Source organism: Periplaneta americana, chromosome 3, assembly GCF_040183065.1.
Source record: "Periplaneta americana isolate PAMFEO1 chromosome 3, P.americana_PAMFEO1_priV1, whole genome shotgun sequence".
NCBI classification, from domain to species: Eukaryota; Metazoa; Arthropoda; class Insecta; order Blattodea; family Blattidae; genus Periplaneta; species Periplaneta americana.
Window position 1 is genome coordinate 55,067,402 of NC_091119.1, and position 288,358 is coordinate 55,355,759.

At 35.5% G+C, this 288,358-nt stretch overlaps 2 protein-coding genes and 1 non-coding gene across 6 annotated transcripts in view; all 3 read right to left on the reverse strand.

Annotated features, from left to right (window-relative positions):
* Positions 1 to 14,024: 14,024 nt before the first annotated feature.
* On the reverse strand, positions 14,025 to 152,738 carry LOC138696050 (sodium-dependent noradrenaline transporter-like). 4 transcript variants are annotated; one of them, XM_069820551.1, is made up of 14 exons: positions 152,572 to 152,718; positions 95,883 to 96,006; positions 88,414 to 88,464; positions 79,643 to 79,772; positions 73,898 to 74,029; positions 62,841 to 63,030; positions 57,170 to 57,308; positions 50,739 to 50,873; positions 47,891 to 48,122; positions 37,564 to 37,676; positions 29,088 to 29,216; positions 24,147 to 24,344; positions 18,657 to 18,803; positions 14,027 to 14,639 (listed from the first exon to the last, which is right to left on the reverse strand). In XM_069820551.1, the coding sequence occupies exons 2-14, from the start codon at positions 95,934 to 95,936 to the stop codon at positions 14,499 to 14,501; spliced, it is 1,791 nt and encodes a 596-aa protein (XP_069676652.1). In that variant the 5' UTR covers positions 95,937 to 96,006; positions 152,572 to 152,718; the 3' UTR covers positions 14,027 to 14,498. The 4 variants fall into 4 exon arrangements, with proteins under 4 accessions (XP_069676654.1, XP_069676652.1, XP_069676656.1 ...); XM_069820553.1 differs by lacking the exon at positions 29,088 to 29,216 and having other exon boundaries at positions 14,025 to 14,639; positions 152,572 to 152,722; XM_069820555.1 differs by lacking the exon at positions 73,898 to 74,029.
* On the reverse strand, positions 28,567 to 28,639 carry TRNAN-AUU (transfer RNA asparagine (anticodon AUU)). The gene has a single exon. It is a non-coding gene; the product is annotated as a tRNA-Asn (tRNA).
* A 20,494-nt stretch (positions 152,739 to 173,232) lies between the features above and the next one.
* tei (teiresias) overlaps positions 173,233 to 288,358 on the reverse strand; it is a 1,182,397-nt gene continuing 1,067,271 nt past the window's right edge. Inside the window, exon 8 of the mRNA XM_069822616.1 lies at positions 173,233 to 174,789. Coding sequence (XP_069678717.1) covers positions 174,541 to 174,789 — 249 coding nt within the window. The 3' untranslated portion in view covers positions 173,233 to 174,540. The remainder of the gene's footprint in view (positions 174,790 to 288,358) is intronic.

The following is a 288,358-nucleotide window of genomic DNA, read 5'->3' on the forward strand; positions in this document are numbered from 1 at the left end:
GAGTCTCAAACGTTACCATCTCAGCCACTTTGCTAGGAAAAAATAGGCCTATATATGTACTGATTTAATTCAGAAATCGCCGGTTGGTTATAGAAATTTCAGCAACAAACTTGTAGATATATTATTTAAGGGACTGTAACAAATTGTATTTGTAATAAAAACATTAAAAAAGAAAAAAAATTATAACTCAATATTATTTCCTTCATGTCAGTTGCCGTTGTTTTGGAAGAAAACCTGCATAAAATATGATGATATAGGCCTCAAACTTGATCTTATATGTATAAATCATAAAAATGGCCAAATGGACTGAGGGACTTTTGGGATCACACTTTTCAGTTAGCCTCTGGGGATCACGACGAATTACAGATGTCCTTAAACATGGGAAATTCTGTTTTTTTTTTTTTTACTTCGATTTTGAAATCATCAGATAAAAGTACCGTACACAAGAAACAGCAAACATTATAAGAATATAAGAGTACATTTAATAAAACCACTGTTAACCAGTGTAACGTTTAGAAATACATATCACATTCTTTCATGTCAAGATATTATTAATCCATTGTTCATTGAAATGGAACAGCTTTCATACGAACTATACTAAAACAGTGAATTTCGACTACAGTGATGACATCTACTGTCTGCTCTTGAAAATCAGTGGTGCTGACACCTATCGGGAAAAAAATATAAACTACACCGTAAATCAACCATCTCCTTGACTCAACAGAGATCTTTACAAGACTACAACACTACAAACATCATCGAACATTACTTGGTCCGGAATGAAAACAGAAACGATAAATTTATAATTAAAGTAGCTTAAATCTGATTAATAACAGCCACTGGCGTAGCTCAGTCGGCTGAGACGCTTGCCTGCCGATCAGGAGTTGCGCTCGGGCGTGGATTTGATTTCCGCTTTGGTTTTTTTCGAGGTTTTCCCAACCGTAAGACGAATGTCAAGTAATCTACGGCGAATCCTCGGCCTCATCTCGCTATCACCAATTCCATCGACGCTACATAACCCAGTAGTTGATACAGCGTCATTAAATAACCTACTAAATAATAATAATAATAATAATAATAATAATAATAATAATAATAATAATAATAATAATAGGAATACTGATCGTACAAGATTAATTAATTTAATTTTCAAATCCAGCATATTCGTGCAAAGATTTCATATTCACTTTCAGATATGCAGCAAAATGGTGACATTCAGATATCAGCATAAGCATTTTAACTGCTTGTATACTTTGTGACCTGGTAGAGTGTAAGAGAAGGCCCTATGGCCTTAACTCTGCCAGTATACATAAAGTATTATTATTATTATTATTATTATTATTATTATTATTATTATTATAATAAGCAGAGCTATGGGGGTGTCGAGGATGCCTGGGCATTCGCTAATAAGTCTCCGGACTCCTCAAATACGTGGATTGCAAAAAAAAAAAAAAAAAAAAAAAGTCTCGAAAATGTACAAATTAAAACATATTCTGTAAATAATCTCTTTTTTTTTTCGTCCTTAATGAACATTTGGTTATGCACAAAGAATAACTCTGGGCTGGATCGGTATAGCTCATATGTTTTCTGACAAACTCTGTTTTCCCCCTCTGCTAAGCAGAGTGATTTCCATCCATTGTCTAGATGAAGTCATTGATGAATTTAGGAACATGGTTATTTTTCAGAGGCGTCTCTTTTATAAAGATTCCTAGTAGCCTAACCAACAGTAGCGGCCCACGGTTACAAAAGTCGGCAGTTCTGCATGAACAATAGGTGTAGTTAACAAACGCATGCAATTTATTGCATTTAAATCAGAAAATACGTATAATCACAGCGCCTTCTCGAAGCTGACTGTACACTAGAAATTGTACTCCAACTATCCACCTACCCACCTCCGTGCACGACACTTCTCTCACCCGGCACAACTAGTCGCGGATATGTCCCACATGTTGAGACATGAATGAATAACAATCAGGAATTTTCTATCATTCGAACGCTTTTAACTCCTACCGAATTTCGTTACACCAACTTTTCTAGCCTTCACCAGTATAGGCAGACGGAATTATAAGACATTGTCATGTCAAAAAGCTGGGAGTTCCTACAAATTTGTAATAAAATATCGTAACTTGACTCGTCTGTGAACATGTTTATTGCATTATTAAATTTAATTCTTCGGCATAACAGCGCATACCACTTATTAAGTTAGTCCCGCCATTAACATAGCATAATTAATTTATTTAGCCTAGTTTAATAACTGACTGAATTTCCGTTATATTCCATTCAGATAATTTACACCAAACTTTCAGCATCATGTTCTGGTTGCAAGAGAAATTCCCATAACCTTTCTACTCGTACTTCATCTTTGATATAACGGAGGATAACGGAGGACTATAGGTCTAACTATTTTAGTTTACTTTAATTTAATTGTGATTTTGGTGCAGTGTCCGTTGTTTCGTTGGCCAATTGCAACATAACAAGCTTCTTAAGTTCACTTGAATTGTTTTTGTAATTCCTTTGAATTGTGACGAGCCCTATAATTCCTATAAACCAGGTCTGCACAAGGTTTGCGCTCTCCGACCCAGCTCACAGTTCACGAGCAGAGGCAGATATTGACTGCGCTCTGTATAAGGATGGACTGGAAGAAGGGGTGATCTCGTACAAAATGTACACAAAAGAAAGTACTATTACGAGTGCTTATGAAATGAATTCCAGTTCAGTGTTTGCAAAACTATCTTGGACTATTATTAATTAATAAAAAAATATTTATTGTACAGAAATAATAGAAATTCTATAGCTACTTAAATGTACAATATCATTTTGTTATATTTTTATTTATCAGTACATCAAAACAGGGTTTTATGCTGTTGGCAGCTGAAAGGAACAGTAGCCTACTGATCGTAATGAAACATCAGTTACAGATGTTCGATGCTCCTTTATTAAAGTTGATTATAGGAAACAGTTGCTCACAAATATAAATGTTGAGCCAAACATAGCAATCATTTTCACAGTCAGCCTGTGTAGTCGTGGATATTATTGCTAATGTTTAGTCTTGTAAAACTCAACCAGGCTAGTAGTATTATTCAAACGATCTTTAGCCCTTAGGTCACATTGAAGATCAATAAGTTCGAGCTGTAAATCGTTAAATGTTAAATGTTATGTTCCGTCTTTTAGATTCCTCCATACTGTACTGTAGAAGTAGGTAAGCAACGTGAAACAGTTACTGAGAATACACACTGCACTCCACTAGATAACTGAATGGTCGTTTCCCCCTCCTCTACCTATAGCAAGTCTATGTCATTCTGACGTATCTTCCTCTCTGTTTCGGCGAGCAGTAAATATGGCTCTCCTGCTCCAAAGGAGCACGCGTGCTCGTTGAGCGCTGTTTGTGCAGGTATGCTATGAACAATTTTCGAAAGTTTAATTTAAAGCCCAAAAATATCCCGCTGTCTGTTGAATCTTCCTATTCAGCAAGTCCTCTCATCACTGATTGAAATGTGCCACAGAATTTCACTCAGTTAATTATTTTAGATAGAATATATCTATTTTTAGAAACATTTTTATGCTGTTTCTGAATGTTAGTTCAATACACAGAATCAAGCTGTTTTTGAATACTGTAACATTTTTAGCGTCTAGCAGTGACAAATCTGTTTGATTGTTGAAATACGTTTTCGAATTTTCATGCTTTTTATTTTTTTAAGTCAGAAGAACTATAAAAAAATTCTTCACTCCGGTCTTTGTCCACGTATTTTCCTCCTCCAAACAGAAGACATGAAAAAAAAAGTGTTTTCTTGACAGCAGCAAAAAACTGATCATTTCCATTACACATTTCGGTATTAAAATGATTAGTACAGTATATGTCTTCCCTCGACTTTCCCAGAAATTTTAGTATTTAAATTTAGATAGGACGTCCTAATTCCTTAAGTTAGCGTGCAATTTCTCTTTCAGTTTCGAAAAAGGGTTCGTCAATCACTTTTTCACTTCATTCATTTTTAATACAAAATATTTTCTTAGAAACACTGACTAAACACATCATACCACCCACAGTACTATAACAATCTTTTCGACTCTGGAACTGTAATGACATATAGTAAGTCAGAAGCCTATGTGTTTTCCTAACATAGGTCATAAGGAAATGGGGTGCTGGCGGTTCTTTTTGTAATATTCAGAGAGCTGGTTGAGTTGCAGCTCTAATGCAGTCTTACAGGACGGTGATGGAAACCTGTTTCCTGCTGCAAATTACGGTTCCCTACATTGGGCTCGAAGAACTGCTGATTACAGATCCGAAAACTACACTATAGATAAATTCTTGAGCAGTTCAAGGCTTCTACAGACAGGAAAATCTCGAATCGAAAGAGAATGAATTGAAAATATAAATGAAACAATGAAATAGATTATATTAAAGTAAATTTTACATTTAAAATTTTCCAGGAAACAATTGGCATTCATACAGTACTCTCTGTAGATTAAAAACTCGAAAAAGTTTTATATCCATGGTTCAAGAATTAAAACAGAAAATCAACATCACGAATTTAAAAGAAAATTTACAAATTAAACTAAACCCTTTAAATCTATTAAATATAGAGTATAATCTAAATTTAACAGAAGAAATACTGAAATCAAAAGTAAACACTGAAATAATGAAACAATAAATTGTCTTTAGAGACAATATTAGGTACCCTCCACAAAACTGACTTCATTTATACACTGACGGATCCTTGATCTCCAAGGAACAAGGTGCCGGTGCAGATGTTACATGCTGTCTCTTCTCACTTTATAGATCTCTTGGGTATGGAACAACAAGTTTTGGTGGAGAAATCATTGGAATAATTGAAAGTCTCAGGAATCTTCTTTGCCTCATTAATAAATTTAAGAATGCAGTTATATTGTCAGATTCCAAAGCAGCTATTCTCTCAATAGTCTCGAGACATACACCTTCATCTCAAACAGCAGAAATAACTAAAATGCTCTCTCAATTAATAATACTCAATAAAAGAATTGTATTCCAATGGATACCATCACATTGTGGAATTCTGGGAAATGAGAATGTGGATACTTTAGCAAAGTAGGGTAGCACTGCTACTTACAGACCTGTTACTAAATCTACGTATTACTCTGTGAAAAGATTTATTAAATCTACATACTTGGACTTCAACAAACAAAATTTAATAACACAGTCCCAAGGGAAAAAATGAAACTCTATGCATCACAATCCACAATTAATTCCCGATTTACCACGAAAATCGTCTGTAGCTGCATTTAGATTGGCAACAGGCCATGACTGTTTGGCCAAACACCTGCATAGAACTGGGATATATCAGTCCCCTAACTGCCCACTGTGCAACTCAAGCCAAGAAATGGATTCGGAACACCTCAAAATCTGTGCTTCAGTGGCTGACCATGACAATATCTTTGAAAAATATTGGAGTGCAAGAGGTCAAATGACTTTATTGTCAAATGTCTGGCATTAGAAAAGACCAATAAACAACAACACATTTAAAATTTTACAGGTCCACGTATATGGTGGTTCTGCAGCTTTGCAGTTCTTATTGTAGAGACGTCCCTGCTAACCAAATAATTGTCAAAAAGTCTGGTGTTCTTGTTTTGTATTATTTCATTTCTCACAATTTATCTCAAGGTATCTATTCAGATAATTATTAAAAAATACAGTATTTATAAATCAGGAGATAAAACAACATAAATTAATATAACCAGATCCATTTCACTTATTTCAAACTTGGTTAAAATTCTAGACAAATGTAATAAACGTAGACTAGTTACCAGTAATTATTTACAAAAACATAATATTATTTTATGCAGTAATCAGTACTTTTTTCAAAACAAAAGCACTAGTGATGCCATGTTTCTAGAAACCCAGACAATAAATGAACTAGTTGCTGGCAACAAATATTTAGGTACAGAGTTCGGTAGAAGAACAGGCGAAATAATGGTTGGTATTTATAAACAATTTATTTTTTCAAAATGACATACATGAGATAATAAAGTACATAGCTTGTCATTTATTTATTTATTTATTTATTTATTTATTGAAAAGGACGTCTTTTAAGGGGTTAGGTACAGCTTACAGCAGTAAAATTTTTGGAAATATTCAACATTTTTTCCCTCCATTATTGTATCTTGTACAATAATGAAAATTGGTATGTGTAAAACACTGTCCTTCTGCTATATGAAAAAAATATTTTTACGATTTAAAAAAATTATTTATATATATATATTTTTTTTTCAAAATTCAAAATGTTCAGTTCACTGTGCATAACTAAAAAACTTGTTAACTTTTCATGTTCTCTCTCTTTTATTTTATTGCTGAAACTCGTGTTAACATTCATGCTCTTTCAACTACATTCCTTAATAAATAATGTTTTTTTTTTATTTTGTGTTAGAATAAAATACTGATATTTGACCATTTTGTAAAATGAATTTATTTTTTATCAGACAATCTATCAAAGGTAGAGAAGTGATCTTGCATCATATTGTACATATGACGCATTAATGCACACAAGAAATTTCATAACAGAATGTTGGATAGTTTTTGAGTTATGTGGGAAATGCTTCATCACTGCACAATGAACTGAAAAAAAAAAAAAAAAAAAAATCATAAAAATATTTTTTTTTCATACAGTAGGACAGTATTTTAAACGCACTAATTTTCATTATTGTACAAGGTACAGTAATGGAGGAAAAAAATGTTGAATACTTCCAAAATTTTACTGTTGTAAGCTGTACGTAATTCTTTAAGTAACTAGCACTGAGGTGGAAATGTGCTTCATTAGACACCCACAAAATGTGAATAAAGTCTTCATCTTCATCTATACGATTTAAAATTTACTCTCAAAAACGTCCTTGAGTTGAGAATATCGCGATATTTAAATTGTTACACCATCTGAATTTTGTGTGGATGAAAATGTAAGACCAGATAGGATGGGATCTGGCCCCATAAATTAAAGTGATGAAATTCACGTCTAGTAGCTTCAAAACTGTTGTTCTTGTACAAGTTTTTAATTGCAAAAGCACATGTTCATCGTTCCACCTGTCCTTGATGACTAAATGAATCGTTTATTGTAAAAACACCACGACCGACATTTTTTACAAAATGCGTTTTTTTGTGGATTTTGATTGCCAGCATGAATGCGCATCTTTTCATATCAAAGCCCTATATCTAGCATGACTGTAACATGTAAAAAATTGGACAAGAAATATGCATTTATTGTATAAACCTCACAACTAGCATCACATATGGTGTTTCAAATAAACTAGTCGAAGGTGAATGAGTTTTTTCACTGCAATGAATAAAAAGGTAAAGTTCTTTGTAAAGAGTTCATTGACAGCATTGTACTGGCAGAAGTATTCACCATTGGAATTCATGAGAAAAGTGTTTGTGCTGAAAATTTACCGTTTGAACTGCCAACAGACCTAGCTCATAACAGCTCGAGGCTACCAATCAATGTTAAAAAAATGAAGGACCTTAAGAAGATTTTTCAGTACATACCGGATGAATTGAAAGGATTCTACACAGAACTGTACACATGGCCTACCACCTACAAAGATAGTTGTTGTTGTTTTCTAATGCCAGGCATTTGACAATAAAGTAATTTGACCTCTTCCATTCCAATATTTTTCAAAGATATAACGAACAAAGATAGTAATAACAGTGGAAGCGAAGACTAAAAAAATAATAAGTCCTGATAAGAAAAATGTCTGTTGCAGCAGAAAAAAACTTAAATTTTTGTGATTTTCTATGTAGTTTTTTCATAGGTAATAAAGTTTGTTCATACTTACTTTCATTCACTCTAATACTTGAAAAAAGGCAATGTTTTGCTTAATTTCAGTTTGATTGTTGGAAAAACCCCATAACATCCTAATTAATTATTTTTTTTTGGGAGACTTTATATGTATTATAAAACACAACTAATGGTGAATAAACCTCATATTTAGCAACTAATATTACTTGTTAAATACAATTTGACAATTAAAATAAAATTAATGAAACTAAACAGTTTTTATTGGTTTCCCAAAAATTTTGTTTTTGTCACTTGTGGGGTTTTAGAAATAAACGATTCAAATGGCATTGTAATGGCAACAGAATGTGCGCGCAGTTTTAGCCTATACCGTACCTAGCTCCTGGTTTACATAGAGGCACTCTAGCTGAGACATAGCAACAGAGCAGGGAGGACAGAGAAGCAGTACTGTAACAAATAATACCATTATTGTTCAGTGATTAAAGTTTTGCTCCAAAAATTAATACTCGATTCGACTATACAGGGTGTTTCAAAAATACGTGGCATAATTTAAGGTATGTATTTCCCACATGTAGACATTCAAAATAGTTCATTACAACATGTGTCCGGAAATGCTTCATTTCCGAGTTATGGCCTTCAAAACATTGAAATTCACCGGAACGTTTTTCTTTCCGCAGGTCGTTGTCATTACAGAAGATGTTCAAAATGTCCACCTCCTGCTTGAATACAGACCTCACATCGATGTCCCATTCACCTGCGAACACGATCCCAAACTCCACGAGTATTGCGTATGTCCTCAGAACATGCCACAATTCGATTCCGAAGGGATTCCAAATCAGGCCCCGGAGACGAATAAACCAATGATTTTAAATGGCCCCACAAGTAGAAATCGAGAGGGTTCAGATCAGGTGAGCGTGGAGGCCAAGCAATAGGGCCACCTCTACCTATCCATCGATCAGGAAACCTTCGATCCAAGTACCGGCGAGCCATACGACTGAAGTGTGCAGGAGCGCCATCATGCAAGAAGTGAATGTGTTGACGATTGATCAGTGGCGTGTCTTCTAAAACATGAGGTATGGTGTTTTCCATGAATTTTGTGTACGCCTGCGCCGTAAGTCTGTTTACAAGTACATGGGGTCCAACTAATCGATCACCAATGATACCGGCCCACATGTTGAGGGAGAACCGCACCTGGTGATGAGATGGAACAGTTGCACGTGGGTTTTCATACGCCCATACATGCTGATTGTGGAAATTTGTTATGCCATCTCGTGTGAACTGTGCTTCATCTGTAAATAATACTAAGGCAGGAAAGTTCGGATTTACACCACACTGCTGCAAGAACCACTGACAGAACCTAACTCGTGCAGGGTAATCTCCTGGTGACAGGGCCTGTACACGTTGCAAATGATAAGGATACAATTGACACTCTTTCAACAGTCTCCAGACAGTCGTATGAGGAACACTGACTTGCAATGCTACCCTTCGTGTGCTGATAGAAGGAGTCATGTTCACAGCCTCCAGAATCTCCTCCTGTACTTCTGGAGTTGTAGATCTTGGTCGTCCCCTTCCCAAACCAGGAGAGTTAAATTTTCCATAGTCGCATAGACGGTAATGGAGACGTACAAATGTCTTCCGATCTGGACATTGTCGCTGTGGGTACCTCTCCTGGTACAAATGATGAGCCAGCGCAGCATTGCCGTCTGCCTTACTGTACATGAAGTGTATCTCTGCCAGCTCTTGATTTGAATACATGTCGCACAGTCTAACGCCTACACAACACTGAATGTAACCTTCACCTCGGAATGAACTGTCAGAGTGCCCTTTTAATGTCTCCTTTGACGGCAATGACCTGCGGAAAGAAAAATGTTCCGGTGAATTTCAATGTTGTGAAGGCCATAACTCGGAATTGAAGCATTTCCGGACACATGTTGTAATGAACTATTTTGATTGTCTACATGTGGGAAATACATACCTGAAATTATGCCCCGTATTTTTTAAACACCCTGTATATATGTATAACTACAAGGCTGCCATTTTTGGTGCATTACATGACGAAGGGTAACTTTGAATAACTTTTCATGCTCTCTGCAAAAATGAAATTCGTTTTCATCAAACACCCACAGTTTTTATGTAATTCCTTAAGTACACTATATATGTTTTTATATTGACTTAATCTGTTTTTTAGCATAACTGATGAATTGTATGTGCTGTAAATTGAATAGTATACTGTATAGGTCAACTGATGAATTTTTTAAGCTTATAAATTGAATTAATTTACTTCATATGAATTGTACTGTTTTGTATAGCTTAACGAAAATAAGTTTGTAAATTGAACTAATTTGATTGTATATGTTTGAATAGTTTGGCTGATGAATTGTATACTGTATGCTTTTAAAATGAACACTAGTCTGTATAGCTCTACTGATGAATTGTATATGCTGTAAATCGAATGGTAGTCTGTATAGCTCAAATGATGAATTGTATATGCTGTAAATTGTATAGTAGTCTGTATAGCTCAACTGATGAATAGTTTATGATTATAAATTGAATTAATCTACTTGATATTAATTGTACAAATTTGTATAGCTTAATGAAAGTATGCTTGTAAATTGAATTAATCTGCTTACCTTGTATTGTATATGTTTGTATAGTTTTGGCCGATGAATTGTATATGCTTTAAATTGAATAGTAATCTGTATAGCTCTATTGATAAATTGTTTGTGTTTGTAATTTGAAGTAGTTTGCATGATACGTATTATCAATTTCTGTATATCACAACTGATTGAATTGTTTATGCCTTAAATTTAATTAACTTACTTGTTTTGTATTATACATATAGCTCAACTGATGAATGATAGTTTGTGTTTGTAAATTTAATAATCTGATTGGCTATGAATTGTATATTTTTAGTAGAGCCATCGATGTAGCTCAGTTGGCAGACTTGCTGGGCTGCTGATCCGGAGCTGCGTACCGGCTTGGGTTGGATCCCCCTTTGGTCTCATTGAATAATTTCTTCCGAGGTTTTCCCCAGCTGTGGGATTGAAGCCGGATGGTCTATGGCGAGTCCTCAGCATCACTTCATTTCACCCCCTTTGATTTGATTACCTGGTTGGTTTTTTCCGAGGTTTTCCCCAACCAAAAGGCAAATGCTGGGTAATCTTTTGGCGAATCCTCGGACTACATTGTAAAACTGTAAAAATTATAAAATATTGTAAAAATTTGTAAAAATTGTAATTGTAATATTGTAAAATTTTGACTTGTTCCACATCTTAAAGCTTCATTGCTCATGTAAGATTTATGGAAGATACCGGTAATAAATAAATGAAAAATGAAAAAAAAAATAAATTTCGCGAGTTATCTTATATAGCAATCGATATAATCAATCGTAAAGTTACTGAACACGATCGACTGTAAAACAATCGATACTTCTCGAATTGTCTAGAAGTACACAGAAGCATTACAGTCATAAGATAATAATTTTGAAATGAAACTTTTATGTGCAAACGTTATCAGATTATTTCAAATCGGTCTAATGATGGAGACTTCATTACGAAGATCATGTGCAAGTGACCTGCCTTGGGTTAGAAAAGAGAATGGCCTGCTAGAACAACAATGAATCCTGGGGAGAAAAATATCATTAGAGAATGTCTGGTGAAATGAGAGAAGATCATCTTGCTGCCTCTTCACATTAAACTGGGAATAATGAAACAGTTTGTGAAAGCACTGCATAGAGATGGTGATTGTTTTAAATACGTAAATTCTAAATTTTCCTTTCTCTCTGAGGCTAAACTTAAAGAAGGAATACCGGTATTTGTGGGATCCAACGTAAGAAGTTTGGTGAAAGATAAATACTTCGAAAATTTAATAATCCATGAAGAGCAACTGGCTTAGACAGGATTTAAGAATGTGGTTGACAATTTCTTGGGAAATAGGAAACACTCAGATTTCAAAAACATTGTAGAAAATATGTTGGTAGCTATGAAAAATTTAGGATGCAATATGAGCATTAAAATCCATTTCCTTCACAGCCATCTTGACTTCTTCTCTGATTGTCTTATAGATTACAGCGAAGAACACTGAGAAAGGGTTCATCAAGACAAGAAAGAAATAGAAAAGCGTTACCCTATCAAGGCAGGTGGGATGAGTGATGATGGCTGACTGCTGTTGGTCTATGAAAAGGGACAGTGTGGAGCTGCAACATAGAAGACAATCTCGAAGACAGAACATCCAGATGAAGAGGAAGCGGTATTGAAAAATGAAGTGTCTGCATGAGACTTGGAATGAGTTGAACCTAAATTGTGAATATGGACAAGATAGTGTTGTTTGATTTTGTTTACTGTATAGACATTTCCAAAGATTATTTGATTTATGTATTTAAATGTGTTAATATTGCATGAATGGAGCTATAAATATGGCAATTCTTCAAATCATTATACAATTTTTTTCATACGTGATAGGTAAAATCAGACTTCACACAAATTGTATTATATACTTCTTAATTTAAATTCAGGAATCCGCCCCTGAGCACGAGTTCTACTCTTTCAGGGGTGTGCTAAAGTTTTATCTGTATATATTATATTTTATGTTACAATTATTAGCAAAATAAATAAATACATCCTTCAACAGAAGCCAACAATTAACCAAAATCAACCTTTGCTGTTAAAAATCTTGAATCAAAATTTAATTTCGCAACCCTATGTGTCTGTGTAATCAGGGCTGGGCAAAATAATGACATACAAGTATTTCAAATACAAAAACAAAATACTTCAAAGAATAGTATTTGAATTACAAATACAAAATACTTTAAAAAATTAACCAAAATACATTTGTATTTCAAATCTCAAAATACATTTGTATTTTAAATACTCGATACAATATATAAAGAAGTAAGAATATTACTGGTACTGAAAATCTAAAATATTATATTAACATTAAAAAAAGTATTTTTATCTGTAAGTATTAGTTAAACACTGTAACTGAACATTCTTCCTTTTCCCAGTCAGCAATGAAATTATGCTACATATGAATAATAATTATTACTGCTCCCTTTAAAAAAACACAGTTTCTCAAAAAATTCATCAGATAAGGATTCCCTTGCTGGTGAATGAATAAATCCTGCAAAACAGAACAGTCTTTCTACAGGCGCAGAGGAACACAAACTTGTATTATATGGTACCGTACTTTATAAAAGCTTGTTTCACTGTTGGGTAATTCTCTAGAGTGCATAGGGTTGTTCCTTTGCCATTGAAGAATTGTAAGAGCTCATACTCCGAGGAGACAAGTTCTTTTCTTTTTGCTTTTCAAAGTATACTTGAGTTGAAAACATAAAAATTGTTTTCATCATCTTCATTGTCGGAACTGACCAAAGGTGTAGCAGAGAACTGCTCAGCTCATTTCACACACATATTCTCTATGGTATCCTTTTATTATCATTTGGTGAGGCAGTGTCAAGTAGCCATCTCATCTTAAATGATGGGTGGAAGCAAGCTGCCAAAGAGAGAGAGAGAGAGAGAGAGAGAGAGAGAAGGGAGAGAGATGGGGAGCGGGGAGGGGGAGAGAAGGAGAGGGGAGAGAAGAGGGGAGAGAAGAGGGGAGAGAGAGAGAGAGTGTGTTCACAAGGATGTGTATTATGGAAGGAAGAACCATGATTTTATCCAAAACTATTCAAAACCAGACACATGTATATGTGAACTTTTTTCTTCACAATGATGTCAGGAATGAGATTTAGAGTATGGAACAATATTCGTGAGTCATCCTCTATATTATGGTTGAAAACAAGGTAAAATAAAAAGTAAAAGAATTATAACAGTAGAGAAAATGGGCCACTAGTCAAAAGCACAGTGCACGACCTCTCGCATAAAAACCATACTAAATAACTATGCGATTTCCGACAAGTTAATAATGAAATGAAAGGTTAATTTACTTCATAAATCAGATTATAAGCAAATCGTGGATTTATCAGTTTCGCTTTCTTCATATAGAACATCATATACTTCTCACGTAAGTTCATAATTTTCCATGAATTATTGCCACTTGTGCATTTCTTTTGATCTTGTAACTACTTCTTTCCTCTTTAATTTTTTGCCGTCATCGTCTCTCATAATTTGCCGTCTTCCTTGTGAAAACTACCAATAAATGATAACTTTATTGAAAATTTTTAAGAATGACAAATTTTTTTAACTTGTTTTACTTGCTAACAGAATCTGGTATTGACTATAATCGATTTCTGATGTTAGCTCGAAAAAATAGTTTCTTTTCTTTGCACTTCGAATAAATCGCAAATGAAGCGATCAAAGAAAATCCTGAATATTTCAGAGGATCCCCTTCTAAGTGCTGGGAAATGAGAAACAAAGTGGTTGTCACATTTGGTGTTTATATTACCTAATCATTTTAAATAAATATAGCTCATTAATTTGTGAACAGAACTGTTTTATTTTATGTGAAGTTTATTTTTAACAAATTTTAATAAATTTTAAAAGTATTTCAACTTTGAATAACTCCACACAAACAAATTTATATTTGCACTAAATAAAAACTATACACTAGAAGTCTTATTGTCAAAACTTGTATTTAAACCAATACTTTTCTTAACCCTACGAGATGTATAATCATACATTTTCAGGACTACCTGTGCTAAGCTTGATGTTGGATTTATATCATACACTCCACTTGACATTTTTCAGTAGCCTATATTCTCCAGTCTAGCCTGCTGTCAGCAGAAGAGTACCAGGATAGTACACACTAATTGCTCCTGTCTCTCAACGGGCATTCAACTGGACTTGGTACAAGTTTAGGCCGATCATTAGGTGGAGGTGCATTACTGAATTTAGGAACTTCATCTCCGTTTTCAGGTTCTCGAAGTGAGAACACATCCAGGAAAACCTGAAAAAGAAATCATGGATCACACCATGCTAATTGAATAAATTAAAATTATGCTACAAATCAATATTAAAAAAAAAAATACAAATAACTGCGTAGTTGAAATACTTGTAGGCCTAGTCTCATGGCATGACATGGTAGTATCAATAGACTTACTTACATATGGTTTTTAAGGAACCCGGAGGTTCATTGCCGCCCTCACATAAGCCCGCTATTGGTCCCTATCCTGTGTAAGATTAATCCAGTCTCTACCATCATATCCCACCTCCCTCAAATTCATTTTAATATTATTCTCTCATTTACGTCTCTGCCTTTAGGAAATTCTCTTCAGAGGAAATTCTCTTCAAAATATGTGACTGGTTCTCAGTCAATAAATTAGTGTTAAATTGTAACAAACCTAACATAATTCAATTTAAATCATGTCCAAATTCAACGTCGCAAATTTCTAGCGCAATAATTAATAATAGATCCCTATTAGAAACAACAACAACCAAATTTCTTGGCTTAAACATCGATAATGTGTTAAATTGAAAAAATCATATTAAAGAAATTACCCCCAAACTAAATTCACCTTGTTTTGCTATTAGATCTATGCAAAAGATAGTAAATATCAATACCTTAAAAACAATATACTTTGCATACTTCCACTCGGTAATGAGTTTTGGAATAATATTCTGGGGAAATTCCACAGATAGTAACAATATATTTCTATTACAAAAAAGAGTAATTAGAATAACAGTAGGTGCCAAATCTAGGGAATCGTGTAGGACTATTTAAAAAAAACCACAAATAATGCCCATGGCTTGTCAGTATATTTTTTCATTAATAATCTTCCTCGTATGTAATCGTGAAAACTTTGTAACTAATTCAACAGTTCATAGCATAAATACACGTCAAAAAATGACTTTCATACTCCATCGGCAAGTCTATCGTGCTATCAAAAGAAGTGTGTTATATGGCAGTAAACATTTTTAGTAGCCTCCCTATCGATATAAAAAATGAAACTCAAAATATAAAATTATTTAGGGCCAAATTAAAGAAGTACCTAATTTCTCACGCCTTCTATTCTTTAGGTGAATTCATGACATTCAATAACACTTCATGAAATTGATACTAAAACTTTGTGTTGTACTAGCAGACTATATTGTAAATCTCGTCTGTATATATTTCATGTAGACTGTGACTATAAATTAAGATTTTATAATAGTATTAAGTTTTTTGACTTGTTCCATATTCTAGCTGGAGCATGTATGAATACGGTACCATGGAATGTTAATAAATACAATACAATACACATCTCATAGAGGAAACTCAATACTAAATTGTCTTTGGTTCAGAATACAAGAATAAGAACTGAGAGCAACGAAATTAAATAATGTTCTGTTTTAGATTCTATTTATTTTATTCTGTGTCCTATTTCAGATTTATATTTCAAATATTGCAACAGTGAAAATCAAGTGCACATTATTGCCCTTATACACTTTAGACTTCGATGTCTCTAAATGTTCACAGAACAATTCAATGTGATACTCCAATCTCAAGACCAATATCATGGCTAGTAGGGAGGCCTATGTCCTGGATTTTGTTCCACCACCTTCAACATTCAGAGTCAGGAGCACTTGTGGCTATCAACAAAGGTGAAAAAAGTGACAGACATTTTATAAAAGGTGACAAAAAGTGGCAAAGGTGACTCTTGTGTTAAAAAATCAGACTCCTGGTAAATAAAATTTTACCTTTCTTTAATTCCCATTAGCGCCCAAAATTATTTTTTTGTTTCAGAATTGTTAATTTTGACATATGTTAGATAGGATGCTATGTTGCAATACAGAAAAAATGCAGTTTTGAAAAAAAAACTATCTGTGATGTGAATTAAAAGTATGTTCTACTTTTGAAACAGGGCAACAGGCCATGACTGTTTGGCCAAACACCTGCATAGGATTGGAATATATCAGTCCCGTAACTGCCCATTGTGCAACTCAAACCAAGAAATGGATTCGGAACACCTCAAAATCTGTGCTTCAATGGCTGACCATGATAATATCTTTGAAAAATATTGGAGTGCAAGAGGTCAAATGACTTTAATGTCAAATGCCTGGCATTAGAAAACAACAACAACTTTTGAAACAGAACTACTTTTGCTAAATCAGAAAAAAATAAGGAAATCCATTGTATGTTAAGGCAGATTCAAAGTTTAAATAAGACCTTAGTTCTCCAATGGATTCCAGCCCATTGTGAAATATATGGTAATGAGAAAGGTGATATGTTGGCCAAGAAAGAAACTAAAATAAACGTAAAGAAGAAATGCAGTTTTTCATATGAGTGCATAAAACGAGTTATCAAAAGGAAAATTAACAGCAATCACCACACTAATTCTCCAAGTGAACATCAAAATTCAAGATGGAACGATTTACTACAAGATTTAAAATCCATTCCTGATCTACCATGAAAATCTGCTGTGGCCATGTTCAGACTGATTACTGGTCATGACTGTCTTACAAAACATCTACATTGAATCAACTTATTGGACTCTGCTAAATGTTTATTGTCCAATAAATATGCCATGGACATGGAACATCTAGAAATCTGTGAATCCCTGGAAAATTTTTTGGACCTTACATCTAAATACTGGGAAACAAGAAGGAGAATGACTTCACTGTTAAATATTGAGCATTAGACACACACACTTTTGGAACAGTGGTCACTCTGTTATTACTGTATCTTAGGGACTACTTCTAACATTGTGGGTCATAATTGACCCATAAATACTGTTAACGTACATTTAAAAAGCAATGCCAGTTGACGGTTAAACCAGAAGTGCAATTTTGTAAGTGTCAATCCGTCACATTCTGTCCATTTTATATATTTTTTGTATAATAACATTCGAATTTGGCGGTAGGGTTTGACTGTATTATTTTTCATACAGTCAGGAAGCTGAGTGTTTCGTTACAATTTTTCATACCCTCAGGATGTAGATGATTTTTCTCCATGTTCATTTTACAGGATTTTACAACACTAATTTTCACAAAGTGCACTTAGAATTGAAATATTTTCATCATTCTTGCACCAAAATGAAGTTGATTAACGTAGCTAAGTGTCAAAGTACAAACATTGTCCTACTGCCTAAGAAAGCTAATTTAAAAATTCAAGATCTTAAATTTTTATTTTTATATTTAAAATATTAAAAAAAATAAAACGACATTTTTGCTTAATGGGATAAGATAGGAAGAAACTGTTTTCACAGCTTATTCCGTGTCCTTTTAGGAGTAAGGCAGTGAAATAAATTTTGTTCTAACATAAAACTGTGGGACAAGGGCTAAAACAAACAAATTTCAGTTTCCGCTTTAAAAAATTGCCCCCCTGCGCTCCCAAAAATATTTGAGGGATTTATTTTGTATGCAAATCCTTAATTATGTATCAAGTAATCAGGGAAAATTTTAAATTTAAAATTTGGATAAAAACTGCAAATTTTTTCTCAAGGATAGATAAATATCCTAATTGTTTCAATAGTTTACACTTTGTAAATTTGGCAACACTACTCTTTTATGTTCCTGTAGTGTGTTAGTGTGTGGGTATGTATTTATGTAGGCCTATGTATGTATGTATGTATGTATGTGTGTATGTTTTTGTGTGTGTGTGTGTGTGTGTGTGTCTATATATATATATATATATATATATATATATATATATATATATATATAGATTTGTGTTTAAAAAACATTTTCACTATATAACAGAGTCTTCAGTGACAGATGTTGAAATATCATTGCAAAAATCTGAGAATAAACTACAGTTAAATTCATTAGCATGGTGTTCATCTTATTATTACATTATGTGCATATTTTAACACATTTTTGTTCATGCATCATATTTGCTTTTGCATACATCGGGACTCCTTGTATTCAAAAGAACTGAATCTACTTCAGAATACATTTATTCTATGTCATGATGTCATATAATGATCAAGAAAACTGCACATTACTACAGTGATGTGAGAATCTCAAGTGATGCGCTGTTACTTACACTACGCCTGGTGAATTGCACACTATTGTAGATAGCTTTGGTCACTATTGCCAACACAACAATGCTGTACAGAATCCAGCCAGCTGCATTAGCACTTGATGAGTAAATCAAATTTTCGCCTGGCACAAAACTAATGACCACAAGAAGCTGTAAGAGAGAAAGAGGAAATAAATATTAAATAGATATGTTTGGGGGTAGGTGAATAGGCAGGTAAGTGGACGAGGAGGAGAGATGGGTGAGTACGTAGATAGCTACCAGAGTTTGTAGGTATACAGGTAGGTCTGTGGGTAGGTAGACAATTGGATAAATAAGTTGGTAGGTTAGTATGTATGTGGGCAGGCAGCAGGTGGGGTGGATGGACAGATATATACAGGGTGATTCACGAGAAAAGGTAAAGAATTTAGGATGTGAATTCTGAAGTCATTCTGAGTCAAAAAGTTCATATGAATATAGGTCCGTTTTCGAATGGTTACGGAAACAAAATAGTTACGGTCACAAAAACTTCTAAGATTCCATTGTACTAACTCGCATTTAGAGACAGATAACGGACAAATTTAAAGTTTATATTCATGTATGCATACATACCTAATATTCTAGACGTCGGAGTCGATGTTTTCGCACATTTTCAAAGGTACCTCCTTCTGCTTCAATGCACTGTTGCACTCGAGCGTGAATCGTGCTCATCACTCGGGAGAGTTGCACGTAACTGTTCTTTATCCCAGATCCAAAATACGGTCGATTATCGCCTCTCTCGTTTCCCCCTTCCTTTGCTATACCAAATCTTTCATCCAACCCCATAGACAGTCTCTTCGATATGGTACCCTTCTGTTTGGAAAGCGTCGTTCATATTCAGCGACGGTACGCAAAGATCTTCCATCGCACAAACCATAAACATACACAATATCGGCGTATTCTGTAGTCGAAAATTTATAAGGCATCTTAAAAAACACAACTTAACACTTCCGATAACTGTACCTGTATAACTACTGTACTGTAGGTAGCTGACTGGACTGCTGTGAATCAATGATAGTGTAGGCTATTTGTGTTATCTGCGGGTTCTGTGTCATTACATCAGACAAGGGCAGGTGACCGGACATTTGTAATGCCTCACCATCCGATTTTTTTCTCTTATCTACATAGTTCACAATGTAGATTCCAATGTTACGTCATTCATTGCGACCTTGACCTTGTCTTACGCCTCGTCTCACGTCAGCAGCATATGGTAACGTCTGATTCACATTGGGGCGAGATGTTTTACCAAAAAAATGCATCTAGCTCTGCCATCATTCGAAAACGGACCTATGTTCATATGAACTTTTTCACTCAAAATGGCCTAAGATATCGTATCCTAAATTTTTTACCTTTCCTCGTGAATCACCCTGTACAGTGTCCCATAAGTCTGAATCCACAATAGAAAAACGCAACAAAACTACAGAATCTGTTCAAAGTATCCACAGTTGTGTTGCCACCAGTGGCCGAGCTTGACATGACTGTCCTAGCCTAGAGCATGGACAATAGAGTGGCTCGAAAATGAGTTAAAAATATTTTTTTTGGAAATTCAAAGTTGGATAGGGATACACTATCACATCCCTCTTACAGCACAGACTTATCTCCTTACAATTTATATATTTTATATATTTTTGGAGATTTTAAGAAAAGCCTGAAGGAAACCAATTTAAACCAAACGAAGTGGTGCAAAATGCTGTTAAACATTGGTTCACCTCCAGGCTATTGGGATTCCGTGAAGCTGATCCATCAGCTGGAGTCACAGTGGGAGAAGTTTGTTTACAACCATGGTGAGTATTAGGCAGCAAGTTCAATTTTTTTGTATTACTGATGACCAGGTTTCATTTGAATAACCATTATTTGCTGAAAATTCATAGTCTTATGTATAACAGCAGCCTTCAATTAATTCATTTGTCACTTTTTGTTTATACTACATTCTTATGTTCCAGCTCTACTCTGAATGAATTACATGCTCTAACCAATGATATTCTATCATAGATGGCTTTATGATTTGAATCCAATGGTTTTTTGCTTAATCAAGAAAAGACTATCAACATAACTTTTAGCCTAAATCATGTAATAAAAAAGGACAACATACAAAACTATACTAAATTTCTATTACTTTTTATGGACTCCAGTTTAACTTGAGAAAAACATATCGAATATATATGCACAAAGTTATCAAGAATTATAGCCTATATTTATTAACGAAATTAGTGACTTGCGTTTTTCAAAGTTATTTAAGATGTGTCTACTTTTCATTCTTTCAGTCGATAATTTGGTATGCTTTAATTTTCTGGGGAAATGGTAGCAAAATTGGGAGTGTCTTGACTTTCCAAAAGAAAGCCATTAGAATTCTATGTCAATCAAACTATCTTGAACATTGTAGACCACTTTTCAAACAATCACAGATATTAACTGTCATATACATGACCTAGTCCTTTACACTCGACAAAATATAGACAATTACTCATTAGTAGCCAATATATACATGATCATGAAATTATAAATAACGAACAAATTAATGTTACATACTGTAGATTACATAAAACTAATACAAATTTTTCTGTCATGGAGATGAAATTATATAATAAGCTTTCCAGTCAATATTATAAGTTACCAACCAATATTTTCAGAACTAGATTTTATAATTGGCTTTTAATTAATCCTTTCTACTCTGTAGATGAGTTTCTTAACATAAATTTATAAGAAATTGTTTTTTAATAAATAAAGTTATTTACATTTAGTTACAAATATTATATTAAGAGTGAAGTGTTTTCATTAATTTTTAGTTTCAAAATGATTTGTGTTTTAAAATTCACTGTTTTCAATTACAGTATATGTGTATTTTCAAATGTAGAAAATGGAGAGTTTACAATAAGTAGATAAAAATAATACTCAGCATACAATTAAAGCTGTGGAAGGAGGGATGGCAAACGGACAAACTGCCAGATAGCATGGGTTAGAAATTGCGCCACTAATGTGACATATGAATAAGGAAACATGGGCACTGAAATTAAATCCTATGGTGAAAACCTGTACTTTAATGTGAGTTGCAGATTTGTAAAGTGTGGAATTATTCTGTTGAGCAAAGACAATAATCTCACATTTTCCAAAAGCAGACTGGATTAATCTTGCACAGGATAGGCACCGATGATGGACTTATGTGAGGGTGGCAATGAACCTCCAGGTTCCTTAAAAGCCATTTGTAAGTAAGTATAATAAGCAGTGTAAAGATGTGGGGGCATTTATGGCATCAGCATTTTTAATTTCGGGAGGGAAGAGGCATTTGATGATAGAACTTATTCAAGACAGAAAACCCTACTTCGTAATATGACAAAGGAACTGAATTGTTAGAAAGTACATAGAAGAATATGTAACAAGAAAGTATGTGGTAGTTTAGTAACATTAAGTCTTTTTCTATAAATTAAGGTTTTAGGCCTATTATTTAGAGTGTGTGTATAATACATGATGCAATATTATCGTCCTACATATCCACTTTTCTCGTTTTACAAATCCTGATATTATGGAGCTACAAATTTTGATGGGGAAGTTGAAGCAATCTATTCAACACTCCAAAATCTGTTGTACTGGATCTCTTATTTTTAACAAGCTATTAGTCACTGATTCTAAAGCAGCTATTACTGCTATAACAGTGGTGAAACTTAACAAAAGGATAGTTTTTCAATGAATACCCGGCACACTGTGGATTATCTGGTGATGAAGCTGTTGAACGTCTTGCTAAGGGAAGTAAAATTTACAAAATCCCATATTAACTTTATCATTTTCGACACTTAAAAGATTAATAAACTCAAAATATCAAGATATAAATCATACCATTTCCACGAAATTTCAAATAATATAAGATGGGAATGTCTCAATGTATAACAAAATATAATTCTTTAGCATCAAAGGAAAAGTGCAGTTGCAACTTTTCGATTACTCACAGGGCAGGACTGCCAAACACTTGAACAAAATTGGAATTTTTTCTTCACCACTTTGTTCATTGTGCAGTCTTCAGGAAGAAATGTATCAGAATCATCTTCAACAATGTCCAGCCCTTTCCTCTAAACTCAATGTGTGTGAGAACTCAGCATCGGTTAACGACATATTAATCGTCCTTGATTATAAACTTTGTATCAATTAGTTATGGAAATATGGGGAATTTGCAAAACGACTTAGGTCCACATTTTGGGGGTTTTGAGTTGAAAGCATGATTATATTACTGTATGAAAGGGGCATCGTTTAATAGCAGAATGACTTTAATTCACTACTTGTGTATAGTTTTCCTTAGCAGCAGAATATTTGGTTAAGTGGTAAAACAACTTTAGTCCTGGATTTAAGTTGTTTTGCCTGTGAAGTACTGAATAAACTTACATTAATATGTAATTTTATCATACAATCAGCTGACAAATTGTTTTTGTCTGTTGTCACTGGTAATTCTTTAGTTGGGAAAATTTATTACGTTCGAAGAACAGAGCATGAAAATGAAAAGCAATATGCTCAGTAATAGTGCTAAACTTGTAGCTGAAGTAAAAAGTATTGCAAAGTGGAGCCAAGTTAAGCATCTGGAGAGAGGATTTTCTTGCTGTCACATTTGACTACATGAAAAATGTATGTTTGCCTAAACACCAGTTCAGGATATGTACTACTATCGCCAGCTTAATACAGTCTCAGCTTTCTCTGTGCACAACATGAAAACTGGTGAAATGTTCTTTTGTGCCTACCATGAGGGACAGGCCAAGAAAAGACTTAATGAGGTACAGTATGTAATTTTCTCCTGCACACTACTTCAATAATTGTGTCCAATCCAGTATATTAAAGAACTGTGATTGCTTTGCGACAGTTGTCCAGGACAAAATAAGAACACCACACTAATCAAATTTCTAATGGCAATAAGTGCTCAGAAACATATCATCAACATAAGACTTTTCTCCATCAGAGATCACTCTTTCTTGCCATCTGGGTCTCGTTATAACACTCCTAAGAGTTGTCTGTGCTCTTGTGATTAACAAATTGTTCAAAATAATGTTGTTCAACAATTACAATAAGGTTATTTTATGATTTTGGTATAAATACATTTAGTTAAACATGTTTATGTGTCAGTAACCTAATAATTATGATGCAGAATTGAAGTTAATTTGTAGAACAACTTGTCCTGAAGATAATTTAATGTTTTATAACCTGAAGAAGAGTACAAAAGTATTTTTATAATAAAACTATTTCTCTTACATATCTCTTACATATAAAAAAATTATCTTGTAACAATATATGGTTCAGCGAGGCCAAAAACAGTTTTCTTTAATTTTCTCAAAATTACTTCTAGGAACTTAAGTCATTTTGTAAATTCACCATTCAAGTGCAGTGTGATTATCCACTAGGAATAGTCACTTAAATCCCACAATTGTAGATATATTCCAATTAAAATGTTCATTTTTGCAGTGTTGAAATTTTCGAAAGAACTTTTGATCTTCAAATACTCACAAACAAGACAACAGGCAAGTAGATCCACGAGTACTGATAAAACAAGGAGATTGGCTTGCCGAACTTGAACAAGCTGCGGTCACTCAGGACATGTGCCCCAAGACACAGAATGACAGTCAGCATCTCGCAGAAAGCAATGAGACTCAGACTCCTCCCCACTGGATATTCGTCCAGGACCATTATCATCTCCAAGCCTACCTGAAACATTAGTAGTATTATCAATTTATAAGATTTCTCTCTTCTTTTGAGTAGACATCAAGATAATGTGTTGATTTGGTGTGGTACAGCTTACATTAGCTTTTGGGTAAGTTCTATCTGATTATGTGACGTAAGTTAAGTTAGAGTCGACGGCAATTCGGAAGATGGCAGTCTGCTAGCATTTGCGTCGAGAGAGACAGATAGAGAGAGCAAGGCAGCGTACAACATTGCCACATCATACTTCACGAGCATGTGCGATGCAAATAGCGCAGGAGAGAATTTAAATTATCAAAAGACAATAACGAACTTAGCCATTGATTACTGTAAGCATGGCACCAAACAGACCCTCTTTCCTTCACTAACAATATTCTTTGCACGGTTCTCAATCCCACACCATATGCTTCTGCAGTCATTTCTTGCACGCTGGCAATGTTGCAGCTAACATCAAGATGGCCGGCAGCGTTCTGCTTGTCAACGTTTTTAAAATAATTATACACCTTAGACAATATTTTTCGCACCTGCCTGTGCAATACTTGTTTTTTTACAGTCTCTTCTTCCATTTATTTATCTTACACACACACAGTAAATGTTAGTTTTACTTATTCAATGTACTGAAACACTCACACGTGAACAAACGAACTAGGGAAGCACTTGTTATACACTGAATCCAATTGGTTCTACTGTACAAGCTTGTGACGTCACATGCCAGAAATGCTACGGCGCATATAGTAGCCACCCGCCTTCTGAACTGCCGTCTAGTATAGGTTGGGTTGGTTGGTCTGATTTTATTTTGCTTTGGATGAGGACTGGGGTAAGCTATATTGAATAAGTTTCGTCTAGAATGGAGTGAGTACTGTTGGCTTGGACAGGGTTGCCATATGTCCCGGTTTTCCGGGACTCATCGCTTTTGTGTCCACTGTCCTGGTGTCCCGACAAATTCGTTCGGGACAATCAGATGTTCCCATTTTTGAGTTGGTTTACGGCTTCCTTGTATTTTAAGATAACTACATTATATCTATTATGTGATTTAACCGAACTTGTTGAAAACTTTAAATAGACAAAGTGATATAGTGATATAGAAGAGACATTGACTTACCTAAAGACAAGAAAAAAGAGCTGCTTTCAGAATCTGAAGTACGGTATATTATCAGTTTGTTTGCTTGAAAAAACTTTACGAGTACCTACAAACTTGGGTGTTCATAAATGGGAAAGCAGAAAAGTTCAAGACAAGTGGCTTACATTTTTTGAGACTGTAAACCATACAGAACAATATTAAGAATTATTAGAAATCTGTTAGTACCGTATATTTTCGCTGCGCCTGCTCACAATGCAAATCTTGAACGAAAATTTTTACTGATGGCAGCACAATGGACTGACGAAAGAAATCGGTTAAGCATATACACTATAGAAAGCATATTGCAGTGCCACTACAATTTGAACATGACATGTTCTGAATTTTACATGTATTTACAAAGATATCTATCCATCAATGCAGGCTGTAAACAAATCTGAGAAATATGAATGGTATGATTATGAAAAAAAGAAGCAAGTTATATTAATTTCTTTGCAAAGTTATTTTAATTCCAATAAAAATCAATATTTGCACAATGGGTGGGTGTTTTAATTATATGTCCCGGTTTTAGTTCCAAAGTTTATGGCAACCCTGGGCTTGGGTTACAATGGATCGAGTTGGTTTCCATTGGTTCGGTAGTGTGTGACTGAGGTTAGGTTGGGTCGAGTTGGTTTGGTTCAGTGTGGTGTGAGGTTGGATGGGTTTACTTTGGTTTGATTTAATGTGGTGTGACGGGTTTAATTTGGATTGGGTTGGATTAGTATGGCTTAGCTTGGCTTCAGTTAAGCTGCATTAATTCGGATCCATGTGCATTAAGTCAGGTTAGGCTTGGTTGGGTTGAGATGATTTACGTTGGGGTTGGAGAAGGTCGAGTTGAGTAATTTAGCCTTGTTGTGGTTTAGGTTGGATTGACTTGAATTGATGCAACCAATGTTTCTTTCAGACCCCTCTCCCCAGAGTACATCCATTGTCCACTGGGAATAATCAGACCAACATTAAAACGAAATCGAAAATAATTTAAACTCTTATGTTATAACATTCTGAAATTGGAACTGTTTTTAAATAAGTTAAAGTGTGCCTAGGACTCGTGTTATGGAATGTGCGCTGGTTCGAATCTTTAAGGAGAAGGGATTTTCTCATGAAATTTCTGCCAGTGTATGGGACTGGTGCCCATACAGCATTGTGATTTATTTCGGAAGCTACTTTAGGTAAACAAATCCGGTTTCGAAAACCAGCTGAGGGGATCGTACTGACCACATGATATCTCCATTCTGGTTGGTTGATCGTTCATCTCTGCTGAGATATATGGAAGTGAGGTGAGACCAGCAGCTGGCTGGTTGGCCTTCACCCTTCATTGGCTATTCAAGCCATAGAGTAATTAATTAGATATCTTCTGAATAATAAGTCAAGAAAAGAACTAAATAACAATACCATTCCAACAGGATAAAAGCAGTGAGGGAAGTGGGGAAAAAACCAGAGGCGGTATGCTACCCCAAGATTTTTCTCTGGCATACCTCGATTTAAAAAATGGCATACCCCCTCCCTTACAACACAGACATAAATGATGTACATCACATATTCATTATATGAGGTCTCGCCAACCTCATTGAATATTACACGACTACTATGAAGTAGCCAATGTGTATTAACACCATTTAATTCGAGAGAGGAGTTCGGCCGGCACCGTGGATCGTGTCCCTGCATAGCTCAGTTGGAAAGAGCACTCAGCGTGCAGAGCTGAGAGGTCCCTGGTTCGATTCCCAGTGCCGGAACGAATTTTTCTCGAATTAAATGGTGATAATACATGATGTAGCCTTTACAAAAAATTGTTTCAAGCAGTCAGTAACGCCAATCTTTGAAGCTTATGCAACATATTAAATTTCTTAATAAAATAATTTCAATTTACTTCAGCTATTTACTAGATCATTTTACAATGTCCTTTGAGACTTATAATTTAAAATAATGTTAAAGCTTCAAAGTGCCTTAATTATTAATAAAAAGTGCAACAAAAAATAACTGTCACTAAATTGGCAAAAATGGCCATCACAAGCTACAGACCACAACCTTCTGTACTTGAAATACTACCGTTGTAAACATTCCAGGGTTTGAGCTTATCAAACAGGCCTAAGCATGTCTAAATACACTCCAGAAGGCTGTGGTTTAGATTTACGAAGCAAACAGATAGTACTCTTTGCTGTGAAGAAATATTTATGATCACATTTTTTCAGTGACGGTAGGTCATTTTTCACTAATGGTATTTTTTCTGGCCATACAAACCAGTGGCAGTATTCAATACCGTCGCATACCGCCTCACTTCCCTGACTGGATAAAAGAAACCGAATTAATTAGATATCTTCCGAATAATAAGTCCAGAAAAGAACTAAACAACATCATTCCAACAGAATAAAAGAAACCGGATTATGAAAAACGGAAAATAATAACAAGAAAGTATATGCCACTGTCATTGTCTTCTGAAGAACCAGAAGGTAAACTTCCTAGATGTTCACACAAACGCTGCTGGGGAACCCTAATAAACACAGCATGTGTATTTCCATCCTCCTAGATGTGGCTGTTTATGCTGTTGAAATATTAGTTTCGAGTGAAGCAAGCCTCACTGGTAAACAAGATGTGGGCGGGAAATGCAGGTTCAGGGATACTTTGCTGATACCACTACAAAGTCATCTGGTTTCACTCCCTGCACTTTCTAGAGGTGGTGTGCATGAAGCTGTTGTCCACCCAACACTGACAACTACAAAAGACGTAGCAGGCATGGGGCACATTGACAGGTAGGGGTTGATGTGATCATAACAAATAAGTCACAGCATTGCTAGCTTCAAAATTTGTCTTGTGAGCTTAATTTAAACAGACATAATTATGAGTATGGTAGGGGCGAGGAAAAGGGGGCGTGACTCGGTTGAACAGTATAAACATTGCCACTCAAACCAATGTATGTAGTGATGTGTTTTAAACAGGGATGCATACCTCCTAAATGATATGTCAGAGAAAATGGGTTGTCTGACAAAAAATAGTCTTCCATACGAGACCTATTATCCCTCACAGTTTGTGCAGATGTCCTGTATCACCCTGTGTATTACATAAGAATCTGTAGGGAAAAAGACCTTTTCTTGAATAATTTCGAGTGAAAAATTGTTCCGGGGCCGGGCATCGAACCCAGGACCTTTGATTTAATGTACCAACGCTCTACCAACTGAGCTACCCGGGAACTCTACCCGACACCGATCCAATTTTTCCCTCTATATCCACAGGCCTCAAAGTGGGCTGACAACTGTCAAGCAACCATCTTCGAGTGCACACTAACTCCGTGTGACTTAAATTGTGGTTTTCTGTTAACGAACAGTGACGTGTATTATGCAAATCAAGATTTCAGGTATAAATTTTTGTGAAAATCACTGATAAATGATATAATTTGATGGTTTCCTTCAATAATGTGACATCGTTCTTTTATAAGTAAATTTTATTTAGTTTAGTGGAAAGGTGTCACAAAAGAAACAAAGCAAAATGTAAATTCAGTGTTACATGATTCCAAATTTTCCTCGAAATTTCTACAGGATAAGACAAATATGGAACTGTTAATTTAAGTCACATTTCTATCAATTATTGTAAGCTGTGTTTTCTTGATGTGAGGAAAATTGAATGAAAGAATATCTAACCTTACTTGTACCAGGCAGACTCAATACGAAAAGAACTCCAGTGATTGTTGCACTGGCCAAAGGCCTATTCTTCCGGAAAAATTTGAAGCTTCTACACAGCATTGACAGCACTATCTCCAGCACAACAGACTGCAACAAAATGACAGTGAGTCCATAAATGGTCAGAACTATAAAAAAATGGCTATCGTAGCATCTCAATCATTGATCATCAGTGGTGTTCTAAAAAATAGATTGAAAAGAAGCTGACATAAAATCAGTTAGAAAAATTAACTTCAAATTTTGTAACTTTACATCAGCTGCTATTTATTCGCTTTTTATATCATATTCCTTGCACTTGTTTTCCTATCCTAATTTGCATTTGAAGAGGTCCGTTCCAAACCATATTAAGTTCACCGATGTAAATTTTTCCTAAATTGCACAAACACATAGAAAGTACTGTATATGTACTGGTACTAAATTGTCAAGGGTAATTTTTGTTTTTAGGAAGTTAAGGCCATTGGTCTGAACAGAAACTCTCAGACAGGTGTATTTCGCACTGTTTGAATCTCACATTAACTATGGAATTCACATAATATATGGGGAAGTGCAACAGGAGTCAATAGCATCTTATTACTATAAAAAAGAACACTGAGGGTAATATTCAATAAAATACTAAGGAATCATGTAGGCCACTATTTCCAGAGTTAAAGGTAATGTCAGTTTACAATCTATTCATTTACAGAACCTTGATCTTCCTTAGATCCAACACAGATCTTTATCAGACTAGATCAGATATACATTCCTTTAATACTCGAAATAAAGATAAATTAGATTACACAAGGTGCAGATTGAGCGTGAGCTCAAATACTTGTTTTTTTAATGGCATAAATATGTTTAATAAGCTACCATTGGAGGCGAGAAAGATACCAATAAATAGGTTTAGGTCCTGCATATATAGATGGTTGCTGAACAAACCTTTCTATTCAGTGAATGAATTCATGGAGTGTGATGTAAATATTGTATTTTAGAAATGTAACCCTTTCTTTATATGAGACGTGTTCTTAAAGTAAGTTTCACTTTCAATTATAGCTGTCGCATCGCTGCAATCATTATTTTGCTCATGCGTGTTATCTTCTTCAGTCCTCAGGCAAGCTGTGCATGCAGTTTCAGAGCTTCAGTTCGCGTGTGTGGTTAGTTGTGATCAGTTGAAATGTTTAAAGTGATCGAGCACCCCGCCAACTGTGAAATGCGGTCTGTTATCCATTTCTTGAATGCGAGAAACATCTGACATTCATCATCAACTTTGTGAGGTGTATGGTGATGATGCCATTAGTGATGGAATGGTCAGGAGATGGGTTAGGAAGTTCAACGAGGGCCGCGTCTCTGTGCATGACGAGCAGCGTACCGGTCAGCCAACTTTGATCAATGACGATTTGGTGCGTGCTGTCGATGAAAAAATTCATGAGGACAGGAGATTCACAATTTCTTCGATTTCCTTGAATTTTCCACAAATGTCGCGGAGTGTTCTCTACAAAATTGTGCCAGATCGATTACGATATCGAAAATTGTGCTCACGATGGGTACCCAAGATGCTCACCGAGGAACACAAAACCAAACGAGCTTCCAGTGCATTGAGCTTTCTCACACGTTACAGTGAGCAAGGCAATGAGTTTCTTGACCATATCGTGACAGGTGACGAGACTTGGGTGTCTCACATGACACCTGAATCGAAGCAGCAGTCCATGGAATGGAGGCACACTGCATCGCCAAGGTAAAAGAAATTCAAACAAACCATGTCAACACGCAAGATCATTTATGGGACAGAAAAGGAATCCTACTCATCGAATTCTTGCCTTGGGGTGAAACCATTAATAGAGAAACCTGTTGTCAGACCTTGAAGAAGCTCTGTCGCGCAATTCAGAACAAGAGATGTGGGATGCTTACCGATGGAGTTGTGTTGGCTCGCATCGCAGGTGGCGAATTCTACAATGAGGGGATAGAAAGACTTGTGCCACAGCTCGATAAATGTCTCAATAATGATGGAGATTATATTGAGAAGTAATTGAAGTGTGGGGAATACAATGCAACAAAAATGGTTTGTAAATATCTTCCCGTTTACTTACTACACCCTTTTGGAACTTACTTTAAGAACACTCCTCGTATTTTAATTTTTCTCTTTGTATTTTAATTATTCTTTTTGTCCTTATCTGTTTATTTCTCAGTGTTCGTTTTGTTGTTTTGTTTAATTCTGAGTGTTTGTTTTGTTTATTTTTCAGTGTTTGTTTAATTGCCTATGTATGTTTATTCGCTTATAATTATTTATTCATTTGTCTATATTTATTTGTGCTAAGTTTATTTGTTTGTGTATATGTGAGTGTAAGTGTGCGTGTGTATATTGGGGCATTCCATGTCAAATCAACACAAAAAAGTGGACTTTTCAACCCGACCACCTCAGATTTTCATTAAATTTGATAGGATGGTAAAGAACCTTAAGTTAAGTAATTATGTAAAATTTTAGCCATCATTAATGCACGATATCCCTACAGCAATTCTGTCAATATGAGAAAAAATGTAAAAATGTCGCATACTATGTCAACAAAAATAATTCATAACTTCTCTTCTAATTGAGGTAGAATCTTAAACTTGGGCTTATTTTAAAGCTAAGGGATCATACGTTTCAATAAAAATAGGTTTGCATCAAAGTAATGAATTCTTTATTGAATAGTCACGTGAAACACATTTTAACATTAAATATCTATAAATGCGGGACATAAATTATTTCGCGAAAAATGTATGTTATAGAGGTAAGAGTATTCTCCCCTTGGTGCAAGTTTCATTTTGGAATCATTTCAGGAATATCAGTAAAAAAATATATCAATGTATTGGTTTGTAGCACTTAACCCCGTCTTACACCAACACTGCATGTGCACGAGTTCCTACTTGTCTGATAAACTGCGTCATCGATCTGTCAGGCTGTCATGAGTGGCAGTTTATACAGTCTTCAATTTATACAAAACGTGCAATCTGTTTCAAGTGCAGTGTCGTTAGTTTTCGTAGTATGTGGTAGTTTTGTGCGATGTAATGGAGTTGCGTTTTAAGTTATAGGCCTGTTTGCTGCAATCCCTTCGAGAAATCAGGGCACTGTAATTAGAGGAAAAATTTAAGAAGTGTTATATCATGGATGCTTAATGTATTTCCTGATTTAAAACAGGAACAAAAGGTGTGCGCTATGTGTCGCAAAGAAATAAAAATATAATATGATGCTATTACGCAGAATCCTCATAATGACTCTAGTAATGAAGAATACGTCGACTCTACAGCAAATGTAAGTTCATTAAGTACAAGTCTTTTTGACCAAGGTGTGTTCCTTATTAAACAAGAAAGGCTACAACAAGAGAAATATAAGAGACAGAAATTTGAAAATATTGTAAAAGACAAAGTCTTCGATATAAAGATGCCAAGGAACCAGGACTTTTCCGATTCTGAAATTTTGTCTCAGTTGCAGGAAAATTTTCAAAATTCAGGTAAAAGTGAGAAAATCACCATTTTAACACTACTACCTAAAAGCTGCAGCGTAAATAATATAAAAAAGAGTTTCTTTCAGCTTTCGAATACATAATTCGGAAAGCCAAAGTCCTGGCAAAGGGAAAGGGAATTTTGTGTTCACCAAATCCGAAACCTGGAAAACCCTTGCTCGCGGCTGTTGCCGGTAAAGTTAAAGAATTCTGTTGTTCTGACGAGATAAGCAGAATGATGCCTGGTAAGAAATATTTGTTGTGATTAAAGAATCAGGGAGTAAATCACATGAGCAGAAATTAATTATATGCAGTGTTTAAAAATTCTAACCCTGGCCAAGAAATTGTATTCTAGCTGGAGTTAGTGGACTATACTGTCTGTGTTTGTGTCCTATTAGAATGTAAAACTTATGCCGGAAGCAATTTATTAAAGTTTGAGGTCTACGTGAATTTCAAGAAAATTTTTCTTTATACTTTCCAACTTAACATTTCTTGGCTACTATGGTGTGCAATCCTCCTCATATAAATTGCTTGTTCAGGAAATGTACAGAATGTCCTGAACCATTCAAAATAAGAGAGTGTTTAGAGAAATGTTTCGAATAAAACTGCAGTGAATCAGTGACCTACAAGCAGTGGATGACGACTGACAGATCAACGCTTGAGACTATAATGAAACCCACAGACAAATTTTTCGACTGTCTCTTGGAGAAACTTGGTGATTTACTGACTCACTCATTTATATCATCTGAACAAAGTAAGTTTCTACGTGATATGAAATCATTTCTACAGCCATGCCTGCTTGTTGTGTTATGCGACTTCGCTGAAAACTATTATTTCGTAATCCAAGATGAAATTCAGTCATATCACAGGTATAATGTGCAGACAACCATTCATACTTTCGTAATATATCATAACGAATCGTCATCCGATACAGTCTCTATTAAAAATCTGGTAATAATTTCACACTGCCCGAAATATGACACTACAGCTGTACATCTGTTTCAAAAATATCTAATGGAGTCATTAAAACAAACATCTGTAATTCACCACAAAAATTATGTATTTCTCCGATGGATTCTCTGCTCAGTATAAAAATAGAAAAAAATTTCCTGAACCTCACATTACATGAAGAAGATTTTGGATTTCCAACAGAATTGCATTATTTTTGCATATCGCATGGCAAAAGAGCATGCGATGTTGTAGCAGTGGCGTATACTGGTTAAAGGGTTTGGGCTACCGCTGACCCTATTATTACACAAAATATATCTAACAATTACTTTAATTTTAATTACTATGGTAAAACTAATAATACAAAATTATTACATTATGTTATATTATAAACTTTTTCTTTTGTAATTTCCTTGGGCTACCGCTGGTAGCCCCGGTAGCCCGCAAAATACGCCCCTGTGTTGTAGGTGGGACACTTAAAAGGTTTGCGGCTTGTGCTAGTTTGCAGAGACCATCCAATAAACAAATAATTACACCTAGGGAATTGTACGACTGGACAAGGCATCATCTCCCAAACATTAATACCATTTATGTGACTAAAAAAGGCTATACTGAAGAGGAAAAAATGCTTGCTCTTCGATTTGCAAAATCCACCGCAGTGCCTGGAACACAAGTTTCATATAGTCCTGCTGTTTAGGATGGGTATTATACTTGCTAAGCAGTTTTAAAATGCAGTTGAAACAACGCAGCATCCTGTCTGGAAAGATGATCAGGCTATTTCATCTCAGCAATGAAAGATAAGCATTTCTTACAGAACTTCAGGTTTAACAAAATCAATGTGACAATAATTTATTTCAGGTAATAATTTTAAAAATTCGAATTATGTACTACATGTTAAATTACATAGCGACATTCAAGAATATGATAAAATATAATTAAATACAACGAATGTGTGGGACATAATTATCAGTGGCGTAGCATGAAATTTTGAGTAGGGGAAGCTAACTCAAGTTGTCTTTCATGCAATATGAGAAAACGTATTACAAAAATACAGTCTTAAAATAAATAGTAGTCAATTTCAAGTCAGCAGTCGAAGATTGGTTGGAACATCGTAAGTAACACCAATAAGGCATGATCTCAAATGATACGTAATAAAATATGATTTCACGGTTTACACATATCTCTAACAAATAGACAAGTGTACGTATAACATTAGCTCACTCCCTGTCATACTTAGAGAAATCACAGTATTAGTATCATTACGTAAGTATGCGTCTGTCTTTTGGTTGTGTCCTTCATTGATAGCAAGGGAGTCGGTCATTTGTTTTTTAAGTCACACTTTTGTTCGTAAGTCAGTTTTGATAATACAATTGTCCTAAAAAAATTCAAGTAAATTGGTGTCAGGAACTGTTATTTCGCTCATTATTTATTATATTGGCCACAATGCACACTAACACTTCAACTGAACATAACTAGACGAAAAGGGATAACGCGGAAACTACTTATTTTAAATGTTAAAGCTAGCTTCTTTGCGAGACTTGCGACTAGGGTAGCTTAGGAAGGGATGGAAAATCTGCTGGGTGGATTACACAGAAGAAACCGGTCTGCTTGGAAGCTGGTGTGTGCAGGCTTCTTGTTTACTGCTGCATCACAAATCATCCTGAGCTGCCGCATCACAATATTTAATGCGTAAATATAAATTCTATTAAAATTGATAAATAATTTTCTTCATAAACTGCAGGTTTATTATGAAATTATTATTAACTGGGGAAGCTAAGCTTTTTAGCTTACATTGACGCTACGCCACTGATAATTATCGCGACTTATACGGTTAGCTTACGCTTGCTGTGACATAATAATTTTTATCTTTATAACCTATGAAGATTCCAAGTTGAAACTTATCAGTCATTATATCACTAATTGAGGCGTACTATATATTTTTTTCATTAAAATAGAACCCCCGCATTTTTAAATATGAATATATGAAAATTGTTTCACCATGTTTTTTTAGTGTAATTGAATACATGCAGAAAACAATATAAGTAATAAAAACTATCACATATTAAGAATGTATCACCCAATTTTTGTAAATTTATCTGGAGACGTTGTTGAGATATATAATTTTAATTGAAGCGGCGTGCTTACAAAAATGTGATTTTTCTTCATGTTTGAAACGCCACTGACAGAAAACGAAAAGCACAGGACATATGAAACTCGGGAGTTTTAGTTAGCGCGGCAGTTCAAACAAACCCTCAAATTTTGAAAGAAATCTGAGTCGGTCGGGTTGAGTGCCTTGTTGATTTGATATTGAATGACCCTATTATCAAACCTGATGATGTCATATCCAGGCCTTGTACACTGGTTTCTGACAAATAAATGTTATTATTACTATTATTATTACTATTACTATTATTACTATTATTATTACTATTATTATTATTACTATTATTATTATTATTATTATTATTACTATTATTATTATTATTATTATTATTATTATTATTATTATTATTTTGTCATGGGGTAGGTTTGATTCAAATACCCTGTAATAGTTTATTTTAGGAATGAAGAAATTCCTGGAAGGTGTCTGGTTTTGTTGAGTGCTTGAACAGACAGTAGGAATGTGATGAATTGGGAGGATGTAGTTCTCCCTAAAGAAATGGGCATGGCAAATATTGCTAGATTTAATATGCATCCATTGCTTCAGTATCATTGGAAAGAATTTTTTTCGGTTATAAAATGGTTCTGTCTAAGAAAAGGCTAAGTTTCACAATAGAAAATTAGAAAAAAAACATTATGTATTGCAATGTCAATTACCGGTATGAATGTGTTAATTGAGCCGTTCAGAGCAAAAGTGGTGTAAGTCAAAATTGGGTAATGAGGTTTAAAGTAAAAATTCTGTAAAATACAGCGCAAAGTGGCAATTAATATTTCCTTCTTGCTATCCACTGACTAATAATAGTTTAAATAAATGGAATATTAATTGCTACTTTGCGCTGTATTTTACGGAATGTTTACTTTAACCCTCATTAACAATTCTTGACTTATACCACTTCTGCTCTGAACGGCTCAATTGTAAATTCATTGGTAAATTAACTAATTTAATTGTAATATGACTACTTATATATTAGCAGCCTTAGAGCAATAAGGCCAATGAATTCATTAAAAATTACGTACCGGTATTCATAATATAAGACTTATGGGGAGGCAGAGGTGAAATTTTCGAACAAAACTGAAGAAAAAATGAAAATATGGTTTTTTCCATTTTTATTATCTTTATTTTCATATTCCGATGTTAGTTTTTGATTTTGTGCCCTTAAAAGTATGAAATTAAAACCAAGATAACTGTATTACTATATTATTCCCATAATAAACCAATACTTATCATTATTTATATATACCTTCTCTGAACATATAAATAAAAAGAAATATTGAAAATTTCTTACAATATGGTGCATGGAGCATTTTATATCAAACATATAAATAAAAAGAAATATTGAAAATTTCTTACAATATGGTGCATGGTGCATTTTATATCAAACGATATAAAGTTTCATAAAATTATTAATATTTACAGAACTATTGTACTTAGAAAGTTGAAACTTGGTATGTCCATTACTAATAACATACTTAGTATCCATGATCAATTTCAAACAAATCGGATAAATTTGTGGATTTTGAAATATTCACCTCTGCCTCTCCTTAACAAAAATAAAGTTTCTAACCACAATATTTCTTCAATATTTTTGTCACTATATAGCGCAATGCTTAATACTCACTAATCAATTGCATTTTATAGTTAGTGTAGTTTGTGTGGATAGAAATCACATTTTAGCTGCATAAAATAGTATTTTTAGCTACTTGAAATTATATTTTTAGGTGTCTAAACCTATATTTTTAGTGCCTATTTTGTTACATTCAGGCTCTATTTTAAGTGCCTAAAAGTTGGTTTTCAAGTGCCTAAAAATCCGAGGTCTATGAGAGTCAGTAGAACCTCTGGTAAAGTTTAGGATACCAATAAAGTGAATTATTACCATAGTAAATATTGCTGTGACGGTTGCAGCAGCATAGGTGACAACTGCCCAACCCTGCAGGAATGGAAGTTCTGTAAGTGCCAATGAATAGAGGATGAACACACTGCCAGGACCTGCAATTAATTTATTATTGCTATTGTTATCGTCATCATCATGTCCACAGATCATGCATATTATGGAAAAGAAGTCAAGTTACATATAAACAAATTACAATTATTCCAAATTTCAATTAATTTAATAATTATAGCACTAATATATGAAGAGTCCACTGCAAGAATGATGGATGTCACTTTCTTCTCGAAAATGAACCAAGACTGTCACTGCATAGCTTAAGACATAGAGTTATATGGCATTAATACTGATAGTCATTGTCCAGTAATGATTGGAAAATCACAGTTAAGCTTTGAGCGCTAAGCATTTCAAACTTTCAATTGCTTCTCCTGAGAAATTTATTCCTAATGACATCCATCATTCTTGCAGTGGACTCTTCATATAGATATAGGCTACTCACTAGACCTCTGCATCGTCTTGAAAACAACTGATGAGCTCATCGATCAGTCCTCTGTTGTGATGAAGGCAGCCGGGAAATTATTTGCTTAAGCGCATAAGAACTGAGACAAGGATGTGGGATGTCTCCATCTTTATTTAAGATCTATTTGGACACAGTTTTAGCACATTGGAATGATTCTTGTCGAAATATGGGAATTAGAGTGGAAGATCGATATATTCATTCATTACTCTTCGCCGATGATCAGGCAATCATTGCACAAGATCGAGATGATATTAAATTTATGATGAGAAAACTAATTGATTGTTATAACTCGGCAGGCCTTATAGTAAATTTTACAAAGACAGAATATCTAGTAAATGGTGGGGATGGCAGGAATTTGAAATTCTATAATGGCATAGTGAGGTCAGTGGATCAATTTAAATATTTGGGATCGGTTCTCCACCAATCTGGTACATGCTTTAAAGACGTGGAAAATCGTGTCATACAAGCAAGAAATGCTATAATAGTACATTATGCAACGAGCCTATAATGGTAGTAATTAAGACGCGAGTATGTTTGTTTATGAAACGAGCGCAAGCGAGTTTCATAATTTTCATATGAGCGTCTTAATTACCATTGTAGGCAAGTTTCATACGACTTTTTATGCTCGACCATATTTCTAACTTGAAATTATTCATAAGTATTCATGTTATGGTTATGTAAGTGAGGAGCGGAACTGACCTGAATTGTGAGATGTGCACAGACGCGAAAGTATTGATTTTTTCCGAGGCACGAATGTCATTGACCTTGATATAATCTAATGAAGATTAGTCTTGATATAACCTGGAAATTGATTTAGAATTGAAAAACGGGATGACAAATTGAATTTATTTGAATATTATTTACAATTAACGCTAATTATTATAGTAACAGAATATAACCTTCTGCGACAGTATTGGATTTCCGGCCTCTGTGGCTTTTCGCTAATTGTCTTTCGATTGCATATCCGAGAATAATCGATACTTGCGGTTTTATAATGGTACAATGGTGATTTCTCATTGGCTGAACAACTGAATTATAATGAACAGGTGTACTTTAATGAGGTACATTAAAGGGCTACTACCAGGTGTATAATTACTACATTTCGGCATGGTCGAGCATAAAACAACTTAATGGTGTGCTTTGGAATAGGGATGTTAGAATGGAGACAAAGAAAATGATACTTGATGTAATTGTAGAGAGTATCTTGACTTATGGAGGGGAGAGCTGGACTCTGACAGAAAGACAAAAAGATCGTGTTAGATCTGTGGAAATGGATGGACTAAGAAGGAGTCTATGCATATCCCGTCTCCAGAGGGTCAGAAATGACACGATTTTGGAAAAGTGGAACATACAAGAAGATGTGATCGACCGTTTGGAATGTCAAAGGCTTCAGTGGTTTGGACATGTTCAGAGGATGCCTGAGGAACGATGGCCTAAAAAAATTTTGAATTGGTCACCCCCAGGGAGGAGAAGAAAGGGACGACCTCGACTTACATGGAGAGGAGGAGTTGCTGGGGCCATGGAGGCTAGAGGGTTGGAAAATGAATGTTGGGATGACCGACAACAATGGAAAAGGGGAATAAAAGGCAACCGCTGAAAGTGGAAACGCCTGTAAAAGTAAAAGTAAGTAAGCGCATGCAGTAAAAAATTTATAACTGATCAGTTGAAATGTTTTCTCGGTCAGTTGCAAGCACTCGAAATTGTTGCACTACAATTACATCAACTTTTAAAGTCTGATACCCAAAAACAGCTTATCTAAGAAGGTTACCATTTGTTTTTATTTCAGATAGCACGAAAAGCAGGAAGTATTTGAACATTTAAATAAGGAAACATAATTTTTAAATAAACAATTCTTTAAATGAAATAATGCTTTATATTATCATAATGCTATTCAGCATCCTTCTTGTTAAATTCATTATATCAGTAATGAAAATGTTTAATGTAGCTTAGTAAATATGTGATTGCATAAAAAGAACAGAGATTTTTTGATGCGTCTCAAATTTCTTCAAAAGCAGGCAATACATTTAAATCTACGTAAAGATGATTATTTTTGGTCCTACAGAATACATCTGTTATGGTAACAATTAATATTAGAGGAGAAAAATTCGCTCCAGCACCGGGGATAGAACCCAGGTCCTTGGTTCTACGTACCAAGCGCTCCTACCATTGAACTACGCCAAAGTTCAATCAACAGGACCGGATCGAACCCCTCTCCTCAAGTGTTTTTCCCCTTTTGGCCTGACTCCAAGTTGGGCATGTATGTTGACATTTTATATTAAGTCAACTGCAATTATACCAGGAGCGCACTCAGTTGAGTGACTTGGTGGTCGGTATTCCACAGTAATATGCACAGTAATAATGTACAGCTGTCAAAAAAAAAAAAGTGGCCGCACTCGTGAAGAGCGAATATTTTCAAAGTCCACTTCGGGTCGCGGCGATGTTACACGATGCATGTGCTTGTACAAGCAGTTCCGGAACTATGAAAGTATTCCATATCTGCGCCTCGTAGACCAGCGGTAGAGTGCTTGTTTAATGATTCAAAGGTCGTGGGTTCGGGCCTTCTTCAAGTTTCCATTTTATTTTTTAATCGTTCTTTAGCGATGTAAATGATATTCAAATTATCATTTATATCCAGTTATCGTTCTTTATGGATATCACGTTATTTATATTTTGTTATCGTTCTTTAGAGATATGAATAAAATTCAGGTCATCATTTGTATTCTGTTATGTATTATAACGATATGAATAATAATTATTATTGTATCTCCAATGGGGGTTAGCCCTATTTTACATATATATGTTAGGGCTATAGTTTTATACACAAAAAAGATAAGCATAAAGAGAAATGGAAAAGAAAATTAAATTAGCTTACGCGATGTAAACAAAACATAAACAATCCGTAAATTAGGCATTGCGATTGCAAAACAATATCAGGTATCAATTTGAAACATACAAAAACATTAACAACACACATACGTAACACTTCTATAACACAAATATGCAGCTTTCCGTACCATACATCACAAATTAATACACAATAGTCACACAAACACAATCAAACTATAATTACGACATTGCGACGACATCAAGCATCCCATAACTGACTCACATACATAACAAATCAAGCATCCGTTACAACACATACACTTCAACATATAGTAACCATACTTTTAAAAGTTACAAATTTGGCTCCAAGAAGAATAAATAGGACACTGTTACTAATTACTATTCTTCTACAATTTCTTAAATACATCTGTAATAAATCTGTGAAATTCCGATATGAATAATATTCACGTTTTTTATATTGTTATTGTTCTTTAGCGATTTAAATAATATTCAAGTTATTATTAATATTCTGTTTTCCTTCATTAGCATTATAAAACAATATTCAAGTTATTTATTTATATTGTTATTGTTCTTTCGTAATATATTAATTAAACAAGTCCACACCTGTGCAATAACAGTCAGCGCGTCTGGCCGCGAAACCAGGTGGCCCGGGTTCGAGTCCCGGTCGGGGCAAGTTACCTGGTTGAGGTTTTTTCCGGGGTTTTCCCTCAACCCAATACGAGCAAATGCTGGGTAACTTTCGGTGCTGGACCCCGGACTCATTTCACCGGCATTATCACCTTCATTTCATTCAGACGCTAAATAACCTAGATGTTGATACAGCGTCGTTAAATAACTCAATAAAATAAAATAAAATAAATTAATTAATTAAACAAACCGATATTTATCATTTATATTCTGTTATCGTTGTTTAGTGATACTGTATAAATAATATTCAAGTTATTTATATTGTAATTGTTCTTTAGCGATATAAATAACATAAATTTAATATTAGGTTTGGAAAAATCCAGTTGCATAATACTGGTATTAGTTTTTATTTTTGTATTATTACATTATACTATCTTGAACCACAATAAAATGAAAAGGAGTAACGAGGAATTGAACCTGAGACGTTGACATCTAAATTCCGACGTTCGTCCGCTGAGCTACGAGAGCAAAAGTGTGGAAACATTTTCGGAAAAATTGGCCCAATCACACTCGAAGATTTTCTGATGATTCGTAGAAGCTAGTCCAGAATGCGGGGGGCAAAGGCTAATTGAGATTTCCCGGTCTCTGACCGGGTCAAACATCCTGATAGAATTAATATTTAACCCTTGCCGTGACTTTCGGTGAAGTCCGGAGGGCCCAATTAGTCAAATCCACTTTCCTCATCTCCACGCTTGGGCCCCCTGAAATTTAATAAGATGCGAAAGAGATAGTGGTGTGCGGAAAGCAACGGGATGTTACCGCATTTAGGCCTATCCTTCCCAAGAAAACTGCAAACATGAACAAAGGAAGCTTTTAATAGAAGAAGAAGGATCTTCTGCGGACCTCTGGAAAAAGAACTAAGGAAGAGACTAGTGAAGTGCTTTGTGTGGAGTGTGGCATTGTATGGGGAAAGAACATGGACATTACGACGAAATGAAGAGAAACGAATTGAAGCATTTGAAATGTGGATGTGGAGAAGAACGGTGCGTGTAAAGTGGACAGACAGAATAAGAAATAAAATTGTGTTTGAAAAAGTGAGTGAAGAAAGAATGATGCTGAAACTGATTAGAAAGAGAAAAAGGAATTGGTTGGGTCTCTGGTTGAAAACAATAATAGACGACATTAGGATATGTGGATCATATGCGGAGACTAAGAGGAAGGCAGAAAATAGGAAAGATTGGAGATTGCTGGGTTTGCAATGAAAGACCTGCCCATGGACAGAACATTTATGTGTGTATGTTCAGAATGCCTGGAATATCGTGTCTAAGAACAGTCGCTATTTGCAAAGACTAGTCAATTCCATGCCCACTCGACTGCAAGATGATCGAGATAAGAGGAAGATAGACTAAATATTGAATTGTGGCTTTTTGTTTTGTTTTTTGAACGCTTAATTGTTTGAATGTTTTAAGGCCGACGCCAGTAAATTTGTTATGTTTATGCCACGAAAGATATTTTATTGAGAATAAAATCTTTTTTCTTTCCATTTGCAGCCACAATATCATAATGATAATGATAAAGTCATGGCATAATATATTAATGAACCTGATGTTAATTACTAAAATAAACATAAAAGAGAAAGGAGTCATTATGTCTAGTTTGTCTCTCTCAAAAACAGAACAAAAAAGGACATAAAAAGCACGTGGTTGTAGACGAACGCAGGACCTCATGAATAAGAGGCCTGAACGCTACCATTATGCTATCGAATAACACACAGTATACTTCAATTATAACTGTAGATATCAGGCAACGTGGTCCAACAACATGTAACATCGCCTGTCTCCGAATTGTAGCGAAGATACCCAAAGGGAACTTTGTTTCAGGAGAGCAGCCACTTTTTCTTTTGACAGCTGTACAGTAGTATGCACTGTTGCTAGAAGAATCTACGTAAAGATGACTGATGTCCTTCTACATCACTGTCTCCAGGCATACTTCGTAAGTTAAACAAAGGTAGAAGAAGAGAAGCAAATGATAACGAATGTTAGGATAATAAAAGGAAGATACTGAAGGGTTGTGAAAAATCATATACAAGAAGAAGTAGAGTTGTTCGAGATGAGAAATCAACAACTAATTTGGTAAGTGGAATAACGTTGGATATCCCTACTTCTCTTATTTCAATAGCACTTCACCTAGGCATATTAATTTTAAAAATATATCACGCGATGTATGTTGGCAAATATGTGTAGCATTAGTCCTGATATCATTATTTATCAGTTATAGACACTCATGCGTCATTTTCGAAATAAGTTTTACTACCGTAGTTATTCTGCCAACTGTACTAACGTGAAAAAACAGGGATTACAGCAGTGGCGGTTCCTCGTGGGAGGGAAGGGAGGAACGTCCTCCTCACATTTTTCTTCTTTTGAAAGTAAATAGCAAATAAAATATGTGCCTTGAAATTCAAGGAAGATTCGATAATTTTTAAGTTCACAGCTATAAGAAAACCTCTGTTGATCGAGTTTTAAACGATGCGCGCTCATGTGCTGCTAGAAAACTGTGAGAAAAATGCGAGATTGTTTGTGTGGAGGAAAGCCAATCCATTCCTCCTTTACCGCAGTTAGCACACATAGACAACAGCGCTCTAGTGGCCAGAGAAAGAAGTAGAGTCTTAAAGCGAGTAAATGAATGGAGAGGGAGGAGATCCTCCTCTGAATCAGCGCATGGGCGGGAAATAGAAACCAACTGGTCGTGCAGCAAGCTCGCTACCGCTGCCATCTAACGATCTTGCATTCAACCTGACTGTAACACAACTAGGAGGAGGCACAATAAAACAGTTTTAACGCAACGCTATGAAAGACACCATATAAACCTTTTTTAAAAATTATAAATAAAAAAATTAGGCTATTCATTGCACTTTATATAGGCTACTATTCATGGTTTGAAACTTTCAAGGATATTTGAAAGTTAAAGTCGGGTTTATATAAAACAAACAAGTAGTTCTACGTTAGTATCGCAGATCTTTTTGGTCCCTGAAATTCACTTCCGTTCATTGTGTACTAGACAAGGCAACAGCCAAGTTGTCAGTTTTGTACAAATATATTTGAAATTGAAAGTAAGTAGGTACTCCAAACTACATTATTTTTAACATAAAAAATTGGGCACTGGCAACTTTGAACAATAATGGTAGTACGACTTTACAAGAACTGACATTCTTCAAAAGCATGTGATACTGAACTTGTAAAATGTATATGTGGCAACACAGATCACGTGGGTGGGTGCAGTATTCTCGCTTTCCTCAGATTATTTCCCATTCCCATTTCCGTGGTTCCGATTACGTGTTAGTTGCTACAGTCTCTTCCAACACGTGTGATGCTGTAGTGTGCTCGAAAAATGCTGCGATGTGAATTTCCTTGTAATTGTTAATTTGTGCAATTATTCAACAATGAATGGAAGTGAAAACATTATATTATGGACAATTTAGGAAACTCAGTTTACAAGAACAGATTATTGCTATACAGAAGGGAAGGCCAACCCCAACACTACCTGGTCTTACATGTGTGCATGTTGGCTAATTTGTAGCATGTTTCATTCAAGAAGGTGTCATTTCGTCCTGTTACCTTCTTTCCTCCTCTTAAGAAATAAGCAGGAGCCGCCACTGGATTACAGTAGGCTGCTGATATCGATTACCTATGTTTATTAGTTTAGAATAGGTTTGACCCTTTCAATGAGTCAGAATATCTGATCTCTACTCTGGAACCTTGGTATGTTATGATTTTAGGCTCAGGTGTGTAAGTGCAAACCAGAAACACTACAGTGTCAGACCCTCACACCAATACAAGAAGAATGTGCTTTCTTAGCATTCTATAAAATGTCACACGATGAACAAACAGCATTCCTTGCAAAAAAAAAAAAAACGCATGAAAATGAAACCAATAAAACGAAGAAGTGTAGAAGAAGCAGTGTCCAAGAGGCACTGTTCCATTGAACTGTGTTACATTTATTATTCAGGCTAGTCCAAGCAATCCACAATGCATTAAATGACACAAAAACAGTTTAAAGACCTAAGTCCAGTAGAAAACTCTATTAAATGCTATTTGGAATTGAAAATCACAAAAGTAATTTGGCTCCAAATTTCTCATGATGATCCCTACTTCTATACGCACATGAGTGTCACAATGTTCTGCAATCCTGGATGACTTATTCCATCAAGAAATCAAACAGAGGAAGTAATATGGCATCTTGCCTTCCCACACCTGACCAGCTAAGTACATTGTGTGTCCGTCCCCTACCAATCTCACTGGTAAAAGATAGTCTCGATGGTGGATTATATTCAAGATGAAGGTGCTAAATCCTTGCAGAGTAATGTTTCCCAATGGAAGATATTTTTTATTTCAACAGCAATTATTCATATTCTGTGAGTGACACTTAGTTAATGTTATGGTGTACTAATATTATGGATGTTTCTAAGTAATAATGCCATTATTCAAGGATTGTAGGATTGTAGATTTATTTTACGACGCTTTATCAACATCTTCGGTTATTTAGCGTCTGAATGAGATGAAGGTGACAATGCCGGTGAAATGAATCTGGGGTCCAGCACCGAAGTTACCCAGCATTTGCTCAATTGGGTTGAGGGAAAACCCCGGAAAAAACCTCAACCAGGTAACTTGCCCCGACCGGGAATCGAACCCGGGCCACCTGGTTTCGCTGCCAGACGCGCTGACCGTTACTCCAGAGGTGTGGACATCATTATTCAAGTCCATTCACAACTTGTATTCCACTGTAATGACATGTATGCATGGATATGCAACATTATTCCATTAAATTCATGTTGAAATCTATTTATTTCTTTATATTATGTTTATTTTGGAGATATTACAATGTGTTTGTGTTCTAAAATACATTGTGGTTATGATGACCGAGAATATTTATTTTAATTTTTTTAATGTGATGATGTGACAGTTTTTCTTGACTTCCAAACAATTCGCTAAGTGGTGCTTACAACATTATTCGAGGGTCCGCCAAGTTAGCTCTGTGGTAGCGTGTCTGCCTCCAGACTAGCCGGCCTGGGTTCGATTCCCGGTGGGGTCAGAAATTTCCATGTAAAATTTCTGCCTCGGGACTAGGAGAGATCTACTTCTAATCACTAGATTGTGCACCAATATGCCTGGGTTAAATCCCAAATCTCTCCGCATATGTCACTGTTTATAGTGATTCGTCCGTCGGATGGGGAAGTTAAGCCTGGCAGCCCCCTTGGTGCTATTTGACAGGAGTAGGCTACATGCCGGCACCGAGTTTCCCCTTCTCCCTTCCTCATCTTCATCATCATCGCTCATTCCAGACACAACGCTTACACGAACACTTACACATACACTCACCCTAGTACACGACATAACTCTTCACAGATAAACATCATGTATAGTGTGGCCCACCGAAGTGGTGTACAACTAGAAAATGGGTCACAGTCCTGCCATCTATCCGCAATATATGCAGAACCCGAATCACGCAAGTGAAGTGGGTAGGCATTGGATACACACATACACACATTATTCGAGGGACCTTTTTATTTGTAGAAAAACTTTTTATAAAAATGATGATTACTTTAAATTATTTTATGCTCGACCATGCCGAAATGTAGTAATTATACACCTGGTAGCAGTCCTTTAATGCATGTCATTAAAGTACACCTATTCATTAAAGTTCAGGTTTTCGATTATTCTCGGATATGCAATCGAAAGACGAGGGAAACGTCACGGAGGCTGGAAATCTAATACTGTCGCAGGTTATGTTTTGTTACTATAATAATTAGCGTTAATTGTAAATAATATTCAAATAAATTCAATTTGTTATCTCGTTTTTCAATTCTAAATCAATTTCCAGGTTATACATTCTCTGCATTACATCAAGGTAAATGACATTATTGTTCCTCGGAAAAAAAATCAATACTTTCGCGTCTGCGCACATCTCACAATTCAAGAGCTATGAACAAGGTCACTTCCGATCTTCTGTCAGATACAAATAAAATGTTTACTCCTGAATAATTTAAAGTTAGAAATATGGTCGAGCATAAAAATTCGTATGAAACTTGCCTATAATGGTAATTAAGACGCTCGTATGAAAATTATGAAACTCGCTTGTGCTCGTTTCATAAACAAACATACATGCGTCTTAATTACTATCATTATAGGCTCGTTGCATAATGTACTATTCATTCACATCACATTATTAAACCAAATAAACTTCTAAACAGTTTTTAATGCATAACTGCATGCATATTTTCAGCACATGAAGTTTCGTAGTGTAACTATAACTCTTTGATCTTACCCTTTTTGATTATTGTGCTTAAGTTTTTACTCTCAGTATAAGTTGCCAGGATGCCAAGCGAGTTGAAAGTTATGGTGGCCATTACAGTAGACATAACCAGCACCATGCAACAAATACATATGCAGTTCCCATACACAGGATGCATGAACTGTGAATAAGATCCGAAGGAGATGGCAGGGCCTGTAGCCAATGCCAACGAGAAAAATACTTGTTCCAATGCATCACTCCACAGCTGGAAGTGACAAAACAAATTTTGAAGTATTAAGTCTTGTAGTCTATACATGGGTTTGAAAGGAGTTGTACATTCTCTTCTACAAACTTACACAAAATCTAAAGCAATGACCTTTTAGGGACAACAGTGTGTAAGAAACAAGACTGTACTAGCTGATAAAACAGAATAAAAAATACATTCAGTTACATATGATGGAAGTTATATGAAAGTGTTACAGATTTTCAAACCAAGATACAGGTAATTAAATTTATGCACAATATTTCACAGAGTGGATCGTTATGGAAGTAAAATATTATAGAGTTAATACAGTAAAATTCCTCGTATCCAGCACCCAAATAACTGGCAATACCAAAACAACAGCACTTTTGACTAGGCCAAAAAAAAAGTCATTCATGCAAAAGAGAAGAGTCGAAGAAAAAAAAATTATGTTTTATTTAACGACACTCGCAACTGTAGAGGTTATATCAGCATCGCCGGATGTGTTGGAATTTTGTCCCGCAGGAGTTCTTTTACATGCCAGTAAATCTACTGACATAAGCCTGTCGCATTTAAGCACACTTAAATGCCATCGACCTGGCCCGGGATCGAACCCGCAACCTTGGACATAGAAGGCCAGTGCTATACCAACTCGCCAACCAGAGACTCGAAGATGTGAGTGGTTTTCGTGGATCGCACATGCCGCATATTGTTTACTCTTTACATTGTTCACGCGTGAAAATATAGACAGAAAACCCCGTTATGTTTCTGGAGATCGGTAAGCTGTTACTTGGGCCTTGCAAACAATTTTCAGGGACGCTATCTTTAAATTTACCACTTGAACTCGCCCGTTTGAAGGGGTGTTGGAAGAGTCTAAATAGGAAAGTGTAAAATTCTCTGTTCCTACAGTGCGTAAAAGTTTCATTCGAGTAATAGATAGTTGTTGTTGTTTTCTAATGCCAGGCGTTTGACAATAAAGTCATTTGACCTCTTGCACTCCAATATACAGAGTGTTTCCGAGGTGGTGTTACAAACTTTCAGGGATGATGGCGAAGGGCACATATATCAATTTGAGATAAGGAACCCTGGTCCGGAAATGACCGAGTCGAAAGTTACAAACAAAAATAGTTCTTTGGAAATGAAATAATTTTATTCCTCTGTACACCTTACTTATGTGTATTTATCTGTACATCTTACACATACTGTATTCATCTGACGTTGTTTACTTTGTCTACTTATAGTATTCCATTCAGTGCGCTGTCTGAGGGATGGGGACAGGAAACTACACTAAAGCAATGCAGATAGCGTAATGTGTAACGGACATGGTCGGTCTTGATATGCACGTCTGTAGACAGCAGTGTATGTGTACAAGTTGCAGTGTCCAGTCGATCAGTCCTAGTGAAATGGAGGAGTACACGAGAGCGGAAACAGCAGACCTGATTTTCGAATACGGATGAGCCAATGGGAACAGTAGACAAACTCACAGATTGTATCGGTACAAGTACCCACGTAGGAGACATCCGGCCCATACCATTTTTCCACGACTATTCCAAAAGTTAAGTGAAGGAGGGCACATGGTGCCAAATTACAAATCCATTTCCACACAAATATTTTTGCTTATAACTTATGACTCAGTCATTTCCGGACCATGGTTCCTTATCTCAAATTGATACATGTGCCCTTCGCCAGCATCCCTGAAAGTTTGTAACACCACCTCGGAAACATCCTGTATATATAAACAAGAAGACATTAGAGATATGTTAAAGAGGTTCAAATCATCGAGCGCTACTTCATCTTCATAGCTGCGATGTTGGCTACACTGCTCTTCACGTCACATGGGTGCTATTTAAAATTGTCATAAGGTTACGAAAACGTTTAGTATTTTTTACCCTTTTAGACATTACAATAAATGATGAATATTGATGAATGTACATTACCATATTCAGTACTAAAAATAAATATTGTACATATTTCAAAAGTTTATTTTTAAATATCTATATGAAAATTATTAAATTTCAAAATGGAAAAAAATGTTTGTGGAGTACAGTATGTCTGTACATAACCTATAAACGCTTTTTTCAATTATCCGGCAAAATCAGTTATCCAGCACTGGCTTGTTCCACAGTTGCTGGATACGAGGAATTCTAATGAATATGGATGGCACATCATAATATGCAATAAGCTCTTTTATTTGACTTCTGTATAGGAGGGAATACACCGTTCAAATTTTGTGTTGAAAATAAATTCTGAAGTAAGGTCAAATCACTAAGCTGTGTTAAAATTAAGTTAAATGTAATTTACTAACTATTGCATTTATCAAATAATGCAAAACAAATTACCGAAGTGAGAATCAACAGTATACATTGGCAATTCTTACACTGACATACGGAAGAACAATTTCACTAGGATAAAACAGCATGAAATAAATTCACCCGACATTACTTAAATATTGTTGGAGAAGAAACAAACAGATTCCGTGAAATATGCACAGATAAATTTTTCACTCTCAAAATCTTGACTGAAAAACAAAGAGAATTTAACAGGGCCCTACACATCACCTTCATAAACTACAAAAGATATTTCATAACGTCAATTGAGAAAATGCTGAAATAATCTAACTATATGTAAACAAATACATACTGCTACATTTTTCATTTTGTTGAATGGTGGGGTAAATAACTTCTTTGTGCCTTCCAGTGCTCCTTTACCCTTTTGTGTTGCAAGAAATATTGGTATGATCAGGATGTACATTGTAATGGCGAGAATGGTCCCCAGCTGCAGGAAAGCAAAGAAATACTGTACAGCTTCTAACATTTACAAAGTAAACCAATATATACCCGTTAATAACTAAGGTCATTTACTTGGCGTAGTGTGACAGAAGATGAAGTTATGAAAGCAGTTGCTGAACTCTCTTCCTCTCATAGCTCTGATATTTTCGGCTTCTCTAACTTCTTCATTAAAAAAATAGTGAATTTAATTGTCATACCATTAACTCTTTTAATCAATATGTGCATCCATGAAAACTCCTTTCCAGATTGCTTGAAACTTTCTAAAGTAATACCCATATACAAACGAGATGATATAAACGCAGTGTCCAGCTACAGACCTATTAGCCTTGTCCCAAGTTTTTCAAAAATTATTGAATCTCTCCTCTACAAGCAAATGAATGAATGGTTCGTGCAACACCAACTTATCTCACCTAGGCAGTTCGGTTTCCAAAAGAATAAATCTACAGTATTAGCCCTGGAATACCTGGTCAAAGAAATCATTACAGCATTTGAAAACAAAAAATGTGTCTCTTTAACACTGTGTGATCTTACTAAAGCATTTGATTGCATATCCCACGATCTTTTAATAGCTAAGTTACAACACTATGGTATTAGAGGAGAGAGTTTAAACCTTATCAGATCTTATTTAAAAAATAGAAGACAAATTGTTAATATATCAAATAAGCTCTCTGATGTGAGACTTGTCACTAATGGAGTTCCTCAAGGCAGCATATTAGGCCCTTTTCTCTTTCTTGTATTAATAAATGATTTACCATTCAGTCTGCCTCAAGATCTAATCATGTATGCAGATGATACCACCTTAATAACATCTCACTCAGATCTTAACCAGTTAAAGTTGTCACAGATGAATAATCTTAACATAGCTAAGCAATGGTTTCACTCAAACAAGTTAATGCTTAATGAAGAAAAAACCCAGAAACTAATCTTAGGCCTCCCCAACACACTAGATAATGAAATATCTTATGTTAAACTGTTAGGTTTTTATTTGGATCCAAAATTAGGATGGCACAAACACATAGAAAGTATATGTACTAAATTGTCGAGGGTAATTTTTGTTTTTAGGAAGTTAAGGCCATTGGTTTCAACAGAAACTCTCAGACAGGTATATTTTGCACTGTTTGAATCTCACATTAACTATGGAATTCATATATGGGGAAGTGCAACAGGAGTCAATAGCATCTTATTATTACAAAAACGAGCACTGAGGGTAATATTCAATAAAAATACCAAGGAATCATGTAGACCACTATTTCCAGAGTTAAAGGTAATGACAGTTTACAATCTATTCATTTACAGAACCTTGATATTCCTCAGATCCAACATAGATCTTTATCAGACTAGATCAGATATACATTCCTTCAACACTAGAAATAAAGATAAATTAGATTACACAAGGTGCAGATTGAGTGTAAGCTCAAATACCTGCTTTTTTAATGGCATAAATATATTTAATAAGTTACCATTGGAAGCGAAAAAGTTACCAATAAATAGGTTTAAGTCCTGCATACATAGATGGTTGCTGAACAGACCTTTTTATTCAGTGAATGAATTCATGGAGTGTGATGTAAATATTGTATTTTAGAAATGTAACCCTTTCTTCATATTTTAATTTGTCTCTTTGTATTTTAATTATACCTTTTGTCCTTATATAAATGTGTTAACCTACAGCATACTCTGTTTATCTCTCAGTGTTTGTTTATTTGACTATGTATGTTTATTTGCTTATAATTATTTGTCTATATTTATTTGTGCTAAGTTTGTTTATGCATGTGTGAGTGTATGTGTGCGTGTGTGTGTATTATCGAACCTGACGATGTCATATCCAGGCCTTGTACACTGGTTTCTGACAAATAAATATTATTATTATTATTATTATTATTATTATTATTATTATTATTATTATTATTATTAAGTTTGTGAAGCGTGGCAAGAACTTCAAAGGAAGGCTATGGTCCAAAGAGGGCTGTTGTGTCGATGATGATGATGATGATGATGATGATGATGATGACGACGACGACGATGATGATGATGATGATGATGAAGGTGAAGGTGAAGGTGAAGAAGAAGAAGAAGAAGAAGAAGAAGAAGAAGAAGAAGAAGTTTATGATTGTTGAAAATTAGTGACATTTCAACATTTCCATTGGCAACTACACTTAGGCCTTGTTCAGTAGTAAAGTATAAGCAACTTTGTGAAGCTTAATTTGAACAATTGATTTGGTTGGAGCTGAAAGACATTAAGTAAAAATTGAACATTTTTTTTTATTTAGCATTGTGAACTATTTAATCAAGGCCTATCGATCAGAGAAAGAAAGAATTAAGTCAGTCTTCTCCTTGTACAAGAAACTGTTGCTACTGGTAACGTGAACGGATGAGGAAAGCATTAAGTCATTGCCTTCCTGCCTTTCAGTGTACTGCTGCACTATGCGAGGTTGACCAAGCAGCCAAGCTGCTGCTTTCTGGATTCGCCCGTATGTACTACATGCCCTGCCCATCTCAAACATCTAGATTTCATCATCATCATCATCATCATCATCAATAGCACGACAGCCCTTCATGGGCCCTGGCCTTCTTCAGAAGTTTTCGCCATTCCTCCCTATCCAATGCCAAACTTCTCCAATTTCTAACATCCAAAGTCTTGATATCATCCATCACACAGTCTTCCCATCTCAATCTCTGTCTCCCAAGCTTCCTTCTTTCCATCGGAATAAATTTAAAAACTCTCTTCGCAACCCTATCATCTTACATTCTCACAACATGCCCGGCCCAATCCAATCTTCTTATTTTTATAAATTTAACAATGTCCGGCTCATTATATAATCTGTACAGTTCGAAATTATAAATCTTCTTCTCATGTTCCGTTTTCTCTAACTGGTCCAAAGATTTGCCTAAGAATCTTTCTTTCAAATGTACATAATAATGTCGCATCTGACTTCGACAATAAAATCTAGATTTAATATTCCTAATTATGTAAGGTGAAGAATACAATGCGTACAGTTCTACGTTATGTAACTTTCTCCATTCTCCTATAACTTCATCCCTCTTAGCCCAAATATTTCCCTAACAGTAAGCTCCTTATTCTCGTCAAAAAGAAACAATATCTTAAAAACACTTCCACTCGGTAATGAGTTTTCGAATAATATACTGGGGAAATGCCACAGATAGTAACAGTATATTCCTATTACAAAAAAGAGTAATTAGAATAATAGTACGTGCCAAATCTAGGGAATCGTGTAGGACTATAAAAAAAAAAAAATACAAATAATGCCCATGGCTTGTCAGTATATTTTTTCATTAATAATCTTCCTCGTATGTAATCATGAAAACTTTGTAACTAATTCAACAGTTCATAACATAAATACAGTCAAAAAATTACTTTCATACTCCATCGGCAAGTCTATCGTGCTATCAAAAAGGAGTGTGTTATATGGCAGTAAACATTTTTAATAGCCTCCCTCTCGATATAAAAAATGAAACTCAAACACAAGATTATTTAGGATCAAGTTAAAGTAGTACCTAATTTCTCACGTCTTCTATCCTGTAGGTGAATTCATGACGTTCAAGAATGCTTCATGAAATTGATACTAAAAATTTGTTTTATACTAGTAGACTATATTGTAAACCTCGTCTGTATATATTTCATCTAGAGTGTGACTATAAATTAAGACTTTATAATAATACTGTATTAAGTTTTCTGACTTGTTTCATATTCTAGCTGCAAAGCAATGTATGAATAACATGAAATTTTAATAAATACAATACAATACAACTCAAAATTTAAAGTTTTGAGAAAACTGCATTTAAAGTTCCATTTTGCTATGAAAAATTCAATGATCATTGAAATTATTTCAAATTCTGTTAATGACGTTTCATATATAGGTATCAGTAGGCCTACTGTAAGTTGCAATTTTATTACAGTGATATTAATTGGAATTTTCAAAGGAGCATGAAGCTTTAAAATGCAGTTATCTCAAACCTTTACATTTTAAGTTGTTTCCCTTTTGAACTGACCCGTTGATTTGTGCTATGTTTATTTGTTTGTGCATATGTGAGTGTATGTGCGCGCATATATTATCTAACCTATGTTATATCCAGGCTTTGTAATACTGGTTTCTGACATTATTGTTGTTGTTGTTGCTGCTATTATTATTATTATTATTATTATTATTATTATTATTATTACTGAGGATGAGAAAAGGGAGAAGAAGATCAGAGAATCAACAAAATTTCACTTGGTGATTTGATATAATCATAAAAATGAACGGCATATGTATGTGATTAGTGAACCATCTGAAGAGTGGTTGGAATCTCGTGACACCAATAAGGCATCACTCATGAGGCAACTAAGCCAGGAGATAATGGGGTAGGGTGTCCAGTTTCTTTGCTCCCTCTGTTGTATGCATAACTGACTAGTAACATATTTCACTAATCAGAATTGAGATGTATACAACAACTGTTGTTCCTCCGACACATATCGTCAAGTGAGATATATTGTCTGATAACAGATGTACATATCATCCAGAACCTCAATCAGAGACAAGAAACCGACATAATTATATTATAATTAAAATTCAATGTGATAATCTGCAATGTAAAGAATGCGTTTTAAGTAATAAACACATAGGCCTATAGGCTAATCTAAGTTTTACACTTTCATTACTGTAGCTATATTTAAATTTCCAATCACTCAATTATCACATTTTACTATTAATTATAGACAAAATGTATCATTTCATTGACAAGCTGACAACCTCATAAATGAGCTGTTGAGAGCAGAAGTGGTGTAAGTCAAAAATGGGTAATGAGGGTTAAAGTAAATATTGTGTAAAATACAGCACAAAGTAGCAATCAATATTCAATTTATTTAAATTATTAGTAGTCAGTGAATAGCATGAAGGACATATTAATTGCTACTCTGCGCTGTATTTTACAGAATTTTTACTTTAAACCTCATTACCCAATTTTGACTTACACCACTTCTGCTCTGAACAGCTCAAATCATGCTCATTGCATGATAAATTATCCAGCTTTTTAATGTCAGACTATAATATGTACCGGTACAAAATTTATGAAATGTTGATAGGTACCGTAGGCTGATCAGATTTTTTATGGTCCAACAGGGGACATTGGCAATTTCAAGAAAAACCACAAATGCTTACCTAGTCACTCTCCATTGAAATGTTAAAGAAAATACATGCAGCAGGAGATATAACGATAGAACTTTGCACATTAAATTTACAGAGCATCTTAAAGGTTTAAATTAAATGCATAAACACACGTAACTCCTGTATATAGATAATTATAGTTACTAAGAATTCATTTTCAGTACTGATGCATGCATGGAAGTCTTCCACATGATAGGCCTATTGTACACACTGAATTCTAACACGCACATTTTACAAATACTTGTCTGAAGAATGTATCTTTGTAAGGATCTGTTCATTCCCATACAGCTTCACACTAAGTTCTTCAAATGAGAAATGAAAGTTTTTTTTCACTTGTAGACCTAACAAAGCTGTAACTAATTCAACTTTTTTTTCTGACTTTTTATCAGTTCAGATTGAGTTCACTGTGGAGAAAAGTCTTTCAACTGATGTATTACTGTCTGGAAGACACATGATTAATGACACTATTTTGAGAAGATTTTCAAACGGAATGAATTTTTTCTTGAAATGTTGAAAAACATCATACCATTTTTCACCTGTTGGTTTGTCACAAAATTTCTCATTTTTGAACTACTTACAAATGGATGCTGCGGCAGTTCTAATGATTCCACGCAACGCAAATGCTAAGATGACCAAAGATAAAGACGCTATGTTCTTCTTAAAGAGTGCAGAATATCTCATACTGTGCTAGCTGGTTCTTCTATCTGATACTGAGAAGTGTTCAGAAATGTGCATGAATTGCAGCAGTTCCACCACAATCTTTAAATATTTATGTGTAAAATTTTATTGAAACAAAATCAAAGCTTCTGGGGACAAAATTAAATTCCGGAGACAAAACGGGGAAATTTTCTCCCCAGGAACAGCAACTCAAAATCGGGGACTGTCCCCAGAAATCGGGGACGTCTGGTTAGCCTAAGGTACCAATACCTAATATTTATCATTTTACATGTTGCAATGAGTACAACAGAAACCCAGAAACAATTTATTTAAAAGAAGCAACATAATAAAGCTTCATCTTCTTCTGTCCAAAAATCCAAGAGAAATTAGGGCTATACACTCAAAAAAACCGTTCCTTATATTTGAAGTATGAATAAAAGCAATAATAAATAATAGTAGGTACCATGCTACAAGAACGGATGTCAATGGCTAAGCAGATATATACACAAATCCATATCACAAGGAGGATGGCCACTATGGTCCAATTAATGTTATGTATCCAATTAGAGTCTTCCACATTCCTTGTGCCCACAACAGTCTTACTGGAAGAGACAAAGTTAAGAATTAATAATAAGAAATAATATTATACAAGTAAGAAAACAGTCTGTATTTGCCATAGACCTAAATAAAACATTCTATTTTAGGAATACCGGTAGCACAACTTTAACACTCCCATTGAAAACCATGTCATATTGAAAATAATAAGAGCACTTGATTAGTTGACTTTTAACTTTTCTTATATGGTATTTTATTTCAATGGAGCTGACTTCAGGTGTAACCCTATTTGCTTGAATTCCAGCAGTGCAGTGAAAGATTCGCCACTGTTCTTTGTTTTGGTTTGTTGACAGAACATTAAGGGAAATTATGTAACATCATTTCTGGTGTCAGAGTTATATATGATGGTACTGTATGATGCATTTTTAATGCTGATTTTGTGGAAATATGTTGTTGAAGAATCTTATTCTGTATTTAGTCTAGTCAATGATTATTTATTTTTTCTTAATTTTCTCTCAAAGTTGTTTTCAGGAGCCTCTATATTGTTGCAGAGTACAGTTCTGCAATGTTTCTATGTATAACTCTCGTTACCATCTCTTTAGAAATATAAATTCCATTGCATTGTAACAGAACTACTGGTAAACAGATATATTTTTTAACTACATTACATCATATTAGACTTGTTTACTTATTTGTTGCAGATATGTTTAAGATAATTCTAGGAGTTGCTTGTTAAATATATTACATTAATATGTACTCATAACTTCCTGTTTATTATCTGCTATATGGTAAATTTTAAGGCTAATGCAGCAATAAAAAATTAAAGTTACTTGAAATGTTGCAACAGTTATTTAACATGTAAGTAGTTACAAGACAATGAATTCATATCATCGTCCTTTGGAAGGAAAATACCTAATTCTTTGTAATAATTACTAAGAACATAAAATAGAGATTTGTCAAAATTAAGATGTTATTGAGTTGGGATGTGTAGGGAGGCTATTAGATATCCTACACAACATTTACTATATTGTTTGACTTATGAAAACAAGGTATGGACCAATTATACTGTAACATGCACTAGGGTTGTCAACTTTTCAAAATAAAAAAGGAAGCTTTTTATCGAGTCTTTTAGTGACTTATGCATTCTTAATTTCTATTAAAAAAATTAATATTAAAGGATAACACATACAACCATTGTAAACACACTCACATTTTTGTGTCCTAGTATCTGATTTTTAAAGATACTTTCATATTTTGAAACTGATTTAGCTTCATTTAGCAATTTACTCTCATTTTTTAATACATTAAAAAAATTTTTGGAGGACATGTCAAAATTTATAACAATTTGAAGCTCTGAATTTATCAGTTCTACTGAGCATCTGTTCCACACATCAGTCCATTTGAGGCATATAGTTCCAAAACCCTCTAAATCGATTCATATAAATTTTTCAGGAAAAAAAAAAAAACAAACAAACAAACAAACAAACAAAAAAAAAAACAAAAAAAACCCTTTACTGCTTTTATTTTTATTCTGAGATGACTAGGTATTCAGAGGATATCAGAAAGTAATGTAACTGTTTTTCAGATTAACTTTTTCACTATGGGTCAATAGAGTCTATTAATCTTTGCTGTGAAGAGATGACAAATAGTTTTGTTGAAAAAGTGGATTTAGAGGGTTTTGGAACTGTACACTTCATTTGTTCATGATGGAAAACACTCATTCCACTAATGCATTCGATCAAAATATGCTCAGTATGAAACATCTGAGACGGGAAATATTTGGCACTTTCTGCTGAAGCACCAATGTAAAGAATATGACCTATTTAGACACAACACCATCATCTTTAGCAATACAGTCAGTGAAATTGTTATACTGTGTTTTACTATTGTAGGGATCTTTAGGGAGGCCGAGACGTAGATGGGAGGATAATATTAAAATGGATTTGAGGGAGGTGGGATATGATGATAGAGACTGGATTAATCTTGCACAGGATAGGGACCGATGGCGGGCTTATGTGAGGGAGGCAATGAACCTTCGGGTTCCTTAAAACTCATTTGTAAGTAAGTAAGTAAGTAAGTAAGTAAGTGTTTTACTATTACTCAGCGCTAAATTCGAAATAAAGGAAGAAAGTGCTGTACAGGAGAATAAAAAACGTAAGGCCATATTAGCATCCAGAAAACGTAAGAATACGAGAAAAACGTACAACCTGAGGGTAAAACATTTTGGATTTAACTTAAAATGTGCGCATATGGAAACTCGAAGCAATTTATTATTTTATTACCAATGCAGGTAACTTTTTGTATGAAGTAATTTTTATGAGCTGATGCAATGTCCATTCTAAGCTCTTTAAAGTAAAATGTATGGAACTTGGAAGATGGAGAATTCTTTCTTATTTCTATGATACAAAGGCCACATCTATTCAATAATATTACTGCTATAAGACTAACAAGCTCGGAAGCGGCCTTGCAAACAAAAACAATTCTAAAGAATAATAAAAAAATAGAAATATCATAATACACTAAGTTATTAAAAAGACGTATACTTTGGTTGGCCATTGCACATAGAACTTCGAGGAATAAAATAGCAGATGTAATGGCAATGGGAGAAAAGTGAATATTTTCCTTTCTATAGTAAGACAGCTGAAATGGAAGTAGAGAGGCCAAATGGTGAGGATGCAATACGAAAGATAAGCCTATGCAATGGTATGGGACAACTGACTAGAAAAGAGGGAGAGAAGCTGCCCATATCAGAGATAATCTGACGAATCTGTGAAAGCAGCAAAGAGAAAAAGGATGTCAGTGGTCAGGGACCATTCTTTGTTACAGTGAGCTAAATGCAAATGGAGTGGTGTTTATTACTACTGAGTCAGAGACAGTAAGACAATATGAACATAAACTAATTGAGACTGTCGACAAAATACGTTAGATCTCTCATGGACTGGTTCACCATATGAGAAAAATAGAACTCCCTACCTTCAGTAGGAGGCCATTACCTGGAGGGATTTTTTTGGCTATCTTTAATCTTTTATCATCATCATCATCATCATCATCATCATCATCATCATCATCATCATCATCATTATTATTGGGCTTTTTAGCATTATATTTTTTATACTGGCCGGGGAGCTAGCCCGACGCAATAACCCTCAACTTGGAGGACCAGGATGTTTGAAGTCGGGGTCATCGTCCCCTAGAGAGGCTGCTTTCACCACAGCTAACGACTCCTCTCAGTCCGATCACGCAATCCCGAGTAAGGGATCCATAACCAGGTACAGCTCGCGCAAAAGATCTGAAAGCTTCAAGATCGTTGAGATTTAAATGATAGATAACGGTTTCTTGTCAGGCATATATTCCACTTGCAAAACATTTCTCTCTCTGTCAGTCAGTCACTAGCTCGCTATAATATGTGCTTGTAGTAGTCTCCTTGTATTATATTACGGAAGTATTCAGTTGTAGCATTTTTAAGTGTGTGTAATACTCTACCATAAAAATCGTTTATATAGAGTTAAAATACGTGCGTGAATGTATATATGATATTGATATTTAAATTGTGTATATAGATTATAATGTAGAGTTATTTAAATCGTGTATACAGAGTTAGAGTGCGTGTGTGTATATATAACAATTCAATTGTGTATATACAGTTAGTTTAACTGTTTATAAGTTGCAATTAGACTTATTGTTATGGAAATTCTTGAAAGTGCCGGGCATATCCCACTTAGTCTTCCCCCTTATCACCCCGAATTAAGCCAGATCAAGAACATTTGGTCGATAGTGAAGGGATGGGTTGCCTCCAGAAACATAGATTGTAAATGAAATTCAGAAAGAGAACTATGTGAACAGAAATTTAACAGTATGACTGAACTCGATTGGCACTCTCTTTGTGAAGAAGAAAAAAAAAAAAGAACAAGATTATATGGACTGGGAAGTATACTGTTTGATGACGTCATAGACCGAATTATCATAAATCTCGGTGGTATCAGCGATGATGACGACGATGACGGTGATTTCAGCTATGCTGATGGAATGGAAGGTTTAGCAGAGCTTGAAGACTCCGACTAGGAGCTCAAGGTAAGAGGTCAATGTTTTCAGTTAGATATTTAGAGCGTATTTGTTGTTGTTTGCACTCTGCCTCCCCCTCTTCTCCCCTGTGATGTCAGCCAAGCTTTCAGATCTTTTGTGCGAGCTGTCTGACAGCCAGGTCAGCTGAATAACAATGGGAAAATCAGCAATATCAACCTTAAATAGCATTCTCTGAGACAGAAGTAAGTATTACCAAAGAAAATAAATCGCAAATTTTTAGAGCAATAGTAAGAAGCATAGCAACATATTGAACAGAAACTTGGCAGCTGAAACATCAAACAATTTCTTAATTATTAACTATGGAAATGGACTTTTGGGGAAGATCAGCTAATATGAAAAAAAAGAAGACAAAATTAGAAACATAATAAAATCTAAAATGGGAGTAAAAATGCAATACTGAATTATGTACAACATAAGCAATTGCAATGGTACTGTCATGTAAAAAGGATTAGTGAAGAACGAATACAAAAAAAATATTGAAACAGTTACCGCCAGAGAGAGAGAAAGAGAGAGAGAGAGAGGGGGGAGATGGAGGGAGGGAGGGGGAGGGAGAGGGAGGGATATATATATATAATACAACATGGATTCATGAAATTAAAAAAAAAAACAATGAGGGAAAGAAGATTGGAGGAAGGACAGTGGGTTAACAGGGAATATTGGAGAGAATGTTTAAAATTAATTTTCAAAAACTAGAATATTGGGGACTGGAAGATGTGTACACATTATTAAACCTGTTTTAGATAGATCATCATCATCATCATCATCATCATCATCATCATCATCATAGCTGTCTAGAGTGCTGCTCTCATAATCCTGTCTGACTCTCAAAGAGTGGATGTGAAATATTTAAAATGTAGCAGAAGGTGACAGGTCAACGTGACATTGCTGTTGTAAATGAGAAGATGGTCACAATGCCAGGAACTATTGCAGTAATGTGGAAATTTTAATAAGGTTTCTTTCTCCTTCAACAATTAAATTGTCACGTGTGTACATCATCACATTTCACAAGAACATCCCTGCCTGACACTGATGATGACTCCATTCAATGCCTATCAAATGCCACTTCCTGTTCAGACTACATAAAAAATTATTTGTAAAAATGAGTACGATTTATAATATTTCTATTATCACACAATATGATTCACATCAGACAAATAGAGGGTCTATAATTAGTCATAGGCAGTATCAACTAATAATTAGAATTCATTTGTTAACAGACTGTAACTGCTGAACAATTCATTTGATTATAATTCTTTATGTTTTTATTCTGATTTGTAAATCAAATGATTTCTTTGAATTGTTTCCAAATTATGAAAAATTCGTTAATTTGTATTAATTGAAATATTCAACGTATTTCTATTTGACAGATTGTTGCAGTATAAATTCCGTTCTGTGTGTGAATAGTGAAGGTCACTGGAAAAAGTTAACAGTTTCTGCTGTACCGGTATATCTGGATTTCATACCTAGAAAATAAGACAATTAATGATTGCGCTTACTAGAAGTAGTTTTCTGGTGGTATAATGGCGTTGCTGTCATTTGTCTTGTTCCAACAGGGAGCTTTATCGCAGATCATCCAAACAAAGTTGGGATTAATAGATGACAACATATACATCGTTGTGTAAGAAGTGATGATGCCAAAGTACAAAGACATGTATGAAGATACCAAAGCCATTGCAATACCAAGTCCTGAAAAGGAATGATTACAATGGTAATTTAAAAAATACTATAATTAATAAATTAATGTAGGATATAATGCCTTCATAGCAGCAAATAGACTATATGTTTCCAAATTTTTCTCCAACCCTTTAAAACCTACATACATACAGTTTCATTTTAAACATAAAAGATACAGTATTTAAGATTATCAACTGAACAAATATGAACTTCACACTTTATTATTTTTTTGATATGGCTGCACCAAATATTAGGGATCAGAAAATAAAAATCAATTACATTTTATTCTATTTATTAAACCTATTATAAACTTATGCTATATTAAAAATAGATGTGGCACTTATTTGATTTAAAGTCTCCTGATTTCATTTTAAAGACTTCAAAATTTATGTTCAATAATGCATTACATTTATGTACGAGAAAAACATCTACTGTTCCTGAAAATTTGAAATTGATTATGAAATTATACCGGTAATGGGAGCATAGTTATTTTTTTTATTTTCTTCAGCTCTGCAGACCCTTATATAATTTCTTCCATTGTCACGAACTAACAATACAAGTCATCTCCTGCTGCAAAATTAAACATTACACCTGTTAGAATTTTCATGGTGACATATGAATATTACAGTCTCTCTCATATTTTGTAATTGGCCTGCCAATCTTCCATAGATTCATGTTTTACATTCTTGGACAATGAGTTATTATTTCATGGGTGTTCGGGAATGTAAGGTCCAAAAACCACCGGAAGAAGGTAGGTATCAAAATGAAATCATGTGATTTAAGGTCACCCTGACAGCTATTGCTGACACTTGTATATACTGGATCTTCATAAAATTGATTCTTAGTTTTGTCCTGGTCCTGAAAAACTGAAATTCATGTCACTCCTCCAATCATGAATGGAATATTGACCACCTCCATTGCGACTACTATTGCCATCTCTCATCTTGGTCTCTTAAATTTCTTTATTGTTCTGGTTCTCTTGATCTGAGGTATAAGTTCTGGATTGTCAACTGTATGTTTTTCTTCAGATTATATAGGTTGTTGCTCAGGTATATCTTGTTTCTTTCTTTTTTGTTTATCTGCATTTGATGGACCTGGTTTTTCTTGGTCTGCAGGTACTAGTAATGCTTTTTGAAGATCTTCCTCAGAAATCATTTTCCCTCACATAACAGTGAGACACTTCTTTATTTTTCTTTGAACTTTCAGTACCATCTGACAGTTTTGCACTGTTAATGATGCCGGTACCAGAAGTTTCAGATCTCTTAAATTCTTCTAGAAATTCAAGGAGTCAGATCATAATGACTGATGTGACACCTGATTATTTCCTTCTGATAGGTACCAGGTTTCTTGGTAGGTATTTGGGAATCTTATTTTTATTCAAAGGTGTAATACACAGTCTAATACATACAATCGCGCAACTCCGATACTTTTTTTGCCAACACTCGACAGCTAATGCGACAGTAGTGCTCTGGCAGCAGGCGGTTAAATTTGTGTAGAGTACATATGATAACACAGAAGAGAAATGATACAGTGTAGTATATTTGATATTTTTATGCCATATAGTAACTCTATATGGTTCTTATTAATTTTATTTTAGAAACCTACAAGACTTTTACACCCAGTTAATCTGAAAAAAAGTTATAAGTTTGAGAAACTGAGAATAAACTTAAGGGGAGACAATACTCCCATATATTACAATGTTAAATTCCTCAATTTTGGGTGCATTTTTCTCAGAAGTTATAAAAGATCATCATCATCATCATCATCATCATCATCATCATCATCATCATCATCCGTCACGAATTAGGCCTGTGTAGACCTGTTTCGGTCCCGTCTAGCAGTCTTCTAAAGGGTCTTTCTAACCGTCGATGTCCTCTGGGTTGATATTGCATCATTATTTTGGAGATTCTTGAATTGTCCATTTGTTTTACATGGTGTAGCCAATTTAGTTTGTATCTGTTTATTTTTTCTTCTACTGACTACTTCTAATTATTCCAATACTTTTTCATTCCCTTTTCGATCTAAAAGAGTATATCCTGCTGTCCGTCTGAGAAATTTCATTTCTGTTGCTTTGATTCTGCACATATCTCTTTTCCTTAATGTCCAAATCTCACTTCCGTATAAAAGGGAGGGTAATGCTAGCGTATTATATATGTTTTATTTTTGTGGATTTTTGTACTAATTTAGCTTTTAATGTATTATTTATTATTCCTAAAATTTGTGTAAATTTGGTGACTTTCTTGGTCACATCTTTTTCATTTTTATAAGATATTTCACAACCAGGTAAATGAGATTTTGTACTTGTTCTAAGCATTGGTTATTGTGTATTATCTTACTTCTGATTGGATCTTGTCCCAAAAATGCCATTACTTTTGATTTTTGTGCTGAAATCTCCATCCCAAGATCTGATAATATTTTATTTAATGTAAATAGTCCTCTTTGTAAGTTATCCTCTGAGATGGAAATTGTAACTTGATCGTCAGCAAAGAGCAGGTACTGGTTATTATGATTCCTGATTATAGATTTGGTTCCATTTAGCCTACATTTGGTTATAAAAGATACAAACGTAAAAAAAAAAAAAAACTTTTCTTTGAGAATCGTCATTCATATGGTCTCGTCATAATTAACAATTAATTCACGAGCCATCCCATCCAATGATTTTTTTTTCAACTACTCGAAATATTCTTTCAGAATCCACAGGTGCCCTTGTTCTGATGATATATTGGCAAAGTGCTCGAATAAAATTCATTTGTTTCTCAAGAAATCCCCTAACTTAATCAACTCCAGGCGTGTTTCCTTTGAAATGTATCCCTACTATATTTATCGATCTAAAAAGCTCTACCGTAAAACTACGCAACTATGGTCCAAATGCATCTTCAAACCAAAATACATCTAACGCAGCTGCTGGTGACATCTAGTGGATGTCATTTGCTTTTTAATCAGTTATTATATGATGCTGTTTGTTCCAATAGTTTGCCAAAAGATCGCTACCCTGTTGCGGTTGTGTATTCGCTGATTTCATACTAACAAGATTGTACCTGTTGCATCGTCTGATAACTTTTATTCAGATATATTACTTCAAGGTAAGCTTTAGTTTTGATGCCGTTATATTTCAAAACGTAATGTTACTGTTACGTATTTCAGATATAGTCATCATCATCATCATCTTCCTAACAAGTATTAGGCCAAGTGGCCTGTTACGGTCTCAAACTAGAATTTTCAGTCCATCTCTTCTTTGGACGGCCTAGAGATCTTTTGCCATATGGATGATAATGAAGCAGTGCTTTTGGAATTCTGCATCGATTCATTCGTTCGAGATGACCCTTCCACTGAAGTTGATATTTGCTGATGAACTGCATAATGGGTTCTATTTGAAGTTCTTGCATTAGGTCCTAATTTTTTTTATGATCCCAGCGAGTATATCCAGCTGTTGCTCTCATAAACCTCATCTCACTTGCTGTTATTCTACTGACATCTTTATTCTTCACAGTCCACGCTTCGCTACCATAGCTTAATACTGGCTGTGCTAAGGTTTTATACAAGCCTATTCTTGTGTGTCTTTGTACTAGTGAGGGTTTCATGATTTTATTAATGATCCCCATTGTTTTATTATATTTACATATTTTTTCAGCAATATCTACTTCATCATAAGGTGATAGTGTATAGCCAAGATAAATGAAGGTATTTACTCTTTCTATTATTTTATTATTCAAACAGATTTTGCTTGGTACAGGGAATTTCCCACAAAATGACATGATTTTCGATTTTTCAATATTAATTTCCATGTTATATTTTTCACTGACCTTATTTAAATTGTGTATTGAATATTGTAAATCATCTTCAGTTGATGCCATGAGAACTAAATAAATATAGATATAGTAAAGTTTACATTTATGTAAAATTTGAAGTTAATGGCAAAAAATTTCGTACTTTGATTTCAACTATAGTCCAAACAATTCTTTGGACCATTCTTGAAAGCCGTGTTATTTTGTCCCAGGAATTCATCATGTCGCATGATAAAGTGTCCAGAAGGAAGGTGGGTGGGCGTGCTTACAAGATGTATAGTGATCGTCAAATGGAACTATGTCTAGCTGATATAAAAAACAATGTGATTACATAACATTGCATTTGTGGCTCTCCCTCTAAATAGGACCCATTTGTTGCAACCTTTAGACGTGGCCTATTTTAGGCCACTAAAATTTCAATGGCGTCAAATTCTAGATCAGTGGAAAACATCTCCTGAAGGGCAGAAATTACCCACTATCCCTAAAAATGTGTGCTTTATATCGTGTGCCAGAACTAGAAGATAGATGGGGAAAACCACTGAAGTGAAAATATTAGTAAAAACGTTTATTTAATTGTTTCACAATATTTATGATTTCTTATCTATGGTTTCTTTAATCTTGAGCAATGTTTTTTCTTTTAATGTTCTACTATGTTTCATAAGTTTCTAAATTGCATTATTTTTCAAGAAAATTTACAATTTGTTTGCATTAAACTGTGTCTTTTTTACTACGACATAATGAGGATGCCATGTACTTCCAATAGAGTCTCTCAACTGTAGTCCAGTATTGGTTTAGCATGGAATTTTCCACATGGACCAAAGTTGTCAACATAATACACAACAATGGTCCAATGTTTAAGAAATAATATATTAACAAATTCTTACCCTACACTTTTTATGACTAATAGGCTTTAAAAAAAACAACCAGCACTACCTAGACACACAAACAAAAGGCTGTTAAAATTATTCTATTTCAATTAGATAAACTGTAAGTTAAAATGTCATAAATGTGGACCACAGTTGCGTAGTTTTGCGGTATTTGTTTGTTAAATTATTGCATCTGCAAAGCATTTCTCATCAGCAGCTGTGAATGTTGTCAGTTGGCCAACATTTTTTTAGATGCTTGCCTCTGTTTTCCTGCTAAGTATTGCAACAGATATTCCATACGTCTCTGCTGCCTTATTCAAAGAAATAACACTTTCTGGATGCCTTGCAAAGCTTTTCGTGAAGTTTCATCTGAGTTATTCTTATAAATATGAGCATCAGGGAGTTTATAATGATATCTTGGCATCTTACACTGAAAAAAATCAACTTATTACATCTACATATATGTGTAGGCCTAGTTATATTGGGAAACTGAATTTCAACTTGAGGTAACTCGAAATGCATAGGAAAATTTGAAACGCATATTCCAAGTTACCCTACATCATCAGGTGATATAAAACAAATAAAAAATACAAAAAAAGTTACAGATATGACAACATGTGGTTGCTATAAACTCATCAACAAAATAAAGTTAATATGTACACAGGCTTAATTAATTTTACTCTTAATTACATTAGATTCTACAACAGAAGTTTTCCAAGTTTTTTTTTTTTTTTAGACGAAGAAAGGCTTCTATGATTAAACTGATATGAACCATACTGTCTGTTTTTATCAAGGGGGGGCAATTATTAAAATTGTTTACAATTTACATTATCGATATTTTAAATGTTGTGTAATATTATTGTTGTTGTTATTATTATTATTATTATTATTATTATTATTATTATTATTATTATCATAATCAGCTGAGTTTTCAAAGGGGGATATGAAACTAGTTCCGAGAAGAATATTCGTGACAACATCCTTACACTGCGGCTGTGAAGAAACATTTGTCACTGTGAAATTTTCACTAACCTCGCGAGAATTACTATGCAAATTTTTGCTAGAAAATTGTAAAATTGAGCTTTATGAATGCTTAGACATATCAAAGAACCTGGAACGATAATGTGAAGTTTATATGAAAAATATGAACTGTCAAATGCACAGAACGGTAAATGAACATTTAACAATAGTCAGAACTCAGACTAACAAACGGGTGAATAATGCTCTTAAGATGAGTTTAAAATCGACAATGCATTGTAGAACTGTCAAAAAACCTTTTCATTATATTTCACAAGTTAAATTTCATATTGTATCAGTTTCATTTTATTACAAGGTCGGTACTAGTGGGCATGTCTTCTATAATAAAGATACCGGTAGCATTGCTGTAATTCGAACGTTATTTTGTTGACTGTCCAGATTAGGCGAAGTCCGGGTTATCGTGTTCGGATTAAAGAGATTTTACTGTACCCACTGTTGTCCCATGGTCACTTCGATTAATTGTATCATATCAACAACAGAAATCTATTTTCAAGATAACAGTAAAGGAGAGCATTGAAGAAAAGCAATTAATTTATATCCCCAATTTGTTGCTTAGTCAACTGTTCGAAAACATCTGAACCTCACAAGTGATACCAAGAAGGCTCCACTTATGAAGCAACTAGGCCAGAAAATAATGGGATAGGGTAGCCAGTTCCTTTCCCTCTCCATTGCATACATCGCTGAATAGCTATATATTACACTAGTCAGACTTCAGATGCATACAAATAATTGTTCTTCCTCTGACAACATCGTGAAGTGAGATGTACTGACTGATAATAAATGAACTTACATATCAGCCAGGACCTCAATCAGAGGATCTATCCTCAATTATTAGATTTAATTTCAAACTGACTAAATACAAAAAAATTGTTTATCGTTGACAACAATCATGCTGGTTATCCATCTTGAGTCTTGTGTACACTATTTTTAAGTTTATTACCGGTACAGAAGATTGATAAATGGGCAACTTACTAGTGTTATATATTTAAGCGCTGGTTATACCTGTAATATTTAACACTGACAGCTCATAAAACATTTGTAAAACTCTCACTTTTCATAACATAAAATAAAAAAAAAAAATACAGAGTGTACCAAAAATGAACTATAAATACCAGGGTACAGACCATTTAAAATTATACCAAATCCATACACTTGTACCATAGTGGCACCATTGGCTACACTCCACCAATCAATGTTGCCAAATGCAGAGAACAAAAAAGTGACAAAAGGATTTCAAGTACCTATCCCCATCATTTCAAATAACCTCGATTTATGGAAAAACCTTCGTATATTGTCATAGGTACTTCCATTTCAGATTTTCAGTGCCCGACGTCACTCATACTAAACATGGAAGTAAGCTTATGCATAAAAAATATTAAAAACTTTACATACTAAAGAAAAGTGTGCAACTGAATGGTTTTTTTTTATATTATGAAATAGGCTTAGGTACCTAAATATTAAATGCAGGTAAAATAGTCTTAGACTTAGGCCTAAACAAATACAAACAGATAGGGTGACTAGACATATTCTTTTAGAGGTCCAAATACTCCATACTCCTTTATCTGAAAATATCTACAATTATACTCTTTTATTTATTTTTATAATTATTCATTTTTCGCGTATTTTATAATTGAAAGTCTTTCATTTTAAATTTCGAATACATTAGGGCCTACACATAATAGTCGAAAATTAATCATAACTACATGAACTTAGATCAGAGTGACATATTAACACAAAATTGTAGTTACATAGAAAAAAATCATGTCTTTATTTTTACATGTTACAAATGCTCGATATGTGCTCCTCTAGTGACTTGTAGCCTACACATAAACTCTGTAACAAAACTTGAATTGACGTGTTTCTGTCAATTTCAGCAAAAGCATTAATGATACGAGCCCAGAATTTTGGCAGATTATCCGGTAATGATGGTACAAATACTGAATCCCTCTCTCACACAAAAAAGTCACAAAGGACTAAGTCGGGAGAGTGTAGAGCCCATGATAATTCGTGATCACCATTCCTGATATGACTAATCCATCGATTTCACAGCCTGGTGTTTAAAAAGTCACGAATGTGAGCTCGAAACAGGCCTGTACATGCTGAATGTTTTGTCAGGCAAAGGAGGACCAGTTGATTTTCCTTTGCCGAGGCATATAATATACTTTTTTTGTCAAGAAATTTCTGGTCACCCTACAAAACAGGTAATGTTCTCTGGGTGATCATGTACCAGTAATTAAGTACGGTATCTATACAACTATACATATAGGAGTCAGTGGCGTCTTCTGGGGGTGTGCGGGTCGTGCGCCAACGCCCAAATAAAATTAGGAAATTATGGTATTATTCTTTTAATCCGTATAAAGTACATTACATGAGTGTTTTTCTTTAATAAAAATTATTAACGCTTCAACTGAACTGCTACTGCTATCTATCGTCTAGCGGCCTAGCCTAGCAGTATGAAACGCGCTAAACTTTGCCATGGCGTTGCAACGAGTCACTGGCTGTCTTGAGACTCATTGCGCTTGCGCCCACTCACTCTCTCCCTCGTCTTTTAGCTCCTCAGGACGTTGAAACTACTTCCAACGCCACACGCCGACGCCAGTACCGGCATGAGCAGTTATCGCTGATGTTGCGTATCGTTTTAAGATGGCTAGTGAAAGAGTTGTACAAAAACTATTACATAGTCCTTTTTCATCGCTTCCTTACGCACAGAAAAAACAAGTTATTGACAGCGGCAGACCATGTCCTAATTTAATAATATCAACGTCTGTAAAGGGCAAATGTGGTGCTACTGGAACTGGAAGGGGGTTTGAGAGACATTTTCGGAAAGAGCTATATGAGATTTCAAGCTGGCTCTGCGACTGTGATGTAGTGAACAGATTTTATTGTTGGACATGTTTGTTATTCTCAACAAAGAAAACTGTTTGGAATCAGCAAGGGTATGGTGATTTAAATCACCTTAATACTGCTGTGAAGAAACATAGTGAGTCAGAAATTCAACTCTCTAGTTTTTTAACGTTCAACAGATTTATTGCATCCCCTACTAGAATTGACGTTCTTCTGGATTCTCAACGAAAGGTTGAAATAGAACTGCATAACGAAAAAGTAAAAAAGAACAGGGAAATATTAAAGAAATTGATTAATGCTGTTTGCTATTTAGCGAATCAGGAACAGTCATTTCGAGGCCACGAGGAAAGTTCAGAATCTATAAACAAAGGAAATTACGTGGAGTTTCTTCTTGCAAGTGCCGAGTTCGATTCACCATTGAAAGAACATTTACTAACATCTACAGTTTTCCGCGCTACTTCGGCAAATATTCAAAATGATTTAATCAATTCAGTAGCCGATGTTCTGAGAGATGAAATCTACAACGAAATCCAGAATACAGATTTTGTGGCTATTATGCTTGATGAAACATCAGACGTAAGCAATAAGTCACAGTTATCAACTGTATTTCGTTATTTGTCAGTTTCACAGAAGAAAATAGTAGAACGGTTTCTTGGGTTTCGTGACGTGAGCGCTGACAGAACTGCAGCAGCTCTTTTTGATCATGCCAATGAAGTAATGGAACAATATAACTGTGGGGATAAACTAGTCGCTCAAACATATTATGATGTTGCTGCCGTGATGAGTAGTCACCTCAATGGACTTCAAAGCAAAGTTTTGGAAAAATATCCTAAAGCTCTCTTTACGCACTGCTATGCTCATGTTATGAACCTAGTACTTCAACAGTCATTAGAATGTAACAAGGACCTAAAAGTATTTTTTTCCGGTCTTAAATCACTGCCTACATTTTTTTCTCGTTCTTCTAAGAGGTTACATGAGCTTTCAGCATTCATGTCCCGAAAGTTACCATCATTGTCTAATACCCGATGGAATTTTACCTCTAGACTTATCCATACAGTCAGTGAGAATAGAGAAGCGTTGATAATGTTCTTCGAACATGTTAAGGAAAGTGGAAACTTTGATCATATAAGTGCAATGACTGCAAATGGATTTTCTAGCTTCCTCAAGGATTTCCAGAACATATTTTTAATAAAGATTCTATCTAACCTACTTGCTTTTTCGGATGTTTTATTCACTATACTCCAGTCTAAAAATTTTGATATTTTGTATGCCAGTAGTAAAATTACAGAATTTCAACAGCAGCTGCAAAAGGAAAGAGAGAATTTCGAAGCAGTGTGGTCTTCTATTCACGATACTGTGGAAGATGAAGAGGTGATTGAAGTAAAAAAGAGGAGATTGAACACTGAGTCACAGCGAGATTATTTCAAGCGACTTTATTTCGAAATCATTGATAATGTTAGCAACCAGTTAACAATTAGATTTGCATCATTTGAAAAGCTACAGTATTTTAATTTGATAAATCCAACAAAAATGGCCCACTTCAATAAAAGAAAAAACTTCCCTAATGATTTATTAAATAGAGTGCAAAATATTTATGGCAGTGTTTTTAATGTAAGCAAACTCCAGAATGAACTTCACGTATGGTATGCTTCTAATGAAGGGACAGACAAAACGCCAATTCAAATTGTAAATTATCTATTGGACATAAATTTAATGAGTGTATTTACGGAAATATACAAATTAGCATTGCTGGTCTCAACAATTCCTTGCACTACGTCATCTGTGGAGAGGTCATTCTCATCACTGAAGAGGATACACACCTACTGCCGCTCCACTCAAACACAGAACCGGATGTCTAACTGAAGACTTATCTCAATCGAGAAGGAATTACTTGCCAACTTACGAGAGGACAAATCCAGGTTCTACGAAGCAGTAATCAAGAAATTCTTGCAGAAGGAAAGGAGAGTGGATTTCGAGTTCAAATAACTGTGAGTAATGAGACAGCTTTAGTGTTTTTGGTTTTTAATTAATTATACTTATATGTTGTTTAGATTTATCTTAATCGATGTTTACTCTCTCAGCTTGATTCAATTTTACTGATGTTTCAAAATTAGACGAAAATTTACGCTAATTACCTTTATGAATGACTTTCCTATTATTTGTTCATAAAAAATGTGAGGGAATATGTAAAGGTTAATAAAGTATGTTTTATTTAATTTTTTTCTTTGCCAACGCCTTAAGATCAAAGTCAGGAGACGCCACTGATAGGAGTCATCATGTATGGTGCATTTGAGGCGTATTTAACCTTAAATTATAATGTTTAATGCTGAAACTTATGGCACTCACCTTCAATGAATGGACACAACCTAAATACATTGTCTGAACCTTTATTTGTTATTTTGCCTAGAATCACCTCAAAATAGAGAAGAGGATGGCCAATAACAATGAGAAGAAAGGCATACACGTACAGGAATGCACCTGAAATAGGTAATTAGACAGTTTACAGTTAAAGTTAAATAGGTACCGGTACTTTACAAATTAATTAGGCTACTCATAATTTTATAATAGCTGCTTGATTAAAATCACTTAGCTGTTCCTTTTAAAAATTAAGGTAGTTCATATTAAACAGTTTTCTGCAACTAGCAGGGAGGTACTAAAACACATTTAATCTACTACGAACATACATCAAACCAAGTAGGAGAGGGTGGGCACACTAAAACATGAAATAAGCCTACATTGAAACAAGGTCTTTCTACATTTAACTTATTCCTTCATGATTTACGCCATTGAATTTCTGATTTTCTGGCGCCCCTGGTGATCACCATGTCTTTCTATCCTCCCAGATTAGAGTTAATACCGACCAATTTCAAAATGACTACTGTTGCTTGAATGTTTGTTTTTTCAAAGTCTGTTTACCTTATTAAAAGCTAAGTGACATTATATAAGTGATATTTGAATAGAAGTACTGGTATGTCTTTGTAGGGTCAATAGGGTGCTAACTGCTTCGTAAGGATGCCCCAAAAAAGTATTATAAATTAATCACTTATAACTTTTGAATAAATAAACATAGCAAAACGAAAAGCATGCCATCGAGTAGACCAGGGCTGTCAAGGTCAGAAGCATGTACTCGATTCTCAGTACTATAAAGCACTGAATGGTTGCGATGAATCTATTCTGCAGGCAGTAGCGGTGATCAAGAAGGGGTGAGCAAAATGAACTCTATTGACCTACCACTGAGTGGTGAATTAAACTGCTTTTATGCAATAGATGTGTTACATCCATACAAGACAACAAGAAATCAAAACATGTTTTGCAACATGTACCTCTCTAATAAATGAAATTAATTATAAAATAGTAGAATTTAATAATAAAAACATAGATGCTTCTTAACTTATACAGTACCAAATAATAACTAGGATCTAATTAATTGTTATATAGTTACTGAATAATGCAATTATCACATAAACACTACGTTTCTGTTTTAAATTAATAAAAAAGAAAAAGAAATCACAGGACATCTGCATATGGTAAAATGAAATAATAGGTCTACAACAAATAATAAACATCCTACATATATTTTCCTTAACGTAAGCAGTTTTAGATAATGAGGCCATTCTAATTAATTGCAATGTAACTACCGGTATTACATAATCATGTACTTATTATATGAACATCACACTTCTAGAAACAAATTTAACTTTCTGAATTCTCGCCTATTTCAGAAGTGCGTATTTTGCTTTTTGTAGACACAAGCCTTCTTAGGTCGGAGGCATATTATCCTCTCATAATCCTGATCTTAGTCTTGGTTTTTTAGGTTTACAAGTGAGAAGGATTGCTCACATATGTACACACTGCCAAATATAGAAATAAATTGCGCTGCAAATCTTCGTACCCCGAATATAGTGTATCATGATTTAAAGCTTTGTAAAATGTGAGAAGAACTTTACGATCATAGAGTGTCTTTGCTGGTGCATTATTGATGAAGTCAGTACTTTCTAACGGAAGACCTGAATTGGCAAACATCCCAAGTCCGTTGAAATAGTTTCCTTCGGGACAGGAAAGAAACTATATAGCTTGCAATATAAGAATACCGTACTTATTGAAATAAAATACTTGTACAATTAAAAAAACACGGGCTTAGACATGGTCTTGGGATATTCTTTTTTTACAGGATGGTAGTCTTTGCAAAACACAACAGGTAAAAAGTTGAATTCGATAAATTTTGGACTTGCAACTCGTAACTGACATGTAACGAGTCTAAGCTATTAGCAACATACTCTTTTGTTTGTACTTTATTTTGTAAACTAAATGCAATGCATTCAGAAAGAATGCTCTATATATTCACTACTATTTAATATCAATAGAAACAACAATAAGTTGCACAAGAAAATGGTTATAACCCAAATATAATAAACAACATCATAAGGAAGACAAAACAAAAACTCAACAAACACAAAAACACAGAAAACACAACACAAACACAAGAAATACATCACACTAACATACGAAAACAAAAACACACACAAGATCGCATCCTCAGTCAGAAAACAGAAATACAACATAGCATACAGAACAAAAAACACACTACAAAGACATCTCAACACACAAACAACACAAACAAATAAATACAACCACACAGGCGTATACAAACTCACATGAAATAGTTACGACAGTTTCTACATTGGACAAACAGGCAGATCATTCCAAACTCGATACAAAGAACACATTAAAGCAATAACCAGAGGACACAATACATCTACATATCCGAACACACAACTAATGCTAACCACACGTACAATAACATAAATACAGACATGGAAATTCTACACATACAACCCAAAAACCAAAAACTCAACACACTAGAACAATATGAAATATACAGACACACTAAAACACACCCTAATAAAATTCTCAATACACATATCAATTTCAGAACACACACACTATTTGACAGAACTCTTCATCACACGAACGCACCCACACAACAGGCAGCGAAGTTGAGATAGTGCTGAGATCTAGTAGGCTCTGATGATGGTGTCAAGTAGCACCGAAACAGCTGTAAGCGGCACATGCTTACATAATTAACACTAGTAATCGCCATTTAATCAATTATTTAACAATAAGTGAATACATCATTCTGTAGATCGACTAATAATTTCAGGCGTTTCACACTGCTCCTTTAGTAACTAAATAATTTCCACATACCAAACAAAGAGCATCACCTCATCTTTTACTCATATAAGAATTCAAGAATCCAGTAAGCCTGAAACTTACTGAACGATTTCTTCACCAATATGTAACGTACAACCCTTGTATTTACTAGTGACTTGTACTTGCGTGTTCTATGTGCAGCTCATTAGTAAGCAATGATACATAATAGCAGCCTTTCACTCAACAGGAATATTTCTTTATAAAAGGAATAGGAAAATGTTTACAAAAGCACACTGTCACTGACAGGCCTTGTAAAAGAACTCTGGTACAAAAACCAGTGCCAAAAAATACAGTTTAGGAAGAAGAACCAGAATAGCATCAAGTGAGTGAGTAAAGTTGAAGAGAATGTGTATCGTTACAGTCCTTTTTCACAAAGGTAAAATCAATGTAGGGAACTGCACACCAGAAATGAAATCAAGAGCACAAAACATATTCATATTTATTAGTTGTCAGTAGACTTGTATACAAGTTTCTGACATTGTCAAATCTTAAAACTACATAATGTCATACAATTAGAAATTAGTAACAAAACCAAGAGGAAGATTCTGAAACTAGTGGTGATAATACTGAAGTCGCGATATTAGTCGATATTGACAATCTTGATGAATTTATTGAAGACTTATTATAATATTATCAAAAACAGACGAATTTAGAGAGCTCGACAAACATGCATAAATACAGGATTATGTTCTGCTAGAATTTGCAACTCCACGAGAAAATAAGTTTAACGTTGGAAATATGGAGTAACTTGTAAAGAAAAACTAATACATTCTTAAACCACAATTTGAAGATTTAGCTGCAGTAAATCACAGTAAAATAAAAATGATTATCCGTCAGCCAAACTATTGTACACAAGCAAAATGACTGAAAGGTTATTTATAATTTCAAATTGATATGGCTTGATTTGATATGAACATGGATTGATTTTAAGTAAAACATAGAAGTGCATATCACATTTTTTCAAGTTTTGTATGAACCATCTGGGTCATAAAATGTTCTGTTAAGCGAGTGTACAATACCTAGTGCATACATACTGGTACTGAAACATAAAAACGTGTTTCAGTGTTCCACTGGTACAGTGAAACAATGATTGTGAAGAAATAGAAAATAGTTAATTTCAAAAGTGTTTTTTTTTTTAAGTTCAAGGGTTGTAGAGCTCTGCTAGGTATAAATAATTACTTTTGTTAATCAGATAATTAATTTATATTTAATTTTACTGTATACTTTTTGTTTTATTGTTCCCCAATCCTCCACTATCTAATTTCTTCAACTTCTGCATGAAATCTGAATTTGTTATTTAAGACAACATAGGCCCTAACTCTTCAGCTGCTGACATAATAGTTGTCTAAAATGAATTTCTGATAAACTTGGTTATTATTATTATTATTATTATTATTATTATTATTATTATTATTATTATTATTATTATTATTATTATTATTATTATTAAGATAAAATGTATTTTCCGAGTTTCTCTTAAACCCTAAAAAAAGCTAGTCGTAAATAACCGGATCAATTTCAAAGTTGAACCTTTTAATAGTCTTTGTTTTAAAGTAAATGATGTTGACAAAAATGTAAGGAGGACAGATTATGAAATATTACATTTATTAGCTTTTCACGAGCTTAATATTGCGGAAGCAATTGAAGATCTTCCTGGAAAAAGGATGTAATATCAAATTATTGAAATGTGTAACTTAGGCGGAAAAAGTATGATTTTCAACCATTCATTTATAACAAAGTATTGCATTCAATAGCAAAATAAACTTGTATTCCTGATTAGTCTAATGGTTCTGCTAGTAAGTAGCCTATAGGCCTAACGAAATATGCGCTTGAAATTATTTTTCTTTTTTCTGAAACACGAATTACAATTTTGTTGGTTATATCCTTATTCCTGGGAGGTCTTTAATTATACCTTTATACTAGGTGTTCATTCTTCATCTCTTCTTCTTTTTTGTAAAATGATCTTATTTTTTTAATTTGTATGATAATTCAGATATATTACAGGTTGTCAGTTCAATCAGCAGTTACTACTTCTAAATTTAAAATTTTCTCATTTTTTTACATTTTAAAATTCAAACAAATGAAACTGTATAACTATTGTGGCTTAAATTTAAACTATTCTCTTTTCTAACATTTTTTAACATATTCAAACAAATGGTATAGTGTAATTTTTATAGTTTAAATTTAAAACATTTCCTTTTTTTAACATTTTAAATTCAAACAAATTATATTGTGCTATTATTTTAGCTTAAAGTTAAAACATTTTCATTTTTTAACATTTTTAAATTAAAACAAATGATGTGTAACTATTTTAGTCAGTAATTTTTAAATATTTCCATTACAGTCTTCGACATTACTGATGACGGGGATGCAATCCTCGAAACATGTATGATAAATAAAGAAGTTCAACAGCATACGTGTTCATACAACTGTTACATTGCCTTTTAATTTTAATGTATTTTATGAATTTTAATTAACACTGTTGGAAAATTGACCAAATTGTGTATTTTATTGTTAATTACTTTTCAATGTAAATAATCATTGTCTTCTATTGAAAACTAAATATTATGTTAGGTATACTTAATTTGAATTGAAAAAGTACAGGTAGGTCAGTAGAGTAAATATAAATCTTAAAAAAAAAAAAAAAAAAAAAAAAAAAAAAAAAAAACAAACAAACAAACAAACAAATTCGGGTTTCAATACCTGTAAGTGATAGAAGGCAGGAAACTTACACATGGACCTTCAGATGGACCATAGAGTTAAGGGAGGGTAAGAAGGGAGTTCCTTGCGTACATAATTGTGGTGGAAGTAATTTAATGGAAACCTTCTAGATGTCTGTTTGGAACTGTGGAGCTTAACATATCTCTCACATGATCGTACCTCCATCATATCTGAGTGCATACGTCGGAAATCGCCACCAACAACTAATGCCCATGGAGTAACATATTGCTGATGTCATGAAATGTTCATGACTGTTCCATCTTGTTGTCTTGGGGGGTCTTGGACCTTCCTATATGTAAGGAAAAGAACCATAAATTATTCATACTGTAATTCATAGAAATAATATTAAAAAGTGAGAAAACAGCATTTTTCTTTTAATTGGTTCCTTTAGCCAGATACAAAATTTGCTTGTGCCAAATCAAGTTGGATCATTTTAATTGCTAATCTTTCCTACACGTAAATTAATTCTAGAAATTTTAAGGTGTTGGATAAATAAGATGTTGGGTTAGGTTAGCTCTGAGCACTTCACCTTCTCTAAATATATTTACAAAAGGTTATTTTTTTTTTTTTTTGCCCTACAGAATATATCTGTTACGGTAACAATTAATATTAGAGGAGAAAAATTCGCTCTAGCGCCGGGGATCGAACCAGGATCTTTGGTTCTACATACCAAGCGCTCTCACCATTGAGCTACGCCGAAGTCCAATCCACAGCACTGGATCGAACTTCCCTCCTCCAGTGGTTTTTCCTTTATGGCCTGACTCCAAGTTGGCATATACGTTGACATTTTATTAAGTCAACTGCCATTATACAAGAAGCGCACTCAGTTACCATAACAGATATATTCTGTAGAACCAAAATAATAATCTTTAGTAAATTCTTCTAGCAACAGTGCATATTTCTGTACAGATTACTGTGCACATTACTGTGGAATCCCGGCCACCAAATCACTCAACTGAGTGCGCTCCTTGTATAATGGCAGTTGACAATAAAATGTCAGAGCGCTTGGTATGTAGAACCAAGGATCCAGGTTCGATCCCCGGCGCCGGAGCGAATTTTTCTCCTCTAATATTACCGGTAATTATTCTCTAAATCTGTTAATCCAGTTTCACTTCTTTTCGCACTTCATAACGATACTAGAAAATTGTTCTTCTATTTTCCTGGCTTGAATTTCAGAAAAATGCTATGGTTTTACATAGTTTTGTATAAATAGTAGTGCAGCAGTCCGAATATCAGTCATGGTAACCCTAAGTATCTATTTAATTTCCTTAGTACTGGTATTATAAATATAGGTGTGACTTTTGGTGTTCCAAATAAGTACTTTAGTAAGATTCTTGGCACAGCTCAGTGCAGTCCCTACCAGGAGATCCGATTGAGGGACTCTTTTACTTCCAGAGAATTTTACATTGAGGAACTCCATGTAACATAACCTTTAGATAGTGAAAAATATAATGGGACTGCTTTGGAGTTAATGCAGCTTCTGTGGTTACCTCTTTGTTACTTGTTAGCTTAAACAACAAGTTTAAGCCCCTTCACCACGACAAGGTGAGTACCCATGAAAAGAAACCAAATGACCTGGAAATGTACAAAAACTTGCCCAGACATGTTCAAACATTATTAACAAGAGCCACAACAGGTCACATTGTCACACAATTGTACCTACACCGATTTCACCTTTCTGATAATCCTACTTGTCTGTGGTGTAATAATCATGATGAAGATCTGGAACACATTCTTCTATACTGTCCAGCCATAAATGATGATTTTAATCTTGTTAATGTATCCAGCTGTTCGTTGACAACATAAAGTCCACTATAGTCCATTGCAGTCTATTCAGTTGTTGTTTTTCACGAGAAATGTGGGATATTTTGATTGGTGTTCATTATAGATGCCTGTTGCTAGTAGCCAGAGTTGGGGCGTAGTCAATATATACTGCAGGGCTGTGTCTTCTGCAACTGGTACTGATGATTGTAATTTACTTCTTTTGTGGTTTATGGATGGACAGTATAGAAGAATGTGTTCCAGATCTTCATCATGATTATTACACCACAGACAAGTAGGAGTACCGGTATCAGAAATGTGAAATTGGTGTAGGTACAACTGAGTGACAATGTGACCTGTTCTGGCCCTTGTTAAAAATGTTTGAACAAGTCTGGGCAAGTTTTTGTACATTTCCAAGTCATTTGGTTTCTTTTGTATAGACTGTAAAATTTTTCCTTTGTCAGAAGAGAGCCAATTGTTAATCCATAGGTTTGTAAAATGAGACTTTACTGAAGCAAAAGCATTGGATAGAGATATGACTTGAAGAGGTTTTGGTTGCAAACATGTTGCCTGTTTTGCAATATTATCGACTTTCTCGTTTTCAGGTATACCACAATGACTAGGTATCCAATGAAATGTTATTTCCTTTTGGAGTTCTTTTAGTTTACTTAGTTGTTTCTGAATTGGAATAATTCTATGTGCATACAGGTTTGGCCCTTGCAATCGATAAGTATGCAAATAGATTTTTCAGAAATTTGAGTAACATACTGAAGAGCAGCATCAATAGCTAGCAATTCAGTGTCAAGACTGGAGGAGGATGAACATGGTATGGATTAACTTTCTTGATATTTTGGAATATAAAACCCTGCTCCTGATGTCCCATTATTAGAATTTAGAGATCCATCTGTATAAATTTGAAGGCGATCCTCATATGTACTGCAGAGTAGTTCCATGGAATCTAACTTAAGAATGTATGGAGGATCATTTTTAGAATGATTTCCTGGAATTTGTATGCTATGATCTGGAATCACCCATTTCCATGAAGGAATTTCGTTCACAACTGGAGTTTCAGCAATGAGTATGTCTGTGATATAGACTGGTATTTCTTCTTTTTTTATTTTATAGAAATTACACAGGATATCATCTGACAGTTTGAAGAACATCTGAGATCTGGATGAGGCTTGCAATTTTAAATGTATTTTTAGATCCTTTTGTAATATATAGTGTCTGAGCAACTTAACAAGATGTGTAAAATGAGTTCTTGAAACTGATTTAATGTTGCAAAATAAAAATGTTATATTATTTATGAATCTGTGAAATCTTCTATTTAAATTATGCATGAAGGATCGTGATGCTTTATCTCTAAGTTGTGCACACACGCACACATTTTTTTAATTTTTAAGGCAAGATATTCCGATTTCTGCTCTCAGGTATGTATAGTTGATCACACACCATCACAAATTTTATTTTAATTCTAGTCATTTTTTAACAATTTTTGTGCGTTAAAATCTTCCAACAGCGTAATCACTAGTATTGACTTCATTCAGAACTTGTTTTCTTCTAAAAACACAAACTTTGATCATAGTTAAATAACCTCTAGATATTTTTTAATGTAATTGTAACGATTCCTTCAATTCAAAAACTGTATTCATGTTAACCAAATCTTCAGAACAAGAATTCCTAGGACAATCTTAAATTACAAACAAAGGAGGTGAAGATCACTTGAATGTCCTGTGAAGAAATGGCAAGAAAGTTGAGTAGACAATAACAGTTCTTTTAGGACTACAGTATAACCTGTCAGAATGATAAAAAACGATTTGCTACAGGAATCTCAGTTTTTGTAACTATATCATGTCCACCACTGTGCAGTAACGTTAGCATGTCTGTAAAACTAGCAGACCCTGGTTCAAATCCTGTCTGGCACAAATTACCTGGTTGCGGTTTTTTCCAAGGTTTTTCCTCAACCAATTGAAGCAGAATTGCTCGGTAACTTTCGGCATTGTCAGAATGACTGCACATCTACACAGATGGCTCATTAATAAAAAAGAGGAACAAATACCAGAGCTGGAGTACACATCTCTTTTTTCACACTATATACCGTAGCTGTAGGTGAAAACAAATCAAATTTTGATGCAGAAATTGAAGCAATACTTTTTTCCCTAGGGCAATTAATTTGTAGACCGAAAATTTTTCACAATGCTGTCTTACTAATTGACTGAAAAGCTATAATACAAGCTATAGCATCAAACAAATTGCCTCTTACAAATGGAATTAATGAAATCCGAAAACTAATAAAAACTACTAGAAAACTTACAGAAGAAAATACCGGTACACTTCCAATGGATATCACATGTTGGCGTAAGTAGGAATGAAATTGCCGATGAATTAGCAAAAAAAAAAAAGGCATACAACTACATAGACAAAACAAAGTTTTGAGTACACACACATTAAGCATCAAAATTAAAACCAAATCAGAGAAGCAGATATACTCCATAAAATTGATCAACAATCTCAAGGGAAAAAATGAGCAGATACCAACAAACTTTGGAAAACATATAGCTTAAAACGAAGAAAAGAAGCTATTGCCACCTTCAGATTGAACACCAGTTGAACACCAGTCATGACTGCCTTGCAGCACATCTCTGAAAAATTGGAATCCTTAATACTGAAGAATGCCCCTTATGTAACTTACCAGGTCCATCTATGGGAAGAAACACCTATTCACATGCACTGCACTGAACAAGGAAGCACAACAAAATAAAAACTTTTCTCAACTTATTGGGAAGCAAGAAGCAAAATGGGTTAAATGATCCCAAATTGCGGTTATTAGAGGAGGAGGAGGAGGAGGAGGAGGAGAACAAGAACAAGAACAACAACAACAACAACAACAACTTTCGGCATTGGACCTCGGACTCATTTCACCATCATTTCTTTATATATCATTATAATCATTACCATAGGCTGGGTTAAGTTCACGATGCAGTTTGCTGTATTCTTACAAGAGTGCGCCCATTCGGTAAACAAATATCATTCATAAAACAGGAATGGTAAGCACAATAAGTCTCAGGTTGAGGTGCAAACCTTCAGGCCTCTCCTCCGCAATATATCATACAGATTAGCTACAAACTTTAATTCATTAACTGCAATAATTTTAATGACAAAACTTAACTGTAAGTGGAGATAGTAAAGAAAAATACTAGCAAGTATTCTGGAATGTAATGTAACTGTCACCTTTTACGTTCATATTTAATAAGTAATAGTAAAAGTGTGTGTGTGTGTCTAATGCTCTGGATTTAACAATGAAGTCGTCAACAACACATAATGTAATACATAATACCGTATATTTCATTTACTTTCATCTCGCATTTAAAAAAGTTTTGTTCTTTTTTTCTCTCTCTTGTACAGAGGAGGGACCCGAAGGCTTACACTGCAGTCTGAGGCTTATTGTGTTTACCACTCCTATTCTTTAAATGCTTGGGCAGCCGAATGGCTGCACTCTTGTACAAGTACAGCACACTGCACCGTGAACTTAACCCGGGCTATTGTATGGATGATGATATATGAATTAATGATGGCAAAATGAGTCCGAAGTTCAACGCCTAAAGTTACCAAGCAATTCTGCTTCAATTGATTGAGGAAAAACCACGGAAAAAACCTCAACCAAGTAACTTGTCCCAATCAGGATTTGAACCCGGGCCCACTTGTTTCATAGCTAGATGTGATGACCATTACTCCACAGCGGTGCACTTTTTTTTCTTTGTTCTCTCTTATGATTTTTTCACAAGTGTATTTTAGTGACTTTTCTGGTTTCAAACTCATCAGGAAACAAAAGTTTTTGTGACTGTCCTCAAGCTTTGCGGTGAACATGGTAGCAAAGGACATGTAAACCAATCAAAGAGCTGTGTTGTTGGTAAACATCTGTAATTTCATAGACCATGCGGAGACATCTAACAGTGAAGAAGGAAACTTGGGGAGGGAGTCCTCTCATTTTGAGATAGAGTTTATTTTATATCCTGTAAATCTGTAACATGCTATAGTTCCAAGTTATCAGCATTCATGAATTATGATATCTCTCTACGTGCGTGTGACATGACAGGGAATTGTGATATGGGAAACAGAAATATACCAAGAAAACTTGGCACTATACAGTCTTTGTCCGCCACAAATTACAACTTACCATAACTTTTACTGAAGCCCATTACTTGGTAATGTACGCTATGATCTTTGTTAACTTAAATTTACACAATCCCCAAGATTGAAGTTACTTTTATGCTACATTACTTCTCCCACCACCCCTTCCCCCACCATCACCACAATAGATCCGGTGGTATGTTGTAGTCTCCTGATAGCATTTTGATAGTCTCCCAAAGGCCATTTACCTCTTATTTGATTGGTTGAGAATTCATGAACTCTCTGCATACATGTAATATTTTGTTGCCAGTTGCGCATGTAGGCCTGTTTTTAGCGGAGAATATTATTTGATTTGATTTTTTATTCTTGCAGAACATCCATATACTCCTGTTTCATTAAAATTTCATTTAATTGGTCACAATTCTTTTCATAACGCATTTTCATATCATCCAAGCTTCACTGCCAATTGAAAGCATCAATCTTGCCAGAGTGTTGCAGGCTTCTATTCTTATAATGTTTCTGGACAATAAAGAGTTTGATTTTTCATTCTTGACTACACTCCTGTAACACTTATATATCACTGATGAATTATTAAGTTATTTAAATTACTTCGGAATATGTATTATATGTCTTTCTCGTGTTAAATTTTACCGTACCTGGTTAACATGTATCGTCCTGCTATTGGCCATCTTCAGAACTCACTGAAGATGGCCAATAGCAGGCAGAAGCATTTTAACCAGGTACGGTAAAATTTAACACGAGAAATACATATTCCAAAGCGATATAGTGTTAAAAGTTGTGTAATCAAGATGTATTATTTAAATTAATTAAATAAGAACTTCACTGTGTTTATATTTAAAATGTGGTGTTATTTTACCTGATTATCTAGTTTTTGATATTATTTCCATCATTCTCTGATTTCTAGAATGAGAATTACGTCGAAACTTAGTCATAAAATAACACAAACTTAAATATTAACAGAAGGAACTTTTTATTTATTTATTTATTTATTTTAAATAACTTGATAGTTCATCAGAGGATTTGAATAAATGGTTAATAGTTTTCATCGCTTTTTAAAATGTAGAATTTTTGTTGTGTAAAATTCCTGCTCATAGCCAAGATAATAGCCTAAATCTTTAAATGTGGATGTCTATCTAACGGTTTTATCATATTTACACAATTTACTATGAATAGATTCCTTTCTTTAAACATTGAAATTTTCATAGACATTTCAAGCACTGGAACCCCCCAAACATAATGCTATAAATTGTTCTCCTAGTCTGCAAGGACTACTGCCCACCCTTTTGCCTTTCACCCTTCTCCACCCCATACAAATACTGGAATTATTCAATTATAGCTGAAACATTTTACAGAACACTTTCAATCCAATTTCTATATTACAGATTTCACTTCGCAATTTATTACTTCACACTTTGTTTTTTCGCTGTGAACAAATTAACAAAATATAGTTAATATAACCCCTTTCAAGTGTTAAAATAAACTAAGTTGTAATTCCTAGTTGCAGTGGCGGTTCCTCGGGGGAGAGAAGGGAGGAACGTCCTCCTCACATTTTTCTTCTTTTGAAAATAAATGCCAAATAAAACATGTGCGGGAAATAGAAACAGACTGGTCGCGCAGCAAGCTCGCTATCGTTGCCATCTAATTATGTTGCATTCAACCAGACTATAACACATCTAGGAGGAGGCACAATAAAAACAGTTTTAACGCAAGGCTATAAAAGACACCATATAAACTTTGTTTTAATTATAAATCAAAAATATTATTCATTGCACTTTATATAGTCTACTATTCATGGTTTGAAACTTTCAAGGATATTTGAACGTTAAAGTGGGGTTTATATAAAACAAAGAGGAAATAGTTCTACGTTAGTATCACAGATCTTTTTGGCCCCTGAAATTTACTTCTATTCATAGTTTACTAGACAGGGCAACAGCCAAGTTGTCAGTTTTGTACAAATATATTTGAAATTGAAAGTAGGTACTCCAAACTACGTTATTTTTAACATCAAAAATTAATCGGCCACCGGCAGCTTTGAACAATAATGGTAGTATGACTTTACAAGAACTGATATTCTTCAAAAGCATGTGATACTGAACTTGTAAAATGTATATGTGGCAACACAGACCACGTGGATGGGTGCAGTGTTCTCACTTTCCTCAGATTATTTCCCATTCCCATTTCCGTAAAACGGTTCCGATTATGTGTTAGTAGCTAGTCTCTTCCAACACGTGTGATGCTGTAGTGTACTCGAAAAATGCTGCGAGGTTGTTAATTTCCTTGTAATTGTTATTTGTGCAATTATTCAACAATGAATGGAAGTGAAAACGTAATATATTTTGGAAAATTTAGGAAACTCAGTTTACAAGAATAGAAGGGAAGGCCAACCCCAAACACTGCCTGGTCTTACATGTATGCATGTAGGCTAATTTGCAGCATGTTTCATTAAAGAAGGTGTCATTTCGTGCTGTAAACTTCTTTCCTCCTCTTAAGAAATACGCAGGAGCCGCCACTGCCTAGTTGACAGTTTATGTCAGCCATCATCAGAACTAATGAGGCCCTTCTTCTGATGATGGCTGACATAAGCTAAAATAGCCAAATAGGCAATTATGTACAACTTAGTTTATTTTAACACATGGAAATGGTTATATTAACTAGTATATTCCAAAGTGATATAAGTGTTAAAAGTGTGTAATAAAGATGAATAACAAACAAAAGTTAATTTTTGTGTTAATTCTTGTTTAAATGTCATCTTGTTTGTGTTTGTTTTTATTTCACATCTAGTGGTGGAAAGATGGAAAATTAATTGTTTGTCAAATAGCAATGACACCAAAATTGACATGTTTGGACGACTATTAGAAAGGAAATTAAGATTAAATAAAATAACCATATGACCAAAGAAGAAGGTGATATTTAATAACCCTTGTCATTCCTGTGTGTAAATTTCTGAATTCTGATTCAGCATCATAAATTACACTAGAACAAAATAAAATGAAAAGAGGACAGATAAGGATACTTACCTTAGGCCTGACACAGCATTCAGTATCAAAAATTTCTGATGGATATCTCGACTGTAACAGAAAGAGTACAGAATCAGTTATTGTTTAGGTGTTGAGGTACATAAAATATAAAAACTTTGTTCTTTGTAGATAGTGAATATTGAAGATTGAAAAAAAAACAATGCCTTTAAAATTATATTTCTACATAACAATATGACTTCAAATAACGTGAGGCATATAGAAGATACTGCTGACGAAGAATTATGGAAACAGATGGAAGTGGCTGAGGTCAGGAGCATAGACAAGTTTAATGGAAGAAATGGAAGAGAAAACATGATAAGAACGAACAAAAGAACGAAGCAACTACCAGATATTAGTGATTGTATTGTATTGTATTGTATTTATTAACATTCCATAGTATTCATACATTACTTACAGCTAGAATATGGAACAAGTCAAATACTTAATACTATTATAAAGTCTTAATTTATAGTCACAGTCTAGATGAAATATATACAGACGAGATTTACAATATAGTCTACTAGTACAACACAAAGTTTTAGTATCAATTTCATGAAGCGTTGTTGAATGTCATAAATTCACCTACAGAATAGAAGGCGTGAGAAATTAGGTACTTCTTTAATTTGGCCCTAAATAATTTTATGTTTTGAGTTTCATTTTTTATATCGATAGGGAGGCTATTAAAATTTTTTACTGCCATGTAACGCACTCCTTTTTGATAGCACGATAGACTTGCCGATGGAGTATGAAAGTAATTTTTTTTACGTGTATTTATGCTATGAACTGTTGAATTAGTTACGAAGTTTTCACGATTACATACGTGGAAGATTATTAATGAAGAGATATACTAACATGCTAAGGGCATTATATGTAGTTTTTTTGAAAATAGTCCTACACGATTCCAAAGATTTGGCACCTCCTTTTATTCTAATTACTCTTTTTTGTAATAGAAATATACTGTTACTATCTGTGGAATTTCCCCAGAATATTATTCCAGAACTCATTACCGAGTGGAAGTATGCAAAGTATATTGTTTTTAAGGTATTGATATTTACTATCTTTCGCATAGATCTAATAGCAAAACAAGCTGAATTTAGTTTGGGGGTAATTTCTTTAATATGATTTTTCCAATTTAAAACATTATCGATTTTTATGCCAAGATTGTGAGGACAGAATAGATAGGGCTTTTGAGAGGTTATTAAATGTCAAAATGGAGGGCAGAATAGTAAGGAGGATGGAATTAGCGAGGAAAAGAATGCTAAAGAGTGAGTGTGGAGAAGTTAGGGGTGGCAAAAGTGATAGAATAAGAATAGAGAAGAAAGTGTTAATTGTAAGAAGATTCTGCATGTAGAAAGATAGACATGCAGACAATGAGAAAGAACATCAGAACGAATGAGAAGTGGAAGAGAAAGAAATTGAAAGTGTAATTAAGTGAAATAATAATAATAATAATAATAACAATAACAATAATAATAACAATAATAATAATAATAATAATAATAATAATAATAATAATAACGGACTTAAAGGTCCGGGGTTCGATCCCAGGTGGTGACAGGATTTTTTCTCGTTGCCAAACTTTCAGAATGGCCCCGAGGTTCACTCAGCCTCCTATAAAATTGAGTACCGGGTCTTTCCCAGGGGTAAAAGGCGGTCAGAGCGTGGTGCCGACCACACCACCTCATTCTAGTGCCGAGGTCATGGAAAGCATGGGGCTCTACCTCCATGCCCCCCAAGTGCCTTCATGGCATGTTACGGGGATACCTTTACCTTTTTACTAATAATCTAATGTTGTGGGTTGGGCGTAGAATCAAGGGTAGGCCTACTATACTGTAACTGTAGGATTATTATAGATATAAATTTACAGAAAGGCAATAAAAGAGAAATTTAGGAGTGAAACAAAAAGAAAGAGATAAGTATTTAAATAAATAGAGAATAGAAAACTGGCAGAACCAAACAGGCCAGACATCGGCAAAAATGTAATCGTGATTACTGGCAATAGTGATGTCGCAGGGGCAGCAAAGTGAACCTTCTTTGCTTTATCCCTCCCTTCCATTCAACTCCCCTACAACTCCACACACAAGCATATATCAGTGGCGGATTAACTGCTTAAATTTAGATCGTTTCTTTATCAAAACCTAAAACGTCTGTTCGGAAATGTGTGTTTAAGGAAGAATAGGACGAAGAGTATTCTTGTTGTGCACATGATGAAAATGGAATATCTCTCGTGTGTTCTCTCTAATAGTCATTTGTAAATCAAACATCGAGCGACATTATGACACGTCATAATGATTATAAAAAAATCATAGGTAAGCATGAACATAATCAATCTAACTGCACACGGAAATGTATGTAGCAGAAAATAAGAATAAAAATAATTTTAGTTTCGTAGGGTTCGTGTTGAACCAATTACAAAATTAAAAAAATAAAATAAGATAATAGTTCCCGGTACTAAAATGTGATGAAAAAGGATTAGAGTGCCAATGGCGTAGCTCAGTTAGCTGCCTACCGATCCGGAGTTGCGTTCAGCTGTGGGTTCGATTCCTGCTTGGGCTGATTACCTGGTTGGTTTTATTTAGGAGGTTTTCCCTTACCGTAAGGGGAAAGTCAGGTAATCTATAGAGAATCCTCTAATTCATCTCGCTATCATCAATCCCATTGACGCTAAATAAACGAATAGTTGATACAGAGTCATTAATTAACCACTAAAATATTAGAGTGATAAAAAAGCTCCTTGTCAGTTTTGTTATTGCTTTAGATATCGCAAAATTAATTAATCGTAATAATGGAGTTCATTAAATCATGTTTGAATAAAGTTTCTGATATTATTTGTCCCGAATAATCATGATGATTTTAACAGTATGAAATTATCCTCTACGAACATTACAGGGAAGGATAATGGACATTAAAACATTAGCTGAACGAGAAATAAGTTCAAAGTTTCGTCAATTTATGGTATATTCTCTTGCATTAGTTAGACGGAAACACAGATAGCATATTGATACAGCAGAATTGTCAATTTCCGTCCGCGGAGCTACCAAAGATCTCCAAGAATATTTATTCTATGTCATTCCACTTACAGGAAATAGAAGAGGACAATAGTAATTCAAAGCATTAAGAAAGTGTATAGGAGAAAATAGTCTAAATAAAAAGCTACTTATATCTGTAGTAACAGATGGGGCTCGAAATATGGCTGGTTTAAAAAAATTCTGTGGCCGGGAGGAAAAAGGTATTAAGTCAATTTTTTGTGAAAATGAGATTTTTATATATTCTGAAAGCGGAAACAATTCTCTACAATCTGGTAAAACGGCTAAAGTCAAATAAGACTCCTGACTGGATTTATGGAGCGTTACCAAATGTCCTAAGTACTTTTTGAATCGAGCACACACAGAATAAAGAACTTAAGTATATTTAATACTTTATTCCTTACAAACCATCACATGTTTACTTTCCATGCTTCCCTATTAAAAAGGTCTAACTTGTATTTTAGCCATTTTATCACATAAGTTACTGACGCCTTTTCCTTTTAAAACTTTAAGCACCAGGGTAAACAGTCCTATAATTGTTTAAGACCCATTTTTCATTCCTAATAATTTACATTTCTCATTTATTTTGACATGAAAAAGGTCTTATGTTTAATAGTCCCTTCTACTCAGTTTGGCTTCTAGTCTTAAAAGGGCTTAAGTGCGGATATATTTGGAAATCATCAAGAAAATTGTTAAGTGAGCAACATTATCTATTTTAGAAGAAATATAAACAAATAATATCCAGGAAAAACCTCTTAATTAAAAAAACTCATAATTGACACCAATTTCAATCTTCCTACTGCTTTCCTGAAAAGTAGGCCTATAAAGTTTTTACTTAAGACCTTTTTCCTCCCGGCCACAGTTATGTAAGACATTAAGTGAAGGCATGAAATGTTTCCATTGTATAATAAACTAGACTGGCTTAGATCTATTTAAAATATTCTCCATAGAACAATATCTATAGGCCTATGTTAGGTCACTGCCACTACCTTATAGAGATGCTATATTTAGCTCTACATTCAGTTTATTTTCGAAAATTGTAAAGTCTAAACAAAGGTCGTGACTTACTTACAAATAGCTTTTAAGGAACCCGCAGGTTCATTGCCACCCTCACATAAACCCGCCACTGGTCCCTATCCTGTGCAAGATTAATCCAGTCTCTATCATTATATCCCATCTCCCCCAAAACCATTTTAATATTATCCTCCTATCTACGTCTCGGCCTCCCCAAAGGTCTTTTTCCCTCCAGCCTCCCAAGTAACATTCTAGTGACTAACAGACGGAAATTTACGAGTTGTATTAGAGTAGCAAATTGTGACGTACCTTACCGGTATTTTCCTAGCTTTCTGTGTGTGGCACAATAAAATTAAAGTGAAATAAAATAAAATTTGTCCATTTATAAATCATGAATGTGTTGTTTACATCAGATGCTTGTGTTGAGAGTCCGCCACTGGGATCCAAACGGAGTGCTATTACGTAATGTGTATTGCGGCTTGCGTTCAGTGATGTCATCGTGACTACAAATATCTGCCGATGGCTAAAATAGCTCCTACTGATCCCATTACTGATACTTGCAATAATTAATTCGAATTTGTGGGTAGAAGCTGTAAGCGAATCAGATAGGTAGTAATAAGAAACAATAGCTACATAGTGGAAATAAGGGAGAAATATTGTAAGAGATGTGTGTAATTATTGAAATATTATTTGCTCTAAATTGTTACAAAATCTCTTAAGTTTTTCCTTCGTGGTATATCAATTTCAAATATCTTACAGAATCATCGTGTACTATTTTATAAAATCTTATATTTCGAACTTAAATTTTTAATTAAATTAATAATTCAAAGGATTAATGTGACAGTTTGTGTATAGGAACTGATTGATAGAAAACTGCATTTTTAACAGTTTAGTAGTTTAAGATGATATACAGAAATTTTAAGTTCCTTTAAAGTACTAATCCTTAATTTTAAAAAAATGAAAACTGAGATAACGCTGTTTTAATGCACTCCGAGCTTTTTATTTGGTGAGAGATTTTTTCCTCTGCTGGACACACATATATAAAAAAATCTTCTATGAAATCTTTGACAAATATTTACTGTACATTGCGTAACATGGGACACTTCAACCTAATTATGAGAATATCCACGTTCAAACAAAGTCGAAAAACACTAACTCCAGGTCTACTCTAACTTTATATCTACGCCAGCTTAATTTATCCTGGCCAAGAGAAATAATATACTTAAAGGGGTTAATTATAGCTTACAGCAGTAAAATTTTGCAAATATTCAACATTTCTTTCCTCCATTACTGTATCTTGTAGAATAATGAAAATTAGTAAATGTAAAACACTGTCCTTCTGCTATATGAAAAAGGTATTTTTACGATAAAAAATTATTTACATTTTTTTTTTCAAAATTCAGTTCACTGTGCAGTGATGAAGCGTTTCCCACATAACTCAAAAACTATCCAACATTCTGTGATGAAAAAAATTTTTTGTGTGTATTTATGCATTTCATATCTACAATATGATTCAAGATCACTTCTCTACCTTTGATAGATTGTCTAATAAAAATAAAATCACTTTAAAAATGATCAAATATCAGTATCTTCTTCTAACACAAAATAAAAAAGAAAATATTTAGTAAGCAATACAGTTGAAAGAGCATGGTATTGTAAATATGAGTTTCAGCAATAAAATAAAAGAGAGAATATGAAAAAGTTAACAAGTTTATGAGTTAAGAGGGAAACGCTTCATCACTGTACAGTAAACTGCCATCATTTTGAATTTTGAAAAAAAAATAAAATAAAATAAATAAATAAATTATCTTTTTTAAATCGTAAAAATATATATTTTTTCATATAGCAGAAAAAACAGTGTTTTACACATACCAAATTTTCATTATTGTACAAGATACAGTAATGGAGGAAAAAAAATATTGGATATTTCCAAAAATTTTACTGTTGCAAGCTATACCTAACCCCTTAAAGCAGCGTTTCTCAAACTATGGTCCGCGGACCACCTGTGGTCCTCGAGGTCTGCCCTTGTGGTCCTTCAAAAAGGACAGAAGAAAAAATTAAATTCAAACGAATTGTGTATCACACTATAGCTGAAAATCTCGGAGTTTGGAAATGGCACATGGCAATCGCCTTTCACTTTTTCTTCCAATACTGACATTTTATAAAATTTATTACTCTACCTGTCTACCGACTTCCCACTCTACTGTCAGAAACAAAAGAGAAATTTAAAGCACTATGAACGTGGTGTTTCTCGCCATCTTTTCCTTGCACATCAGCTGATGACATGTGGCTGAGCACAGTGGCATATCTTTCAGATGCATTTTCAAAACTAAACGAACTAAATCTCTCTCTACAAGGTAATTCTTTGACTGTTCTCAATGCGCATGAGAAAATAAAGGTGTTCGAGAGGAAACTTGGTTTGTGGGTCAGTTCCATAAAACAGGATTTTTTCACTATTTCCAACCATAGAGTCTTTTTTGGTTGAAATTGATTTCGTTATTGGAAAATAATTATGCAATAACATATGTTTGCATCTCGAAACTCTGAGGTCACAATTTGAAACTTATTTTCCAAGTGAATATGACGAATTTTCATAAGTTCGTGATCTCTTTCATTTCGATATTGAAAATAACAAACTTTCATGGAGTGAAAGAGAACAGTTACTTGAACTCTCGAATGACACCAGACTTAAAATGAAATTCCAAGCGGAAGGTAGGGTTTATTTCTGGACCTCATAACAAGCAAAAAGAGAATATAGTGAACTGTACAATGATGCTTTACAGATTATAATTCAGTTTGCTTTTACGTATCTTTGTGAGAAAGGGTTTTCATCACTAACTCTAATAAAAACAAACTCCCGAAATCAACTCGATGTATGTGACAATCTCTGACTTAAGCTTACGAGCATACGTTCAAATATAGAACAACTGTGCAAGAATCAGCAAGCTTATCCATCTCATTAATGTGAGTACCAACATTTATTTATTTTGTTTAGTTAATAAGTTAAAGGTTATCCAAACTCTAATAGCCTTGAATTATTAAAAAACGAAAATGAATTTTTTTCTGTTAGCATTAACTTAATTAATTAATACTAATATAAAATTCAATGAATTAAATTAATTTTAATAAATAAATTAATTAATTGTTTTAAAATATAAGTATACGTGTATTAAAATATGCTACAAAAGTGATAAATTTGCTTTCGAAGGGAACAAGAGTAAGGTGGTCCGTGGAACTATTCTGACTTAAAAAAGTGGTCCCCATTTCAAAAAAGTTTGAGAAACGCTGCCTTAAAGGATGATTAACGAAAAAACAAAATGCTTGTGACGGACGAATAATATTATAGTTGTTATATTCTCTGATAAAAAAGAATAGGGGCTAACATGTATAAATTCATAAATTTCTTATAACAGACAAAGGCTGACTTACTCTGCCATCGATAGTCGCTGGTCGCAAAAGTGTTTGAAGACTTATACCATCCATCTGCGTTGGTATTCTTCCTTGTATTGCTTAGCTTAATTTGTTGTATTATTTTTTATCACTGTGATGGTATCTACAGGACAAAGAAAATGCACAATTTATCTATGTTGCAAAGAAGATGGACGAAAAACTTGGAAAACATTTCTTGAAAACAGGTTGAAAATTCTTGTATGTTTGTTAAAAAATATTTTCAAGAAGCACATTTTGTTACTTACACTTAATAGAAAATACGTTTTATACTAAAAATGCCATTGTGATAATTTATATTAAACTGATGTCATCAATGTTTCTGCATTTAAACCATTTAAACGACTTAAACAAGTGACATACGCCATTTCGTACTTCAGATGTATTGGGCATATTCAGAAATTAAGGAATTCACCGGTGTTAACAGACATCCGCCCCTTCAGGTGTTTCCTTTTACACGTAGGCAGTATGACGCAATGATATCAAAGCATGCGCATTTTTCTTGCCTTGACGTCGTACACGGGCATCCAATGCTAGGTATGGAAGGAGAAAGAATTATATATATGAATAAGCAGCCTGTTGGATTAAAAAAAGCAGTGGTGTACAAACTTCAAACGGAACGTGAAATTTTATGTCGTTATTTTTATATGGCTTCTTTGTGTTTAATATTATCTATATTGTCTGTAAAACAAAAGTACTAACACCAATTTCTTAATATTGAAGTTAAGTTTTAAACGTTAATAACACAATAAAGAATTAAGAAGAAATATTAATAGTACAACTATACTGTATTAAGTGAATGAAACACATCATTCATAAAGAAAGTGATATCTGAAAGAAAGAGATTGAGTATGACATGATAAGTTGGAATTGATATTAATGGTATCTTTAGCCTTGTAAAAGTAATCAATAAATTAATTAAAACAATATTATAGTACAAAGCAAAGTTATCTAGGTACTGTAAATGTTTTAACTGTAACTAATATTACATAACAAAACTTTCATTGCATTATGATTTTAAGTTGATTCTGGTGCGCAACTTCCTATCATCAGAATATTAAATTATTTTCTCGAAATCTGCTGAAGCTATAGAGCTGTCGTTTTTACAACACATGGGCATGTACAGTATCTTTTGTTTATGATTAACAGTAGTTGCTTTGTTAATTCATTTCCTTACAAACATTTTCCATGTGAATATTTTCAAAAATTTCAATACCCTATCTTCAGTAATACGTATTTACGACATCGTCGTTGTTCCCGCAATAACTCATATGTGTAAAATATGAAATTTTTCAGTACGAAGACAAAACACATTTATTCTTTCGTGGCAGTAGTGCATAGGAGATTGTGTATTCTTACATTTTCGAAAGAAAGAAATATGATTACATATAGGAGATTTTATTATTTGCTATATCACTATTTAAGTTATTTAATAGAACAAAAATTTGAAAATCGATAAATATGTCACATAGGATTTATTGCCGGAACAACGACAATGTATTAGATTTACGAAAACATTGTTTCAGTACCTGTAAAGCTACTAAATAAGCATATTTTAAAATTTCACTTTTCTGTAAAAATAAAGTTAAGAAATTATTGCTTTTGAATAAAAAAGCAAACTTGTGAAAAATGAGCATTAAAATGAAAACTTACATTCTTATAATGCACTTATACGTCTCAGACAAACCTAAAAATTAACATGGATACAGTTATAATAAGTTCTCTTCACTTTATCCCTTGAATCAGTGCTGGCCATCCCTGTATATAGCTCGACCAAGCGGCATATACTACTCGTATCTCTTTCGTCTGTCTCTTTCCTTTCCGCTCTCAGGTTCTCCTGAGCTCTAAAGCGCGCGCTTGCTCCTATGGGTATCAGTTGACATGACAGAGTATGTAGTAATCTGTGTGCCTATATTTAATAATAATAATAATAATAATAATAATAATAATAATAATAATAATAATAATAATAATAATAATAATAATAATAATAATAATAATAAATGGTTCTGGTTCGTCTTCCTTGCCATGTATTCAAGCCCCTACACTCCTACAGTTTCGGCTGAGCAGAACAAGAAAACTGAAGAGGGACTCGCGACAGGAACAGTACGCATGCTTGGACACCTCATGTAGTGCCAGCATGATCCTTACTTGAATTTATTTTCACGTGTACATTACAGATCAAGATCAAGAGGGACAAATTGAACACTGCGCTCGCCGCCATGTTAATAGAAAACTAACATAAAATAGGAGTACGTAAATCACGTAATTTAAAGATATGATGATTATCACTTGGCAAATTATTATCATTTTTGACGCTTAACGTAGTATTAGGGCGAAATAAACTCATTCAAACGTTCATTGATGCGTCAGAGCATTAAATAAAGCACATACACCTCAGTGGTGGACGGTGGGTTTCAAAGTTGAGGCGGCCAAGACATGACTGACGAGAAGTTGTATTTTATACAGGATGAACTATAATTCGCGCATATGCAAGCCACCACGCAACTTACCGTTGCAAACTATGTCCAAATTATTCTTTCCGAAAATTGCGCCCTGGCCATAATTTCCGAGAAAAATTGAGTTCAAATTACACATTACTTACCAGATTCAGTTACGTGTTCTGATAGTCTAGGCCAGTGATGTCAACTGATGCCCATAGGAGCAAGCGCGCGCTTTAGAGCCCAGGAGAGCCTGAGCGCTTTACAGCGGAAAGGAAAGAGACAGACGAAAGAGGTAGTATTTGCCGCTTGGTCGAGCTATATACAGGGATGGCCAGCATTGATTCAATGGATAAAGGGAAGAGAACTTATTAAAACTGTATCCATGTTAATTTTTAGATTTGTCTGAGAAGTGTAAGTGCATTATAAGAATGTAAGTTTTAATTTTAATGTTCATTTTTCACAAGTTTGCTTTTTTATTCAAAAGGAATATTTTCTCAACTTTTTTACGGAAAATTGACATTTTCAGATATGTTTGTTTAGTAGCCTTACAGGTACTAAAACAATGTTTTCGTAAATCTAATATATCGTAAATACGTATTACTGAAGATAGTGTACTAAAATGTTTGAAAATATTCGCATGGAAAATGTTTGTAAGGAAATGAATTAACAAAGCAAATACTGTTACATCACAAACAAAAAATATGTGCCTATGTGTTGGTAAAACACCAGCTCTATAGCTTCAGCAGATTTCGAGATAGTTTAATATTCTGATAACAGAAAGTTGCGCACCAATATCACCTAAAAGCATAATGCGATAAGAGTTTTATTATGTAATATTAGTTACAGTTAAAACATATACCTAGACAACTTTGCTTTGTACTATAATATAGTTTTGATTACTTTTATAAGGCTAAAGATACCATCAATATCAATTTCAACTTATCATGTCATATTCAGTGTCTTTCTTTGGGATAACACTTTCTTTATGAATGATGTGTTTAATTCACTTAGTACAGTATAGTTGTAGTTATTGTGGAATTTGTGTGAATATTCCTTCTTTACTCTTTATTATGTTATTAACGTTTAAAACACAACTACAATATTAGGCTAAGAAATAGGTGTTAGTACTTTTGTTTTACAAACAATATAGAAAATAACAAACACAAAGAAGCCATATAAAAATAACGACATAAAATTTCCCGTTCCGTTTGAAGTTTGTGCACCACTATTTTCTTAATCCAACAGGCTGCTTATTCCCTCTAGCATACCTAGCGCTTAATGCCCGCGCACGACGTCAAGGTCAGAAAAATACATTTGCTTTGACATCACTGGTCTTGGCAGGCATGCATGACTATAGTCTGCTCGACTATCTCTTTTCTTCTGGTACGAGTTATTTGTGTTATCTACAGCGAGCGAGCATCACCAACTACATGTAGTCGGCCTGACGTAACTTATATCGTATTACATTAAAATCAAGATTTTATTCAGTCAATCACTTATCAGTTATCAATGATAGAAAATTCTGTTACATTGAAAAGTACAATTGGTAAAAGTTATCACGAATATTTTCGACCTGCATAGAGGTCATCTTAAGGTGATATTTTTAGCATACAATATTTAAAAACTAGGTGAGTTTTAAATACATTTGAACACTTATAACCATGTGTGCTTGACATAAATTGGTGAGTAACATACATTAAATGACGTATAGATTAAATCTTCCATAGATCATTTTGCGATACGAACATTAAGCACATGCAATGTGTTCGAAACATAAATTCAATTGAATTTGTTTAAAAAATTGTTAAAAAATTAAAAAAAAAATTGTTCAATGTTTTATGACTAAAACTGTTCAGTATGATGTTGGAAGACTATGGAATATTCTCGACCTGTATAGCGAAATCTTCAGTTGTAATTTAACAAACATTAATTAAAGCTAGATGAATGTTTAAAATACATTTAACACTATAATAACCTTGTGTGCTTGACATAAAATATTGAAGTGACATACATAATGTTAATTGACGTATAGGTTAAGTCTTCATTGACCATAATTGTGATACAATGTTAATCACATATGATGTGTTTAAAATATGTAGTCAATCGTTTAAGATTGTTCAGAAAATGTTGACTAAAACAGCTCAGTATGATGTTAAGCTATGAAGAAATGTGGAGAATTCTCAGTCTGAGTCGCCGTGATGAGGCGTTTTTAGGTGATGTACAGTTTCCCTGGAAAAGGATGAGACGATTGAATATTCCTAAGTCTCAGATGTAAGAAACTGCGCATGATCGGAGACCAGAGCACCGATACACAAGATAACGAATATTGAGTTACTTAAATTCAGGCTACTTGGTTTGTTACTAGCATCGTTCCGAAATTAAATTAAAAAACTGAAAAAAAAAATGATAATATTACGTAAATAAAAGATAAATATATACATAAATCGTGTAGTTAAATCGACAATGGACCTTCATGACTAGATCGACACTCCGCACAGAAAGGAAAGCTTTCATGTCGTTTCCATAGCTCAGACGGTAAGACTTCTACGTGTTGTGTAGAAGAGTGCGAGTTCGATTCTTAGTCTACACAACAATTTTTTTTTGTCTAAATAACGTTGAAATATAGTTTTACAAAGTCCTGAGATTAAGTGTTAATGATCGCAAACAATACAAAATTACAAGTTATAATATTATAAACGTTAATCTAATGAATGCATTTATACACACACATACATACAGTGTAAATGCATATATATTAAAAACTAACAATTAAAATGAAATTAAAAAAATATATAATAATAGACAAACTTTTACAAAGGTTTAGAGTCCTTAGGCTATGTCATTTGTTGAGTAATTATTACAATAATTTATTAATAGCTTTCCCATATGTGTAAGAAATGCACTCGCAAAAAACAATTTTTGTTAAAAGTATGGCTTTGGATTATTTCATTCTCACCCCTGCAGTTAATTTTAACTATTTTATCTACGTGTTTGCATTCAATTTTATTCATGTTATGATTGAATGTATAAGCACTGTTGCAGTTATTGACTAATTACATATATTAATAATAATTATTAAATACATCTGTTAAGTAACCAATTGCAGTATCTTTTGCAAAATCTTGAATGTTTAAGTTGTCAATAATATTTCTGTACTATATACTATAATACGTTAAAAGAATTTGCAATAGATTTGGGATGCTCTACTTTATAATCATTGGTTTTAATGAAAAAATATTTTCTTTCTTAGGATATCTACAAGTTTAAATTTAATAATATTACGAATAGGTTTAATTGCATTATCTGAATTTTGTACTTTTCTACTCAAATATATTCTATTTCCCTCTTTCATAATTTTTGATAAATTACACTGTACTTCTTGTAGTATTTAAGAACATGACGATCATTACATTGCAACTCATTACATATAGATTCTTCTTTTTAATACATGAGATTTTGAAGTCCCTGCGTTATCTACATGTTTTAACTTTTGAATTTTTTCACAACATTGAGTGGAGAACATCCACTGAAGTGATTATGAAATTAAGTGAAAAATTCAATATATTTTCTCTTAATATCAGTAGTACCAGTATCATATATGTTTTTCCAAGATTCATTTTGTAGACATAAATGTAAATAATCACTAGATACAGCAATTACGATCCTTTCTTAGTTTTTAAATTAATATTTTGAAATTGTTCAGTGACATTGGAAACACATAGGATTTGTTTATCATGGTCAGACAAGCCATTGATTATAGGTTCTGTCGAATAGGAATTCAGTCTAATTCTTGTACAAAACGTTTATCAATGGCTGTGTTACTTCAGCTTGTATGCTATGGGAAAATGACCCTACGAATAAGGTTTCCAGTTTCAAGGAGTGAATTTAATTTACTTTTACGGAAAAGTTCCGAGAGATAATCTATGTTTATGTCACTACAGATCACAAATTCCATATGAGATTTCTAAAGTCTTTTCTTTACAAATTCAATGTTGGCTATAAATATTAATAAATAATGTAAGAAATATGAATGATTGTAGTTATAAGTCTGATTTACATTATAAAAAGCAAGAAGTTACATTCCTCGGCAAGATTAGAACTTTCGATGTTTGGTTTTGTCGTCCAACGCACAACCACGGACCTATTCAATGCTTATGTTAATAACATACAATTTAGCTGTAGCAATGTGGTGTCATAACTTGGGGTTTGTTTATTTAATGTAATTAGATTTAATTTGATTAGTTTCGCAACAATTGGACTTCCTGTTATATCCTGTTATTTAGATATTTAATTTAGGGTTGATTTATTAACTCTTACTATGCAAGATGCCTCTTATTTCAATAATTCTATATCATGTTAAATAGTCATTGTCTACACTAAAGTATTATCATCATCTCTCATTTCTCATCGTAATGGCGAACCGACGTGACATGAGACAGCGAGTTATAGCTTTAGTTGAGGCTGGATATGGGGCTAGATCTGCTGGCCGTTTGGTCGGTGTTCCTGGAAGTACAGCCGCGAGATGGGTTCATCGTTACCAAAATTTTGGAGAGGTCGAAAATCGCCCTATTCCTGGGCGTCCGCGGATTTCTTCATTGGAAGAGGATGCTCTTTTATTCGAGACAGTTCGACAGGACCCCTTTCTGACTGCTAACGAAATAAGAGCAGCATCTAACTTTCCCGGCTCTTCACAGACTGTGATCAGCAGGTTGAGGAACCGCGGTATTAGGAGCCGGAGGGCTGCGCAAATGGAAATATTGGGGGAAGCACAAGCTGTCGACCGTCTTGCCTTCGCTACCAATCGAGTGGATTTCGATTGGAGAAATGTAATTTTCTCCGACGAAACAACCATCTCGAGTGATTACGAAGGTCCTGTCCGTGTCTATCGTGAGGATGGTCTCCGACATGATCAGCGCTATGTGCACCGACGTGAAAGATCGGGGCGCTTTAGCATATCGTGTTGGGGGTGGATGTCTTACGATGGACCTGGCGTTATAGAACGCATCGATGGCCGGCTTAATGCGGAAACTTACGAGCACATTCTGGAAAATATATTCCTTCCCTCCGCCCGAGAAAGTTTTCCCGAAGGAACATTGCTGTTCCAGCAGGATAACCATCCCGTGCACTATGCTGCAAGCATTCAAAGATGGTTTCAAAGGAGACCCGAGATCGAAATCATTAATTGGCCTCCGAAGTCACCTGATTTGAATGTCATCGACAATTTATGGGCGGAATTGAAAAAGAGAAGGATAGCCACCTATGCCCACCGACGCCCTCGAAATCGAGACGAATTGTGGGATCAAGTTGTTGACACCTGGGAAGATCTCGCCGGGGATCAGAACTTATTCCACAATCTCGTGACATCCATGCCGGATCGACTTAGAGCTGTAATAGAAGCTGATGGCATGTGGACAAGATTTTAAGTTAACAGGTCTCTTTTTGTTTCTTATGATTTTTGTTTGAGGAAGAATACTTTTAACTTCCAAGTAAGATTTATTTTTTTTTGACGAGGTTCAGCCCACTTGTAAGACCCAGAAATTGGGCATAAATTATTCCATATTTTTCGACAAATTAGACAGTCGAGGAACTCTGAACAAATTAATTACACCTCAATAAAAAAAAGCTTTACCTGGGATCGAACACGAGACGTTTCGGTTATACAATGGAACCGGCACGCTACTATATGAGCTACCGAGACAAAACAGTGATAGCAGCAGTCCAGAATGTAGATCCCTTAGCAGGCATTTGCCATTCGGTACAGTGAAGCAATGATATTTTGGGACTCGAGCTATGTTGTGAAATCCTGGCCTTAAATGGCAGTCTTCTTCGTGATCCTTATTCTGGTCCTTGTCCTTGTTGTGGTCCTTGTAACAATTCTTGTACTATCTGTCATGTTATGTATCCCTACGTCGATATCGAGTGAACCGCGCTGTAGAACTTTAACTTCCGACGACCAAGAATCGTCTCATTCTTTTTCAGGGTAACTGTACGTGGAGGGTTTCATGGCGATGAGGCCCACTCATCCCGGCGTTACAAGACAGACTGAGCCCCTCCCCCTTTTTCTCTTGATCACTAGATGAATTTATTATTATACCCTTTTTATTGTGGATTTTATTTTATTTTCGTACTTTTTGTTATTATTTTATTACATTCCATTTGTTGTATTCTTCTTTAAGTTTTCCCTATTAACTATTTGTACTAACCGAGTTGCTTTTATTATATTCCAATCTTTGGATGTGTATTTTATTTTCTTTTTTCTATTATGGTATTATTTTCATGTTGTTTAGCATCGACTTTGTTATGCTATTATTTTTTTTTGTAATATGTTAGTATTCTGTTCTTTAACTTTTCGTTAAATTTTCACTGCTTGTATACTTTGTGATCTGGTAGAGTGTAAGAGAAGGTCATATGGCCTTAACTCTGCCAGGACAGACAGACGACAGACAGACAGACACATAGATAAATAAATAAATAAGTAAAAAAAAATATATATATAAATAAGTAAATAAGTGAATAAGTAAATAAATAAATAAATAAATAAATAAATAAATAAATGAATAGACAAATAAATAAATAAGTAAAAATAAATAAATATATAAATAAGTAAATAAATAAATAAACAAATAAATAAGTAAATAAATAAATAAATAAGTAAATAAGTAAATAAATAACTAAGAAAATAAATAAGTAAATAAATAAATAAATAATTGTTTATCTTTATGTGAGGGTGACATTTGTGTTTACTAAATAAAACAATTATTTTAAGTAAAGAATTACGTTTATCCTGGATACTTTTAAAATATAAATTTGGAAAAAGATTTTGTACCTGTATCTTGGTAATGTAAAGTTTTCAACAATACACACTGGAAACTGTAGGAAATACAAAACTCAGTAGTGCGTCCCCTCGAAATAGAAATCTCTTGCAACAGAAAATTGCGGTATCCCATATTTTTTCCTTTATGCGGAGGGTCCGAAGGCTTGGAGGGGGGATTATGTTGAGAAATAAAGATTGTTCAATTTCTATGCAGGTTATGAACTTTTTAAACAATCCTCGTACACGGGAAGCGAATTTGCTGTGAAATGAACTCAGGCTCTTTCGGTGAGAAGCCATCTATTACCCGAACTACAGCTGGGCATTAAATTTCAGTTTCTGACTTCTGGCGTGCAAATGAACAGCTTTGAGAGCCACAGTAACCACGAATAAAAGGGTTAAGCAAATTATGGAGCACGCTCCCGATTCAAAGATCCGCAGCAGGTGAATTCCATTAACCTTCCAGTCAGTTATGACTAACGGCTTCCTAATGACACCGCCACGGGTTAGGTGTAGTGTTAAGGGCTAATGTCCCGAAAATTAATTATGGCCTCGTAAGAGTCCGCCGCGCCGCGTCGTGCGGCTTCCTGGCTTGCCGGTTCATTGATTGGGCACAGCGGAGCGTGACCGGACCAAACGCGAGACGATCGAGGTTCCAATTATTTCTGCAGTAACAGGCGTCTTCAATTAGTCTTACAAGAAAGGAAGGGGTGGCTGCAGACCTGACGAGCTTCGAGTGTCCTTGCAGGATTAGAGAGGGATCAGAGTCACAAAGAGTGGTGTAAAATGCAAGAGACATGAGGTTTTGCAGTAGCGTTAATTCATTTTGCTTCCACACAATGTTACCTTCTCAAATAACTTTAAACACAAATGTGCATTTATTTAGAATCGTTCTATCAGTTGAATCAATTATCAAATTATGTGTTGCTATTTTCATGTACCATTTACACCGACGATATGGTCATGACTGCGAACAAATTGGAAGATCTACAACTAAGTTTCAACCGACTAATAGACTGGGCAGATGACAACGGACTGAAAATAAATCGAGACAAAACCCTACAGATGGTCTTCCGGAAAGGAGGGAAATAAAAACTCAAGACCGTATCTGCTACAGGGAGGAAAACCTGAGCATCACCAACTGTTTTAAATATCTAGGAGTGACATTCCAACCCAGCGGAACCACATTCGGACTACACGCAAAGGAAAAGGCAGTCGCAGCCACTAGAGCTATGAGTGACGTACTCCACCTGCAGGCCATCTCATTGGAAGCAGCAATGAAGATTTTCCGAGCCAAAATCGTCCCAATTCTGACCTACGGAATCCATGTGGTTTGGGAGTACCTGAAGAAGAAAGACCTGAGAGCACGGGAGAACGTAAAAGCCACTTAACTAAAGAGAGCACTAGGGGTATCGAAGTTCACGCCATCCAGACTGGTGTATATGTATTAACCAGAGAATCCTTCCTGATCGAAGACTTGCGAATCACCCTACTCCTGCCATCTACGGACGCCTATGAGAAACTTCTTGCTGAGAATCTACGAAAGAAGAACGAAGTTGAAGAATTCTATGGGACCAGCTCCATGACTGACAGGAGCTGGACAGGAACGAATCAACGGATGAGACATGTTGTTGCCAGGTTGGCAGTTCATGGTTTTCATCAAAAAGTGTGTAGCACAAGCGCTTTCCACACGGCAAATGACAAGTGCAAATACCATGCTCTGAACTGCAGCAGATGCAGCAAAACAGTGCTGAAAACTGTATTATCATCTATGCACACTTGTGCGCACGCTCTAACTTCGCTCTAGAATATGCCATTAGGAAAGTTCAGGATAAGAGGCAGGGTTTGGAATTGAACGGGTTACATCAGCTTCTTGTCTATGCGGATGACGTGAATATGTTAGGAGAAAATACACAAACGATTAGGGAAAACACGGAAATTTTACTTGAAGCAAGTAAAGCGATCGGTTTGGAAGTAAATCCCGAAAAGACAAAGTATATGATTATGTCTCGTGACCAGAATATTATACGAAATGGAAATATAAAAATTGGAGATTTATCCTTCGAAGAGGTGGAAAAATTCGAATATCTTGGAGCAACAGTAACAAATATAAATGACACTCGGGAGGAAATTAAACGCAGAATAAATATGGGAAATGCCTGTTATTATTCGGTTGAGAAGCTCTTATCATCCAGTCTGCTGTCCAAAAATCTGAAAGTTAGAATTTATAAAACAGTTATATTACCGGTTCTTCTGTATGGTTGTGAAACTTGGACTCTCACTCAGAGAGGAACATAGTTTAAGGGTGTTTGAGAATAAGGTGCTTAGGAAAATATTTGGGGCTAAGCGGGATGAAGTTACAGGAGAACGGAGAAAGTTACACAACACAGAACTGCACGCATTGTATTCTTCACCTGACATAATTAGGAACATTAAATCCAGACGTTTGAGATGGGCTGGGCATGTAGCACGTATGGGCGAATCCAGAAATGCATACAGAGTGTTAGTTGGGAGACCGGAGGGAAAAATACCTTTAGGGAGGCCGAGACGTAGATGGGAGGATATTAAAATGGATTTGAGGGAGGTGGGGTATGATGATAGAGACTGGATTAATCTTGCACAGGATAGGGACCGCTGGCGGGCTTATGTGAGGGCGGCAATGAACCTTCGGGTTCCTTAAAAGCCATTTGTAAGTAAGTATTATTATTATTATTATTATTATTATTTTCATGTACAAAGTTATTAACAATTTAATACATAGTAATATTATATTTAAGTTTGATAAAGATATAGCCTACATACTTATTTAACAAGACAAAAAGACAATATATTTTTTTCTCAGCATAGCTCAGTAACTTATGGAACAAAAGGACTTAACCATTTTTAACAACTTTTAACCAACTTCCTTTAGAATATAGACTTTTACGAAATTGCCGGTGTTTTAAGAATTGTTTAAATATACGTTTTTGGGAAGATTATTTATTTTAATTCTCAATTGCTTTATTTATTTCATGGTTTCAAACTTTTTCTTCTTTCTGCCCAAAACTTTATGTTATCTTACTATTTGCTCTTATTTTGCTTCCTTTCTTTCATAAATTCTTGTGTTACTATTGTATGTTTTTCACAGAGAGTAGTTTCATGACTTTTTCAACTACATTGTACAACATATGTATGTCTTCTTGCATAGCCCCTACATATGAGATATACTCGTTGGGGCATACTCAATAAATTAAAAAAATTAAGGCATAACATTATAATAATACCAAGAAGTTTTCGTAGTCGTAGTCGTGGAGAGGAGCTTCTCTATGTACAAAAGTATCCTGCAGACAATCGGCGGTCATTTACCTTCGATCATCTCCGTATGTTCACAGTGATCTACTGCAATCCTGAATAAGGTACGGTTCATATGCTTATTTTTTTCATAAAAAATTTAAATACAATACTCAGCTACTATAATCCAACATTTCAAGTCTTATTTTTTTTCTTCCTTTGTTTACAGAAGTTCCAAAGAGCAAAATGATGCTCTGAGACTGTAGATTTTAAATTAATTATTCAAATTACCCAATTAATTCAATTAATTTTGTTCTTGTTTTCTACTTTTGTAATTGTTAAAAATTAAGTATGAATGCCTACTAATTCAATAATCTTCACTCTTAACCAAATGCCTCACTATAATAATACCGGACAGCTGTATACTAGCAGCATTGGCATGAGTGCGAAATATCGCGGACTTGACATCTAGAGGAGTGGTGTGGAATTACGTCCACAAATACAAATGAAGAGTCCACTGCAAGAATGATGGATGTCATTTGGAATACATTTTGCAGGAGAAGCAATTGAAAGTTTGAAATGCTTAGTGCTCAAAGCTTAACTGTGATTTTCCGATCATTACTGGACAATGGCTATCATAATGTTAATGCCATATAACTCTCTATGTACATTCTATATGTCTTAAGCTATGCATTGACAGTCTTGGTTCATTTTCGACAAGAAAGTGACATCCATCATTGTTGCAGTGGACTCTTCAAATATTAACATAGCGGAAATCGGACTATTGTTTAAAACGTCAGGTACTGATGTGGAATAATATACGAGACACTTAAGAAATGTTGAATAGTACCGTATTTAATGTAACATTATTTTATATCAAAGCTGCATATTATGAGAAATATTGCAGGCTTCATATTATTTTCCTTAATTAATTGTTGCGTATTTTTTCTTTGCTTTAGTGAGACAAAATTAATTCTGACATTAAAAATGAATTTATAATAACGCATTATATATCCATTGCTGATAACTGCAAAGATAAAAATGGTAGTAATCTGATGCATGTAATAATTAGTAAAGGCATGTGGACAACAATAAAACTTAATTTGCTAAAACCTTAGAATTTCCAATATATTTTAACTTCTATTCATTTATTAGGACTAAATAAAAAAGCTAATTTTTATTGTTCTATCAACACACAGAGGCATTAGGCCTAATAAAGAATTTGGTTGACTCACGTTTTATGAACTCTCGGAAATCGAAAGTACGATTTGGAGCAATTTGTAACGCTGTAATTTTAGCAATAAATAAACAGCACATTGACATTTTAACACAGCACTAATTAATAAAACTATTAAGTAGCCCAGCAACAATATACATTGCACTTGATTACAGCTTGTTTCGCGAGTATCTCCACACCGGCCGCCTAGGTAGCAGCACCAACGTCGTTCGCGCGCGGAACTACTAGCTGTCCGGTATTGTTATAGTAAGGTATTTGCTATAACTTTTGTACTGTGGTTTATTATAAACAATTTAATGAAAATAAAAATTCCAATTTTTAGATCATTTTTTGTAATTATAAGATAATTTTCAATAAATTTTAGAGTCATTTTATGGTCATTTTTCAAGAATTTTTATATCATCAAAATCCGGTCCCTTATAATGACGTTCATATGTCCGGTAAATTTGTTTGTCGCTCTGATATCTTCGTCTCAGTTTAATATCAAGAGTTTTTCCATCCCACCCGTTCGTAATTCACTAACTCCATATTTACGTTTGTAGGACGTACTGATGACATAATAATGTTTCATAACGTATAGTACTAAAAAGAGTTTTCGCAATAATGTTTTTTTTTCTGGCTGTTATTTATGCTCGCTTTAATATCTTTGGTCATATCGCGAGTTAATCTTTGGTTGAAATCCGAAGGTCTGTGTACTATTGTTGACACTGGTTCTATTATTGTGAACTAGATGGCGACTGTATATGTATTACTGATTTGTTATGAATATGATTTCGGTGATGAATGAGGCCGATGATATTCAGGGATGTTGTGGCCCGAATTTCCTGGAATTTGCCTTACGATTGAGGGAAAACCCTGAAAAACCTCAACCAGGAAATTCAACCCGACAGGAAATCGAACCCAAGCGAACCCGGACCCTCTGCGAAAGGACCAGCATGTTGACCCTACACCACAGAGGTGGTCGCAATAATGTTCGTACATTCGGTAAATTTATTTTTCGTGCTCATTTCTTTCTATAGCTTATTTGTTTATTGTTAAGTCGTTGCCATTGTATACAGAATAGTTATGTACAAATTGTTGTTAAATATATAATTGTTGAGGACGTATTCCTAATAAAAATATAGAAAACCATTCGTATAAACATGGCCCTAGAAATGCTTAATTTCAGAGTTACGCTACTTTATTGCTAACAAAAAAGCTCATAGTACAAGAGTGATAGTAAACAACTTATTACAAAAATTTCTCGAAGTGGTCTTGTCCTATGTCGATGCATCCCCTGTGCCAGCTTTCCATTCTTTGACGTAGGCCTACTGTGTTGAAAACGCCTGGAGTGTTTCGGACTTTATGAAATTCATTCAGGATACGCTCTCTAAGAACGTCAATTTAGGTACAGAAGTTGCAAAAATTATGGATTTCAAAATATCTTCAGATATAAAAAATTTATTGGATTTAAATCTGGCGATCGGACAGGCCATTTAATGGATTCCCCTCGATCAATTCATATTTGCGGAAAACATTCATTCATTCATTCATTCATTCATTCATTCATTCATTCATTCATTCATTCATTCATTCATTCATTCATTCATTCATTCATTCATTCATTCATTCATTCAATCAGTAATGTATCGTCAGAAGCAACAGCATGCATCATGAAGCTACAATCATTATAGTTTGAGAATGTTTTATTTTTGTTAACTTTTTACCTCCTTAAAATGACTTAATCAAATAATAATACATCCACTTAGAATAATTAAAAGACGTACGCTATATTAACAACTATTCCAGACCTGCAGAACTGTAGCTCCTCGGATCGACTGCCTTACCATCCCTTCTATCCCACCCACCTTTTCTACCAGTGCGAACATAGGGTTCTAGTTACGCTCTGCTGCATCAACATTCATTCTCGCGGCGTCAGGCTTACAATACGCTATCAAGAATTACAAATGAACCGATAATAAATTCCTTAGGAACATAGCCTACTTTTAGAAAGTAAGAGAAAAATGAATGAGGGAATAAATAAGTTAAAAGACGTGTAAAATAAATTTTAAAATGTATGTGTGCATATAATGTAAGAAGCTCTACCTATGTATATCTCGTCCTGTTACTAGTAAAGCCGATTAAGTCCACTTCTTGTGCAAAATAACTTAAGTACAGTCCCCGACTTGTCTTTCCGTGCTCTTTATTCTACTAAAATGGAATAGGTCCGAAATGTTGCATGCTGGCAACAAATCAATTACTTTATTTGAAGAATTAATTATGATTTTTCGTGCATTAATAAAGTTTTAATTCCTGTTTTATAAAACTTGCATTATTAGTCTTAACTGGTTTTACTAGTAATAGGACGATTGGTTGGTTGGTTATTTGACGATGTATCAACTACGAGGTTATTTAGCGTCGATGAGATTGTTGATAGCGAGATGGTATTTGATGAGATGAGCCCGAGGATTCGCCACAGATTACCTGGCATTCACCTTACGGTTGGGGAAAACCTCGGAAAAAACCCAACCAGGTAATCAGCCCAAGCGGGGATCGAACCCGTGCCCGAGCGCAACTTCAGACCGGCAGGCAAGCGCCTTAACCGACTGAGCCACGCCGATGGCTTAATAGGACATAAATAAATTGTTGATAAGTGAGTGATAGCTATATGACCGGATGTCAATGCTGCCATTCAACATTGTAACGCACTGCAGCCAAATAAATAAATATATAAAGAAATAAAAATGAATAAAAACGCGTACTGCAGTTCTAAGAGAACTGGAACATGGCAAAATATAAACACGTGAAGAAATACTACTTCCAAAGGAAATGGGAATATGATTATTTTGTTGTTGAAGACGAAAGAATTACTTGTTTACTGTGTCCCATCCAATTTATTTATATCAATATTAAACCACATTTCAACAAAGCCCATATTAAGAATTATGGAATGCACAGACTTTCGGGTAAGTTCATTATTACGAACTGTGTATTGATTATTTATTTATATACTGTTAAATTAAGGACGTCACTCGTTGTGTTCATTTTGAATTGAAATTAATAGTGGCTTTCAAGGTTCATTACTTAAATGCTATAAATTTATGTTTCCGTAGGTGATGATAGGAGAAAAAGTTTTCGAAAATCTAAAGCAGGCTAGGTGCAAAGAAATCTCAAAGAACCTACCGACAGGAAAATCTAGCATACTTGTAAACCTTGAAACGAGATAACGCATTATAAATACAACGAATTTATTACAATCCTTTTTGAAAATTACATGCCGTCACTGATGGACCTTGCACGGGAAAAGAATGTAAACAATTCTACGCGGAAGACGATCATTCCCAATAAAAGTGGAGTGAGGCTGAGGTCATATTTCCCCTACTTACGGGTTCTGCAGGCCTGAACTATTCTTTTAGAGGTAATCTATGCACTTTGAGTTCAAAGTATGAACATTACAATAGTGTGTACTTATTTGCTCTTCTATTTTGTAAGTAATTGTAATGTATTTTATTCTTGCATTTGTTTACGTGTTACATTTCATATTATGCATTACGCTTATTTCCTTTGTTGTTACGGTGTCCATTAGTTGATTTATATATTAGTTATGATTAGACTTCGTGGAATTGCCACGAGATTCGCAAGGTTTACTGCGCACCCGGTATAGACTGTATGAGAAGGGGCCGTGCAACGGATGGAGTATGCCTCCGATGTAAACACTGAGCAGTATACCGCGGTTACAATAAAACTTGTATCCTGCATTCAAGAAATATAATGAATGATCATTGAAGTAGGAAATGTCTAAACATGTAAATACACAATCATTTTATAGTGAGATATATTAACTCTTAAAATTTAATGTAAGATACTCACATAATCTTTGAATATGTACATTACAGTGAAGAGTTACGTACATTTTGAGCGACTGCAAAGTAACCTCCTCCGATGGTTTTTATATTAGGAAAATGTACGTTCAACATCACATGATCGAATACGTACATATTTGAAGAACGGAAAGTCACTACTTTTTAGTACAACAACTTCAGACGTCTTGTTGTGACCTGATAATACGTAATTTATAATACGAAGTTGTGAATAGGCAGAATTTTTAGCAATAATGTTTCTCAACGTATATTTCACTTTTTCTGAAATTAGTGATTTGTTATTTTTGATAACGGTTTGTGATACTTTTAATCCACTATATTAAGGGCTTCTGAGAGTTGTAGTTTAGACGATTCTAACAGGGTGATGCTTTTGGACACGATTTAAAAATTAGAATCAATGAACAGAATATCTTTCAATAGCTGTTCAGAAAACAATGATTTTACAGCTGCAACAGCAGAACTGTCTGTGCTATCCAATGCATGAATTATCTCCATTATTTTTCCGTAATAATTAACAGAATTCAACCACGTTCCCCAACGGGGGACAGCAACACTCTCATTGTAGAATGTTTGTTTGAATTCTTGTCTGCACTGAACAAATGTTAAGCTTTGACTATTACAACCACAGTAATGCAAAAACAAGTGCTTACATAGGTATACATTAGCTGTAGCTGCTCTATCTATTTGGACCGGTCACAACTCTTAACATGAACTGCTTATACTACGAGACCGGGCGGTCGCTCACCTCCTCTATACTACCGTACATCGGCAACCTGATTGCATGCTGCGTGTGGCAATTCAACGAAGTCTAGTTATGATGATAAATATACCAGTGTCCAATCAATTAATTATAGGCTTCTTTGAAGCTAAAACTTTTTTAAATTAGGAAAAGTAAATTCCCTTCAATTGTTACTTCATTTGTGTATCAGATAATGTCATTAGAATTCTTGTATAATGAAGTGCGCCTGGTGTTTTGTCTAGCTTGCAGAACATTAGAAGCAACCGGTTTAAAGTCGGATGTTCGGTTGGCTGTTCAACCTCGCCGGTTGTTCCCGACTGGTCGAATATAAATGGGTTCTAAGCGCTGTTCTGCAGCTCTCTAGTGTCAGTGAATACATGATTCTTCATTCCTTCAGGCGAACCCAGGATAGAAGCTCGAGGGATGGTGTTACATAATCAAATTTGAGCGTATTGCAGATGAATCTTATAAACATATTATGAGCACGCTGCAATCTCTCAGCTAAGTTATAGGTTACGTTTGTCAGCAAGGAATCGCAATAATCAAAATGGGGCGTCACAAGCGTCTAAATAATCTTTTTTAGAGTAAATGGTAGAAATTTCCTCATGTTTAAGGAATGGAGCAACGAGAATATTTTTTTACATACGTATGTTACCTGACTATTCCAATTTAGGTCACTGTCCATAAAGAAACCAAGATTCTTAACAGTTTCAGGATATTTTATTGATTTACCATTAGCTGTCTGTGGGGTACGTTATCGCGGTTAGTGTTCCAAGCAGACGTTGATGTCCCAATACAATAGACTGAGATTTTTCTGGGTTTAACCTAAATCCAAACCTATGAGCCCAAATGGAGATAGAGTTCAAATTGTCATTCCTTCTACTTATTGCGTGGAAGTGGATGTAAATCTGTAATTCATCAGTAGACAGTGGATGAGGGGTGACTTATCGTTGAATGTAGGTGCACATTTACTATATGTTACATTTTTTTCATTCAGACTATTGACTCAACAGGTTTTAAACGTAGACAACGTCAACATGCTACTGTATCTCTGTACAGTCAGAAGGAAAAGTAAAATGACGTACTGTAATACATACCTTGCAAGGTTCAGTCCTCGTCATCGTTGATGCAATTACCAGCGTTGCAGTAAACGACGATATATTCTCGTAAGTTGTCGAAGCTGAATCGTCTTCCCCTATCGCTTAAACAGTTTTTGTATCAAGAGAATTTCTGAAGAAAACCTCTAAAATGGGGATCACTTAATTTCTTTAGAGGAATATTTGCACTGAGAATCATGTTGCACATGTCTTTGCAAAACGCTTCGTTTAGACCCGCACAACTAAATGATGATGATGATGATGATGATGATGATGATGATGTAGATGGTTCCTCAGATTTCATTTCAACGCATTTCCTGTGCAATGTACTGTTGCAGTGTTTCTCTATAGCCTGAGTTGTTCTGGTTTTTATTTCAATTTTACATACCGTACATTACATACGATATTGTCTTCGTTAATACATAAAATGTCACTCTCATACTCCTTAATTGCATTTAGTATCTCTGAGCGAATTGAACGTTTTGTCTTCGACATTATGAATGGATCAGCACAACACTATTCAACGCGTACTAAATACTTGAGCAGGATAACACAACTGCACACATTGCGTTGCAATGTTACTATGAACGGACCGGGGTTCCTTCGTTATGTACGCTGCTGTACTCGCCAGGCACACAAAAGACGGACGGCGCGGCACATGCCTTATACTGTGATACGAAACAACTTCACTTTTCCTTAAGTCAACCCGCATACACTGTCTGGTCATCAGCATACTGTACACGTAATATTTACAGTCAGTCGACTCAAGTTGTGTTGAGACATATCTTTGCTGTCACAGAACTAAGTACAGAAGTAAGTTTTCTTGTAAAGACATATGGCATAAATTGCTGCGCCTTGAAAACAGTTCTGCGAAATTTCCAAAATGGGTCAGCAGCAGAGAGGGACGTGAATTTGGCGTCTCCAGAGAACTTGTTTAGCTAATTGCGTTCGCCACATTATTATTACGTAGTGCTGGCTGCCTAGCATTCCGCAAATGACGAAAGAAATTATAATTTGAGCACGCGGCGTCTGATACAGGCGTTTATTACGAGACGAGCTCCCGCGTCTCGCTCGTTTAGCGGAAAGCAAAAGTGCCGCAAATACAGTCCCCATGCAACACGCAGAGCTCTAATTGCTGCGGGTCGCAAACCTGTGTGCCGCGATCCCCATCTGAGCATCGTCGGGGGCATGGAGTTAGATATCGAGTGAAAGAAGTTACACGACAGTCATAAATGGCCTAGGCCAGCACGTCTAGGAAGTAGCGAGCATTGTAATATTATCGTGAGTATCTTTCGACTAGATTATAAATAACAGTGTTTTCACAGAGCGCTTTTAAGGAGTTAGGTATAGCTTACAGCAGTAATATTTTTGGAAATATTAAATATTTTTTCCCTCAATTACTGTATCTTGTACAATAACGAAAATTGATACAGTATGTGTAAAACACTGTCCTCCTGCTATATGAAAAAAAAAAACATTTTTACGATTTAAAAAATTATTTATATATATTTTTTTAATTCAAAATAGTGGCAGTTTATTGTGCAGTGATGAAGCTTTTCCCTCATAACTCATAAACTTGTTAACTTTTTCATATCCTCTCTCTTTTATTTTATTGTTGAAACTCATGTTTTCAATATCATGCTCTTTCAACTACATTCCTTAATAAATAATATTTTTTTTTTATTTTGTGTTAGAAGAAAACACTGATATTTGACCATTTTTAAAAATGAATTTATTTTTTATCGGACAATTTATCAAAGTTAGAGCATCATATTGTAGATATGACATGCATAAATGCACACAAAAAATTTCATCACAGAATGTTGGATAGTTTTTGAGTTATGTGGGAAACGCTTCATCACTGTACAGCGAATTGAATTTTGAAAAAAAAAAAAAAAAAAAAAAAAAGTAAATATTTTTTTTTAAATCCTAACAATAAATATATATATATATATATATATATATATATATATATATATATATATATATATATATATTTCATATAGCAGGGCAGTGTTTTATACATACTAATTTTCATTATTGTACAAGATACAGTAATGGAGAAAAAATGTTGAATATTTCCAAAATTTTAATGCTATAAGCTGTACCTAACCCCTTCATACGAATTCTTAGCGCGGGCTTCCGGTGGATGATGAGCGAACTAACATTTTTCGTATTCATAAACCAGTGTTAGCGATATGATATATGATATGATATATGATATGATATGATATGATATGATATGATATGATATGATATGATATGATATATGATATGTGATATGATATATGAATCCTGTAATTACAAGTAACCAGTCGATAGCCGGGGCTAGTTTAGCACGCTCGTAGCGCGGGCTAGCGAAATGTCTATGCATAGCACCATAATGTCCTACAAAAATATAGTCGATGCTCTCTGAACCTTTGTTGGTAAAAAAACTGACTCTGAAAAGGAGATGCCCTGCATGTCTATAGCTTAATATAGCCTTTGATAAGGTAATAAGAACACCAACCAGCGTTTATTCAGTTTCGTTAGTTCAAAATATAACGCTTCTTCCTTTTTTGTAGGCCTACTGTTCTTTTTTCTCTGTTCTTTCTTCCTTTATTTTTCTATCCTTTTTATTTCTTTTTAATTACTCTTTCTTCCTCTCTTTATTAATATCTTCCTTTTGTTTGTTTCTTCTTTTATTATTCATCTCCTTTTTCCTGTTTCTTTCTGTCCATTTATTTCTTCCTTCTTCCATTAATTTATCTTTCCTTTACTGCTTCCTGCTCTCCCTCTTTCTGTATCCCTGTCCTCTCTTTTATAATTTTCTCAGTAATTAGCAATACGAGTAGTTTAGGCACGAGAAATGCTTGTGGAGTAAGAGCAAGGCATAGAAGCGCACTGATTATACAGAGACATCATTTTATTTTTACTAACATTTCTAATATTAATCTGGCTATACCTTTGCTACCCCCTTCCACGACTGGAGTTCGATGATACTGCCGTAAAATACAAACAAATCACTTTACTAGGTATAGGAGGGAAGAAAATTAGTTCATCCATTTACGTAAACTAGGAAATATCACGCTTTTGAGTTTGATCATTTTCATTAGGTTTTTGTTTAATCAAAGTACAGTATAGTATTAACAATGAGTGTTTTTACTCATGAACTGAGCTATCCATTCGGACATATTCATTATGTAGTGTGTATTATACTGTCTACAGCACATTAGCGTACAATTTAGAGAATGAAGTTAAATTGAAAAATAATCATAATATGGATATTTAAACACATTTTTGAAAATGGTGGCCGTTCATTTCGATACAGGCTTCAGTTATTTTGTGCATATTATCGCACTATAGACTATTGTACCTAATTCCCATTACCAGTTTCGTCCTTCGTACTAGTAACTCATATGGAAATAATTCTGTACTTAATCTATAAAAGATTACCTGACGTAATGTAAATTCAATCTTCACTTCTGCCCGATCCGAAAAGATAAAATTACTTAGATATGCTATCTACTTTCCATCCAAGTAGTTACGTCGCAGGATCGTAGAAAGGAAGGAGGTTTTTTTTATTTAAGTTATTTTAAACAGTTGTATAATATTACGTAAACGCCCAATTCCTAACACAAATTAATGTTTTCAGAAAAGAGCTAAGACAGCCCAGGCATTAGCCTTTACAGAGGGGCGAGCAGAAGTAGTGGGGAAAATCGGAATGCGACTTAGGCAAACGGACGACAGTACCTGTACGAAAATATGATTCAATATTGAAAACTCTTTAGTCACTGAAAAATGCGAATCTTATATTTATGGAACGTACTATACTCACTAACTCAGTACTGTTTAGTATCACCGTAAGGCACTTTTGACTGCATACGCGGCTTTGCTTCTGTGTGGAGGACGATTGGAAGTTTACTAGTAGAAGGAGTGGGAGCGAAGTACATTCAAAAACTCAGGTACAATAAAAATTGAAGTAAAAATAAAATGATGTCCCTGTATATTACACGAGATCTGTGCATACGTTGGTTGGTTCCTTATTTAAAGACGCTCTGACACTACAAAAGCCTATTCAGTTCGGCGAGATTATGTGATAATGGCGCAAATATGAAACGAGAGTGGCAAGGAGATCTAATTACACGCACACGGACGGAGGACACAACTCCGCTTACTTCCTTCACTCATGCTCGCCGAGTTCACGGGTTCACATTTGGTCCAATGTGATTTCGTACTCGCTTAATAAGGTCTTCTGGAGCTGTGTTTACCACCCACAAGGGCGATAGAAAAGATAAATCCTTGGTGTGGCTTCGCTTAGAAAGAGAAGTAAAGCTAGTGGCCTCATATCGCAGATTTGTCTCTGAATAAGAGACAGTGTCGGCCAGTAGAATTTAGTTACAAGAAATCAATTGGTCAAATTAAAATTTTGTAATTTTAGAACGAAAACAATGTATAGTGATTATTACACTTTTACTACGTCATACTTTCGACTAATAAAACGGTACGAAAGGACGTGTTTCAGCCAATCATGACTGTTTATCTCTACAATTTTATCACTACCCTAGCATTTGTTTGGTTTTATCACTTCCCTAGCATTTGTTTCTTTGTTTGCCAACATTTCAAACTGCAAACTCTTTACGGTAGGCCTACTACTAGGGATGTTAAATCGCCTGCATTACGTGCTGATACTACAAGCAATACAAATCCAACAAGGTTCACTTTTCAGCTAGATAAAGTGCAATCATCGATCTTAAGGAAATGTTTTGCAGGTTCTTGAGAGCACGCAGTGCAGGCGCTTTGACATCCCTGGCCTACTATAAAACTTGCTTTGCGATCGTCATTTGTTTCCCACATAGATAGTCAGCTGAAAATGGCGGCTCCGTTCAAACGTTTTGGTGAAACATTAGCGAGACAGAATTTTAATAAGTCAATTAATATCCATTTTTATTAGAGTACTTTATTCTTCTAATTTTTATATACTTTATTTTCTTTTTATCAACTCTACCATTTGTTTCTTTGTTTGCTAACATTTCAAACTGAAAATTCTTTACGGTGCTATAAAACATGTTTTGCGATCGGCATTTATTTACTGCATAGATAGTCAACTGAAAATGTCGGCTCCGTTCAAACGTTTTGGTGAAGCTAACATTAGTGAAATATAATTTTAGTAAGTCAATTAATATTTTATTGTATTAGAGTAGCATACTTCATTTCTTCTAATCTTTATATACTTTCTTCTAATCGTGTAATAATCAATTAAATCCCACTCGAGTTTTGATTTTCTCTAGATAAATCAAAACCTCTAGTGAGATTATTGTTGAGAACATGCTGATCTTCTATTAATACAAGTAACCAAATATAAAATAAAATTCTTAAATTATTTTCACAAGAAGAACGACGTTCCACAGCACCTGTGAAGGGCTCTCGAAAGTATTACATGCTGTTTTTCATCCACGTCTTAATTCTAGTATTTTTTAAATTCTTGCTTGCCATACCAAAGCAGTAGTGGATTTAGCCTTACAGATGTCACACTTGAAGCAAGGATTACACATCATCAGGGCTAGAATTTTGGTAACGCATAAATTACCAAACAATTTTCTAAAATAACGTTTTTATGATTAATTAATCCCTAAAAATACCATAAAACACGAAAGTAATTACATGAAACTACCTTTGCTCTGAAAAATTTACTACATTATGAAGATCTTCCAAGTACTAGCTCATCATCATCATAGACGTGCTAGTATTGGGCCTCACTGGCCCTTTACGGTTTCTAGCCATTTCCTTTTAGGCCTTCCAGGAAGTCCACAACCTCTTGGTGTATATGATAAGATTAATTTTGGAAATCGAAGGTTGTTCATTCTATCCACATGATATTTTCATTGAGTACTAAAATTATGAATGTAATGCAAAATTGTTCATCTTTCAGCTCCTGGAGGATGTCATCATTTCTTCGATGGACTAAAAGTGTATATACTGCTGTCCGTATCATGAAACGCATTTCAGCAAACCTCAATCGTTCTTCATCCATGTACTTAAAATGAAAATGCACATACCTGAAACAAAAACGTTCATGTTGGTCTACTGATTACCATGTGTCCACTAGAGGGTACAAATCTGGCCGGAGATAATTGATTTTAAAGATTAACGAACGTCTTAGCACGGCTTCCCCCGGCGGAGAATAAAAGCCCAGAGGTTGGTATCGTAGATTTACGGCACATAAAACAGCTACAGTATGTTCGTGAATAATAGAAGTTCAGGCAAAATATACTGATCATTTCTTGTCTATGTCAAAATTTTCAAGTATCGCAATGGATTCACATGAATGGCCTAAGTGAGCTTAAGTTTTTTTCCTATCTTCCTCCTACAAACCTTACCATCCATACTTCTACCAAAATAAACAACTGTAGCAGCAGCAGCAGCAGCAGTAGCAGCAGTAGTAGTAGCAGTAGTAGCAGTAGCAGTAGAAGTAGTAGTAGCAGTAGTAGTAGTAGTAGTATCGCAGCGCTCTCATGCTTAACATTCGGCAGGTCTTTGAGCGGCCTCGTGAATAACATTCGGCAGGTCTTTGAAATTTATTTGTACTGTATTATTGTCTTCAATTTCTTGTGTCGCCGCTCCAATCACTCGCCTCAATTTCAATGTTGCAACCAATAAGCTGCTTCCATTATGAAATGACACTTACTTGTCTAATTCACGTGGACTAAAACCGAGGTTGCAATGTCTTGTGCTGAGGACGAACATTAAGGTATGTGATTAAAAATTACACTGGTCAAAAAAAGTTAAGCATATTTCCAGTTTACCCTATAATACCTGATATTTATGTTTCTTTTGGTTTTATGTGGCACGTATTATGTTTACTAATTCAAATTCTTTCATTTTTTTTATTCTGCATCACTAGGTAACGTCCGAATCACGGCTAGTAAACAAAGCCTGTAATTCGAGCAAAGTTCAATCAGTGTCGTTTTGCTTCATAGTGCAGTAAACAAAGTCTGTAATTCGAGCGAAGTTCAATCAGTGTCGTTTTGCTTCATAGTGCTTCATAGTGCAGTACAATGGCTCGGAACACCCTTACAATGGCAGACCGCATCAAAATCATCACTTTGATGGAACAAAACATGAGACAAGTTGATGTTGCTAACATCCTTCATGTGAATCAGAGTATTGTCTCCAGACTGTGGAGGAAGTTCCAGGAAACCTAGTCAATAGCAGATCGACCTCGCGAGGGCCGTCCACGCAAAACAACACCAGGTCAGGACCGGTATGTAAGGTTATCTGCACGTAGGAACCCTACAGCCTCAGCTACAACTCTGCGCCATGACCTGCGCGAAGCCACTGGTGTTGTTGTAAGTAGCCAAACTGTGCGCAATAGACCTCATGACATAGGGTTGTATGCTCGAAGACCACCCAAGACTCCAGCACTCCGTCCACATCACAGGGGTGCTCGTGCATGATGGGCTAGAGCACATGAGAATTGGACTCGAGACCAATGGACCAGAAATTTATTCTCAGACGAAGTGAGAATGGGCCTACACCCTGACAATAACTCTATTCGCGTATGGAGACGAACAGGGGAACGAAATCATCCCTCAATGACCGTGGAACGTCACCAACAGTTTGGTGGTTCAATCTTGTTTTGGGCAGGTGTCATATTTGGCCGCCGCACACCACTGGTTTCAATAGAGGAAAACATGACTGCTGCCGTGTATGAGAACAACATCCTCCAACCCATAGTAAGTGGTTTTGCAGAGACTTTAGGAGAAGGGTTCACTCTACAGGACGATAATGCTCGGCCTCATCGTGCTCATAGTGTGCAGCGGTATCTGGTAGAGCATGGGATCCGAAGAATGGATTGGCCAGCATGCTCACTGGATATGAACTGCATAGAGCATGCATGGAGCTTTCTCAGGAGAGCCATTTCCAATCGTTCACATCACCCATTAACGATTCAAGAACTCAGGAATGCTGCCTTGGAAGAATGGGTCAATTTGCCTCAGGATAGCTTAGATGCGTTGGTACTGAGTATGCCCCATCACATACAAGAGTGCCTCAGGGTTCGTGGAGGACCAACACATTATTAAACAGGGCACTGAAAGCACCATTTCCTTTTCTTTGATGATGTACGAATTTCAACTTCCCTTATCTTTTCCGTTGTTTCCAAACAATGCAACTTTTTCATTTCATATTGAGTCCATTGTTAACAAATAGTGTATTTCTACTTTTAAGTTTATTCTGTGGAACCAAGAAACCCAATTATAATTTATCTATTTTATTTTAATTAATAAAAACCGTTATATGCCTAATTATGCTTAACTTTTTTTGACCAGTGTATTATTAAGAGTTAAGAATGTCAACGTACCCTTATATGAAATAATAATAATAATAATAATAATAATAATAATAATAATAATAATAATAATAATAGTCATATAACAATATAACAAACTAGTGCTTATTCTTATCGAGGAAGTAGACGTGACAACGTGACGCGAGTGAAACCTACAGAGCAACAATCGGTCGGCAAAATTGTTTTAAAAGCACACCGCACGTTATTGTATGTTGTATGATGCCGGCATGTCAAGTATAAGGCCGCGGCGTTAATAGTATAATAATAATAATAATAATAATAATAATAATAATAATAATAATAATAATAGACCACCTGTGATGTAGGAATCAGCATGCTGGTCTCTTATGCAGAGGGCCCGGGTTCGAGTCCCGGTCGGTTGAATTTCCTGATTGAGGTTTTTCAAGGTTTTCCTTCAACCGTAAGGTAAATGCCAGGGAATTTGGGCCACAACATTCCTGAATATCACCGGCTTCATTCATCACCGAAATCATATTCATAACAAACCAGTAATACATACACAGTCGCCATCTAGTTCACAACAATAGAACCAGTCTCAACAATAGTACACAGGCCTTCGGATTTCAACCAAAGATTAACTCGCGATACCAGACATGTTAAAGCGAGTATAAATAACAGCGAGGAAAATAATAATAATAATAATAATAATAATAATAATAATAATAATAATAATAATAATAATAATAATAATAATATCCTTCGAAGAGGTGGAAAAATTCAAATATCTCGGAGCAACAGTAACAAATATAAATGACACTCACGAGGAAATTAAACGCAGAATAAATATGGGAAATGCCTGTTATTATTTGGTTCAGATGCTTTTGTCATCCAATCTGCTCTTATAAAAACCTGAAAGTTAGAATTTATAAAACAGTTATATTATCGATCTTGTATGGTTGTGAAATTTTGACTCTCACTTTGAGAGAGGAACAGAGGTCAAGAGTGTTTGAGAATAAGGTGCTTAGAAAAATATTTAGGGCTAAGAGGAATGAAGTTACAAGAGAATGGAGAAACTTACAGGAGAATGGAGAAAGTTACACAACGCAAAAACTGCACGCATTGTATTCGTCACCTGACATAATTAGAACATTAAATCCAGAAGTTTAAGATGGGCAGGGCATGTAGCCTGTAGCGGCGAATCCAAAAATGCATATAGACTCGCTGAAATGGGTAGGAGGTAAGGAATGTATCGAAATATGCACCGTCGCGTCGTGCAGAAGGGCGAGGGAGAAAGCATACTCGCCAGCAGACACAGATGCAAGCCTAATGCATCTCTTATCCGCGTGTGAGACGCTGGCCTGAGGGTGCACTATGCTGATGACCGCTGATATAGAGTGTTAGTTGGAAGGCCGGAGGGAAAAAGACATTTCAGGATGGGAGCATAATATTAAAATAGATTTGAGGGAGGTGGAATATGGTGGTAGAGACTGGACTAATCTTGCTCAGGATAGGGGCCGATAGCGGGCTTATGTGAGGGCAGCAATGAACCTCCGGGTTCTCTAAAAGTCGTAAATAATAATAATAATAATAATAATAATAATAATAATAATAATAATAATAATAGATCATACGTAAGAGGAACTGGTTTGTTATTGTCCAGGCAGGAGACATAATTCGAATGAGCTAAGTTTTATACAATGTTACCTGGCATCCATAAGATTTGAATCCTTGCCTTCTACTTGAAAAGCCGAACAGAAAACATTGCGTTTAGTGACGCTGCTACAAAATCCAATTCTATGCTCAGATTATAAGAGAGAGGCGTACAGACGGTTGAAATCAATGACAAGTTCCCAATAAACACCGCAGCGACGTCACTCGTCAGTAGAAAGGATTTATCGCTCGCACTGAAAGCTTCCTTCATCACTGCGCATCAGATTTCACTCATCCCATCCCACGGCAGCTGGGAATCTCATCCTCCGAGCCTTAATGTAACCTTCATTATATCGCTTCCTGGGACACACATAAACTCTAAACTAGATGGAGCTCTCGTTATCCCTATACCTGTACAGTACAGGCTACGTCAAAAACGTGAAATACCTATAGGAAGTTATTTTTGTTGAATACGTTCAGGGTACGTTTTGTACTTTCTCCATTTACTTTTACGTATCCTAAAATATCGTGTGTTTTTTATTTTATTAGCTGCCCTTCCAAGGCTTGCCTATAGATACAGAATAACATACAATTTACAATAATGATTATACATGAATGAGCACATGAACTGTAAAAATAATAGATCAAAATTGAAGGTAAAAGCACAAATTGTCAATCACAAATATACGGATGCCGGGTTGTCTATGGCGAGTCCTCGGTCTTACTTCACTTCACCTTCGTTTCGTCTGATTACCTGGTTGGTTTTTTCCGAGGTTTTCCCAACCATAAGGCAAATGCCAGGTACTCTGTTGGCGAATCCTCGAGCTCACTAAATCTCGCCAAAAATTGTAAATAATTGTAATTGAAATTGTAAAGAAAATTGTAAAAATTGTAATTATAATGCAAATCTAGTCTTTTAGGTGAAGCTTCCTGTAAAGCAGATTTGAATAATTTCAAGGGAAAAATTGTTCCGGGGCCGGGTATCGATCCCGGGACCTCTGGTTGAACGTACCAGCGCTCTCCCAACTGAGCTACCCGGGAACTCCACCCGACACCGTCCCAACTTTTCCCTTTATATCCACACAACTCGCGTGGGCTGACGAAACGCCAGAGACCCACATCGAGTGCACACAAACTCTGTGTGACTTGGAATTGTGGTTTTCTGTTAACGTACAAAGTGACGTATATATTATGCAAATCTTGTCTTTCAGGTGAAGCTTCCTGCAAAACAGATTTGAATAATTTCCCTTGTCGGGTGGAGTTCCCGGGTAGCTCAGTTGGGAGAGCGCTGGTACGTTCAACCAGAGGTCCCGGGATCGATACCCGGCCCCGGAACAATTTTTCCCTTGAAATTATTGTAATTATAATCTTGTAAAATTCTGACTTGTTCCACATCTTAAAGCATCAATGCTAATATAAGATCTATGGAATGCAATAAATGAAATGAAATAAAATTAAATATATTTACCATATAGATGATTTTTGTAAAATTACAACTGAGTATTTAATTATGTTTTGGACAATTTCGTCATGAATATCTTTGTCTATTTTATATTTCCCTTTCCACGTCACAAACAATTATTTAGGGACTTTTTCGGGACCCCAACAGCAGACCTGTTACTGTGATACTCTGGACGTTGTGTTTGTTACTGATGTAAGGTATTGTTGACTCGTGTATTTCTTTTTTTTTTTTCTCTTAATCAACATCCTTAGGTTGTGCTTTGGATTGTTCAAAGCGAATTGTAGGGTCGATGATCTCTGCTACAGATATTTTCCTCCGTACGCTATCTTTATCACCAAACAATGAACTTCTTCATAAACTTCCAAACCTTTGGTGAAGAATCGGTAGAACGGAGAAAAATTCTCTCCGGCACCGGGACTCGAACCCGGGTTTCCAGTTTTACGTGCTGGCGCTTTATCCACTAAGTCACACCGGATTCAAGTTCCGATGCCGGATTGAATCCCTCTCATTTTAAGTTCTACCTACTGTGTTCCTCTTTGCTGGCGTACCCTCGTGTACCGTGTCACAGTGTGTGTCACAGCAGACACAATGTCCAACCACATGTACAGAGGTGCACTCATTACGAGTGACTAAGTGGCCGGGGTCCGACGGAACATGGCGCCGTCTTGAATCACAAAGTGATTCTTACGATTTATCATATTACTATGATGTACCGAAATACATATGAAGTTTCAATGCAGTAATTCTGGGTTTCCATAAGGTAAAGAATCGGTAGAACGGAGGAAAATTCTCTCCGGCACTGGGACTCGAACCCAGGTTTCCAGCTTTATGTGCTGGCGCTTTATCCATTAAGCCACACCGGATTCAAGTTCCGATGTCGGATTGAATCCCTCTCATTTTAAGTTATATTTACTGTGTTCCCCTTTGCTGGCCTACTCTCGTGTACTTGTGACAGTAGACACAATGTCCAACCAGAAATACAGAGGTGCACTCATTACAGCCAGTGTCACCGTTTCTGGCGTGTGAAATAAGTAATGGGAACGTTGAGAGCAAGTATCTTATCTTTGACACAAAATCTGGGCGAGAAAGCTGACAACTGTGATTGGCAGATTGCTGACGTCACATCTGTTTAGGAATTGGTACACTCTCACCCGAAGTGGCAACAGGTGCCACTGACTGGACAGTGTGCTCAAGGACACACCCCAGAAACGCGAAGTGCGAGTGTCTTGCTTTTGACGCAGTGGGAAGATTGCTGACGTGACGTGTTGAGTGGTACCGTCCTCAGCTGCACTGGCAACAAGTGCTCACTGACTAGCTTTTTACTCAAGGACACGCGCCAAAAACGCTGGCACTTGCTATACGATTATGTGGATTGATGGATTACAGTCGTATAAAAATTCTCGTCGAGATACTTGAGGAAGTATTCGGCTCCATTAATAGTGTGAAGAGTGTGTAATCTCGTATAAGCCCAAAGTACAGGAGGAAAGAAAGCATTTTCCGCGACGTAGGTTTCAACTCTGCTGTCCACTTGCGCTGAAGCGCTGATCAGATCCACAAATGCGTTTTCGATATCTGTCGAAGTCAAAAAAGGCAACACACGGAACTTTCTGTATTTATAATTTGAGTAGAAGACGCACTCGTAGCCTTTATTAGTTGCACAAACGAACTCATTTTTGGCCAACTGACACCGTCATGTAGGAAGATCTGAAATGTACTCTCAGCGGAAATGCATACGTTGCTAGACTCCCAAGGAGCGATTACGCATTTCTCACTAGTAGGTTTTGGTGCGCTTTCATCATTGCATAAAAATGTACCTGCGTGCGCTTTAAATGCGCAGCCCAATTACTGGCCCTTGTGTATTTTGGGAATGCTCCTTTCCCGTACTTTTATTGCACTTTTGTCTTTCTCTGAAATGGCCCAAACTCCACACTCATACAAGCCGAAAGAATAATCACAAAATGTTCCTCGCCTTAATATCATGCTCTCGCCTCGCTTCACTTTATCTGAGGAGTCCCGACCTTTTCTTCTTTCTCACCATTGTCTCAGGACTTCACATCCAGGTCTCTATCTTATCGTGCTGGATCCGGACTTCAGACATTCCTTTGTGGGAGCTGGGAGGAGTTCCTCTGCCCCAGATCCCAGTTGTTTGCTCTTACTTGCAAATGTAGTTCAAGCGGAAATTAATATCATCCTGCTGGCTGAATTTGCTAATTAACGACGACGCTCTTATGCCACATTTTCTTGATATTATCACTACCAGATATGTACTTTATCAGAAATATTTTATTAACAACTTACAGCTCTCTATGACACGGAACTATTGTTAAAGGTGTCTGGCAGGATGTATTCCACCAATTTGATAAAACCAAAAAACTTGAAATAAACGACAAGAGTCAAAAACGGAAACAGTCACCAGTTTGTTTTCTAAACAAGCACATATAGATTTACAAAAAAAGTCAAGAACGATTTAAATGTACACTAATATTGTTAAGAAATAAATTTGTAGAAAAATAATAATATAGTTTTGTTCATAATGAATTAGGTTTATTCTACAGTTTTTATCAACAGCAATCTCACTAGAGGTTTCGATTTATCTAGAGAAAATCAAAATTCGAGTGGAATTTAATTGACTATTACACGATTAGAAGAAAGTATATAAAGTTTAGAAGTAACGAAGTATTCCAATACAATAAAATATTAATTGACTTACGAAAATACAACTGTCTTCAAATGTATTATTGTACCATCTCAACATTACAAATATTACCCTAGATGGCAGTAGTGTGTTATGATTAGCTGTTTTCTTGTTATCAATTGTGCCAACTATGGAATCTTCATTGAACTCTGTGGACGGTTACTGGTCAAGAAGGCTTTGTTGATTCAGTTTGATTTTTATTAAAACAGTTGAATTCCATTTCAATTATCCGGATCCCAGTAATCAATTGTCACTTCACAGATGATTTTCAATAAATCTTAGTATTAAACAATCTCTGATACGTGACTATTCATAATATCATATAGCAGAAGCTATAACATAACCTAAATAATATAAACAAAAAAGTGTTAGAAAAGGATTTCCGAGTGGTGCTCTTCATTTATTTGCAAATAGGGTTTCAGGGAAGATGCATAGCTATGACCAGTAATCTTTATTAATTCTTGTTCTTGAATGTCAATGCGAGTCATATTTGAAACTGCTGTGGATCGACTGGAGTGGTTTCTAATTTTCTGTTTTTTTTTTTTTTTTTTTTTTTTTTGACGTCCAGACCAGTGCAGTTTGAAATGTTGGCAAACAAAGAAACAAGAAGAAGTGATAAAAATAAACAAATGTTAGGGAAGCGATAAAATTAAACAAATGCTAGGGACGCGATAAAATTGTGCGATAACCAGCCGTGATTGGTTGAAAGACGTCCTTTCGTACCGTATTATTGGTCAAAAGTAGTATGACGTAGTAAAAGTGTAATAGTCAACAGTAATCTCACTAGACGTTTTTATTTATCTAGAGAAAATCAAAACTCGAGTGGGATTTAATTGACTATTACACGATTAGAAGAAAGTATGTAAAGATTAAAAGAAATAAAGTAGGCCTATTCTAATACAATAACATTTTAAGTGATTTACCAAAATCATATTTTACTAATATTAGCTTCACCAAAACGTTTGAACGGAGCCGCCATTTTCAGTTGACTATCTATGCAGCAAACTAATGATGATCGCAAAGCATGTTTTACAGTACCGTAAGGAATTTTCAGTTTGAAATGTTGGCAAACGAAGAAACATATTGTAGGGAGGTGATAAAAGAGAAGAAAGTAAATAAAGATGAGAAGAAATAAAGTACTCTAATACAATAACATAGGTATTAATTGACTTAGTAAAATTCTATTTCACTGATGTTAGCTTCACCAAAACGTTTGAACGGAGCCGCCATTTTCAGTTGACTATCTAAGCGGGAAACAAATGATCATCGCAAAGCATGTTTTATAGTACCGTAAATAATTTGCATTTTGAAATATTGGCAAACATAGAAACAAATGCTAGGGAAGTGATAAAAACAAACAAATACTAGGGAAGTGATAAAAACAAACGCTAGGGAAGTGATAAAATTGTAGCGATAAACAGCCATTAAACATGTCCTTTCGCACAGTTTTATTGGTCAAAAGTAGTATGACGTAGTAAAAGTGTAATAGTCTAGATAAAATCAAAACTCGAGTGGGGAAAAAGTGAAATTATGAACAGGCCTATAACAAAATATAATAAAAATATTAGACAAACATTAAACATTCAAATAAATGTTCTTCCTTATTAGGACACAAAGTATAGATGATATTTTAAAATGACAAGCGATCCTTTGATGGCAGCAAGGAAATCATCATAAATGAAGTCATTGTTTAATTGTAACTTCTTGAAGAAACTGACAAAGAGGCGAGGTATTGTCCCTCTAGTTCCAACCAATAGCTCTAAAACTTCAATAGAAGTGAGGTGATATTTCTCCAAATAGTAAAGCAACTATGGGCTCATAAATTCTGTATTTTTTTGCGTGTATTTCAGCAGTGTTGCTCCTGTAACTCAAACCTAACTTTCATGTCTGGTCGATAATGTAGGCAGATGTAAAGCCTGGTGGAATGGCAAGCATGTTAATTTGCCAACAGGATCCCTCTTCAGAGAGACCTTTCTACCCCAAGTAATCGGGAATCCTGTGATTTCTGAAGTTCCGCAGTGTCTCGCTAAAAGGACAGGCACCCAAGATGTGTTTAGGATATCTTTCTTCATTCATTCTATGTGATCTTTACAGTTTTGTCTATATGTTTCTTTTTGTCTCACTGTAAATATTTTAAGATCTTGCCTATTTTAATAGGTTATTTTACGACGCTTTATGAACTGCTCTAGTTATCTAGCGTGTAAATGAGATGAAGTGATAATGCTAGCGAGCTGAGTCCAGGGTCCAACACCGAAAGTTGCCCAACATGCTCTTAATGGATTGAGGGAAGACCTCGGAACAAACCTTAACCAGGTAACTTATCCCAACCAGGATTTGAAAAATTGTGGTTTATTTAACGACGCTCGTAACTGCCGAGATTATATCAACGTCGCCGATGTGCTGGAATTTTGTCCCGCAGGAGTTCTTTTGCATGCCAGTAAATCTACTGACATGAGCCTATCGCATTTAAGCACACTTAAATGTCATCGACCTGGGCCGGAATCGATGCACAACGATAATGTATAGTATGAAAATGAAATAATTTGTTTATTTAACAGGATGGATATTATGTTACAATTATGTGCAATATTATGAAAATGAAAGCATTTATTTAACATGTTGGATATTATTATTATATTAACAGAGGGATTGTATAAGTTGTAATTATGTGTAGTATGAAAATGATTTTTTTCTATTTATTAACAAGTAGGGTACTGTACGTTTATTATATATTATAAAAATAAAAATCTTATTTCTTTTCAGCTTGGATATTGCAAGCCGCAACAAATTATGTGTAGTACGAAAATGAAATCAAATATTTTATTTATTAACACATTGGATATTATAAGTTATAATGATGTGCAGTATGAAAATGAAATAATTTATTTTTTATAGACTTATACAATTTATTTCATATTAAATATTCATGTTATAATACTTTAATTTCCGTATAGCCACATATCTATTGTTACCGAGCAACTGTGATTTATTTGAATAGTATATCAAGAATATAATTACAGCTACTTTTTGTAGGTATAATTGATATAGTAAAAATTGTCATATATTCTTAAAAAATATGATTTATCTATATGTACGTATATTTCTGTCGATATTTAATAACAATTTTGTAATAAAAATTACCTGTCCTTACATCTTTATAAACTTTACAAGATTTGTTCTAAACTCCTTACGTAGCTAATAGCATGAATGAATGGGAGGGAGGCTAGAGAGGCATAGAGCTTGAAGGGGCAGATTCGAGCGAGCTAGACAGATCCGCTTCTTCAAAGCAGACTTCGGTTCTTGTCACGCTCGACAAACTTGAACCGAACATAGAGCATGTAATGCACGACAATAGTATCAAATTATTCTCATTATATTTAATTTATATTTACAATTTCAGTAAATACATTGTCATTTAAAAACCAGTAAGTATCAACTCCTTATCTGATAATCTGTTGAATAATGTAAAATAACATGTATAAGATCCCTTAAGAGTTATAAAGAATACGAATATGTAGCCTACTTTCCATTCCCTTCCCAACACGATATACCAATTCTAAGAACTACTGACTATTGTTACCGACTGGTGGATTGGGTGAAGGAGGATAAAATAATAATAGAAATGCACTATAAATTAATGGTACTGTACAGTGCAATAGTGAATAAAATGGTCTGGTATAGTAGTGAGTATTGTTACCGACACAGCAAGAGAGGTGAGTGGTAAGATAATAAATGCTGTTACCGACTTCATATCTGCAAACGCCCACAGACGGCTCTGCGGTCGTCCTGGCATTCTACGTTGGCATCGTTTAAGCATTGAGCTGCACATATTTCTGTCTGTGATCTGTGGTACATACAATCTAATTCAGGCAGTGATATAATATAGGCTTTTTCTCCAATTCATCATACGCTGGAATATGCACATTGGATTTTTTCCGTCTAAAATCCATTGCTCTATACCAGTGGTCGGCAGCAGTCGCTGAAATGTACAAAGGGTAAGCGGTGCAGTCACGTGTGCCCCGTCGTGCAGCAGGAAGAGGTAGAGAGTATACCCGCTAGCAGCCACGAGTGCACCATGGTGCACTGTGTTCTCCGCGGGTAAGCGACGCTAGTCCCAGGGTGCTCTGTGCTGACGACCACTGCTCTATACCATGGGTGGGCAACTCATGCATGCTCTCCAAGTGTCAACACAACCTCAGTGCAGGTAGAACGGACTCTGTACTAGCTGTAGTGTCTGTATGCGGTTCTTGCAAAACGCAAGTTTGCTGCGTCTGCAGTAAGTGGCGGCTCGTTTTAAGTGAAAAACAATAAATCCTCAGATAATTTCCCTTTAGTGATGAGTCGAAAGAGAGATTTTATTTTATTAAGAAGGGAGGTAAAGCTTGTATTATGTTCTATTACACTTTCTTACGCGTGACATTTTATGTTACAAACAAACACAGTGAAAGTTTTAGTAAAGAAATACTGTCTAGATCTGATTTAGAACGGCTAAAGGTAAAAATGGAATATCAATAAGGTGAGACTGATATCAAATATCGTTAGCACTTTGTTCGTGCGAGTTAACAGATTTACACGACATATGATAAACTAGCTAAGAGCACTTATGGATAAATTTGAAATGTAGCAGTATCATGTACAACACAGACAACTTCACTCTCCTTGACTATAAGCTATCTTAAAGAGTGATGATAAAATCATCTTATCAAATATAAGACCCTACTTCAAGATCTACAGCAGAATTCACTGGTTAGTCTGCAGAAACAGTGACAATTGACAAGGAATCGAGATTTTTCTGAAATCCTTTTGGCTTACAGCCGATAGAAAATCCTGAAAATTTATAGCTTGAATTGATAAATGTACAGAACAGCACGCCACTCAGATCTGAAAAACCAGAAACGGGATGATGAGGAAAGAATGATGGGGGAGGGAAGGAAGTGGCAAAGATGAGTGGGGTTCCAATCGCCTGATAAAGTTACCTGATATTCATCCACAGGAGTGAGGGGAAAACGCGAAAAAACCTCACCCAGGCAACTCGTCCTGACCGGGAATCGAACCCGGGACCACTGAAATATAAAGCTTCATATAATAAGAAATATTAACAAACAGTGTAATAATAAATAAGTGTTGCAGCTACATATTTGTTGTATCTTGAAAAGATTGTATTCAGTTTGCGTTTCCAGTAATAAACTAATTTACAAAGCTAGGAAATAATATAATTTTATTATGTATGTTTAGGTACAGTCTGTCTAAAATTACTACAATTATTGTATCATGAGTCATTCTGAAATTCAAATCATGGAGTAGATATCTCGCCCACCTGCATGAGCCGCCAGAGCGCACCGTGGCAGTGAACTGCTTTCGCAGCGAAACCACAAACAACTTGTAACTGCTGCGGCTAGCTCCGTCTGTCCTTCTCTCTTTCAAGGTTTTTTTTAGCACTTTGTGAGCACGAGTTGCCCATCCATGCCCTATACCGAAATCGAACACATGGCAATTAAGCCAGAGACAAGCTCGTAAACAAGTAGTCTACCGAGAACGACTGGAATTTTAAGACATGCTCGCATTTGTAGCCACCCGTGTACTTAGTTGCTCGGAATGTCTCTATTGCACACTGACTTTCCGTTAGGCTCTCATCCCTTCAGTGTCTGCTAGCATGCGTTTTACAAGTGTTTTAATCTACTCAGTGGGTGGGAGAGGGCAGAGAAGTTCTTCGCTTCCAAACACGATTCTCTTTCCTATGTTACGTCTGAAGTAATGAATCGTTCACCAAACATCACCCTCTTGGGGATTCGTAAGAAACGCCTTATCCAAGACTTCAATTCCCTTTTTCTTTTCATCCTTCAACCCTCCCCGCGTTCTTATTACCATTACAAAGCCTCTAATTTGCTAAAAAACAGGGAGAAAAAAGGAAAAAAGAGGGAAACTGGTAGGCTATGGAGAATAAGACAGAGGAGAGGGGTGATGGAAGTAAAAAAGATAAACTACACTACGTTACTTCGTTAGTCATTTATAAACTCATGCAGAACTCACAAACAATGCGTATAAGAATACTCCGTCTTCTTGTGAAGTGAGGAAGTGGAGTAAATCCAATTATACGCGCGCTTTCTGCAGAACTACCAAGTCCCTCCCTCAGGCAAGATCACGGTTTTATTAGCTCTGCCAACCAACGCTTTCATAAGCATAAAGACAGGAAGGTTGGCATGATTAAGATCAAGCTGATTTAAATCAAGATGTTAATTAACGCTTTAATAATTTGATTTCGGCATCACAGTTAAGATATTTTGCTTGGAACTAGATTGCTTCGAAATAACTCCTTCGGAGTTGTGAGATTAAGGAAGGACAAGTGTATGTTTGAAGCTCTGAGAAAAAAAAAGTCACCCTAGTGCGTTGGTGTGACGGATGTTTGGGAGGGAGGTGAAGGAAAGAAGGGTTTAATGATTTAGGCACTTTTCGTTATTAGCGTCTCGGGCTCAGGTAAGCGCCCCCTCGAGAGAACTTTATTGCTCGTAATTCCCGCTATTTGCAACTGTGGAGTTTCTTGTATTTCAGCTTACTTAGTATATAACCCGTAAGTTTAATAAGGAACGTCAAGTTTGTCATGCATGTAAATCCCACCTCACATTTCTCGTTAAATCATAACTTTTTTATTAAACATTCTGTACCGAGTGCCGCAGAATGTCTCTAAAGCATACAACGCGGAATCATTTTAATACTTGAAGTCTGTATTTTGAAGCAATTGTTATTTGTGTCATGCAACTGTTACGTCAATTCATCTTAAAGGAACAATTCCTAAGGAGATTTATATAGGGTGAGTCAAGACCTCTGTGACAAACTCCAAGGAACGATAGACCTTATAAAGAACATAATTTTTTATGAAACAACGCGTCATTTGGGAGCTACGCCACATATCATTTTTTATTTTATTTATTTTATTGCTAGTAAATTTCAAATGAATACAAGTTAATGTAATACCATATAAACTAGTCCACTTCTGAATGAGTAAGACTCGTGCTCAGGAGGGGATTCCAATAAAAAACAAAAACAAAATTGAGAGTGAATAAATTACAGATTAAAAAGTATTAAATATCTTTAAACCCAAACTATAAATCCAATTCAATTTTTTATATATTTTTTTTATTAATTTGGAGAGGATTAGTGGTTAAAATAATATAAGAATAAAATTTGTTTAATAATCTAGGACCTTGACTCATGCTATGATAAAAACCTGAATTGGTTTTACATTTAGGTTCAGATAAACGCAGAGAATTCATATTTTTTGTTCTATATTTATGTATATACCTTTCAGAATTAAGATTTCTGTGAAAATATTTTAATAAAATAAAATAATAAATTTGTTTAATGTTGAAAACTGTGAAATTTTTACACCAGTTCAGTTGAGTAAAATGTTAACTTTACATTAGCATAAATGTAAAAAGTAACCTCATCATGGTGTTATTTTGGTTCTGGTACCTACAGTCATCTGGAAAAAGTCGGGTCATTCAGACCGCTGTTTCACATGATAATAAAAGAAACTGAGACGTTATTTTCGTACAGTATATGCGCACTACCTAATGTTACAAAATGGTATAAAAATCTCATTTTGCCCAGAAAGTGGAGTTGGGACGTTCTTCAAGTCACAGGTTCATATGTAGTACCCAAATGCTGTTGTTGTTGTTTTCTAATGCCAGGCGTTTGACAATAAAGTCATTTGACCTCTTGCACTCCAATATCTTTCAAAGATATTATCATGACCAGCCACTGAAGCACAGATTTCGAGGTGTTCCGAATCCATTTGTTGGTTTGAGTTGCACAATGGGCGGTTAGGGGACTGATATATTCCAATTCTATGCAGGTGTTTGGCCAAACAATCATGGCCTGTTGCCAATCTAAATGCAGCTACAGACGATTTTCGTGGTAAATCGGGAATTAACTGTGGATTTTGATGCAGAGAGTTCCATTTTTTCCCTTGGGATTGAGTTATCAAATTTTGTTTGTTGAAGTCTAAGTATGTAGATTTAATAAATCTCTTCACAGAGTACCCAAATGCACTGGTGTAATGAAGTTACCAAAACAAAATAATTATAAACTTCAATGACACAATCCAGTCTGTATACAAGAAGCTGCACTTGAAATTGTGCAAAACGCAAGAAGAATATGCAGTTTTTCAAATTGAACATTTGTTTATGTTGAAAATTTGAATTTTTATTGCGCTCTTTAACATTATAAGTAACTTAAAATTGCGTCGTGGTTGAGAACCTCACGATTGAGCAGTTCAAATGCAAGGAAATAGAGGGAACTTCGACTGTTGCTACGGAGGTAATCTAGACGCTGCTTCTTTTAGGGACTGAACCGTGGGGGAAGTTTTCAATTCCTATTCGCGGGGATTAATCCCCTCAGTTTTCACAATGAATCCCTTACGCACTCCCTCTGCAAAATTCGTACTTATCTCCAAGTTTCGGCACACACACGTTCGCTCACTCCCCACGCTTTATCTGAGTACACACCCTCCTCTCTATTAACTTTGAATAAATACGTCCATAGAAATTAAGGCTATTGTATTCAATTCATCGGCCCCAAATCTCCAAGACGATGCGCGTAAAATATTTGAACTTCAATTATTTTTATGACAGAGGGAGGAAAATGTATAAGAATTACTAATAAAATTACGCAAGATGCGGTACACAATTGGTTTTATACCTACTTTTTCTTGAAGTTTACACATTATGCAAAACATAGACAGTATAATTACTTGTAAAATTAACCAGTTAAATCACACGCTTTAAATCGTTTACAGATAACATGTTGTATAATATACAGGGTGTCTGATTCATGCCGTTCATATATTGTTTAGACATCACGCACAATACGATTAGGGGCGGACATTTCTCGTCGCTGAAATTGTCTAATTCGCAGCGCTTGTACTTTAATTTTAATAATGATTGAAAACAGCTAAAATAATAAATGAACATAGAAGGGTGGACTGATTAATATATTGATTCATGCGTTGCGTTTGAGGAAAGAGACATTCATTTCTAATACGCAGATCTCTCAAGGTACCGGTAGTTCATGGCTCTCAGCTAGAGTGATGGGTTCCAGTGCTGCTTATGATTAGGTGTTTCTCCGGAGCAGTTTGCGTGCTTTCATTCGGAGTCCTCCGGTTACCTCCAACTGATGCCGCGCAGGTTGTACAGATACATCATTTTATTTTTACTAACATTTTTAATATTAACCTGGCTATACCTTTGGATTAATGATTGAGACTCGGAAACACCGTTTGCTACCTCCTTCCACGACTGGAGTTCGATGATACTGGCGTAAAATACAAACAAATCACTTTACTAGGTACAGGAGGGAAGAAAAGTAGTTCATCCATTTACGTAAACTAGGAAATATCGCGATTTTGAGTGTGATAATTTTCATTAGGTTTTGGTTAATCAAAATACAGTACAGTATTAACAATAAGTGTTTTTACTCACGAACTGAGTTATCCATGCGAACGTATTCACTATGCAATGTATATTATACAGTCTACAGCACATTAGCGTACGATATAGAGAATGAAGTTAAAATGAAAAATAATCATAATATGGATATTTAAACACATTTTTGAAAATGATCGCCGTTCATTTCGATACAGGCTTCAGTTCTTTTGTGCCTATTATCGCCCTATAGACTATTGCATTTAATTCCAATTATCAGTTTCGTCCTTCATACTTAGTAAATCATGTTGAAATAATTCTGTACCTACTCTATAAAAGAGTACTTTACGTACTGTAAATTCAGTCTTCACTTCTGTCCGACCCGCACAGATAAAATTGCTCAGACATGCTATCTACTGTCCGTCCAAGTGGTTATGTCGCAGGATCGTAGAAAGGGGGGGGGGAATCACGTGATAGTTAATTACTTAACGAGGCCCTTCTATTTAAGTTATTTTAAACAGTTGCATAATATTACGTAGACGTCCAATTAATTCCTAACAGAAATTAATGTTTTCAGAAAAGAGCTAAGAAAGCCCAGCCAATAGTCTTTACAGTGGAGCGAGCAGAAGCAGGTGCGGGAAATCGGGATGCGACGTAGGCAAACGGACGACAGTACCTGTGCGAAAATATGATTCAATATTGGAAGTTTTCGTCACTGGAAAACGCGAACGTATTTCTGAAACGTACTATAATCACAAACTCAGTACTGCGGTCTTGGTTCTGTGTGGAGGACAGTTGGAACTTCGTTAGTAGAAGGGGTGGGAGTGAAGTACATTAAAAATCTTAGGTACAATAAAAGTTGAAGTAAAAATAAAATGATGTCCCTGTATATGTGCTGTGGCGCAGACATACACTTTTCGCTGAGCATTCGCATTCCGATCAGGTAGTGATTCGAGTTCTCTCACGTCGGAGTATCTTTTAAAATAAGTTGTAATTTGTTGTTGTGTGACACTCGCCTTACGGCCAAGGAACCTTCAAACAGATAATGGAAATTACATAAAACCGGTTACTGGATTTAAATACTTGGTATTATTGCGATGTACCGAAGTACATATAATATTTCCGTGCAGGAATTCTGCATTACCATATGATGAAGGATCGGTGGAGAGGAGAAAAATTCTCTCCGGCACCGGGATTCGCACCCGCGTTTTCAGCTCTACGTGCTGACACTAAGCCACACCAGATTCCAGTTCCGATGCCGGATTGAATCCACTCAGCTTAAGTTCCACCTCTTAGTTTCTCCGCTCCACCCACCTTCATCATATGGTAATGCAGAACTCCTGCACTGATATATCTTACATACTTCGGTACATTACAATAATATGATATGCGAATCACTTAGCGATTTAAGACGACGCTCATTCCGTCGGATCCCGGCCACTTAGTCACTCGTAATGAGTGCACCTCTGCACATAGCGTGTTGGACATTGTGCCACTGTCACACATCTGTGACACAGTACATGAGGGTTGGCTACTAAAGGTAAACTCGGGAACCACTTGTTACTGACTGATTCCAATTGGTTCTACAGTACAAGCTTGTGACGTCACATGCCAGAAATGCTACGGCGTATATAGCAGACGACCGCCTTCCCAATTGCAGTCGACTATAGTAGCGATTACAAAGAATAATTTAAAACGAATGGTTTATGAACTTGAAAAGTAGCTCATACATATATAACAATAGAACTTGTTTGGTGAATAGCCTACTACCAAATATCAGAATATTGAATGTTTTTTTTTCTTTTTCTGGAAATCACATTTAGAATCTTCTATGATGTTGACGAAGTATTCGTATCTTTTAAGGTAGTAATTTTAGACACTTGTTTATTAGATTTTGTCTTCTTTTGATGAATATTACCACATCTCAAAATGTTGAATGCTTTTTTTAAAATCATCCTGCATATAGAATCAATTTCACACACACGATTTTGAATTATGGATAAAATCACAGTAGAAATCAGGTGCAGTCCATCTTGTTACCAAGAACAGATTTTGTTTTAAAATATAAATCAAATAGAACTAGAAATTATTTATCGCTCAATAGTGTATTTCTAGCATTTTATCATTAACAGCTGAAAGCATGAAGGACGCAGTACACGTTCTGAAAATAGGCTGGAGTGCAGCGTTTTGTGTTGTAAGATGGGATCTTAATATGCCAGGTGGAGAGGAAGAAGGCCGAAAAAGAATCTAGCTTGACATATGTCACATTTCATAACTGCTTACAAGTTATATCATAAGACTTAAGTCACTCAAGGTCTGTAGGACCGTACAACATGTCGTGCCGTTATATTTGACTAGCTCAGTTACCTGGACACATGTTCCTGATAAAGGATTTCAAAATTATTTATGCAGTTCGGAACTCCTGAACACATTCTTCGTGAAATGTCCGAGATATAATATCAGGATCTATAAAAAAAAATACCGACTCTTTGCTAGTACTTTCTTTAATACGTAATTTCAGGAGCTTGGTATCAAAGTTGCACAACTACACTTTTCCTTTTTTTTTACAGGAGAGGCGAAAAATTAGATCCTTGGAAACGTACATTCTTTAAACATTCTCATGGGTCATAGAAATATTTTTTCAGTATCAAAATGTGATTAAAATTAATATTCAGGTCGAAATTTACGTTTAAAAAGTGACGTTGTCCATCTCTGAAACCAAGTCATGGAGTTGTCTGTTTTTGAAACCAAATGAAGCCATATTTAAAGTGGAATTGTCTGTTTTTTAAACCAAACGAAGCCATATTTAAAGTGAAATTGTCTACTTTTGAATCTAAGTTACTTCTAACTCGGTTTCAAAGCAAACTTAAGTAAAACATTGGATTCGCAATGCTTGATGGGAAAAGATGGTACGAATGTGGGCTTCTCATTCGCTACTGAAGGAATTGTCCTAATTTGAAACCCAGCCACAGTGGAGTTGACTACATTTCATTTCTAAAGCGCACAATTCAGTGCTATTTTTGCTCTGTCTGTCCGTTTTTGAACCTAAGCAGTTCCAGAATCGCATTCAGCACACAAAATTCTATGAGAAACGATTAATATCTCGAAATCGCAAAAAATGGAGTTGTCTAACTTCGATACTATGTTCCTCATTTAACGATACTGTATCAACTATACCTTATATTGTGTCGATAAAATTTTATGTTAGGGAGATTGTATTTTGGAAAGAGGAGTCCGACGACTCGTCATGTGATTACCTGACATTCGTCTTACACTTGAAAAAATCTCGAGGTGAAACACAACCAGGTAATGAGTTCAAGCCCTTGGTTTGGAAGTCCCACTTGCTACCCCTAGCCTAAGCCAGAGGTCTGCTAACACTTTAAATTGAATCGCTATAAATAGAATATTTCGAAATTTTGGTTATGGTATCATATTATCCGCCTATCTCCTCCTAGATGCGGTTCATAGAAGCCAGACCCTCGGCTTATGCAAGGGAGCCTGTATATATTACCCCCACAAGTGGCGCTGCACAGCTGTTCTGTGCCATGGCTCAAATGCTAACCGCAAACAGGGTCCGTGCTTGTCCAGTTGTGTATCTGACCAGCGTCAATCATAAATTACCAACGGCATAACTACAGAGTGTTCAATTCAGTCCCATTACTCATTACTAGACAGTGGATGCGGGATGACTTATAGTTGAATGTAAGTGCACATTTACTATATGTTACATTTTTTTCATTCAGACCATTGGCTCAACAGGTTTTAAATGTAAACAGACGACGTCAACATGCTACTGTATCTCCGTACAGTCAGAAGGAAAAGAAAAATAACGTACTTTAGTACTGTAGTACATACCTTGCAAGGTTCAGTCCTCGTCATCATTAATGCAATTTCCAGCGTTGCAGTAAACGACGATATACTCGTATTCTCGTAAGTTGTCGAAGCTGAATCGTCTTCGCCTATCGCTTAAACAGTTTTTGTATCGAGAGAATTTCTGGAGAAAACCTCTAAAATGGGGATCACTCAATTTCTTTAGAGGAATATTTGTACTGAGCATCATGTTGCACGTGTCGTTAGACCCGCACAACTAAATGATGATGATGATGACGATGATGATGATACTGATGATATAGATGGTTCCTCAGATTTCATTTCAACGCATTTCCTGTGCGATGTACTGTTGCAGTGTTTCTCTATACCCTGAGTTGTTCTGGTTTTTATTTCAATTTTACATACATTACACACGATATTGTCTTCGTTAATACATAAAATGTCACTTTCATACTTCTTAATTGAATTTCGTATCTCTGAGCGAATTGAACGTTTTGACTTCGACATTATGAATGGATCAGCACTACACTATTCAACTTGTACTAAATACTTGAGCAGGATAACACAACTGCACACATTGCGTTGCAATGTTACTATGAACAGATCGGGGTTCCTTCGTTTTGTACGCTGCTGTACTCGCCAGGTACACAAAAGACGGACGGCGCGGCACGTGCCATATACTCTGATACGAAACAACTTCACTTTTCCTTAAGTCATCCCGCATACACTGTCTACTCATTACTACATACCGTATTTACTTGCATCATTCAGGTACCTCAATTTTTAACATGAGATTAAAAACAGGTGCATACCTTTACTATTCTTCGTAACTTTATGCAGAACTACATTTTCTCCTTATTGTATTTGTTTTTCTTCTAATCCCCTTGTTATCCTTGTATTCCCCTCGTTCTCCTTGTATGAACATTATTCTCCTTGTATGATCCTTATAATCCTTGTATACTCCTTGTTATTTTATTCCCCTTGTTCTCCTTGTATGCCCCTTATTTTCCTTGTATTCTTTTTGTTCTACTTGTATTTCCTTAGTTAGCCTCGTATTCCTCTTGTGTTCCGTTTGTTCTCCTCGTATGCCCATTGTTTTTCTTGTCTTACCCTTATCCTTATTATACCGTGACTTTTAATTCAAACAATAACATAACTTTTATTCACAACAATAATGGCTTTCTATTTCTGAATTTAAACGCTCCCGTCAACAATGGGTATTTCACTCCACACAGCAATACAGTATTCCTTATTGCACTCCACAGACGACAATGACAATTCACATGGATTATTGAGAACAACAATGTACTCCTAATCTCAACTAATGTTCACAAAGCACTATTTACAAAACAAAACTGCCAGTTCTCACTTCACAGTTCGTTTGCCTTGGCTAGTTCTTCTAGCTCATTCACTCAAGTTCACAGTATATCGAACCCAAGACTTCCAGAGACAGTCTACTGAATTTCGAACTCAAGACTTTCGGATAAAGTTCACTGCACACCGAACCAAAGACTCCTGGGCGCGTTGCTTCCTCCTGGGCGCTGCTACCACAGTCTACTATATAGTCACGAAGCTTGAGTTTTGAGGGTGCTAGAAACAATAGACTGTGACGGTACTATTATGCATTGCCTGTAATGAGGCGATATTAGCGATCCTAGTGGTGAGCAACTATCTAATGTTTGCATATTTACTACGTATTGAGCTTCGCGACTGTATATACTAGACTGTGCTGCTACAGTTACTCAAGTTCACTCACGTCGAACCAAAGCCTCCTGGTCTCCTTGCTTCCGTCTGGACGCTCACTGCTGCTTCACAAAAACTAACTGAACTCTGAACTGCTCGCGCTTTTATTTTGTTAGTAAATCACGCTTTCCAGAAACTACGATTTCGAGGACAATCTCGTTACAAAAATCGGTTCGCGTGGCTTTTTGAAACTTCGCACCACATGCCCTTGCACTAGATGCGTGCGCAACTTCCTTTGCCGCGCCCAGCGACCGCGTGTTCGACGACAGGAAACAGCGAGAACATTCCAGCATGGTTACCACAATATTTCCCTTATTCTCTATGCCTTTCCTTTGTTCTCCTTGTCTTCTCTTGTTTTCGTCTTACCTTGTTCTCCTCGCCTTCTCGTGTTCTCTTCGTCTTCCCTTCTCTTTCTTTTCCCTTGTTCTCTTTCTCTTCCCCTTGTTCTCCTTGTCTTTCTCTCGTTATCCTTGTCTTCCCCTTGTTATCCTTGTTTTCTTATTGTCGTCCCCTTATATTGTAGCGGCGAAAAGTTGTTACATTTTAATGTAACAGTCAATTCCAAGTTATTCCTCCCATATTAAGTGAGGAGAAATACGTTATTCAACGTCAGAAATAATATACAGGGTGTAAGAGGTATAAGTGCCATTATTTTAACTTATGATTATTCATGTCATTAATAACAAAGAAAAAATGTCCTTACAACTTTTTTAATTGTATTATTTAACTAATTATTAAAGTATACAATATTAGGCGTTTTGCAACGTTGCTGGATGGGGAGGAGGGGGTTTGGTTTAGAAGTACACAGTGCAGCTCAAGCGGGGAGGAGGGGGTTTAGAAGTACACAGTACAGCTCAAGCGGGTGCAGACATACCGGTACAAAACAGATGCTCTGTTCTAATGCAGGGGCGGACAATGACAGTACTGTTGTTTACATAAAACGAGCAGCAAATACAAACTTTCAATCTCATTAATAGAACATTATGGTAAATTTACATTTTATGTAACAGTATTACTCCATTTTTTATTGTACGTCTAAAAAATAAACAATAATGGTTTTCTGCACAAAATCACACAAACTTTTTTTCTAATGCAACATTATAACCCTTCCCGCTTCCGTAAAGCAGTATCATTTTCAAACAAATTTCTGGTTCTGTGATTTTCAAAACGGGGTAAGAGATTCCTAGTTTCTAATAATCGTTGAGAAACTGCTACAAAATAATATCAGTCATTGCAATTGTGAGCTGATCTTTCACATTTTCATCTGTAAGTCTGAATCTAGATTTTGATTTAGTCAGCTACGTCCGCGAAAAAACTGTTCGCATATGTAGGTGGAGACAAACATTGATGTAATTTTAATAACGAAACTATGTACATTTGGGTGTGTGTAGACAGAGCGTTCATTTAAGCATTTCTCCGTCTAAATAACTATAAAATTTAAATTGAATTTAATTAAAAAAAGAAAACATCAATTTAGATATTGAGGAGAAAGTTTAAAACCAGTCTTAATTACATATTCGTTTTCACCTCCTTACCCCTAGCCACCTCCACTTTGAAATTTCAAATGGCACCCCTATCTTGTGATACTTTAATTTGAAAGAGTATTTAATTTTACACATCACATTCATTTGTTTTCGCATATTTTGTTTCCTATCGTCGCCTGGCAACCTGTATTGTTGTTATTGTCAGTTGATTGTAGGGTGAAACCACAGTTTATTTTATGTAATTTCCTAAATTTAATAAATAGGGATGATTTATGTTCTCTCTTGAAGGATATACACTATTTTAAAATAATTTAATACATGAAATGCTCAATAGTCTTTGTAGCTTTATTCTCTTCAGCTCTAATCAACAATAACAACAACCTGACTGGGGTTTCCCTCAATCGCAAAGCGAATGCCGCATTGGAAATTTATATCTAATTCTAATTTTATACTTCCTCTGTTACTTGGAATTAGGCCACAGATCTCTTTCCACTTGAGACAAAGTCCTTCCATCTTGTTAATGGAATACCAATACTTCTCCCTTCAGGTATACAGAGTGTAAGAGGTATACGTATCATTATTTTAACTGATGATTTTTCATGTCATAAAGAAGAAAAAATGTCCTCACAATTTTTTTCTAATTGCAATATTTAACTAATTATTAAAGTTTACAATATTAGGCGTTTGGCAAAGTTGCTGGATGGGGAGGAGGGAGTTTAGAAGTACACAGTACAGCTCAAGCAGATCAGACATACAGGTACAAAACAGATGCTGTGTTCTAATAGAGGGGCGGACCCTTGTTTACATAAAACGAGAAGCAAATACAAACTTTCAATCTCATTAATAGAACTTTGTGGTAAATTTCCATTTTATTTAACAATATTGGCAATATTGGTCCATTTTTTTATTGTACGTCTAAAAAATAAACAATAATGTTACTGCAAGAAATCACACTAACCTTTGTTAAATGCACCATTTTAATCTCTCCCGCTTCTATAAAGCAGTACCATTTTTTAAGAAATTTCTGGTTCTGTGATTTTCGAAACGAGGCAAGAGACTCCCAATTTGTAACAATCGTTGAGAAACCGCTACAAAAGTTCGCCGATTAGGCAACATTAATTGCGGAAAACATTGACAGTACATCTTCTTGTCTCACTTGAATTACGACGACTTTCTCCATAAATTAATAACATATGATATCCTAAACTGTGAATGAAATTGTAAGTTGTTTATCGAATACCTGGTACAGAACTCTCATCCGCTCAACAGTGGACCTATGGACAGGGAATTTGAACTCAGCTCTGTGCAGAGTACTGCCTGCTGGACACGTTGCCACGTCTGTCGCGCCAAAATTTTTATTTTATTTTATTGTGTTATTTTACGACGCTGTATCAACATCTAGGTTATTTAGCGTCTGCATGAAATGAAGGTGATAATGCCGGTGAAATGAGTCCGGGGTCCAGCACCGAAAGTTACCCAGCATTTTCTCGTATTGGGTTGAGGGAAAACCTCAACCAGGTAACTTGCCCTGACCGGGATTCGAACCCGGGCCACCTGATTTCGCGGCCAGACGCGCTGACCGTTACCCCCACACGTGTGGAACTCACGCCAAAATATTAACAAATTTAAGCATACAATTTTATTTAATTTCACGAAAACGTAATAGAACACACAAATATCTATTTAAAGTAATATTAATGCTTTGCTAGATATACTTACTGATGCAATTGTTTTCGTAATTTTACTGACGATATAAGCAGTATAATGCGAATAAAAACAGAAGAAATATTTTTTCTGGGAAAACTATCAAGTTTTAACCCTTTGTTGTATGGACATTTTTTGATCCTGTAGACCGTCCTCGACGACTGTGAAAAGGACGAAACTTATTCCTCTTAAACCTTGTATAGTGCATTAATATGTATATTCTATCCGGTGATGTTCTTTATAAGTATATGTTCATACAAGTTGATTTCAAGTTTTGTATTTTATCGTTTAGGTCAGTGGTCGTCAGCACTCACTGAAATGGGTAAAGGGTAAACAGTGTATCGTAATATGCCCCGTCGTGCAGCAGGAAAAAAGAGAGCATCCGCGCCAGCAGCCACGGATGCACCATAGTGCAGTGTCTTATCTGCGGGTAAGAGAGACTAGCTCGAGGGTGCACTGTGCTGATGATCGCTGCTTTAGGTGAAATATTTTAAATTCATCTATTAAGCTATAACCTAATTATGTTTCTTGTCTAGTAAAGTGTCAGCATTAGTACCGCAATAGTTTTTATCCATGACTGGTATCTAAATTGGTCTTTATTTCATCGTCCTTAGCAACCTATACAATGACTTTATTCATATCACTGAAATGAAAGCTTTTAATTCACAGCAGAGAATTAAAAACTTTTTCCATGACAACCAACACATTAGCAACTATAAAATCCATATATTCATTCATTTATAACTTCTTCACAAACAACGAATTATAAAGAAAAGGCGTACAATTTAAAATTAAATTTAAATAAATCAGTAATAAAATTTAGATACCAGAAACAGATAAAATTATGTATAGCACACGAGAATAAACAGATTTTATGTGCTCGTGGAAATTATCACCCTAGACTTCGCTTCGGGCGCTAAACTTTCTACTCGCGCATAAAATCTAATTTTACTCTCCTATAATATAAATGACTACTGTATTACAAAACTTTGGTTCTGTGGTTTATAAAGTTATATTCTTTAGTGACCATTTTACTGCTACACTTACAGCATATAACCTTTTCCGTTTTCTGTTAATTTCATTCCTTTAACCGTAAGGAGCAAAATCCAAGAATCAGTCGCTGGTTTTCCAGACCAATAGGAGATCGATGTTAAAAATGTTATGTTTTATTTATTTATTTAATGTTATTTAAGTATTGGAGACGGTCTTGAACCAGGTCGTCTAGGAGATCGATGTATGACGTCATGCACGATGGCAATTATTCAAAGTATGAATTTAATCGGTGGCTGCCGCACCCGACACTCTACTCCAACCGCTTTTCTTAGTCCCGCCCAAAGAGTTTGTAATATATAACTAGAGACACCAACGGCGCTAGTTTCGCATACAAAATTGACCCGCAGTTTGGCCGCCATTAAAGGGAGTTGATGCTTCGCCGGGAGTGCGAGCAGTTCATGCTTATTTGAGGAGTACGAATAAATATAAGTACACTTGAAGGGAAATAATAAGAAATTGGTGAAATACTGCGCTGCAAATATTTTTCTAACATAGCTACTATTGTAGGATGCGCAGGAAAGCATGCATATCTTAATATTTGGAAGAATGTTCCAAATGCAGTTCATCCTTTGAATGTGTTTACAGAATGTCGGAACATTTCTTGGATAAAGTTTTTTTCCAGAAACACATTAATCAGGTTTATAAGGTTTATTTCAACAATATATGTAAGGGTTAGGTGCCATCATATTACAATGGATTATAATAGCAAAGTGCAACAAGAAAATCCTCAGACAGCATCTGTATGAAACTGTTTTGTTTCAGAATAAATGATATCATATATGTTCTCGTTTTGTACAATATGTACTTCTAGTTTATTGTTGAAAGTATAGCCGATGACAACCAATTTATTACCACCACCACTACCACAACTTGCCTTGCCACCACTACTAGCCTACTAGGGATACTAATACCACCAATACTAGGTCTACTATTACCATCACTACTAGGCCTACTACTACTACTACTACAACTACAACAACAACAACAACAACAACTACAACAACTACTACTACTACTACTACTACTACTACTACTGCTACTACTACTACGTCTCTATTATATCACTACTACTAGGGCTACTAATACCACTACTACTAGGCCTACTAATACCACTACTACTAGGCCTACTACTACTACTAGGACTACTGTTACTACTACTACTAGGCCTACTAATATCACTAACACTAGGCCTACTATTACCACTACTACTAGGCCTACTGTTACTACTACTATTAGGCCTACTATTATATCACTACTATTAGGCCTACTACTACTACTGCTGCTGCATTAAAAAGTCTGTACTGACCTCTAACCTGGTGGTCATCAACTATACAATTAATAGATTATGATGATAAAAAATTATTCTTAGAATGTTTTAAATCAGTGTTCCAGAATTTTGATGATATCATATTTCACCACTAAACATTTTCTAAGCACCATATATCTTCCTTTTCCTTTGCATGAAAGGACAAAAGTATAGATTTTTTAAAAATATTACAGTAGATATCTATTATTGTGGCCTTAAACAATACTGGTAATACTGACAATAATTATTCATGTTGGCATTGCCATTATTCAATGTTTCACTTGCTTATCCCGAGTACCTATATATGGGTGATTTAATTTATTTTGTATAATGTCGCCAAAATGAATCATATACTATTTCAATAAATACAGCGCTCCTCTGCCATTCATATTTATTTCATCACGACCCATCCTTGGTAAAAGATGTTTAAAACAATGTCTATCATCAGGCTACATCAATGTATTGTGGTACTGTTTTTGAATTTCGCGCCGCAAACACTCCCTTTAATGGTGGATGTCAGCCGATTCAATTTGTGACATTTTCCTTGCCTGCCACTCACGGGTATGTGTCTCTAGTAAGCATTACAAACTCTTTGGTCCCACCCTACACCACTCCACTGCACTCTCTTCCTCACATATTTTTCCCTACTTCTCTCTTTCTCCCTCTACCTATTTTATTCTACTATTATATATTGAATTGGAATACACAAGTTACCTTTGAATATGCCAGGATTCGAACTTAGGATCTTTCGTTTAGTGAACCACTATCATAGTCACTATGCTTCAAATTCGTTGATGAACAAGCCTTTAAAAATGATACTTACGCATAAATACTTCGAAAAGTATTAAATATATGATATTATTACAGGGGCGGCTTTCGAAGAGGGGCTGCGGAGCTGCAGCACCCCCAGACATTTGTGGCCCTTGTCTCGTTTTATGTTGTGAAATACATTTATTATACAGTTTTTATTTAGCAGCTCGAATTTTTTAAAACATTTCGCTCTCAATGACATGTACGCAATCGTTAGTGAAGTCACTTCCTCCCCTGGTGCTGCCAGAGCGAAACCAGAGACAAGGACTATAGGGTGAAGCCACTTCCTCCTCTGGAGCTGTTAGTCTCGTCTCGGATGCTTTGCGCGTTTTACCCCTCCTCCCTGCTGCCCCTTGCCGTGAATCCAGACTTTCCAGGCGCTGCAAAATTTGCAGCAGTTTGTCAGTAGCGCGGAGTTTTAAATACATTTTCTTTAATGTTGTGAGTATAACAAGTGCAACAATGTTTAATTCTGTACAATATTTACAGTCTATTCAGTTCAGTACCTTAACAATTGAGGAGAAATGTGAATTTAAGTGCCCATCAGTTGAATCTCATCATGGAAAGAGCCGCTAAACAAAATACAAAGGCTCGCATATTTTTTGATAATTTATCCAATATCCTGCTTTCTTCTCTCGATCTCCATACAGTCTGTATTAGATTAATGCGTTTCAAAGACAATTCCATCAGCTGGGGCAACAAGATGGATTTAAAATAAGAACAGTAAATGTTGTTCATGAGAAGAAGGAGCCATTGCTAGAATGTTTTCAAACCATAATGGAATATAAAACATCTAACATCACAATAAATGAGGCAAGCGCTCTGGTGCGTACTCTTGAATATCCTGAATTCAATTTCTGGCTCAGTTATTTTTTTCATTTATTGATGTATCATGTATATATATATATATATATATATATATATATATATATATTATACAACCAACTACAACATCGCCAGTTAGATATTTCAAATCTGCATATAAAAATTTAAATCATGGTTTATTTAACGACACTCGCAACAACAGGGGTTATATCAGCGTAGCCCGGAATTTTGTCCGCAGAATTCTTTTAAATGCCAGTAAATCTACTAACATGAGCCTGTCTCATTTAAACACAACTTACAAGATAAGGCGCATGGATCTAATCTTTAAATAAAGTAAGTTGCTTGGTTTATTTTTGTATGCAGCCCCCCTTAATTCAATACCCACGAGCCGCCACTGTATTATTATAATATAACTGAATTCATTAACTTATATTGTACGTGGAACTAATAAGATAAATATTCGAATGATGGCGTTACTACACTTATCCATTATCAAGTGTCTTACTATACGTTGTACATTAAATTGATTCACTACAATACTCCCTGCAGTATTAATCTTATTGAGGGAAGTTAAATTGACACATTCTTATTAAATCAGGTTCTCGTACTTGCAATGTAATGTGCGGACATGTGACGTCATATAGTCCTATTACGTCATTCAACTTCATCGTGAAAACAGAGAAACTTCTTTGGTCTTTTGATTCTGCCCCGTATCCCAAGTAACCGAAATTACTCACTCTATCAGTTTATTATTGATACTTACCTGATGTTGTTGTCTAACTTTGCACTGCCGTTTGTAATTATTCATCCTCTGAATTGCTAAATTTTACCTGGCCATCCGCGAATAATATAGTATCCAAGAATTTATCATTCATTTTAAAGTTGTTATTCTAACCTTAATGTTATAATTTTTCCAAATAAATAGAAAACTTATGTCTTACCTTTAATTGCCTCCATTTCATGAACGTCTCTATTCTTTCCAGTTTCATGATATATAATATACACTATCCAGTACTTCACATAGCAAGCGAAAGTTGATGTTACGATTTAAGCACATCTCTAGTAATATATCAAGAACGTACTGAAGAGCATGTTCAGCGTCCAGTTAATTGAAACAGAGGACGTACGATATTATAACTCCGTGAATTGGCACTAGAGGGCAAGTCAGTTCTACTTTCATTTCAACGAACGATATAGACGGGCATCTGACGCTTAAAATGTGTACTATATGTAATACCATATCCTTTTTTTTTACACAGACCTACATCATTCGAGGTTAGAAAAAAGCTGCAACGAACAACTTTTTGCTTAATGTATCACGCCATCGAAATCTGTAACGTGATTCGTTATAGTACACGAAATGACTATAGTATAGTTTAATACAACCATTAACTGTTAACATGCAAATCAGCAAGTTTCATTTAGATTTTTCATGTTTCTTACGCTTAATCCGAATTTTGTAAGCATTCGAGTCCCGTCAAATCAGAAGCAGACTTCCGTTACGCTGCTCAGTGCAATGTCTTTCCACGAGGGAGAGAGAAAAAAAAACACGCACACACTCGCACCATCACCATGCTATCACAGTCTAGTATATACAGTCACGAGGCTCAATACGTAGTAAATATGCATCCATAGATAGTTGCTAGCCACTAGGATCGCTAATATCGCCTCATTACAGACAATGTGAAATAGAACAATAGAAATTGTTCCTAGCACCCTCACAACTCAAGCTTCGTGACTGTATATACTAGACTGTGATGCTATGATTCGTTGCTTCGCTATCGTTAGGCTGATATTATACTATCAAAGTTTTTTTGACAAAGAAAAATGTTATGTTTTATTTAACGACGCTCGCAACTGCAGAGGTTATATCAGCGTCGCCGGATGTGCCGGAATTTTGTCCTGCAGGAGTTCTTTTACATGCCAGTAAATCTACTGACATGAGCCTGTCGCATTTAAGCATACTTAAATGCCATCGACCTAGCTCGGGATCGAAACCGCAACCTTGGGCATAGAAGGCCAGCGCTATACCAACTCGCCAACCAGGTCGACTTTTGACAAAGATATTTTATAAAATATATGACAGTGTAATGGGGTTTCTTTTATAAAAGTTTCTTTGATAAAAGATCTTTTATGAAATGTAAGTGCATCTTGTTATCTTTGATAAAAGATTTTTATACCTTGAAACAAATATGGCGGTACGTAAATATAACTGGACTGTTGCGGCCACAAAAATTCTGATATCAGATTATGAAGGAAATGAAATGTTGAAAATAAACAATTTATATAATATAATATTAACATTATATAATAATAATAATAATAATAATAATAATAATAATAATAATAATAATAATAATAATAATAATTTATAATAATTTGTATGACTTTTCAAGTCCTCGCATTGTAGCTCTTTCAATAAGTTCTGATGTATACCTCTCTTATCACGTCTTGCAATCCATGCTTTAACCCACTGGCGTTTCTTTTTCTGTTTATTTTTCAGTAACATGCATATTGTAATAATTGAACTAATTGTAGCTAAACAAGCATTATACTGTTATTCATTCATGGTATTGTAAACTTCACACGTAAATAAATATTAGTATCAAGAAATCATAAACTTAACGCGTAAATATTAGTATCAACAAATCATAAACTTAACGCGTAAATATTAGTATCAATAAATCATAAACTTAACGCATAAATAATAATATCAACAAATCCTCGGAACACGTGTTAACTGTTGTGGAACAAGAGTTAGTAGAGCTTTTGTTCCTAATTTTAGGTTATCTTTGATAAAATCTTTTATAAAAGATTTTATGTTGTGTAATATACCCCAAATCTTATCTTTTATCAAGGATATTTGATAAAATATTTTATCATATTCTTTGTCAAAGAACTTTGATAGTTAATAGCAGCCTTAGGCGTGTAGTGTAATAGTTATGCTGTTTTCCTATAATGTTCTTCATTTCATCTGAGTACTGTTTTTCATAATGTTTACAATTTTTTGAGCATATTTTTCTGTATTTTTACGTTTCCCGCTCTATTTAAAAGTAGTGTGTGAGAAAATAACTAATAATAAAGACGAAGGAAATAACGGTTCCCATATTCTTGTTTCCTTTTGACATTCTCATCTGTTTATCAGGTGATTAAGGAATATTTCATTACACCAACAGGAAGTGTGCTTTGGCAATATGATAATTTCTGAAGGGAATAGAAGTTCATGACATCACACTGTACTTGATTTAATTTTAATATATATATTTTTAGTTGACTATTACACTCTTACTACGTCATACTACTTTTGACCAATAAAACGGTACGAAAGGACGTATTTCAACCAATCATGGCTGCTTATCGCACAATTTTATCGCGTCCCTAGCATTTGTTTAAGTTTATCGCGTCCCTAGCATTTGTTTAATTTTATCGCGTCCCTAGCATTTGTTTCTTTGTTTGCCAACATTTGAAACTGCGCTGGTCTGGACGTAAAAAAAAAAATATATATACATACATAAAATTACAAACCACTCCAGTCGATGCACAGCAGTTTCAAATATGACTCGCATTGGCATTCAAGAACAAGAATTAATAAAAATCACTGATCATACCTATGCATCTTCTGAAATCCGATTTACAAATAAATGAAGAGCCCCATTCGGAAATCCTGAATAAGTTGAATACACCATGTAGGCCTAAATCAACGAGTTCCACTTCTATTACGCACACGTCCAATATAACATCAATTGAACCACCAACCACATTCAAATTTAAAAATTGTACATTCAATAATTATTCCTTTTAAAATTATTCATTCGGAAATCCTGAATAAGTTGAATACACCATGTAGGCCTAAATCAACGAGTTCCACTTCTATTACGCACACGTCCAGTATAACATCAATTGAACCACCAACCACATTCAAATTTGAAAATTGTACATTCAATAATTATTCCTTTTAAAATTATTCAGGTTTATTTTTTATGCCATCGTCGTTCTAACACTTGTGTACAGTATATTAGTTAGGTTATGTTATAGCTTCTGCTATATGATATTATGGATAGTCACGTATCAGAGATTGTTTAATATTAAGATTTATTGAAAATCATCTGTCAAGTGACGTTGATTACTGGGATTCGGATAATTGAAGTGGAATGCAACTGTCTTAATAAAAATGAAACTGAATCAACAAAGCCTTCTTGACTAGTAACATTGCCAACGTGTATAGATCGAGAACTTCTCGACGAGAAAGGATTGCTCACTACTGCCATCTAGCATGCATCTAGCGTAATATTTGTAATGTTGAGATGGTACAATAATACATTTGAAGATAGTTGTATTTTCGTAAGTCAATTAATATTTCATTGTATTGGAGTACTTCGTTACTTCTAATCTTTATATACTTTCTTCTAGTCGTGTAATAGCCAATTAAATCCCACTCGAGTTTTGATTTTCTCTAGATAAATCAAAACGTCTAGTGAGATTACTGTTGATAATTTAATGGCATTGTTTCAATTATTAGGTTATGTTTTGTGGGAATACTTAAACGATGGATGTGTCTAAAATTGCGGTAACTTAGGCCTATATATTTACATGGAAGATAATGAAGCGTGAGAAAAAACATAAACGTCCTTCCAAGAAACGTATTCGAGACTCTTCTGTTGTAACATTTGACACATTTAATGGGGAGGCTTTAAGACTGACAGTACTGGCTTATACAGTATAGTGTAAAGAAGGCTTTATACCCAGGGGCGTCTCGTCCTTTGGGGCTTTCGGGGCTCAGCCCCGCATGAAAATTTGCGTAATATATTTAAAATATTTACAAACAACTCTCAAATATAGAGGAAGTTTCGTTCTCTTCACAGTCAAGTTTTGGACTTCATCTGCGCGGAGGAGATGCTATACTGTCTTCCTCCGACGAGTTTAGCGCTGGGACCTGAGGTATTCTTGCCATCGGTGAGGGGGGGTTGCAGGTAGTTTCTTTTGTTGCTACAGACAAGCCGAGCCGAGCGGAGTGGGAAGTATTAATCGTCCAAAAATATGCAGTCTTCAGTTTGTAGTAGTGTGTGAATATTTCATATACATATTGTTTACCTAGGCCTAGGCTATATGGTTTTGTTATTAATATATTAAATACATTGTTGCAATTTTTGCTCAAACATCTCCCTGATGTTAGCTATATTAATATTATATGAATTACTCGTATAAAATATTTCACTGTTACAATTCATTTTTAAGGAAACATGCTGTGGAAAAGTTTTTGGTTTTATTCTATTGGAATTTTAGAATATGTGTGATTGGTATCGTGAAAAACAGATTCCTATAATGTCATGCGAAAACTATTTGTTGATGGTATCTTAAAATACAAATCAAGTAGTTTCTACTTCACAAGTGAGTTCAGCAGTACAGTATATCTAAATTGATTACTTTACAAATTTAATTCAATTCTACTAATCACTAAATTTTATATATGATTCTTCTTTTCATTTATATTATTGTAGTTGTATTATGATTCTTCTTTTTATTTATTTTATTGTATTTGTATTTCTGGTGGTGTGATGGCCTTAACTTCACCAAAATAAATAAGTCATAAATAAATAAATAAATAAATAAATAAAATTTTCTACAATGCTTTCCTTCTCTGAACACGTAAGTATGTCGCCAAAAATACGTTAGAAAAATAATAGGCATACTGCTCTCGTGAATTGGGCGAATTTTTTCAGTATGATTGTACTTCCTTCCAGATTGCCGCTGTCACTGTTTCCTCCCACTCCAATACTGCGCTAGACTACTGGATGTTCAGTTCAAAGTGTGTCATGCCGTCATGTGGATAGTCGATGAGCCTAGATAATTCAATCTTCCTACACTTCCGCAGAGGCGTATTACCTATGTGCCAGAGAAGTTGTATAGCAAGTACGGCGTTCATTCTGAAGAGTACTTACCGATACGTACAGTAACGCCTGTAGTGGCAGGAATGTGAACTGTTTAGAAACACGTAATGAGTTGAGTTTTTTCTTACTGTCTTGATATGGGGAGAGGGTTAAGACGATTACTTACGTATTTGTTGACATTAACTTCGACGGTCAACATGGACATGGAGCATTTGATTTGTATTGTGGAATGTTGCCGTACGCAACCGATGATAACAAATACCCTGCGTACGACTTGGCCGCGCAAAACACAGTTTGAAAGAGGTTATGGTAGCACACAGACTTTGCAGACCGCCATCTGTTGCTACGACGTTCAAGTTATACTATACACGTTCTCAAGTTGAGATTGAACGCCTTGATTAATAGGCAACTTCTCTGACATAAAAGCTGAAACTCGCTTCAAATCGCTGACTCACAACAGTGACGTCATGACACACTTTGAAATGAACACCCAGTAGTCGAGCGTATTCCGAATCTCACCGGTGAGCAATCCGATGGCATCACGATGTTCCGAATTCCACCGATGACGTCATTGATGCTCCACCGGTGTCGCACCGGTGCCATAAACTTGCAGAGGTGGTCGCAGTCTCCATCAGCCGCCATCAGTGAACCTGATTGCTTCTTGTATAGGGCGGGAATTAGCAGACGAATAACATCGTGCACTGTTGTATCATGGCGGTGTGTTCTGCTTTAGTTCTTCTGTATTGTTTGTAATGAGCACAACGTAAAAACAAAATGTTAATGGCTTATGAGCGAACATGTCAACGGACCCGTTATTACTACCGGTTCAAGAAATAAATTGTTTATGCTATCTTTTCTTTGAACGAGATGGCAGTACGAAAATTTCGCAAAATTTTGCTAGCGTAGCACAGACAACAACTTGTACAGTCGCCATGACAGCCATCGATCCTTCCAGCAGTTTTGTTCCTCATTCCGCTGCAACGTGACGTCATTGATGCCACCGGACCGGTGAGATTCGGAATACGCTGGTCGGAACCGCATTCCTCTCAGTACTAAACTCCTCAAAGGATGACAGTAGTCTTCTGTTGTAGAAGCGACAGATAAATTCTAGCCCGGATATGCTAGATCCCCAATACAGACCTTACGAGGAGAGTATGACGTAGTTCCTGGTTCGGCGTAGCCCCTAGTGCACGGAGATGGTAGATCCTATAACACAGATGTACCGAGTGAAGGCGCCGGGAGAGGGACGACTGTTGGAGCTCATTCAGTTTTGTCCTGGTCGCGTTCGTATAGCGGTAAAATAGTGTTAATACAAGTAAAGGTAATGTAATATTATGAGCAATAATGAAATTACTTTTTAGTTTTAGTACCAGGCATGACAAACTATAATCAAATACGATGAAAGAGTAATGGAACGGAGAAAAATTCTCTCCGGCGCCGGGATTTGAACCCGGGTTTTCAGCTCTACGTGCTGATGCTTTATCCACTAAGCCACACCGGATACCATCCCGGCGTCGGACAGAATTGTCTCAGATTAAGCCAACTCTTGGGTTCCCTCTAGTGGCCGCCCTCTGCACTACGTCATAGATGTCTACGAACGTAGGACCGAAGTCCACACATGTGCTGAGGTGCACTCGTTATGAGTGACTAGTTGGCCGGGATCCGACGGAATAAGCGCCGTCTTAAATCACGAAGTGATTTACGCATAGCATATATATTATTTTAATGTACCGAAGTACATATGATATTTCCATGCAGATATTCTGCGTCATCATACGATGAAAGAGCAATGGAACGGAGAAAAATTCTCTCCGGCGCCGGGATATGAACCCGGGTTTTCAGCTCTACGTGCTGATGCTTTATCCACTAAGCCACACCGGATACCACCCCGGCGTCGGACAGAATTGTCTCAGATTAAGCTCCAACTCTTGGGCTCCCTCTAGTGGCCGCCCTCTGCACTACGTCATAGATGTCTATGAACGTATGACCGAAGTCCACACATGTGCTGAGGTGCACTCGTTATGAGTGACTAGTTGGCCGGGATCCGACGGAATAAGCGCTGTCTTAAATCACGAAGTGATTTACGCATAGCATATATATTATTTTAATGTACCGAAGTACATATGATATTTCCATGCAGATATTCTGCGTCATCATACGATGAAAGAGTAATGGAACGGAGAAAAATTCTCTCCGGCGCCGTGGTATTGCATTCCTCCGAAACATGTCTGATTTTTAACTGATTATATTAATTTTAATTTAATCTTACAAAAAGTGTTCATACAACTGTAATAAATTCTCTCTTCGTATGCTTAATATCTCATTTATGAACGCTGTTGAATTTGGCTTTATTTGTGTAAATTCAATATTAATTAATATTAAATATCGATCTTGCATTCATTGCTTTAAAGTTGAACCGTGTAGTTGCATCTTAATGTATTCATGATCATCAATTCACGGGGAAACAGTTGGCGACAACGATTAAACAAAAGAACGACCATGCGATAAATTGATAGCGATAAATCTAGCTGCAAAAATTATCGCAAAGTCTGACTGTGATTGGTTGGAATTCAAAATTTCATTACACTTCATTGGTCGAAAATGGAATGACGTCATATAAACGAAAGAGTCAATTTACTTTTCCCCTTATAAAACCAATTTTCTATTTCTTGCGATGAAATAATTAGATATCTGTAACAGTATTCGAGATATGCCCTTTAACATGCGCATGCCATTTAGCGAGTCTAAATTTATTATTAAATTTGTCCCTTCTTTTCCAATACTTCTAATTTTATTACATTCGCTTTCCTTGGCAAGAAAATACAGACTTTTAATGAAAGTCTGCTTGCTTACATGTTTTAACATCTTAATAACACAGACTAAATTCTTTGCTGTAACGTTTCTTATAAATAATATGGGTAATAAAAATGTTAAACTAATAATGCATTAAATACAATTTAAAAAAAAAAATATTTTTAAGAGACAGGTGAAAGAATTTCATTTTGTTCACGTAAAGAAGTTTCTATAAACATTTTGAAGGAAGAATCATTTAAATATTCGTAAATTTGTAAAAAAAAAAAAAAAAAAAACTACGGAACTAGATGATGATTACAAAATTTTTATTCATTTTTTTAATTAATGTTAATTAGAAGATTTTTTTTTTTAAATATACAAAATGTAGAATAGATCAGAAGGGATGTATTGCTATTATCCGTATCATATATACTCAGATTGCTCGGCCTTATAGGCTTTGACGGTAACAACTTTTGTCAGGTTTACTATGCTGCCATCTAGTTGTTACATAAGGAGTCACGTCATAACTCTCATTTGAATTGCATTAGCGACTGTACTGCCATCTCGTGTTCGTTTACGACAGACGGGTGGAGAGCCTGGCGGTTGTTCTTTTCAAAGTGCTACCGATTTTAACATAGGGATGAGCAATCTGTTATATATATGATCTGGGATATTATGACAAAGAAAGAAGAAAACGTCATCCAGGAGGAAACTATACTATTTCATAATTTATTGAATCATTTAGAAAACACTCGCAACATAAAGATGAGATGTGGTAAATGAGTAAGACATTGTTATTGCTAATTACTATATTTATATTATTATTATTATTATTATTATTTCAGTATGTAGCATAGTGATTTTTCCCTCTTTGGTGATAAATGGTATTAGTTGGCAACACTGAAGAAGAGACGGCCAAATTAGATTTTTAGGGCCATCTTCATAGACATTCTTAGCGCGGGCTTCCGGTGGATGATCGGCGAACTAAAGTCCTTCGTATTCATAAACCAGTGTTAGCGATATGATATGAATCCTGTAAAAGTAATCAGTTGATAGCCGGGGCTAGTTTAGCACGCTCGTAGCGCGGGTTAGCGAAATGTCTATGAATAGCACCCTTAGGGACTACACTTACGTGATTCTCGTATAGGCCTATATCTTGTTGCAATAAGTACTACAGATGTAACTTCAGAATAATATGGGCTAAAATATCAATATCAATGTTAAATTTGTTATTTATTTGTGTTATGTGTAATATTTACGTACCGGTAATAAAAGATCGAGCTAATGCATTAATTTCTTACTGAATGAAGTTTGTACATTGAATATTGGAGTTTCTTTGTCAGTGCCTAATGTGATTACCAGGGAAAGGATTTATATGTAAATACATATTTACTTATAAAGCTAATATAATTTATATTTTGCATTATCTTTATGTTTCACAATGTGTAGGGTTGAAAAATCCTACTTTTATTTTCCATATTTTTCCATATTTTAGAGTTTAGTACATATTTTCGTTAATTTCCATATATTTTCCATATTTCATATAAAACAGTCCATATTATATTAGGTTTAACAATAAAACAAAACAAAATTCCATTAACTTTTAAAAATACATTTCAACAATAGAGATTTAAACACATGTTCAGTAATCCCTTTAACATCAGAGTTATTTGAAAATTAGCAGTCCTATCAACAATGGGAAAGTAAGTTACAAAACTGTATTAATTTAATTTAAAATTTTTAACAGACTTCAGTTGTGCAGCTCAACAGTTAAATGCCAGTCAGAGTACACATAGGTTCAGTTTTGTAAATCATACTATAAAGACGGTAAATATGCCAAAAGTACGTCATTCAGTCAATTTAAAATCAAAACTAACAAGTTACATTTCAGAATTTAAAGAAGATGGTTTATCAACTGACAATAAAATATTATTTTGTAATTTGTGTCAGTGTGCAGTATCATCTACACAAAAGTTCCTGGTGCAACAACACATTACAACTAGTAAACATCAGGCCAACAAACAACTAAATTCCAAGCAGAGACAATTGTTTTTAACACAACCAACAACATCGAATGTAAGATCTGAGTTTAACATCGACCTGTGCCGTTCTCTCATCTCTGCTGATATTCCTCTCTACAAACTAAAGAATAAGGTCTTCAGGGAATTCCTTGAAAAATATACTCAACATACAATCCCGGATGAGTCAACACTTAGGAAGACGTATGCTCCATCCATCTACGATGAGACAATACAGAAGATAAGAGATGAAATTAAAGATAGTTCAATTTGGGTTTCCATTGATGAGACTCCCGACAAAGAAGGTAGACTTGTTGGTAATGTAGTTATCGGTTTGTTAAGTGAACAATATTCTGAACGAATTCTTTTACATTGTGATGTTCTAGAAAAGTGCAATAACAAAACTATAGTTAAACTGTTCAACGAAGCTATGGGTATCCTGTGGCCAAAGGGTATTATGTACGATAATGTGTTATTCTTTATTAGCGATGCTGCCCCTTATATGGTCAAAGCTGGACAAGCATTATCTGTTGTATATCCTAAATTGACTCATTTTACTTGTGTGGCGCATGCATTTCATCGTGTGGCAGAAGTGGTCAGAGACAATTTCCCTAAAGTAGATTTGTTGATTTCATCAGTGAAAAAAGTATTTCTCAAAGCTCCCAGTAGAGTTAACGTGTTGAAAGAAATGTACCCTGAAATTCCATTGCCACCAAAGCCAATTTTAACTAGATGGGGTACATGGCTAGAAGCAGTTGAATATTATGCCGAACATATAGACTCTATTAACAATGTTCTCCTTGCATTGGACTCTGAAGATGCAGTCTCAATTGATACTGCGAAAACAGTTACCTGTGACATAAGTGTGAAGAATGACTTAGCTCACATTCAGCATACATTTTCATGCATCATAAAAACGCTCAAAAGTCTCCAAAATAGGCACCTTTCACTATCTGAAAGTTTTGAAATTATAAATAGTACTGTGGAACAACTGAATCGTGGTAGAGGTAAAGTTGCAGATGCAGTAAGAGCTAAGGTGGACACTGTACTTTCAAAAAACCCTGGATATGAAGAACTACAAAAGGTTGTTGCTGTGATGAGTGGTGAATCAACAGTGAAGATTAACTTGGACTTATCCCCAGCAGACATTGTGAAATTGAATTATGTACCAGTTACTTCTTGTGACGTCGAACGCTCTTTTAGTCAGTATAAATCTATCCTCAGAGACAATAGAAGAAGATTCACTTTTCAGCACTTGAAAGAAATGTTTGTAACCTATTGTTATGGTAACAGACAATAAAAATTGTGTTTTGTTGAAACTACATTGGAAGATAAGGTACGTCCATTATATTTTTTGTTTAGTTGATTAAAATGTACCAATATTTAACGTACATAGTCATTTTTTTATAATTTTAAGTCCATATTTAATTCCATATTTTGGTAAAAATCCATATTTAATTCCATATTTTGGTAAAAATAACTACATATATATTTACATATTTCATATATTTTTAGTCCATATAAATCCGTTCCCTGGTGATTACTTACTTTAATATATACTTTACACACTGATAACACTGAGTAAAATTCAACTTTACGCACTATAATAGAAAAAAAATTTATTAGAAGGAATTTAGAAAAAAATAATATCTTCAAGATTTCTCTGACATTATTTTGTCAAAGAAGCAGAAAACTTATCGAATCTAGGTCAGTACAAACAACCAATCTCCATAATTGTGAAGTTCGTAACAAAGAAGACCCAGCTACATTTGTCTTGATTGTTATTTATATTGACAAATAGATGCCAGGCCTGATCAGAGGTCAATATTTTACGATTGACAATGAGATGAGATCGTTCCTTTCCAGGGATAAGATGCTAGAGGATAAGAAACAAAAGAAGATTTAATACATGTGACAGATGAAACAACTCATTTGTTGCCAGACCATTGTTCCAATAAAGCTTCGTACATTTCTCAACGGTTTAAATTGATTTATTGGAGTTGGAATCCTACAGGCTATATATAGAACCGTAACGAAATGGCTGAAAAGGGTTAGGAGGGAGGAATAAGGAAGTGGGTTCATGATGTCAAAACAAAGTTGTAAAGTAATCGACCTTACCGGCCAACTATCGATTGTGACTTATCGAGCGTGTAAAGAGACAGTTGAGATAGATGAATGGCTGCGAGGAAAACAGCAAGGCGTGATAGTTTTGAAACTAGAGTGAGGGAAAGATTGCTTTCAACTCTGTTTTCAAACGCAGTTCCGCTGTGCTTCTCTGTCCCACACGTTTTAAAACCAATTCGCTGAATGCTGTACATTTATACAACTACACCCGTTACCTATTATTCTTGATCGTCCGCATATTTTTTCAATCAATCTTCTAGTCCATGTTGAATTTATTCTACCCAATGTCTATAACACTTTCGCCATGGAATTCGAGGTTAGGGAGTTCAAGCCAGTTCAGAACGATGAAAATCCTTAGCACTGCTTCCTCCAGAATGGAAAGAAAATATTTTGTGCGAGATCGTGCGTATTTGCTTGGTTTCCGCACAAAACCAATCCGCGGAAAGTCTAAATTCCACATTCAGTATTCCCAACCTAACACACATAACAATTTCCCTCTTCTTACCGCTTAAGTGACATATTGATTTTACGGCTTTAGGCTTTTAACATATTATTTGTGCGAGATTGTGCGTATTTGCTTGTTTTCCGCACAGAACCAATACGCGGAAAGTGTGAAATACCACATTCAGTATTCCCAACGTAACACACATAACAATTTCCCTCTTCTTACCGCTTAAGCGCGACATTCATTTCACTGCTTTAGACTTTTAACATATTATTTTTAGAGACGTTTAACATAGTAATAATTATAAATTGGAAACTTACCACTGCAATTTCACCTAAATTGCACTGTTAATTATTGTTTTTATGCTCGACCATGCCGAAATGTAGTAATTATACACCTGGTAGCAGACCTTTAATGCATATCATTAAAGTACACCTACTCATTAAAGGTCAGGTCTTTCAGCCAATGACGACTCAGGTTACAACTGTTCAGCCAATGATAGGTCAGCTTTCTACCGTTATAAAACCGCAAGTATAGATTATTCTCGGATATGCAATCGAAAGAGAATTAGCGAAAAGTCACGGAGGCTGGAAATCCAATACTGTCGCAGAAGGTTATGTTCTGTTACTATAATAATTAGCGTTAATTGTAAATAATATTCAAATAAATTCAATTTGTCATCTCGTTTTTCAATGTCTAATTTTATTTCAATGTTATCTGTGTAGGTTCTTATGGCCTAGCAAGGTCACTGTGGACATCTGTTCCTCGGAAAAAATCAATACTTTCGCGTCTGCGCACATCTCACAACATACGGGACATTGCTCCAGGTCAGATACAATAAAATTAATAATATCAAATTAGAAATATGGTCGAGCATAAAAAGTCGTATGAAACTCGCCTATAATGGTAATTAAGAAGCTCGTATGAAAATTATGAAACTCGCTTGCGCTCGTTCATAAATATCCATACTCACTTCTTAATTACCTTCATTATAGGCTCGTTGCATAATGTACTATTAAATATTTGCAAAAATTAAGTAAACTCTACAACTCCACTAAAGTTACTGCATTCGTGATGCAAGTAACATTAAGGAAGCCGTGAAAAAATCAACAAGATTCCAGACTCATCATAGACTGGGGGGGGAAAAAAAGACAGACGTATATCACGGCCTGTTGGAGTATAGTAAACACAGAAAACATTTTAAAGCATCAATGTTGAAGATAGAAATTTTTGTTTTGCAAATTTGCCGTCATTGAACAGAAACCAAGATGGAGATTTCATTGCAACTAATTAGAAATTCCTCTTTCAGGTATGTAATAAACGATCTTCGCACAAAATAATGTACGATACACGAGCGGTATGTTTTCTTTCAATTCTCGGAAATTAAAAAAGCTCAACCACGTTTCGCTTTTTCAAACTTTTCCTCGAACATGAAAACTTCAACATACCGCTCTTGTAACGCATATTACTATTATGTGTTTTGTATATGTTACAAAACACTCTGGAGGAGGAGGAGTCAGAACTCTCACTCCCATGTTTGCCCTATAGGAATGTCTGCCTGTTTGGTCCAATCTCTATTTCAGAAACCTTGTAATTAAGTTCCAGTACTGGATTAGTATATTATGATACAAGGTTGGGAAGTGTTTTTTACAAAATATCGGTAATTGACAAACATGTATTGTACAACATTTTTTTCATGATCATATTTTTAAAATTGAAAATACAATATATTTTGCATTGAAGATTTAGAGCAATATTATTCCAAAGCCTTCGCAAAACTGCACTGTAATGGTAACCAAGTAACGATAAGTGTACTGTAATGGGTCCATTTCAGTATAGTTTTATGCATCGCCTGCTCGAACGCATCCGATGGCTGCTTATACTACCCGTTCATTCAATGGTCAAACATGTGACATGACCTACATATTTTATCTATATCCACAAGCGACTAAACTGACCGTTAGGAGCTGCAATCTAGCGATATTCTTTTTCTTTTCAATGAGTTGCTCAGTTACAGAAGCTGCTATGTGACAGAATTAAAAAAAGTTTTGAAGTTAAAATTGCAAATTAACTACTAGTAGATATTTTATGGAACTTGTGAGGTTGGTATTATTTTTGTTCTTAAAAAACTGACGAAGATCATATTTTAACGCTGCCAGCTACCATTTCAGCGAAAGAATTGTTAGAATGGCCTTATGAGCAGGCAGTATAAGCAGCCATCGGATGTTTCAAGCAGGCGGTGGTTTTATATTTCCCTAGCAACAAGTTTCTGTGTGGGAATTATTATAACTTTCAAGTAAAACAAAAACGATCGTTCAAAAACTACTTTTATAGATATTTATAATTGTCACATGACCAGCCTCAGGAGTTAGTGGTCAGAGCTTCTGACTACAGTTCATGAGGTCCCGCATTCGATTCTCGGTAAGAACACAGGGATTTTTGCTTATAGGGGAATGTTCCTGTATTTCGTCCATGGTCTGGAAATTAGGTTAGGCTTAGGTTTAAGACCTCTCCTGGCACTTCATAATGAAATGAAATGAAATAGCCTATTAGTGTCCCTTAGAAGGGCTAAGGCCTCCTGCAAGAGGGAAAGCTCTGGCTCCGTTTACTTCATAATATCCTATCATAATGTCATCGTCGGGGAAGCGTAACTCCGTCTTCCAGGCTCCCCAACCTCAGCAGAGAGTTGCAAATAAGCCATTGCCAGGAGAGACCAGAAATGTCAAATGACAATCTGGTGGCATTGGGGGAAAAATTTTACATTGTCACTAGAGACGATGACGTAGGAACAAAGTTTTTATTTTTGTAAACAATTTTTTCTGTATGTAATCCTCATAAGATATGGATAATGAACCTAGGAACATTAACAATAACCAGAGTTGGCTTTGACGCCTGAGTGATCGAATGCTGAGTGATATTTTACAAAATTTTTAAAGAACAATCTTGCCATGAAGTTCGTACTGCTGAAAAAGAAGAGCAAATACATCATGAAAGCACTACAAACATTTATAAAAAAATATTAGGAGATAAATAGGATCATAAGATTTTGTCGCATGCTCTCTTAAAGGAAGGAAAAAAAAAAAGAAATAATAAAGGTACTTTGTATTGTTGAAGAGTGTCATTTTTATATAAGACCAAAGGAATTTAAACTCACAACGTATTTCTTTTATTGGACGTATACAGTGATAACACAAATCCTTTATTTTTGGTGTCATTTCAGCTGTTTTTTTTACATATTCCTTTATACTGAATTAAATTTTATACACAAATGGCTGAGCTTTTAATTTTTTACGAACGAATATTTTTTATCAGTCCATTGTTAGGCATGTAGTTCATAATCTCCGCTCAGACACACGATCATTTCCACAATAATAATTATCTAAACGGCAGTGGTTATTAGAATCCTTAATTCTTGTTCTTATGGTTTCTCTGGGATAGAACCGCTTCATAGTTTTTCTTAGGCTGTTCTGAAACAATCACTTTCGATCACAACTCGATATTCCACACTCCGTCTGCCTTATGCTTCATCTACATGGAGTCAATTACATGATACAATATTTCCATGTCATTAGTTATTTCACACACTGAACATAATGGGCTAATCTTCAGCTTAATTGACTTGATGACTTGTTTAAATCGTTTATAGTTCTTTGATGTATTCAACATTGAAACTTTTCACTCAATTAGCAATAACAATTGTTATAAAACTTGACGATCAATTTGCGCACAATAAAATGACGAAAACATTATCTCTACCACGAGCACTATGAACTGCGTCACTGTCTCTCCCGAACAAGTTAGTAATTCTGCATTTCAATCCAGTTTTACAGTCGCAAGAATCTCTGAACCACAGTGCACAACAGAGAAAATTTGTGTATCGACTACTTCTTCCATTTTCTACACATTTGAACTTATTACTAGCAGATATTTCTGGAGTTTTAAGATTAGTCAAAATCAATAGTTACAGTGAGAGTCTTTTCACCTGTAACTGGGAGCATGTCCAGCGTTGGAAAAACATTTTCATTTGAAATAGAGATATGACTCTATAATTGCTCGTACAACATCCAACGAGACTGTTACATTTCAGATGGCACACCTGCACATATTTTGCGTATGACTTTTAATATACTTATCAGTCCTTCTGTAAGGTAGTTACTATAACTATGAAGAATACGTCTGTCAGTGTAAAGTAGAGAGTTGTATTAGATATGTTATAAATGTATTTGTTTGCCGTTTAGTATTCCCATTAAATGAAAACATAGTTAAACATAATACCTTATATGTTAAGATTAATTTTTGGTCCTATAGAATTTATCTGTTACGGTAACAATAGTTATTAGAGGAGAAAAACAAGCTCCGGCGCCGGGGATCGAACCCGGGTCCTTGGTTCTACGTACCAAGCGCTCTAACCACTGAGCTACGCCGAAGCTCAGTCAACAGCACCGGATCGAATCCCCCTCCTCTAGTGTTTTTTCCTTCGCCCAACAGTGCATATACTGTGGAATCCCAGCCACCAAAGTCACTCAATTGAGTGCGCTCCTTGTATAATGGCAGTTGACTTAATATGTCAACTTGGAGTAAAGAGAAAACACTAAAGGAGGGAGATTCGATCCGGCGCTGTGGATTGAGCTTCGGCGTAGCTCAGTGGTTAGAGCGCTTGGTACGTAGAATCAACGACCCGGGTTCGATCCCCGGCGCCGGAGCGAGTCTTTCTCCTCTAATAACTATTATAATACGTTCTGTAAATAATATTGACTTTATTTATTATATAGAACGGCCAATAAATAAAGTAAATTAGATGAAGAGATCTGCAATAATGAATGATGAAGACAGTGAACGCAACTATTTAACTAGACCTGATCTCTAAAATTATGGAAGCTAATCAGAGAGGTAGCATGATAAAGATGGGATAGAGTCTGAGAAATCCGCCAATCAGGTGCTCTGTGCGCTCTAAAATTATAAGATATTACTGAAATCGAATAAACGATATCTATGCTGAGTTTCCTTCAGTGAAATGAGTAAAATTCCGCTAATATTATTTCACTCTATTAAGGGGTTAGGTACAGCTTACAGCAGTAAAATTTTTGGAAATATTCAAAATTTTTTTACTATATCTTGTACAATAATGAAAATTGGTATGTGTAAAACACTGTCCTTCTGCTGTATGAAAAAATATTTGTACGATTTAAAAAAATCATTTTATTTATTTATTTTTTTAAATTCAGTTCACTGTGCAGTGATGAAGCATTTCCCACATAACTCAAAAGCTATCCAACATTCTGTGATGAAATATTTTGTGTGTATTTATGCATATTATATCTACAATAGTATGCAAGATCACTTTTCTACCTTTGATAGATTGTCAGCTAAAAAATAAATTCATTAAAAAATGGTCAAATATCAGTATTTTCTTCTAACAAAAAATTAAACAAAAAAATATTTATTAAGGGATGTAGTTGAAAGAGCATGATATTGTACACATGAGTTTCAGAAATAAAATAAGAGAGAGGGAACTTGAAAAAGTTAACAAGTTTATGAGTTATGAGGAAAACGCTTTATTACTGCACAGTGAACTGCCACCATTTTGAATTTTGAAAAAGAAAAAAATATAAATAATTTTTTAATTCTTAAATTTTTTTTTCATATAGCAGAAGGACAGTGTTTTACACACACCAGTTTTCATTAATGTACAAGATACAGTAATGGAGGAAAAACATGTTGTATATTTCCAAAAATTTTACTGCTGTAAACTGTACCTAACCCCTTAAAATACTCCCTTACAGTACAAAAACGGACATGGCTAATGAAGCGATGAAGAAGTACTGTTTGCTCGAATCTCTCATCCAAATCCTACTACATAATTTAAAACCAGACATCCTCATTTACGCTCCCAGGAGATGTATCGCCAAGATTTTCCTCGATGGCTGACGGGTCTCCTTTCCAAATCTATCCTTACTTCACACCAGGAAAAACGGACGGGACTGGATTCTGCTAATGGCAGTACCGACTTACAGCGTGATAGATGATGTTATGAGGGACCGAATTGTAACATTGAGGCCGAGGGTATAGGTAAAGCTTGAATAAACTTGTTAAGAGTTCAAACAGACAGAGCCAATTGATTAATCTCTAGCTTAAGATACAAAATAGTGCGTCTGTTTTTATAGAGAGTTAAGACAGATACTTTGATGACCTCTAAATGGAACAGATCATGGCTGTAATGTTTGTTAGTTTGTATGTAAAACATTTACTGAAGGCTTTGTTTAGAGTATTATTGTAACAAAAAAGCTCCAAGAAAATTACACAACAAATCCAAATTATAATATTACAACCACCGATCATGTTGAAAGGTATTGAAATTGGTAGCTACGTACAGTCTTACTGTTTTGAATGTAACATTTCTTTTTCCCTTTACTATAGAATGCTTGTATCTAGAGAAAGCTTAATTCAATCTCGAAGAAATCACTGATACAAACTGAAAACATGGAATATCAGAGATGTCTAGAATTTGAATAACTTGGAAACCATGTATCCAGTCTGATATAGGGACAAATGGCAAATATTACAACTTGACATTTTTAAACAATCCAAGTTTTAGCTGGCGTTTCAGTTCAAAATTAAATTAAACTACACTGTAGGATATGAACACGACGTGAGCAAAATTCATGCTATCCCTGAAAATAAAGTAGAATTGTGTCCTTCAGGGATTGTATGAAGTTATTTCTTTTATTTATAAAGAAACAAAGACCGTGGAAGAGGATGAAACTAAATTATATATACTGTATATAATAATTAAACAAATAAAATAATAATAATAATAACAATAATAATAATAATAATAATAATAATAATAATAATAATAATAATAATAATAATAATAATAAGATAAATTGACGGTACAGAAATAGCGGCGATTAACACAGGCTACATTTAATGTGTTATCAAATACATTGACATTTCTCGAGTACAATGTAGTTATGTATTTCAAGACTCATGTTTATGCAGGTTTCCTTATTTTTCTTAAAACATAATCCACTTTCCAATTTACTCTGAACATACGTACAAATCATTTCTATTAAAAGGACAATTACAGCAGTGTTTTGATGACGGAAATTACAAAATTAAACACAGATTACACTCGTATCAATGCGAACTTAATAAAATATCAGACGTTGTTTTGACTCTCATTTTAGCTTCCATAAATTCTAGAAATATTAGACAAAAATTCGAATCAGTAAATCGATGTACGCAGCTCCATGTTAACAGAATATTTAGCTCAAAGTCATCATCAGAGCCCAAATTTTCATGAATGTCCTATTAAATTTTGCGTTTGGTAGAAAGTGCCAACTAATTTAAAAATCGGTAATTCCATTGTAACAATGCGAACATTTGTACATAATTATTTTAGACCACTTTTGTCTTAATGGACTTTCAGATCAAAGTTTTTCGACATTACAAGGCTACTTCTTTTAAAGTTTTATATCACTAACTTGTTAACGATTTTTTAAATTTGAGATTCACTTTAAATACTCGTGCATAACTTTCGTTTAGTCTACGATCGTCTGTCGAAAGTTGTGATTAAGTACATAGAATTCCAACCATTCCACAGTGTTTTACTGTAATATTTACTCAAGAACATGAAAATGCTTTAATGCAAATATATAAAACGCAGTGAAAGCTTATATGTACTTCGAAACGCAACTACATGCCACAGAAAATACAAATAGATATCATTTGCAGAATGGAAAATTAGACCACCATGAAGAAAATATGTAATAAAAATTTGCATTTTTCTTACTGCAGAAAGTGTACGAAAGTAGACATCGATTGTTATTAAATAAGGACTCCATTACCGTGCGAGTTGGCTCATGGGACTCGCATTCGGGAGGTCCGTGGTTCGATTCCCGGACCGACCAACCTGCCTGTGACTTTTCAGTGTTTTTTCCATAGTTTCTTAGGGAAATGCCGGGTTGGAATTTTCATTGCCACGGTCCATTTTCCCTTCCCCTCCCGTATAGAAAAAGAATTTAGATTTTCATATATCATTCAACTTTATAATCTCATTCAATAGCCATATTCAGGTCAAGACGCATGTCTTCATCCGCTTACGGGAGGGGGCGTGGGGGGGGGGGTCCTCTCTACAACCGTTCCTGAGTTCCCTGCCTTACGCAATATCTCTCCCAGGATTAATCCCTTAAGAGCACTTCAAGGGCGCTTCGACACCTTGGAAGGACCATTGAAATGGATCCTGTGCTGCTTGGTCACCTTAGCAGTGTGAACTTATAGTGGGGGAGGGTAGAAGCCCCAATTGGGTGAGCAAATGAGGGGGTCACATCATCATTCGTTCCACACACTTCGGGGTGCACAATAGGCCTCAGTATGACCGACGTGAAAAGGGTCGACCTAACCCACCCATAGCCTGCGTGACCTAACCTAAGGAATCCGTTATGCATTTTGTTCTAAAATAAGTTTTGTTAAACTTGCAGAGTTGTTATTTGTAATATGATATTTTAAAAAAGTTTAAAGATAATTTTACGAAGATAATCTTTTTTTTTTTTTCAGAAATTTTCTGATCATAAAAATCTGGGCCTTGTTAAACTGCAAGAACTACTTTTTATACAAAATTCATATTTTATTTTATTTTACTTTGCATAGACCACTGATTATTAATAAAATATATTGTCTGCTTTTATGAACTATCTATTAGTTATGTGTGATGTGAATGTGAAGAGATATTTTAAGCAATACGTTCGATTTAGGTTGTTTTACGATTTGAGTAGCAAAATGAAATATAAAGAAAATAAAGTTAAAATTATTAATGAAATAAAACTTACTGGAAAATCCAAAGTTAGGCGATTAATCTTTGTATGATAACTTGATTGAAAGTATTTCAGATTAAACTGCTTTAGAAGTATGTTCCGTGTTTCTCTGAGGGACGCCATCATATAATGTTAATTCACTTGTCTGATTTGGCACTTAAATGCCTCATTATTCTCTCAGAATTGAGATGGAAACCTTATTAATATATCGTTTTCTTGATAACGCCACCCACTTCCTGGCTGGTGACTGAGATCAACAGTTGTATTTGCCCCCAGCATATTCAAATACAAAAATATACTTTTTTCTTTCTTTCAATGATAAACACTGTCCATTTGAAAATAATATATCAGTCAGTGTAACAAAAAGTATTGTACGGCATCCTTCTTTTAGCACATATGTTTTCTCTGTTTTTCCACAAGTACTCTATTTCTATTCAGAGCGTGCTTTTTATTTCGTATTTAAAATCTATGTTTCGTTTTATTTAGATTTTACAATATTGTTGTTTTATATTTATTTCACTCCATGTAGATTAGGCATAACCTTATGTTCATCTGTTCTTTATTACGACGGAATTGTCATAGACCACAATTTGAACAATTCTTCTTCCCTCCTTCCGTCTAAACACAACACAGGGTGTGTAAATAAATAACTATTAAGCAGCGGCATTGACTCGGGTTCTTTTCACACGGTCTGCAGGCTCACCAGGTTGAAGAAACCGACTAGATACCGCTGCTTAAAATTTCAAACACCCTGTATAATTAAGTACGCGGTTGAGACCACGATATAAAGTAGTGTGCAGTCCTTCTTCCGTACTTCAACTCCATTTTAACTTAAGTTTGAAGCGACGACCCATGCTGAAATTGTGTAAAGTGCAGTAGCGGCGACGGCGGCCGTAATGTGGTGCGCTCTAGCGGCAGCCACAGAGAAACTACTTGCTCGTGTAACATTAAGGGTGACGGTGCCTTCTGCCAGACCTCGTTGGGATCGAACCAGAAACACGTACTCGCCCTGGTCACTCTCCGTCACCGTGATGAGTGTCAGCACAGCCTGGTGGCAATATTCGGAACTTCCGGCCTGCAAGAAATAAAAGAAAGACAGTTATATTGATTTTCACAGTACTATGTAGTTTTATACAGTGTTTAGTTCTGTTACAGTTTATTCGTATATTCTGAAACTGCTCCAGTAAAGAAGTCTTAAAACCAATCTATGTATTCTTCGTTGTGGGCAACTGTCAGTGTTCCCGACCATAAATTCAATGAACCAGAGTTTGATTCCTCGAGAATAAAATTACCTCTCGCTTATAAACTGTGTGTGAATGTGTATATCGACATGTATTACGTGTATGCGTATGTATATATACAGGGCTTTCATTTCAAAACTTCCCAGTCTAAATAACTAATTATTTAAATTTAATTCAATTTAAACAAAAACACGTCAATTTAGATATTGAGAGGGAAGTCTAAAAAACAGGCTTAATTGCATTATAGATTTCACCTCAACCCCCAGCCACCAACACTTTGAAATTTCAAATGGCACCCCTATATTTTAATACTTAAATATGAAAGAGTATTCAATTGTTTATACACTTCATTCATTTGTTTTCGCATCTTTTGTTTTCTATCATCGCGTGGCAACCTGGATTGTTGATTAGAGCTGAAGAGAATAAAGCTACAAAAACTTATTGAGTATTTCATGTAATAGTTGTGTTTGTGTTAAATTATTTTAAAATGGTATATGCCCTTAGAACATAAATCATCCTTATTGATTAAATTTAGGAAATTACACAAAATAAGCTGTTTTCATCCTACAATCAACTGATGACAAAGATACAGGTTGCCAGGCGACGATAGAAAACAAAAGATGGGAAAACAAATGACTGAGGTGTATAAACAATTGAATGCTCTTTCATATTAAAGTATAAAAATATAGTGGTGACATTTGAATTTGTAAAGTAGGGGAGATTGGGGGTGAAATCCAAAATGCAATTAAGTCTGATTTTAGACTTCTCCCTCAGTTCTAAATTGACGTGTTTTTTAAATTGAATTCAATTTAAATAATTAGTTATTTAGACTAGAAAGTTTTGAAATGAAAGGGCTATATGTATCAATCGATCATTTAACGACGCTGTATCAATTGCATAATTATTTGAGTCCGTGAAATTGGTAATATCAAGAGGTATTTGAAGAGATGAGTCCGAGAACTCGCCATGGAATTATCTATCATTCGTCTTACAGTTAGGAAAAACTTTCCAGAAAATCCAACCAAGCGGAAATCCGAGCGCAACTTCGGTGTACGAGCGCACCTCAGTACCCCTGAGCTAGGTCGGTGAGTTGTATGAATTTATGTACGCGGGTCATTTCATAAATAATGCACAGATTGGTAGAGCTATGAAGTGGATGATGCAACATCTATGAAAAGTACGTCAGATGCAGTTGAAGATTTGAGGAAGAAGCATGTGTGTTAGTTTCGTCCATAGTATACTCTGTGTTTAGGTAACGAGAGCTAGAAATGGAGCCTACACGTGTCTAGAGTACTGTGACGATTGAAGATCAAAGATCGAATCTTTATGTGGCAAAAACGCACAGAAATCCACAGCGGAGCGGAGTTTGTGGTGAGTAGTGGGCGGATGTTGATGACTTAAAATCTATTTAAAATGATCAATAAAATGCCCTTAAAATAATGGAAAAATGACATAAAATTAAAAGAAAATGACATTTAAATATTATTCAAAGTACTCGCACCACAACTTCTTAAAAATTAGTAACCTTGTTTCAATAACTGCCGTGCAAATGTCGGAGAGAGAAGGCAACTTCCTGGAATTTGACTAAGATAAAGGAAGAGGGCATGCAACAAAATGAAGGTTTCAAGGGAAAACTATAAAGTTTAATGAGGGTTTAAAATGTGTTTCAATCATGGGTGGTCCATGTCAGTACCTTCATTCTCCGTCTCCTCCTCTTCCCGCTCTCCATTTTTGTTGGCAGACTTTCCAAATGAGGGAGTGCGAATGACAAAACAAATTGTGGGCGCAGCGTGCATTCTTGCAATCTTTGTGTTAAAAATATTGTCTACTGTCTACTACAGCAGATCCTTCCCGAACCATATTGGGGACAAAATGTCCTATCGTCCAGGAAACGGTGAAAGTTTCCTCTCTTCCAAATGTAAATGCTAAAGACACCCTCATACCGACAAAAGAACAGTAGCGGTCAAAGCCCTCACTTAAAATAAGCTGTTGTGAAGTATTTTATATTACTTCCGTTGTGTAAGGTGAAGTCTTCAGTGGAATGAGGGATGGACTTTAGAGTTGTTTCGAACTATAAAAATCAAACTTCACTGTTATTCACTTATTCAGTAGGTAGTGTATATTATGTCGAACTTGGAGTCAGGGCACAAAGGGAATAACACTAGAGAAAAGGGATTCGATCCGGTGCTGTGGATTGAACTTCGGCGTAGCTCAGTGGTTAGAGCGCTCGGTACGTAGAACAAAGGACCCGGGTTCGATCCCCGGCACCGGAGCGAATTTTTCTCCTCTAATAACCATTGTTACTATAACAAATTCTGTAGGACCAAAAAAAATAATCTTTACGTAGAAGCAGAAACACCTGGACATTGCAAACTTGCTAACAGAACCATCACGACAACTAGTAACCCAACGAGAAACTGTATTACGGTCCAATGTAAGTTCACCACAAACTTCACTCAAAGCACTGTGGAAGTGTGGATTTCTGTGGGAGGGTTTTGCCGCGTAAAGTTTCGATCTTTGGTCTTAAATCGTCGCAGTACTAGAGACACGTGTAGGTTCCATTTCTAGCTCTCGTTACTAAACACAGAGTATGCTATGGGCGAAATTAACACCGTGCTTCTTCTTCAATCCTACAACTGCTTCTGACGTAATTTTCATTGGTGTTCTGTCAACCTGTGCATTATTTATAAAATGACCTTCGTATATGTATGAATTAAAATACAATTTTATGTTAAAACATGGGTCTACTTGTAAACCATCTATAATTATATCAATAGTAGGAATGGATATTACAACACGAGGATTTCTGGTTTTCACCTATATTTTATCAGGTTTGTTGCCATGGATACATTTCATAAACTGTGCTTAATACAGTATTAAAGTCACTGCACTGGAAAACGGAAGACTAGTTTATAGACGTGAAGTCTATTAAAAAGTTATAGCGAGGTATAACCCAAGATCTATGTGTGGAGCTATTTCATGGCGTATGCTGTAACCATCGCGAAATTATGTCTCCGACACCCGTAAAGCCATTTAGGCGTCCACTTGACGTAGTTGCAGTAACTGGGATCAATTTGCTAGTCAGATAGTCACGGTGGTCACTCAGACGGCCATGAAACTGTTTAAAGTGGCACCAGATGACCCCACGATCGCTGGTTTAAGAGGCGGTTAACCCTTAACATCCAGCCGCACCCACATTAAACCAAGAGATGACTACCTTCACACAGAGGCAGCACCTTTAACGATAATGAAAATATAGTAAAGAGCGGATATGAAGAAACCTTCGGGTGTACAGTGCGCGGCAGAACTCCTATAAATTCACGGCATTTCCTTCAGACGTGTTCCAGCGCATTGCTCCACGAAGTTATTGCTTTCTGGTTTGTTAGCTACAAGTTACAATTAAATAACATCGATTTCTGAGAAGAATATTCCTTCAAAATGGCGCACTGTTGGCCTAACAGCTGGAATCGTCACTTTCCACGTCTAAGATATGGAAAAACAGACAAGTTCGATTGAACTATGTATTAGACAAGTTAGTGTGTTTGGTGCAGGTTTCACAAGTCAGTGCTTCACGGCGTTTCAATTCACAATATATTATTATCTATTATCTTTGGCGTGTTACTGCTTGTGGTACAGCTGTAGGCTATAGCGATTCATGCCTTATATCTTATCTGTTGTGTACACCGTAATATCATTATCATTAATTAATAAGAGCAACAACAATTATAATGTGCTTAGTCAAACAATAATAATAATAATAATAATAATAATAATAATAATAATAATAATAATAATAATAATAATAATAACTTCTTTATGGTTGTGAAACTTGGACTCTCACTTCGAGAGAGGAACATAGGTTAAGGGTGTTTGAGAATAAGGTACTTAGGAAAATATTAGGGACTAAGAGGGATGAAGTTACAAGGGAATGAAGAAAGTTACACAACACAGAACTGCACGCATTGTATTCTTCACCTGACATAATTAGGAACATTAAATCCAGACGTTTGAGATGGGCAGGGCATTTAGCTCGTATGGGCGAATCCAGAAATGCATATAGAGTGTTAGTTGAGAGGCCGGAGGGAAAAAGACCTTTAGGAAGGCCGAGACGTAGATGGGAGGATAATATTAAAATGGATTTGAGGGAGATTGGGATATGATGATAGAGAATGGATTAATCTTGCTCAGGATAGGGACCAATGGCAGGCTTATGTGAGGGCGGCAATGAACCTCCGGGTTCCTTAAAAGCCAGTAAGTAAGTAAATAATAATAATAATAATAATAATAATAATAATAATAATAATAATAACAATAATAATTTTAATTTAATATGGTTTATTTAACGACGCTCGCAACTGGAGAGGTTATATCAGGTCGCCAGTGTGCCAGAATTTTGTCCCGCAGGAGTTCTTTTACATGCCATTAAATCTACTAACATGAACCTGTCGCATTTAAATACACCTAAATGCCATCGACCTCGGCCGGGATCGAACCCGCAACCTGGAGCATAGCAGGCCAACGCTATACCAACTACGCTACCGAGGGCGATAATAATAATAATAATAATAATAATAATAATAATAATAGGCCTAACAATAATGCATCATCATCATCATCATCATCACCATAATCCAATTCAAGCACTAGACCTAGTGGTCTGTTGCGGTCTCTATAGTTTCATGCCATCTTTTTAACGGTCTTCCAACAGATCGTTGTCCAGAAGGGCGGGAATACTGTGGAATGACGACGGAATGGATAAATGTTTACGGAATGACGTAGCCTAACATGGGGAAACGGGAGAACCCTGAGAAAAACTCCAACGTGACCTTATCCGCCACAAGTGTCATGAAAAATCCCAAGTTAGACCGGGACTCGAACCCAGACCTCCTGAGTGACAGGCTGAAGGATATCTGACCACTCAGCCACCTCAGGGGTTAGGAAGAAGAACACTTCGTACTTCTAAAATGTAAACTCCTTGCCGAAGAGTGTTGTCTTTGGTGCACCATTGGAGGTGGTCTACAGCACATAATTCTGATGATTATGATTATTAATGGCGCGTTAGTGGAATGCCGATAGGGGAAACGGGATTACCCCATGAAACCTATCACCAAATACCGTGTTTGTACACCACAAATTCCACATAGACCCACCGGGTCTCGAGCCCGGGTTGCCAGAGTGGAAAGAGCGCTCTAGCGGTCTAGCTGTTCGGCTGAAGATGCTACTGATTGAAATTTACGAGTATACAATGATATTATTGCAGAGAAATGTAGTTACAACAAGGAAATCTGTCCCGGACACTGTCTTTGTCCATCACGACCTGGCCGAGGATCGAACCCGGGCCGCCTGGATGAAAGACTAGCGCGGCTAACTCTTCGGCTGACGGGGTGCTCGTATGCAGAGTGAAGGTCAGGAGACCTTGCGTGACATTACACTTTAATTCTTGGCTAAACACGAGACGGAGGCTAAAATATTCAGCTGAGAGGAGGAAGCGCTCTCGCGGCAATACGCTGTCTTGTTCTGTGTAAACATGTGTGGTCAGGCGGACCAACACGGGTCGGAGTTTGCGTGCGGCATCTCATCCGTGTTTGTACGTCGCGTCGTCATAACTTCTGACCTCTCAAGGCACGGAAATTACTATCATTACAACTAGGCTTATACTCTTTAATGAACTGAGTTTTTAACATTGTACATTATACTGTGTGTTCATTTCAAAGTGTGTCATGACGTCACTGTTGATGAGTCAGCGATTTGGAGCGAGTTTCAGCTTTTGTGTCAGAGAAGTTGCCTATTAAACAAGGCGTTCAATCTGAACTTGAGAACGTGTACGGTATAACCACAGTCTAGTATATACAGTCGCGAAGCCCAATACGTAGTAAATATGCAAACATTAGATAGTTGCTCATCACTAGGATCGCTAATATCGCCTCATTACAGGCAATGCAAAATAGTACCGTCACAGTCTATTGTTTCTAGCACCCTCAAAACTCAAGCTTCGTGACTGTATATAGTAGACTGTGGTATAACTTTACCGTCGTAGCAACAGATGGCAGTCTGTACGGTCTATGTGCTACCATAACCTCTTTCGAACTGTGTTTTGCGCGGCCAAGTCGTACGCAGGGTATTTGTCATCATCGGTTGCGTACGGCAACATTCCACAACACAAATCAAATGCTCCGTGTCCATGTTGACCGTCCAAATTAATGTCAACAAATACGTAAGTAATCGTCTTAACCCTCTCCCCATATCCCGACAGTAAGAAAAAACTCAGCTCAGTACATGTTTCGAAACAGTTCACATTCCTGTCACTACCGGCGTTACCGTACGTATCGGTAAGTACTCTTCTGAATAAACGCCGTACTTGCTGGGCAACTTCTCTGGCACATAAGTAGTACACCTCTGCGGAAGTGTAGGAAGATTGATTTCTCTAGGCTCATCGACTAGCCACATGACGGCATACAGCGAGCCATGACACACTTTGAACTGAACACCCAGTACGTATATTGCAATATGATGATTAGGGCTAAAAATTGTATGCCGTTACATTGAGCTTCATGCGTCTCTGACTTTAGGTACAGATACGTAATTGCGTTGGGGTGGGGGATTTCAGTGTGTTTCGTTCAGCAGTGAACTTCAGTTGATCGGTTACATTACGACCGAATACTGCTATTCGTAACAGGCAACATTCAACGTCCTGTAAAGAAGAATAATAGCTAGATGCCGAGGACGAAATCTGTGACTTAATTTAAAATGAGGAAATTTGTAATAATCATACAGATTTTGAGATAAATAATGCTTGTGTAAAATATTTCAAATATTCTCACATTGTTTCTGTACAAGTGGAACGAAGTTTCGCTAGATATAAGGCTGTGTTTTCTAGCAACAGGCAATCATTCTCCTTTGAAAATTTGAAAATGTGGTTTGTTATTCACTGCAACAATATATGAAATGAAAAATTATGTAAAACAAAAACGTAATACACTATCATATTAACATAGTGAAATACTAAGGCTGATACTTATCAATGATATTATGACGAACCGAAGAGTTGGAATACGAAATAGGAAAAAATGTAGCAGACAAAATGAAAAAAATACTGGATAAATATTATGGATATTCAGCTCTATGTAAAATTTGTGACAATTTCAAATGAGGAAATTTATAATAACGATACAAAATTTGAGATTGATAACGCTTGTGTAAAATATTTCAAATAGTCTCCCATTGTTTCTGCAGAAGTGGAATGAAGTTTCTGTTGATGTAAAGCTGTGTTTTCTAGCAACAGGCAATCACTCTCCTTTGAAAATTTGAAAATGTGCTTTGTTATTCACTGCAACAATACATGAAATGAAAAATGATGTAAAACAAAAACGTAATACACTATTATATTAACATAGTGAAATAATAAGGCTGATACTTGTCAATGTAATATTAGATGTATTTTCTACAGACAGAAAATAGCATGTAGTCAATGATATTGTGACGAACCGAATAGTTGGAACACGAAATAGGAAAAAAATGTAGCAAACAAGATGAAAAAATACTGGATAAACATTATGGATATTTAGCTCTATGTAAAATTTGTGACAATTTCAAATGAGAAAATTTATAACAATGATACAGATTTTGACATAGATAACGCTTGTGTAAAATATTTCAAATATGTCCTCATTGTTTCTGGAGAAGTGCAACGAAGTTTTTCTAGTTGTAAGGCTGTGTTTTCTAGCAATAGGCAAACACTCTCCTTTGAAAATTTGAAAATGTGGTTTGTTATTCACTGCAACAGTATATGAAATGAAAAATTATGTAAAACAAAAACCTAATACACCATCATATTAACATAGTGAAATAATAAGGCTGATAGTTGTCAATGTTATATTTGGTGTATTTTCTATAGACAGAAAATAAAATGTCTTTAAAATAGTGCAATTTTTCTTTAACAAAGAAAAATGATGTCTTTAAATTTTTCTTTAGCAGATAGTTGTGTCAAAGAAGTGGCTTTCAACCACCCAAATGCTGAGGACTAACTTACCGTGATGATAAGCATGAGTTCAAACGAACGAAAGACACTGCGTTAACTCACCCCAACTCTGAGGCGTAAGTTGCTCAAAGTTACAGGCGCACGAAGGGCACTAGTAGTAGAACGGCATATATTTCTCAGGCCTAATGATGATGAATGCCAGAATTTATTTTTTTTCCTTCGTACGTAAATTGTATGAACTGCACAGGTAGTTAAAATAATGGTTCATATCGTATAGAAGCAGTATCTGTGACTTAAGTGCTTCGATCCCCGATCTGTGGTGGACAAAGGAGGCGTTGTAGAGGGTTTTTATTGGGATATTCCTATTTCCCTATATCATCATTTCAACACTCTCCACATTTCCCTTATTCCATATATCATCTTAAGTAGTAAGGCTGAGGCATGATGGTGCACCTGTCAGCGTTGAAATCACGAATGCCGCCTAGACTCCTGACGGACTTGTACAATCATCGTATTTATATTAAAGAGCGCACAGTCGGCCACAGCAGGCGTAAGTGCAAGAGCTTGTCCAAAGTCCAGCCCTCGTAAAGCCTAGACAAGCCATATCTTATATTTTTAATAGTAGGCCTATATTATGAGGCAAGTTTATAATATTATCACAGTCTAGTATATACAGTCACGAAGCTCAATACGTAGTAAATATGCATCCACAGATAGTTGCTAACCACCAGGATCGCTACTATCACCTCATCACAGACAATGCGAACTAGTACCGGCACAGTCTATTGTTCCTAGTACCCTCACAACTCAAGCTTCGTGAATGTATATACTATAGACTGTGATATTATACTATATCGAAGGAGGTAAAATTTAGGAGACGACGAAGCATTATAAACGTGTTTCTTAAGTTACTTTTTGTACGACAGCATCATAAAACAATTAATAAAAAGCTAACGTCAAATTTGTAATGATGGGAAGTTTGATATCATGGTGTATAAAGAAAGGGTTTGGTATAAGAACAGTGATGATTAAATATGTATGTATGTATGTATGTATGTATGTATGTATGTATCCAATGCCTACCCACTTCACTTTACGTAATTCGGGTTCCGCATATTGCGGATAGATGGCAGGACTGTGACTTTTCTAGTTGTACACCACTTCGGCGGGCCACACTGAACATGATGTGTATCTGTGGAGAGTTATGTCGTGTACTAGAGTGAGTGTATGTATAAGTGTAGTGTCTGGAATGAGTGATGATGATGAAGGGAGAAGGGAAAACCCGGTGCCGGCACGGAGCCTACTCCTGTGGAATAGTACCAAGGGAGCCGCTTTAAGCTCCCTTAAATGCCTTTGCAAATACTATTTGTAATCTGTTCTCTGTAGAGAAAGCGAGGATCAAGTTTGTAATTCAAAATAGAGAGTGATTCATAACTAATGTACATAACTTGAGGGCATGATCCCTCAGATTATTGTAGAGTAAGAATAGTTGCTATAAACATGGTACCACCGGATAGCTGAGGTGGTAGCACGTTTGCATGGTTATTCGAAGCTGTGCTAGGGCGTGGGTTCGATTTTCGCTTGGTCTGATTACCTGATTGGGTTTTTCAGAAGATTTCCCCAACTGCAAGACGAATGTTAGCTAATCCCATGGCAAGTCCTCGGTCCCATCTCGTCAAATATCATTTCACCACTAATCCCACGTACTCTAAATAGCCGAGTAGTTGATACAGCGTATTTAAATAAATTATTATAAACAGGGGTGTGATTTTCAATTGCAATACAGAATACTTCGAGCCCCTACTTCGTATAAAGGTAAAAAACTCTATGCCATAATCAATCCACAGGGATATAAATACACTCAGGGACAAAAAAAAACCGGACACTTTAATATTTGCTGGTATTTTGCAAAATATTATCTTCTCATACAATATTATGGTAGCCATCTGTTGTTATGGAGACGTGTATACATTGTTGATTGTTTTTTGTTTTATAAACAAACCAAATATTCCAATTTTGCTTTCGTAGTCTCAGCTATAACAATTTTGTCTTAACCATTTTGTGCTTCATTATCGTTATCATTCGTTATTTCTTTATTTTTACATTTTGTGAGTTTAAGTGGGGTTGTAACATTTGTCTTAAAACAAGATGCGACCTGAAGATGTGACTCGAGCTGTAGTCCTTTACGATAATGGACGCAGTGTACGTTACATTGCAAATGTTATGAATACGGCTAGAAGCACAACCCATGATAACCCATGATGCCATAAAACGGTATAGAGAGACCCTAGAATATCCCAGAAGACCAGGTTCGGGTCGTCCAAGAGCTACAAATCCAAATGAAGACAGATATATGGTGTTGTGAGTTCTTAGGGAGTGCAACCTGCCAGCTACTAGTGTAGCCCAGCAATTTGTTAACATGCATGGACGCCCAATTTCGGCCAAAACAGTTAGAAGGAGGTTGAAAGAAAGTGGACTGATATCAAGCAGACCTGCAACTGGTCCCAGATTTCTCAGGATGCATCGAGTTGAATGACCGTTTTGCAATGATCACAGGGATTGGAGAAATGGACAGTGGAGCTGTGTTCTGTTCACCGATGAGTCCCGTTTCAATCTGTGCTCACCTGATGGACGTGAAAGAGTTTGGAGAAGGAGGGGAGAACAATTTTCACAGTGTTGCATTTCCGAAAATGTGCCGTATGGAGGTGGTGGAGTGATGGTTTGGGCAGGAGTGTGTACGGATGCTCGTACAGAGTTGGTTTTTGTTGAAAATGGAAGACTAACAGCTGATAGGTATATAAATGAATGTTTGGCTGATCATGTTGTGCCATTTGGCCAATTTGTAGGCGATAATTTTGTTTTAATGCATGATAATGCACGGCCGCATATTGTCCATGCGGTCGGAGATTATCTCCAAGAAGTGGGAATCCATGTTCCTCCATGGCCAGCAAGGAGTCCAGACATGAACCCAATTGAACACGTGTGGGACATGCTGGGACGGCGTGTTAAGAATAGACACAGAGACCAGAATCGTTACAAGAGTTGAGGCGAGCACTTGGCGAAGAATGGGAACTTATTCCTCAAGAAGACATTGCTAACCAAATTGAGAGCATGCCAAGACGTATGGATGCAGTTATTCAAGCCAGAGAGGGTAATACCCGTTACTAAAAAGAGTTTTTAATGTTTAAGGCACCATAAAATGAAAAAAAACAGTTAGACCAAACGATGCCATAGTTATACGCCCTTTGCAATTTTTTTGTAAATTTTCTCATCAGAGATTTTTATTTTTTTCAAATGTTGTCGTATAAGGTGCTAAATGGAACATTATTTTGTTTAAATGGGTTTTGTTTCATTTTGAAATAATTGGCAACAAAATACAAGCAAATATAGAAGTGTCCGGTTTTTTTTGTCCCTGAGTGTATTTTTCCCGATGTGGAACAGCAATAAATCTTTAACATATACGGTCACATAAAGGAATTTTTTTCAGACAACTTTGAAAGTTTGCTTTTAGCTTTGTATTATCTTGTATGACTATGTCTATACATCTCTATTTGATGTTATGACAATACAATAAGTCAATAAAATCAATAATAGGAAAGAACTTTGTATAAAAGGTGCAATTCCTAACACACTGTTTCCTCCAGCTCAGCTGAGCTTTCATTTAAATCCCTGGAGACTCCAACGTAAACATGACCATTTCAAATAAGTTTAAAAAATAGAGGATATTTGGTCATTAAATTTAATAGAGCTTATAGTAAAAGTGTCTTCAATGAAAGTGCGAGACAGTTCAGCTTTCTTCTAAAGCATTTTGTCATAAATCGTTGTCTTTGGAATCCTTATCCTACTACACAAACATTTCCGTGAAAGATCTGCCCGTATGCAGAACACTATGAATGAATAATTTCAGTAAAACTACTGTATTTCATATGCATAATTTCCAGACGAATTTACTCGTAGATATTGAATATGAGTAAAATTCGTCCAATACTTTTGCATAAACCACACAGACAAACCACATGTCCAAATTCAATTTTTCTCTATCCGTGATACTGAAAACTTATATTTCAGTAACAAATATCTACTTTAGCATTACAATAAAGAAATATCAATCTTAATAGTTCATTTATTCTTCGCATCCTCAGAAAGGTAAAGAAATTGTAAGATGGGAACAGGCAGACTTCTTCGATGATCTCCAGTCCTTGTACGACTTTATGAGCAAAATTTTTTCTTGAAAACATAAGCTAAAGCGGAAGGAAGATCTCTGACGTTAAGGTCTCAGAATGAAATTTTAATAATTGAATTTTTAGTCCCGCGGTATAGGCTGAGCCTGTTCTAGTCTCACATTTTTCCATCTTTTCAAGGATCTTTCTACGGAGCGTCGTCATGGATAAATATATAATAGGATGCGAAACTGCGGTCAGCACCACCTGACGGCAGGGGGCTCAAATAAGATGATGAGCGTCCGATGTCGTAGGTGGTGAACATTAGAACTACGTGTTGGGTTCATTACTCAGAGTTCTCTATTTATCCGTTCGTTCGAGACGTTGCTCGTGAAGACAAGATGGCAGCCAGAAACTTGCTAATAAGTGGACATAAAGTGATATTATGTGTGTGTATAAGCAGTGTATGTTAAACAGTGACGTTTATGGACGTTGTAAAAATAGTGTTGTTGAATGAATTGTAAAGTAATAGTAATATAATAAATTAAACTATCTAAGTAGTTTTTGCAGACTGTACACTAAATACCCAAAGGATGCAATTCCAATTATCTAACCTTTTGCTTTATTTTCTGTCTATTTCTGGTTATATTTTAATTGGGTAGTGTAAAATAGATCGTCTCTTTTATCTTTCTGTTGGCTCCGGTAAGAATTTTCAGTGGAAGATGCTGTGAGGAATAAAAATGTAAATGTTTTATTTAAAATTAAGTTAGTTTGAGAATGGGGATCAGGAAGGGAAACTTTCTGCATAGTTTAACATTTTCGTCACCAGGTGCGCTGCTAATTGCATGGAGTAATTATTATTTTTTTCACTACTTGGTGCTCTGCTAGATGTAGTAAGTTCTCCACCGCCCAACAGGTGGCAGCAAGATCAATTTCTACATTAGCGCCTCTAGCATGTGTTACGGGAAACTCAGTAAGTTTCGTATCCTATTATATATTTATCCATGGCGTCGTTCTTTACGAATGTAGTTTAACATTTGTTTTGGTATTCGTTTGTGTGACATTCTATGCAAATGTTGTGGCCAGTTGTCTCTGTATGCTTTTAGTCTTTCAATTATTGGTTCCATTTGTAGTTCTGTTCTTATTATTGCATTTCTGGTTCTGTACATTTTTGTACATCCCTTGACAGTTGTAAAAAATTTCATTTCTGCAGTCTGCATTTTACTGAAGTATTTCTGCATAATAGTGCATGTTTCACTGCAATATAGCAGTACTGGGATTTTAATTTTCTTGTAATATTTAAGCTGCGTGTCTTTGTCTTTCCTTTTAATGTTCTAGGAATTTACAACTTAATTGTGCAATTGCTTTACGCTTCAGATTTTACAATACAATCAATGAATTCAGTCTAACTTGTTCGAATTCTCTTTCGGAAAGAGAGATAGATCGGAAATTTTTATTAGATCCCAGAGTTCATCTGCCGAGTTTCTCCATTCGACGTTTGTTGATTCAGCCCCGTTAAATAAAATTTATGTAGGAATAAGTGTGTAATAACCACTTTGAAGGCTGCACTTGGCGCAGTGTTTACCCACTCCTGTCGTAACCGACAGAAGGACTACGGTTTGAAAGTTTCGTTTCCTTTGATCGTAAAACAGTCATAACTTGTGCAGTTTAGTCTTGCAAATATAAGAGAGAAGTGCTCGTAAAAATTGAAATCTCAAAATAAAATGGCAAACACTGTTTCATGGCTTCAAGTTAAAAGGATTCGAGAGAGTGGCTTTTAACTGCAGATCGCAATTTCAACAAGCAAAAGGAAAGAAGAAAAACAATCGCAGAACGTTCAGACTCCTGCTTAAATAACCGCCAATCAAGTCTTTGCATTTATATTTGTTTTCTTCTCTAACACATAGCGTAGACTGGTTTCCACTTTGGTGACCAGAGTACCGTGAAATAAGATATTAATGTGAGTACTAGTCACTGTAAACTTTCAAAACTGTTTGCCTAGTTTAGAATGAGATGTAACATCATAAGAGATTTGACCAAACTGATTTGTTTCTACTTCAAATGAAATCAGCCATTTAAATGATTCTCAAACCGTCTACTCTTCTTCGCATTTTTGTCTGGTTAAAGTTCAGATTAGAGCAGTGGTTCTCAAAGCGAGGTCCCCGAAGCTCATTCTGGGGGTCCGCGAATATTGTGAATAGGGAATTTGCCCCCTTAGAAAGATCTGTATTTTCTTTATTTGACAGTAATGTCAGAAGCATATTACGTCATTCTTTTGAAAAGATTAACTCCATATGTAGATGAAATTACTGGGGATCATCAGTGTGGGTTTAGTCGTAATAGATCGACTATTGATCAGATTTTTTGTATTTGACAGATATTGGAGAAAAAATGGAAGTATAAGGGTACAGTTCATCAGTTATTCATAGATTTCAAAAGGCATATGATTCGGTTAAGAGAGAAGTTTTATTTAATATACTTATTGAATTTGGTATTCCCAATACACTAGTTCGATTAATTAAAATGTGTCTTAGTGAAACTTACAGCAGAGTCCGTATAGGCCAGTTTCTATCCGATGCCTTTCCAATTCACTGTGGGCTAAAGCAAGGGGATGCACTATCACCTTTACTTTTTAACTTTGCTCTAGAATATGCCATTAGGAAAGTCCAGAATAATAGACAGAGTTTAGCCACCGGCGTGGCTCAGTCGGTTAAGGCGCTTGCCTGCCGGTCTGAAGTTGCGCTCGGGCGCGGGTTCGATCCCCGCTTGGGCTGATTACCTGGTTGGGTTTTTTCCGAGGTTTTCCCCAACCGTAAGGTGAATGCCAGGTAATATATGACGAATCCTCGGCCTCATCTCGCCAAATACCATCTCGCTATCACCAATCTCATCGACGCTAAATAACCTCGTAGTTGATACAGCGTCGTTAAATAAGCAACTAAAAATACAGAGAGGGTTTGGAATTGAACGGGTTACATCAGCTTCTTGTCCATGCGGATGACGTGAATATGTTAGGAGAAAATCCACAAACGATTAGGGAAAATACTGGAATTTTACTTGAAACAAGTAAAGCGATAGGTTTGCAAGTAAATCTCGAAAAGACGAAGTATATGATTATGTCTCGTCACCAGAATATTGTACGAAATGAAAATATAAAAATTGGAGATTTATCTTTCGAAGAGCTGGAAAAATTAAAATATCTGGGAGCAACAGTAACAAATATAAATGACACTCAGGAGAAAATTAAACGCAGAATAAATATGGGAAAAGCCTGCTATTATTCGGTTGAGAAGCTTTTGTCATCTAGACTGCTGTAAAAAAATCTGAAAGTTAGAATTTATAAAACAGTTATATTACTGGCCGTTCTGTATGGTTGTGAAACCTGGGCTCTCACTTTGAGAGAGGAACAGAAATTAAGGTGTTTGATAATAAGTTAAGGTTTTTAGAAAAATGAGAGGGCTAAGAGGAATGAAGTTAGAGCAAAATGGAGAAAGTTACACAACGCAGAACTGCACGCATTGTATTCTTCACCTGACATAATTAGGAACATTAAATCCAGACGTTTGAGATGGGCAGGGCATGTAGAACGTATGGGCGAATCCAGAAATGCATATAGAGTGTTAGTTGGGAGGCCGGAGGGAAAAAGACCTTTGGGGAGGTCAAGACGTAGATGGGAGGATAATATTAAAATGGATTTGAGGAAGGTGGGATATGATGCTAGGCACTGGATTAATCTTGCACAGGATAGGGATCGATGGCGGGCTTATGTAAAGGCAGCAATGAACCTCCGGGATCCTTAAAAGCCGTAAGTAAGTAATAAGTAAGTAAGTAAGTAAGTAAGTAAGTAACTAAGTAAGCATATTATGTCGCTGCACCTCCAAAATCCGCTATGTGTTTTTAAAAAGATTTTGCAGGAGACAGAAAAAATCATTGTCACTTTTAATTCCCTAATTAATAGCTTTGAATAGACCACCCTTCATGTATCATGCACTGAACTCCGGCACTGTAACACTCTAAATATAACAACAAACTGGCGACTCTAGAACGTTCAGTAATGAATTTTCCGGCAGAATAAATTCTGAGAATATGAACGTATTCCGAATCTCTGCGCTGAGCAATCTGATGGCATCACGGTGTTCCGAATTTCACCGATGGCGACACTGATGCTCCACCGATGTCGCACCGGTGCCATCAGCTTGCAGAGGTGGTGGCAGTCTCCATCAGCCGCCATCAGTGAATCTGATTGGTTCTTGTATAGGGCGGGAATTAGCAGACGAATGACATCGTGCACTGTTGTGTCATGGCGGTGTGTTCTGCTTTACTTCTGCTGTATTGTTTGTAATGAGCACAACGTAAAAACAATATGTTAATGGCTTATGAGCGAACATGTCAACGGACCAGTTATTACTACCGGTTCAAGAAATGAGTTGTTTATACCCTCTTTTCTTTGAACGAGATGGCAGTAGGAAATTTCGCAAAATTTTGCTAGAGTAGCACAGACAACAACTTATACAGAGTCGCCATGACAGCCATCGATCTTTCCAGCAGTTTTGTTCCTATTTCGCTGCAGCGTGACGTCATTGTTGTCCACCGGTCCGGTGAGATTCGGAATACGCTGTATGGTAACGTCTAACTGTGAGGAGGGATGTCGCGTCAAAAATTAGGGATGAGATAGGAGGGACCACTCTTGAAATAAGCATTCCAACTTGAAGCTTTAGGTAATAGGTAAAATGCATGCATTCTTATTTTAAGTGATGCCATTTATTATGTTACACACATGCCTTTTCATCTGTGGCATTAGCAATTGAGATAACGGCTCGAGGCTTGCAGCACCTTCATACAATTGTTCTTCAGAATCCACGGCGGCGTCCCCGTCATACATCACCCCTAACGTCGGAATTGTTGCGTGTCAGTTGAACATTTATTACTGGTTGAAGATGTTTTGCTACCTGTGAATAACACATAGTTTGTTCTTTTATCTCTTTTATGCTAGGAAAGAATGAACATAATATTGTAACGAATTAATCATATGAACACATTTATTTACTCACAATCAAGTGTTTTGCACGCTAACAGACTGATAAAAAGAAGGAAAGTGTCTTCAGAGAGAAACGAAAATGAAGTCTTGGATTGAGATGTCTTTTACTATGAAGTCAAACATTTGAAAGTTTGGACGAAAGGAGCTGAAAGGGCAAGGAACCACTAGAACAATCTCTCCTGATCCGGATATTGATTCATCTTCCACCCTCAAAGATAGCTCAATATAACAGATGTGTTTATACGATTCTGATAATCAAGCTGTTTCAAGAAAGCTTATTCTTACGTCTTCATTTCAGAAGTATTCCGAATACAGCTATGATGTCGCGTTTTTCGGTCTAGTGGTAACTATGTTATGGAACAAAACGTCTCTTTTTAGTTACGAGGTTGAATTTCTTCATAACCTTGGTCATTGACATTGGGACTAATTTTCATTGTCAGTGAGTGAACTCGTCACTCTAAACTCTAATATTCATCAAATCCTAACCTTCTCAATGGCAATGGAGCAACAGTGGGGCTACTTGTCACTAGAATTGGGGCTACTATTCACAGACAGTGGCACTATATGTCACTGACAATGGGGCTAATTGTCACGACGTAATTATAATCTTGATGAGAAGACAACGATATAATTAATTAGAAATTTTGAACCCTCAACTTAAAGTAGAAGAACCTCGACAAAAATATTATCTGCGATTTACGAAATTTGTATGTGTTACAAATACTCTCTTCATTTTCATTCAGAATATTCAACATGGCCAACTCCGTAATGTTAGATGATATGACTAAGACTACTGTACAGTAAATTTAATTCATTGGTGGAAACTCGTGTACAAATATGACGATCCAGTTAACGACTCTCAACTTTATTAAAACATTGATGGAATGAAAATATGACCTTTGACAATGCATAAACATTTGTCATTCGTTAAACTTGTACTGATCGTGATCGGTGAAACCAACGAACTACTTGTATTAAATCAGACAAGCAGAATATTGAAGTATAAGAACGTATTTATCATTTTATTACTCTTAAAACATCCTACAACTACTATAGTGTATGTATGTATGTAAAATTTAAATTATGGTTTATTTAACGACGCTCGCAACTGTAGAGTTTACATTATCAGCGTCGCCTGTGTGCCGGAATTTTGTCCCGCCATTAAATCTACTGACAAGAACCTGTCGCATTTAAACACACTTAAATGCCATCGACCTCCGCCAGGATCGAACACGCAACTCGAGCATAGAAAACCAGCGCTATACCAACTACGCTACCTAGGGCGACTGTAGGCCTATGTATGTACGTGTATGTATGTATGTATGTATGTATGTATGCATGCATGCATGTAATCCAATCAAATAAATCTATAAAATCAATCAATACCTACCTATCCATCCATCCATCCATCCATCCATCCATCCATCCATCCATCCATCCATCCATCCATCCATCAACCCAACCGTCTGCCTGCCTGCCTGCCTGCCTGCCTGCCTACCTACCTACCTACCTACCTACCTACCTACCTACCTACCTATCTATCTATCTATCTATCTATCTATCTATCTATCTATCTATCTATCTATCTATCTATCTATCTATCTATCTATCTATCTATCTATCTATCTATCTATCTATCTATCTATCTATCTATCTATCTATCTATCTATCTATCTATCTATCTATCTATCTATCTATCTATCTATCTATCTATCTATCTATCTATCTATCTATCTATCTATCTATCTATCTATCTATCTATCTATCTATCTATCTATCTATCTATCTATCTATCTATCTATCTATCTATCTATCTATCTATCTATCTATCTATCTATCTATCTATCTATCTATCTATCTATCTATCTATCTATCTATCTATCTATCTATCTATCTATCTATCTATCTATCTATCTATCTATCTATCTATCTATCTATCTATCTATCTATCTATCTATCTATCTATCTATCTATCTATCTATCTATCTATCTATCTATCTATCTATCTATCTATCTATCTATCTATCTATCTATCTATCGTACGTGTACGTACGTGTGCATAAAGTTATCCTTTCTTCGTCTAAATTTTTGAACCACTGTATCATGATTTCAAAATTAAATCGTTGTACATTTCAATAAAAATTGGCCGACAACTGGAGTTGGTCACACTATTAGTAATGCAGATATTCAAACCACTAGTAGATCGTACAGGTATCTAGTGATGAAATTTGAAGACAGTCAGCCATTTTACAGGAGTAATCTGCAGGATTATCCAGATCTAATTTCATAGAAATTTATGACAATATTTATTTGTCAAGTTGGTTTACACCAGGCCTGCGCAAACAGCGCTCAACGAGAGATACGTCAGAATGACATAGACTTGCCTTAGGTAGAGGAGAGGGAAACGACCACTCAGTTATATCTAGTGGAGTTCAGTGTGTAGGCCTATTCTCAGTATCTGTTTCACCTTGCTTACCTACTGCTACAGTATGGAGGAATCTAAAAGATGGAACATAACATTTAACATTTAACGTTTTACAGCTCGAACTTATTGATCTTCAATGTGACCTAAGGGCTAAAGATCGTTTGAATAATACTACTAGCCTGGTTGAGTTTTACAAGACTAAATATTAGCAATAATATCCACGACTACACAGACTGCTGTGAAAATGATTACTATGTTTGGCTCAACATTTATATTTGTGAGCAACTGTTTTCTATAATCAACTTTAATAAAGGCAGACATCGAACATCTGTAACTGATGTTTCATTACGATCAGTAGGCTACTGTTCCTTTCAGCTGCCAACAGCATAAAACCTTATTTTGATGTACTGATAAATAAAAATATAACAAAATGTACATTTAAGTAGTAATAGAATTTCTATTACTTCTGTAAAATAAATATTTCTTTATTAATTAATAATAGTCCAAGATAGTTTTGCAAACACTGAAAGGGAATTCATTTCATAAGCACTCGTAATAGTACTTCCTTTTGTGTATATTTTGTACGAGATCACCCCTTCTTCCAATCCACCCTTATACAGAGCGCAGCTAATATCTGCATTCCGCCCATGAGCTGTGAGCCGGCTCGGAGAGCGCAAACCTTGTGCAGGCCTGGTTTAGACTACCGGAGCTTAAATATATGGACATTTTGCATTCAATGGTGCATGGTGCATTTGTGTGGTGCCACCTGTCGTCGAAGTGGTGTAAATGGCTATAATCGGCGACGTTGTCTCACTCGAAATATATAGTAAAATGACTAATGAAACGTTACGTAACAGTTCGCTTAATATCAATTAAGCAAAGCAAATTAGTAGCTCACTAACTGAAAATGATAAAATAGCTTATTTATTGGTTTATTTCCATAAGCCTGATGTAGATCGGAGTGCGTATAGATCGAAGAACGTAGCAGTGGACTTGGCTGTTAAGTTGCCACAGAGGATCGCTTGTCATTGTGGCTGTGATTTAACACAGCAATGCATTAGCAAGGACGTGTGAAAGAGACCGCGGACAAGACTCGAACTTGAGGGCCATTCAGTCCATGGCGCAGGTAGTAAAAACTCCCTCAACGATCGCACAAGGGGTGGGTTTTATCACCACCTGGTGGGTACTTTATCTACGCTAGCTGTGGCCTCTAACAGGGGCTACTGCAATTCCATTTATCGTATTTACCAAACGATTCGTGGGGTAAGATGTACTTGTGTTCAGTCAAAGAGGCGGGTCACTTTGTTCCCTGCTGATTACTCTAGCTTCCTCACATCTCTGGTAGTTCACTTATTTTTCAGATATACGTTGCTTGAGCAGAAGTAAACAAGTACTAATATTATGTGGGTTAAGCTCATTAAGGTCTATTTCGTCTAATGTCGTATGAATTAACATTATATAATTTTTAACATATTGAATACCGTATCTTGGAGTTACTTTGCTCCTTCGGCTCATACATGCTCCACTTATATAAAAAGTTTCATCGGTGTCTAACAAGCAAACATTCTGATGGGGACAGATAAAGTTAATTTTTTTCTTCCACCATGTTAATAATGTCAATAGAAGAGCTTATACAAATTTTGGCCACTCGGCCGCAATTACAAGGCCGTCCAGAAAGTGATTTTCCCTGGTGCCGTTTACAGGAAAAAAGCACAGTGACTTTGAAAGACTTACTGAAACAGATACAGAAATTGTTGTCATATCATGGGATCAATTTTTGTGTCCTTGTGTCGTAGAAGTCAGCCGCCTGGGATCGGAACCAGTGTTTGACAGCCGTCTGCATCTCTCTGTAGATCCCATAGTTTTACAAATATCTTAATTCCGTGGGGAATATGTTGAAAAATAGCTCAACAATATTGTTGTGTCTGTTCCAATAAATTTTTCAAATGAAATTGTGTTTTTTTCTGCTAACGACCCCTGGCGAACTTATTTTTTTACGTACCTCGTAATTGCGGTCGAGTGGCCAAAATTTGTATAAACACTTCTTTTGACATTATTAACATGGTAAAAGAAAAAAATGTAACTTTTTTATCTGCCTCCATCAGAATGTTTGCTTATAAGTTTCAAATCAGCTGTTGTATCACTGTGGGTTATAATCCTAAACAAGTATGAATATTGTGAATTAAATGAGAATATTTTACAATTTTTCTGCAATAAAATTTGTTTTCACTTGCATATTTTATCTTAATAGAAGTCATACAATGCTCCATAACAAATATTCCGTCTCTAAGTTTTGGTTTTGAAGACTGGTGCTAAGTTTCCCACCATACAGGTAACTTTGCTTCACTTTTTAAAATGTAATAGAAGAAACCTAAATATTTCTTGTTGAAAATAGTAATACCAATACCTTCTATTTAACCCAAATTAGTTAATAAAATTAACATAATATAATACTCCCGTAAAAATGTCATTTTCTAAATCTATTATAATTAAAATATCAGAAAAATGGAGCAAGGTAACCCTAAGTTACAGTAAGTCAGAATTGTGTCAGTAACATCAGTAACAATTTTAAATTGAAGCGCCGTGAGTTTGATGATTTTCTTGGATCGTGTGTGGAAGATGTACAATATCCTTTTTCTTTCGCGAAAGCAAACATTTTACGACATTCCGGGGTTTTCCCTCAACCCAATACGAGCAAAATCTGGGTAACTATTGGTGATGGACCCCGGACTCATTTCACCGGCATTATCACCTTCATATCATTCAGACGCTAAATAACCTGAGATGTTGATACAGCGTCGTAAAATAACCCAGTAAAATAAAATAAATAAATTTTACGAAATACATGACCTACTTAGTTGTATTAAAAATAGATCCCAATATGGAACATTAATGATTACAAATATGTTGTGGATATCTGATAAAATACATGCTATATTAAAACACTTACTTACAAATCGCTCGGTGTTCATTGCCGCCCTCACATAAGCCCACCATTGGTCCCTATCCTGAGCAAGATTAATCCAGTCTCTACAATCATATCCCACCTACTTCAAATGCAAATGTATAAAATGTATGTTAATATTATCTTCCCAAAGGTCTTTTTCCAAAGGTCTTTATCATTCAGGTTTCCCAACTAACATTCTATACGCATTTCTCGATTCACCCATAAGTGCTACATGCCCTGCCCCTCTCAATCGTCTGGATTTAATGTTCCTACTTAAGTTATGTGGAGAATACAATGCGTACAGTTTTGCGTTGTGTTATTTTCTCCATTCTCCTGTAACTTCATCCCTTTTAGCCTCAAATATGTTCCTCTCTCAAAGTGAGAGTCCAAGTTTCACAGTCATACAGAACAACCGATAATATAACTGTTTTATAAGTTATAACTTTCAGTTAAATGACAAAAAATTGAAATTTAAATAATAAGAAAGAAAATGGGCGTGCTAAACAAGAAGGTAATCACAGAAGAAATATAAATCAAACAGCTGAAATGGTACGAACATGTTCAGCGTATGAACAATTATAGATTTCCTGAACAAACATTCATCTGGTTACCAGCGGAGAGAATGAAAAATGTAACACCGAAAAGAGGTTGACTTGAGGGAATCCTGGACGCTGTGGAAAGCAGACACGCCCAAAAAGGACAATGGAACAACAGAAAAAATGGGCTTTGGACATCGGAAGAAGAAGTCAGTCGTCATAAATAATTATATTATTATTATTATTATTATTATTATTCATTAAGTGTTCTGCCCAAGGGCAGGTTTTTCACTGCAAACCCAACTTTCTCCAATCTTTCCTATTATCTGCCTTCCTCTTTGTCTTCTCATATGATCCATATATCTTAATGTCGTCTATCATTGATTTCTTCTGCCCCGAACTCTTCTCCCGTTCACCATTCCTTCCAGTGCATCCTTCAGTAGGCAGTTTCTTCTCAGCCAGTGATCTTTTCCTCTTTCTAATCAGTTTCAGTATCATTCTTTCTTCACCCACACTTTCCAATACAGCTTCATTTCTTATTCTGTCTGTCCACTTCACACGTTCCATTCTTCTCCATATTCACATTTTAAATTCCTCTATTCGTTTCTCTTCACTTCGTCGTAATGTCCATGTTTCTGCTGCATACAATGCCACACTCTATACAAAGCACTTCCTTAGTTCTTTTTCCAGAGATCCGCATAATAGTGAACACATAAAAATTCATGTTACAACACAACAGGAAGATCTCCCGTCCACCTCACAGAGTACAAGTACCCAACAAGATTTTTTATCCGACTGCATTTCTTTTTCTTTGATACAATCAGAATGTATGTTGTAATTTATTGTCATAAAGATCAATGAACCATATACTGGTATTTGTTTTATATAGAAGTATATTTTATTTAAGTATGTCAAACTGTAATTACTAGTTTTTGTTATTCATACAAGCGTATTGTATTTATGTATTTTATTTAATTATTTTTCAAAGTTATATGAAGTTTACTGTGTTAAATTCCAGTGCAAATGTTGCTCAATAATGAAAAATTTGTGTCATTGACTTGGTAGAAGATTTTTCATCCGATAGTACCTGTATACACGCGAGCACTGCTTGCGAATGGGATCGTAAAGGTATTCTCTATCTTTCTTTCCTCTAAAAACATAGTCGCTGCGTCGTTTACAACACCGCACAGGTTAAAGGAATCTCAGCTCCAGGTTCACCGAGTGCGAAAGGTTTCGAAAAAGGCAGTTCTGCGCTGGCCGCTATTCTAGCCCCTCCTTTCTTACCCTTCACGGAAAAGGGGACTTTAGGTTTACACCGCAGTCGAAGGTTTGTTGTGTTTATCACTCCTATCGTAGATATGACCGTGTAAGTCCGTAGGATCTTATTTCTGTAAGTATGGTGATTCACTATGTTGTGACATCAATCAATTCAGCTTACACAACACTCAAGGGAATGGAACAGACTACCTATCCCATAATCTCCTGACTGGTTTGCCTCATGAGTGATATCATTTGTGAGGTTCAAACCTGTCTTCGGACAACAACTTTCAATTACGCATTTAAAGTCCCTTCGTTCCCCTGAGAGTTCTGCAATTTTCCCAGAACGATGCCTCGTGTGCAAATGAGTCCGAGGACCCTCGCCGAAGATTACCCATGCCCAGTATTTGCTTGGAATTAATCGAGGAAAAACTCCAAGAATAAAAATCCAAACAGACAATTTGTCCCAGCCAGGGTTAAACTCAGGCCCGCTTCGTTTGTAGTCAGACATACTGATCACCACACCATAGTCCCCCCCTTAAGGCTGGTCCAAAATAAATCGGGAACGGAAACGACAACGAGAGCGGAAAAATGGTTAAGATACATAGGCCTATATTTAAATGTGAGCATTCATACATAGAGCCGGGAACGGGGACGTGAAGGTTGGCGAACTTAACTTTTCCGTTCTCATTTTCGATCACAGCCTACTAGATTCATTCTTTTGTCATCTAATAGCTATATTTGGTCGTCAGATATTTTGTAGCAAGAAGGCCGTAACGTAATTTCTTCTTAATCCATTGCGTGTAATTTACCCAGAAATTCAGTAGAATCATTTTCAATGTATTCTACATGTATATGTGACCAGACTGCTATGTGAATTGAATTATTAAATATTCCATCACATTAATTTTGAAGTTGGTTAACCTGTGTTCATGTTGACTGACTTGTATTGATGAAAGAACGCCATTGGCTAATTACATAAAAATAACACCAGAATGAGTAATATCGACTTTACATATCTTTATTGACGTTCATATCGATATCCAAAGCCATTTCCGTTCTCAGTTTATTATGAATAAAAAATCTTAGCGTTCACGTCCTCCGCTTCCCGTTTTCGTTCTGGTCCTCGTTCCCGGGTTTATTGTGGACCAGTCTTTACTCTCCAACTGGCGATCGGGAAATTCTATGGAATAACGATAAGGCGGAATGATGATGGCTGACGTGGGGGGACGGGAGAATCCTGAGAAAATTATGAACTATGACCTTATTCTCCACAGTAATATTCTGGATTTTTCAATGAAAAATTAAAAATTCTAGTCTTGTTCGGCTGATGGTCTAAACCACGCAGCTACCGTAGGGCTAATATGATCGTTGAAATATATTAATCAATAATTCAATAAAGCTATAAAACCAATTAATATGTAAATAAATGAACAAGTATTGGGAAGATACAAGGCTGAAGAGCATGAAACATACTTTATTATAATAACTAGAGACAAGAATTTCATGCACTATAAAATTCCAAAACATGCATGCAGTCATGCGCTATCAAACTATGAAACATGCTCAATCAAGCGAAAAATACATTAAAATATGGACTTTCATTTTTGTTCCAAATGTCTTATTTCGCTTCACTTTTCTGCACCGTTATCAACCTAACAACATTTCTAAATTGGTTTCTGTGAGTTTTCTTTGCTTGTCAGTCAATGTGTTTTTGTAGACAGAGAATGACCTCTCTACATCGGAAGAAGTTATGGGTACAAACTTAAATGAACATATTTGTGACAGTGTCAGGTCAAATTCTTCATTCAAGTTTCCGCCACAAATAAACTTCTTCACTGAACAAAAGAATCCGTAGTCCGGGTTTGCATTTATGATCTTGTCAAGTTTGTTCTTCGGGCATAACTGAGGGATCTATTGAATTCTTTGTAAATTCTTTCCTTTTTTTTTTGCATTCTTGCAAAATGTGAAGCAGGTGCCAGATGCTGGTCCACTTGAAATTTTTAGTACATTTTATCTGAAATTATAATAGACCTTACGGTTACCTAGATACGATTTAAAAACAGACATCGTAATTTAATTAATTATTTTAAAGAAGTTTTGTAATTTTTTTACAATGAACAACTGCCATAGAAAATTTTCAGAAATAGAATAGCAGTGCTTACCTCTTTACTGCAACAATCGCAGAATACATCCCCATCTGATAATAAAATCCTTTCCTTTAATCTACTGTGCAAAGAGTACACTTCTGGAACCTTTAATTGGAAGCACTTTAGAACCACATTAACACACGCGTAAACAAACGCATTAAGCACTTACGAGGTTCACACACTGCAAAGACAGTTTAATGAATGATTCAAATTTTAAACAAATCTAAATTGCTACTACTACTGGAAAAGGGAGAGAATTTATAACCTCCCTGAAAGAGGGTGCTTTTGACCTAAATTATTTATCGGCAGTTTCCTTGAACCCTCTATATTTCCTCTCTACTATTCTAAAAAATAATTTATGTGTTTAGTTTGCATAGTTTTTCTGTGGATGTTTAGTTTGCATAATTTATGTGTTTAGTCTGTATAGTTTTTCGTGTTTAGTTGGTATAATTTGTCTATGTGTTTAGCTTGTAAGTATAGTGTAAGCTCTCTTGGACTGGCTCCCCAAGTGCAGTAGACCATCAGCTCACCCTACACTCCTGTAGGAGGCCGTTACCCTTATGGAATTTCAGGCTTTTCGTATTTCGTATTCTAAAAATATTCAACATAATAAATCCATTTATGACACGCGTCTATAGAGGGTCGTGGGTAAAGTGTTGTAAAAGTGAACTTCCGTCCAGGAAAAGGTCTTCTAACATCTTATTGCGAACATCTTAACATTTTATTTCATTTTTCTGTTATTTAGTTTTTTTTTCTTTCTTCAATCCCGATTCCTGAAGGTAAAATAAGGGACATAAAAATCGAGAAACTGTGGTGTCCAGTCAAAACCATTAAAACATGCATTTAAACTGAATATAATATACAGGGCTATTCAAAAAGAAAGAGCAGATTTCAAATATTTATTTTAAACGAACTATAAACGTTAGAAGCATTTACCGCATACCAATGGTTAGAGGAAGGTTCATTTTTTTTTAATGTTTGGTTACACGCGATGCTCGATCCGGGGCCATAAGCAAAGCGGAAATAGCAACGGCTTGTCCGCCGCAGTTACTCGCCAGTCCGAATTTGAGGGACTGAAAATCCTTGCGTTATCGTCGAGCATGCAAGAACTCACCGAAAGTGAATGTTTTTTTGCGCTGCTTCTGTAAAGAAAGTGTATGAATTTTCTTTTTAGTGGAGCATTATCCGAACGACACCATTCCGGGACGTTCGATTGGAAGAGGTGGAGAAGATCGTGTTCATTGTCTGTGGACCCCTAGGTCCCCCGACCTTACCCCCCCCCCTGTGATTTTTATCTGTGGGGGTACATAAAAGACAGAGTGTTTGTACCACACCTCCCTGCTACTCTTCAAGATCTGCGACATTAAATTGTTAAAGCTGTGAATTCCATAACTAGGGACTAGTTGATTCTTGTGTGGCAAGAAATGAACCATCGTTTTGATGTTTGTCGCGCAACACATGATGCGCATGTTGACTGCTTGCAACCTCATGGACTATAAAACTTTGAACCTTCCTCTATCCAATGGTGTGGGACAAGTGTTTCTACTGGGTGTTCATTTAAAAGTGTGTCATGACGCCACTGTTGATGAGTCAGCGATTTGAAGCGAGTTTCAGCTTTTATGTCAGAAAAGTTGCCTATTAATCAAGGCGTCCAATCTGAACTTGAGAACGTGTATGGTATAACTTGAACGTCGTAGCAACAGATGGCGGTCTGTGTGATACCATAACCTCTTTCGAACTGTGTTTTGCGCGGCCAAGTCGTACGCAGGGTATTTGTTATCATCGGTTGCGTACGGCAACATTCCACAATACAAATCAAATGCTCCGTGTCTATGTTGACCGTCGAAATTAATGTCAACAAATACGTAAGTAATCATCTTAACCCTCTCCCCATATCCCGACAGTAAGAAAAAAACTCACCTCAGTACATGTTTCGAAACAGTTCACATTCCTGCCATTATCGGCGTTACCGTACGTATCGGTAAGTACTCTTCAGAATGAACGCCGTACTTTCTAGGCAATTTCTCTGGCACATAGGTAATACACCTCTGCTGAAGTGTAGGAAGATTGAATTCTCTAGGCTCATCGATTAGCCACATGACGGCATACAGCGAGCCATGACACACTTTGAACTGAACACCCAGTACTATTTATATTTTGTTTAAAATAAATATTTGAAATCTGCTCTTTCTTTTTGAATAACCCGGTATATTACTGTATATACATTAGCCTATTAAGCAAAAAATTGCTTAAATATGCATTATACATGTTTTTAACCCCAAAAAGACCAAAACATGCAAACATGCACGGAAAAATTACACATATTTGGAACCGGAAAGTAATGAAATGGATAAGTACTAAGTTTGAGTTATGTCCTATGTTCCTATATAAACATGCATTTGCATGGAATTTCTCGTCTCTAATAATAACATTAAAAAGTCTACTGTAAGTCAGTTTAATGTAGAAGTTAACACTTTAATCGTCAGAGAATGTGTTGCAGAATTCGTGAAGAGCTAGAATTGAATGAAATTTTATTTTATCTCGCTTTACAAAATCCCAGAAAGGCTAACGGAATCAGCAAACAACACGCCACAAAGGTTGTAACACCTGTTTGTCACCTAAACAAAACAATTCACTGTCGCTTCCACGTCGGATCTGATACTTGCCCACGGCCACAGAATACAAAATGCCCCGAGATTTATAGATTAATTGTTGCTACGTTAGCAATGTGGCTACGAGGTATTTTCTCTTGACAGTTCTGTTTACCAACAACAGACGATGCGGAAAAATTTGCAATAAAAATGACAGACGAGAATCCGTGTCTATTTACATTTTTAAAAGAATACATACGAGATGGTTACTAGCTAGAAGGTAGAATGATGAGAGCAAAATTATTGAAATAACAGTAATAATAATAATAATAATAATAATAATAATAATAATAATAATAATAATAATAACAATAATAATAACAACAACAATAATGTAAATCCAGGCGTTACAGCCCATGAAGGGTCAAGACCGACCAGCCGGCTGCTGGCCTCACATCCATATGCCGAAGCAGAGGTGGACGATCATCCAACCAGAATGGAGGTATCGTATGCTTAGCACGATGATCCCCTCCAGCCATTATAGCTGGTTTGCGAAACCGGATTTTCGCTACCTATCGTAGCTCCCCAAGTGCATCACGATGCTGGGTGGACACCGGTTCCATACACTGGCCGAAATTTCATGAGAAAATTTCTTTCCCCATGAGGATTCGAACCAGCGTGCATTCCGCAACGCGAGTCCTAGGCAGGATGCCTCAGACCACAACGCCACGGCGCGGGACTAATAATAATAATAATAATAATAATGAATAACTGATGGCGATCCTGAAGAAAATTGGCGTGGATTGGAAAGAGAGGAGGCTATTCAGTAATATTTATATGAAACAAGTCAAAGTTAGTATAGGAAAAGAAATATCAGAAGGAAGTGAAATAGAGAGAGGAGTACAGCAAGGAGCCCTTTATCACCTACCATGTTCAACATCTACTGGGAGGATTTAATGAACTGTTTTCAGAACATGGGAGGAGCGATAGTAGGAGGAAGAAGAGTAAACTGTATAAGATTTGCTGATGATATGGCATTCTTAGCAGAAGAGGAGATGATAATACTAAGCGATATGCTACTGGAGCTAAATGACAGCTATGAGCAATATGGAATGAAGATTAAATGTCAACAAGACGAAGACAAAGGTCTTATGAAGAAAAGTAAAGAAGGTAAACTTGCGAATTTTAAATGAGGCAGTAGAGAAAGTGCTAAGTGAGCTGCTGCCAAGAAGTCAAAAGGAGAACATCAATGGCAAAGGAAGCTTTTAATAGAAAAAGGAGCAGCTTCTGCGGACCTCTGGAGAAAGAACTAAGGAAGAGACTAGTGAAGTACTCTATGCGGAGTATAGCATTGTATGAAGCAGAAACATAGACATTATGACGAAGTGAAGGAAGCGAATAGAAGCATTTGAAATGTGGATATCGAGAAGGATGGAGTGTGTGAAGTGGGCAGACAGAGTAAGAAACGAAACTGTGTTGGAAAGAGTGGGTGAAGAAAGAATGATGCTGAAACTGATCAGAAAGAGGAAAAGGAATTGGCTGGGTCACTGGTAGAGAAGAAACTGTCTACTGAAGGATGTACTGGAAGGAATGGTGAACGGGAGAAGAATTCGGGGCAGAAGAAGATATCAGATGATAGACGACATGAAGATATATGGATCATATGCTTAGACAAAGAGGAAGGCAGAAAATAGGAAAGACTGGAGAATGCTGGATTTGCAGTGAAAGACCTGCTCTTGGGAAAACACTATGAATGAATGAATAGCAATAATCTTCTTCTTCTGGTATTACAGCTCTGGGTGAGCTTTAGCCTGGTTCACGACGCTCCTCCAGTTCCCTCGGTCTAATGCAGTGTTCCTCCATTCTCTAACATTCAGAATTCTCAAGTCTGTTTCGACTTCGTCCTTCCAATGGTTATGTGGTAGCAATAATAGCAACAGTAATATATAAAAGCAATATATAGTATTATTAGTTTTCAGTTATATAAGTTTATTTTCTACGATGTGTCATCTATGATATTGATTCTCAAAGAGTATCCACAAAGCCATTTCCAGTGGACTCGAGAATGAATAAATGAATGAATTAAAGAATGACGGAAAGGATGAATGAAAGAATGAAAGAATGAATGAATGAATGAATGAATGAATGAATGAATAAATAAATAAATAAATAAATAAATAAATAAATAAATAAATAAATAAATAAATAAATAAATAATGTTTCGTTTTCAAGTTGTTCTACCGGTAGGCTTATATATATTTAACCTCACAATAATGAAAATGCTCAATAAGAAGAATGAAAGTAGACAAAGCGTGTTCTGCTCGTAAAATATCGGACCGATTATACTCGTCTTGCGCTAACAGCACACGGAACTCCAACTTTTCTATCGTGTAGAGGGATTTCTTGTACTTTATATGGATTTTTAGAACACCAATTGCGACTGTTTTGATAGTTTACACGACCAATTAGTTGGAACCACGCCTCATCAGAAAAGAACACGAGCAGTGGCTCGGCCACTCATGAAAATAAACACTGACAATAAAGCACTCGTGCTACTGGATCGCTGTTTGTAAACAATGGAAACGTGTACTCTTGCAGGCTTCTGCTTTAACAATTTTGTTGCTTTATGTGCAGAAGATACCAAAACCCTCCACTTGTTATGCTAATTTCGAGAGTGATTTTGTTGGCGACCGTTGAAGATGTGCGCCAATTTAGTATAATTTGTCCTCTGTTACAATTGTACGTTTTCGCGTGTGTTCGTTTTGCACTGAATCAGTAGATTCAAATCTGTTCACAATATCATGAATTGCAGTTCTGGAAGGAGGTAATTGATCAGGGAACGTCTGAATAAATTTCGCACGAACACGAATTGAATTGAAAGAGGAGAATTGGGAGAAGAAATTTAAAAGGTACGCAAAACGCGTCCTTGAAGGGGTTTCGGGGCTGTAAGAAACTAAATATGTGAGCTCCAAGCCTGTTGGCCACTTGTCTCACTCCGGGTTATGCTGCTTCACTGAAGAAGCCTTAGAAAATTTTGAAGGGGAAAACCGAAAATGGACGTAACCTCTTTTAGGTACCACATACGCGAGGGGACGGAAATGTGATCAAAGTGATCACGGGACGGGACGAGGAAGAAATGGCGAGTGTAAATCTGCACATTGAAATGAACTATGTCATTTCGCAGTGCAGGAGGAGTCGAGAAGACTCGTTTGTTTGCTGTTAGGATGGCAGGTGTTATCTTGCACATTGAAAGGGGCTTTGCCATTTCGCAGTGCAAGTGGAGTCGAGAAGACTCTGTCCTCTCTTGTTCGATGACAAGGCAGGTGAAGACCGTCAGAAGAAACGCCGTGAATTCTGAATCTGCAAATTGAAAGGTTCCCTGTCCTTTCGCATTGCGACTAAATGAGTGACCTCGCACATTTAACAGGCAATTTATAGAATCAGGTCTAGGGCATTACGTCGTTTGTTAGAAAAGGGGAAATATATGGGGAAGGGGATATAGGTCCGTGGCCCATTTCTTTTAGGTCTTATTCCGACATTTGTTTTAACGCCTTAGGAAAACCACGGAAATACCTTAGGCAGGATGAGTTGTCTCAATATAAGAGACTAGCCAATTTGGCTTTTAGGTAGGAGATGATTGATTTATGACTTGAGCCTTGTTGAATCGTCTCAAAGTAGAGACCAGCCATTTGGCTTCATGTTGACTCAATTACGAAGAGATAGGCAGGGATAGATGTAATTATTAATTAAATTTAGAGTAATTACCGGGATCACGGGAATATGAGTGCAGGTCCGTGGCTCATTTCTTTTAGGTCTCATCCCGACATCTTCTTAGCGCCTTAGGAAAACCACGGAAAAACCTTAGGCAGGATGAGTTGTCTCAATTTCAGAGACTAGCCAGTTGGCTCTTAGGTAGAATGACTCTATGAATCGATGGGTATATACTAGCCAATTGGCTGCACGAACACGACTAGCTGATTCGTATTTAAACTTTACACACAAAAATGCGTTGATCTACAGTCAGCTGTCTAACCATCTTCGCGAACGAATGTACACTGCCCCGAGAGAACGGGATATTTATACCGGGGAAGAGCTGCTTGCCGTGGCCGGTCAGTGCGCCAGGGAAGTCTCTCCGCACTGGAGACAGCGGAGTGTACGCGCTAGCAACTGCAGTTATGTTGGCAGTAGCTGGAACTTATGCTAGGAACAAAACGTAAACTGTGTACTCACCACTATCATAACAGATGTTGGGAAGTGTTTTCCTCGTTCTTGAAGGCACAGTTCGACTCTTTTACACTAATTTGGAAACGCTTTCACTAATTTTCCTTGCGTAATCGATTGCATGTAATTAATTATATTCGGCTTAGTTCATTGACTGTTTTAGGATTATTACCATATACCGTAGATTTTGTCGAATCCTATTGGATAGTCTTTTCGTAATCGCTTTCTTTTAATCATGAACCAATGTCATTTTATAGGGGTACAATTGAAGTTCGCTTCTTACAGCCTTATGCGCTGTTCATTTTGAGATTCCGGGCTCTTGTGCTAATTTGCGCGTTGATTTTGTAGCACTCCGCAACATTATATCCGAGATTTCATAAAGTTTTTCTGTTGTTAAAATTGTAGGCCTGCCACTTCTTGGTGCATCGAGAAATGACCCGGTTCCATTGATCAAATCACGTACAGTATCGTGATTTGGAATTAAGAAAACGCATACGAAATTTCTGCTTCACATTATCCGTAAACTTATCACCTTCGCGAAAAACGTATTCCACCAAAAACGCTCTTTCTTGAATAGAAAGCATTGTCGCCAGTAGTCTTTAGCCACCACTCACTCACAATTAGACTGCAGTACACCCGTCTGCCCTCAACTGATACCGGTAGCTGAACAACCCCCACTCAAGGATGCAGCAATGACCCGGCCCGGTTCACAGTGTGCAATTTTCCCGATCTAGGTGGACAAAAATCAAATTTCGACTCGTTTAGTTATGCATAGGTGAATATGAATTCGTGTTCTTTAACGTTTGAAGAGTGTTGTGAGTAGGCTAACAGCTTTTACTGATTTATCAGCGGCAAAGTATATTTAGAAGGGTATAAACTTTCAGTTCTTCCTAACACTTTTAGCTCCGGTTAGAGGCTTACTATGTGGGTGAGAAAGAGCCAATTGTTAGTGATTTACTGTGTTGTGAAACATGCAATTTGTTCATAATAGGTACGTTCTTACTAATGTAACTTCAATTGCAAGTTTATAAAGTATTTTCCTTCTTACTGTAGGGTTTAAATATTACAATTGTAAAACTTATGTTTTTTAAAGTTCTTCAAATATAATGTCACGTCCGGTTACAACAATTCTTTTATCATTTAATACAGCATCATTTAGAGTGTTGAATCCTTGCATTAAAGTTTGCTCGTTCTTGCGCATTTATCAGTAATTAATTTTTTCAATGGTGAGACATACGGTAACTGTTCCACGTTTGGCTTAACAGCAGAAAAGAATCATTGACTAAGAAAGTTTTTAATCCTGTGAGAGTATTTTAGACCTACAATATTATCACATGATGTGGAATATTGGACACATTTTGATCTAACCTTAACAAACGCATAGTGAATCAGAACGCAAATCATTAGCTGGACAAAATTAATAACTTCTCTGCAGTCTAACGCATTGTTATGAAACTTTGTACATGACTTACAGGTGGCACATATGATTTGTGTACAAACTCTGATTATATTTATACAAGAAAAACTACCCCTTTATAGTGGGTGCATTTAGACAGAATTAATAACTTCTCTCCTATTTAAAAGATTTTTATGATACATTGTACGGAAGTTACAGGTAGCATAATATATTTTTTTGCACAAACTATATTTACGGTTCCATAAGTGGAACTACTCCTTTTAGGGATGCACTTAAACAAAATTAATAAATCCTCTCCTATCTAGCAGATTTTTATGAAACTTTATACAGAAGTTTCAGATGAAATATATTTTTTGTCTACAAACTCTGATTATGTTTTATAAGAGGAATTGCCTCTTTATAATGGTGCATTTAGACAAAACTAACAACTTCTCTGCTATATAATATATTTTCATGCAACTATGTACAACTACTAGGCGTACAGGTAGCATACAGTTGTAATCAGAATTTGTACACAAAAAATAATATATGCTACCTGTAACTCCTGTACAAAGTTTCATAAAAACTGTTATGTAGGAGAGAAGTTAATCTTGTGTAAATGCACCTCCTGTCAAGGGATACTTCCTCTTTTGGAACTGTAAATATAGTGTTTACACAAAAAGTATATCCTACCTGTAACTTCCGTACAATTTTTCATAAAAATTTGTTAGAAGAGAAGTTACTATTTGTCTAAAACCACCCCGTATAAAGGGGTGGTTTCTTTTACACAATCGTAGTCAGAGTGCTATCTAGGCTATAAGGTCCATACAAAGTTTCATAACAATCCGTTGGAATGCATAGAAGTTATGAATTTTGTCCAGCTAAATTTGCGTTATTGCACACTGTGCGGCTGATGCTACCAACATAATTGCAGTTGCGATCGCATGCACTCCGCTGTCACCAGTGCGGAGAGACTTTCCTGGCGCACTGTAGAAGACGTGCATAGTATTATTCGCAACGTGATAAAGGTAGGTACTAAATAATATTGTTGTCAAACGTTAAAACATACAGAAAGTATTTATTGCATGTGTTACATTCATTTTTGGAGTTCGCGTGCAATCCAAAAACGAAAAATTACATATTTTTCTGTATACAGAATAAATTATTTAATTTGCATACGTCTTCTAAATTTTATTAGTATTCAAAATATAATTCGCAGCTCAATAAAGTGTATTTGAAAACACGTAAAACGTATGAGAGATTGCTATCTTCATGGCATCGTTTTGTCTTTATAAACTCGAATACATCTCAGAAATAAATAATGCATTTTTAAACGATGTAATGGTTTGTGATGTGAAAAACGAGAATAACTTCCTGCTACCGGTATTTTGACTAGTTAATTCCGTGGGGGGGGGGGCGGGGGACGTGGTTCAAATGCCGAACACGAAGCTGACATGTTAGCCTCTAAACCACAGCGCTCAGCCAGTGACAGCTGAAAGAGTAACGCTACACCTCGCGCCACCGAGATAAAACGCAACAAAGGGGATTAGTTGACACTGCAACTCGTGTCATATGAAAATAGGTTAAAATTACAGACACGTGGCCCTGTGATCTCGCTGCATACAAATCAGGTGCAATTGTTTGTGTTACAATGTGATTTGCATTGTGCTGCGACGACACGTAATCAAGTGGTTTGCAACTCCTTTGACCCACTCGAAATCAAGGTAACACAGACAGAAGTACTTCGCGCGCAATCGTGACGTTTCTGCTTTGTGCTGTTTTGTTTGGAAAACGACTCTATTATGTTATTTTGAGTCAGTTCTATCTTTATATTTTGCTACAACTCAAACACATGCATAGTGCGATAATTCGATATTTCGGTTTTGGTTTTCTTCATTTTGAAAACGTCTGAATGCATTTTGTTAAAGTAAACACTACACTTTTGACATAATTTTTTTTCGTTCATTATCCAATTTATAATATTAAAAAAACTCATCTACTTGTCATAATGTCTGCATTGTTGCTTTGGTGTTTAGTACTAAAAATTGTATTTCTGACATCATCTTGAATTCAAGTTTCGATTTGGTACATTTATTTTATAAACTGGCTCTTCTAATGATATTATATTGCATTAGTGATTTGATATATTTGTAAACTCACTATACTAACAGTGTTCTTTGGATTCGTGTTTTGATATCCTCTGTTTGTAACTCACTCCATAATTATGTTTTGGATTCATGTTTTGATATGTTAGCCTATATTTGCAAACTCATTATACTAACGTTGTTCTTTGGATTCGTATTTTGATTGCCTCTCTTTGTAACTCACTCCATAATTATGTTTTTTGGATTCATGCTTTGATATGTTATATTCGCAAACTCATTATACTAACGATGTTCTTTGAATTCGTATTTTGATTGCTTCTGTTTGTAACTCACTCCATAATTATGTTTTTTGGATCCATGTTTCGATTTGTTATATTTGTAAACTCATTGTACTAACGGTGTTCTTTGGATTCATATTATGATTTCCTATGTTTGTAACTCACTTCAATAATGGTGTTCTTTGGATTCATGTTTTGACTTGTTATATTTATAAATTCGTTATACTAACAATGTTCTTTGCATTCATATTTTGATTTTTTTAACTCACTCCATGTTTTCTTGGATTCATATTTTGATTTGTTATATTTGTAATCTCATTATGCTAACAGTGTTCTTTGGATTCGTATTTTGATTTCCTATATTTTTAACTCATTCCAATAGTTATGTTTTTAGATTCATGTTTTAATATCCTACATTTGTAAACTCAATCTACTAATGATGTTTTTTTGGGGGCGATTTAGGTCTTGATTTCTTATATTTGTAAAATGCTCTGCTAATGGTATTTTTCTGAATTCATTTCTTGATTTTCTGCATTTGTAAATGAACTCTACTAATGACCTTTTTGAATTAATGTATTGACTTGTTATATTCCAAACTCACTTCTGAATTTATGTCTTGATGTGATATATTTGTAAACTCACTCCACTAATGATGTTTGTTTGGATTCATGTCTTGATTTGCTATATTTGTAAATTCACTACAGTAATAATGTTTTATGGATTAATGTATTGATTTGCTATATTTTTAAACTCACTCTACTAATCATATTGTTTTGGATTCATGTCTTGATTTGCTATATTTGTAAATTGTTTTTTTTTTTTTTTTGGATTTATGTCTTGATTTGCTATATTTGTAAACTCACTCCACTAATGATGCTTTTTTTTATTCATGTTTTGATTTGATATATTTGTAAATTCACTATAGTAATAATGTTTTATAGATTAATGTATTGATTTGCTATTTTTTAAACTCACTCTACTAATTATGTATGTTTTGGATTCATGTTTTGAATTGTTATATTTGTAAATTCACTATAGTAATAATGTTTTATGGATTAATGTATTGATTTGCTATATTTTTAAACTCACTCTACTAATGATATTTTTGGATTCATGTTTTGATTTGCTATATTTGTAAATTCACTACAGTAATGATGTTTTATGGACTAATGCATTGATTTGCTGTACTTTTAAACTCACTCTTCTAATCATGTTATAGGCCTACTGAATTTATGTTTTGATTATCTATATTTGTAAATACTCTAGTAATTATTATTACCTGACCATTCTGTTTGTGGAACGGCAGTTGCTTGTACTAGTACAGAGCGCGCCACTGTTATGTCACATGTGCAGTACGATCGCTCTCTTAATCTAATCTGCCTTCTTCTTTCACACATAGTAGCAACATAAGATCGCAGCGCCGCTGTTTACGTTCCACATTCAAAATAGTCAACCAGTATGTTATGTTGGATCCATGTTTTCATTTGTTATTTTTATAAACTCAATCATGCTATGCTGGATTTATGTTTTGGTTTGTTGTATATGGAAAATCAAAATACGTCTTATATTATTCTTGGTTTTTGTTTTGTAATATCACATTTGGAAAATGACTTTATTTCAGACGTTAACTTCATCTACTTCAGTTATATAATGTGTCCCATCTAAGTCGTTTTTAGATTAGGGAAAGGCGGATCCAGAGGTAGTTTATCTCTTCTGTTAATATCACCAGTTTTTTAGGGTTCGAGGTAGTGTGAGAAGGCTGCGTTTTCAAATGGTTAGGCCTTACTAAGTTTACTATTTCGTCGCTGGTTCAAGTTCCAGCACTACGAAATTTTAGTTTTCCGTAATAATTGCATTTCAGACATACGCGATTATTCTATTTATCTATTATCTATTATTCATTTGATTTTTTTAATATCTCTCTCACTGATTTTATTTGGAAAACCACTTGACTGTAATACTGTTTTAAGAGTCTATTTTCATATTTATTTTACGTTTCTGTATTTTATGGCAAAATTTGGAAATTATTAGGCCTACATTACGTATTATTTTATGTTTTCTTGCTGATAGGCCTATATTTAATTTTGCCTTCCTGTATTATGTATACGACTCTATCATGATATTATTTTATGTTTACAATTTGTTTGGTATTTGTGTAAACGAATCTATCGTGACTTTTTACATTTTCTCTGCTTTGCTATATTTTGAAAACAATTCTCTCGTGGCACTATTTTAAGTGTCTGTTTTTATTACAACGTCAAATTCATTGGAATAATTGAAAACTTTTTCCTGGTAACTTGAAACGAGTGAATTATTTCGTTAATGCTATATTATAAAATACGATAAACATGTATTGTACATACGGAAATGCTCTGGACAAGAGAATTCAGCTCTTATAATAAAATTTTTATTTCGCACAGCAATCAATGTTTTAACGTGTTGCTGTGAATATAAATGTAAAGTTCCACAGACGCTATTCATTTTTGTAAGCATTATTTTATCGAATTTTATTAAGTGAAACAACCTTTAAAACAGAAATGCCTGGAACAAAACAAACAACATTATGTCTCTCTAAAAACCAAAAGGTTTTAATGTAGCAGTTTTGTATTCATTGCTCTTCAGTCTTTTGTCTAAATCTTAGTCAGAAGTTTCTGCAGCGTTGCTGAGAGCAATAAAACTTTCCTTTGTCAGTCTTTTGTCGGTCGGGAGGTGCACTAACTAGTTAAATAAAAGTACACAAAATGCAGAACGCTGAATCTAGTTTGTAAGCGTCGCGAACTCCAAGACAAAGTGGGAATAATCTAAATCGAGCAATTTAATGAGAACAGCAGTGAGGGACTGTCTTGCTTGAGTGTTGTATAAGCGTAGAATGGGGACGATTTCGGAATTTCTAGAAAATTTATATACACACGAACTAATAAACAAAAGCGTATATAGAGAAGCTCAAATAGGAGTAATTTTTCAAAATAAGATATATGGACGACAAAATAATTTTTCTTGTCTTTGCACAATCAATTCGGAACCAATAAATACAGTAAAACCTCTTCAAGACGAAAGTGACATGGTCCTAATTTTTTCCGTTGTGGAAGGTTTCCGTATTATTCAGGTGTAAAATTAAAATGAAATATTTTATCATTCGTATACATGAAAAATAAAATGACATGCCGCAAACTGCAAGAAGTACAAAGTATTCCGTTTAACACTATTCATATTAAATCAGCTTTCTGTCGCTTATTCCGTTGGTGAATCATCTTGATTAAAATCTCATTTTCTGTATAAATGTTATCGTAACTCACTCATTAGTCATTAAACATTAAAATTTACTAACCTCATTCAATTTAATATCTAACACTATATTATAATATTGTACTGTATATCACTGTACATTATTAATTAATTGGACTGGGAGCCATCCATTAAAAACCTTGAATTCTGGCTTATCTAATTTCTTTGCCAGTTGCAGAACAGATCCAGAAATTGGCATGTTCTTCGAAAGATCATGACGAACCCACTCCCACAACAGTTCATTTATTTCCACATAAACAGTTGCTTTATGGTTCCTTTTATTTCACCAATATTGGCCACAAGCCGCTCATTCATTATGATCTTTATTTTTTAAAATGTCACAACTGAGTTTTCCACAACTGTACTTCAACATTATTTCACACAGAATTTTATTTCTGATTTTCCTTTAACTCGATAACTTTTACTTCATCACTTAATGTTAATGCTACATTTTACGCAACTTTTTTTTTACCAGGAAATCACTACACTACACTTACGCTCTGTCCAGCTATGATAGTATACGGGTGTGAAGCACTGAAAACCTTTGAAGGGACTTGTCTGCCTAGTCAACAGGGTAATACAATTTATTACCGACAGGCCAATACACCCTCGTACCCTCTAAAATTTTGCAACGCGAACTTATTTTTATCTTAGTGACCTACATATTTCGTATATTCCTTGAAATTACACGCTGTTTCAAAATATAGTTTACATTAAAGCAGTGTGCCCAAAAATATTATTTCCGTTTTGAACAATAGCAGGCATTTTCCGTTTCCGCGTTGGGCAGTTTCCGTTTTATTCAGGAAAAATTATACATAATACATACGAATTTCGCCGGGACTAATAAATTGTTCCGAAATAGACAGGATTCCGGACTATTCAGGTTCCGATTTGAACAGATTTCACTGTAATAGATTGTGCATATTCTGCTGCTTATAAAGATTTTTGTTGACGTTCATCTCGGCACTTTCGCAAGGAACTGTAATTTCAGCTTTTTAAAGTTTGTGTCGTGAAGGTGACTATTTCTCATATGTTTTACATGCTTCGCAGAAATTCATATTACTGAACTAATATTGAAAGTATATACAGTCACGGACAGAAGCATAAACACATCAACAGAATGCAGATTTACAAATTTATATTTCACTCTATTTACATATTTATCTTCTGATTGAGGTTCTGGCTGATATGTATATCTATTATCAGGCAGTACATCTCACTTGACGTATGTGTGAGAAGAAAAACAATTGTTTGTATACATCTGAAGTCTGACTAGTGTAATATGTAGCTAGTCGGCGATGTATGCAAAGGGGAAAGGAACTGACCATCATACTCCATTATCTCCTGGCCTAGTAGCCTCGTAAGTGGTGGCTTCTTGGTGTCACTCGTGAGTTCAGACCTGTCTTCGGACAGTTGACTAAACAACAATACTGCGTGTTCAGTTCAAAGTGTGTCATGGCTCGCTATATGCCGTCATGTGGCTAGCCGATGAGCCTAGAGAATTCAATCTTCCTACACTTCCGCAAAGGCGTATTACCTATGTGCCAGAGAAATTGCCTGGCAAGTACGGCGTTCATTCTGAAGAGTACTTACCGATACGTACGGTATTGCCGGTAGCGGCAGGAATGTGAACTGTTTGGAAACACGTACTGAGGTGAGTTTTTTTCTTTATGGGGAGAGGGCTAAGACGATTACTTACGTATTTGTTGATATTAACTTCGACGGTCAACATGGACACGGAGCATTTGATTTGTGTTGTGGAATGTTGCCGTTACCGATAACAAATACCCTGCGTACGATTTGCCGCGCAAAATACAGTTGGAAAGAAGTTATGGTAGCACACAGACAGTACAGACCGCCATCTGTTGCTACGACGTTCAAGTTATACCGTACACGTTCTCAAGTTCAGATTGAATGCCTTGAATAATAAAAGCTGAAACTCGCTTCAAATCGCTGACTCACAACAGTGATGTCATGACACACTTTGAAATGGACACCCAGTATACATATTATAACATTGAAACTGAAAAGAAATTAATCTCCAGTCTTGTAAGTATAAAATATTTTAGAAATCAAAGTAAAAGTTACTTTAACACAGAAAATAGAATAATCGTTATTTTCGTCTTTGATTAAGAATTAAGAATTAGCCACGAAATCCCGTGAAGGCAAGGGCCTCCTGACTATGCAGGGTGGCTTGTCAAGCAGTTCTCGGTTAGCCACTCCGGGAATGATGGTCACTTTTGTAATGTAATAGTGTATTATTCAAGATGCTGTCTGGGTTAATATTGAAGGGTCCACTGTTCACTAATCACTGTTTGGGTTGCAAGTCACTTTGTTGTCGGCCCGATAATGATGGACAAACGTATAAGCACAGTACAATTTTGGTCACTTTCTTTTTTTTTTTTTGCTTCAAACGCAAAATGATCACTCATTTAGCACTTTTTAGCAAAATTTTACTGCTGTAAGCTGTACCTAACCCCTTAAGAATCCGCCGAACACTTTCCTGTCCAAATGAACTCTCTGAGCCACTTTTGCGAATACTCAGTCCTTCCGAATCACAACATTCACTTTTTCAACGTTGTCTCGAGTAATTGATGTTCGAGGCTGGCCTGGGCGGTCATCGTCTTTCACGCTTTATCTCCCTTTCTAAAACTGTTGCTGCCATTAAAAAAACAAGTGTAAGTGACGTGCTACCCCACTATAAGCTGCGATATAGAGCTGGAGCGTTGCGCCAAAAACTTTTTCAATGCCATCAGAAGTTTTATGTTGACGCATTGCTCATATTCTCATTTTTCAGGTCTGCTATTTTCCACGTGACAGCACGAACACGTCCTTACCCAACACGTCTCAATATAGACTGAGTGGTAGGGATGGGCAAAAATAACCGGTTATTTTCATTAGGTCAACCAGTTAATTATAGTTATTTTTGCTTGCCGGTTTAACCTGATAACCGGTTATTTTCATCAATAACCGAATTACCGGTTATTTTTGCTTGCCGGTTTATCCTAATAACCGGTTATTTTCATCAATAACCGAATTACCGGTTATTTTTGCTTGCCGGTTTAACCTGATAACAGGTTATTTTCATCAATAACCGAATTACCGGTTATTTTTGCTTGCCGGTTTAACCTGATAACAGATTATTTTCATCAATAACCGAATTACCGGTTATTTTTGCTTGCCGGTTTAACCTGATAACAGCATATTTTCATTAATAACCGAATTACCGGTTATTTTTGCTTGCCGGTTTAACCTGATAACCGGTTACTTTCATCAATAACCGAATTACCGGTTATTTTTGCTTGCCGGTTTAATCTGATAACCGGTTATTTTCATTAGGTTAACAGATTAATTACCGGTTATTTTTGCTTGCCGGTTTAACCTGATAACAGGTTATTTTCATCAATAACCGAATTACCGGTTATTTCTGCTTGCCGGTTTAACCTGGTAATAGGTTATTTTCATCAATAACCGAATTATCGGTTATTTTTGCTTGCCGGTTTAACCTGATAACCGGTTATTTTCATTAAGTTAACCGGTTATTTTTGCTTGCCGGTTTAACCTGATAACCGGTTATTTTCATTAGGTTAACCGGTTAATTACCGGTTATTTTTGCTTGCCGGTTTAACCTGATGACCGGTTATTTTCATTAGGTTAACAGGTTAATTACCGGTTATTTTTGCTTGCAGGTTTAACCTGATAACCGGTTATTTTCATCAATAACCGAACTACCTGTTATTTTTTAAAATACAATAATCCCCGTCAACAAATTGTTCTCTTGTGTCATTCCTACATGAAGCATGGGATGTTGCTTTAGTTATTTAATATGTCCATAGGCACTGTTGCCAACATATCGCTAACTTTTCAACAAAAAGTAGCTAAATCTCTCCAAAGTTTGTTAAAAAATCCCCAAAAAGTCGCTAAAAATTAATAATAAATATCACTAAATAAAACTAAGAAAAAAAATACATATGCGGAGAAAAATATAATTTCGTCGTCGTCACCCTCTTCTACGGAGTCTGGTTGTATTGCTGACAGCTGTGATGTTGAGGTGGAAGGTGTGGGAACAGCTGATTGTGAATACACTGCACTTGATCCAATCATTGACACTAAACTTTCTGGCAAATTGTAAGTGTGGAAATTTTCACCCAAGCGTTTGACCACAATTTTTTTTTGTGAAACCTAACTTTTTAAAATCTTATATATTAAAATATATTAAAACCAGCAAAAACTACAGTCTCATTTGCTTCACACGAACTGTGGGCACAAAATTCCAGAACTCAATTGGCGCAGGTCGGTTCGGAGTGGAAAATCTCCGCGTTGCGAGGAAGAAAGAACCAAGAATTACTTGGAGCTCACTACTCATCACGTGACAATCAAAGTTGCCGCCGTTTATGGGTGTTGGAGCAGTACCATTGAGAGAGAGACCTAACCCGTGAGAATTATTGAATCAGCATCTTTCTCCCTGATAACTAATCACAAATATATGAGATCAGGGCTTTCACGTATGAATCATTAGGTGACTTAGTCATGCACCCATGCCTCTTCTAAAACTAAGAAGTGCATGACTTCAGTTGAATATCTTAACTTAAAAAAAGGAAAAAGTGGAAGAATATAAAAATCAGCAGAAAAGTCGCTAATCGTATTTTACAAAATTTGTCGCCGAGACTGATTCAAAATTCCCTAGATTTAGCGACTTATCGCTAAATATGGCAACACTGTCCATAGGTGACAAAATGATTTCGACTCTAATTCAACTGTCAATCTATGCCTATCTTAATCGCTGACTTTCTCGGACTGGCTTAAATATAAATGTGCTGGTATTGGAACATTTCATATGGCGGACAATTTTTAGTTGTCTGATATAAATGCGCGGGTTACTGAAACATTTCAAATGATCCGTGATTTCAAACGATGTCGTATCTCCTTTTTTGTAAATAACTTTCTGCTATTTAAGATAGACGGCACGTGGCTTTCTAACCGTCAGGTCTGATAGTTGCAACTACTTATTAAATTATTGTGTTGTACATAGGCATAAGTTCCACTGTAAAAATGTCCTGTAAGAAAAGTGTTGTGTGGGATTTTTTACGAAGAAGCCAAATAATACGTGTGTTTATAATTTATGTGGAAAAAGTTACAAAACAGGTGGAGGAACAACTAATTTAAAAATCATCATCTTCGTAAACATCCATCGTGCTTAAAGTTAAAGGAAAATGCACAAACAAAGATATCTGAAAGAACTTCGCGCAGTTCTGATGAAGCTGATGATCTTGAAATTCAGGTAAGGTAATAATTTTGATTATTGTAAATATATTTATATTTTCAACTTATTAATATACACATTGGCCTACATATAAATAATTTACGATATTATAGAGAAATACAGCAAATTATGTGTAATTATTTGTAGTGCTATTCATTTTTAATATTAAGATACAGTTCCACCCATCATTATTACCCTAATGTGAGTGAAGTCTGAAATTTCATAACCTTATTATTTGTTGTATTTTCTTCAGATACATCGTTGATGTTCTTAAGCATCTAATGAAATCTTTTTAACTATCCTGTAGTTGGTTTTACAGTTAATTGTACATTTTTCATTGATGTGTATTGGCAATAACCTCTCATTTTATTTTCCTGACTAATTTGACAAATTTCAAAGTTAAAATATCGGTTAACCGGTTATTTTTGATAGGTTAACCTCCTTCAGGTTAAGTCATTTTTAAAATAACCGTTTAACTGATAACCGGTTATTTTCCAAGAACCTTGCATCTCTACTGAGTGGAACATCCAAGTTGCTACTCGCCTCGTCATGGCAAGTTGGAACATGTTACATGGCTTTATACTCAGGTTCGCATAAGCCTCGTTCACACTTTTCAAGTAACTTGAATTCAAATCACATGATTTCAAGTAATTTTGTTTCGAAGCAGGATAAAATGACGTCGATGAAAGTTGTGCAATTAGGAATTAATGTAGTAGCAAGCCTCCGTGCTAGGGAAATGATAAATATATTGAAGAAATGGGAGACGCGTTGTTGAGTATGCGTTAGGACTTGGACTAGTAAGAGAAATATACGACCATTGACCATTACAAATAGAATAAGTGAAATCTTCAAGCAGATTTAATAATTCTTAATGTAAATGTAATACGATCTTACTAATAAAAACTCTATATACAGACGTTTAACTGTCTTATACAATGAGTAGCTCGTTTATAAGTCGTGTGTAAATTCCTTACTAATAATCACTACATACGTCGTGTATAACAGTATAACTGTTACACAGCTACGTCATAGTTTCGTCGTTACTTCGTTACGAAAGGTAATAGAATATCTGAGGTTCTCTACTGGATCCGGTAGAGCGCTCGAGTGTGGCATGTTAAATATCGATAGTACAACTGGCTCTAATCGATTACCACACTACATTTTGGTCAAAGAGTACAAGCTACAGCAATATTATTCTAATAATTCTATGATCTTTGGTTTGTTCTTCTGTGGTTACAAGATAAACATCATCATAAAATGACAGTCGATACGAACAGCTGTTAAAGGGGCGGCCATTTTTTCCCTATATACAACGCTTAAACAAGGGGTTTCGTGTATATAACTACTGCAAAGCAATTCCCATTGTATAGTTACAGTCTGTTTATACGTCCATAGCTTATTCACGGTTTATTAGTAACGTTTTCTGTCTCAACTCTGCATAAGTCTCGTATAAAAACTATACACGGTTTATTAGTAAGACTGATAAAATATAAGCAGGTCTGATTTACTATAATTGAAAATGATTATCTAGAAGTTGTTACAGTTACTTAGTTACAAATGGCTTTTAAGGAACCCGCAGGTTCACTGCCGCCCTCACATAAGGTCGCCATCGGTCCCTATCCTGTGCAAGATTAATCCAGTATCTATCATCATATCCCATCTCCCTCAAATCCATTTTAATATTATACTCCCATCTACGTCTCGGCCTTGCCAAAGGTGCTGGTTACAGATCTCCCCCAAAAAATATATATCAGCCACACTGAACTATGCCACGTTCGGCGATAAATGTCATCCATTCAAGCAACACTCTTTTTAATTCCTCCTATCTTCCTCACTTCTTCTCCATCTACAGTTTAATGGTTTTTAATTGTCTTTCATCTGTCATCTGTGTCCACGTTAAAATCTGTGCTGTTCAATTTCTTCAATGAACTCATCCTTCCTTGGCAGCTTTCTTTGCATTTCTGTCACGAAACTTGGCAGTTTCTCTAATCCACAGGCCTTCGTGAATTTTACACAACTTAAGAAACTGAAATATTTGGTCATTATTTCACTTACTATTGTTTCCCATTATTTTTACGTTCTAAGGAAAACAGAAAAACAATCAGCTCTTAATTTGACGCCTTAAAACAGCTGTTAATTTAAATTCCCGCGCTTTTCTCCTTGAATTCAAGCAATCAAGTGACGTTCACACTCTTCAAGTTGTTTCAAGTGTCCTTTCAAGTCAAATAAAAAGTAGAATGGGATCCAACTTCACTTGAAACTTGAATTTAAGCCGTTAGTCGACTTCAAGTCAACCTGAAACATAGTTCACACTTTTCAAGTTCGTCGAATCAAGCGACTTAAATTCAAGTTACTTGAAAAGTGTGAACGAGGCTTTACTCATTCACTTCCGGGTTGAAGACGCAAGATAAAATTGTGGCTTGGAAAGAGTAACAAATTCAGAGTGCAATGGGTGAATCATGAGTTCATGAAAGTAATTCGTGAATTTTGATGAGATCAGAGAATGGTTTGATGAATTTAGAAAATAATTCTTGAGTCTTGATGAGCTCAAAAAGTTATTCGTGAATAGTGATGAGTAGGGGGCGGATTTTAGCATATTTTATCCCCTAGTTGCAAATCATATGCTACCATTGCATGAAAACATTTTAAGTTATTTGTAAACAATGGTCAAGATTGTATAATGCATATACAGTCGAAATCGGTTATAACGACTCCGAAGGGACCGCCAGTCGTTATAGCCGATAGCAGCACAAACCGGGTTTTTTTTTTTTTTTGCTGAAAATTTTCTTATCTGTAAATTTTAAGCTGCACACTTAGGCTACATGGTTAATGAAAAATCACACATAGTATGGCGATTAGAAAATAGGGAAACAAACGTCAGCATCGCGAAGGAATTTGGTGTAGCCTATCACACTCAACGATTTCTACAATTTGGAAGGACAGAGAGAAAATACAGTTTCTTTTCGAACACAGATGATATATTCAACACATAAGAAACTGGCTTGTTTTATAATATGAGCCCAGATAAGACAATGAAGTTTAAAGGTGAACAGATGAGTGGCGGCTATCTGAGGTGTGTAGTTGCAAAATCAGAAACATCATTTTTTTTTCGAAAACGAATTAATGCTATATTTCACATCTTTATATGATTCTACAACTGCTACAGCTCTATTATGCTCCAAAGCCAGATACATCACATGATTTATATGATGAAAGAATAGTATTTGTTGCATATCCTTGGTTTCTTGCAAACGTTTCTCCTTTATACTGAAAAATTGTTTTAGTGATGTATCTGATTTTTCAATTAAACGCCTCGTCTAAGAAGTGGCCTGCTTTGTATGAAGATTACAAGCCGCGAATTTTCTTAAGGTTGAGGGTCAGTGATGGCCGATGGGTTAGGTTTGGTTTGTTCAGCTTTTAGCATGCCTTATATATATATATATATATATATATATATATATATATATATATATATATATATATATAAGGTTTTTGATAGTTGGATAGATAGGAAGTGATTCGCTATCTCGCGTAATGCAAAATGATAGTGGTACCACTGAATTTTGTCGTTAAAGTCATTATTGTCTGAGAAAATTATCCGTCGGGTATACAAGAAACGAAGGTAGGTATTTGGGATGAATTTACAGCCAATTGGCCATCTTTTCTTTTGCGACATTTTCTCAGGATGCTTGCCTTGACTGTTTAACAGACATACTGATTTGAAATCTACAATCTAACTGAAAACAAGAGTTTGAAAATAAGCGTTACATTATTGTCAGTAAGCCCCAAATACGTAACAAACAAAAATCAACATTGCACGTAATACCCGATAAATTTCTCCGAAAACATGATAAAAATACGTCGTTTTATACGATAAGTCGTAATAAGCGATGTCGTGTCCACCGTTGTAGCTGAGGGGTTAGCCAGTCTAACTCCGAACCCAGCGGCCCCGGGTTCGATTTCCGGTCAGGACGAGTTGCCTGGGTGGACTTTCTCGGGGGTTTTCCCTCACTCCTATTGATGAATATCAGATAACATTATCAGACGATTGGAACTCCATTCATCCTTGCCACTTTCTTTCCTCTCCCACCATTCTTTCCTCATCATCCCGTTTCTGGTTTTTCAGATCACTCTACCGGCGGCCTCCTGAAGCTGCTGACTCTCTCGACCGGCCTCCGTGGATTGTAGTTGAGATGTTGGATGGCTTCTGCAATGGCACCCGAGGCGGACCTACTCGGGGGAGGAGTTTCGCCTCGGACCGACAGGGGGGCCTTGGGGGAATTTGAATGGTATATGGATTTCTGTCGGCTGTAGGGACCGGTCGTTAAGAGAGTCATGTGGTTAGGGAGGTGAGCGCAGGGGATCTGTGGCACGCAACTCATTCCAGCTCGAGGGTTAGCGCAATAGATCTCAACAGGTCGCAGTGCCCCCCTCATTTGAATTCCATTCCCTTTCAAGCGATGTCGTACTAAGAGATTTTTTAAATACTGTGTATATATATAAACGGTTTCGACTGTATATGCATATTTACAGGGTTAATGCATATTTCAGCTTTTGACAATGTCATGATGACTTATATTTTCTTGACATGAGTGTTCCTCAGTTACGAGCAATAGATATTAATTTCATTCTTCTTCTTCCCTCTTTCCCTCCTATGCACATTTGTGATTATGATGCAACACATAGCTCGCTCACTAACCAACGAAGGACAGGGACCAATAACGTTCAAGATAATGAAATTGTAATAGAAAAATACATGTAAAACTATGTCGTATGTCGTAATTTTATGGTTCGTCGATACAAATAGGAGTTTTATGTATGTTAAGCTTCGTGTATTGAAAAGTTATTATTCCCTGACCAGCAAGTTAAGTGACAGCTCGAAAATCGATTAGAAAGATATCTCCGACACACTGTCGCTTGAAGAACGAGAAGTAATTTGTAAATTGTCACCTCAATTTATGTCTTTAACCTTAGCGATTCTATACTGCTGTACCTGTGACAGATAGCATCGACTTTCGACCCACCAATTGGACATGTAATTAAGCGAACCAATGATTAATGTGCCATTCGTTGAGGATGTTACAAATGTTTTGTATTTGCAGTGAAACTGAGGTTCTTCATTCTTATAACACTATTATTAAAATAGGTGTAGGCCTATGTTAAAAATAGTAAGTATCAATTAATGGTCAGCGGACTGGTGAAGGAATTAATATCCATAATAGACACAGCATGTTGTTGCTTCTCATATAGAGGTCCGAATGTGTGATTACTACGAACGAAGGAACCGGTAATTTACTTCCTTCATCTTCAGGGTTCAGAATTTAGCCCATCATTGTTTTCCTTTAATTTCCTTTCCATTAAATCGACTTCGGTGCTCGAAAGTTTTCCATTCTCTCCGTTGGATTCGAAGTCCCTGAGTTCAAAACTGTCTAAAAAACAAGAGTTTTAATGGTAGGCCTACTCCGGGGGAATATTTCAATTTTCTGAACTAATGAAACTAGAAGTCTCAAATTTTGCACACTTATTATGCTGTACAAAATAGTGTGTAAACCAAATTTAAAAAAAATGTGTCAGTTATTAACATTTTCGTAAAATTAAATGACTTTTCAAAAAATCCCTATTTCTCCTACAAATTTTAACATCTTTCCAACTTTTAAACCCTTCCAAACAAAACTTACTATCCAGGTTTTTTTTATTAGTTTCACCCAAAATTAATAAAAAAATATTTTGTATTTTCAATCCTAAGAACAGTAAAAAATTAGCAACTGTTGCAAAAACAAATTAATATTTTAAAAACTGTGTCACTTAAAGAAAATTCTGATAGTAAGTTTTGTTACACAAATATTAAAAAACGCTCACAAAAAATTATGTTTGTAGTACAAAATTTGTAGGAGAAATAGCATTTGTAGTAAAGCAAAATGGGCAAAAATTAAAAACCGAGAAAAATTAGTTTTAAATTTTAAATACCTCCCCAGAGCGTGTAGACTTTTATAATGGCCGCCTTAACATGCAATAGGAGGGGTATAACGCCATGAAAATTAGCCCAGAGCTTCTTTAGACCATAAACAATTCTTTAATGCTGAAAACAAAAAAAAAATATGATTTTTTGACCAATAATGACAAATCTTCACCTCGGTGTAGAGGAGAATGTAAACAAAAACGTCTCATCTCGCACGTTTTGATCAAACTAGTGTAAATTCGTAACACTTGATACATACTTAACATTACTGTAAACTTAATTTCTTTTCTAAATTAATTTAATTTTAATTTATTCAAAGATAATAACATAAATGGAGATTGAGTTACAGAATGTGTATTCGTAACAATGTTATTTTGATATTTAAAGATAAAACACACATGTTAGGTCAATAATATAGTGTTCATAGATTTGATAAAATACATTAAAGGTGATATGTTTCAGTTGTATGAACACTAATAAAGCCAAGCAACAACACGGTTCGATCACCTGAACCACCCGTCGTGGTAAATAGTCACTGAAGATGGAGAAGCATCTCCGAAACATGTCTGACTATAACTAATATCTTTAACAATCTTATTGTATTTATTAGTGTTCATACAACTGAAACATATCACTTTTATTGTATTTTATGTTATTTTGAGTTTACATCAAATGTACAGGAATCTCTAATGGAAATAGTTCCGTTTTGTAAGAAGGTACATTCTTTGTAAAAATTAAAAAAAAATCTATGGATACTGTGAATGTTAAATAACTTTCACGGTATTAAATTTAGAGTTAAAGAAATTATAGCGTAATAAAGAATGTTAAAAACGAAACAATTTACGTAATTAATTAATTCAATAGCCTACTTTACGTTTTCATCTAGAATAATTTGATTCTCCTCTCGCTACTCTTGCGGAGTGGATGATTTCAGCTACTCTCACCCCCCCCCCCCCCCCCACCGCAAAGCGATGACCTCAAGGAGCGTTACAACACGTTGCATTTCGTATTCTCAAAACTATTGGACGTATCAAAAAAATTTATTTGACAAAACTCGTTTGCATTGAATTGATCTATTACCACTGTGAATTTTGTAACAGGTACTCTTCCAATCTGTACATGGAGTCTAATAGCGTCAGAACTAACGGATCGTCGGTTATTTTATTGACTGATGTCATTTTAAATTCGTAGATTTATTTTAAATGTTATTTAAGTGATCGTGCTTCATTTAATTTAGGATATTCCCTGTTGTTATTATTATTATTGTTAGTATTAATTATTAGTATTATTATTAATTGTATTTTTAATTAATAAGTTTATTATTGTCATTATTGAGTGTAATTAGTTACTATGCCACCGATATACCCATTGCAGTGTGAATAAATACATACATACATATTGGAAATATTAATATTTTCATAAGACGCTGGAAATTTGCCGGTTAAGTTGAGGTTCGTCAAGGAAAATCTGACCAACGTTGGTGAAACCGGCCGATAGCGTAGTTAAATGGAGTCGACTCTAGTTGATTAAAGTGCTGGCTGGCATGGTTGTTAATTTGCAAGCCGAGAATAATACTCCAGGAGTTGGCGGGTTATTCCTGACCTTGATGCGGTGTTGCCTCCACAGCTTCCGCCAACTTGTAAACCTGTTGTTGAGCGATCCAAGAAATCACGGCTGTAAGAGCTCCCTAGACGCCACTACAGACCCTGCCGGCGAAGCTTGTTTCATGCCGGAAACAAAAGAAGTCATTCGGGGAAGGCCGCGTTCTAACACATAGTTTCTCTCATGTGGTTGCGTGAACTAGCAAACTGGGCGAATAGGAAGAGCTGTTCAATTTTATGACTGATTAAAAGATACATGTTCAGACTGTAAGATATTTGTTGGATTTAGATTATGAACGTAAACTTTGACCTTATAAATTAAAATTTTCGTTAAGTTTTCGGAAATGAAATGTAATATTTCTACATTTCTTGTTTTACCCATACCGGTAATTAAATATATATGTTTATGCTCGACCATGCCGAAATGTAGTAATTATTCACCTGGTAGCAGCCCTTTAATGGACCTCATTAAAGTACACCTATTCATTAAAGTTCAGGTGTTCCACCAATCAGAAAATACCATTGTAGCAATATGAAAGCGCAAGACGTATGGATTATTCTCGGATATGCAATCGAAATACAACTAGCGCGAGATTAGACAATATTAAACTCAGTCGAAGAAAACAACACACAAATTAACATCAATTCATCGTCATTCTCCAGCCTTTCATAAAGCACATTCCCGCAAATTCATTTCACCAATTTCCGGAAAAAAATCAATATGGTCGAGCATAAAAAGTCGTATGAAACTTGACTATAATGGTAATTAAGACGCTCGTATGAAAATTATGAAAATCGCTTGCGCTCGTTTCATAAACATACTCGCATCTTAATTACTACCATTATAGGCTCGTTGCATAATGTACTATTTTGTAACACCTACAGAAAAAAATCGGCATCATGAAATTGATACATACTTTCTCATAACCAAGAAACGGATTTCTAGGTGTTGAAAAGAGAGATTTAGGACTTCATAAAATCCAATTTAGGACACTTAGGACTTTGTACAAAATTAAGCTTTTCAATATTGATGGATCCAACGATTGAATAAAAATATATTTTATTTAATATAATAAAGAAAACTGTCTATCACCACGACATGGCGCGTCCTCAGGTTGCGGATCGAGGAGAAGACGTAGATGGGAAGATAATATTAAAATGGATTTGAGGGAGATGGGATTTGATGATAGAGACTGGATTAATCTTGCTCAGGATAGGGATCAATGGCGGGCTTATGTGAGGGCGGCAATGAACCTTTGGGTTCCTTAAAAAACCAGTAAGTAAGTAAAGAAAACTAAGTCACTGAGAAAATGGTCTTTACACTATGAATAACATAAGCATAGACAAGCAGCTGATGTAACCCGTTCAATTCTAAAACCCCTCTATTATCCTGGATTTTCTTAATGGCATATTCTAGAGAAAGTTAAGAAGTAAAAGTGATATTGGATCTCCTTGCTTTAGCCCGCAATGAAATGGAAAAGCATCCGGCAGAGACTGACCTACACAGACTCTGCTGTACGTTTCACTGAGATACATTTTAATTAAATAACTAGATTAAAATAATACCACAGTGTAGTATATACAGTCACGAAGCTCAATACGTAGTAAATATGCATCCATAGATAGTTGCTAACCACTAGGATCGCTACTATCGCCTCATTACAGACAATGCGAAATAGTACCTGCACAGTCTATTGTTTCTAGCACTCACATAAACTCAAGCTTTGTGAGTGTATATACTAGACTGTTATAATTAGGGCTAGGATTTTAATGAAATTGCATCTTTTTTAGTAAGCCAGAAACGTAGTTTCTTTAATATTTATATGTTACGTTCAAATTCAAATTCACATTTATTCACAATTTACATTTTAAATAAAACATATGAATATATACCCGAAATGAGCATATGCTCGTGCTCGGGTAAACTAAATGTTTTAAGACAAATTTGTTAGGCCATTTTTTTTATTTTTTTTTTGCCTGTTTCAACTCATAAGAGCATTTTTTATTTCATTCGGTCATTTTTTAGGCATTTTCTTTTAATTTTGGCCATAAATCCCGATTATTAATGTAAAATAATATTTATTTCCTTTGATATTTTCTTTACATATTTTGTCCATTAATACCCATTATTTTGTATAATATTTTAATTGTTTTTCTACACAAATATTACCATTTTAACATAGTACACCCCATGTAATGGGTCAGTCCAACCACCCCTTCAATATAGACTCCTCTATACCTGCTAATTCCGGATAAGAGTGGCCTTGTGGTTGACTACATGGAACTAAAAGTAAAGTAAATCCATGGCGCTACAGCCCATGAAGAGCCAAGACCGACCACCTGACTGCTGACCTCACGTCCACATGCCGACGCAGAGGTGAACGATCATACATGGAAACTACATCAGGTAAAATAATTAATTAAAGTGTATTACTTAGAAAAAAATTATGTAAAATTTAATTTAATTACTGGTCTAAACATTAAGTAGTACAAAACCTCTTTTCCTACTAAACCAATTATGTAAGATCAATTTTTATAGAATTTTAGAAAGATTTTAGGTTATAAATGCATTGTTTTTAGGACATTTTTTCATGATTTATGGGTCATCAAAATCCTAGCCCTAGTGATAATACTATAATTTAACGGCTAACATGCATAAAACACAAGGTAATGAAGGTAACAAATTGTTACTACTTAAAATATCGAAATTGAAAATAGGAAATTAATTTAGACTACACAGATGCATTATTATTATTATTATTATTACTTACTGGCTTTTAAGAAACCCGCAGGTTCATTGCCGCCCTCACATAAGCCCGCCATTGGTCCCTATCCTGAGCAAGATTAATCCAGTCTCTACCATCATATCACACCTCCCTCAAATCCATTTTAATATTATCTTCCTATCTACGTCTCGGCCTCCCTAAAAGTCTTTTTCCTTCCGGCCTCCCAACTAACACTCTTTATGCATTTCTGGATTCGCCCATACGTGCTACATGCCCTGCCTATCTCAAATATTATTATTATTATTACTATTATTATTATTATTATTATTATCATTATTATTATTATTTCCTCTATTTCTGCCTCATGTTCTAACAAAGAAATACCTGCTAGATCCATGTCGTAAGCCATCTTAACTTAAAACAACGCATTGACACTCCAGTCAACGTTGTATATCGCATGCATCAACAGAATTTCACGCACATGAGTCGGATCAGTGGCTCTTAGGAACCACCGCTTTAAGTAACCAAACGCAGGGTTCTAGTTATAAGCTATGCTTAAAATTTCTGTTGCTTCTTAAAATTGCATCGCATTCCGCAAAGCCTGAACACGCAAACATGGATTAATTTGCATACGTGAGATTTCTTTGAAGGTTGTAAATTGTGACCTTTTAAGTTATCACCGTCATCACGGCATTTCTGGCTTCAGTAATTCATGTAGTATTAACACGGTAAATGATACAGGCTACAGGCTGATTCGTTTGGGTATGGATAATATTACTTTATTATTATAAAGTTATTATGATAGTATGAGATATTTCTTGCTGGTTATATTATGCTCAGAAGATGGTAGTTTCCACAGTCTAGTATATACAGTCACGAAGCTTGAGTTTTGAGGGTACTAGGAACAATAGACTGTGCAGGTACTATTTCGCATTGTCTGTAATGAGGCGATAGTAGCGATCCTACTGGTTAGCAACTATCTATGGATTCATATTTACTACATATTGAGCTTCGTGACTGTATATACTAGACTGTGGTAGTTTCCATACATGGTAAAAATGAAAATCAACAATGCATAACGCAAAATGAAAATCTTAGATGATTTAAAATGGCTGTCACAAATCAATAGCGGACACAATGTGTTCTTTATTATGCTACAAATTTGAGTGTTAAATGAATACAAAGAAAATTTCGACGTGAGTATGGTATGCGTAATGCACCTAAATACGATTCCATATGTTGTGATTATGTGTTAAAAACATACAGCTCGTTTAAATTCTACATCCATGGTGTGCCAATAGATTGCAGAAGTTGACGGCTTCTTAAACAAATGGCTATTTACAAATGAAGTGACTTTTCATGTCAGCGAGAGAGTAAACACACACAATTGCATATCTCTTATGAGCTTGAAAGTTAAAGTCCAAAAGTTAACGTATGGTGTGAAGTGTGCATCAATAAAGTATGTGGACCATTCTTCTTTGCAGAAAAGACAATGCGCTATGGATCTTACTTGGATATGTTGCAGTTGTTTGTTGCCACAACTCCAGGAAGATAACAATATGAACACTGTATTTCAGCCAGATGTTGCACCGGCTGTGGAGAAACTTCCGGGCTTATACAGCGTTGTCTTGGTTCTAAGGGCTGACGTTTCGACCGCTGTGTTATGGTCATCCTCAGAGCAGAGCTATGAATCGATGAATAGTGCAACCGCTTTAAAATGACCTTGTCTTAATTGGGCTAAACAAAATCCCTCCCTAACTATATCTACATTTGCTGATCGATGGAACTATCATAGAGCCAATTGGCTAGTATATACCCATCGATTCATAGAGTCATTTTACCTAAGAGCCAACTGGCTAGTCTCTTATATTCAGACAACTCATCCTGCCTAAGGTATTCTGTGGTTTTCCTAAGGCGTTAAGACAAATGTCGGGATGAGCCCTAAGAGAAATGGGCCACGGACCTATATGCCCTTCCCCATAAGCCCCTCTTTTTTTCTAACAAACAACTTAAAGCCCTAGTTCAGAGTATATAAATTATGAAATACATGTGCAACATCACACATGTCGCAATGCGAAAAGACAGGGAACCTTTTAATTTGCAGATTAAGAATTCACGGCGTCTCTCCTGGCGGTCTTCACCTGCCTTGTCATCGAACAACAGACGACAGAGTCTTCTCGACTCCTTCTGCACTGCGAAATGACAGTTTATTTCAATGTGCAGTTCTACACCAGCCATCTCCTCCTCGTCCCGTGATCATTTTGATCACATTTCCGTCCCCCTCGCGTATGTGGTACCTAAGAGGTTACGTCCATTTTCGGTTTTATCCTTCAAAATTTTCTAGAGCTCCTTCAGTGGAGCAGCGTAACCCGGAGTGAGACTAGTGGCCAACAGGCTTGGAGCTCACATATTTAGTTTCTTACAGCCCCGAACCCCTTGCAAGGATGCGTTTTGCGTATCTTTAAAATTTGTCCTCCAAACTCTCCTCTTTCAATTCAATTCAATTTCCTTATCCACTGCTCTGAGGATGACAACACAGCGGTCGAAACGTCAGCCACTAGCACCAAGACAACGCGCTATAAGCCCGAAAGTTTCTCCACAGACCACGAACTCCGGCCGAGGAAGCCTACGCCAACACTTAAGGTGTTGCACTCCTCACAGGGCATGAGAGGCTCGTCATTTTCAATCGTATGTTGTATAGTCGTGATGGACCAATTTTTTGACCCTCAAACTCCCCAGATCTAACTCCTCCTGACTTCTTCGTGTAAGGGTTTGTTAAATACATTATCTATTCACAGAAGCCCAGGAATATTAATGATCTAAGAATAAAAATTACTCAAGCTTTCCAACAAATCAACCCTCTGATATTACAAAGGAATGGGCTGAATTGCATCACCGTTATGAGTTGTGCAGAGTGCGCAATAAAGGTCATGTAGAGTTCTAAGAAATGTCTCATCTTTCAATTCTGTATAACAAAGTTTCAACAAATAAAGTTCAGTAGTAAAATATTTAAGCAGTGTTTTTATTTTATCCATACTCAAATGGATCACCCTGTAGATCTTTAGTTTAGAAACCTATCTCACTTGTTCACACACCAGAATACATTTCCGACAATTTTCAAATTATAACGATTTGCATTTGAGGTTTTAAATATTGTTAGTCTCTTTTTGTTGATAGTTATTGCAATCGCAGGGAAAATTTAATTTCGGAGTTGTCATATATCGTGGAATTACACTTTCCATTCAGTTTATTTACCCATATATTTTTTTTTTTTTCATAATTTCACTGACGTCCTGACTGCTTGGTATGGAAATTTATTATGTAAGCTTCGTTAACTCCTCTGTTGACAAAATATGGCATCAGGTTCTGTATTAACTATTGTTATATCTGTTTCTGACTGTTGTTACGCGGAATTCAAAATTGCTTTCTGTTTTATTTTCGTAACTGAAGTGAACTGTACTCGTCGGCATTTTAAATTGACTAGTAGAGAAAATGTGAATAGAGTTAGTTTAACCAGAAACACAGTGTTTCTCTCTGCGAATTATTGCAGTCAGTGTACTACGTAATTAACTGATTATTACAATTTTATACATTATTATTATTATTATTATTATTATTATTATTATTATTATTATTATTATTATTATAAAGTACTAGCTGAAAGCACCCGGCGTTGCCCGAGTTGTTCTTTTTGTTTCTTTTTTTTTAAATTAAACTGGTTGTTAGACTTTTCGGTCGTACCAAAGAATCAATATTATACATATATCATTTAATTTATATTGGAAGATTTTTTATCCCTTGACTGCTGCATGCCAATTTTTTTAATATGACTTGAGAAACTATGTCTCACAAATTCAGAACATATTATGCCTACATTAATTCTTTTTTCATACATAGAATACAAATACAGTATAAACTCTCAATACGTCATTTTTTAACATAGAGACTAATATTCTGAGAGACGTATACCAGTTTTATTTTTAGAAATTAAGAGATTATTTCCACAACGCATAACATACTACATTGGCAACGTGATTATACAGTTAGAATTTCGCAGTAACACATTTTCGGACATGAACAATAATATTTTGAGAGACGTATGATATTTTTATTTTTACTATCTGACCTGCCAGTGTTATTTTCAGTCGGCTTACGAACATTCACATACTATAATAGCAATATGACAAAAGTATCATTGGATTTTTTTTGATGTGTGTAAAATCTTTTTTTTTTTTTTTTTTCCTACTTCTTTGTATAAAATGTAGTTGAGAATGTGAAAAACACGGAGTTTTTAAGTTAATGTCTGCAACTTTGAGCAACCGTCTTTGAGCTTAATTTTATTATGACCATTACAAATGCCAGTCGAACTGAAATTGCTGTTACTTAAAATCGAAACACATGTTAGTGGGTATCATAAGAACGCGTGGATAAAAACAACATCTTTCGTTTTGCTAGTTAATATTATCACTTCTATTACTACGTTCAGAATAATTTTTTTCACATCAATTCTTGTTTCGTTGCATAATTTTGGTGAGTCAGTATTTCACAATAGTACTATTGGTGATTCAATATTAAGTATTAAATTATATGGTAGCAATCCTTGTGGTTTGAAAGAATTCAAGAGTTCAGTTGGATAAAACACAGTCTGCTCACTATGTACAACTGCATTGAGAAATTCATAATATGTTCCTGGCTGAGTAAAGATATTTACTGCATGAATTATTTAGTTTTAGCCTTCATGATGTGTATCAACAATGCTATTTAATTTTGTGTTATAATTTCCATGGTCTCGTGAAAGTCGATGTTGAATATAACAGACAATAATAAAGAACAATTGACTGCAGAAAATTGCATTTTAATATTATACATGAATGTTTGATCGTATATAATTTTATTTTTTATTTTTTTATTAATTTAACGTCCATTTGCGGAATTTTAATGTAGCCTATGTTCTTCTCCTGGTTATGAAGGTTAAATGTGCAAATTTTGGCAAATATCGGTCAAAGCGTGTAGATTTGTATAGAGTACATACATACATATATACACATACATACATACACAGCAACATTGACGTTTATATATAAGATACATTTTATACATTATTATTATTTGGGCTGTGAAATTGGAAACACAAGATAATTAGATCAAGGAAGAAAGTTACAAAATTTTAATCAAATATGCGGAAAGATTAAAAGAACCCTATTAAACAAAACAAGGAAAGAAACCATTATGAAGTTTTACAAAGTCTTGGCAGTCCCATCTCTCTTGTATGGTTCAGAAGGCTGGACCCTAACAGAAAACCAAAAACACAAAATAGAAGTATCAGAAATGAGATTTTTGAGATCGGTAGCTGGATGCAGAAGAACAGACAGACAATATAATGAAACGATAAGAGACGAATTGAACATATTCAACTTAAAAAGTAAAATAAAAGAATACTTACTTACTTACTTACAAATGGCTTTTAAGGAACCCGAAGGTTCATTGCCGCCCTCACATAAGCCCGCCATCGGTCCCTATCCTGTGCAAGATTAAGCCAGTCTCTATCATCATACCCCACCTCCCTCAAATCCATTTTAATATTATCCTCCCATCTACGTCTCGGCCTCCCTAAAGGTCTTTTTCCCTCCGGTCTCCCAACTAACACTCTATATGCATTTCTGGATTCGCCCATACGTGCTACATGCCCTGCCCATCTCAAACGTCTGGATTTCAAGTTCCTAATTATGTCAGGTGAAGAATACAATGCGTGCAGTTCTGTGTTGTGTAACTTTCTCCATTCTCCTGTAACTTCATCCCGCTTAGCCCCAAATATTTTCCTAAGCACCTTATTCTCAAACACCCTTAACCTATGTTCCTCTCTCAGAGTGAGAGTCCAAGTTTCACAGCCATATAGAAGAACCGGTAATATAACTGTTTTATAAATTCTAACTTTCAGATTTTTGGACAGCAGACTGGATGATAAGAGCTTCTCAACCGAATAATAACACGCATTTCCCATATTTATTCTGCGTTTAATTTCCTCCCGAGTGTCATTTATATTTGTTACTGTTGCTCCAAGATATTTGAATTTTTCCACCTCTTCGAAAGATAAATCTCCAATATTTATATTTCCATTTCGTACAATATTCCCGTCACGAGACATAATCATATACTTTGTCTTTTCGGGATACCAAGAAAAATACTATGAACACGTACAAAGAATGCCAGAATACCGTATTCCTAAAAAGATTCTAGAGTACAAACCTAAAGGCAAGAGAGACAGAGGAAGACCTACGAAGAGATGGAGAGATCAATTTCTTTGAGAGGATGGAACAGGTCGAAAGGCCTAATCCCTATGGATGATGATGATGATGATACATTATTATTATTATTATTATTATTATTATTATTATTATTATTATTATTATTAAGAAAAGAGGAGGAAGGAAAAAGGAAAAATTACGGGATAATAGGGAGAAGAAAATGTGAAGAACACAAGTTGACAGTTGAGGACACAACCTCGCTGATGCTGTGTATCTTTGCTTTACGACGGAGATCAGACTTGGGAGCATAGTGGCTTCACTCCAGTTGTAAAAAGCCCCTTAGAAGTGTCCCATTACTGCCGAGACGTGTTTATACACGACGGAAGCTAGCCATCTCCACAGCATTCAGCGTCTTGTGTCCACAATAGCAGGGTTGCCAACGTCTTACACAGAATATTACACAGGGCGAATGAAATTTCTTTCACCATTTCAGGGATTCTCACAATATATGAAAAATTAATTTGTAACTTATTGTCTCATTAGATCTACAGTTATAAATCAAGCAAAATCGGGTTCCATTTTAGAAAGATAAATGGAGAGAGAAATTTCACAGCAAACGAGCTTCCGCCTCTCCAATAGTGTTTGAACCTTGTTATTATCCTTTGGCCATTGATCCATATAGCTGTATTACAAATTCACCGTTCAAGTAGGTTAAGAATGAAGTTAAATAAACAACTACAAGTTCTTAGATTATATGGAGGAATTTCTCCTTAGATTGTCGCTGAACATATTTGTTACAAAATGTATAGCAGACGCCATGCTCTCCGTTGACCTCAAATGTCAACACTAGAGATGAACAACGATCGAGAAAGCAAGACTAACAGCGCCCGCAAAGCCGAAAACCAGCACGACATTATTGTATGCGTCGCGTCCTTGACGTAAAGACTATTTCGAGACGTCGATATTGATCACTTCCGAAGTCCCGAACGTCAAGCAGCCCTGAATCGCCACAGTTGCTTATACCTGACTGAACTTTTATCTACTTTGGCAACTATTATATATGTATAAACAATCAAGTAGCCTATTTGAAACATCATCTCTATCTTTCAGTGTATAATAATCCGTTCCCCAATCTTTATTTAATTACTTGGTCCTTATTAAAGGCTAGCAACTTTCTTTTCATATGTTTGAGATCAAGTGTGCAATCTCAAGTAAAAAGATATTAACGTAATGTTTTATGTTTCTTAGAAATGCAAATTTATTCGAGAATTGTTTTTTTCTATTTATATAACCATACGTAATATCATATAATAGAACCAGACCATTTTGTTAAATAAGATACTGTTCTGTTTTGTCTTTTTGTCTCATTTAAACATTTATAATGTTATTTATTTCAATGATGTATGTTATTCAAAGTTACGAAATCTTTCCACGCCGACCAAATGCTATTTCGAGAATGATGAGCGAGACTCGAAGCGCACGAGAATGACGAGACGAGACTCGAAAGACAAATGTAACGAACACAGCGAGCGAGAGCGGCAATTAGTTTTGTTCATCTCTAGCCAGCACATGGCAGGGACTCCATGAAACACATTATCGGATAAAATACATCTAATAATTCAATAACACTCTTTAATTATTTGAAAAAAAGAATTAATGAATTCATTAGAGTTACAAATCGAGGTACAAATGAGCGAAAATAACCATCTAATTAGACTATTACTAAATTATTAATTATTGAGTAATAAACTTTCATATAAAATAGTAAACACATGCTGTTATAGGAAATAAGCAACATTTCCAGACTAGCCAACTGTCTATTATGCTTTTTTTATATCAGTTATTGAACAAAGCACTGTCATTTCTTGTTATCTTATGTCAATGGATTTATTACTGGAGAGATAATATTCAGGAATGGTAAGTCTTGAGTTTATCCCATAGAATTTTGCGACATTCGACTTAAACGTGGAAATAAACCCAACTTGGAAACCGGTCAAAGCAGGATTCGAACCGATGCCCGAGCGTAGCTTCGATGCATGAGTCCCACCCGCTATTCACAAAATCTGCTCTTCTTCCTCCAAGTCTGTTGCAGAAACGTATAATGAAAACTTTGTTTGGAAAGAATACTGGATTATCCAACAAACTTGATCCATTCCGAATTTAATGTTTTTGGAATTGACCAAATTTGTAAACTTAATTACTCTTTAATGAAATTATATCATAAAAATCGAATGAAATTTGTAGCTCAGTCACAAGATCATAACACAAGACGAAATGAAAATCTTATTTTAGTTGAATCTAATTCTTCACATCTGCTGCTTTACTACACAGTACCAATTATGGTCCACGTCTATATAATTATATAATTCGATAATAAAATTTCATCTAAAATTGGCCACTGTAAGCAATGAAATTTTCAAATCCGGAATTAAACATCTCTTATAACAGACTTCTCTAGTTTATAAGTATCATGTATTGTAGAGCAAGTTTATTTCTTCCTCCTAAGTACAGAGTGTCCAAAAGTCTCGATCCATTTCCATTAAATCGGCAATATTTTCTCTTTATTTCAGAATAATCAAGACATATACTTACTGTTGAAGAACGAATAACAGTTGTTTCCGTCATGTTTCAAGAATCCACGGTCATTGGAGTCACATACTTGAACATGCTTCAACAATTCCTAGAACCACAGCTTACTCAGGATGGTGTTTTACACTTTGTTGTCTCTCAGCAAGATGGTGCTCCATCCCACTTCGCTATGGTTGTGTGTAACTATCGGAATGAAAACTTTCCATATCACTGGATCGGCAAAGCTGCGACAAGACTGTGGGCGCCACGTTCACCAGACTTAATCCTCACTTAATTTTTTTGCTTGGGGTTTTATTAAGTCCCATGTGTACAAGACAAAGATTCGGACCTTTCTCATTTACGGCAAAGCATTTACGAAGCAGTAGCAGCTAGCACACCACGCAAGCTTCGTAATGCTTTTAGAGCGGCAGTGCAACGCTCGGAGCAGTGCTTCAAAATGGAAGGGGAGCAGATTGAACTGTTCTGAATATTGTACATAGACTTCTATATTATTATGATGTACCGAAGTACATATAGTTCCTTGCAGAAATGCTGCGTCATCATATTATGAAGGATAAATGGAACGGTATATAATAATAATAATAATAATAATAATAATAATAATAATAATAATAATCATAATCCGTGGCACTACAGCCCGTGAAGGGCCTAGACCGACCAGCTGGCTGCTGGTCTCACGCCCACATGCCGAAGCAGAGGTGGACGATCTCATGATAATATATGATATGCGAAAAATAATCAGTTAGTGATTTAAGACGGCGCTTATTCCGTCAGATCCCGGCCACTTAGTCACTCATAACGAGTACACCTCTGCACATGTGTGGACATTGTGCCACTGTCATACATCTATGACGCAGTGCATGAGGGTAGGCCACTATAGAGAACCCAAGAGGTGGAACTTAAACTGAGGGGATTCTGTCCGGCATCGGGATGGGAATCCAGTGTGGCTTAGTGAATAGAGCACCAGCACGTAGAGCTGAAAACCCGGGTTCAAATCCCGGTGCCGGAGAGAATTTTTCTCCGTTCCACTCATCCTTCAACAGAGACTTCTGACAAATAACATATGTAACAATCATTAACGTTGACCATGCTTTCAACAAAATGGATTGAGACTTTTGCACCACCCGGTATATTATTTCTCTCAATCTTATCTTTGTTACTTTCAGGGGAGAGCTAAAGTTTTTCTGTATATATTATATTTTATGTTACAATTATTAGAAAAATAGATAGATAGATAGATAGATAGATAGATAGATAGATAGATAGATAGATAGATAGATAGATAGATAGATAGATAGATAGATAGATAGGTAGGTAGGTAGGTAGGTAGATAGGTAGATAGGTAGATAGGTAGATAGATAGATAGATAGATAGATAGATAGACAGACAGACAGACAAATAAATAAATAAATAAATAAATAAATAAATAAATAAATAAATAAATATCAACATGATTTGCTATTAATTACAGTAATAATAATAATAATATTAATCCATCATCAATCTCAACATCTGTTTTCGCTCTGAAATCGTAGTATAGATTACCTCAATTACTACTAGTATTATTGTTATTAACTTTACTATTATCATCTTAATGTAGCCTACTTCTCAGGTATCTTATCCTGATGTTTAAATATTAGTCTAAAGAGTATTTATATTTGTGATTTACACATGTTTCTATCTATATACTCTTCTCAAGAATGTGATCCTAGTATAAGAATTTTAAATTTACTACTACGTATTTTTCCTCTTTAAAATCAATCTCAATCTACTAGTTTTAATCCGCGAACCTCAGATTATGAAGCCAGCATGGTAAACACAAGACCATAGAAAACGGCTAGACCTCTGACCGAGCCTTGAGATATGACGTAATAAGATGACAAGTTTGAAATAAAATTTGTAATTAGCTTTCAACTTGACTGAATAGTTGGATATCGTTATTATAGTTGGAGTACTTCACCGCTAGGACCCCTCTCAACTATTTTCTAGGAACTTTACACGCCTGAAAGAGACTCGCAGGTCCGTGATTGCGAATGGCCATTAAATGCTAGCAGCAATCTTGCCGATAACAAGCTGAGTATCTCAAGTTTCATAATGAACTCCGTAATTGTCTCGTTAACATCCAAGTGAACCAAAATTTCGCCAGGAAGTTTTCAGTAACACACAATCAATTACCGATGCCTTCAAGATCCATTATCCAATTCAAGTTACATGTTTGCTTTTGTTCTGATATGAGGCTTGCCAGATTTTTCAGACAAGAATAAGGAAAAGAATTCTCTTGACGGTATAGCCAGAGCATTCAAATGTAAATACCGTCTGACACAAATACCGGTATCGCCAGAGAAATGGAGACAGTCACTTTATTTTTAAATCATAAAGATAGGCTTAATAACTTATTTTCTTTGAAACAAAACTTGTAATTATTTTTTTCCAAACACAATACAACATTATTACATTATTCTCAGATAAAAAACTTCGTATTCAACCACATTGTTTCCCACTACGACCAATAAATCTATCTGCACTACTGCAAATTATGGAAAAGCGTTCAATTTAGCTGAATGTAGTGTCTAATTATTACATATTTATGCAATAGATTACTTAAAACAATTTATATCTTTGTTATACTTCGGTCATATCACAGTCTACTATATACAGTCGCGAAGCTCAATATGTAGTAAAAATGCAAACATGGGTAGTTGCCCACCACTAGGATCGCTACTATCGCCTCATCATCGCAGATCTCTCTCCTAGTAGACGACAAAATATGTTACACTTTCGTTGTGTTCTTTTGGAAAAATTAACACCTTCCTTCCATTATTGAAATATTAAATGCATAAAGTTAATTTATTATTTTAATGAAGTATATTAAATTCCACCATAAACTCGAAGATACCTGCAAGAAATAGGTTAATATTATTTTTGTTTGTGCAAAACGAACTGAAATTTACTATAATCGCTTCACTCATTCAAGATTATAGCGATAATTAACTATGAAACCAATAAATATTAATTTTCATTTCCCTTTACAACAATAATAATTGAAATATGAATTAATGGACTAACTTACGTGTACCGGTACTTGTAGTGTACTTACGTAGTTAACAAAGTGGGATGAGGTTAAGCAATAATAATCACACCAGAATTGGAAATAAAACGTGATCAATAAATTTTATTGTAACAGGCTTTTTCTACGTCTCTAGTAAAGTAACAAATAAAAATAACAACAAAATTAACAGCTATAATTAAAAACATATCCTTTGAAAAAAAAAAGTAGGCCTAAGCAATAATAATCCCACCAGAATTGAAAATAAAACGTGATCAATAAATTTCATTAAAACAAACTTAATGTTTCTACGTCTCTAGTAAAATATTATTATTCCAATTACTGTACTTTAGCCATTAACATTTTCATTACAACCAATAACGAACATTTCACAAGCATCAATGTGAAATACGCAACGAGCTAGCACTCGATGGAAATACGACACAGTCCAAAGTCGACCGTGGACAGTCTATTGTTTCTAGTTGCTAACCGCTTGGAGCGCTTTATCACGAGATTTGCAAAAAATCACCTCAAGCTTCGCGACTGTATATAGTAGACTGTGGTCATATTTACCAGTTAATATTTTACGTCTCATTCATTTAGCTCTATTTCAATCCATTCTCCAATATGGAATTTTAGGACAGGAAAATGCTTGTAATTCTAATCTCACTAATACTTATTCAGAAAAGAATAATTAAAATATGCCTTAATAAACCAATTGATTACTCATCCGAGCGTTTGCTCTCCGATTTTAATGTTTTGAAAATTAAACACATTCATTTTATTGCCTTATTAAACTTCATACATAAAAATAGCAATAAATTCGAATTGTATCATCATAAATACGGAACTAAAAGATCCGATTGTATACGACTAGAGGAACCAAAGTGTTTCACAAGCACAGATCTTAGCCATGGTACCTACTTTGGTCCAAGGTTAAATAATAAAATAACTGAAAAATACCCAAATTTGGAAAATTTTAGTATCAGAAATTTAAAAAATAGCGTTAGGTATTTAATTTTTAAAGAATATATATTGATTTAATATGTATATGTATTTGTATGAGTTAAATTGTTAAAATTGAAATTGTATTTTTAAAGTTAATTTATTCCTATATTTTTTTTTCCTTGACACACTTTGTGTCAAACAATTATCTTTGTTTGTGTGAAGTATATGTTTAGATACCTCCCTGAGCACGAGTTTTTACTCCTTCAGGGAGAATTAAGACTATATTTTTGTACATATTATTTTACTAACAATAAACAATAAATAATTTGATCTTGATTGTCTTCAATCAGTCTTAAAAGTGTTGCTGTTGAGATCTCCTGAATAATATTGGTGATTCTTTTTGAGGTAGTCTATAGACGAGGTATTTGTATAAAAAAGTCATAAGGTGTGAGATCTGGAGATAGAGGTGTCTGCAACCAAGCAGTAATGGTTTTTAGTAGGTTATTCTACGACGCTGTATCAACATCTCAGGTTATTTAACGTCTGAATGAAGTGAAGGTGATGATGAGTCTGGGATCCAACACCGATAGTTACCCAGCATTTGAGGGGAAACCCCAGAAAAAACTTCAACCAGGTAACTTGTCCCAACCGGGATTAGAACCCGGGCCACCTGGTTTCGCGGCCAGACGCGCTAGTCGTTACTGCACAAGTGTGGACTGCAGTAATGGTTTCATTCACTGTTCAGAAGTAATCATGATTACTCCATTAACTTTATATTATCTGCAAACAAGATCACAATCTGTCACGACGCTAATCTGTTTTTGAACACAAACAAGTGCATTTTTGTCTGTGTAAGGCCTATAATGGAATAAAGTTTTGTTTTATTTAATAAAAGTGTAATTATAATAAGTTTTATTTCATACAAAATAATATATTATGCCTATGTATTTAATTTGAAAGTAGAGCTACTCGCACTTCTTCATTTGCCAAGCTACTTTTGTGCCACTGTCAATTAATATTACTCACGATTGGTTTTCGTTTAATAAATTTTAATTTTATAAAAGCATCTTGTGTTAGGCCAATATAAAAGTTAGCGAGTAGTAGAGATGAACAACGATCGAGAAAGCAAGACTAACAGCGCCCGCAAAGCCGAAAACCCGCACGACAATGTTGTATACGTCGCATCCTTGACGTAGAGACTGCTTGTGAGTGTTTCGAGACGCCGAGATTGATCACTCCCGAAGTCATGAACGTCAAGCAGCCTTGAATTGCCACAGTAGTTTATACCTGACAGAACTTCTATCTACTTTGGCATCTGTTATATGTATAAACAATCAAGTAGCCTATTTGAAACATCATCTCTACCTTTCAGTGTATAATAAGCCGTTCCCCAATCTTTATTTAATTACTAGGTCCTTAGTTAAAGGCTATGAATTTTCTTTTCGTATGTTTGAGATCAATGTGCAATCTCAAGCAAAAAGACATTAACGTTATGTTTTATGTTTCTTAGAAATGCAAATTTATTTAAGCATTGTTTTTTTTTCTATTTATATAACCAGAGGTGATATATAACAGAACCAGAACATTTTGATAACACAACTATGATAATGTTCTGTTTTGTCTTTTTGTCTCATTTAAACATTCATAATGTTATTTATTTCAATGATGTTTGTTATTCAAAGTTACGAAATCTTTCTACGCCGACCAAATGCTATTTCGAGCAAGATGAGAGAGACTCGAAGCGCACGAGAATGACGAGACGAGACTCGAAAGACAAATGCAGCGAACATAGCGAGCGAGAGCGGCAATTAGTTTTGTTCATATCTAGCGAGCAGGCGTATGATCAGAGGCTACTTTCGGGCTTGAGTTGAAATCCCGCTGGTTGGACTTTTCCGAGGTTCGTTCAACTGTAAGATGAATATGAAGTTAACACCAGGCTTCGAGACTTTGGACCCGATACAATAAGTTTACTGTGATTGTACTATAGGTTGCTGACTCGCTGCAGGTGGTGAAAGGTAGAGATGTGTTGAGGTAACAACGTTGCTATTTAGAATAGAGTACGGTAGTATGGGGGAACACACACATATGTACATTCTGAAAGTAAATATACATTACACAATGAGATTGTCAAGAGAATATGAAAAGCATTTATTCTCCTGTCTTTTATAAACATTTGTGTTTAATTATACACAGTGTTAAAGGTGGAATTAAACATGTAGCAATTTTAATTTCTTCATTTATCCTATTGGTCGTCTTCAGGAAGTGCAGTTACAGTACCGAATTGCAATGTACTACAAAATACATTTTCAGCGTCTCAAACGTAAATCTTTTTCATTTGTCTACCAAACACAGTTTCTACTGTAAAAACATGCGCTATACGTCACATGAGTTTATAGGAGCAAAACGAAAAAAACCTAACATCATTGCAGTCTCTAAGAGACAGTCCTTTATTCTCGGGTGACTATATGTCCACTAATTTGCTGTTTATATTACACAATGCTCCATATCCGTTATTTTTACATAAAATTGATTTCCACTTCTGTTTCACACGTTCAGTAACCGGTGTACTTGGTGTCTCATTAATTCTCTGTGTCATTTCCTCAATTAATTTGAGGGCTTCCGGCATCTCTTGCTCTGACTTTTCTAACCGTGTAATAGTTTCAGACACAGTTTGAAAATAGGTTTGTATGAAAACCAAATTATTCATCAGAACCTTCAAATCCAGAGCGTTTTCCTTTGCATATTTGTTGGTATTCATTCTACAGTACCCCCAGCCACTGTACGCTTTACCACTATACTCAGCACGCCGTTATGCCGATTTCCCACTGAACTGCTCTATCGGGTCCGAAGTCTCGAAGCCTGGTTATCACCATCGCAAATATCAGGAGTCCATGGGTTTATGTAGCCAAAATAACAATTCAAATGACGCTAGATAACCGTCCTAATGTTGCTACATAGACTTAAAATACAGCCTACAAGATGTATCGAGAGAAATATACACCACTTCAAGAATTTTTTTTTTTTTTAACGAATGGCAGGGCCTTTAATTTGCCATTATTCATTACTTCATCGGACTCTATCAACGACTGGTAGATGTCGCTAGTGCTGAGAAATTTAGACCACTTAGTCCGTGAGGGAATATCCAAAGTGCATCACAGGCGGTGGGTCCACATATACTCGTAATGAATGATGAAGAACTGTTCTGATGTCACAGGGGAACTGAAGCACCCGGAGAATACTTCTGCTTTACCTGGACCACGGGCTTGCTCAACACAAGTTATAAAAAATTATGGTTTATTTAACGATGCTCGCAACTGCCGAGGTTATATCAGCGCCGCCGGTATGCCGGAATTTAGTCCCGCAGGAGCTCTTCTACATGTCAGTAAATCTACTGAAATGAGCCTATCGCATTTAAACACACTGATTTAAACACACTTGAGCAATCCATTTTGAATCTTTAGATTCAACTCACCAAATTCAATCTCGGATTCGACGCTAGATTAACACAAAATTGATACAGCGCCATCAAATAACCATTTAATACATAATTATTGAAAGATAAATCTTTGCAGGATATGTTACAAAATTATTTGAATCAATGAAATCAGCCTCTAGGTTTCAAAGGCTTCAGAAAAGATCCTTTCTGTAAAAGGATTTCAAACTGATATATTTGCATTTAGTACTTTACTGCTCATATACTTTAAATTGTCTACCCCTTTCCACCAAAACTCAGTTTAATATTTACACATCTTGATTACACAACTTTTAACGCTATATCACTTTGGAAAACGTATTGTGTCTTTCACGTGTTAAATTTTATCACACATCACATAACAAATGCTAACCACACATACAGACACATCAACACAGACATGAAAATTCTACACATCCAACCAAAAAGCCAGAAACTAATCACACTAGAACAATACGAAATATACAAACACACAAAAACACATTCAAATGAAATTCTCAACATACAACTCAATTTCAGAGCACACACACTCTTTGATTCTACAATGAATGAAATGGAATGCGCACAATGTGCATAGGATTTGTAGTTCAGTCTTTGCAGAAGTTTTTAAGTGAGGTTTTCCTTCCGCGGCAGCTTTCAACGTGATATCACAGTCTAGTATATACAGTCACGAAGATCAATACGTTGTAAATATGCATCCATAGATAGTTGCTAACCACTAGGATCGCTACTATCGTCTCATCACAGACAATGCAAAATAGTACCTGCACAGTCTATTGTTCCTAGTAACCTCATAAACTCAAGCTTCGTGACTGTATATACTAGACTGTGGTGATATCGTCCACACGGCTCCTGACACAGTTCGCACACGCACTCGTCGTTGGGTTCGTGGTATCTCTTGGTGGCACAGACCTTATGGTGAAAACACAGTCTACTATATACAGTCGCGAAGCTCAATATGTAGTAAAAATGCAAACATGGGTAGTTGCCCACCACTAGGATCGCTACTATCGCCTCATCGCAGATCTCTCTCCTAGCAGACGTCAAAATATGTTACACTTTCGTTGTCGTGTTCTTTTGGAAAAATTAACACCTTCCTTCCATTATTGAAATATTAAATGCATAAAGTTAATTTATTATTTTAATGAAGTACATTACATTCCACCATAAACTCGGAGATACCTGCAAGAAATTAGTAATATAATTTTTGTTTGTGCAAAACGAACTGAAATTTACTATAATCGCTTCACTCATTCAAGATTATAGCTATAATTAACTATGAAACCAATAAATATTAATTTGCATTTCCCTTTACAACAATAATAATGAAAATATGAATTAATGGAGTAACTCACGTGTACCGGTACTTGTAGTGTAGGGTTACGTAGTTAACAAAGTGGGATGAGGTTAAACAATAATAATCCCACCACAATTGGAAATAAAACGTGATCAATAAATATTTTTTTGTAACAGACTTTTTCTACGTCTCTAGTAAAGCAACAAATAAAAATAACAACAAAATTAACAGCTATAATTAAAAACACATCCTTTGAAAAAAATAGGCCTAAGCAATAATAATCCCACCAGAATTGAAAATAAAACGTGATCAATAAATTTCATTAAAATAAACTTAATTTTTCTACGTCTTTAGTAAAATAACACATAAAAATAATAACAAAATTAATAGCTACAATTAAAAATATATCCTCTGAAAAAAAAAAGTAGACCTAACCTTTATTTCTCTGGAAATTTAGCAGCCTAAGTGACAGAACTTTAACCGGTATCTAATGTCCTTTCGGTTAGACTGAAACATTTCATTGTGAAATTTAAGGATATGATGTATTCTAACAGTCACAAAGAACTTCAAAATTAAGAGTTTTGTTTCTGCACAGCATTCTTGTGGAAACCCAGAAACCTTTCTGAATCTTTCGGAAATCGGACAAAGGATAACTCTGGCCTCTTTCTCTTACTGTTGCTACAATTTATAGCACTACAAACGTCTCCTCCTTGTCCCATATCATTATTCCAATTATTATATTTTAGCCATTAACATTTTTATTACAACCAATAACGAACATTTCACAAGCATCAATGTGAAATATGCAACGAGCTAGCACTCGATAGAAATACGACACAGTCCAAAGTCGACCATGGACAGTCTATTGTTTCTAGTTGCTAACCGCTTGGAGCGCTTTATCACGAGATTTGCAAAAAAACACCTCAAGCTTCGCGACTGTATATAGTAGACTGTGGTGAAAACCATGTACCGCGTAACGGGTCACTATGTGTTTGACTCCACATTACATCACATAAACACACCCCCACAGGAAACAAAACAAAAGGCGCGAAGACTAGCAACAACCAGTTCTGATGATGGCCAATAGCAGGCCGAAACATGTTAACAGCGTAACATAAAATTTAACACGTGAAAGATACATAATACGTTTTCAAAATTAATATTTACATTTCTAACCCGAGATTCAAATCAAACTGCAATAAGCTTCTCGTGAAAGAATATACAAGAGATACGACGTATTCCTTTTAAAACTGAATATGATACAAATTCAATGAATATATTATGATAAATCGCTGTATAAGGATAAAGCCCTTTTTTTTTTGTTATTAGGAATGCTGAAAATATGTATTTTCGTTAAAATCTTGAAATGGATCTTTTATAGCATCAGGAAGCTTTCTTTTTTTTCATTTAATGACAAAGTAAAAATATATGCCGAGAATTGTTACAAAGAAGATGATTTGAAGTGACAGTTGACAGTATAAAACAGCTTAAGAAGGCTTTGGTTACGGGTTGCACTATTTCTTTCTTCGTTTAGGAGCTTCAGTTTCAAAGAGATGTATATCTTCGTCTTCATAACAATACCCAGAATCGCCGAGACAGCAATTTTTCTTCTATAAAAAGACGTTCCTTTCCTTATAATAATTGGATACGTCCGGTTGTAGAGTCGCTTACTGACAGCTTCATTATATCAAGATGCATTCAACATGTAAGGAATGAAATAAAATTGGACGTACATAGTATTCTCTTCGTGAATGGTCTTTAGTATAACAAATGTCAGATAACCGTTTATGAGTCGAGTCATTTTAGTTTTAGATGCTGCGTTACAAAAGAGATGGTAGTTGACAGCTTATATTTACGTATGTCTGATAAAATATTTTTGTTTCTGTCACGTTTCCAAACATTTTATATCTTGCTTTTTTCGCGAATTTAATGGTTCTCTGTCCCTTATGATACAGTATTATAAACATTCGAAAACATCATGAACTGAAGGCAGTGGCGGCCGGTGAGACATTCTGGTGGTGGTGCCAAATATGAAAAAAGTTGTACGCAAATTACCCTAATGAAATTAATAATCGCAGTTCACGTTTGCATTATATTAAATAAAACAAATTAATTAAACCAGCTATTTTACCAGGTGTACAGTTAATAATGTATCTAGTAACAGTTACAATAACATTTCCGAAACTAATAACGAAATTTACAGATACAGATAATCAAAACTTTCACAGTATTGTTAGTCAAATACAAATAACTTTTATAACTAGTAAAATTACTGGCAAAAACATACGAGATAAACAATGGCATAGATAATAAACAAACACGTTTGCACTTTATTTAACAGGCCGATGAATCCAAGGCAGCGGCCTGAATAACACATGTTCATGTCCTGCATAGATCTCATGTATCGTTAACAGAAGCATCAATACTATAGCAGCATTGTAGCGATATTTAGTTGCCGCAAAATAAAACAAATATTACACAACATTAACAAACAGTTTTACATAATATGAAAAAAATATTTATCTTTCTAAAAAGAACCATGACTATCTCTGCGTTCAATATAGCTAAATGGATAATAATTTACACATTCAAATCCAAGTTATGTGCATTAGTTTTGAATTGGCAACATTACATTAACAGTTGGCGCGGAACTCTAACTCATAGACAAATAACGTCTCCAACAACCCTGCCATCTAGCGAAATTTCTGCATTACTGTGCTCTAGCGGGCGGAATATTAACTACTGAGTCAAACTGAATTCGGCTCAAAGTCTTCCTAAGAAACGCATATAAACTAGAAGCAGTAGCCTTTTGTACAGTGTTATATGGACGCAGGTAGTGCCTCAGCGAAGTGGCTCCAACGTTCGGAAAAACGCTGCAAGAGTGCGTCCGGATATGTGCGCGCGCTCGTTCAAATGAAATACGAATAAAATGTATAAACTATTATAACTGCTTTCTAGGATATTATTTTTGTTTCTTTCATTGGTGCTGCCATGGCACACTGGCAATACCCCAAAAGCCGCCCCTGACTGAAGGAGTATAATGCACCTTTTTTTTGTTCTTTAGTGTAGACTGGCTTACAGTTGTACATATGAAATTAATCAAAGTCGATGTCAAGAAGACTACACATCCTTTCTCAATATATTATTTATGTGTTTCCCAGCGGTTCGGCTTTTTACTTACGCAATATACGTAGTAGGCAATGAAGGAAAAGGACTTGGATCTTATTCTAATGCTGTCTATTCGTTAGTCTGTTTTCCTGCGTACAGCTATTCATCAAACTATTGGACTGATTTCATTCATGTTTAGCATCTAAGAATAAAAATATCTGAGATGCACATGATATACAGGGACATCATTTTATTTCTACTTCAATTTTTATTGTACCTGAGTTTTTGAATGTACTTCACTCCCACACCTTCTACTAATGAAATTCCAACTGTCCTCCTCACAGAACCAAGGCCGCATATAGTAAGCAGTACTGAGTTAGTGAATATAGTACGCTCCAGAAAAATGTTCGCGTTTTCCAGTGACGAAAGAGCTTTCAAAATTGAACCATATTTTCGCACAGGTACTGTCGTCCGTTTGCCTACGTCGCATCCAGATTTCCCGCACCTGCTCGCTCCTCTGTAAAAACTAGTGGCTGGGCTGTCTTAGCTCTTTTCTGAAAACATTAATTTCTATTAGCAATTAGACGTCTACGTAATATTATAAAACTGTTTAAAATAACTTAAATAAAAGGGCCTCGTTAAGTAATTAACTGTCACGTGATTTCCTCCCTTTCTACGACCCTGCGACATAACCACTACGATGGACAGTAGATAGCATGTTTGAGCAATTTTATCTGTGCGGGTCGGGCAGAAGTGAAGACTGAATTTACAGTAAGTAAGGTACTCTTTTATGGAGTAGGTACAGAATTATTTCAACATGAGTTACTAGTACGAAGGACGAAACTGTTAATTGGAATTAGATGCAATAGTCTATAGTGCGATAATATGCACAAAAGAACTGAAGCCTGTATCGAAATGAACGGTCACCATTTTCAAAAATTTGTTTAAATATTCATATTATGATCATTTTTCAATTTAACTTCATTCTCTATATTGTACGCTAATGTGCTGTAAACAGGATAATATACACTGCATAATGAATATGTTCGCATGGATAACTCAGTTCGTGAGTAAAAACACTTATTGTTAGTACTGTACTGTATTTTGATTAAACAAAAACCTAATGAAAATGATCAAACTCAAAATCGCGATATTTCCTAGTTTAAGTAAATGGATGAACTACTTTTCTTCCCCCCTATACCTAGTAAAGTGATTTGTTTGTATTTTACGTAAGTATCATCGAACTCCAGTCGTGGAAGAGGGTACCAACGGTATTTCCGGTTATCAACCGTTAATCCAAAGGTATAGCCAGGTTAATATTAAAAATGTAGCAAAAATAAAATGATGTCCCTGTACAAGGGTTATACTAAAAGTCATCACCAGGCTACGGTCCTGGGCACAGAAACGCATGAAGTTCAGAATGCACGGACGATAGTTTTGTGTTGGCCGAGTGGAGTGGGAGATGGAGCGCGCCGTTACTTCGTGTCTCAACATGTAAACAGTCCGTCACAGTACGGCACAAAATATATTTCACCCTGTACAGATGCAGTATATACAGTACAATGTCTACCATTAAAATATTAACGTGAGTTGTAACCTTCAATCAGGTGTCCCTACGCCGAATCCCGTTACCTGTACCGCAGCCAAGCAGCAATACACACAACGGTAATGCACATTACGGACCCATCTGTGATGTTGCAGTCATCCCTCTACAGGGTCATGACGTCATTTATACTCTGTGTACTCAAACCTCATACTGGTTACTCTGTGTCCCTAGGCCGAAGCCTGCTCATGAGTATATAAACCTTAATTTTTAGACAAACGAGGTACATCATCTTATTCTATAGACATTTCTGTCACTTTTCAACCTAATCTTAATTTCTTGCACACATTTTCCCTGCCGTTCTGTAAGTTTGAAAATTCCCTTGCTGTAGAAGTCCGTTTCAGCTTACCGAAGACATTGACGCACTGCTTTCCGAATGTCCTCCAGCGTCTCGTAGCGTTGCCCTCGCAGCTGCTCCTTTACAGAACCGAAAAGACGGTAGTTGAAGGGTGGCCAAGTCGGCACTGTAGGAAGTTACGGAAGAGTTTCCCACCCAAATGTTCTGATTTTCTCCACGGTGACACGATCAGTGTGAGACCACGCGTTATCGTGTTGCAGGATGATCTTCTTTCCAGGGCGTTTCTCGCGCAATGCACGACGGAGCTTCAAAACTGTCTGAATGTACCGGAGAGCATTTATGGTCTGTCCAGGTTCAAGAAATTCAAACAAAATGCATCCCAGTACCCATCAGCTCTTTCCTTGTTGCGTTCCATGGAGGCAGTTTGAGGGCGACTGCTACGAGGCTCATCTTGGATGTTCGTATTCCTATATTCGAAATGTTTCACCCATCTCCTAACACTGCTGGCACTCATGCACATATCTCCGTATACACGCTGAAGCCTGAGGTGAATTTCAACAGCAGATTTTTCTTCTTTAACAAGGGGTTTAACGACAGCACGCTGTCGAAACGAACCATCGTTGTCGACCATTTTGCAAACATTGCCTGTGGCCACACGATAGAAGTTAATGACGCCATAATATGTCAATATATAGTGTAAAGCCTGTAGATTATGATCATATAATCGTTTCTGTTACATTGTTGAAATTGAAATTATAGCAATGTGTTGCTCATGAGTTTCAGTACGACCCTCTATACAAGTTAATTACTTTGCTTTACTTAATATCAGTTTATTTAAAATCACAGTGATGACGTATTAAAAGGATATTAAAATATTATAATACAGAACTAGGGACCGTCGTGTCGTAGTCAGTACGCCTATCTTGTCTTCGGGAGATTCGGGGTTCCATACCAAGCACCAACTAATCCAGACTGGATACAATATTTATGTTGTTTCCTAATCTCCTAGGGCTGGAACCTATGCTTATAAAAATTAAAAGATAATGTTCCAGAAAATATATAAAAAAAAGAAGATTAAAAGAAAAAATCTCTCCGCCAAAATGTCAGAACAGCATCAATTACAAAGGGCCACGACGCGATTTCTACTCAATCCTATAGGTCTTAAAGACCACACTTCGACATATCATTACTTATTTTTCGCAAAAGACTAGCCTTCTGTCCGTTACATAGCGCAAGTAATAACTAAGACATTAACCCCCTCCCACCCCGTAGGGAAACAAAAGAGCGAGGAATGGAGCAAATCGCAAAAATGAGGAAACATCCGGGAGAAAAATTACAATACGAGATGGAATGAGAACTTGACAGGTTTATTAACATTTATACTCGTATTTTCTTAAAGTATAACAAACAGATGGAAAGGAACTGGCCACCCTACCCCATTATTTCCTGGCTTAGTTACCTCACGAGTGATGCCTTATTGGTATTACTTGTAAGGTTCAAAGCTGTTTTCGGACAGTTAACCAAACAACAAACAAACAAACGAGCTACGTGTCATTTTGTTAATTTGTTTGTGGTTTTCTAGGAAAAAGTCTCTTCTCTTTGAACAGACTTTGATGGTTCACATAAGAAAAAATACTTTTACGACGCAATTAGATACTGTGGAGCATTTTGATTCCAATAAATTGTTCTGATAAACTTTTCCTTCTCTGAAATACACACCTTAGATGGGAATTGTTAATGAATTCATACCTGAACCTCCCCTCATAGACTTCCACAGCATGAAGACAAAAAATTGCCGCTCATGATAAGTGTAAGAATGTTAAAATTTACTTAGAATGTTGCATTAAGAAACAACGGATCGCACTTATAGAAGTAGTTGAGTTGCTGTCCTTCGTGATTCAGTTCCCTGTCACGTGATACGAGAAGCAAGTTCACTCAACACGATGTGCCAGCTGAGTGCTGCGTACTCGAAGCGGGGGAATACTCAATCGATATCTTTTATTGGAGCTCAAATTTCGTAACCTCATATAGATTTGTTATCGGTTTGGTTTACCGATATACCAGCGCGCGGGTCCTCGGCGATGACTGTGGTTGTGGCCGCCAGAATTAGCACCGTAACAGCGCAATTAAACTACAACACAGTTAACTTATAAATTAAAAATCCAGTGTTTGGTCACATTTCACACAAGTTAGGTAAGCAGTCACTATAAATGATCAAGGCGCAGATGGTGCGTGGTAGCGACTACAGCCGGTTGACACATATAGGCCTTTACAATTTTAGTCAATGTTTTAATTCTTTATATACTGAAGAATATATTATTACAACGAATAAGAAACTCCAATAAAATGTATGACAAATCCAAAATTCAAAATTAATTATAGAAGAATCAGAAAGTCTATGGAAATGTAAATTACATAAAAACAATTTTACTAATTTATTTACGTATTGTTATTTTTACTAATATTTATTTATTTACGTATTCCGATGTAGTTATGAGCATCAGGCTTTGTCCTTAATGTTTTTCCTCCAGATTGTGATTCATCCTATAGGCCTAATGAATGTTTGTAGGTGCTCTGCAATTTACGGAACTGTGTTGGGACATGACTAGAGAATATTTGAAGACTGGACATAAAAAAGACAGTAAGTGTCAATATCTTTCAAAATCGGTTTAAGAGAGAGAGAGAGAGAGAGAGAGAGAGAGAGAGAGAGAGAGAGAGAGAGAGAGAGAGAGAGAGAGTCCCTAGCTCAATCAACTGAGAAAAATTATAAGCTCCATTGTAATTTTATTTAGAATTTAGCTTCTCCTATAGATTTGCAAAATTTATGATACTACATTACCAGTAACACAAGAAAGCTCTGTGTTCTACGGTTTTTCTCTTTGGCACACACAGCCTTTTTATGTCCAGTCTTCATTTGTTTCTTTATTTTGTCTATAGATTCATTGTTTCATTTCAGACAATACAACAATTAGATGATGTCTACTGCAGGAACACTTTTTTTTTAATGTTTGATGATTTCTATATGTTTTAGTAAGTCATTGGCTGGAGGTAATAAGTGATTGGCAATATTGTATTGACTTGTTGAAAAATGTTATTCTCGATAGAAATTTTCGCTCCGAATGGGATATTTGTACCTCTGAAAGCCATGACTTTTGATATTTTAGTAGAAATTTCCAAATAATAATTTTTGCAATGACATTTAAAAGGCTCAAGGATATTTGGAGTTCATCTTCAGACTTGACCAGTAAAACTTTGTAATCTTCGAAAAGAATGGCGTCAATATTGGTCTGTTTATTTATTGTTATTTGCTATGTATATTTCAATTTCTTTTCCAGGAATTAATTACGTTGTTCATGTAAATAATAAATAAGAAAGAAGGTATGGAATAGCCTTATCGAACTCTGTTTATTCCCTCACACTTTGATACCCCATCCCTGACTCTGGCGGATATAGTTATGTTTGTATACTATCTGAAAATTCCATTTAAAATTTATTTGGCATTTTTTTAATGTATCAAATAATTTTTCTCTTTTTAATTTGTCAAACGCCTTCTTATAATCCATAAATTTCAGATAAGTTTCCAAGTTGAATTCTGGCCTTTCTTTGTATGAGTAATTTCAATGCAAAATAACCATGAGTATATGATCTTCCATTTCGGAAGTCGTGCAGCGCATGTATGTATATTTTCTAATGAATCCGAAAATCAATACTCAATTACTCCCACATTTGCTTCACACTGAGATAGCAGACAGAAAATAAGAGCAATCTAGGCAGCGGTAGGCGCTCCATCGCATTGTGAAATGTGAAATTGGTGCGAGAGCGGTATAAACAATCGCTTGCGGTTTTGGGGTTGCGGTCGGCGCATTGCATTGCCGTAAGCAGTAATATTCATTAAACTGTGCATCGCTGGGAAATGGCCTACAGCTCCGGTGTCCACGAGATATGGCCGTTCCTGTCGTATTTTACTGAAACTGCCGTCAAAGATGCTATAGGACATTTTGAAACACTTGGCACAATGCAGTGTAACAGCCAACGCTTTGAAAGCTGGCTCTCGGACGTGGACCTGAGACTTGCAGGTTGAAATACGCCTGAAGACAATAAGAAACCTCAGCATGGCTTCCTTCTGACTGGAAGAAAGCCGGAGTACATTGGCAGCGCACCAGCTATTGTATTTTTTCTATCAAAAGCACAATAAATAACTCTGGAAATGCTTCGTAAACACACCGAGAAAAGCATGAAAAGCGTACAAAATTTTCCTTCCTACTTTTACAGACTTAGGACTGCCTATTGCTAACCACAGATAAGAGTGCAAAATTATAGTTTCCAATGCGCTTACAAGCAAACGTTCTGAAGGGTGCAGATAAAGAAGTTAATTTTTTTTCTTCACCATGTTAATAGTGTCAAAAGAAGTGCTTATACAAATTTTGGCCACTCGACCGCAATTAAGAGGCCGTCCAGAAAGTGATTTTCCCTGGGGCTGTTTGTAGAAAAAAAGCACAATTGCATAGAAATATTTATTGAATCAGATACAGAAATTACTGCGCTATTTGTCAACATATCCCCCACTGGAATTGAGACATTTGTCATACCTTTCGTAAAAGTCAGCCGCCTCAGATCGGAACCAGCGTTTGACTGCGTCTGCACCTCTCTCTGTCGATCCCATAATATGAGAAATGTCTCAATTCCGATGGAAAATATGTTGAAAAATAGCTCAACAATTGTTGTGTCCGTTCCAATAAATTTTTCCAATGAAATTGTGTTTTTTTTTCTGTTAGCGGCCCCTAGCGAACTTATTTTTACGGCCCTCGTAATTGCGGTCGAGTGGCCAAAATTTGTATAAGCACATCTTTTGACATTATTAACATGGTGGAAGAAAAAAATTAACTTTTTTATCTGCCCCCATCAGAACGTTTGCTTGTTAGAGAAAAATCTTGTGGGTCATGTAGAAGGGAAGCGGAATTCTCGTCATCGAAACTCCCGTCATTAACCACCTAGTCACTGCAATTTTGTCACCAGGTGTTTTGGTCACTTCGACTTTTTGGTCACCCGATATTTTGTTTACCAGTACACATTTTCTTAAAAATAATAATTTATTTTAATACGTAAAATATCCATAAGTACACTGTATAAAATGTTACCGTATGTGATTAATGTTTCAAAATTGCCACACTGCATAAAATGTTACATCATCATCTTCTTCTTCTTCTTCTTCTTCTTCTTCTTCATGGTATAGGCCTCATGGCCTGTTCCGGCTCAATACTCCATCGCTTTCTTGGTCTGCCAGGGTCCCGTCTTCCTTGTGGTTTATAATTCCATGCCAACTTCGGGAACTTACCATAATCCATTCTCTGTAAATGGTCGATCCATCTTTTCTTATAATCACAGACTTGCTGAATTATAGATTTAATTTCTAATTTCTCCCTTATGCTTTCATTTCTTATATGCTCTAGTCTTGTACAGCCCTTGACTGCTCTTAGAAATTTTATTTCTGATCACTGTATATTATTAATTTCTTTCTGTCTTAGGACCCAATTCTCACTACCATGTGAGCCGTTCAGAGAAAAAATGGTGTAAGTCAAAATTGGGTAATGAGATTTAAAGTAAAAATTCTGTAAAATACAGCGCAAAGTAGCAATTAATATGGCCTCCTTGCTATCCACTGATTACTAATAGCTTAAATAAATTGAATATTAATTACTACTTTGCGCTGTATTTTACAGAATGTTTACTTTAACCCTCATTAACCATTTTTAACTTACACCACTTCTGCTCTGAACGACTCATATAAGAGGGATGGAACTGCTATAGCCTTATAGAATTTTAATTATATTTCCTTCCTTGTTTTATTTCCTAAAACTCTTTTGATTGTACCACACTGTATATTGGTACTTGGAAAGTTTTATTTGTGCATCTATATCATAGCTATAGAATATATCATTTCCCAAATAATTAAAGTGTGACACTTGTTTAAGAATAATGTCATCTAATACAATTTTTGATCTTACAGGGTCCTTCCCTTTGAATGCCATTATTTCGGTTTTAGATTTTGATATCTCAAAATTATAAGCTTTTGCTACTGTATTTAGCTTATATACACCATACTGCAGTTCTTCCTCAGACATTGCGATAAGAGCCTGGTCATCTGCAAACAGCAACGTATTGATATATATATCTTTATTAATATAAATTCCTTTGGCTCTTTGTGTTATCTGTTTATTCCACTCGTTTAGCATATCGTCCAAATATAAATTAAATAAAGTTGTTTACAGACTACAACCTTACCGAACTCCTTGGTTCGTTGTCTCAAAATTGTTTCCTATTTTACGGAATCTAATCCTTTTCTCTAAATCCTTCAATGTCTTCTTTTTACGGGGTAAGAAGTGACCTTCTACCCGCTCGATATGTTCGCGAATCCTTTCAGCTTCACTTCGCAATAACTAAGCTTAGTATTTCAGCTACGTCTAAGCAGGAATACAGTTGCCTACTCTCATACTGTACCTGACGTCACAGCCTAGGGATACGTCCCGTCTGATACAACATAGAACCGCGTCTTACTCACGCTCACTCTAGTTTGTGTTGAAGCAGGAACGCGGTCATAGTGAGTGCTTTAAACCAGTGAAATGTAAAAGTCGTATTATTTACTTAACGCAACATTTGTATTTGTGACGAGGTAAAATGCCGAAGACAAAAAAGTTCGAAGTATGGAAGGCTGGAGGACTTAATTCAGGATTTCGGAGCCAATAATAATTTACATTACATGTAAGTTGTGCAAAGTAGATATAAAAGTTACAAGAAAACAGTGCATTGAAAGACACTGCAATACAAAAAGACATAAAAATATGATTGTACGTACGGTAACTCAAAACAAGCAGTAGGCCTACCATCAAACTCAGAGAGAGTACGATAAGAAATCCATGTTTTGCAGGGATCTATGAGCCATGATGGTCAATGCCAATATACTACTTAATAAATTGAACAATAAACATTTAGAGAATTTCTAGAAAAGTACACGAAGGAACATATTCCAAGTGAGCCCCAACTCCGTCAGCACTTTGTACCCATACTTTATGAAGAAAAAATGTTTGTCACGCAGGTAGGCCTGGCCAACTTCGGGCTGTTGCGGCATTAGATTATAAAGTCAGTAGTTGCTCTACTTTTATTTCAGGTTGGATGTACTCTACGAACATGCAGTAAGAACATGTTTGTCTGTCTCTTTCTCTGCTGCGTCACCTGGGTTCCACCTACTATATAGACTATTTACCCGCAACTTGAGTATTTAGGTAGCAGGAATACTAAGCTTAGCAATAACCTTAGAAAATGGCATAAGGACGGATGAGGTTTTCACCCGATATTTTCGTCACCAGTACACATTTTATTAAAAATAATAATTTATTTTAACAAATAAAGTATCCATAGGTACACGTATAAAATGTTATGTGATTAATGTTTCAAAATTGCCACACTGCATAAAATTTTTTATTTTATTTTTCTAGGTTATTTTACGACGCTTTATCAACATCTTAGGTTATTTAGCGTCTGAATGAGATGAAGGTGATAATGCCGGTGAAATGAGTCCGGGATCCAGCACCGAAAGTTACCCAGAATTTGCTCATATTAGGTTGAGGGAAAACACCGGAAAAACCTCAAGCAGGTAACTTGCCACGACCGGGAATCGAACCCGGGCCACCTGGTTTCGCGGCCAGACGCGCTAACCGTTACTCCACAGGCGTGGAAGAAATTGGGAAAGGAGTAAGTCAAGGATGCCCTTTATCATCTACCCTGTTCAACATCTACTTGGAGGATTTAGTAAAGAAATGTTTTCAGAACATGGGAGAAGTGATAGTAGGAGGAAGAAGAATAAAAAGCATAAGATTTACTGATGATATGGTATTGTTAGCAGAAGAGTACATGACACTAAAGGATATGCTGCTGGAGCTAAATGACAGCTGTGAGCAGTATACGATGAAGATAAATTCAAATAAGACGAAGAGCATGGCAATAGGAAGAAAAGTAAAGGAGGTAAACTTGCGAATTCCAAATGAGGCAGTAGAGCAAATGGACAGCTTCAAATACTTTGGGTGTACTGTAAGCAGTAACATGAACTGCTGCCAGGAAGTCAAAAGGAGGATAGCAATGGCCAAGGAAGCTTTTAATAGTAAAAGGAGCATCTCCTGCGGACCACTGGAAAAAATAACTAAGGAAGAGACTAGTGAAGTGCTTTGTATGGAGTGTGGCATGGTGTGGGGCAGAAACATGGACATTACGATGAAGTGAAGAGAAGCGAATAGAAGCATTTGAAATATGAATATGGAGAAGAATGGAGCGTGTAAAGTGGGTAGGCAGAATAAGAAATGGAGCTGTGTTGGAAAGCGTGGGTGAAGAAAGAATGAAGCTGAAACTGATCAGGAAGAGGAAAAGGAATTGGTTGGGTCACTAGCTGAGAAGAAACTGTCTACTGAAGGATGCACTGGAAGGAATGGTAAACGGGAGAAGAGTTCGGAGCAGAAGAAGATATTAGATGATAGATGACATTAAGATATATGGATCATATGAGGAGACAAAGAGGAAGGCAGAATATAGGAAAGAGTGGAGAAAGCTGAGTTTGCAGTGAAAGGGGCAGAATACTGAATGAATGAATGAATGAATGGGTAAGTAAAAGATACAGCTCATGCATTTTGTTAAGACACTCGCGGTGTGCAGTAGGGGAACAAGGTTTCTGTAGAAGGGGTATAAGTAGAAGGGAAGGTTGGGCGTGTGTGTATCGAGTTCAAGGCAAAAACTAACCCATTCCCATTTAATTCGTAAGTAGACTCATCCGATCTCGTGCGCAGCTCTGTAGGAAGAGTGGGGGAGTGTCTTGACAAAATGCATGAGCTTTACGTATTGGGAAACTGTTCAAGTCTAGAAATGAATTAAAAGTTAGAAATGTAGACCGTACATAGCGTCAAATCTGTGCTTTAACCGACGAGCATAGACGAAAAACTGTGTATTTAGTTTCACTTTTACAATTCTGGATTTGAAAACCCGTGATCCGCCGGATTTCACCACAAACCACCCCCCGTAGTAGGGTTTACCTCTACAGTTACATCAATTTGTTATTTTCACAGTAAATTCATTTGCGACTCATTACTTGCTGTGCAGGGCGCCGTAGGGCGTGGCTGACATTAATGAAGATTCGTTTTATTTCGATGGACAATGAAAATTAATAGCACAATATAATTCAGTACAGAGAAGATTAGGTTTTGCGTAGAGGGATAAAACTGCAATGAAATCAATAACAATAAAATACAAACAAACACGCGCGCTAGTCATTATTCCGGCTAGATCTCACTCTCACTCCGGCACGCTACCTCGATGAATCAATCCTTCATCAATCATCACTGTGATGCGAATTAATTTCCAGTCGGACAGTCCGCAGAACCAATGACTCGCAGTCGTGGCGGCTGAATAGGACTACGGCTTGGAACGAATTTTGCGCATTTCCGCTTTTAACGCGGCCAACATTCCAGACCGGAGGTCGAACTACGGACTAACGGCGATTGGTAAATCACATCATCAGTACAATCTCTACTCATTTAATTGGAAGTTGCAATATGCACAGAGATCCCTTCGGTTACCTTGTGCAAACTACAGGGTAATTCACGAATTTCTCCTCCGTTTTACGGAGGTGATTCCTGAGGTTATTTGGAACTAAAAGCGTAAATAAATTAATGGGATCACATTAATAATTACGGCGTTAAAACACATTTTCGAAACGCGTCATAGTGAATAGAGCGCTAGGCATGTTTACTGCCATAACTACGTGCACCCTTAGATTACTTCATCTGGGGATGGATGAAAGACATCGTGTATCAGGTTAAGGTACAAACACGCGAAGAATTGCTTCAACGCATTCTGGATGGAGCGGCAACAATGAGGAACAAACATGTGAAGCTGCGAAATGCTGCAAGTGCGGTTCACATCAGTGCGGACCATTGCCTTGAGATTCAGGGAGGCATTTCCGAAAATTTGACTTAAATCCACTTTAAATGAAAGCGATTGATACATAAACAAACAATTATTTGTATTTTAATTATCTTTTTGCATTTTTTTTTGGTGAAATCCTGAAATAAAAGTTTTTTTCTGCCGTTTTAAAATTACCCTAACTCCGTAATTATGAAAGTGATCCCATTAATTTATTTACATTTATTGTTCAAATAACCTCAAGAATCACCTTCATAAACCACGGGAGAACTTCGCGAACGACTCTGTATAATACAAAAGTTTTGGATCCAAAGAATACGATAAGGAAGCGATGACTTCCCTTCGTATATAAAAAGATCCCAGTGTTTGGACACATTGAGCTACAATTTTTGGGAACACATATCAATGATCTCCACTGTTTTGTGCAATTAACGATGCGTTAAGGATCCAAATAATGATAATGGGCATGTATACACTTTTACAGTCAACTCACGAAAGAAATTACGTTGTGTATTCAACAGCAAAAACACTATTGGAGAGAATAATGATTGTTTATGTTATGGGAAAAACATATACGATTGTTTGTATTTCAAAAATAGATAGACCTATATATTTAATTATATAGTAATTGTAATAAACAAAACATTCCAAGACTTTCAAAACTATAAAAATCTGTAACCTACATGGTAATTTCGTGACTACGTAACCTAGTTTTTTTTTTTTTCCTAGACATTCATTCTGATAACGTTCAATGTTTACAGTTATTCTCATTGTGATGTTTTCCTATTATCTAACATTATTTTAAATGTATTAACACTTTATGTATATTATTTTAAATTTCCTACACACTATGTATTGCACTATTTAATTCACAATTCAGGATATTTTACTGTTAATTTATAATTAGGGAACGGATTTCTGGGTGCTGAAAAGATAGATTTATGACTTCATAAAATTCAATTTGAGACATTAAGAGTTTATATAGAATTAATAATGATTCATTTTAATTTTAGTAAACATTCCATTTTAAGTGGAATTTATGTATTTTTTATTTTATTGGGTTATTTTACGACGCTGTATCAACATCTAGGTTATTTAGCGTCTGAATGAAATGAAGGTGATAATGCGGGTGAAATGAGTCCGGGGTCCAGCACCGAAAGGTACCCAGCTGGAATTTATGTACAAAGAACTGATGCTGACAATGAGTGCTGCTGAAGAGAAGACTCAAATAATATCAGTGAAAGTGAGTGATTGCTGATTGGTGAGTTTCATTTTGCATAACGGGGGTGCACTGACACGAAAACTAATTTTTAAGCTCTCGCCTAACCTAAACAACCTACCACCCCTTTAATGCTAGGATGGACTTTTTCAAACTAACTTCGGTTTCAGAAAATTAAGTCAAATCTTCTTCTAAGACCAGTATGGGACGAAGTTACCAGACCAGTGTTTGTAAGAGAGTTTTTTTTTTTTTTTTTAATTTTTAAATAGGATTCTTGTATTTTTTTGGACATTTTTGCATTTTCAGTATTCATTCATTCATTCATTCATTCATTCATAATGTTTTGCTCAAGGGCAGGTTTTCACTGCAAACCCACCATTATCCAGTCTTTCCTATTTTATGCCTTTCTCTTTGGGTCCTCATAATGCCGTCTATTATCTGATATCTTCTTCTGCCCCGAACTCTCTTCCCGTTCACCATTCCTTCTAGTGCATCCTTCAGTAGGCAGTTTCTTCTCAGACAGTGACCCAGCCAATTCCTTTTCCTCTTCCTGATCAGTTTCAGCATCGTTCTTTCTTCACCCACTCTTTCCAACACAGCTTCATTTCTTATTCTGTCTGCCCACTTTACACGTTCCATTCTTCTCCACATCCGCATTTCAAATGCTTCTATTCGCTTCACTTCACTTCGTCTTATTGTCCATGTTTCTTCCACAATTCCACACTCCAAACAAAGCACTTCACTAGTGTCTTCTTTAGTTCTTTCTCCAGAGGTCCGCAGAAGTTGCTCCTTTTTCTATTAAAAGCTTCCTTTGTCATAGCTACTCTCCTTTTGACTTCTTGCCAGCAGCTCATGGTACTGCTTATAGTACTCCCAAATTATCTGAAGCTGTCCACTTGCTCTACTGCCTCATTTATAATACGCAAGTTTATCTTCTGTATTTCTGCATGCTCTTCGTCTTATTTGCATTTATCTTCATCGCATACTGCTGACTGCTGTCATTTCGCTCCAGTAGCATATCCTTTAGTATCATTTCCTCTTCTGCTAACAACGCCATATCATCAGCAAATCTCCTTCCTCCTAGTATCACTCCTCCCACGTTCTGAAAACAGTTCTTTATTAAATACTCCAATAATAATAATAATAATAATAATAATAATAATAATAATAATAATAATAATAATAATAATAATTATTATTATATAACCTCTGTTCAAACGTAAAATTCAGAAGCCCTTTTTAAAACCGTTAGGTATATGTACAATGAAGGACTATGTACAGTTTAAAATTATCAAACGATATTGTTCTCCATCTTTCGGATAAACAATGTTTGTATTTTTTCAATTTCACAAGACATTATTGGTGCATACATAAAATACATCGATGTATGTATTAGCATGATCCTCGTCCCGAGAAACATGCAAACCTTTAATAATAGATTATTGTAATCGAGTCAGGTGAGGTGGGGTTTTTTTGTGCTTATGAACTGCTTGCATATTTCAATTTGTTATACAGGTCTGCAAAGGCAGTTTCGATCAGGCTAAAAATCGATACCTAAGCATGATACCACCGATACTCTTTTTCTATTATCTTCTGCACTGACTATACCGAACGTGCGCGTGATATAATCTATACCTCACAGCACAGATAACCTGTTTTCTTCACTCTGTGACCAAACGCTGACTTTTAATGATAAGGTTTTTTATTGTTGTTTAAAATTAGTAGCCTATATCGATCTAGGCTAAATTTGAACTCAAAAACCTCCAATATGACGGAATTATTTCAGTGGTAATGCACCGAAATAAGCAAAATTTCATATAAAGTGAGAGTTAAGTTTGTTGTAACGGAAATTAATGTTATAGAGCACTTCAGAAAAGAGTTGATACTTTGTGAATGGCAGATACTTCGCACCGTAAGTTTTATAATGGTTGCATTTGCATACGTGACATCACGAAATAATGTTCAATATCCATGCTGAACCATTTTATGCTGTCATCAGCCTGGAAAGCAAATTGACAGAGTTAATTATTCAGATGTATAAATCGGCTTAAATATGCAGGTTCTTTTATTGGGATTGCAGGAACTGGAAAGTAATCCTGTAAGAGTGTTTCTTTTCTATCGTGCAAGTAATATGAGACTTTGTTTGAGTTTTCAATTTGTCATATTTGTACGCTGAATTTGCGATAGTAAGAATACAGAAGGCATCTTGTTTAAGAGTGAACATGAATAAATTATAACTATAATGCGCGGGACAACATTTCAGCTAGCATGATGCATGTGATAGTACAAGTGAGTTTTGCTGGTGTTTGAGATATTAACCAGGTCATGTCAGACATGCGTAAAATATTTAAGACAAGTGACGTCTTGTTATGGGGGAAGGTTGCCTATATCGTACCACTTTTCAGTTTTTATTTCTTAATGTTTACATGCAAGTTCCCTGATTTGAATCTAATGTTTTTTTTGCTTAATCAAGAAAAGATTATCAACATAACTTTTACCCTAAATCATGTAATATAAAAGGACAACATACAAAACTATACCAAATTTCTAGGACTTTTTATAGACTCCAGTTCAACATGGGAAAAACATATCAATATATATGCACAAAATTATCAAGAGTTATATATTTATTAAAGAAATTAGTGACTTGCGTTCCTCAAAATTATTTAAGATGTGCCTACTTTTCGTTCTTTCAGTCGATAATTAGGTATGCCTTAATTTTTTTGGGGAAATGGTAGTAAAATTCAGAGTGTCTTAATTTTGCAAAAGAAAGCCATTAGAATTCTATGTCAATCAAACTATCTTGAACATTGTCGACCTCTTTTCAAACAATCACAGATATTAACTGTCATAAATTTATATATATACGACCTAGTCCTTTATACTCGACAAAAGATAGACAATTACTCATTAATAGCCAATATACATGATCATGAAATTAGAAATAGTGAACAAATTAACATTCCTTACTGTAGATTACATAAAACTAGTACAAAGTTTTCTGTCATGGAGATGAAATTATATAATAAGCTTCCCAGTCAATATTATAAGTTACCAATCAATAGTTTCAAAGCTAGATTTTATAATTATTGGATTTTAATTAATCCTTTCTACTTTGTAGATGAGTTTCTTAACATAAATTCATACAAAATTGTTTTTAATACATAAAGTTATTAACATTTAGTTACAAATATTACATTAAGAGTGAAGTGTTTTTATTAATTTTAGAGTTTCAAAATTTTTGTGTTTTCATTCTAATTAAACTTTACTGCTTTCCATAATATATGTGTATTTTCAAATGTATGTTTTTTGTGATGAAGCCTATCACTGTATGTTTAATGGCTTAATAAATTGAATTGAATTACTTCAATTGAATTATCATTTAATGTGTAATGTTTGGCAACTAATATATCTTTTCCGTGTAGTTATGATGGATTATAAATACATTTTAAACCATTTTTCACAACCTGCAAGTGGTACCATTTTGGAAACCAGTTTTTTCTAATCGACACACAGTCACTACACAGCTCTCATCCAACAAATACGCAAATACACCGTCTCATAAACTCTTCCAAAACTAATTGGCGACATAATAACACTCTACACCAGCGGTGACCAAAGCGGGTGTCGTGATTACATCGTGTAATCACAGACATTCAAACGGGTACGAGGAGTTTCTTGTACATCTCTGTGTTTCATCACGTACTTGAAGGCAATCAGTGGCGTATCATCGCTCTACAAACTCTGTTTCTACAAGAAATAAGTTGTGGTTTCGTAAAGAATGAGAGGGAGAACTTTTTTTGTTGTTCTGTCGGACAAAATTTAATATGTTCACTTTGCTCAACGATTCAATTAGCAAAATATAGAAACATTAATTGCCACACTGAATAATGTATTATTATTATTATTATTATTATTATTATTATTATTATTACTGACCACTAAGTATGTGTTTCTATAATTCTTCTGTACGAGCATGAATAGGAGGATAAAATTATAAGGTTTTATCTCAATTTTAATCTTCTTAATCTTTAGATGAGGATAACTATTTATTAGTTATTCATTTAATAATGATTTTGTAGACAAACTGATTCAATATTATGTGCCAACGAACTGTTAAACGTCAGGAATTGAGATGTCTTAAATCATAGCCAGGAAGAGAAAGGTGAGATAAATAAATAAAGGAAGTCAGCTACCTAATGGGGTTTGAAATATCTCGTGCTCTAAAGCCTTTTAATAGAATAGAATTTCTCAAAAGAGTAATGATTAAAATAGCTCAAATAACTTGTCCATAAGAACTGCTCTACACCACTTCTAGTTTGAAGATAATTTCCTTAACACAAAGTATTGGTTCGAAAATCTTCTGATGTCATATTATCACACTGCACATCTTCTAGATTGAAGATTGAAGTCAATAACAGTTTTCGAACACGTTGATGATATCTAATTTTCATGCTACTGCTTCTAATACAGAAGAATACATCTATAATAGAAATAATATATGATTGTGTTACTCTTATTACCGATACATTAATTATTATCTTCATCAGCAAACACATCAACGCTGAATTACAACAATCAACTTTAGCATAAATTGACGTATGTGAGCCAATATAAATTTATCAATGTTATAACAGAGGGTGAACCGCTCGAATGTACCTAAATTCAATTGTCTGTGACTGGTGAACGGTTGAAGATAGAACCTAACGGTAACGTTTATATGAAAGAAAAACTCCACAAGTTTCAAATCCTGTCAGTAGATGGTGCGCAGACACGGTTTCTTTTCGTAGATTGTATCGATTGTCAAAATGGCGAGACCGCAGATGAAAGCGCAAACTGTGTTGTGGTATGCGGAATTTAAATCAAATGTTACAGTTCAAAGAGAGTATCGGCGAGTGTTTAACCATGATGCTCCAGCTGGTAATAAATTAAGAAGTGGCACGATACATTTTTAGCTACAGGATCGGTGTTGAAAAAGCATGGTGGTGGTTGTAGAACATTAGACGAAATGGTTGCAAATGTTCAAGCCGCGTATGAGCGAAGCCCGCGGAAGAGGTTCGCGGGAACTTCAAGTATCAAAATCAACATTGCAACGAATTGTCCACAAACGTTTCAAACTGTACGCATATACAAAGTGCAGTTAATGCAACGTCTGGAGCCGGATGACAAACCCAAACGAGTGGAATTCGCCACTACGATGCTAGACCGTCTCGGCGCTGATTCTGATTTTAACACAGCTCGTTTCTTTCTCTAGGGCTACGTCAAAGATAAAGTGTATGCCACCTCAGTCAGAGACCTTCGTGATCTTCGGGAGCGCATCATAGAGGCTATTGAGAACATTCTAAAAGACAAACTCCAACGTGCTGGGCAAGAAATCGTTCATCGCCTCGATATCGTCACAGTGACAGCTGGAACACACGTAGAGATATGGTGCTGTGTATATCCAAACTTGTTGAGTTTTCCTTTCATATAAACGTTACTGTAGGTTTCTATCTTCAACCGTTTAACAGTCATATTCAATTGAAATTAGGTTCGAGCGGTCCATCCTGTATTAGGCTCACATACATCAATATACTACACAATAAATTCCATATGACACAAGAGTCAAACATGAATTGTAAACAAGTCTTCATATTTTACTGTATTAACATTGATATTATTTACAAGAATATTTTAATTAGATTTAAATAATGAAGACTTGTAATCTTATATTTAACTTTGTATGTTTATTTTTAAGCTTTGAACTTTATTGATATTAGTAGTATGCAATTACAGAAGTTATTATATTATTAATGTAAAAATGGTATCTGATGATGTCGCAAGTAAAAGCGACGAAAACGTTAATACAAACAATTAAATGTAATATAAAGGTTTATACCTTATGTACAGGGACATCATTTTATTTTTACTTCAATTTTTATTGTACCTGAGTTTTTGAATGTATTTCACTCCCACCCCTTCTACTAATGAAGTTCAACCGTCCTCCACACAGATACAAGACCGCATATACAGTCATAATAGCCTTACCTACACAGTATATTCCAAAAATATGTTCGCGTTTTCCAATGACAAAAGAGCTTTCAATACTGCATCATTTTCGCACAGGTACTGTCGTCCATTTGCCTAAGTCGCATTCCTGTTTTCCCCACCAGCTTCTATTCGCCTCTCTGTAAAGGCTAGTGGGTGGCTGTCTTAGCTCTTTTCTGAGAACATTAATTTCTGTTAGGAATTGGACATCTACGTAATATTATACCCATGCAACTGTTTAAAATAACTTAAACAAAAGGGCCTCGTTAAGTAATTAACTGTCACGTGATTTCCCTCCTTTCTACGATCCTGCGACATAACCACTTGGACGGACAGTAGATAGCATGTCTGAGTAATTTTATCTTTTCGGATCCAGCAGAAATGAAGATTGAATTTACAGTACGTAAGGCACTCTTTTATAGAGTAGGTACAGAATTATTTCAACATGAGTTACTAGTACGGAGGACGAAACTGGTAATTGGAATTATACATATTAGAACTGAAGTCTGTATCGAAATGAACCGCCACCATTTTGAAAAATGTGTTTAAAATTTATATTTAATGTTATTTTTCAATTTAACTTCATTCTCTATAGTGTACGCTAATGTGCTATAGACAGTATAATATACACCGCATAATGAATACGGTCGCATGAATAACTCAGTTCGTGAGTAAAAACACTCATTGTTAATACTGTACTGTATTCTGATTAAACAAAAACCTAATGAAAATGATCAAACTCAAAAGCGTGTATTTCCTAGTTTACGAAAATGGATGAACTACTTTTCTTCCCTCTTATACCTAGTAAAGTGATTTGTTTGTATATTACGCCATCGAACTCCAGTCGTGGAAGGGGGTAGCAACCGTTGATCCAAAGGTATAGCCAGGTTAATATCAGAAATGTTAGTAAAAATAAAATTATGTCCCTGTATAACATGTTAAGTCATTGACGGAACAACATTAAATTCACTTATTGAATAAATAAAGTTTATTCAAAATAAATATTATGGGTAATATTAATGCCAAAGATAGCAATCATGCGCGCCCTAACTTTTCCGTATATCTCCACTCCCAATATACCTGATCAGCATTATCTATCCTGAACATAAAGAAATATTCTCAAGAACCATTGCGTGACCACATTTTATTACATTCAATAATATAGCCAACTGGCTTATTTCCTAAAGTGAAACATTCACCCTGCCTTTGGTTTTTCTAAGGCTCTAAGACAAATGTTGGAATAAGTAGCAGAGAGAAAGGGTCACGGTTGTATACATTCCTCCAATATCACCTTTCGACCTTTACCTAATTTAACAAGTGGTCACTTCTTCGGGTATGGAGCCTTATCCGTCGTGCCCTTCCCAAGAGCTACTTACATAGCTTGGTTGAGCTCTCAACTCACACTAAGGTAATCAATCACCCAGTCCTGGATTCTATTTTCAGGACTTTTGAAGATAGCTCAGTTTAGCCTTCATTGGAATCTAAGAATCCCTTTACTGATCACGGCACTGAAAATACAGACTGAACCGTAAGTAATGTCATTTACTTCAGGGAGTTATTCTTTGAGATATTTCAACCAAAAAGTTTAATACAACTTTGTTTGTTTTTGCTTCCTCTTCGAGAAAAAAAAAATACTCTGAAATATTTCATAGCGTGTTTTGGAAAATCCATTGATTTAATTTCCAATATGCTCAGTCAGCTTAAGAGAGTAGTGCATTATGACAATAAATAGGCTTCGTATTTCAGCTACCTATAACCTGGAAAGAAGTTGCCTGATTCGAAGTATATGTGACGTCATAGCGAAGGTACAGGTACGTTCGTATACAGAATAGTTACGCACCCTCTGCCCTCTTCCTCTAGAAAGTCAAAACCGGAACGCAGTCATAGTGAGTAGTCTTATCGATCACTGCTCTTACTAGTCGTATTATTTAAATAACTACATATTTGTGGCTGGTTGAAGGTTCATTGCAGAGGTAAAATGCCTTGTGTAAGACGCTCAAGCGTGTAATATTGCAGGGCTTAGTTGAGGATATTTGAACTAATATTTTCACTGTCAATATTAGAGAATATTACATATAAATTGCGTAAAATAAACATAAACTTGACAAAAATAGTGCACTGAAAGACATTGCAATAACCAAAATGCTCAGAAAGTGTGTTGAACGTAATCCAAAAGAACCAGTACCATCACAATCTGAAAATTATGAAGATATTAACTCGACGTTTAGCATGGATTTGTGTAGCCTACCACGATGTTCAGTGCCAACATCCCAATTAATAAATTAAATAATCTACATTTTGGGAATTTTCTAGAGAAGTACATAGAAAATTAGTGGATTTTCAATGATAAGCGACATGCAATATCCTAATGAAACACGAAAAAATATCAGGCAATAGGAATATCTTGTGCTATATCATGCAACAATAACGTCAAGTGCTATTGAAAGAATTTCTTGCAACATAAAATCATATTAAGTTCCATAATTTACGAATGCACATTATTATTCACTGCACAGATCACGACAAAAATGAACATCAAGACTCAAGCATGTGTTTGCTGATATAGCTTCAGAATATCGGGAGTTGACTGTACTCCACGAACACGCAGCGACGACCTGTTTGTTTATATCCTTATCCGTTGCATTACCTGTGTTCGGCGTACTATATACTCAATGTGTCTTTACCTTCAGTATTTAGGTAGCTGGAATACAAAGCCTAATAATAAATGTTGAAAGAATTTCAGTTTTGTTCTTTAAATGTGCAGAAATTTGATCCGAACAAATGTAACATTTTAAAATTCCTTTGCAGAACGAAAAGTTACAATGGTAATGGCTAGACTTCGTGGAATTGCCACGAGAATCGTAAGGTTTACTATGCACGCGGTATAGACTGTAGGAGAAGGGGGTGTATTCAAGAAATATAATGAATGATCATTGAAGTAGCAAATGTCTAAACAAGTAAATAGGCAATTATTTTGTAGTGAAATATATTAACTCTTAAACTTTAATGTAAGATACTCAAATCATCCTTGAATATGTGCATTGCAGTGAAGAGTTACGTACATTTTGAGCGACTGCAAAGTGAACCTCCTCCGATGGTCATTCAAACAGTTTTTATATTGGTAAAATGTAATAGGTGCATATTTGAAGAACGGAAAGTCACTACTTTTTAGTACACCAACTTCAGACGTCTTGTCGTGATCTGATAGTACATCATTTATAATACGAAGTTGTGAATAGGCAGAATTTTTAGCAATAATGTTTCTCAACTTACATTTCACTTTTTATGAAATTAGTGAATTGTTATTTTGGATAACGGTTTGTGACACTTTATCCACTATATTAAGGGCGTCTGAGAGTTTTAGTTTAGACGATTCTAACAGGGTGATGCTTTTGGACACGATTTTAAAACTAGAATCAATGAACAGAATATCTTCCAATAGCTGTTCAGAAGGTAATGATTTTACAGCTGCAACAGCGGAACTGTCTGTGCTATCCAATGCATCAATTACCTCCATTATTTTGCTGTAATGTTCTGCATAATAATTAACAGCATCCAACCACGTTTCCCAACGGGTCAAGACTGGCTGCGGGGGTAAGGGTATTCCAGGGGCAATTGTTTGGAACAGCAACACTCTCATTGTAGTATGTTTGATTGAATTCTTGTCTGCACTGAATAAATGTTAAGCTTTGTCTATTCCAACCACAGTAATGCAAAAACAAGTGCTTACATAGGTATACATTAGCTGTAGCTGCTCTATTTATTTGGACTGGTCACATCTCTTAACATGGACTGCTTATACTACGAGACCGGGCGGTCGCTCACCTCCTCTATACTACCGTACATCGGCAACCTGATTGCATGCTGCGTGTGGCAATTCAACGAAGTCTAGTAATAGCTATATGATACATGCCACAGACGTTAGTAATAATGTAACATAGTTTACAATTTGGGAACATAAACTACTCGTAATGTAGATTATAGTACAGTGATACATAAAAATAACGTACAGAGAGTTAACGGAACCATATTAAAAATAAGAATATACTATAGGTGAGGCGGGGAAACCTGGCATGTAAAGCTGTGCGAGAATGGAAAGAATGAGCTATCAGAAAGGGAGTTTCTTTCAGGATGGTTAATATTATACGAATCTACTGTCACGGAAGTTCACCTCAAACTAAAGCCTATCTCCCCCCTTCACACTCACTGGTGATATAGCCACAATACATGATGAGGTCACAGGACAGGTCTTGCTTCCTCTACTGTACATCGATTTATGCAATGGAATTGGACCGATTTTATTCGTATTCAATTGGACCGATTTTATTCGCATTCAATATCCACGAGTCAATTTATTCTGGAATGATGAATATGGAAATATATTTTAGTAAAAATTAACGAGATTTTATTTGGCACAAAATACATACAATGACGATTGAGTTGAAATCAAATATTCGAGATTTTTATTGCGTAGCATAAATTGACAATATTGGAACTGTAACGTGCATAGTAAATGGAAAACTATTTACATGGAAGATTCATGATTATCAAATTATAATAATATACGGTCTATTTCAAGTTTATAAATCCTATCTCAACAAAACACAGAATACTACTGCGTCAGATCACTTTTTCTGCCCAGCAAAAGGATAGTTCATTCTAGACAATTAATGGTCATTAGTTGTAAGCTCAATTTTTTTAAGAAGATGAATTTACACAAAAACAATCAGTCTTTCATTGGCCCCATTTGACTTTATAAGCCGCGCCACCGTTTTTGGCATGTGAAATAAGTAATGAGAACCTTAAGTGCGAATGTCTTACGTTTTAGGAGGAGGTATCGTTCTCAGCTGCAGTGATAACAGAAAGTCACTGACTGGACATTATACTCAAGAACACACCGTAGGAACGATAGCGTAGAGAAAGTTAAGCGCGAGTATCTTATTTTTGCAGCAGTCTGGGCAGCAAGACTGACAACTGTGTTTGGCAGATTGCTGATGTGACGTGTATAGAAGGTGGTACCATTATCAGCTACACTATCAACAGATGCTCTCAGACTGTGCAATATACTCAAGGACACGCGCCAGAAACGCTGGCGTTAGCAATACCACTGATTATTTGAAAATAGATTAATGGTCTCAGTTTATCATTGTTTTTATTTATTTATTTTTTTTTTTTATTTTAATAATATATCTGAACTGCGACCGAGCACGAGCGCTGCTCATTCGGTCTCAAATTTTGTTAATACTACTGTATCTTCTTTTTATATTGCTTGTATTATTTTATTTGTATTTCTCAATGTTTGTTTTTGTAATTATATTTCTTTATTCTGTATATTTGAATTTAAATAAATAAATAAATAAATAAAATAATGAAAACTAATACAGTATTTTAAGATTTATAAACGCGAGGGTAAATTTATCCCTATTACACAGGGTGGAAGTGAAATAGCTTTGCAGATTTTCAGAGCGAATAGCTCATATTGTATATAACAAAAAACTATAATATCATATTGGTGGAAAGTTCATAGCTTTCTCAGAAAAGAAAAATGTGTTTTTTTTTCTAAATGTTTAACAATCTCCTATTCGGTAACTATTGCGAGTAGGATCGTGATTTTTATCCATATCTATAGGAAATCTAATAAAGAATAATTTATCCCGCTGGCATATTTCAATAGCGTGCAGAATTTTCGTGAATTTTAATTTTAAAACCCTTAAATTCAAAGCACTGCACGAAACGAACGCATGGCAACGTCTTGGCAGCTTAAGTACGGAGATTCACGGAGTTTGTTGACCTCTTACATCTGTATAAGAGTAGTGTGTTTTAGCGACGATGTTGCCGGACTGCTGAAACTTCAAACTTAATTTTCTAATTAACCGTGCATTTAATCACAAAACGTGATATAGGTTTTCTATTCATTTACGTGTACGCTATCGTCTCTTTCAACCTGCAAGGTTATTTCACTTCCACCCTGTGGATAGGTCACGAGGGACCACAGGGTAATGAGAGGTCAAGGCTTGCAACTTTTATAGACATCCAAAATTAGTTGAAGTAAGGGTGTCAGGCCTACGTGTTTTTCATCTTTGCTCCCTTGGTACTCATTTATGTTAGAGCTGAGTAAACCTCAATCTTATAGTGTGACCGGAAAAATTAGATTAGATAAATGGAGAAAATGCATGACTCCACCGGGAATGGAACCCGCTAGCTTTATACTTGCAGTGCAACGCCTTAGCGACGCTTTTTCTTTAGGACTTACGCCTCTCTTAAATAACTATTTTCATATATATATATATATATATATATATATATATATAAACAATATCAGAACGTGTAATAATCATAGGTAGGAAGTTCGTACCAAAACAGTAGATTTCAGTTTAGTACGGCGAGGAGTATAAAATGTCACCCCCGACTCGCCCTGCTTCCGTTCGCTACAGATAATACGCACAGTTCACATAAACAATGCAAAGTATCATTCTGTGAAACTGTGTACAGTCGTAAATAGTCTGAAGAATAGTTACTTTATATTAATATTTGAGGTTCTGAACAAAGTAAGCTATTATGTTATTATTTACGTACTATTAATATGCATGATTCCAAAAAAATTGAACTCATCTGTTATTAAATAATTATCCAAACAGGGATGTGTAACACGTTTATATTTTCCCGGATTATTCTTCGTTAAACGTTGACGTTTCGTGCTGCTATGCATTCAGTTGCGTTATAGTCCAAGTTCAACATCGGAATTAGGATACGAACTTCCTAGCTGTCATTACAATAGAAATGAAAAATTTTCTTAAAAACAATTATGGGTTAGATTCACAAAGTAGTTTTTCACCTGATAATAGAAAGAAATACTGGGCCTATATCATATTTCAGATTTGCTCCAGTAACGTCTTGAGACGTAGAACGAACATTTTCAGAGTGCCGTACAAATACTGTTTTTATTTTTTCTGAACATAAAAGGAATACCGTCATTTCCCATAAATATGGTCCACGATACAACTATTCAAAGAACATTGTCGAAATAACATACACCATTCGTAGATAGTTGCAGTGACTTGACTTCAAACTACAGTACACCAAAAAATATAGATAAACGAGGTACTACGTAATGGACCATAGTTGTGTTCCAGGACCACAGTTATGGAAAATGACGGTATTTCTTTTGATAAAATGAAAATGTTCATTGTTGTTTGTTATAATAAGGCTAGAAATACTCCCTCTGTTTCAAAATATGGTATAGAAAAATGTCTTTAATTCCGTTCAAAAATATGTTAAAGTTCTCAGTAATATAATGTAACTTTAATAAATCTTCTAGATACTTATTTGTTTGATAAATTAACATAAGAAAAACAAAAAAAAATTGAGTACATTTCATTCTGTGTGATGTCAAATTAATAAAAGAGAAAAAGACATTGTTTTGAGACAGGCAAATTAACATAAAAACTGCAATAAATTAAGTTATAAACCGTTTTTGTACGACTGTTGATCCTTAGATTTTGTATTCAAAATTGACAGGAACACCATAGCAGGTACCCATTTGATTTCTGTTCATAATGAACTATTTAAATATTATAATTTTATGCACTACTGAAGATTAGAAAAATTCACAACTGCACTGTCGGACAATCTCTTCACTACTGAACAGAATACCACACCTCGAAACATTTGTTTTGTTTGTTACTATACGATATTTTGGAGCTGAGGGAGTAAATTATTTCAGATTGGGAGTTACGAAGTTTATAATTACAAATCGTTTTTTTTTTATTCAACGGTCAGCGTGTCTGGCGCGAAATCAGGTGGCCCGGGTTCGAATCCCGGTCGGGGCATGCTACCTGGTTGAGGTTTTTTCCGGGGTTTTCCCTCAACCCAATACGAGCAAATGCTTGGTGACTTTCGGTGCTGGACCTCGGACTCATTTCACCGGCATTATCATATTCATTTCATTCAGACGCTAAATAATCTAGATGTTGATAAAGCGTCGTAAAATAACTCAATAAAACAAAAAAAAAAAAATAAATAAAATAAAAAAAAATATTATTCATTTATTACTTTCTTGTTCTAAGACGTGGACGATTGGAGCACATGTTTGGTTACCGCTCGGCTGTACTACATGTTAGTCGTTCTGGTTCACTGACATTGAGAGCTGCGCTACTACTTTTCATTCGGTAGAGATATAGTCCAAGCTTACACAACTTAACAGTTTTGTTACCAACTTCCTAGCTTTGATTAGTAGCAGTAGTAGCAGCAGCAGTAGTAGTAGTTCTAGTAGTAGTAGTAGTATTAGTAGTAGCAGTAGTAGTAGTTCTAGTAGTAGTAGTAGTAGTATTAGTAGTAGCAGTAGTAGTTTATAATTATGGTAATGAAGATCAGTGGTTATGACTTCCCAATTAAGGTTTTTTCCTTGGGTATTTAGCGATGCTGTATCAACTACTGGGTTTTATAGCGTCGATGGAATATTTTGTGATAGCGAGATGAGGCAGAGGATTCGTCCCAACTAAGGTAAGCTCACTTGGTCCCCTTCCCTCGTTCACAACCAAAATTATTTCTATACCGTTGTACGGAAACAGAGTACGGAATCCGGTAGTTTGAAATAATTTACATTGTTATGATAGAGAATTTACAACTACATCCGAACAATATTCGTTTGCATTTCAGTTAAATAAATTCCCAATTCTGCCCACGTGACGCTCTTGGTTTAACATGTAATGATATGAGAGTATGAAAATGAGCATATGAATAATTTCCGATACTACAGCGCGCTGCATATTTGATGTTACGTCCTGTGACGAGGGCTGATTGCCTATCCGTCCCGCAGTGGGTGCACGCCTCGGTGGCGTGGCCACATGGTGGCTTAATATGCACAAGTTTCCGCGAATTTAAAAATATTGTACTATAACATTTGGAACAAGTCCAAACCTGTACTAACAGACTATTTCGTAACTTTGTAAGATACATTATTCATATCCGTAAATGTCCTAATAATGCTAGTTTTGTTGGTATTTTACAATTTTAATGGTGATATTAAACGTTTCTTTAGTTGGTTATTTACGACGATGTATCAACTACTAGGACATGAAATCTCCTGATTCGCTCTTGTGTTTAAAAATTCATAAATCCAAATGTTCTTCTAATAGTTGTAACTGTCCTATTCCAAATGAATCTCCTGAAGTTAAGTATATCGGAATAATAATTGACCAACATTTACGTTCGGATAAACATGTTCTTTTTCCGTGCAATAGATTAAGACAAGTTATATACTATTTTGTTATCCTACGAAATTACTTGACTGTCCATACTTTATGTGTATGTGTATTTATTTACACTACAAGTGGGCAAGCACCCGGTGGCAGTGGTACAAACAATATAAACAATACACAATAAAATTACAATAGCCTACACAATACGATTAGATACACAATGCAATAAGAATACAGAATACAATTATACACAATAATTACAATTAGTAATAATAATACATAAATAACCTAATTAATAAGTGAATCTAATTTTATATTACAACCTACATATGTATAGGCCCTACATAAGTTTCACAATGGTACTGATAATAATCTTTCACTTTATTCTCATCTCACTCACTGCACTGGCACTATGACACACTTCACTGACACTTTAGAACACATTTCATTGACAGTATATAACACATTTCACTGACACTATAGAACACATTTCATTGACAGTATAAATTGTCATTGATCGAATCTATTCATTACACTGTAAAACCATAACTTCACTGACTCACCACGCTTCACTGATTTATCTCGCATTAGTACAAGCTATATTACAATACGGCATTATAGGATGGGGTAGTGCTTATAACTCCAATAACTCTGATACAGAAAAGAATAATAAAAATAAGCCTTAATAAATCTCTTAATTATCCTTCAGAACTGTTGTACTGTATACAGAATTTAAAGTATTTGTCTTCCATCAAATTTATAACAATGTATTTTTGAATTTCGTACATAAAAACCGAAATATATTTATTTTATATTCACATAAATATAAAACCAAAAGATCAGACAACATTTGCTTGACAGTTCCTAAATGTACCACAACTGTAGCATATAATCACAGTAGCAACTTCGATCCAAGGCTTTATAACATGATAATAGATAAATTCCCAAATATACAATTTGCTAATGCTCCTTATTTCAAAAAATCAATTAAAAATTTTTGATTAGAGACAAAATTTAAAATTAAATTATAGTGATATCTATGTTTCTTCTTCTTCTCCTTTTTTTTTACTTTTTACTTTGTTATTCAATAAAATGTCTTAACATTATGTGGAATATCCCCTGAGCACGAGTATGTAACTCACTCTTTCTGGGGGTGCTAGAGTGTCATATATAGAAAAGAAATATGTAGGCCTATCTTTGTTCTGGCAATAAAGTATTATTATTATTATTATTATTATTATTTAGCGTTGATGGGATTGGTGGTAGCGAGATGGTATTTGACGAGATGAGTCTGAGGATTCGCCATATATTACCTGACATTCGCCTTTCGGTTCGAGAAAACTTCGGGAAAAACCCAACCAGGTAATCAGCCCAAGCGGGGATCGAACCCACGCCTGAGCGCAATTTGGGATCGACAGACAAGCGCTTCAACCGATTGAGATACTCCGCACAGTGGTCCAAATTGCGATAAAAGCGGACAAAAATATACAAGTCACTATATTTCCCATAGTTAAATTATGATTTCCTTACATAGTATTACGAACATAAAACACATTTTAACTAAATCTTTCAGGAGTGTCCAATTTGTATGCGTAGATAAAATTACTACAGGTGGTATTATTTAATGTAAAAAATACTTTGTTACAAAGAGTTTACATTATTTTTCTTCATTCTAAAGTGGAAAACAAGTTATGAAAAAAAAAAACAATTTCATCTGACAAAAGTATTTTTTTTAAGAATGGGACACAAATTACAAAAGTAGCAGGCCTATATGATGAAAAATTACTCACCTGGCATTTCATAACTTCAGATAAAAAGTACCTAAATCACAATACTGTCACTGCCAATATCACTATCACTGTTGCTATCACTATCACTATCACTATCATTATCGTCTTCTTCATCCCTGACTAAGAGGAGTTCACGAACTGCTAATGACAGGTTACTTCGATTTACATATTGAAAGATGTTTATTGCTTCAGAGGATCTGGGTTTAAAAGTAGTCTTCGAAAAAGATCGGAATTTGTGTTCATACATAACGATTTCCTGATATGATGTTCTCTATATTTTCTTATATCTTTATGTTTGGCTTCCAATGCTTCTTGTGAGAGCATTCCGATAGTAACAGAGCTGTGTTTATAACAGCAGAATTGTACACTGAAATTTTGTGTACGCTTGGTGGCATATAATAATAATAATAATAATAATAATAATAATAATAATAATAATAATAATAATAATGATAATGATAATGATAATGATAATAATAATAATGATGGTAATAATAATAATAATAATAATAATAATAATAATAATAATAAGGGCAAAAAGAGTGAAGAAATTGGCGAAATTCAGTCGCAACTTGTGGGAAAGTCATTATTGAACATTTTGTCGAAGGAGAGAGCGTGTGCCATCAGAGTGGTCGAGGGCATTTCTCTGATATAGTGTTCTACTATTGTTTTAATTTGTAATTGGTTATTTTACGACGATTTATCAATTGCTAAGGTTGTCAACCGTTGAGGATGAGGGGTTAGCGAGTCTAACCCCGAACTAAGCGGGCCCGAGTTCGATCCCCGGTAGGAACGAGTTGCCTGGGTGAGGTTTTTTCGGGGTTTTTCCCTCACTCCTATGGATGAATATCAGGCACCTTTCTTTCCTCCCATATCATCCTTTCATTCATCATCCCTTTACTTCTTTTGATTTTTAGATCGCTCTATAGGCGGCCCTCCGAAGCTGCTGGCTCTCTCGACCGGCCTCCGTGGATTGTATTCATGTGATGATGGATAGCTTCTGCAGCGGAACACGGGCAGACCTCGAGAGAGGACTTTCGCCTCGGACCGTTAAGGGAGCCTTGGGGGGGGGTTGCCAAAGCAGGAGTGGTACATGGATTCTGTTGGCTGTAGGGACCAGTCGTTAAGGGGGTCAAGTGGTTAGGTCAGTGCGCGTAGAGGATAGGTAGGCACGCAATTCATCCCATATAGGGGGTGTACAATAGACCTCAGGTCGTAGTGCGTGGGATGTTCCCGCCCTCCCTCCTAACAAGAAAAAAAAACTTCTAAGGTTATCTAGTGTCTGAATGATATGAAGGTGATGTCAGCGAAATGAGTCCAGGGTCCAGCGCTGAAAGTTACCCAGAATTTGCTGTTCTGCTATGAATCGCAAACAACCTGAGAAAAGGTTATCATTGTCTGCTCTCTGTTCTCTTTGTCTTACCGTTATCATTGTATTCTTCTTGTTCTCCTTCTATTCTCATTTTTCATTTCTCGAGCCACAGACATGTAGTTCTGCAGCATATTAAAGCTATGCACCTGTCGAATTTTTTGCCAAGTAGGATATGACTTGGGCTGTAGTGTAAGAAATTAATAATAATAATGATAATGATAATAATAATAATAATAATAATAATAATAATAATAATAAAACATTGGGCACGATTTATAGTGCTATTATCCTTGCAAATGCAAGGCTGTTAGGAATGACATCATTGCCAATTGGAGGGTGATGGTCATGTCGTTTATTTTCCCACGGCTGTGTGTGATTCAACAACGTGCGGCGGTCAATTTAAGCGTCCAGATGCACCGCTTTAATGCACGAGCATCAACAAATGAGGTCATTTCAGCACCGCCATGAATAATTCAGCTACAAGTGCGGTAGTGATTGTAGCAATTCTTGATATTCTGTTAAACTGACGCAGCGAAAATTAATGCTTAAAGCGAAAAGGAAAAGAATTATTAATGGCCAAAGGGAAGGATAAGGATGAATGCAAATGCACATGAAGACAAAATTTTGTAGGGAAACTACATAATCAGTATTCGTTACGTGTGTGCGGGCAGACGAATATGGCAATGTACAGACGCTACAATAGTTTTGCAAAACATACCTAAAATAGGACACTTGTAGAAAGCCAATTTAATGATTTAATCTTTCAAATATGGTATGTGGTCGAAATGAAATACTTCTCTTAATTCGAACGGAATGTCGACTTATAAAAATGTCTCATAAGGGAAGTGTTTTGTGTGTTCGAAAGATCTTATGTGTAAGTCCATTAAAATTATAAATGCATTTCAGATTGTTATAAATTTTTTATATTTTACATTTTTCGAACGTTACTTTTTGTGTAGATGTAAAGGGATTATGTGCTGTAATTTGTGTGAGGTATCGGGTTTGATTGCCAAAAGAATTCTATTACTGGCTACTTTGTAAAATAGTATTTTTTTTAACTCCTCGACTCCTAAACCACTACTGAAGTTATTTTTTGTCATGAGCAGGTAAAATGTGAATGAATGAATGAATGGATGAATGAATAAATGAATGAATGAATGAATGAATAAATGAATTTTTAAAATACTGCGTGTTACGAAAATAACTGCAAATAATTGTTCTGAGTATTTAAGGAGAATAAAAGTAAGGAAAGAGATACGCTTGCATTTTGAGATAACCAGTGCCGGATTTAGGTCTAGGCAACCTAGGCAGTTACCTAAAGCGACAATTTACAAGGGGGCAGCATTTTCTCTCTGTCTTTCTCTCTCCCCCCCCCCCCTTTTCATTTTACAATGAAATTTGTTTTTAAAACACTTGTTGGTAAATCTTTCCTGAAGTTGTTTTCGAACACCTTGTGGAAGTCGGATATTGTTTTTCATCGCATTGTAATGGTCGTGGAGAAAGTAAAAGTAAAGTGTGCATTTACATAGTTATATTGTAGCTAATGCTACAATAGTTATTAACTATACTATGAAACTGCTTAAATAAACGCTTGTATAAACAAGAATGCATTGTCGAAAATCAAATTGGATATATGTTTATTATTTATCGCTATGAATAGTAGCCGGAACTCTCAGTTACATTTCCAATATAATACATCGTCAACAATGCTATTTAATCACTTTCCGACATGTGCACTATATAATTCGAAATGAAAAGTTTATTGTGCAAAGAGTTGGAGTTTATTTTTCGATTTACTTTATACTTTCTATCGAAGTAAGAAATATTCATAATAATTATACCACCAACAATATCAACGCTCAAAAATAAACCACAGTTTGCCTTTTACTATTTTACAAATCAATTTTGTTTCAACAATGTATAAGTTAGAAAATATCGTCGTTGTTCCTGCAATAACTCCTATGTGCAAAATATACAATTTTTCAGTAGGAAGAAAAGAACATATTAATTCATCCTATGGCAGCCGTATAGAGGAGACTGTGAATTCTTACATTTTCGAACAAAGGAATATAATTACATATAGAGTTTATTATTTGCTGTATCACTATTTAAGTTATTTAATAGAGCAAAAATCTAAAAATCGATAAATATGTCACATAGGAGTTATTGCAGGAACAACGACGATATATTTCTTTGCATCGAGTCTGATGTGCTTCGTCAGATCGACTTTGATGACATCATCAATGCTTTCTCTGTGAAGAAAGTGCGAAGAAAATCTTTATAATTCACAAGTATGATGCATGTCTTTTGAATCCATTAATTTATTGTTTTCTGAATTGTGACATTTCATTTAAAATTAATTTAAACTACATCTGTATAACAGCTACTCATAAACTGTTTGTGAAAGTTGGGGGTTGCAAATTTTAGCACCGCCTAGGGGCGGCCATATACCTAAATCCGGCCCTGGAGATAACTGCATATTTGTATCGGAGCTGCATATTATCTTAATGAAACTTAATAACTAAATATTTCACTTTTAATTAAGATGATCGAAGCACGGTATGCAATTTATGTGCTTACTTCGACATTAAGAACATATTTCGAGCATATTTAATATATTCTGTATTGAAAATTGTTTTTCTAGTTTTCTGAACTTTGGTAAATCATGTAGTAATTATTTATTTTAGCTCACAGCGCCTTTCTTCAACAAAATTTATTCAGAACTCCTTCATTTGACTTGGGGAATACTTGAAAACTAAACTACTCAAATTGAACGGAAAGCAACAATTTTCATTTTATCTAATTAGTCAGTACTTACCACTTTAAGATGCGGTATATATTTTTGGACAGACTTCAGTGTGCGGTATAGTTAACAAGGAGCAACTGAAGTTGTTGTGTATGTTTTGATGTTCTTTGTATAGAGGGTGATGTGATGTATTAATTAGTAGCTCTGCCATTTTGTCCTGTGCAAATTAATGCTTTCCGCTTAATTTTATTTCAGAAATTTGTACGTATTCTCCAAGTCAAATCAAGGAATTCTAAACAAACTCTTGTCGAGAAAACGAGTCGTCAACTGAAATAAAAACTGATGGTTTGAAGAAGATGCGGGAAATTAGCGAATTGCTTCATGGGTACGATAGTGATGTGGATGTTAATCCTATCCTGGTACCGATTGTAAGATTTGTCCCTTCACTTCATACAATCATATGATGTAGAAATAACTTTTTCTATGCATGGTTCATTTTTGTGAAGGGGAGAAACAAGTTGGGTCCTGAAAACATGGAAAAGACGACTGGGTCGCAAAGTTTCATACAGTCGTAAAAAAAATGAATTGTTTGTATCAATTTGGTTTTCATTAAAATATTGGGTCCGGAAAACATGGAAAAGACTACTGTGTCATAAAAATTCACACAGTCGCAAAAAAAAATGAATTGTCTGCATCAATTTGGTTTTCATTAAACCAGCAATGACAAGTAAAATAATAACTAAGAAACTGAACTGAATGTGTTTTTTCTTTAAGCCCAATTATTTAAATATTTTTCATTTTATGCCAATTGTTTTATTATTCATGGGATCCTATACTATGGTTAAGTTTGCCAGCTGTTCGGCTTTCAGTGAATAAATAAGTGCACGTATCGGCATTTTAATTCGATATTTGAGTGAATATTTTAGAAGTCTTAGTACTCATAATTCTCAACGCTAGTTATAACTATAGCCCAGTGTTTGCTCACATTGTACACATACCTACGCTCTCCACTGTTTTGTGCAACGAACGATGCAGCAAGGACCCAACTATTGATAATGGACGTATATAAACCAGTACAGTCAGCTCACGAAAGAAGTTGGAGAATTCATGTGCAAACTGTTTTAGGGAATATAATTGTTTATATTATAAGCAAAACATACATGATTATATACTCGTATTTTATAATTTTTGAAAGGAAATGCGCCTATAAGTTATATTAAATTATAAATACAATAAACAAAAGACTGCAGGACATTTAAAACAATAAAATACCATAATCTCTGTTTAAACATAAACATAAACATTACGACTATGATATTCAGCAGTCCTCTTCAAATCCATTAAGCCGATAATGAATTTGTATGTACATTTTAAAAGTTCTTCTCCTTCTTTCGGATAAGCAACGTCTGTACTTCGCGGGACTTCTTTCAATTTCACACGAAGTTACTGGATGCATAGGAGAGACTGTTGTATATTCAAACACTTTTCACATTTTGTTTCCTTTAATTTTGGGAAATGAAATTTTTTAAATTAAAATTGCTTGAAATAATTATTGAAGTTGTATGTATTTTCCTGTTTTACAGATCTATTAAGGATGAAAAAATAGAGTAATGTGTTTAAAGGTAAAACAGGTTCACATACTTTGGAACATACCCTCTTGTAAGTTGGAATATATGGAATATAGGTGGGAATATAGCTGTAAAAACTGACAATCGTATTTAAAATGCATTTGCCATCATAAACCAAAGCAGGCTTCTCTGATTGAGACTTTATTTCCTGAAGGAGCAATAATTGCTTCAACGGCTTTCTTCGAGGCATCCACATTAATTGGGGACCTCTTACCACCAGACTTAATTCGTGATATGATCTTAAAATAAAATAAAAAAACGATAATATCATGTACCTTGGAACATGTTCCAAGATACAAAATATTTTTTGTTCAAAGGTACAAGAGAGTGAACGTTTAAACAAATATGGCATCCAAAACTAGAGATTTGAATAAATAATGGAAAGTAAAATATATTACTCACCAGATGATAGGGAACACACCGTACTTGATTGATAGTCCCAAATACAATCTGGTTTTGTGTTATAAAACATATATGAATGAACGAAATGTTTACTTTTGGTACTTAAAAAAATTATTTTGTCCACAGAACTCATACTTTGCAATAAATCAAACCGAAACTACGACCAGAGATACTTAGCTGCTTCCTCTACAATCTACTTCAGTTTGAGTCCTCTAGGTAGCAGCAAAGAAAAAAAAAAAAATGTTCAAAGGTACACTATGCTAAAGGTACAACAGTCTCCCCTACATAAAATGTGATATATCGATGTGTACATTGGCATGACTCTCGTCCACAAAAACATGCAAAGCTTCACTAATTGTAATCGATTGAGGTGAGGTGGAGTGGAGTGTCTGTTTATGATGTGGTTTTATGTTATAGTTTCATACACATGTCGGTAAAAAAAGTGTCAATCATACTAATAATCTACACCTAACCTCGTTGCCATCAGTACTCTTTTACTATTATCTTCTACTCTGACTATACCGAGCGTGTTGT

What these genes read in the sequence shown, in the direction of transcription:
- LOC138696050 (XM_069820551.1), bottom strand. Translation starts at nt 95,936, where the DNA reads ATGGATGGTATAAGTCTTCAAACACTTTTGCGACCAGCGACTATCGAT. An exon ending in TGCACTCAGATATGATGGAG is followed by an intron (nt 74,030 to 79,642) that starts GTACGATCATGT and finishes TACCTATTTCAG; the next exon opens with GTGCATTCCTGTACGTGTAT. An exon ending in ACATCCGTTCTTGTAGCATG is followed by an intron (nt 50,874 to 57,169) that starts GTACCTACTATT and finishes GCTTTCCTGCAG; the next exon opens with CTGGGGACCATTCTCGCCAT.